Genomic DNA, 235,634 nt, shown 5'->3' with positions numbered 1-235,634 from the left:
AGCTGAGTGTCCCCATTTACATAGGGAAACAGGCAAGCCTGGGACATTCTGCATTGCAGCCCCCTTTACATTACTATCCACCCCAGACATCCCCCAGCCCAGGCTGTGCTCCTCCCAGCTGTAATTCCCTGTGTAGGCTATAAATCCTTTTTCTAAAGAGGGAAAGAGCCCAGTGTGGCAGGGGAGAACATCCATGGTGCCTAAGGACCCCCAGCGTGGAGGACCAAGCCACACCCCTAGGGAAAGGTGCTTCAGCCTACACCTCTTGCCACCACACAGCCCACCAGCAGGGCAGCTGCCACAGGGTGCTGCAGGCACATCAGCGTCCCCATTTCATGGGCAAGAAGGACAAAGCAGAACACAGACATGCGGCTTGCCTGGGGTGCCCAGCAGGCTGCAGCAGGGCAAAGCCTTGCTCTCCTGCGCCCTGTTTTTTGCATCGATGCACTAGGCCCCACTGCTTCTGCACACACACGGTGGCCAAAACACTTCCCTGCTTTTGCAGGAAAACCAGCGCTGCATAGACTGGGACGTGAGGTGCAAAGGAAAGAGGTGGGGGGAAAAACATGAACAAAAAAGTCTTAACTTTTTACATGAAGCACACATTTGCTAAATAGAATCCTAATGGCATTATTGTAGCTAAAAACAGAGACTTGAAAATGCTGTATACATTATTATGCTCATTATCTACCAACTGCAAGAATGCTGTGCTAAAACTAACTCAAAACACCTCAGGTAAGGTAATTGCTACTAATGGATTTGAAGTGTGCAAAATTGAGCGTTATTACACAGACATCGCATTCTCGACTTGGTGAAGCTGTTGGATATTGTAGTTACCAGCTCACTCATCTCTCGATCAGGGAGAGATTTGAGGAAAAGGGCAAGCTCTCTTTCATTCCACATTGGAAGAAAAATTCAACAACATGGTATTACAGCAGCCTGTTTGCACCTCTGTGGCTAAGATGGGGTCAGTGCTTGCTTATAAACCACTGCCTCAGAAAAACACCTATGAAAGTTTGCTGCAGAAGTAAATCTCTCAGGGAAGATCTGAGAGTAAACTTTGCATTTTGTTTATACTTGCAGGCCTGAAGGAAAGAATGGGACAGGAGACTGCAAAATTAGATTTAAATAAGTAGCCATGGGTCCACATGACATATTCTGATGCAAATTGAAGGCTGGATCTTCAAGATACCCAAAGCCACTATAAAGCCCCGCTGTCTAAAAGCATAGTACTATCCTTTTAAACCCCTTCCTATAAGGGGATGTCTTCAGGTCAAGGACTGTGTACCTGAACTTTGCCAAAGCCCAGGTGTGTTTGAAACATTTGATTCAGCTGTTTGTAAATCCCGCAAACAAGTGGTATCCTTGCTTTCAGGGATAGTAGAATTTATTTTTTAAATGAATTACTCTGGATGAAGATCTGAGATTCCAAACACCAATTTAACTCCCAGGATTTTTTCTCTCTTTTGTGAATGTTAAAAATAAACTATACAAAAAGCAAATATTTTTTTTTTTAATCTTTGAGAAGTTAGAATAAGTTTGTTTCTTATTTTAGTTATAACACCAAAGCTATGAATTGGTATTTGGATAATATTATGTAAAGTATTGTCATTTCAGTTAACATGTAGAAAGGGGATGTGGCCACTACCTAATAAATTTCAGTTCTTTCTGATTATCGTGGAGGAAAGAAATTAAAAAGGCCGTGTATGAACGGGATTAAAGCAGTCTCTATCCCACTAAAGAAAGCACAAAGAAATTTGAACTCACAGCTGCAGCTGACAGCAATGGGAGCTGTGCTTTGAACAGATAACAAGCTAAAGTCCTCTGAAAAATCAGAGCATGCATCTCAGATTGGGAACTTAAAATTAGTGAATACTTTTGTACTTAATCTCTTTCTGCCTCAGTTCTTCATCATGAAATGGGGATAATACCACCACCCAATGCCTCACTGCAGTGCAGTGAAAATAAGTTCATTAATGTTTATGAAACATTCAGTTACCATAGCAATGAGTTCTATAGAAAAGCCCATGTGGAAATTAATATTTCTGTCTTCAGAGCAGGGTTTGAATAGAACACATTTAATAAGGCCCAGGGCCACACAATGAGGAGAAAAGAAAACAGTAAATAACTTGCCATTGAAAAATAAAAACAATAATCAAATCAAAATAGCTTGTTAAACAAAATCAATTTTTATAGAAAAATTTCATTTTGGTAAAAGTTATTTGGTAAAAAATCCAACAGTTTTTTTGCTGCTGACTTTCTCTCCTCTAATTTTCCACTTTTCCTAGCATGGGGATGAGGATTTTTTAAGGAGAGTTTGTTATGGAAAAAAAAAAAAAAAAAAAAAGTGACATTTTTAGCTGTGTGCAAAATGCTTTGATTTGCTAATACATTTTCTGACAAAAAGTGTACAACATCCGCTTTGCCAAACTCCAGAGTGTCAAGATTACTGATACATCTGGAAGAGGCACCAAGTGTACGTAGCTCTGTTCCATGTCTGTCGGTAGACAACCACTAAAACCAAATACAGATATTTTAAGGGAATTAATAGCAGGAAGGTACTGAGGGAGGGAAAAGTTTAAGGTATAGATCATGAAAAATCCTTTGGTCCATGCTCTCTGGAAGCAAGAAATACAAGACAGATCCTCGAAATGGACACCACGTGTGTTGTCTTATAACATTTGCTCTTTCAGAATTGATGTTTTGAAAACAGCAAAGTAAGCTTATATGTATATAGAAAGCTGAAATTTTCAAACTGAAAACACCCATTACATAGGAAAAAAAAAAAAAAAAACATAAAAAAATTATTGAAGTGCCAATATATGATTTGGGTGTCTAATTAGAGAGATGGCACTGAACAAATGAAAATATTTTACATATCAAGCAACAAAATAAAACAACGTGATAGACAAATTTAGCAGAGAAAGAAATTGTTTATGGAAATCTTCAAGGTGTTTTCATAAACTACATCTTTAAATCCCAGTGCTTGAACTCCACAGTCAGAAACTGACTGGAAACCTTTTGAAGTCTGGAAAAAAAGAAGCTCCCAAAGATTTCCAGGTCAGGTTACTGAATAGTTCTGACCTGTTCCATCCAGCAGCTCTTCTCATCATACATTCACAAATCAATTTGCAGAGAAGGTGATACGGGGTTCAAATTTTGGACTGTAAAACTTGGTGTTTGGGCTGGGTTGCCTGCTTGCTAGTTGGGGCACCATGGCAGTCAACGTAACTTACCTCTGAAGTTGAGTCATTGACATCTTGGTAACAAGCAAACCACAGGCAAAACCAAATGAGATGTTTTTTAGTCAAAAAATGTGGTCTTTCCTTTAGGAGAGAACTTTTGCCAAAAAGCAAGCAATGAAAAGCAAAATCTGAATTCCTCATCAGAATACACCTACCTTTTGTTGAAAGTCATTCTTCAGGTCTTCCTCCCTCTTTGTTTTAGTCCTTGCTGTCCTACACATTTCCACCACTGAGTATCTTATAGAAAAATAGTGGTAGCATATTTTGTACAAGCTTTATTTTCATTTGGGAACCATACAGCTTTCTGAAGGAAAATATATGTATATATATATATATATTGGTTGGAGAGCTGCCAGGCAGAGAAGGACCTGGGAGTGATGGTGGATAGTCGGCTGAATATGAGCCAGCAGTGTGCTCAGGTGGCCAAGAAGGCCAACGGCATCCTGGCTTGTATCAGAAACAGTGTGACCAGCAGGGCTAGGGAGGTGATCGTCCCCCTGTACTCGGCTCTGGTGAGGCCGCACCTCGAGTACTGTGTTCAGTTTTGGGCCCCTCGCTACAAGAAGGACATGGAGGTGCTTGAGCGGGTGCAGAGAAGGGCGACGAAGCTGGTGAGGGGCCTGGAGAACAAGTCCTACGAGGAGCGGCTGAGGGAGCTGGGCTTGTTCAGCCTGGAGAAGAGGAGGCTCAGGGGCGACCTTATCACTCTCTATAGGTACCTCAAAGGAGGCTGTAGCGAGGTGGGGGTTGGTCTGTTCTCCCACGTGCCTGGTGACAGGACGAGGGGGAATGGGCTAAAGTTGCGCCAGGGGAGTTTTAGGTTAGATGTTAGGAAGAACTTCTTTACTGAAAGGGTTGTGAGGCATTGGAACGGGCTGCCCAGGGAAGTGGTGGAGTCACCATCCCTGGAAGTCTTTAAAAGACGTTTAGACGTAGAGCTTAGGGATATGGTTTAGTGGGGACTGCTAGCGTTAGGTCAGAGGTTGGACTCGATGATCTTGAGGTCTCTTCCAACCTAGAAATTCTGTGATTCTGTGATTCTGTGATTCTATATCAAATTCTGAAATGGTACAGAATGACAGAGCTCAGGTGGGGGAGAAAAAACTGCTGCCTTATATCTATATACATATATATGTGCATATATCTGTATTTCTTGTGTTCATTTATTGAATCAGGACTCCTTACCTGCTTTTTGTTTCTGATGGGTAATATTGTCCTGTCAGTGTAGCAGATATTTGCATAGAATCTCTTTACAGTTTGTATAGAATGTATATACATATAATATATCTCTAGAAATATATTTCTAATGATATACGTCTAAAGTCCTTACAACATGTAGCAGAGGGATGCGTTCACTCCCGTGGAACAGAAACCCCAAGGCATGTGGCCAAAATTGCCATCACCTGGAGGTGATTACCACCACCCCCTTCATTAGCACAGGCTGATTCTCCTAGCCTCTCCTAGCCTCTGCCACACCAGACACAAGCCTCTGTGGAGCTTAGTCTGGGAGCCAGCACCCCAGGCAAAAGATAATGTTTCTAGTTAAGCATGGTGTTAAATGGGCTTGTGCAAGCCACAGCCAAAAATCCTGTTAAAACTAAGACACTAACAGGATTTTAAGAACAATAATTCAAGTAGATCTGCTGAAAGCAGTTCAACTAAACAAAGGTAAAACAGGCATAATCTTTACATTTCAATGCAGAGACTGAAACTAATTGGACTTTGCAGGAAACTCTACCTTCAAGAAAATTATTTCACAGCTTTTTATTACACAGATGTGATTCTCAGACAGGCCTGGTACTGAAAAGGAGTGATGGACAGGTCCTCGATCCAGTGAATACTGGTTTTATTTCAGAATTCCTGTTTTTGCATATGGCACCACAACCTAAGGAAATGGTAGCACTGCTGGTGCTGTGTGCTTGTTGGGATGTGCTGAGAGAGGAAGAGCAGCCGTGCTTTGAGCCTTCAGCATCCCACTGCAGGGAACTACCACAAGGACCAAGCCAGCCCACGGCTATAAACTGACCCCTTTGCAACAGCAAATAGGGCTGGCCTTTTTCACAAACTTCCAGGAAACTTCATCAGGTCCTCAGAAGCTTTTATGTTGTCATTTAAGAAAAGCTCTTCTAAACGAGGGAAGCCTAATTATGAGACCTGCAGTCTGCTACACACAGCTCTTGTACCCAGAAATGATGTGAGGGCCAATTGCCAGGACTGAACATTTAACGCATCAACAGGTGTTACATGTTATGCATCAATGAGGTGTACATCACTGAAACATAAAGACCCAGCAAGCCGGCAGCACAACTATCAACCAGAACAACACAGCCATAAAATCCTAATTAGCCTCATACACTTGTTATGGACATTTTTATTTATTGACATGGTCAAATTAACAGGCAGCAGCATTTTATTTTAATGATAGCCTTGAAATCAGCCCAGGAAGAAAGTTAGCATTAACGTTCAGATCCCGCATGCCATCCACATTTAACCAGATGAACAGATATTTTAAGATAGTTAAATATTGTCACCCTGATGGACTTACCTTCATCTGGTGAGAGAAACCAGGCTCTTAATGGATGCATTTCTTGTTTATCCTCCTCCTGAGCTGTAGAAAAGACCTACCCAGCAGCCAAGGCACAGCAAGCTTCGTAGCTCCCAATGCAGGCAGCCACAGGCCTGATCCCTGCCTGCTGGATGGAGCAAATTCGAGCTAGATGGGAGTGAGAGCATAAGGAATAAAGAGTCTTGATCTGACCACAGCCAACCAGGGAGCTATGTGAAAAGTTGGTGGACAAGTCTGGTTGTCCCCAGATGAATACTGCACTGAGACATACCTCCAAAAAGCAAGGGCTTCGCTGAATGCTAAGCTGTGGCTTTATGACTGATGTCCGTCAGCACAGAGTGGCAGGTCCCCATAAAGCAAGCAAGATGCAATTAGGGCTCAGCACTTCTGGAAATTGAATGGTTTCACGCAGTTCAAATGAACTCAGTACAGGTGCCTTCCCAAACCAGCCTCCCCCTTTCCAACCTTCTGATTTACCCACCTTGTGTAAGAATACACCAGGAACTGCAGAGGAAACCCAAGAAATGATCTGTGTGCAACAGCTGAACCAAGCAAACTGCATGCTTTGCATGAATCCCTGTATTGCACTATGCTTGTTTGCAAATTCTGGTGTATACGAAGGATCAGTGCTTCAGAAAGTACCAACATCCTACACCCAAAAGTAATTTGGGAGTCTAATTTCATAGCCCAAAGTGAGAAAAAGTTTCACACTGCAACTTTATTAAAGGTGATGGCAGCAGGCAGAGAAGGTGCAGGAGAAGGAGCCCTGCTTCTGCTCAGGTGCAAGGGACAGCCGCAGGCTTGGGCTCCAGTGGCTGGCGTGGGACAGGAGCTCCCAGAGGGGCTGCGTTATTGTCCCCACTCCTCACAGACCCAGCCAAGCCAGGGCACATTTTATGGCCTTTCTTCAAGTGATGGCAATATCAGGGGGAGGTCCAAAAATGGGGGGGGAATAATAAAAAAAAAAAAAAAAAAAGAAAGAAAAAAAAGCAGTTTCCAGTATTTGTCATTATTATAGGTTATATATACAGAAAGAAAGTTAATTAAGCTTTAAAAAATCCATCACACATCAATGGCTGCATTTTAATGAATACAAAAAGTTGAGGTGTTTACTGCCAATTAAAGTGGTTTTTAAATAAGCATTAATTAACACAGAAATTCAGAAGAAAGTTATACCTTGTCAAAGAAAGGCCAGAGCAGGCTATGCCCACTTCTGCTCCCATTCATACTCAGATAGTAATTACCACCAACCCTATATTTTCCATAATAATGAGGAGAGGCTGTCATGGCTGTCAAACAAAAACAAAACAAAAAAAAAGTAGCGCTCAAAAATACCCTCAAACTGAAGTAAACTTTTTTTTTTTTTTTTTTTTTTTTTTTTTTTTTTTTTTTTTTTTTTTTTTTGAGACAAAGCTGCAGGAGCTGGCAGCCTGGGCCAGGGCAGCAAGCAGGGCACCCGGCCCACCACCAGAGGAGGTGCCCAAGGCAGAGCCATCGCCTCCTCGGGGGCAGCCTCCACTTCCCAAGCCCAAACCGGAGTTTTGGGCTCCGTCCTGCTGAGAAAAGACCAAAGAAAGGCCAAAGGACAAGAAGTTTCATCCTTGGAGCCTGATGTCACCAAGGAGCTGGTTCTCTGTGCTTTGAGGCCTTCTGAACACTCAGCAGGAGTTGTAGTTCTGCTTCAACTGGTCCCTCAGCAGGAAGCAAGGGAAACAAATTCTCCCATTTTAGTCAAGTAGATATTAAATATTTTAGAAAAACCTTCCCTACCCCAAAGTGCATCTTAGGCACCGGTGCCACGTAAGGTTTTTAAGCTGCTTTACTGAAAATGGTTTCTCTTCTCAGCTCCTCAGCTGTGGCAATGCAAGAGCTTCACTGCCTTTCCAGCTGACAGGAGATACAGGTCCAATTGCCAGCACTGTAATACATTTTTGGACAAATCTGCAGTGTAGTGTTTTTAAAGTTAATTTAAAAAAAAAAAAATAGAAAGATATAGATATGCACAGCTCCTATTCCCTGTGTTCCTCTCCCTTGGCAGGTCGTTCATATGCCCTAACATCATTCAGACGTGTCGCCTTGCTATAAAGTGCATTGCTTGCTTCTATCAGGCAGTATCTGGGTGTCTTTTTCCTATACTATGTCCTCAGGCAGTATCTGCAGTAAAATAAAAGGAGTACATTAAAGCCCGTGGAAGTTTTGTTTAACTTAGCTGTACTGGGCCTTCAGATCTTCCACTAATCTTTCTAACATATCTGATGGGGATAGAGAGGAATATTTTATTGCTAGGAATAGTTGGGCGATTACTTCAGAGAAAGGACGGACGTAACACAAAAGAGTTTCCAAGTACCGACAGGAAGGAGTGTTGCTCATGCTAAATTCCACATTAGGCACTACAATAATAATAAAAAAAACCACCGGCCCTTGTGATGTCTGAACTCCCCGACACTGATGTATGGAGAGGGGAACAGAGGAGGAAAACGACAGACAGAGCAAAGCAAATATGCCGAGATGCTTACGAGCAGAATACAGAAGCCAAGTGCCACAAGTTGACCCTTTGTGTTTGCACTGAAATTTGACCACTCCAGGCAAAATGCCTTTAGTGGTTTTTATACCTGTTTTGATTTTTGTTGGTAATGGATACTTCACACAGCACTGTGACATTTAATGCTGTTTAATCAAGACTTCAGAGGACGAGTTACAAATTTAATTACTAAAAAATCCATTGTTACACATTGTGTTTTCCTTAGGTGTATTTGCTCCAGCCCTGATTAAGGGCCATAACAAATAAGCGTTGTGCAAACAGGCACACAGGAGCAGTACATCTTGCTTCATATGAAAGGGGAAAACGCTCGCTCCCCGGTGACGGTCCCCTGCTGGAGACCCTCGCAGGCCTCCCGGTGAGGAGGGAGTGGTGGTGGGCCTGGTGGCCTCCCCGGGGTGTCCTTGGCATGCAGGTGCTGTGGGGTCTGGTATGTGGCTGTGGTCACCCACTGCTCAGGGCAGATCTGCTGCATGGACTTCCACCACGCAGACACCTGAACACCAGCACTTTGGGATTTCTCATCCCCTGTTTTTCCTCACTGGGAAACAAGATGAGCAAGTGAGAAAGCCGTGGTGGATATAAATTACATACACCTCACTCAGCAAAACACAGCTCTCTGAACACAGAGCAGGCTTCTTTCTCTGCTCCACCAGCCTTGAGGCCTGGTGTCCCTCTCCAGGAGTTACACTTCGTGCTTGGTTGGTATAGGGACCTTTCTTTTTTACATCAGAAGAAGGATTAGCCTAGTCTGCAGCCCAAAGTCCTCTTTAAAAGAACAGCAGTGACACCAGATACATCAGAAACAGCAGGGCAGGAAGGTGGAAACCAGAAGAAACCTGACTTGCTCCCAGGCCCCTTCTGTGCTGCCTCTGCTCTGGAGGAGGGCTCCAGATGCAGCCCCCTGTGTCAGATCTCCGCCGTTACCTTTCTTCAGCACCCCCCACCCTCCCAAAGGGCTAACTTGTCTGTTGGTCCTTGTGGCAGTCATCCACTCAGAGATTGTTTAATTGGCCGAGTTAATTAAGCTATTTTATTAATTGTATGTAAAGATGGGCTGCTACTCCCATTATAAGGATGGAAGATAAAGGAGAGAAGGGAAGTTTCCACCTAAAAAGACCTCTAGCTGAAGGCTGCCTTGTGCCCCAAGCCGAGAGAATTTGTGTTACTTGCAAAGTTTCTCATTATGCTGAGGTGATTTTTAAAAGTATTTCTTATATATCTGGAAATATCTTCATTAGACTTACAAACTTGTGCAGCTCTTGGGCCTCAACATACAAGATATGGGGTTGTGCTAAAAAGAAGGGTACAAGCTTTTAAAACATTTGAATTGAACGAAAGCCACCATTTCTACAGCCAACCATCCTTTTGGAGGCCAGAAGGCAAGTCAGAACCAAATCCCCTTGGAAAAAGAAAACTGAAAAATAACTGAGAGTCATATCAATTATGTTAAAAAAGGCAACATGAAATGAATTACTTAATAAATGAAAAAAAAAAAAATCACACAAGAAGCATACACATAGTGAGAGAGGATGAGGCCATTCGTTTGGAAGTACCACTGAAGCTGTCCAGTCCCCAAAAGCTTCAGATGAGTCTGTCTGTCTGTCCTGGGCAATAGACAAAGCTGGAGCACACTCATAAGGGTACGTATTTATACTATCTGCTGTCCCTGCAGCAGGTACACAGGATTTTTCACAAATGTACACCGCACAAGTCTCTCTCTAAATACTGACTTGACATTTCAGTTTTAAGTTTTTGTCTGACTAAACAACAGGCTCACATTTCAGCGAGGTGTTCTCTTTTGATCAGCCCTCAGCAATGAACCTTTTGATTAAAAAATTATCCACATACCAGAAGCATTTTGAAAGGGCCACAGAGGTACTACAGCATAAAGAGGGTCTGCAGAAAGTCTCCAAAGGCATCTCCATTTCGTTTCCCATTGACACTCCGAAAGGAGCCCTGACTTGCACCACTCTCTCCCTGTTTAAGTGACAGAGGTCACTTCAAAAATTCCAAAACGGAAGAAAATCTTTAATTTTAGGTACTATTTTTCCAGAGATGAGGCCAACAATGTGACAAGGTAGTATGCTGGTATGAAGGCGGATATTATTGTGGAAGGGGAGGGAGGTCAAAAAGCCACATCAAGCTATGGGCAGGAGGCGATCAGTAGCACGGGTTCCACATCCCTGTGCCAGAAAGGCCATCCCAAAACACACAACCTCACGTGCCTCCGCGCACGTGCTGCAGGACGAGGTGTGGGACCACAAAAGGGGCCGTGCCAGCACTGGTGGCCTATCTCCACATTGTAAAACAAGTTCCAGGTCTTTTATTTCAAAAACAATGAATTATTCCTTTTCTAGAGAAAAAGGGAGAAAGGAAGGAAGAAGAGAAGAAGGAAAGAAAAAGAAGGGGAAAGAGAGAAAGAGAAAGGAAGAAAGAGAGAGCAAGACAGCAAGAGAGAGAGAGAGAAGGAAGGAAGGAAGGAAGGAAGGAAGGAAGGAAGGAAGGAAGGAAGGAAGGAAGGAAGGAAGGAAGGAAGGAAGGAAGGAAGGAAGGAAGGAAGGAAGGAAGGAAATATAATATAAGTTATTAATAATATAATATATTATAGATATAAGATATTATAAGATAATATAAGATATTATAAGATATTATAATATAATAAAAGATAGGGTACTGTATTTCTAAGAGGCTCTGAATAAAAAGGGCATCCTGAACATCTCACGTGAAGCAGCTCTGAGATGCGCAGCCTTTGTATGCACCGTATTCTGAAGCAGCAGCTTACTTGTTTGGAAGCCCCAGCCATAACAGCGCACAACTGATTAAACAAGCAGGTTTAACTACCTCGCACTGACGAGGCATTTGTCAACGCAGTCTCGGCATTTACGCCTGTCTGCAGCAAATACTGCATGGTGTCAGGAGCCGAGCAGATGCCTGCCAGAGAAGCCGTTCCCCTCCCGAACACCACAGCACGGGCTCAGCACCACCCTCGGAGGGCTCCGTACGCTGCCTCGCTGCCTCCTCCTTCCCCATCCCTCCAGAGTCCTTCACCAGCAAGTTCTGAATTAAAAAGTGGAAAATGAAGAAAGCGTTTCTGAATCTTTTCTACCCAGCTTCATATTAAAAGAGACCTAACCCTAGGCAAGTCTGTCTAGGTGTGCGAGCCGGAGCTAAAACAAAGTTGGGGAAAAGCAGCTTTGATTCACAGCTCGCAAGCGGCTACCAACGATCCCTTTAATAGAGCTTGCCACATTAATGCAGCCCGAGCCACGTGCGACACCCATTAGGGCTGGGGAGAGATCCCACGCATGTGTTTCAAGGAAGCAGCAGATTCCCCAGTCCCAGAAGCTGTCTTCATCACAAAAGTCTAATATATCAGAAGACAGGGGAAAGCTCGGCTTTTAGAATGCATTTTTTATTATTCAGCCTTCAGTGGAAATGTCACCTTTCTAAAGCAAGCTGTTATCATGCATTTCCCATGCCAAACACATGGCCTCCAAGGAGAGGGTTTTATCTCTACATTTCTAGTGATTTGTATTTCTCTTTCAAGGAGCTCCATGCCTTAAGGCACCCGAAATGCTCTCAGCACAAGGAGGTAAGGTTACACGAGACGCCGCCAAACAGGACAAAAAAAAACAGGGTCGGGAGACGGCGCCGCTTCCGACGGCAGCTGCGGTGCCCGATAATCCCCGTCCCTTCGCGGGTGTCACCCATCTTCCCCGGTGGGACCCATGTGCCCAGAGAAGCAGCACCGTGGCTGGCACGGCACGGCACGGCACGGCACAGCTGCCCCGCGCCTGCCAAGCGGCCAGATGCTGCCACGCGTTGGCATCTGGGGCCTGGAAAAGCAGCCGCCGTCTGCGTTTGGCGGCGGATCCCGACCCCGGTGACTGAAGGAGACAAAAGGAGAAGAGCGGGAGGGGGAGAGGGGGGCCTCTCCTGACAGTCTCGCTGGTGATGATTTAGACAAAAACCTATTGTTTGGGGGCTCACCAAGCCAATACGTTTTGGGGAATGGGGGGTGCAGCAAGCCTGTATGTTCCCAATGCTGTCGGAGCCCAGGGTGCAAGGACAAGGGGTTATGGATGAAAAGAAATAGGGAGGAAACCAGACACCTGCCTTTCTCTGCCCTCAGCTCTCCGGTCACGCCAAGGGGAAGGCGCAGCGCTGCTTGTCACAGGCTTCTCGGCCTCAAGGCATGGGGCAGACGCTGCCCGACCCCACACCTGCAGCACCCCACAGAGCACCCCCATCTCTTACAAGGTGGGCAACCCGTCCAGGCTCCCACCACAACCCAGGGCACCACCGGGTCTGAGGGAGAAGAGCTCCAGAGTTCAGCCTGGTCTGGGGCAGCGGTGAGGTGACCACGTTAACCACACCCTCAGGCCTTCATATAAAGCACTAGTTTATTTCTCTAGCACTGAGCCCAAAATGAGGTGTGCATGTCTGAAGTAGGAAAGCAAATCTGCTCTTTATACCTGTTTTCATGAAATTGGCCTCTCTAATTCAAGGGTAAACTCCTGAGCACCACAAAGTCTCCAAGCCATGTGAAGGGGACTGGGATTTCACACTGTGCAACCCATTACCATGTAGGGCTGATCCCCTCTGGACTTTCCTTGGTGCCACAGACCACCTGTGAGGAGCCAGAGCCACCAAGGCCACACTCATGGAGCTCACCTTTCACTTCACTTGGCTTGCAGGACACCATGGGGAAACAGGGCCTGGGTTTGGAGGACTTCCCTGAGGTCTGGGTTCCCCTCAGGGCTGGGGCTGGAAAGGAGGCAGAGCAGCAGGGAGAGAGGTTTAAAAAAAGTCCAGAGAAAGGATATATGCCTCTTGGCTCGTGGTCCACAACGCTGAAGTAGCTCTTCTCCATGCCTGGTTCGTAAAAGAAGATTATGAGCTGGCAAATGTCAGAGCACAGTGCTCAGGCAGGACCGTGCATGGAGCACCGCCAGCCAGCAGCGAGCCCTAAATCACCGTGCAGCACCATCCCCTCTCATGGAGGTTTCTTCTCTGCTGTCCCACCACCACACCGGGCACCATAAAACTCATCACTCACACGCTGCTGCAGTAAGCAATTTCCTAACCCTTTTACAACCATGGTGCTTTCACACTGTGGGAGCAGTCCTCTCTTTGGTTTCATCGTTACGTGGGGATAACAGCTGCATCTAATAATCCACTTCCAGGTCCTGGCAGTTTGGGATGGCATTTCAGAAGCAGAGGCACAGAAAGGGTGAGAAAACCTGCGGCCAGGGCTGAGGGATGCAACCCAGGACATGGGCTGAGGGGACTGGGCAAATCTAGAAAATACATCAGGGAGAAATGGTTCAGCTGAGGGACGGGAGTGTGAGAAACTGGTAGAATAAGGGGCAGAGGAGTTCAGTGGTGGAGGAGATGCAACTGAGCAGGTGGTAGAAGAAAACCAGGCACAGGAGGAGCTGTTGGCATCGTGGCCACCAGATCCACTCCCCTTTTGTCCAGCCGAACAGCACCTATTTCAGTTCACGGCTCTGTCCTTTATCACCACCCAGCTCCTGTGGTGAGACCATGCTGTGGCAAAACGTCTCCATCTCCCGGGCACAGAACAAGGGTAGCAAGGCTTTGCTGAGGACTGCTGACCCCTGCAACATCTGCTCCTTCCCTAGCTGGCCCATCTTTATCCCTCTCCACCGCTTGCCAGTTGGCTTGTCTACTTTATTGCCCCCAGAAGGACTTTTCCCAGACTTGCCAAACTTAGGATCTTGGCAGCGAAGCATCAAGGCGACCGCCTACAGCCTTCCCAAGAGGATGCTAGTTCCCCGCTGCCCAGCAGTGCGCACATCCCCGGCCCTCCTGCCCATCCTGGTGCCACTGCAGCCCTCCGGAGGCAGCTCTAATCCCTCCTGCTGGGTCCCTGGGCCAAGAAGACGGGGACAGAGCTGCCTTTGGAGGAGAGCTTCTGGTCGGCCAGGAGGCAGCGAGATCCTGTTGAGACAGTGCATTAAGCCATCACCTGCTGCCAGGAGCCTGGAGCATCCCCTCTGCTTAGCCTGGATTAGCTTCCACTCTGCAGTATAGGGGATTTCACTGCATCCACTGCTTCCCCCAAAAAAATTTTGGGGTTCCTTGGGGACACCTCACACTTTGGGTTAGGGATGCCACACGAGATGGATCAGCACCTTTTAGCAAGCCCCATTCCCCCCCAGGAGCTGGCTCTGCTGCCCCTAGCCAAACCTCTCTTCTGCAGCTGGGCCCCACAAGGCCCCTGCGTGTATCTGACAGAAGTTACAGGCCTCAGGGTGTTGGGCCGTGGCTGAGCATAGGCCCAGGAGCAGCTGCATTCAGCCCCCCACAATGAAGCACACGCAGAAAGCACGGACACGAAGAAATCAACAAGTGCACTTTTCCATTTTTATTGCTTAAATCGCTGCCATAAATCTCGCCAGAGAGGAAGTTTCTGTTTCTCTGGCTTCCTACTTGGTGTCCTTGAGAAAACAAATGACAGCGCGCTCAAAAAAAAAAAAAAAAAGAAAGAAAAGCCCACAGAGGTTTACTTCGCACCTCCCCGTGCGTTGTTATGCTGAGCGCTTCGTTTAGAGAAGGCTGACCTCCCCAGCCTTCTTCATCCCAGTGCCCTTCGCCACGGGGACGCACCAATGAGCAGGTTTAGAAATGGAGAGGAGAGCCGAGGAGATGTTCCAGAGCAGGTAACCCTGCCAACTCAGCATCCCGAGGGGTGCGGGGAGTCAGCATGACAATAACTGCTGTCTGAGAGGTGATTTTCGCAGGAGATATAGGAGCTGGGCAACGAGCACGGCAGCTGTGAACACAGCCATTAAAAGCAAACAAAGTTGTGCCCCTTGTATTTCATGAGAGGCAATTCCCTCCTGAGGGTGCCTCACAGCAACTCTGCTCAATACAAATGGGGTCAGAGAAGAGCGGGAGGAGCTCAAAGATTGCTGAAGAAGCTCAAAGGTGGAGAGAAGGTAAAGAGGGTCAGAGAGGCGGTCGTGAACACTCAGAGGATGTCAGAACAGGCCAGAGACTCTTCTCAAAGAAGAGAAGAGAAAAACGAGGGAAGAACAGAGATAAGCAGAGCAGAGAGAGAGATATTTTTTATTTTTTTTTTTAAGAAAATGGGAGCAGAGGAGAAGAGAGAAGAGGTCAAAGAAAAAATGATTGTGGGTGTCAAAGGTCAGTGAAGAGAAGGTCGCACAACACAGGGAAAAAGAGCAGAGAGGAGACGACCAGTGAAGGACAAAGAGGAGAAGAGAAGGTTAGAAGGAAGCAATCCATGAAGACAAAAGAAGAGAAGGTCAGAGAAGAGCCAAGAAAAGCAGAGAAAGTCAAGGAGGGTCAAAGAAGGTCACAACTGGCCAGAGATTGTTGAAGAGCATGGACAAGACCTCAAAATGAAGACAGGAGTGGAGGGGAGAGGAAAAGGTTGAAGAAACGATGGCCATGGGAGGTCAAAGAAGGTCAGTGAATAGGAGGCTGGAGATAGAGAGGACAAGATCAGAAGAAAAAGAAAAAAAAAGTGGTCAGAGAAGGAGAAAGAAGAGAAGGTCAGGAAGCCTTCAGATATTTCTTCTCTGCATTTTAGAGGACAACAAAAACATTAAGAGTGGCTCAACAGCGTGCAATGAACTATCACTTTGAGACATCCCAAGCATGTTACCTGCTTTACCTAAACACTCAGAGGAGATTACGAAAACCTATAATCTTATAGGCTGTGTTTTACATAGACTCGATAACTCCTGTGAACAAAATGGCAGCTTTGTTTTGCTATCAGCCATTAGGTGCCACTGAAGGTGTAATGGACATTGCACTACTCAACGGTCAGCAAAACAGAAAAGTGCACCGCAGGGCTCCATAGGAGGCACCAGAAAGAAGATAATCCAGAATATTTTCCAAGCCAAAAAGCATTGTACAAAGGAAGAATTACAGAGGAAATACAGGAATACGTGTAAATGTCAATGTAACATATCATGCAGGTTAAAGAAGAAAAAAAAAGGATAGAAACAATATTATCTTACGTGCAGTTAACTCCAGACTCTGCTTTCCTTAGCAAATCCCTTTTTGGAAGCAGTGGTAAGGTTATGAAAAAGCAGTGGTATAGCAAAGGTGTATTTATGGCAAGATGTCATGCCAAATGTCCTGTTTCTTCTGATCTCTGTGATCTAAGATTTCCTCTCTACATACTGTTGCACTTGAAAAAGAAATATTTCCATGTCATTAACCAAATCAAAGCAGTTCGAGTCACTGGTTTCTGCTGGTATAGCGTTCTCCTGCTGCTGCTTGTCCTTCTGTCCTAGGTTGTACTGCCTTTACTCGAAACCAACCCGTGGGCTCAACCTGAACAAGAAAACGTTTTGAGGTAACATTAACATTTTATTTTATTTTTACAGTTACCGCCAGGCAAATGCAGTGGGACAGATGAACACAAGCGACAACACCATCAGGTGATGCTAGCAGCGAGAGAGCCCCAGGGATGGAGTCAGGTGGCAGAGGGAAGGGAGGCGTCCCTTGAGCAACGAGCCCTCTCCCGAGTCACAGCCGGGGCAGTGCTGGAAGGAAGCTCTGTATCAGCTTGGTGTCCGCAGTAGAGATTTCCTACCCGCTCGGCGCAGGAAGTTGTTCCTGTGGCTCACCTGAGGGAGTTCCTGTTATGAAGCCAGAGGGTGGTAGGTTGAAACGCAGTTTCTGAGAGTGATGTAATCTTGGACAGCACTCCGTAGGCAGTGATACTAGTGACCTGGTTACAACCTGCAGTGTTGTTACAGCCCCTCTGCTGGCCTGGTGATCACAAGAAAGGGAAGAAACAAAAAGAAAAAAAAAAAAGAGGGGAGTGGAATAATTTTAAAAGGAAAAAAAAAAGTTTCCAGATTTCCTTTGTTTAAGTGAAGCATTTTCCTTTTCCACTTTATTTGAATACACCGACCTGGTGTCTAACAGATGGAGACTGTGCAGATGCACTTTGGGGAGTGCCCATAAAATACACTGCTAAAATACAAATGGAGGAATACCTTTTTTTTTTTTTTTTTTGGAGTTGTAAGTTCAATAATCATTGCTGTCACCTCATTTTCCCAAAGGAGTTTGGCCTTTGTTCTCCGGATAAAGCTGGAAAGAAGAAGTTAGAGAGAGAGTACAAAAAAAAAAAAAAAAAAAAAAAAAAGACAGCAAAGGGAGCATTTAGGAAATTTAGGAAAGAGCAGATTGATAATCCATACAAGCATCACAGTGCACAGCGTTTGTACATCAGGAACCCGCACAAGCGTGGCTGCTTAGCAGCAACAGCAGCGTACAGCAAAATATTCTGCGTGTCTTGTCTTCTTTTCCTGTTCTCCAGACCTTCCTAACAAACAAACAGGTCAGCTCATTGGCTCGCTCCCAAGTCTTACCCACTAGGGTTTGCTAAGAGATGTCACTTAGTCATTTGGCATGAGCAAATCCCAGGCTTCTTCCTGTTCAAGCAGCAGAGTGGGTGAAGGCTCTCTTTGATTTATTAAGACTATTAACAAACAAACAGAAGAGTTCGGAAGCTTCCTCAAGCAGAAGAGCACGAGCAGAAAGGCTTTTTCCTGAAGAAACAGTTAAAAATAGGACACTTAGAGGAAGCGAAGTTCATTAAGTGATGAGTGGTGGCTGCAATGACGAGAGAAGATTTTCTCCTTTTTTAATCCATATATTTATTTAGCATTATGTTTTCTTGCTCCTTATTAGATTGCAAAAGCAGCAGTTATCTGACTGAGGAAAAGATCTCCCTTTCTGTAGTGACTTTAACATGTAGCTCGTCAAACATAACGGAGTCAAGAGTTTTAAACAGACACTGCCAGCCAACAAAGTACAACATTTGACAGGATTATTTGCCTTTTATATGCTCTTCCCACAGTTTGAAGTGATATGCCATTTTCAAGACACATTCCACGGTATTATGCAACAGCTTTCTTAATTTTTAATGGATATATTATTTTTAATGTGTCAAGTTTTGCATAAAGCATTTTAGTATTTTATTCAGCAAATACCATTAATAAATTATCTGTTCCTTCCTCCCCCTGCCCCGCCACAGCTGCACTTAGCATAGCGAAATGGTCTACTGACAGTATAAAAGATATTTTCAACTGGCACACTCTACAGACACTTCCATCAGCAGACAAAGCACCAGGAGGGCATTCCTGTTTCTACTTAGTTGACAAGCTGGCAGTACTAAACATGCTACCCAGCAGTTTCATCACAAATCACCCTTTGGTGAAAAGATTTACACACACGTAGCAGCCAGTTGCCATAAAAATAAGCTAGCACCCTGTACAATCAGTGATTCCTGTTAAAAAGTGTTCGCTTTTGGCATGATTGGTCCGGCATCCTTCAGTCCTCATGTCCAAGTGAGCTGGGACATCCGAAGGAAGCAAGTCAGGGTACTTCTGTGCCAGAGAAGCCTGTCCACTTGACCTGAGTTTGTTCAGAGGGCGCACGCATCTCTCATCTCACCAGGTCTGCCCATTCTATGAGGGCAAAAAATGGATGAGATTTGATGTCTTCAACACCAGCAACGCCAGCACCAAGACGCTCCGCAGGATTAAACTGCAAAAGCTTGATATAAAAAGAAATATATATATATATGTTTCAGTGAGTAAGAACAAAAACAACTGCTTAAAAGTTCCATAAAGGTCTAAGGTAAGGGACATCCTACCGTTTTCCTGCTCTGAGAGTTACTTTTAAGAGTGTGAAGCATACTTGAAATTCCTAAAATCCAGTAAATGGAAGACTCTCCTTTCCTTGAGTCTCAGTGATGCAGTCTTCAGAGACTACTGATCACAGCAGGCAATACCCTGAAGCACTGCACATTGGGACTTCGTTTTAAGCACAACCTCGTTTTTAAAAAGAGAACAGCAGCCAGAGACTACATCTGTAGAGCTCTGGACACTGCATTTGCTTCATGTTAACTTTTGCTCACACCACTGCATTAAGGCTACATCAGGGACATGGGTCTGTAACTTTCCATTTCATAAGTTGTGAGTTGGTCCTAAAATACCAGGATATTACAGCCCGTTCTCTATTTCCTAAAAAAGTTTTTAAAGAGTTCAACAAATGGATTAAAACTGAGAAATCAAAACTCCAGTGGGGAGGAAAAAAAAAAAGTGTAATGGCTTCATGGAAATTTCCTAAGATTCAGCACCTCTCTTGCTTTTTATTTGTACATCACATGCTGAATTCATGTGAAAAGGAAATCACAATATTTACAGCTGTTTAAAGATACCAATCCGTATAAAAGGGAATGCAGAGGTAACACTCCAAAGAGACTAATAAAGACACACAAAAATATTTTGCAGTTTTAGAGAATTGTTTATACTCTATTCAATTACACCCAGTACAAAGGCAGGGTTTCTTTCTTGCTCTTTCTGCAACAGCTAATGGGATAACTTCTCCCAGTTGTCACTTGGAACAATGTGTATTCATATCTCAATGCACTCAACATCTAAGTGAGCCTACATCCATAAACATATGAATTTACACACTCTAAGATAGCTCTGCTATTTGCAATCATAATGCCACATAATAAAGGTAGCTCAGTGGCAGGGAATAGTGCTGCTCTGAGATCTTCCACAAGGCAGCAGAAACAGATGCAGGCAGTGTCCCTCTGCCTTTGCTATAAAAAGCACCAGCAGGGGGAAAGTAAGCACAGACACTTTCTGCGGTCTGTCTTTTCAGGAGAACTTTAATCTTGGAAAGCAGATGCATCACAAACTGCAAGAGATACCTATTTAAAAGTCATACTGCATATTTTCTTGGTAGTAAAGCCTGAATGTGCCTGAAAAAAATAAATAAATCTTGGGTGCAAAATAACATACCAACACAAAAAAAATAACAGCCCTCTCTTTCAGAGGAGTGCCAGAAATACAAAGATCTCTGTTTTCTTAGAAAAATGGCTAAATGAAGGAGGTGTTAACAATGAAGTCACCTGCACTAGAAGCCACAGCAGGAGATGTCTGGCAGTTTTCTGTGTAGCTGAACACTGAACCCAGAGTTATTCTGTGATGCTTTGACCTGTTTACCCTTGGCAGTGGGGGGAAGGAAAGTCGCAATGACAAATTGCTATCCATGCCAAGAGAGCTTTCTTCCTTTTCCTGACAAGGCTTCCTCAACAATGAATGGCAGCTTCCTTGGATAGTCACACAACAAAAATGTGATTTACTGGCTCATAGAGCTGAACCTCCACCTGACAAGTCACCAGCCTGTACTAGAAGGCTTAACTGAACGGGCACTGGGATGACTGTTCTCTGAACACGGCCTTGTAATACATCTGCAAGTGGCAGGGATATTTTTGCCCCTTAGGTTGCAAGTGGCAAAAGAGACCCTCTTTGGCATATTTGGCAATATGTTAGGCCACAGCAAAGAACAATCCTGCAACGGCAGGGAAAAGTGGACTGAATGACTTCATTTGCCTCCCCTTCTACTCTTCTGGACGGGAGGAATTCCCTTCATCAAGCATGGTTTTGCTTTTCCTTATCCATTTAAGTCATGTAGCACCTGTGAGTGAGGGCAACAATTTGCTACCATCTAAAAATATAAATGCAGATTATATAAAAATGGGATTTTTCTGTAGTCACTTCCCTCCCTGCCCTTGCCAGAAACACACAGATGCACGTGAAAGTGCCTTCACTGCATGCCACCTAGTCAAATTGGAGGTCCAATCTTTTGCTTGCTTTTCCATTAATCACTTCACAGTAATGGCACAGAAATCAACCTGTCACTGGGTTTTTTGACTTGCTGCACTTTCAAAACGTCCTTCCTTCGTTTTCTTCAAAAACTACTTTTTCCATTCTGCTCCGTTCAGGCCTATATCTAAGTGATGTCATTGCTGATGTATGCACTAGCCAGATACTCTTCATTCAAAGCTGAACTCCATAGTTCATACATATTACTTATTCTGCTCAAGTGGAGTGAGTCAGATCCAGGCTGCACTTCCACAGTTAGGTCAAAGTAACTAGAAGAAGGAAGACACTGTTCTGAAATTCAAGACCCTGTGCACACAAGTTTATTTTCTCATTACTACCTAACAGTAAACTGAAACTAGCACCTAATAGTTTGAAATTACACAGTAAATCAGTCTGGAAGGTTGTCTATATTTTAAAAAAGTATCCCACTTGGCCTTTTGTCAAACCTTCCAGATATCTTGTTATAAAATAACATACTATTCACATTTGGAAGTACTTTTCTCAACAAACATCATCCAGAAGGTTTCCTGGAGGACAGCAACAGATTTTCAACCACAACAAGGTCAGCATTTCTAATTAGCGTGTTACAGGTTTCATGGTACTTAGAGCTATCTTGCCGAACTGGCTTCAATATTTTTTAGTTTAATTTAGTTCATCACAAATGTTTCCATTAAGTTAGGACAGGATTCCAAAAATGGCCAAGTATCACTGACAGGTGTTTCCAAAGCACTCAGCACTGACCAAACACGTTCTTCAAAGAAATGGCAAAGCACTCTGGTTTTCTACACAGACAGAAGTCAAAGTTTCCAGAAGCAACAAGACAGCGGGACAAAAATCATCAGTGCTGACAAAAGACTCATCCACATTCCTTTCAGCAGCCTTCTGTTCTTACATTTACTTCACCAGAACAGCTCAAGTATGCAAGTATTTGTCCAGATTGCATGCATACCCACTGAAAATGAATTTTCCCCTCAATTACCTGCTGAATCAGTGATCTGGCCTCCTTTGACACATGGTCTGGTATACTCAGAGAAGTGTGAGTGTTAATTCCTGATGGATGGCACTCAACCAGACTCTGGGGGGAAAAAAAAAAGAAAAAAGTCAGATACATTTATTAATTCAGAAAACGTAGCACTGGGTTATCTTCTAGCATACATGCTAATTAACACAAATAGCCAAAAATTCAGTGCTTCCTACTCTGAAGTACTGATTCTGGAAGGAGTGCCTATAGATACTAAGTCGCCCTGGAGACACACTTACAGAACATTTACACCACAGTGTTCTTGCTCCACTGCTCAAGCTTTAAAATTTTTGGGGTTTGGTGAACTTCACTTTTCCTCATGCAGAACTGCATGAGAAGTCAATCACTGGTTTGATTTGGCCAACCTTGGAATACTGAAAATGGCATTCCCAAGGGCTGGTGACATCTTCCAGCTTCCTGCTTTCACACTAGATCATGGTGCATCATCACATCCGCCTGATACCTCATAATGCAAGCACTTCACCAAGAGAGTCTGCTCAAGCTTGAGTTCGTGTGTCACTGTGACACTTGGCTTCTGTACTGTAGCAAAGAATATCCCTGAAACTAAGATGTCTGTTAGGGAAAAAAAAATAATGTTTGGAAGGAATGTTCGAGAATTTTGATTTTACTGTGGTTCAGAGGGCAGCATGGTTTTGGTTATTCTTTACAGCCCTGAGCTTGATACAGCTTTATTAAGTTATTCTGCTGAAGCTTGAGCATGTTTACCACCTCTGGTCCTGTGAAGACCTGGCAGAACTAGGCAACTCAGGTCTGCAAAGCACATTCAGGTTCAACAAGCAAGGAAATCACAACTGGGCACACCACTTTTGAGAAGCTGCTGGTCATCACGTCAGTTTTGTAAAGCAACTTGACCCCAGCCCTACCTTCCCAGTGAGGAGTTCAAAAAGAATGGCACCCAGGCTCCACCAGTCACAGGCTTCTGTCTCTTCTAGGATAGCTCCAACCTCTAAACACGAGACATTTCAATTAATATTAAAAAGGTCAGTTACACCTTCAAAATTAACATATATTTACAAGGTGACTGTTTAATGCTGACAGAACATATACTAAATACCACAGAGCTTTCATTACGCCTGCAATTTAGCTAGCCCTTTAGCCACCTACAGATTGCATTGTTCAAACACAGCAGCACTATACATTTCATGCATAATTTGCTTTTTCCTTGCACACACAGGCATTTGCAAGACTTGTAGGAAATATAGTGAGGATTCTGCTACACTGGACTAAAAGAGGACAGTGACAGATGGCAAAGCAGAACATATTTAGGGAATTTACCCTGGTAAGAAGAGCTGGACGGGCAAGTTTGACCTGAGGCATCCACAAAAGCAGCACAAGAGAGGTTATAATAGCCCACTGCATGCTTTAATTTTGTCTTTGGGGGCAGGATTCATCTCAAGGATAACTAGCACTCTTTGCTGAGATCATCATGGTAGGCTTTTCCCAATAGCCTCCCTTATCTCTTGGGAACTAGATGGAGATGCTAAATCTGCTTCAAGAAGCTTAGTTACAGCTAGCCACTGTGCTGCTCCAGCTCAGCCCAAACTCACCTTAACTACCTAAGCGCAAAAATTTGTTTTCCCCAGCACCCAGACCCAGTGCCACCTTATTGCTGTCCATGCACAAGAGACAGCAGAGAGGTGAGGACTTGTAAAAGCCATTGCCCATCCACATTCGTGTGTTCAGCAGCACGATGCATGCAGCAAACTTGGCCTTCACTGACTCAGGCTTTAAACTACAAAAATTACTGAATACAAACACATTGCACAGTCTGCTCTAAATCAGGCAGAAAAACAGATTGCAATGAAGATGAAGTCTTCATTTTGACTGTCAAAAATGCAGAAGCTGCACTAAAATAGCTTTGGTGGCAAAAGAAACACCAGATTCCCAGCTGAGGACAACAATTAGCATATAGTCACATCGCTGTTGCTGTGAAAAGCATTGTGGCACGTTAGAAAAATCTTGCTCATCATTTTATGGAGCCTAGTGTGCGCATGGCCAAGGAGAAGCAGAGATGAGTCAGACTCCAGTGTCAGGGAGAGGAGCACACCAGCCCCAGACCTCCCCCAGAGAGCACGGGGGCTCGCAGAGGGCTGCCCCCTTGGGGAAGGTGCTCAGCACCTTAAAGGACTGGGCAGAGGTTGCTGTTGCAAGAGCACGGGAGGATGGCTCTGACATTGTTGCTTTAGGTAAAACATTCGTATCACATTCAGTGTGTGTGATATACATTGAAAATTTATTTTTTCTTTTTTTTTTTTATTTCTCTTCAGTTAATGGCATGTGAATGCCCAATCCATCACTGTAAGGGTGCCACACATTAGAATTCATTCCACTCCTTACAGACTACTATTTCTATCAGTATAGAGAAACTTTTACAAAGAGCTAACGGCACCAGCATGAGGAACCATACTGGGATAATTACTTGCATCTTTAAAAAGTTTTAAGATCACAGGGATGTAGATCATCTCAAGGTAACTTGAGACAACTTGTGTAAAAATCAAAATCCATTCTTACGATTTAATTTTGCTTTATTTTAGAAAGAGAGACCTTCTTGATAAATGTCCTCTAAAAAAACCTCAGGCCTTTCCAGATGAAACAGCTGGCAAAAAGTTTCCACAGCATCTCTCAGTAAAACCTATTGAACAGAAATGCCTTTCCAGTCTGACTGCAACACTTAGTGCTAGAAAATCACAGCGATGTACATTCAGACACAGGAAAATACTAATAAAAAAAAATAAAATCTGAAGACAAAAACTTTAGGCATCTTTAGAGGGGAGTTTTCCTTCCTTGGTGCCTTTAATCCTAGACTAAGACTGCTTTCTTCTAAACAAATGAAGGTTTTTATTTTAAATTCAAATCCAGAATTATTCCAGGATAAGGACACTAAAGCCAACAGTTTATTAGGATTGACTACTACAATCTCAATTCCTATACTTTCAGTAACTTCCTCGTAGTCATTTAATAGGGATGGGCTTCTTAAGTAACAGCCCAACACAAAAAAACATCCACAAGAAAGAAATGTCATTCTGATCACAGAAAAAAAATATTACAGAAAATTCATTTCTGATTTTTTGTCTTATTTCCTTTCATGTTGGCAATCACTAGTGCTGATCCAGTTCTTTGAAACATCAAACTTAGGCTGCCTTGAATGACAAACTGTTCGTTACAAGAAGTTGATGTAACCCTACTTCACAGATGAAGAAAACGTACACAGAACAAGAGCCAAGAAACTAGAGTCTGCGTCTCCAAAATCCAAGCTCATATTTTTAACTGTAAGAGAACTTGGAGGATACACCAAGCCAAAACAAACGTCACTGCAGGACTCCTACAAGAAGAGCACTGAACCCTTCCACCACTGTTGTGCATGACCAAAACAACACAGGTGGTATAAAATGAGAAGAGTTGAGCCGTGCAGAGTCCTCTCCATATGGAAAGGTTCTGTCTTGTCTGGGTTCTCGTGCACAGAGCAGAAATTGTCTGATAAGTTGTCTAAACTAACACAGAGGAGAAAATGGAGAATTCAGCTGAGGGGAAGATCTAAACATCCTTTTTTACAAAAACAAAATATAAGCTCCACTTTTCTTCCCATTATCCACTGCCTGCTGTCCTGCTGCTTTCCCTAGGTCCCACAGTTTCTTTACTTTGGGCTAACACTAATGCTTTCCTTAAAACATAAAAATAAAAAAATCCATGTGAATACTACAGATAAACATGTGTTGTTTACATTCCCTTACTTCGAACAGGTCACATTACTTCTGATGCAGCACACCGATCGTAATAAGTTCAGGATATCACATCAATATTACTGCATTTTATCTCGACTACACATCATGGGAAAATTTAGAAACTATAGATTATGAAGTGCTTTCAAGTGATACAGAGTAGCTAGCTAATGTAATATACCACGCAGGGCATATGCTTTTTTTAAAGCTTTAATATTGCCATAAATCTGAACTACAATATCTGCCTTCACTAAGAAAACATTTTCATCTCAATCCATCAGCAAAGTAATTTAGACAATAAATGGTAGCGACCCATAAGCCTAAGTGAATAACATGGGGATATTTGTGCCAGTTCTTTACTTCGTGAACCTTGAAATCAAGGACCTTATCCACGTTTGTACAAACACAAACACGCGCGCACACGTGCATGGTGTTGAGGTTTCCAGGACTGGCAATATAAAATTTGCAGAAAAAAATATTCTTATTTACAAATACATTTAAAAAAAAAAAACTTTTAAGCTGGAGAAAGAAAAAATAGGGTGAAAAAAAATCAGTAGCTCTTCCAACTTTTCTGTGACTTTATTATAAGGAAAAGCTTCTTTCTTTTTCTTTCCTGGTGCATGCCCACACCACAGCTAGCACCAACTGGCGCAAGTGAATCGCAAAACCAAATTCCAGCACAGAAACACTATCAACAGCAGCAGTTGGGGTAACTGAAGGGAAGGGGATGTGTAAAATGCTATCAGATTCAGAGAGAGACAGATGGCACAGGTAAACAGCTTCTCTTCCCAGCACTGTCCTTCTGAGCAGCTGGTCTCAACCGAAAGGCCATTTCTTTATGGTTTCCATACTTATCTCAATATTTGCATTACACACAGCAACACCTTACTTCCTGATACGGGTCTGTAGCTGACAACCTGCTGTATTTTTAAACAGAAGTGCCAGTCCTAAAGAAGAAAAGCAGAACTTCACCTCTTTTGAACACACATCCTTGATGATGTTGTTAATACCAAGACTGATTTACTCATTCCTCCTACAGGACCTTAAGCTGAAATAAACCCTTTCATACTGAAGGGCTTCAAAGGCTTTCACTACCACACCTCAAGCATTTTCTCCCAGGTATGGTTTCTTCCCAGGCTCCTGACGAGCCCATACTAGATAAAATAAAAGAAGCCAGGCTTAAAGCTAGTCAGGTGGATTTGGAAATTCACTGTGCCACTGAGGCCAGGTCACTTGCAAATGATCAGAAAGAAAAAAATCAACCAAACTTTGTAGGATAAATTGTAGCATCCAAAAAATCCCTCTGAATTAGGAAAAACAGCTGAAAGCATTTCACAAGAAAATAGGCTCAGTGTGGAAGTACTGCTTCTGAACACGTGAGAATCGGGGTGGGCTTTGCACTGAGATGGCTTTCCTGGAATTAAGAAAGGAGCACTGGACTCTGAGAGGATTGATAAGAATTTCAAAACCGGAGGCATCCCTCTCCCTCACTCTGCCTTTCTAGCAGAAACAGCACAGCTTCAAGCATCGTCTCTGCACTGATCTGAAAACAAGGACACCCATCTGAACTGCCATCAGGTGTCTGAAACCATTAAGGAGGAAATGGACTTGTCCAACATCCTGAAAGCATCAGACACGTTTTCCCCTTCTGCTGCCATTAAGATAAACAGCATTGCACAAAAAAACATTAGTGTCGCTTCGGAAATTCTATTTACCTTACACTCATTTAATTTTAAAAGCTTACTATTTTATCTTATTTTAATATCTATAAATGTAAAGAAGCATTTGCAGAGAACCAAGTAAAATGAGTCCAAGCTAATTTACTCTATGCAGATTCAGTCAGCCAGGATAGAAGATACAGTCACTACATAATACATCACACAAGCAATCCACTCATAATGCTTTGCCTAAAATGCTTTAGCAATTTATAAAACACAGTATTGAACCAGCTACAGTTAAGTATAAAAAGTTTATCATGGTCTTTAAACAATAAAGTAGTGAGGCAAGTCCAATGAACATCTGCTAAGATCAAATGAAGTATGAAAATAGGAAGTCTCATCTTAAAGGTACTCAATAACATACGAGCTGCTATGTTCCTCTTTGGAAGAAATTTCCTCATGTCACTAACAGAAAAAAAATTAGAGGCAACTACGTTTTTTTTCTTCCTTTTAGCAACGCAAGATGGAATTAAAACTTCCTCTAAAATAATCAGGTGACGATAGAGACAAAGAAACCTTTTACTGCTCTGTTATCAAAAGAAAGCAAACACCATTTAACCCTTCAGCTATCTCTGTTGCTTTTCAAAAGGCATCTTCTATACTATCCACAAGTTTTAGCTGCGTTATTTAAAAAAAAAAAAAAAAAAAAAAGAAAAGGAAAAAGAAAAGAAACCACAAACAGGTGAATTAGTTTCTCGCAGAGTTATTAACTGCCTTTTACACCAGCCAGACTAAATCACCAGATTTTTCTGCAGCTTCACCACACCTCGCTGCTTACTCTAGGTAGAGAGCCTGCAAAAACCACAAGATCAGGTGCTTCGCCTAAAACACACAGCGTACTCGCACCATGCCTGAGTGCCCAGGCACACCACGGTATTTGCAGAAAATACCCGCTGCTCCCTCCAAACCTCTGCTTTTAATTACCTACTCCAGGCTTATGCCATCCTGCTATTTCGGGAGCAGTCAGCTGTTAGTGTTTTCTGCGGGACACTCAGGTGCCTTTGGAGAGCTGTACACCTCCAAACGGTTGTACGGTTGTGACTCCCAGCTTCACAATTATCGCTACTTTTTCTGCAGCTTCAGACCTTTTCTTGTTATTCACACCAGCCGTGTAGTTTCATCTCAATGTTCGGTCCCCTTTCTTATTGCCAGTGCTCTTAAAATCAAGCTAGCCTGTCCTTCTACACTTTTGCCCACTCAAAAGCCCTGTTTCTCCCCTCATTTTTAGGATCGCCCTGAAACATTAATGTCACACAAAAAGCTATATGACGGTCAGAAATAAAACCGAGGAAGTCCAGTCTCACACCATAGCCATGCGACCAACCCACCCCTCGACACCTCTCGGGGTCAATGGCACTTTAATCCGCCACCGTTATTTTGCTTCTTAAACAATCTACTCCAAATTAAATGACTATAATACGGAATAGCAGAATTTAATGAGTGCCTGCAAATTTCTACTGAAACACACCCGCACATAATATGCAGGTTTTCCAGCATCAAATATCTATTTGGTAAACAGAGGCAGACCATTTTTGTCTCGTGCAGAAAATAAAAATTATAGCACACAGGCTAATAATAGCATCCAGCAATTTTTATTTTAATGCCACATGCTTTAGGTTATCAGCTGCACTTCACATCTGTATTTTCAATTGTCTACAAGCAGAAGTTGCATCTTCATTTCGGAGCACGAATATCAGGCTGCAGACTGAAACAATTCAGTTTGTTTGGGGGCAAAATCGTTTACCTAGAAAGCCTTCATTTTAGTTAGGTTTTGCACTGTGTACAATTAGTATCAGGTTAGATAAAACCAAACGAAACATGTATTTATGTGCAGGCTTCTGTGAAGGCTAGTTTATGTCAGTAAAGCTTGATTATAGCACACAGCTTCTGAAAGCATGAGAGTAATGTGATGCATTACTGATGGCCAGTTTCCTACTTCTATTTCCTATGAAGCTAAGCTCACTTTGGCTTCACGATCTCAACAAGCAAGTCTCCAGTTTTTAGTAAATGCAGCGTGGAGAAAACTCACGGTGTGGACAAGAAAGAAAAAAAAAAAAAAAAAAAATGACTCCGACCAGAGCACAGCTCTGAAATCGCATCCTCTGATAACTCCACAGGGGTGCAACAGAACTTATCCCCGGTGCTGGAAAGAGAGCTTAGGGAGTGTAAATAAAGCACCTCATTCACACACTGTATTTACATGTTACGTTAGACCAGCCAGCCACTTCTACGACATCCTGCTTTACAGGTTAGCTTGAAAAAGTACCTAAAAAATTTCTCTTTATGTGTAAATCATCAACTTAAGCTGTTTTAGTGGGAAACAGACCCGACTAGCCAGTGGCTTTAGACAATTTTGTCTTTCTGACAAGTATTAAGCATACTTTGGAGAGGCTTTCTAAAAAAGAAAAAAAGTTACCCATCTTATTTTAAAACCCACACTATCAAGAACGGAAAATAATTGTTACTCTGCTTAAAAGGTAACAACATTTTGCATTTAGGATCACAAAGATGGCAAAACTGATACTTAAATAACAGAAGGCGATCATTTGCATTTCAAAATTCATCTATCTTGCTTTTCCCTCAATTAGACCAAAACATGTTGATTCACAGGTTTGTGTGCGCGTTTGTTTCTTTTTTAAACTTATTTATAGTGCAGAATAATGGCCCCCCTGCTAGGTTGGCATTTGCTCAAGTTTCTGTCCGTGTAAATTGAATCTGTTACTGGAATTTTCCCCCCTTCAGAATACCAAGGCACATTAACCAAGAGATAAAGAGATAGGCTGCTGATACTATCAGCCACCGGGCAGGTGGATAATGTGAGGGATTTTTTTTTTTGTTAGTTTTTTTGTGGGGTTTTTTGGACAAATATGTGATAAGAGTTCTCAGGGGGCACCAAGAGCAAAGGGCTATTTAAACAGAAGTGAATCATTCCCGTCTGATCTGCTAATAACTTTGTATTCAGACATCAGCTGCTTCGCACACTTTAAAACGCCCAGAAAACAAAATTACTACCTAGAAAAGTAAAAACCAAAGAAAGCACAACAAAACACGTGAGCCTCACATTAGTCACCTTAACTGTATTAACGCGGCAGAAAGTCCCAGTGACAAGTGCTTAATTCCTTCTTTAAAAGCAAATAGGTTATTCTTGGCCAACCCCCCCCCCCCCCAGTTCTACTTGAAGTGGTGTTGAGTTTATAGGGGATGATTTATAATCCGCCATTTCCCTGGTGGTTTAGAGAAACAACATTTGACTTATCATAGGTGAACAGCAAAGATTTAGTTTGGCCATTAATCAAAGTATAGCGCGGGCTCTACTTTCAAGCATCTGCAGCTTTGTTGTTCCAGTAGCTGCTTCAGCATCAACTTGTTTTTTTTTTTTAAGTAGAAATACGCGGGAGTAAAAAGACTTAGCCCGCTTTACCAAGATTCAACAGCACTACAACTCGCTACGACTCCGAGCTTGTAAGTACAAGCCTTGTATGCAAATCCTTGCAAATAAACCTCGTCTTCAACTCCAGCCCTTTTGCGAAGCGAGGCAGATCAGAGGCAGCGAGAGCCAGAGCAACATCCATTAATGGTACAATGCCACCTGCCGTCACCGGTGCACAAGTGCAGCTTCTCGCCGAAGATTTATTCCTGCTTTTAATTTACGCCCGATATAAAACGACGATTGCTATTTCAAAGAGAATGAAGTACACTGTCAGCAGGAAACGGCACGCAGCTATATGAACTATCCCGTCCCCCGTCCTTCTGACACTTCTCCATCCGTAATGGTTGGGTTTGTTCTGTTATTTTGTACATTTATTGCATAATCCCTCTTATATGCACGCAGATCAACAACTCTCCGTTTTCCATAGGATAGCAGGAGCTCAGCAAGCCCTCGCTATCCACCACGGAAAGGATCTGATCGCTGCTTCTGTATCAACACCACCTTCCTTTGCTTTAATACAGAGTTACACCACTGGGTATGAAAACCTCAGACAAACTCCTAGGGTCCTGTAAGCAAACCCCAGCACGCAGCTGGACTTCTACCCTCCCGAGTCTAAAGAGCTCCAACATCAACACGTTACTACTCCCAGCCCCTCCAGAAATTAGATTCTGATGTACGAATTGTAGAATTTAGATCCCGTATTTTCCTCCAACCAATAAAGCAACTTAAAATTCAAACACACCCTCAGGCACTTCACCGCTAAGCACACTGTATAACTTGTCATGTAAAAGAGTAACACCTAAAACCTTCCCAATTAAAAAGATAAAATGGTTTCAAGTACATTTTTATATCTTTCACATAACTCTGCAATACAATTTCCTACCTAGTTTAAATTGGATATATCCTGCAATCTATTTAACTTTCACATTCATTCTCTCCTTTTTTTTTTTAACCTATTAAATTTGCTCCTCAAAAACCAGTGCAGAAATTGGATCTCGAGAAAACTTATCACCTGTTCTCAGACTGCCACACCAGACCTAACAGACGGTGCTTTGGCAAAGACATCTTCCCTTTCTTGCATACTTTTAATGGGAGCGTTAAAATAACAAAAACATTGAAAGCGTGTTACACATAAACTTACCACATCCAAAACCTGCTCTGTCCTGAGCTCAGATGAAAGCTCACACCAAGCTAAACACATGCAGACAAAATTTGCCAAGCCAAGTTTCACTGCATCCTCCAGAAGTGAAAAGGAGAGGTCAAGTACCCAGAGGTACGGCAACACAGCCCGCAACACCGGACACACCAGGAGCATTCAAAACAAGAAAAAGACTCACTTTGAGTCACTTCATTTAGTCGCTGTGTTGTGTTATAAAACAGATAAATAAATCCTAAGACCTGATCAAATTTCATGAAGATCACTAGTTCATCTCTACAAAATTGCAGCCTTCAGCAGGAAAAAAGCAAGCTGCAAGAAACATTTCTGATCAATTCTAAAGAGCAACTAAAAAAGAATTAAAAAAAAAAAAACTTGCCAATTTACCTTAGCATCGTGAATCGAAACAACTACCATTTCAAAATGGTTAGCCAGGAAGCTGCTTGAGGAGTGACTATCATGATAAAGAGGAGACAGACACAGGCTCCAGGGACATCGCACACTTCTCAAAGGAAAAAATGACCATCCAAGTAAGGCCTGATTTCCTCTAACGTTGGAGTGTTCCTGAAGAAAGCCCTCCAATGGGATTATTTTTTATTAATACTGATCAAATGTTTTAAGGCAAGACTTTGCAGCAGTAGCAACCCTAAGAAAGCTACTTTGGCCTCAGCTATCCACATTATTTAAGGTACGCACAGTAAACCTTTACACAGAACAAAAATGGCTCCAAAATATATTTTGCATTGCTGAGTTATTGCAAGCACTACTCTCCTATGCAAAAATTATCATGAAATAGCTACACTAAAATCTGAGTACACTCTGAACAAATAATGCTAAGATCAAGAAATACGAAAGGTAAGACTCAGAGCAGTATCAGTTCAGCTGCCTTGCATCTACCTAATATTTGCACTTGCAAATCACCCTGCGGCTCACCAGTTACAGACACACAAAGCAAACTCCAGTTTGGGGTAGGGCAGAGAGGAGAGGGCAACCTAACCAAGAAAAACCCCGATGGTTGCCACACCTGTGCTGTGAGGTGGAATAACGATGGTGCAGAGAACTTTATTCTTGCATATGGGGAGCTCTAAATATTATTTCAACTGCTCCCTAAACACTTAATTACTGCAGGAGTTGGCTGGCTGGGGCTTAGGGGGCAAAAAAAGAAAAAAGCTTCTCTTTGGATCCTCATTAAAACACAGAAAAATTAAGCTTTGACTTTCACAGCTCATTAATGGTGACAGGGTGGGAAAAGGCTGCGCTTCCATCCTTACTGCTGCTCAACTGGGGAGAGCTCTGCACGAGGCTGGGGTAGGGAGGCAGGAAAAAGCCTCCCTCTATCACAACAGAGCACACGTTGGCAACCAGGACACGCTTCTGTTCCACAACCACAAGAAGTGCTGTGAGGCTCAAAAAGCAGGGATTCCCCAGTTTTTCTGTTCTTGAAATAAAGTGGGGTGAGAGTAGAACAAAGGTGCTGGTTTTGCTTTGATAATAAAGCATTTGTTTTCTGTTTCTCTGTAATACCTGCCATTTCCCTTTTAACTTGCACCTGGATAGCAAAGATTTTATTTACTATTAATCTCAAGAGGCTGGAATTCAAATTTTTGTTGAGATCCTGCCACCTGTATTCACAGGCAGCAGTTCCTTACTGTATTTCAGTCGGGGGGAACCAAGTCACAGAATGAACACCTGATGCCCAACTAAGTTCAGAACTTTTGTCTTTTATTGTTGATAACTCTTATCTTCAGCTTTTTTTTTTTTTCAAGCATATTCGCAGACTTTGAGCTTGAGAACTACCTGCATGCCAACTTGCAAAGCCGAACCAGACCGTGCACTCAGCAGAAAGAGTACATTGGCATTTCAAATTTAGAATCAAAAAGACAAACTAAAAATCCGAATAGCCTCCCTGTAGTTATTTCAACTCTAAAAGTAGTTTCTTTAACCCAGCTATGAAACTTTTAAAACACGAAGTTACAAGTAAAATACCCGATTTTTGGCTGTCACAACCATTAGATGACTATAATAGCAGAAAATAAATTGGAAAGAGGAAAAGAGGGAGGTCTCAGTTTCAAGTGCCATCCTCACTATAAAAACCCAAGAGATATTGATTTTATCACCCTCGTGATTGATGAAAGCAGTTCTAAGAAAAGAGCTCTCTAAACTATTTCAAAGCCCTCTGCAGCTCATCAAAAATGTCAGAGGCATCTCTGAGCCTATTAGGGTTGTATATTTCAAACTGCTATGTGTTTTTCTCCCATACCCTTTGCATGAATAAACTTTTGTGTTTTTAAAGTTCATAGTGTCGCCTTTTCGGTCCGCCCTTTTCCATATTTGCTCTTTTCAGTTATCAGGATGTGCTCACACATAACAAACAACAGAAAGAAAACAGAACATTCCTTACATGTGCTTAAACAAGTCATTCGATGCAATTACACTTTACGGAAATGCTCCAACAAACAACAACACAGTTAGCAATAAAGCAGTTACAAACCCTCTTGGCTTTTTAAGACATTCGGTAAAAAGAAAAGAAATTCTAGCAGATATTGCACGATCTTGAGCTCTGTGTTATAGAGGCTCCATGAGAAAACGAAAGCTGCTTATCTACTTTCCAAGTGAAACATTGTAGGTGATTGCTCTAACCTGGGGCACAGTACATTCTCTCTATGGCATCGTTGTCACAGGAATCTTCAACCTCCCTCCACCTGCTAAAATACGTTAGCTGAATGTGTCCTAAAAACAAAACGACAGGAGAAATCAAAACATTTTTCCCTTCCATTTTCTGCAGAAGTGAACTGTAATTACTCCTTTTGTAGCTAAAAACAGTATCATTAAGAATAATGGCATCATTAAGTACTAGAAGCTATTACTGGGGGTGAATTTGCTGCACTGATAATGAAGCTCTAGACAGGAAATGAAGATACTAATTACAAGATAAAACGCCTACTCAGTTAATTGGAAGCAACAGCGAATAAAAAGAAATGCATTTGCAAAAGTTCCTGACCTCTATCATTCAATAAGATGTTGTTTGGGTTCAAATCGCGGCACACAATTCCTTCTCTATGTAAAGCATCAAGGGCTACAACCATTTCAGCTGCCCATCTCTGAATGCAGTCCTCTGGGATGTAAAACCTGGAGGTTATCGCTAATCTTTCGTCGAGGTCCTGAAAAATTTGATGTATTTCCTTCTCCCCTGCTACTGCTATTTTGTCTTCCCCCTTTGGTGCCGTCTTTTCACTTTCAGCTGCTGGTAACAAAGCCAGGTTTGTTTCCTCTTTCCCAAAGTCTTCAGTTTGATCGGAAAACAGCAACACTGCTTCATTTCTTAATGTATCTCCATCCGAGCTAACATCTTGAGCACCTGAGAGCAGGTTGGAAACAAACAAACTTTCTTCTTTGCTTGCCACGTTTAAGGAGCAGGCTGCAGGCCCTTGCAATAGAGCCCCATCTTCTGAACTACCTACCTCTTGGTCAGAAGTACAGAGGGTCCCAAGAGCTCCCTGCGTGACACTGCTTTGTCCATTCACTTCCTCGTGGGAAGGATCACCCAGTTCTGGTGCCACATGACCTTGCTCTTGATCAAACGTTTTGCATTGCTCTGCGGAATTATTTAATTGTAAGACATCGGGCGTTTCTAATAATTTTACTTCCAAGATGTCCATATCGGTTTTTGTAAACTTTGATGGCCTTGACACTGCCACCTCCTCTGTTTCGTCAGACATGCCAGGTAAATTTATTAGAAGATCAGGCCTTCCTTCATCAACACTATTCACATCATCAGAGGCAGCATCCTTAAAGGAGATAACTGGCACAGAGTCGTTTGAACCCCGGCTTATGGTGTCATGAGCTTTCACACCCATTTTGCTCTCCAGGGCATCCAAGCTTCTGTCATGACCTGAAACAGAAAACAACGGCTTCAAAGGTTCTGATTTCAGGTTATACAATTTTTCTCCAAAATCAAGCCCCAGAAGCTCACTAGCGCTATCTTTGCTGTCTATTCTGAAGAGCTCCATGGGACTGTTCTTCGATTTAGTTAGTGAGTCCAATATCCTAGTAGGACTGGCTATTTCTGATTCAGCATCGTCAATGAAAAGCTTCAGCTCCTGAGATGGAATCTGAGAGCTGAAGCTATCACTGCCAACAACAGTGAGTTTCTGCGAGGAGCTTCTCTCTTTGGTATTCAGACCTTCATTCTCCAGTTTAACCACAGGTTCCTCATTTAAAGAGCCAGAATCAATTTTTTCTTGCCCATATTCGTTGCATAACGTTAAATAACTAGTGGTGCACTCTTCTTCTGAGCTGGATGCTGAGTCCATCCACTTGGAACTCTCCTGGCCATCTTCCTGGTTGCTGCTGTCGTCCTGAGAGCTCGGCGTTAGGCTGCTCTTCAGCGGGATCACCTTCAGCATGTGCTCCCCGTAGCTTTCTCTGGAATCAGTGCTGCTACTGATTTCTTTCGGACTAGGCGTTGGCCGCTCCAGGTGAATTTTAGTTGAGCTGCATGTTTGGGGTTCAGGGATTTCAAAGCTCTCTTCAGGGCTTCTGTTTAAGAACTTACTGACATAAGACCACAGTTTTCCTCCTGCAAGGAAAGAGAATGGGGAAATCTCTTAATATCACTCAAAACAGAATCAGTTTCATTATGATACAGGAAAGTACTCACACCGACAGAATATACCACCTCCTTAAACCCATAGAGCAAGTTCAATCTGCTACCTCAGTAGAAAATAATTACAGGGACCACGACTTGCTTTTCAAGCAGATTTGTATTAATACATAAATATTTAAATAGCTCCATCTGAGATTTTTTTTTTTTTTTTTTTTTTTTAAAAAAAAGCTTAATCAACTTCAGTAAAGTCTCATTTCAGAGTCTGTCTCAAGTTGCATGGTGGTGACTACTCTCCATCTGCTGTCTCAAAAGAAAGCAACAACTAGGAAAGATCAAATGGTTTAGTGCCCGTAACCAGCTCTGCCTGTACTGAATCACAGCTCCCAGCTCATAAGCAGCATTAGGGAAGACAGACTAAAAGCTACTGATCAGCAAGGTTGGTAAGGGGAAGAAAATCACCACATATTAGCAGGTTATTTTAAGGATCTGTTTCTCTTTGAAAAGATAAAAAAAAATATATTTGTAAGAAATTATTTTTTAGTTAAATACGGATGATTTTCTCCCTTTTGCTTCAGGCCTCAAGAAAGGTCTTTATGCCTTGCTGCATTACAAAATGATTTATGGATGTTTTAAGTTACATTGGCAATCCAGTTCCTCCATATCAAAAATTCGAAAACAAAGTTACAATTCCAAAAGTAATCACTAAATATTTAAAAATACAGAATAGGACTCTATTTCCAATACCACATATTTTTGAGAAAGATTACAGATGACAATCATATGCTGCACAAAACAAATCAAGAAGTGACTGTATCTCTTGCACGTGCCTAAGAATTTGACTTTAAGAAGCAAGAAAACCACCTTCGGTAACTTAAGGAAAAATGCAAAGTCAAGACATTTTAATTTAAAAGATTGTACAGAAATGCTGGGAAGTACAGCTCAAACAAAACCTTTGTAGAAGAAAAGAATAAGTATCCAGCCCACAGGGCATCTTTTTTTCTTCCTTTTTTTTTTTTTTTTTTTTTTTTAAACTTCTTTGGGTAAAACAGAGTTTTATATTATGTTTTTTTCCAAAATAGAGTCTTTAGTAGTTATTTTTAAGCACTCTCCTTATCAGGCAAAATTCCTTCAAAAAGTACAACAAAAGAAGAAAGTATTTTTCATTGCCTAGAAACAGGTTTTATATATTTCCAGGTATTTCAAAAAATAAGTTATCAAAGGCAGAAAAACCTTGATACTTTAAAAATGAATTTGAATAATACAATGTGGAGTTTTCTTGCTCTCCATCCCCCTGGCTAAGACAGGACTTGTTTTTGAAATGAAAAAAAAATATATATATCTCACTGAAAGTAGGTATATTAAAAATATCAAGAGGGAACTCTAACAGCTTGAGCCCAGTGGTAAAGATGACAGTTTAAGATCTATTGGTTCACCCGCTTTCTGCCTGTGAGCTACAAATGGACCTCGTGGGTCAAGATGACCCTTGCTCCCTTCCAGAGAAGGCAAGGAAGGATGCCAGGAAGAGGAACAGGAACAAACTGAAGCAGTGCTCCCAGAGACTCTGAGTTACTGTTCTTAAATTACTTATATTTTTACCAAACGAGTTTATCCCATAGTCAGCAATTATTTCTCTAAGCTTATGTTTTTACGTGCATCCACACTTTTGCTAAGGAATGGCAGGAAACAAAACACCAAAAAGGAGAAAAAAGAGTAAGCCGCAGAAAACACACATTTTTACATACATGTGAAAGATGTTCTCTTTTCCACACTTCCATCCATCATAAAAGAAGCAACACAACAGTTCGATTTAACCCCAAGATTCTGATGAACTAGTATTTGTATGACAATTAATTTTCTTTAAAATTTCAATTAAATTATTCTGAGAACACAGTGCTTGCAAAATGACTTTGCCCAGTTTATTAATTAGGCAAGGAATCACTCAGGGTCTTTTCACACTAAACAATAAAATCTCATTTGACAACCACCCCCCTGCTGCATTTAATAAGGCACATTACACCTGCTCATCCCACCTGCATTATACTTACTAGTGCAAGCAAATACTAAACATTTCCATCTTCATATAACCAGCATTTATTATCATAGCACCGCTTCACAAATTTCTTCTGAAAACACAAATCTCAGCTTTCAAAGGGCGCTCCCAGAAGATGACCCACGAAGATCCACGTTACATATCTGCAGCATTGTTCAGTGCCTGGCACAACAGCATCTCAACTTCCAAGCATGGCTTTAAATGCTAATACTAGCATGATATTCCTTCCTCAGTAGTAAGGAAATTAATTTTTAATGGAGACCCAATAATCCAGAAAGCTCAATACCTTGTTTCTGTAGTCTACCATCCCATTTTTTTTCTGTGTCACTACTGGATACCAGCTAAGATCCTGCATGTCACATCTGAAGGGCTCTCACCAACCTAAATGTTTCATAACCTTTATTTAAGGTAGGAAGGGTCTGGACTGTCTGACAGCATGAAAAGTGCAAGAATTCTCCCCAGCAAAATTTTGATTTTCACCCGTAGACAGGTCAAGCTGCCCTTGGGACAGCTCTGGTTTTCTGCTTCCTTCACCTGACTTCATGCAAGATTTCATGCAATCTCCTCCAGATCTTGGTCTCTACTCAAAGTCTTAGTGTAGCTTAAGAAAGGAATAGACTCAAGAAGGACTAGGGAAGGAAAGCAGACACATTGAGATCAGTCCTTCAAAACCCTGCAGAAAACTCAATGGAAAAGTCAAGAGGTTCAAACTATGTTTTTAGAAATGTTTGATTTCAAATGCTTTCAGCAAACCTAGAATTTCCACAAGACAAAAAATCTCACTTTATCCCTACAGGATTCAGAAATTCACAACTGTCTACCTGTGAAAACAGAACTGCAACAATGACTCATTTTCCTATTAGTAAGCCTGTTATTATCTTACCTTTTTTAAGAAAGAAGTTGCTCATTAATAGTCACTTGGACTGAGAAATCACAGTGAAAATAACTACTTGCTGCAACTCTAATTTGGAGTTAAATGCAAGTAAATACAAAAAAAAAATTGATTATGTCCAAATATGTTTACACACATATTTCAAGACTGGCCTCCTGGTCAAGTGGAGCTACATAAATAAATGCTATTCAATAATTGTGTTTTATAGTGAAAAACAACAATTTTATTCCTTTTTGAAAATGTCCAATTCAGGGTCAAACAAGAGTGATATTCCTATCTGGGTATATAATTATGCCTTTATGAATGACATACTAATAATCTTTCCCCCTCTCCCCATGTGTTGTGTAAGATCAAGAAAACCCATTAGCAAGCCATGCTAATATAGTATCAGGAATCTATAAAAACTAAAATTACAGAAATCAATCTAAACAAGTAAGCTTCGCTCACTGTCAAATAGTCTAACATACTAAATAACCATAAAAGCTATGATTTTAAGCTAAAGTTTATTAGTATTTAGTACAATTTCAGAAGTACAGTATTAACGTAATTAATTTTAAAAAATTCTTTAACCACAAATTGGCTCTGCAACCAGTCTAGCTTACTCCTTGTGGTTTTATCATCACACACACAAAAAAAGAAAGCAAAAACTCAAAGCTCCACATTCTTTAGTTATTTAACGTAAAATTAAATATTTAGGAGTGCCTTACTTCATTGTATTTTCAATACTCTGGAGGTTATATCTGTCCTTCAAGAGGCAGAATCTAAAATATTACTGTTCCAAAAAGAAAAATCAGGAGGATATTTCAAAAATAAAGTGGTCAAGTGATGAAGCTGGGTAGGAATTTTGTAAGTTTTTTATATATATATATTCTTTCAAACACTTCTACTTTTTTTTTGTTGCTAATAATAGGACTTAGAAGTAGGCACATCAAAGAGAAGATACAGAGACTATACTGCACACATCATAAGGTAAGAGGAAACCTAAGAGATCAGCAAATTCAGTCTCCTAACCATGTTTTTGTTCTAGCTCACATGAAAAATAAAGTCATAACCTGTTGGATTTTTTCCTCACTTACTACTCAGTCACTTACCATTTCAGCTCCACATCCTACAGACTGGCTAAGTGGCCATATTCCAAAACAAATCATTGGCTTTTGCTAGCTTGGCCCATGAGGTTGCTCTGAAGGACTTTTTCCAATTCCTGCACAAGTGGAATGCAGCTAAAAACGTGGTAATCACTGTATTAAGGAAAGCCCAAACTAAGTCAAAGTGAACAACCTGGGCTTCCAAATTGTTGTGATAGGATAAAGAAGGAAAAACAGATTACCGAAAGACATCTGCTTGGATTATTCTCCAAAACCTGGCCAAACTCTTTACATCACTGCATAAAAATTTGTTTATGGCCAGGAGTACCAATCCTAAGTTATGCACTTCATGTGAATCAATATTCCTGCTGGAAAAAGAACAGCCTTATGGTTTTCTTAGAATCACTGTCCTTCTTTTCAATAAAGACAGCTACTGCTAAACTTCATCGTATTAATATACAATGACAACATATAATTATGTCTGCACAGTTTCTAGGCCAAAAGGGAACCAGACATGCAGGAATTATCATGATACAATAATAATATTTCACAGCATCCCAATGGCAGCCACAGCGGGATTGCAGCATATATAGGAACTGGAAGCTCACCTCTACCTAATCTCTAATGTGACAATAGTTACAAACACCAGTTTTATCTAGAGGGCTGCTTCCACTGCTGCTGGTGAGTCTCTGCTATGAAGGTTAATAGTTTAGGCAAAGCTCCCACTTCACAATGTGCTTCAAGCAAAAGCTTTTCTTTCAAAGTAGCCTCCTGAAAAAGCCCCTTGCCAAGGACCAGATCACCTTTCCTACCTTTTCTGATCTCCCCCCCTCTCGTCTTTATAGTGAGTACTGCCTCCTTTCCTAACAACATATCTGCAGCTTTGCAAGCCAGAACACTACCACGTTGTTGTCTTTCAATTCCTGCATGCAGCAAGCCTCTTCAGCGTGAAGTTTCTTGAGTGCTCTCCAGATTGATAGGAACTCCAGCTTATTTATGCTTAAAGAGATTTGACAGCTTCTAACAGCCACTTAAACTTTGATGTCCCATGGAAGCCCCCCAGCCTATTTTTGAAGCATCTGTTTCTAAAATTTCTGGAGTTGTTAGTGCCAAGAAGAAGCGAGGCCTTATTAACATCAGATTGGCTCTCTACCACACTAGAATTTGGCAAGTGCTTTCCAACAAAGCTACAAGATAACTTTATGGACTTTCATGCTTCTAAGACACCCTCGAAGCCTCCAACTGCAGCCAGGAGAGAAGCCTGTTAGAGCACCCAAGACCTCGCTCGCCAATCTGAGCATGTAACTGCAACATGACTTACTGGGGGGGGGGGGGAAAAAAAAAAAAAAAAAGTTTTCATTCTGAGCAGAAGTTTGGGTCAAGCTTTCAGAATTCCATGCAAAACCCAACAGTTTGGGCTGAACTTGATAACACGGTTAAGTTTTGCTGTAAACAGGAAATAGCAGGCTCCTTAGCAAATATGTAATATCTGTAACAAAACGTTAAAAGACCCTCTGAAAACAAGGGGAAATTCTTTGCAGTTTATAACTTAAACCCATAAGCATCCAAGTCAAGCGAATCCATGCATCACGTACCACCAGCAACAGCCCTCACACACATCGAAATCCCTTCTGGTCCCTCCAGCTCCTCCCCACCATCCTCCCAGCAAAGTTCCCTGGTTCTTCCCACATTCCCTACCCTCAGCTCCCGTCAGCAAGTACTCACATCTCATCTGTGCCCCCTCTCCCAGCTCCACCTCAGAATAACCCACCTCCCTCCCACATCTCCTGCTTGCATGCGTTTGTCCCACAGCTGGGAGAAAGGCAACCTGAGCTGTGGTTGTCTCCAAGGATGTGTTTGCTGACTGGCCAGCCAACATGAGAATGCTTCAAGGACACCACCTCTGCTGCTGGCAGATCAAAAAAACGTCATTGGGTTTTGCACAAGGCTCTAAGTTATACGAACCTGATTTACCAGGCACTTGGTAAATCTAAGATCCTTCCCGACAGAATTCAAAACATTTTTTATAGCCAGGGTTGGTAAGAGCAGGAGATTTAAGCCAAGCACTTCTCACTAGATTTGTGACCACGTCAAAGATGATTAGAAGAGAGTCATTCCTTCTCAAAGAGAACACCCCATCCATTCCAAATATTAAGCTGAGGTTTCTGTTCTTAAATGGAAGGGCTCAAAGGGCATCATGCAACCAGTCAAACTAAGCCTTTCTTAAAATTTCTGTTCTCTCCATCTGACCACTACATCACCACATTTTGCTACTTCTGTACCCAGTTTTCCATCTGTCTTGAGAAGGGACATTCTTCTCAAAGAGAAGAGCAAAAAACTCCAGGTCTTCAGACATTGTAGAAATATCAGGACCAATATTTTGTAATTTCTATTGTATCTGGTCTCCAATTCTTTGATCATGTTAGCCTTAAGATCTGTTGGTACCAGACAAGGGGCTGTTTTCTGTTTAACTATTACTTCTCAAAACAAACCATACCAGTTTAAGTGGAGATTACAGTTCAGGTGATAGCTTCTAATTTATTTGCCTGAATTAAACACACCTCAAGAAAAGTAGCGTTGTACAGAGCTGCACTGTAACCCTTCGAGATCACCATCAGACAGCACTGCAATGTGAGGCCTTTCTTCATGCATCACTGCCCATGGCAACACCATGTCACACACAGCAGAAAAAAATCGTGTTGTATAGTTAAAGTTAACTGGCCTCACATGACATAAATTGTTCATGAAAAAGGCAAAATCTAAGTTATTAGGAATAAAAGAAATAATATTCAATGTAATAAAATCATCTTCTCTATCAGTTAGCTTAGTTCCTGCCAATAATCCGTTCCGAGTGAATTATTAACATTTCCTAAAAAGAGAACTATTAGCAAACCCCAAATTTATATTCTGCACTCACTCTAAATAAATATGGGTAATTACATTTGGGGAATATTTAAATCCAGGTGTTAGAGGAAAAAATCAAGACATAATTATTTTTTGCCACCTGTTCCCTGTTTTAACATTTAACAGGAATTTCATAAATAGTTTGAAGGCACAACTCTGTGGTTCTGCTTTGAACTCCTATGTGATGCCACTAGCTATTTTCTTAAAAACCCAGATCAGAATAACTACGTGGTATTAACCAATAGGCAAATGCTCTTTTTTTTTTTTTTTTTTAAAGCAGAGCTATTAAACTCTTGTGGGAATACTTGTCATTTTAACTATAAGATACTAAACGCTTTACTAACCAAAGTTCACAAAAGACTTAGCCAAAGACTTTGTTTCTCAGAGATGACTGTACACACTACAGATATTTATTGCAGTCAAAGCACTCACTCTCCTGTAGAAAATAAACAGTTGGAAGCTTTCATTATCACTACAATTTAAGTAACCCATCAAGATTTGAGGCTATTTGAAACAGGAATCAAATCCACCACAAAATGAGGAGGAAAAGGAGGAGGGAGGGTGCGGGGTGTCTTACATGACATCTCTTAGGCATAGTAAAAATATTTTAATTAGAGATATAAGAGATTAATTTGACACTGAAATGTACCATTGATTAAAAACTTAAACCTTTGACTCTTCAGCAATATACTTAAACAAGAGACAAACCTTCTGCATGCTGTAACACGAGAAAGACAGACTCCTCGGAGATGATGTACTTGTGCAGACACACCATGTTGGGCACACAGCGGGGGATGATGGTCGTTCTGCTCCTGCTGTACTCACTACTTTTCCTTAGACCCTGACAGAGAACAAAAAGGTCAGTTGTACCCTCAGTTGCCTTTGGAGCCTGCTGTGCTCTGTGTTTATCAACCAAACTAATCTATCCGAGTTACTCTGGGCTTCAGAGAAACCACTCATCTGCTGCTCTATGCCCCTCGGTCCCCCGAGGCTGTGCTGATGGCATCTGGCGCATTTCCAGAGAACAGAAGATGGCACAAAGCTGCCATTAAAATCAATTACATGGGTCAATGTTTTTATTAGAATCTCTCTCAAACTAAGTCATCAGGATGACACTCAGTTATTTCCCTGTGACCTTTTTTAAAAAATTTATTTTTGTGTGTGACCAAAAGACACTATTAAAAAATTCAATTCAAGTTCTAAAGACAAAAGAATGCCCTAGACTTACAGGTAATCCTCACATTTCCATTGTACTTTAGTAAAGGCAGCAACAACAACAACCACAACAAAAAGGAAAGGAAGGGATTAGTCTCCTTGAGAGGTAATGATTTCTGGGAGGTAGCACAGAGATGAAGTTGCCAGAAGTGAAAAAATTGATGTGGGAGGGAGAAAGGGAGGCGAGAAAGAAAGGAAAAAAAAATTATGTCAATAGCGTGACCTATTACAATATTGATAAACATAAGCAGTTAAATGGGAAATTCAATGTTACCCTATCTGTCAGCAGATAAAGCGAGGTTCCAAGATACAATATTCACAAATAATCCTTTCTGAGGAATAAACAGGTTTTCTGTACCCTACAGATACTTAAGACAAATCATTTCAGAGGCCAAATGCACAAAGTTAAGGCAGGGTTGTAAGCCAGACCTTAAGCAAAGTTGCAAAATATTAACAAAAAATTATAGCTCCGTGTCTGGGACATCATTTTTTTTTAGCCCTTCCTCCTATCAACAGTCATTCGTTTCAATAGCCCCAATAACAAGACTCAGACTAAACTAATTCTCAGCATCACTGATGCTCCAAGCATGATGGGATCTTGATCTGAGCATTTTCTGAAACAAGAAAGAGTAATGTGAAAAAAAAAAAATTACAAACAATTAACGATTCATTAGGTTAATAGTTTCGTAGCATTACAGTCATTTTTCAGAGCCTATTGATGTAAACCATAGAATAGCAATTTTGGATATTTGGATAAGAACAGTCATCCATCTCATCTGGAATCTCCTTTGGTCAATATCATATTCTTCAACTAAGGGAAGCCCAGGCATGATGAAGATTTGGATGTACTGGGGCTAAGAATTTTTATTTTAACTTCTTTAATCAGCAGCATGTATATGCTCCGAGTTGGCGGGATTTTAGAGATTTTTTAAGGACCACATTGAAACTGTGATTCTTCAAAGCCTGCTGAGGTACCACCTTCAATTACCAGCAGCGACTCAAGTGAGTAAACCAGCACATATGAGCACTAGAGAAGTTACACAAAGAAAAGAATGGAAAGCAACTGGATAATGAGAAAAAGAACTCCAGTGCCCTTAAGAGGGATCTACACATTAACATAGTAATATACCACAGAGATAACTCTGCACATTAGATGCAGTGATCTTTGTGTGGTGGTATAAATTAGGAGGCCAAACTGTTAAGAGAAGTAATAAGACTTTACTCACCTTCAGTATAAAAGTCTGCTGTGTTCTCGTGTCCATTACAAGCAAAACCTAAGGAAAAAGCATTCAGAAAAACATTTAAAATTCATGAGTAAGATAACAATATACATGTATGATTCTTAATGTTGAATAGCCTTGCAAAGGATGTGATGTAAGTTGTGATTTAAAAAATAATAATAATAATTAAAGCCCTGCAGCATACATTTGTTAACAAGTTTTTTTCTTTTAAAGGAAAATAATACGATGGAGGAAATAGAGGATATAGATCTCTATGGAACTACCAGACTGTCACCTGATTCCCAATCAGCTAACTTAAAGAATGAATCCTAAACCAAGAAGAGTACTTCATAACCAGAACCCAAATTACAGAAATACAATGGTAACAGGAAAATAAAGCACAAAGAGTAACCTTCACATAGTATTAAGTTTCCTACGTTACTTCATTTAAATCCCAATTTATTTACCATTTTCCAACTCACTGTACCTACCTTCTGTATTTTCCCCCATTAGGCTTTCTATCCACCTAAGGTTTTCCTTTCTAGCTGGTTACCAAAGGTTTTAGGTTTTCTTTGCCTTTTTCTTTTTTTTTTTTTTTTTTTTTTTTTTTTTTTTTTTTTGAGTGGAGCTACATACCTTCTTTCCAGGAAGCTAATCTAAAAGCTGGCAAGGCACACACCCAAGCCACATGAAAATGTTTTACCAACTATATACAGCCACTGCAGTCTCATTCCCCGACTGCCCTTTGTTTTGCAACATTCAGAAGCCACAACAGAAACAGCTGCAAAGAAGTTCCTTTCTGGTCTGTAAAGCAGTATTAAGGTGACAGCAAAAACAAGGCTTCATTCTGGGAGAAAAGAGTGGACAGGTTCGCTGCAGAAAAGAAAACACCTACAGCTGCAGAGAACATCTCTGCCAGGAGCACATTGCCTCCGCTGAAAGCACTGTAAGCACAGCACAGTGATGACAGGAGCACTAAGCAATGTCTTGCCTCTTAGCAAGCTCTGTTTGTTTATGTGCTGAAAACAAAACAAACAAAAATTATATATGTATATATATTTGGGAAACTACATCTTCAGGGAGCTGGAACTCTCTGCATCTCTGTCTTCAAATCACTGTGCTTAGGATTGTTTGTAAACTCCAAGAACACAGATGTGCTTGAAAAGCACCAGCTGCAAGACAGCCACAAAAACAAGCTCAAGCACAAGACCAATCCTCCTGGAGGAGCAAGAACAAGATCTGCACCCACTGTTTATTTACAACAGACCTCATAAGCTCCGAGTACAAACAGTCAGAGTCAGTTATAACAAAATATTTAGGCTGCAAAATCAAGCACCTGAAGGATTGAAAATGCAGCACTGGGGTTACTACACTGAGCACTGCTCTTTGGGATGGCCACATTCAAAATGCTGTCCTTGCTCTCTCCCCATTGCACTTCTGAGCATCTCAAGCAAAAGGAAGCGAGTCGGAGTTTTTTCTCATCGTTGCTCTTGCCACATTTCACCAAAAGAAATAAGAGCGAGAGCTATTTCTCCATCTCAAAGACTTCCTCTTCAAGTAGGGTTGCACCCAGTATTATAAAAGCCATTCTCTACCTTCTAGTGAACAAATATTACCAGAATCACAGAATCACAGAATTTTCTAGGTTGGAAGAGACCTCAAGGTCATCGAGTCCAACCTCCAACCTAACGCTAACAGCCCTCCACTAAACCATATCCCTAAGCTCTACATCTAAACGTCTTTTGAAGACTTCCAGGGATGGTGACTCCACCACTTCCCTGGGCAGCCTGTTCCAGTGCCTCACAACCCTTTCAGTGAAGAAGTTCTTCCTAACATCTAACCTAAAACTCCCCTGGCTCAACTTAAACCCATTCCCCCTCGTCCTGTCACCAGGCACGTGGGAGAACAGGCCAACCCCCACCTCGCTACAGCCTCCCTTGAGGTACCTAAAAAGAGCGATAAGGTCACCCCTGAGCCTCCTCTTCTCCAGGCTGAACAAGCCCAGCTCCCTCAGCCGCTCCTCGTAGGACTTGTTCTCCAGGCCCCTCACCAGCTTCGTCGCCCTTCTCTGCACCCGCTCAAGCACCTCGATGTCCTTCTTGTAGCGAGGGGCCCAAAACTGAACACAGTACTCGAGGTGCGGCCTCACCAGAGCTGAGTACAGGGGGACGATCACCTCCCTAGCCCTGCTGGTCACGCTGTTCCTAATACAAGCCAGGATGCCGTTGGCCTTCTTGGCCACCTGAGCACACTGCTGGCTCATATTCAGCCGACTATCAACCATCACTCCCAGGTCCTTCTCTGCCTGGCAGCTTTCCAACCATTCCTCTCCCAGCCTGTAGCTCTGCTTGGGGTTATTGCGCCCCAGGTGCAGGACCCGGCACTTGGCCTTGTTAAACTTCATGCAGTTGACCTCAGCCCATCGGTGCAGCCTATCCAGATCCTCCTGCAGAGCTTTCCTACCCTCAAGCAGATCGACACACGCACCTAACTTGGTGTCATCTGCGAACTTACTGAGGGTGCACTCAATGCCCTCGTCCAGATCATTGATGAAGATATTAAAGAGGACTGGCCCCAGCACCGAGCCCTGGGGGACACCACTAGTGACTGGCCTCCAACTGGACTTGGCTCCATTCACCACGACTCTTTGGGCCCGGCTATCCAGCCAGTTTCTAACCCAACGAAGCGTGCGCCAGTCCAAGCCAAGAGCAGCCAGTTTCTTGAGGAGAATGCTGTGGGAAACAGTGTCAAAAGCCTTGCTGAAGTCAAGGTAGACCACATCCACAGCCTTTCCCTCATCCACCCAGCGCGTCACTCTGTCATAGAAGGAGATCAGGTTCGTCAGGCATGACCTGCCTTTCATAAAGCCATGCTGACTGGGCCTGATTGCCTGCTTCCCCTTCAAGTGCTGCATGATGACTCTCAGGAGGATCTGCTCCATGAGCTTTCCTGGCACTGAGGTCAAACTGACAGGCCTGTAGTTTCCCGGGTCTGCCCTCCGGCCCTTCTTGTAGATGGGCGTCACATTTGCTAGCCGCCAGTCGATTGGGACCTCCCCCGATAGCCAGGACTGTTGATAAATGATGGACAGTGGCTTGGCCAGCTCCTCTGCCAGTTCCCTCAGTACCCTTGGGTGGATCCCATCCGGCCCCATCGACTTGTGCACATCTAAGTGCCGTAGCAGGTCACCAACCAGTTCTTCATGGATAATGAGGGCCACATCCTGTTCCCCATCCCCTTCCACCAGCTCAGGGTACTGGGTATCCAGAGAACATCCGGTATTGCCGCTAAAGACTGAGGCAAAGAAGGCATTGAGCACCTCCGCCTTTTCCTCATCTCTTGTAACTAAGTTTCCCCCCGCATCCAGTAAAGGATGGAGATTCTCCTTAGTCCTCCTTTTTGTGTTGATGTATTTATAGAAACATTTTTTGTTATCTTTAACGGCAGTAGCCAGATTGAGCTCCAGATGAGCTTTGGCCTTCCTAATTTTGTCCCTGCACAGCCTCGCTACTTCTTTAAAGTCCTCCTTAGTGGCCTGCCCACTTTTCCAAAGCTTATAAACCCTCTTTTTCCTCCTAAGATCAAGCCACAATTCTCTGTTGAGCCAGGCCGGTCTTCTTCCCCGCCAGCTCGTCTTTGGGCACGTGGGTACAGACCGTTCCTGCGCCATGAACACTTCCCTCTTGAAGAGCGCCCAGCCTTCCTGGACCCCTCTGCCCTTCAGAACCGCCTCCCAAGGGACTCCACCAACCAGTGTCCTGAGCAGTTCAAAGTCAGCCCTCCGAAAGTCCAATACAGCGGTTTTACTGGTCCCCTTCCTGGCCTCGCCAAGAATAGTGAACTCCACCATTGCGTGGTCACTCTGCCCGAGACAGCTCCCGACGATCACATCCTCCACCAGTCCTTCTCTGTTTGTGAAGAGAAGGTCTAGCGGGGCACCTCCCCTGGTAGGCTCACTAACCAGCTGCGTCAGGAAGCTATCTTCCACGCTCTCCAGAAACCTCCTAGACTGCTTTCTCTGGGCTATGTTGTGCTTCCAGGATATGTCAGGGAAGTTGAAGTCCCCCACGAGTACAAGAGCTGATGATTTTGCAACCTCTGTCAGCTGCCTGTAGAATTCCTCATCCGTCTCCTCATCCTGGTTCGGCGGTCTATAGCAGACCCCGACCAGGACACTAGCCTTGTTGTCCCTGCCGATCCTAACCCAAAGGGACTCGACCTTGTCATTCCCAACCTCGAGTTCTACAACCTCGAAAGACTCTCTAATATAGAGAGCCACACCACCACCCCTTCTATGCTGCCTGTCCCTTCTATAGAGCTTATAGCCAGGCATTGCAGCACTCCAGTCATGAGACTGGTCCCACCACGTCTCCGTGATGGCAACCAAGTCGTAGCCTGCCTGCCGCACGATGGCTTCCAGCTCCTCCTGTTTGTTACCCATGCTGCGTGCATTGGTGTAGATGCACTTCAGCTGGGCCATTGCCTTATCCTCCGGCCTTGCCATTGTTCCCCCTGGCACAGCCCCAACAATCCTAGCCTCAGCCCCATCCCCCTTCCTACCTAGTTCAAAGCCCTCTCAATGAGCCCTGCCAGTTCCTGGCCCAGGATCCTTTTTCCCCTAAAAGATAGGGACCCGTCTGCGGCCATCAGGCCAGGTGCTGAGTAAAGTGCCCCATGATCAAAAAACCCAAGATTTCTGCGTTGGCACCAGCCCCGGAGCCACGTGTTTAACAGGTGGGCTTTCCGTGTCCTCTCTGAACCCCTCCCTGCCACCGTAGGGATGGACGAAAACACCACCTGCACTCCCGCTCCATCCACTAACCGACCTATTCCCCTAAAGTCCCTTTTGATAGCCTTGAGGCTTCTCTCTTCGATGTTATCACTGCCCGCCTGGACTATCAAAAGGGGGTAGTAGTCAGAGGGGCGTACCAGGTTAGGAAGCTTCCTGGTTTCCATGCCAATGGCATAAACTGAGTTTCCCAAACAATTCTTCAGATCTCTTACTTGGGTCTTCCAGAAACAGTAGAAACAAGCTGAATAAATGATAACCACGAATTTTCTTTTGTTATCCTTGCTTAACCAAAAAGGCATGTCAATAAAAAAAAATATACAAACAATAAAGAAAACCAAAAGAGGAAAAATAAAAGCCACTTTGCAAGAGGTGCCAAAAGAAGACAGATAAAAATGGTTCAAAACAATTATGTGTTTACAGTCACTTTCTTCTTGTCCCAAGTTTGTTTGTAACTAGACACTGTTCACATTGAGGCAATAAATACAAGAACATATGTGATTTTTTTTTTAAATGTGCCCTTTGACTGTCAATATCTCCCAAACAGGTGTTGGCTAAATGATTATAAATTGGCCTCTGGATACACCTCTTCAACTGAGCCGTACCAGGACTGGCGATAATATAATTAGACCTAAAAACATCAGGCTGGTGAATGCTTTCCATCTGTTTGGCAATAATGTTTAGTTAACAATAGTCTTTAAAAGAAGCACCTTCAACTTCAGTTCTTAAAGTTATTTATAGGGCCATTCTTAACACACCAGCACTCTTGCTAACAAGAGCTTTAGCCACTTGGAAATTATTAGCCATACGGCTCTACAGGAAAAGGAATGACAGCATTTAACATCTGTATCTCTCCAGATTTACAAGCATCAACCTCGTTTAAAGTCATTTCTTAATGAACAGTTCCGTGGTCTGTATTAATATTATAGTTGCATGCACAAAGATCATAAGGAGCCAAACATTTTTTTAATACCAACAGTAGGCCAATCAGTAATGAAGCTGTCAGCATAAAGGACGGAATAATAGCTTCTTTAACCCTCAAACAGGATTTGTTCATTTGTAGAGTAGAAGACACCAATTTAAAAACTGCTCATGGGTTTGCTCACCTTTATAAAGACAAAAATCTAATTTGGTACTAATTTGATACAATTGTCTTTCCACTAAAAGGCTCCTACAGCCATCTTTTATTTCATGATAAAACAACTGCTATAACTAAAACTGTCATGAAATAATTACCTTTGATAGCATACCTTATTGCACAAATACAATTAATGTATTCCTCCCTTTCATTTTTCACACTTGCTTATCAGCACGGTATTAGCATATGGTGTAACAGAGCAGCTTACCGAGCCCAAGCCCTACACGATGACATATAGAACGACTACCACGAACGGGAATAAAGCAGACAATGAGTCCCTTTAGGGCTGCCTTCATCTGTTGTTGTGTTACTGCATCGAAATGAAAGTAGCAGCTACCGTTTTATAACGGCAGTAATAACAAACAATATTTGTGTGCCTTTGAGGTTAACTACCTAGGTGGACTAACCAGCCCTACTAACCAGCTTCCCCGTCGAGCATCGTAACTTTCCCCCAGTGACGAAAAGCCACAGCTCCGGTTCATTCAATGGAAAATTGTTTCTTAGCTGATTCAATACCTACTTTTCCACAAGACTGTTTCCTTCACAGGGGATTTCAAGCAGGCCAGGAAGAACCACAAAAAGCACTTTTCGCTGCTATTTGACCCTGGCAGACTGTGGACTTTGCAAGGGTCCACTAAACCCAAAATCTATTTGTAGGAGAGGCAGCCTGCATGCATATTAAAAAAGGTGGTCTAACGAGACTCACACAAATAATTAAAAGAATCCACAGCTGAACAAATCCCTGATCAGAACATTTCAGGAAGGGGTAAGACCAGGAAAGAAGCTAAGAGGCTGTCACAAATATATTTGCTTGAATTTCTGTCACACGAACAGAGCAAAGGAAGGTGAGCAGCTCTTGGACACGTTACCCAGGTTGTGCAGAAGTGCACAACGGTGACTCTGCTAGTGACCCAAACACCAATTCATTCTCCTCACCTCACACTTTCCAGCCAGGTTCTGGACAGTCAGGCTACCCAAACAAGTCTTTGCTGTCTATACACCTTCACACCTCTCTCTCACTGCAAAAGGGAGCACTTGCAAGTTTTACAATTCTTTTCCTAAAGTTTCCTTTTAAAATGCAAAGTGACAAACCTCTACCAGAGCTACATACCAGGACAAAACAGAACTCCACATAACGTTCCCTGCTGCGTAACTCTATCCCTCCCCAGAGCAAATCAGACAGAGATGCTTGTGTTAGAGCGGGCTGCTCCTGGCTTGCAATAAGCTGATGGAGCCTGTTTTGTTGGTGACGACTACTGTGTAACTTGTAATATTTAATACCTCAAAACAATGAGCTGTCAACTGCAACATTCAGCATCCTCTCTCAGAGGGGAGGTAGAAAAACGCACAGCAGGGCATTCCTGGGCACTGAGCAACTGGGCTGTGACACAAAAGGAGACAAAACAAAATCCTATTTGTCGTACTAATGTACAAACACGGTAACAGTCTACATATCACACTGGCTTCTGCAGCACCACTGTTGCTTATTCATTTTTCCCTATTGTTGTGTGCTGATGACAAGATCAAAGTGGCCAAAAATACTGACAGGCAGTTAAGGCTTGTCACAAATATATAGTGTGAATAAGAGTCTTCACCACTTATCCCTATTTTGTACAAGCAATCAGCTCTCAGGCACAACCTAAAACACAGGTGAACACAACAACGTTGCATGGCAGCATCTCAGTCAACTGGCAGATAGCAATATCCCTCTGAGATGCCAAATGCAATTTTCTACTTGGGGTTTTTTGGTTTTGTTTGCTTGGGTTTTTGTTTGTTTTGTGTTTGTTTTTTTTTTTTTTTTTGGGGGGGGGGTAAGTCAAGGGTTAATTCTGATGCTGACAGCAGCTACTTAAAAAAATTAGCTTCTTAGATTTGATTTACAGTGCATCCAACAGCTTAGTGGAAAATAAATTAAATTCAATTCAATACAGTAGGTACAATTAATTGGAGAAAAATAAAATAAAACCTGCCTGGTAAATAACGACAGACTAGCTTTAAGAAAACAGTTCATTTTAGGATCCTTTAAATGCACAGAAATTAGCAAATGTTTCAGTATGCTAATTTTTTTTAATTAAAAGATATTTCTGCAGTAAAAGCTCTTTCATATGCACTACTGATTCTTCATCAAACGTTAAGTCTCCAACTTAACACCAGTATAGCCGGTGGCAGCCTGAAGGTTTACCATCTGCTGCCACCCAAAGTCACGGTGGCCACCTTCAGAACATATGCATCAAAGCCCTGAGATAAGAGACTGAAGGAATACTGCAGAAGTCAGCATAAGGGGAATCACAAACCCAGAGGCAGGCAACAGGCAAGTCACCAGGAAAAAAGAGCGTGGTGAACCATCAGTCACCCTACCGAGCACCCAACCAAGGTCGCAGGGGACACTACTGCAAGAACTGAGGACGGCTCGAAATGTGCCGCTCTCCTGCAGGTGGCTTTCATATAAATGCAGTGCTCGAACACACTGCAGTCATTTGCTTTCCCAGTCCCCCTTTCTTTTCTGTTTTTTCCCCTTCCACCCCAGCCAGTATCTAACACTGATGTTTTTCCACACTTGCAGGACACGGCACAGAACATGGCTGTGCTGCTCTGTGTACCTGAGCAACAATTAACACTGATCAAAATAAACACCTCAAAACATAATCGCTTACAAAAGTGGGGCTGTAGGTTCACTAATGCAGGTTGAAGAATAGCTTGTGCCTGATGAAATAAAATGGAACTTACTGCAGTAAGTTACTATCCCTTACTACAGTACCAGACACCTTCAGGGTTTTGAAGATATGCCACGGCTGAGAGATGATTTTGAAAGAATAGCTCTGTTTTGTTTTTGAATTGCTGTTCTCCACTGAAGACTCATCGTGTAATGTCAGCGGGTCATTTATTGATTCTGGTCCTTACTTCTTAAACAAATTCAATCTCATCTTAAGGTAGATTCTCTAACAAAAATCCTAAAAACTCAGAGGGATCAGATGACCACCCACCGTATTGTCCTTGCACCAGCTGGAAGGAAAATCCCTATTGCAGGTAGTGATAGACCACCAGGAATGAGACAAGTTGGTGGCCTGATCCTAGAACGAGTACTTGGGACTTCACAAGGGAGGAACTGCCCCCTTAGCTGGGGCAGGCACACAGCTGACTGCCATGCTCAGGGCACACTTGTGGTGATGAGGCAGAAGCAGGCGTGCAATTCCCCCTGCTCTCTTCAGCTGTGCTGGCTGTCAAGGTTACCAGGATTAAAAGATCTACTTAACACAGATTTATTCTTGTCAGTTTTCAGATTACACCACCCGGACTCGAGCTCGTCTCCCTCTGTCGTTATAAAAAGAGATTACATTTGGCTAATATGTATGAAAAATGTGATTATTGCTTATCCTTGTACCTGTGCAATATGAATTATCTTCAGTTTGCAATTATTCCTCCTTTCAAACCATTATGCTAAGGAACTTAGGGTTTGTATATTCTATGACTTGCAATAATAGCGTACTTAAAAGACAAATGGTGCAGCTTTAAATAATGCAAATACTCAGGAAGCAGCATACATTCAAATTCAAGTTTTTAAGTACTTTCAGTTGGTTGTAACAGAAAGGAAAGCTCACTATCTTATGGCAAACTAAAACCTGGTCAAGAAATGACAAATGGTGAAATATTAAGCTAAAGAACATATCTGGCATGTTACAGCAGAGAATACAGTTTACAATATGAAATGCCCCTCAGCATCAGAGTAATGCCTGGCACCTGTTATGAACCAAGCAAACTTGGTAACACTTAGGAAGACAAAGTTTTTTAATTTTAGTTTAGAAGACAAACTTATTTAATTTAGAAGAAAATACCTCTATAAATGATTTGTTTCTGAAAATCAGAAGATACATATAGTTCAGCCTGCATTTATTTGTTCATTCATTCAGCTTTAGAGTTGAGCAAGCCTGTTTACTTGGGGTTTAAAAGCCTTACTGTAGCTTAGGAGTAATCCTCCAGCAATAGGAAAAGGGTGGTGAGAAATCAAGAAATCATTTTTGATGATGATTCTGTAGTTGGTTTGGTTTTGTAGGATTTAGCAATTTACTTAGGAAATTAAAGGGTTAACATAACCTAAAACAAGCCCCTGGAAGTTTCTTTATTTGTATTAATAGTTACTATTACTAGTTTCAAATTTTTAACCATTTTTGCCATTGCTATTTTCCATTATGAGGTGTTTGGATGAAGAAAACTTGCTAGTCAGTTGAATTCATTATAACATTTTTCAGCCAGTTTCTCTTTTTCTAAGCATAATAATGAAAAAAGACTGAATATCTGCACTCGATCATGCTGTTTATTACAGCTCCTTTCCCCCCCACTCCTCTTATGTACACACAGCCTCTCATTCAAATCCCTAAGACGACCTAAAGAAGCTTGGCAACGTGCATGTGAGAGCCAGGTGAGAGAAACCATCTGCTATGGTCAACTCCATTTCACAACTGCACCACTCTTTAAACTCACCTCAAAATAAAATGCTGACCATTTACATTTTTAAACAAACACTAAAAGGACACAGCTACCACAATATAAAATATTCATGCACAGCACCCACTGCCTTAAAAAGAGTCCGTTTCTCCTACTCTCTGATTAAGCTCTATTAAAACTAACCATAAACTGTTTGATTCAACTATGAGTCTTCAGATCATGCATATGAACTCCACAGATTCTTTATAGTTCTGCTTTTTGCATGTTCACTGGTCGAGCAGACAAGCAGTAACCACACTTCCTAAATCATTAATAACACTGATTTGGTTGTTCTGCGTATTTCTAAGGTCAGTTAATCTTAATGTATTAACATTAGTTATGACTCGTCACGATAGCATAATAGCAAAGGAAAAAAAACCTATAGTGAAGACTAACAGAAATGCTTCCAGCTCTTCAGAAGAAAAAAAAAAAGTTATTTACTTATAGAATCCCCCTCAGAAACTCCCAAAATAATGCTAGCGAAGGCCCAATGAGAGTATTTTATTTTTGCCAGGTTTTGGTTGTATAATGGAGCTTAACAAACAGTGTATTGAACAACAAGCTCAAATGTACAGACATCTGTGGAAGACTGATCACAGTCACATCGGTGCCAATACAGACAATGTGGCTTGATGGGGGTCCAGGGGAGGAGACAGAAAAGACATAAAAGACAGTCATTGGTTACAGAGGCATAGTTATTACTTAATGTACTCAGCTTTCAAGATGAATCTTTAAATTGAATGAATCTAAATAACAGAAGGTTCTAAAGAATAAGAAATTGGGCTTGAAACAGCATTGTTAAGGTATCCAGCAGCACCATAACAAAGTAGTTTCTTCGGGGGCCAGTTGTAGCTTCAAAGGAAAGATTTGCCTAGGGCAGAAACTCAGCACAGAATCTGCAACCTGGCTTTTTAATTAGACAAATTTTGAAAGCAAAAATCTTTGGTATTCAAAAAAAAAAAAAAAAAAAAAAAAGGAAGCTTTCTACTTTAAGGCACATGAACTGATAAAATAATTGATCATTCTTGGTTGCTGGTAACGATAGCTAAAATATTTAGATATCAGCCTGTTTTCAGCATGGTACCTCTGCTAATATTAATGACAGCTATGCTTGCCGACCAGCAACAGAGCTTAAAGCCCACAACATCTGCAGGACAAAAGCCACATTCGGAATTAATTAACCCTCTAACTTTAAGAAACCTATCCACAGGTAGACCCTTCCCATAATAAACACACAAAATACCTGCAAACACCATCTATTTAACCGCTGACACCATGAAGTGAGCAAACACAGCAGCATTTAAGGAACCTGGTTTCCTCAAGCGCTGGTGTACAGCCTCTTGGGTCTATTTAAGCAGTTGGATTTGTACCACAGCCTTTGTACAAGAGTAGAAGCAAAGGGTGAGAGGCAAAGCACTGATATGGGAGCTCTGCTATGAATTTTCACAACACTTTTCGGAGTTTAGTAATGCTAAGATCTCTAATTCTCTCAGCTTCAGCAGGAAAAGGGCCAACCCAGGAAAAAAAATATTCAGGTGACAAGGAAGGTGGAAAGGCAGATTGAGAGACCAAGATGGTTCATCAGCAATAAACCAGACTAAAATTAAATGTCTAATAATTTTGCCTAGTCTAAAAGAGTTTGGAAAATCCAACCTTTCAGGTAACAACAAGCATTTTATCTGCGAACAGGAAACCAATTCAAAATACTTCAAGTGGCTTCAAAAGAAGAACGAAGACTGACATTACTCTGAGGCAAGGCACTGAACCTTTCAGCATTTGATGGAGTGAAGGTTAACAGCTGGTTTTCTCAAGTCAGCACTGCCAGAGGCAGACACCAGCCTGGGCCTCAAGTGGCAGTGGAAGAACGACTGCGAACCAGCCACCACCACTTACGGTTCCCTGTGTTTGGGCCAGTCTTGGACAGGACCAGGCAAGACAGCAGTAAAATGGCAGTGGCTCCTTACTATCCACACACTCACGTTCTACTGAAACCAAAGATGCCTCAGGGTTAGGACAGGAGAAGACTATTTCGAGGCCAAACTCTGCGTGATGCTGAGTCAGTTATAGACCTGGGCCCAAAAGCAGAAAGCGCGGCACCTTCAACTCTGGCTCTGAAAATCAGAATCCATTTTCAAGAATAAACACTCCAGGCCACACCCTTGGGCCCAGCATGGATACTGGCATCAGAAACTTACCCACCAGTTTGGATTTCTCCATGACATGAGCTTTACACAGTATATATAAGCAGAGATGGAGGCAAAAAAAGTGACGGTGAAGAAGAAACCGAGATGATGTTTTAAACCAGAGGCAGGGGCATCATCTCTGTCACACGGATATGCGTGTGCACCTGTGCTTCATGTTCACACACAGAACATTTGTACTTACAGCACCTTTTCATTTGCGTCACTACTTGATGAACGCTTAGAAACAAGTAAGATAAAAGACAAGACTAAGTGTGTAATAAGGATAATCTGGAAGCAGGTATGCAGAGCACAAAGACACCTGAGGGAATACTGCTGCTTTTTCCACACAGAAATTACACATTAACTCGGACCCCTATAATACTGTTTACACACAGGCATACCAGCTGTATACACAGCCCTGTTCTCGCACACCACTCCTTGCACACATCTCCAACACGAAGATCTTGTATTTCTGTCAACAACAGAACCCCGGTTCTTCCCAGCACTGCCGCACAGGTCTGAGTACATTCAACTCACACCTGAGACACTTATTAGAACTGTGCTGAGAGGGATGTAGGAGATCTGATAATGCCAGGGAGTCCAAAACCTTGACTCTAATCAAGCATCTTCTCCAGTTGCTGCTCGTTGGATCTATATGAGAATGAAGGTACTGAAAAGGTCTTTCTCAGTTCATTTCCAACACCTTCTGCAGCCTCGCCTTGTCAGACTAATTCACAAAGTTCATGCCTACCATGGCCAATTAGTTGGTGGCCACTAATCAAGCAGATCGGAGTTCTTTTCAAACCAGTCTCTTTGACACATATATAGAGCAAAACAGGCTAAATTCTGTACTCAAAACAGAGGAAAGAAGATACAACGAATATGAAGTCAAGGCTGAGAAATCCTTGTGTGCTACGAAAACAACCCCAATGCCTACTGCATATAGCTCTCTGAAGAGAAGTTATCGACTTATCTACATAATTACAACAAAACAGGCAAAGAGAAACAAAAAACAGTCCCAATAGCTAGGTTCAGTCTAATGAGGAGAAATGCAGACCTTAGGAGATCTAATTTTTCTGATGCAAGTTACAAATGCATAAATGGACCAAGCATCAGTACACCATGCACAAACCAGGGACTACATGAGGAACTATCAAAAGGCACAAGGGAATTGGCAGAGGAAGAAGAAACTGAGCCTTAACAGTCTCCATTAGCTACTGCCACGCTGCTGAATAATGCATCACCTCAGAAGAATTTGGTAAGGTGAGAACTAATCAGCATTATCAAAACAATGCAGCAATTCTTCTGGTCTCTTAATTAGGCTTGCAAAAAAATCTGTATGGTTCTTTACTGTTTACAGAGGGCTAGTACCCTGGGATCTTGGGAGATTATTTGCATGAATCAAAAAGAATCATGGCTTCGTTGCTGAATCTGTGTCTTGGCTAGGGATTTCAATTCCAAATTCTCAGAGAAGGAGAACAAACAGTTGTCATCCTTCCAGCCCCATTTCAAGTGATAGTTCAAAAGTGAGAATTCTTACCTTTCCGTATTTCAAATACCCACCAGTTTATTCAACTGAAAACACATCCACTCATCCTTACCCCAGCATTGTAACCATGACTTCATCCTATCGAATGCCACCAAACATGTACCTTATCCTTTAGCTCAAATATATTTTGCATGACCTTACATGAATTGCTTAGATAAAAGCCTTTTTTCTTCTACTTTTGTTATTTTAAAGTGCAGATGCATTTGAGTCATTTTCCCCTTTTGTTTCATATCCTTAAGATCCACAGCTTCAAAGACAAAATGTCAGCATGCAGTCGATTTATGACTGAACTCTTGAAGAGACACTGAAGAATTACCTTGTCAATCACCCCAAGGACTCTGAAGGCCTTCAGTTCCTCGGCAGGGCTCCTTAGGTTCCAAGAGGGCCTTGAACTTAGTGATCCTGGAGGCTAATGGAAGATATCAAAGATTATACATCAATCAGGGTGGTACTTGAAGGAAGACTGCCTGCTGAAGCAAATGCCAGGCCGAAGGAAACTAAATTTATCATAAATCAGAGAGAGTGAAGATGAAAGGAGAAGTTTTCTGTTTGTCCTTAGTGAGGAAAAAAACAACTTGCAAGTAAATAAAACTGAGATAACATTGAAAACAAAATTTTTAAAAAGAAAAAATAATGAGTTTTTATACTTTCTATGCTTAATGGAACCTAGCAATCGATTGCTGAATTCTTAGCCCATCCCAATAATCAATCAAAGCCTCATAGGTATTCTGGATACAAAATAATTCAGAGATCACTGAAGAGGAGAAAGCAAATTAGAGGCTTTTTAAGTTTGAAGAACATAAAATACAGAATTATAAACAGGATTCTCTTGTTCTCTGGTGAGCTTTATAAAATCCTCTTAATAGCAAGGTGCACAACAAAAATGATTCCTGAAATTGCCTTAGAAAGAGGTAGATAGCTACATACTATTAGTCTAGAAATTAACACGATGGCAAGAGAATTGGCAGGAGCTAACTGTTGAAGTCGTTAATATGCATAAATTTTTGTCCATGCTATGTTTTCTAATTTCTCAGGGCAAACTCAGTTTGCATGTCAGAGGGAACAGTAGTTCAACTGGATATCTTCTGGGACAACGATCAGCTTTCTAAGCATCACATTTACCTCTGGCATGTTAACAAACATTTTCAGAAGTTCCTAGGTGCAAACTGAGAGAATTCATTAGATCCTCCTCCAAAAATTCATCACGCAGCTTCTACCAGAATGACAGACCAGAATCCCTTCCTCACAAATAAGGTAACTTCATTTGCAACGCTGTTGATCACCAAACTCTTTTTAAGCAGAACCTGGCCTCCTCAAGTCCCCTTCTTATGAACAAAGAAGGAAGAAGAGGAAAGTGAAACTATTTTTTTCTTTTCCTAAAAATCAATAGCTGTTTATCTCATTTTCTTTTTTATCTAATTTATCAGCAGCCTGAGACCTCATTAACAAACATATCATAAAGGGAAACTGCTGGTAAGGAACTACATTGTGGATAAAATGCTTAATCGTGGGGGGAAAAGTAAAAAAAAAAATCCTCAAAATGATACGAAACTTGCAGAAAAACTGAAGATTTCCCTCCAATATCTCCACTGCACTATCTTCAGAGTCCAGAGCACTTCCCCAAAGTTCTCCCTAAGCCAGGCCCCTTCAAGTTGTCAGTTGGCCATCTTCTCTCCTTCCAAATTCTTTCCCTAAATCAGCTCTTATTTTAGCACCGCCTGTGAAATTCAATAGAGAGGGTGAAAAACACGTTCAAAAAGTATGGAGCAAAGTGTGCTTTTCTTTTTGTTCACCTGCTGGGCTCTATGTTTAAAAGAGTTTAGTATTAATCTTAATCTATCTGACCAGGTCTTATAAATTTATTTTTATTTTTTGTCACATAGACACTGCTGAATAAGAGTACCGACATCAGTTAAGAGAAAACAGCCCAGTTTCTACAAATCACTAAAGCTTTTAGCATGAAGAGGAAAATAATTCTACATCAAGTGTTTTCTTCAGACTTAATTTAGGTCCCACATACCAGTGAGCTACTAGACAATGGGGTGGGGGGGGTGTCCTTTTGTTGGATTGTATTTTAAGTATGCAATTTTTCTGCATTAGCGAAATATTTGCTTTGAAACAAAGAATTGTGCTAACTCAGAGTTTATTCATGACAAGATTTCAAAAGCATTCTAAGGAACGTGTTTAATGAAAGAGAATATTCTCAAATCCTCTAGACTACTATAAAAGATTTTCCCTTCTATCTGCATGCTCTTACTTTTTTTAGCAGTCCTCAATAATCATGCTTCTAAAGTTTTCTCTTAAGCATAACATTTTAACCATGAATTAAGTTCACACATCTTTACAGAAGTTAATCCTTGTCTAATTATGCTATAGAATCAGACTTCCACACCCATCATGCCTGAAGACCCTGAATTAACACACTACGTATTTTGGGTCTTTGTCTAAAATGTCACCAATGATGGTCAGTAAATAATGCACACAGTGTTTTTCTTCTTGTATGCACTCTAGAGTTCCTTCTCACCTTGAAATAATTAACAATCACGTCCACATCTCCATGGTTCCCAGTAGTTTCTCCATTTCCAACAGTTTGGGGTTAGTTTTTCCTCTTTAGAATATGTTGGTTTTGCTGTTGCAAAGTCTAACAGCTGACCCCAGTGATGGAGAGGCATCACATTGTGTCTTGAAGCAGGCTGGAAGCAAACTCAAAATACCCAATTTGCAGACCTACACTAATTAAGCGTTATATGAATCCGTCTGCCCCTCTGAACAAGTGAAAAACCCAAGCTCAGCATGTAGACAGCGATAAGAAAAATAACTAAAGGACAGCTTGTTTGTCAAAACCAGAGGAATAAGGAAAACATACAGGAAGGAGGCTAAAAAAATGTCAAAGGCTTAATTTGCCTTTAGGAATAAGGCGCTTTTGTTCTAAAGAAAGTGTCAGACTACTTACACCTGCAGAAGGAGAGGAAGCCCACTTTCAGCAACCTGCCCAAGCTCTCAGCATGCTGCTCACGTATTCCAGGATCTTCTCTCCTGCTACAAAGCCCTGTGCGTTTTGAAACTATTTCCAGACTACGCTCTGAGCTGCACAGCAGAAGCCACCTGGAGTTACCTGACTCGGGATCTATGCCACCAATTCCTACAGTCCTTTTCCCAACGCCACCTTTTGGTAAGCCTGCACTAATTTTAAATGGCAAAGGATGATGCTGCTTTTGATGCTGGCCATTGCAAGGACACAGCAATTTGTGGCCATCGCTTGCCTTCAAAAGGCTCTATTTTTGGAAGCTAGACAATGAAGCAAAGCAACAGCTCTTGCCTCAACTTTGGCATCACTGCGGACAGATATAAGAGCAGGGGGAGAGAGGAGTGCACCGCCAGCCAGGCAAACAGGAGGAAGAGCCTCTCACATCAACCTCAGAGAAGGCAAAAGCACTATCCCTAGCCTGGTGCCAGAAACACCATTTGATGGGAAACGATTCTACCACTGATCCCTCCACCTTTGACAGCAGTCAGCACAGAATTTCAGGATAAAAAAAGAGCACTTTCATGAACATCAGTATAAAGCCCAGCTCTGAGCTGCGCATCAAAATGAGATCTCCTCTCACCACGCAGAGGTCAGTGCCTGATGCCTTCAGTAACTATCCCCTGTGGCATGGCTACAGCCTTGACTTCAGCAAGGAGATTCTTTGTTTTGAAGCAGACACTGCTGGCCTGAGGTGCGAGGCTCCATGTGATGAGTGTGTAAGAGCTTCCAGCTCTCCTGGGCTGGCAGAACATCCCAACTCTACCAGGTGAAAAACAAGTTGCATTTCTGCATGCAGCTGAACAGAGACTGGGTTATGGTGTGCTTCAGGAGGTCCCCAGTGACCTCCAGTCTGGGACTGTATCTTCCATGAAGCTGAGACACAGCTGGGGTCACACACATCTGGAATCAGCAGCTGGTAGGAATGCAGCATGATCTGGAAAGCCTCAAGACTGAATTTCCATTTTACGTTAAACTTGCATCTCACAGAACTACAGCAGTGTATCTTCTTTACACTTTATGCAATTTTCATGCACATTTAATGAGACTTTTAGGAAATACAATATCATATGAAAACTCTGAAGGATGAAGACTGCTTTTCCTGTTTAGGCGTCAGGCTTGCATGTTACTCTCTTAACTAAACCGCTTTGAAAAATGAAAACATTTGACACATTAAAAAACAACAACTTTTGTAACAGGGCAAAGAGAGACAATTCCAAATATAAAAAGTTGGGCATAAGTGGAACTAGAAATCATTTCAAAGAGTAGGGAAGATATACCAACAAGGTTGAAACAGACCCATAAGCTATGCACAGGCTCCATGCTGGACCTCGCAGCTGACAGCTACACTAGGCTGAAGCTTTCTGATGGTCAACCCAACGTGACCCAAAGGCTGTTGCAGCAAACTCTCTCTCACTCAGGCTTGGAGGTGGCTCCCCTCAGAGCTGCTAATCATCAGGGAGCAGAGGAGAAAAATACAGCTTGAGAATCTGCAAAATGGCCTGCTGCAGCCATCACGCAACATTCTTGAGTATTTGTCATCAAGAAGGCCCTTGAGGCTGCAGTGCTGTGCCAGAGGAGGAAGAGCCTTCACAGCAGCTTGTTTTTCCATAAGGCCCGCGTGCCTGTTTACAATCTCCAGAAGCTGCCTCCGCATCTCCCACTCCTTCAGGTCACAGCAAGGCTTTTTCTCAATGTTTACAAAACCTCATCAAGTGAGTTCCCAGTTCATGGTCAGACACGGTTGCGTCAGTTTCCTGTACTGCTTCTCAGCCTTAAGAAATCTTCCACCCATCCTTATGCCCTCTGCCCATAACCTTTTATTTAACAGTGCCAAGAGTTCTTCAAACCCGTCCTCTTACGTTTCTCTCTTCACCACTCAGACTTGACAGCAGCAGGGTGGTTGCTAAGGATGCTATCCTTGAGGGCTACACTGTTGGCTTTTTGCTGAGGCAAGAAAAGTAGCAAACTATTATTGTTCTTTGTTTGGTTTCCATGGCATCAAAGTTAATTTTTTCTTTGCAGTTCTGAAATGCTGGGCCTTTGCCTCTAGTGAAATCTCATCTTCAAAGAAGCAAGAGCCTGGTATTTCAGGCCACGGCGGAATACCTTGCTTCCTTCTGCACAAGGCCTGGAGAGAAGCACCTTTTGCTTCACTGCCACTTGGTGTTCAGATGGAAAATAGGTGGCTTGGGGTATGTTCTTCATACATAGTCTTTTGAGATTGCCTCATATGGTAAAGCACATGATCAGTGCACAAAGCTTTTGGGAGTTATGAGAAGCTGAGAGGTGCAAGGCAATAATTAACCTACACTTGCAAGCTTACCTCTTTCCTTGGTGGATGTTTCTCTGGTCTGGTTGATGAGAAAGAAGTCAAACGTCACGTCTAAGAAAGCAAGGTGAGCCTAGGTGATGCCAATCACTGCGATTGTTCCTTGTAAGGGCACAATAGGAAACACAAAGCTTTCCACACCAGCCATGGGTGACAAAGTGGTTCTGCGTTGTAACATCAGGTCACAGAATCACAGAACAGCTTGAGTTGGAAGGGACCTTAAAGATCATCTAGCTCCAAATCATGAATATGAATAGTCATGAATAACAACACTGGCTTAAATGTTTACTCTTGCTTACTAGCCAGACCTCTTCCTCCGAGGTGCAGCCAGTTTCAGCACCCTCACATCCCATGAAGTTACCAGCACTGAACCACGCTTCCGAAAACAAAATCACACTCTGCCCATCATAGCACAGGCACTGCCAGGATACAATTTGTCCATCATCTTCTTACAAACCTCTTCCAGTGGTACAGTTCAAACTGGCCACACTTCTAATAAAGTCTTCGTGTATGTACTAACGCAGTTGTTCTTCTCAAAGACTTCAATATCGCTCCAACAAGGACGAAGTGATGAGAGACCTCTTTTCAGATCCAAGTGGGCAAAGAAGGCTTTGTACATCTGCACAGGTGCCCTGCCCAAGCACCAGCATTTGAACAAGAGGTTGTGCCAGTCAACACGACTTAGAACAGCAGGAGGTGCTACCAGTAACAGACCAGCCTTGCCCTAGCATGACCAAAGGCATGCAAATGGCAGTTAGAAAAACACCAAGCTGGTGTGAAGTTGCAAGAAGCACAAGCACTAATAGTTAACACTATAGACTTATTTTTTTTTTTTTAAGGAGATGTACACCAAATATTTGCTTTTTCTCGTAGTATCTTCCAAGAATCACACTGCCTGTAGATGCAGGTCATATCAGTGCACTTATCACTGCCTGCAAGGGATGAAATAATTCACATTAAAACCAAAACAAACTATCTTGGGGGTTATAAAGGATAAGCAGCAAATAAGGTGCAATAATTCCAGTTTGATCTGTAAACACCTTGCAGAAAGAGTCACATTCCTCACTTTCCTTAAGACACTTTCCTTTCCTGAAAGCCAAAGCATAAAACATGCCAGTTCCTAGTGGCTCCTATCATGACCCTTACAGAAACTTTGGGAGGTAAGTCCTTCTTACAATTAATTTTTAGGTATAAACTCAGAGACAAGCTGTTCTCCACCACCAGAATTCAAGTTTCTGTGTTATGAAGAGCAGCAAATAAATGAAACTAAAATACATCTACAGCCACAGGGAAAACAAAGGCCCCTGACAGAAACATGTTTTTTATTGTAAAAAGGAGAGTAAGACGGTCGTTACATTTTGCATGTGCAAAGTCAGATTTGCCCTAACTTGTCAATTTGAAGTTTCAACATGGAAGAAAGTCTCATCACTTTTTTTTTCTTCTTTTGTCTTATCCCAATTAATTCTGCTTTTCTTTGGATCTGCAAAGAAGGCATTTAGCTTATTCACTACAGCATAAGAAAAGAAGTACCTCTCAAGCCCACATACAGAAATGCAACCTATTTCTTCCTCCTCTCCAACTGCACTTAGTTTTTAAACTTATGAAAAGGTAAAAATAGGTTGTGCTTTGGATTTTTTTTTTTTTTAACTTGTTCTACAGTTTCCAAACATACTGAGGTTTTCATACAGTATAGATTCTTCCCCACTTTCAGGAGTGTTTGACCCAAAGAAAGACTACCTAGTAGGAGTTCATATCAGTCCAAAATACTAAATTGTTCAAAGTACAATTCACAGCAGCAGCAAGACTCCAAATCTCACAAAATATATCTCATTTGGTACATCCTCAAAAAAAAAAATGTCCTTGTGGCCTCTCAACACAGAGAAAGCTACCCTTCAAAATCAGTGATTTTGCTTTTTTAACTTATTTATTAGACAGTCGGATTTTATAAGGCTTCACACTTGAGTAGCTGTGGTCTCCTTAAAGCCTTTTTGGATCTGTGCAGCCTAAGGAGCAATGATTTTCTGGGCCTTTTGTCCCTAATTGATAAAAATGTAGAGAGATGGGAAGTTGGTAACTTTTATATTTACTACAATAAGGCAGTCAACTAACAATGGCACACAGTTTAGCATGACTGCAGTAAAGATCTAAAGTAAGAAAGATAAGTCCTGATGGAACTGGTTGGGGAAGGGCAAAGTAGAAATTTATTGAGGGTGTCTTGAAACAAGCTTTGTTTATCTTTAGTATGAGTACAGATAAGGGTGTTTCTGCTTAAGACGGTAGGAATTACTCCTGAAACTCCACACAAATAAAGAAGCTACTGATCACTGAAGCACAACCAGGAGACATTTGAAGGAATCAGGAAGAACCTTTGCCCAATTAAGTACTTATTTCTAATCCCTGCCCCCACAACCTCCATGAACTTAAACTCAGTTCTGATACACCATTATGTGTCAGGCTAAAGAAACCTACAGCCCTTCTGCTCCCTCCAGGAGTGAGCAATATTACCATGAGAAAGTAAAAATAAACGTTATATTCTAGAAATGGTTTAGAGTTGTTGGGGTTTTTGTTTGTTTTTTTTTTTTAGACCTTTATTTTCTTTAGCGTAAAGTATTCACATCATCAATTATGGACTAGAAGGAAAGAGTGCTAAAAGAAACAGGTCTAGATTAAGTCAAGAACCATAATGCTGTGAAATGAAACCAACAAGAACCAGAAAATAATGGCAACTTAACAGAAGCGTAACATCAAAATACTTCTCAGGCCTCCTGAAACAGAGATATTACAAATAGTTTTTGAACCTCCAGCTTGAATATGCTTTGCTAAAAGACAGAACAATTTAATTATACCAAATTCTGGTTCATAAAACAAGAAATTAAAGCCTACCATAGAAACAGATGTATCTTCAGAGGGTTTATGGTAGAGACTGGAGATTTTTTCAGCACGCATAAGGTATTCTGCTGTCTTCCTTTTCACTGCTTCTCGACGAGTTGGACTTGATTCACCTCAATGGAAAAAAAAAAAAGTTATTTTTTCTACAGAGAGAGGTACTAAGTAATCAAAGCATATGACTGCTTTGATTCTACCTTTTTGATTTACTTCGGGTTATTCATAATCAAAACTACAAATATGCATCTCCCAGAATGCAAGCACTATGATCTCAGAGTTCTACAAAAATAACAATTTAAACCATGTAACAGACTAAGTTAATTTAAAAAAAGAAAAAGAACTCATTTTCATGTGATCTAATAATATGTTCCTAGCGTAACATACGAGTGAACTGAAACAAACCACTGATCTCCACGTTGTACCCTAAAAAAAAAAATCAATTACACAAAACATCATAAGGAATTTACAAAGAAACTTGCTGGGTTGGGGGTTTTTGCCCAATGTATCTAATATGGCATTTAAGTATAAAGGGAAGACAAATGCTATAATAGCAAGAAGGCAACACGAGACATGAAGAACTCTTGCTCACAACTTTCTGATGCTAGCTGCTCCTTTGCTGTTGGCTTGGGGTGGCACAGGCGCAAAGGAAGAACCACTTACCCCAACTACTTCACTTCCCAGATAGCTGAGCATCCATTGGGTTGTTTAAACTACTCAAACTTTTGCACGAGGGAAAAATCCCATGGTACTGCACAAAACTTACGTTCACTCTAAATCTTACAGTTTATGTTCAGGCATTCTCATCAAGAGCAGGATACTGCTATAAGAGACAATTTTTAATGGGAAAAAAAAGTCAATTGCCAAGAAAAATGGAAATAACTGAGGCTGTCCAAAACCTACAAAAACACGGCCTTGGTTCTAACAGGCTCCTGAACCCCAAGGTGCAAATCAGCACCTTTCACCAACTGACCCTCAAACAGAGTAAGGAACCGCAAGGATATCTGACTAACAGCTACTCAACATAAAAGACAAGGCAAGAAACAGGAGAGGTAATAAATGAAACATGCAAACACACAAACCCTAACAAACAGCAGATAACAGAGACCGTAACAAAGACCAGAACTCACAAGACACCGATCAATGGGCCATTGCAGAACCACCGAGCGTAACCTTGAAGAAGTTCAACCACAAACTTGGTGACTGATAAGAAAGGAACTGGATTATTGTGGGCTATTAAGAACTAGCCTTATAAAAGAGTGAACTTATTATGGGATGTCTGAGAGGGACTGAAGACGAACTTACTGTGTAAAGGCTTGTACACAGAACTTAACGTGGAATGTTTTATGGGGGGGGATTTTGGGAATGTGTAAGACTCATTGTGAGATGTTACGGGTCAGGACTAAAGGTGAGGGACAAGGTAGGTGTGGAGGGGACAAGCATGACAAAGCGGAGATAGGAATTACATTGGCTGCCTGTGTAAGCAGGCTGCTGGTTAGCAAGCTCATCTGGCTGAGGCCATCACTGTCTGCCCTGCCTTCTAACTAAACTCTATTCCTCCCCTTTTTCTACATATGTGTGTTTGGTTGTACAATGGAGGTGCAGAGAGTAACAATCTTCAGACAAGACTAGCAGGCAAGCTGGAAAAAATGCCTGAGAGAAGGACCATGGGCCTGGGACCAGCTAGCAGTGAGACCTGCCCAGTGGGTCTTCTCCTGAACAGCAGTAGCTGAAAAGAAAGCCGTCTGGTCACATCATCTGTGGTTATGCAGGTGTCTGCAATGGCAACGTCCTCTGCCTGTGCCCATCTGTCTGTGGTCAGCCACATCCTTACAGAGGATGCATGCGTGAGCCTCAGAAAGTGGCATGCAGCCTCGCTGCAGGTAGGACCCAAATAAGAGGTGAGCTGCTGCCACTGATCTCCGGCAGGCCATGGCAGGAGGAAATCTCTCTGATCCTTCATAATACAGAACTTCTTCCAAACATCTAATCTAAACCTACCTTATTTTTTAGTTTAAAACCATTACACCCTGTCCTATCACTCCACTCCCTGCTGAAGTCCCTCCCCAGCTTTCCCGTAGGCCTCATTTAGGTACTGGAAGGCCACTACAAGTTCTCCCTTAAGCCTGCTCTTCTCTAGGCTAAATAATCCCAACTCCCTCAGCCTGCCTTCATAGGAGAGGAGCTCTAGCTCCCTGATCATCTTCATGGCCCTCCTCTGGACAAGGTCAATCTCCTTCTTACACTAGAGGCCACAAAGATGAACGCTGTACTCCAAGTGGAATCATTGCTCTTGCTTTAAACAATCCTTAGAGCAAGGCAAAGGCTCTTTTCCACATTGCTCTTGCTTTGTCAGTCATTTTGACCCTGTTAAAATAAAGACTCCCCCTCATTTTCATGCCATGATCACCGACTACCACAGAACTGCCACACGGATTATCAATAGCAGAGTAGAAGGGACTTCTGATCTACTCCAAGTTCTGCTGAAAGCGATCTTATTAAAAGTAAATCTTATTATCCATCTCCCAGCAGGACAGAAAAGGGATTGTTACCTCCTTAGACAGAGATACAGAGCCTTTCTCCATAAATACTTCAGACTACACTTGGTTTGGGAGGAAGCTGGACAGTCACAAATTCAGTGCACTTTCAGCTTATGCACCAATTTCTGAGACATTCCTCTCACCTTAAAGAGAGAGCAGACTTTTTAATTTTTTTTAATTGGGTCCAGCACCTCTTACATCAGCCTCCACAATTGCTGGACACATCTAGTGAAATTCCCCTAGATCAGACTACCAGTATTACTACTATTGAGGAAAAAAAAAAAAATTAATTGTTAGAACTTGGGTTTGGCTTTAGCAAGAGGGAAATAGATGCACAGGGCTTTGTTTGTTTTCTAAATAACTCGTGTTGCAGTTTCTTGAAAGATGACTAACACTCTTGCTTTCATCTTTACATTTAATCTTATGGCACCATAAAGCTTTCTTGCAATCACTGGTAATCGCCCACATTCTCTAAGACACACAAAGTGGTTGTTGCTCAGGGAAAAATCATCTGCACAGCAACATTAAACTCTTCAGCCAGCATTTTCTTCAAGCAAACTGGTAGAAAACTGCTAGGCTAATGTCTAAGGCTATCATAAAAGTCAGGCTTACTGCTTAATTGTTAGTTATGTGTATTTAGTTTGGATGTTTATTGCCTTTTTTCAATGCTTCAGTAATTTTACAGTAATTAACGCAAACAAGATAGGATGTCCCCTTAGAGCTGTCTTTGTTCTCCCTACTTTCACAAGACATTAATTTCAGTTTTCCTTCTAGTTTTCCTTCCTGAATAATTTGTTAAAAAATTTACAAACTGTTCGGTCATTAAAATCTTCAGCCATAAAAGAGGGTGCGGATTCACAACACAACAATCACTCAAGTTCTTGTACCTCGGTCAGGAGTAAGATCATTATCAGTTCCACCTCTGCATACTGCAACAAGGTGGATGTTTCAGTGAGAGTAGGTGAACTGGATTTACAGAATTCAGATTTTTTGTTTTAATATTAGTTTAACCAATAAATGTTAAGAAAATAAAAAGTTAGATTCCAGTACAGGTCCCCATTTAAACAGCTAATACCTCACAAAAAAAGTGTAAAGAAATACAGAATATAAATCTAAAATATATATAATGAATGTTACTTTAGAAGTCTTAAACACCAGGTGATTAACAATAATAAAAATCTCGTTAAATTAAAAATAATCTTCAGCATGTATGCCAAATTTCAAGTCAAAGAACTCTTCGTTTAAAATTAAATCATTGCTAGAACAAATCCTTATACTTGATGTTACACCTGATGCAGACTATGCTTATTTTTTTCATAAATGCAATATTGTATTTTATTGTGAGATGCAATTTTTAAAGTTACACAGAATGTGTATTCTTAAAAGGACGAGTAAATGTATTTCAAGGGAAGACCTTTTGATTTCAACATTGCGTGAGCAGACTGAGCTCCTATTTTCATTCTGCGGTTATCCCACAATAACCTAAAGAGGTATCTCTCTTTAATTACAATTTATAACTTGAAAGGCATTTTTCTTTAAATGGCAGCAAACAGGAAATGTTTAAACTGTGTCAAAGCCTTTGATGAATCTTTACAACTGCTCATAAAAGATCATCCTGCTTAAAATAATATTGATTTTTCATTTATTTTCCTAGATACTAGAAGATTTATGTTTCATCTGATCAGGATCAAAGCTTTTACCCCCTCCTGATCACTGGGATTAAATCAGCAATGTCATTTTACATGTTTAAAAACTACGCTGCTAAAGCACGATATGAAAGTGCAGCAACGCTGATCATAGAGACCTTAGAATAAAAACCCCTCAAGATTCCTCATCGCTCCCCCTCTCTCTCCCTCTGCATTTGCTACGGAGCAGCTGTGCCTCACACAGATTCACATGAATGAAAATATTAAGGCGAGAAACCACCCACTTAGTTTATTTTCCATATGACTTTCCTGTAATTATTTTGTAAACTGTTCACACAACAATATATAAAAACATCTGCAAAAACAGGTAATTAATGTGTCAAGCCAAACTAATGCATTTTTTATGGTGTCCATGCTTCGTCAACTGTAATTATAACTCTTTTTAAGCAAATGATGATGTGTTTGTTGCAATGTGCAAGTGGTTATTTTAGATGCTCTGTTTACTATTACTGCAAACAGAATATAAAAACTCTACAGCTACTTTGTCGCACATATAAGCCTTCATCTACACAAGCACAAGCAGCCTGCTCCCTCATTTTCCAAAGGCTTTGCCTATTTCAAAGAAATAAAAATATCTTAAAATGAAAATTGGCTTTGGAAAGGCTGACCAGGCCACCCGCTGACCAAACTAACAGTAGCCAGGACATTAGGACAGCAGCCAATGATTTAAAATTTGTTCTTTAATTTTTATTTCTAAGGACAGCTCAGCTACAATATATTTACAAAAACAGACGCTCCTAACAACATTCAAATGATCCTGAGGGTTTGATAGAGGAAAACCACAGATATCAGAATAATTGTGCCACTGAGTTCAGCTGCGACTTGCAGGCTTATTTTCCCCGTAGCCCGTTGATTTGAATGCAAAATACAGAGAAGCACCATTTCCACAGAATATGGACAGAGCAGCAGCAGCTGGGAAACCAGCAACGTTGCAGACGGTGTTCTTGCCCATACCTCATGGCTCCTCAGAAGAATATATACCTTTGAAAGACTGGTTAATGTTGAAGTGTTGGTTAAGCGTTCAGCTGAGCTCACTGTTTACTTGGGTATCAGATCTTCTGTGATTCTGGCATAAAGGTAAGTGACTTATGTTTAGGTGTTAATAGCAAAAAGCTGTGGAAATGGGGTTATAACCCATAAACTCAACGTTTAAGAAAAAAAAATCTGGGAGATAAGGACCACAGAGAAACCCGTCCTTTTCTCCCAAATAATCTCAGGTACTTCTATTGCAAGTGGATAGAAGTGCTCTCAAGCTTGTTCTGGTCATTAGCTAGTCTTCTCCGCAGATCCAGGATGGAATTAAGTCCTGGGGAAGATGCTTATCTTACCGGATGGTAAGAAACAAAAACAGCACTACACATCATTTGCCATTAACGTATACAATGTCACACATTCAGTAAGTCACGGTATATAATACCCACCCAGGAGTTCTAGATATTCCTGCCTTCGTGTCTGACCTCCTCCATATCATCCCCCACCAAGCATTACAGATTTTCTCAGAAAGAGCTGATCCAGCAGGAAAACCCCAGCGCATTCCCAATCTAACTAGCTGCTAGACCAGGAGCTGCCCATTTCCACAGAAGAGGTAGGACTAAAAAGTTCGCATTACCTGTCCCAATCTTCTGTTACCTCCATATTCCAAATCTTGCTGCTTTTTTCTCAGACTTACTAAAAATATACGCGGGCTGCCTTTGTTTAAGAAGGTATCAGAAGCGATTTGCTCCAGGAAGGAATGTCCTCTTGCAGAACAGGCTACAAGGAACTTGTGGGAGACTGCCTGTTGTGCTAACCCCAAACTCCACGTACTTAACAATTTAAACAGTAAAACTTTCTCTAAATAGTGAAATCTTCAATGAAACATTTATAATTGCCAAATCTAATAGCTATAATACCATTTTTTATTTTTAAAAGTTTCTTTATCTTCTTCACAGTCTTCCTGCACATATCACCCAGCTGGATCGCTGGATTTTTCAAAGAATTGCTCTCTATAAAAATGCAAGGGAGTAAGCCTTAAAAGATTTATTTCTTCTCACAATGAAAAGAGGTTTAGCAGCACCTTCCTTATTAGTGGGTAGCCCAGCTGTTATTTTTGCCTAATTGGTTCAAGAGGACCTCTGTTCTTCTTAGGGCAAACACTTCTTACATCATGTGAAGCAGACTCCTTTGTCCATATTAGCCAAACAAAAGCTCAGGCACACTGTAAGTGACAATGCGACTCATAATCCAGCACAGATTTGTGACCACTTTGGACACAGTTTAAAACCCCGAAATTTATTTCGGGAACAGGAAGAGCTGCTGACTTGGGAACAAGTCTCCAAACTTTCAGAGGAGACAAGGTAACCTTTAATTTTCAAGCAATTACTTAAGAGAAACGTGGCCGGTGCTGGGGTTAGAGGGACACTTCAGCATCAAAAAAAGATGCTCTAGATTTTAGCTGCAGGTGGCAATTTGGAATGATGAAATAAGCCCACTGGCTCATAATTTCTAATATGCTATATATGATGTTCATGGTGAGTTACTTTGGGGTGGTGGCCAAATTCTGCTGCTGAAAAAAAAAAAGACTGTAAAAATTAAAAATAATAATAAGACCAAGACTAAACCCATTGTGGTAAAATAGACTGAAGCGATTTTATCTTCATTTTCCCAAACATTTTGATAGAGATGGTTAGGATGCATCTTATTTATCAGAGCTATTCTTTCTTGCTTTCTGAAAATTCAGGACAGTACTGTACGCTGGCAATCAAGAAGAAAAGCAACTTGAAAATAAAACCTCACAATGCTAAAGCACATCTGCTTGACAATGTATGAACACCAAGAATCTTTCTTCCAATTTTCTGGCATGCTCATAACTATTACGTCTGTATTTTGTATGACTCCTTTAATGCACATTGCTCAAGACACAGAGATCTTCACTCCCCGTGAAGTTACCATTTCCGTTCCCTGTAGCAAACCTAAGGTTACAGACCAGTGATGGAAACGTCTAGGTAAATACACTTCTGGAAAGAAAATGTTGGCATATGTGCAAACATTAAGATTACATAGAATAATGGTGCAGATGAAATCTGCTTGAGTGACCAGTAACCAAGAGTCGGTAACGCTCATCATAAAAGAGTAACTTTGCAGAAATGCTAATCAACAAACATCTGTTTATCCAGAAAATCTCCCATTAAACACACAAGATTGTAGCTTTTCACATGCACGTGTGACTAACTGGAAAAAAATAAAATGCATTCCCCATCCACCTGCTAAAACTTTCAGACTTCAAATGTAACGCATTTCACCAAAGTAAGACTTCACAATGCGAGGAATACCCTTCAAGACTTTTCTGTAAAAGTGCATGAGAATAAGGAAAAAAAAAAAAAAACACAAAACTGTGACTGGTGCAAGACAGAAGGGCAAGGAACGGCATCCTAGCACGGAGGGGGAAACAAAATGGTGACAGCAGCAGCCGGTCCTCCCACACAAGGAGCACCGAAATAGGAGAGCACTCTGACGGTCAGAGCAGCGAAAGGAAGCACACAGGCCAGCACCGCAGAGGAGAGGAAAAGATTTTCAAACTTCTCTATGCTCTTCCTTCCTAAATAAAAGACCTGGCCCAACTTTGCATTAGCAATCACAAACACTCCCTGCCTCTGAGCAGAGGAAGCCTGGGCATGCAGACACCTACCCCTTCAAGTCAGAGTTACCATAGTTTGAGGAATAAAGTATTGCAGAAAGAAGGGGAAGAAGCCAGGTGAAAGCACAACTATAAGATTCATCAATCCTGGCAGTCTAATAGTACTCATATATATGGATTAAAAGTAATTCGTGTGTGCTTTTATGAAGTACTATGGGAAATAGTACCTATCCTTGAGAGATCACTGACAGCCTGAATCTCTAAAACATAAGAGCCAGCAGCGAGCCCTGTAGAGATCAAACTTATACCAGTCCTTCTGCACAGCTCTGAAGCTAGACGGGCTATTTTAAGATACTGGAAGGGAAAAGAGGACAGGAGGAAAAGAAGATATGAAGAAACAGAAGCTGAATATACAAGAACTCTTTGGGAAAAAAAAAATAGAGCCTGATTGTCATACAGCATCGTGCCCTCAAATGTACCTAACTGATTATTCAATTCCAGTTAGTAAATTGCCTTAATTCACCTCCATGGCCAGAGACTTTTAATTCTGCAGTCAGAGACTTCAGCTTTCCCACCTGGACAGAAGCAGTACTGTAACCTAGATCAGTCTGTTTTGTCTACACTGTGTGCTGGAGGAAGCGTGGCAACCCTACCAGGTCTTCTGATGGGAGGTAAAAAACCCCACACAGCATGAGTCAAAAAAAAGATTAATGCACATAGCTGCAGCTAAGTGCTGGCTAACAACAGCCGAGATAAAAGGCTGTGTGGGCAGGAAGAGATGTCTGTCAAAGAGGCTGGGCACAAGCAGCAACCTGGCAAGGAGCTGCTATGAGGACAGACTCAGAAATCTTGGAAAGGTCAGCTCAGCATCAAGCCAACGCTGCTAGCTGTCCCCCCAAAAGAGGGAAGAACGAACAGATTTTTACATTCCACCTTTTCACGGATTTATTCGCTCTTTAACAATGCAATGCTAAGCAATTGCATTTGAGGTCATCTCTTTATTATGTCCTACACATTGGCTTACAGTTCGTGCCATGATTCCCCCGCACACATCCTGTAAGGCTCTGAGGCCTGCGGAAGTCACTAAACCCCAGACCTTTTTCAGCTTTTTGTGCTGAGAAGTCCTGCAGTTTGAATGGACCTTTGCCTCGAGCATTCCTTTACACAGCTGAACCTGGCTGTAATAGTACATTACTGAACTTCACCATACTTTACCAGCAGATGCCATATTTTACTGCTTAGCCGCGATGAGGTGTCTAACCCCGGTATTTCTGCATGTGGAATGACTTCACTCAGGATGATTCACCCAAGGTCTACTCTACAGTTACAGATCCTATAGCACTGATCTGCTCTGAAGCTCTGTATGGTCTGCAACAGGCTTGGAAGCCAGCACGTGGCAGTTGTGAACACCTCATGGCCCATATTTGCAAGGATTTCAGCATCACTGGAAGCACAGTGTTATTAGATTTTTTTTTATTTTTTTTTTTTAAGCAAACCACAATATTTTCAATATTCCTTCTTAATCTAGCTGCTTGTCAGGTGACACGTCCTACTACAAACAACTGACCTTCCAAAACAGAAGCTGGGATGTCAAGCACACACATCACGGGTATGAATCCAAATGGTCCTGTAGCACCCTCACAGCCCAATAGCAGGAAACAGAGATGGTTTCCAGCTCCTCTGGAAGGAACTGCAGGGGGAAGTCTTTGTCTTGACTGGTTCAACGAAAGTGTGAAGTTACAACAAGGAATAAGGTGACAGTGATGATAGACCATACGAGCACAGAGGTCTATGATCAGCTGGGGGAGAATTCCAGTTGTGTAATGCTGACACGAACCCAAGGTGCAGGGCCCGGCACAACTCTAAGCATTTCCCTGAAGACTTCAGCTCACACCCCAATTTATCCTGATGTGTCATTACCTCCAGGCATCTTTGTCTCGTAGAAACAGACTGTTCTTGATCTCTCCAACAGGGTCTTGAACCCTCAAGCACCAAGATCCTGATTTTAATTTGCCTGATGCCCAACTAACACACCCTGATGCCTCTTAGAAAACAGGTCTATTGTTTCCCCAGAGACACTGCTCGGACCTGGCACAGCCACCACATAGCTCAAAAACTGCATGGAGATCGTTACTCTCAAAGGCCTTGACAGGGGAAAGGAATATCACACAGCGACGGTGTTCTCACAGAATTTGGCTCCCCAAGTACCATTCAACAAACGAGCAGAGGTGCTTGCAGCCTGGAAGCCAGAAGCACGCTCGTGGAGCAGCCATGGCTCTTCTTCCCCTTTTCATAAAGCAGCGTCTCTTTGGCATTCTCTCAAGCATGCTCCTGTTTGCATCCCTGGCTCCATCACAGGCTCAAATGATAGCCCATCATAATCCCAGTAATTAGACACAAGTTGGTTTGTTTTCAGTATATCCAGAAATATCATCTAGTTGTCCAAAGTATTCCCAGTATTTCATTGTATATGTATTTCTGGGTTAAAAGTCAAAGTCATTGTATCAAGGTTTCAGTAATTTGTGTAATTTTTGTTTCAGCTCTGTTTACTGGATAAACATTAAAACAGCACAGAGCAGTGTGAAATGAACATCCACAGTCTGCTTTCAAAGACACCACCAGCTTATCTAGAAGCTAGAGACACCCAACACAAAACACACTCGTGGCTGCAAAGCTGATTTTAGGCACCACATACGTCGTGCAACAAGGTCCACATTGCCTACCTGAACCAGCCCCTAAAATAAATAATTATACACTGTGCCCAGCCACAACTGCTACACATGTGAATACAAACACCCCAAATCTATGGGAGTAAAGGGATCATCTGCCTTCAGGTGTTACTACCTAACACAGAGCCTTGCATGTAACAGACTGGGAATTAACATTCCTTTTCTGATCCACACGGAACAGATTCTGTACTTTTCTATACAAATGGGACAGACCACATTGTCAGAGTGCTCCTGCGCACAGTCTGAAGTGTTCGTGCTTCATCATGAGCTTGAAGTGGCTGAAATGAAGCAGCAACATGCAGTAGCATTAAATATGTTTTTATCACATGGCTCAGACTGCCAAGTTCCTTAATGGATACAACTTGAGAGTGGTTGGAGAAAGAAGAGCAGTTTACACAAGCAGGAGTCCCTCCTTTACTACAAAAAACCCTTTCCATAATTTCAGCCTCCTAATCAATTTTTTCTTAACATAAACTGTTCTACATTAAAGTCAGAGAAAGCACTAACTTTGCATAAAACACAGCTGACTTCCAGCCTAGAAGGAGGTGGCTTGCTATCGATTAGTGCAGTTTTTCCATCACCAGGCCCGGAGCAATGCATTGACCTCAAAGTGCTCTGGCATGCTAACCAAACAAAGGAACAGCTAGAGTTGTGAACTAAAGTTTCTACCAATTACTATATTTATCTTCTAGGACAGTTAAAAAGAATGAAGAATCTTTTTAGAATGAAAGAGTTCCTGAAGGTTTCAGCTTCTGGAGAATCGCTTAATCAACTTACACAGCCTTCACAGACCTGCTTTTCAAAAGCACCAAAATCCTGCACACTGTGACAGCCAGAAAACACAGAAGGGGCATCGGAACTTACAGGAAAAAGGAAACGATGGCAGCCATTCCCCCTCACTGGACATGAGGGAGCTGTGGCAGAAATGAAACGGGCAGGTACAAGAGGCACAGGTAGTTCTGTGGCAGGCTGAGGGCTCTGCTGCCATTCCAAGAACTTGCTTTCCTTCTTTAAACACGATTAGCATTGAATGCATATACAGAGTACAACCAGGCCCAAGGCATTTGTAGAGCAGATGTCCAGAGTCCAAGTCACACAGCAGACTCTCAGAGCACATTCCCCAAGTGACGTGCATCCAGCCTCTTGGCAGGACTGTAAACAGGACATTAAAAGGTTTAGTACTAAACCTCCACAAGAGACTAGCAGAAGACAATATAAACGCTACTTGCACAGCATAACAGCATCGTACTGCTGTGAGTACACATGCACAGCTGCAAACAAAGTCAAGATGAACATTTCTTTGGTGTAAGCCTGGGCAACACCTTGCCTCGTCCAGCATTTAGCGCGCCAACTCAGAGCTGAAGTCGTCAGGTTCGTACCACTCAGGTGTGCCCCAGCTTCCCTTATGGAAGCCAGCTACTCCAAACTAAACAACACGAGTCTATGAACTTGCAGCAATAAATTACTCATACATGGTTTTGATAAGGCAGCCTTTAAGAAGTAAGTAGGTCTTCTTGTACCAAGCCCAAAGGAGCGGCTGGCAACAGAGAGATCTTTATCTTTCAGATATGCCTGGCCAGCCTATGGAGGCATTACACTTCCAAGGTAATTCTCAGAGAAGTTTCAGACAGAGGATGGACAAAGTGTTGTTTTATTCCTCCCTGGTACATCAGTTACATTTCCAAGTTCTGATTTTTTACGTGTCAATTTCTATTTTCTTGGTGCCACCACGTGGCAAAAATATGTATTGCCATTTTACATGCAAAAGCCACTTTCAGCCCATTCTAAAGAATGGCTACTCTGGCAATGGCTCTACCATGAAAGGTAAAGAGCGGTGTCTAAGCATATATGAATGTTGTGTTTCACTTTCAGGAGTCACAAAGGCTAATTTATTTAAAGAAGGCTGAAAATATTCAATGGCAGAAAACCATTGGCATTTGGAAACAACTGCACCATCCTTATCTTTGAAACAAGCATGTTATGTTATTATTCGTGTGAAATACGTAACCAGAAGTGTTTAAGTAGCTGAAATGACAAGGGTATGGTGCTTTTTTATTGCAACATCCAGTGAACATATTAATGTTAAACATACCACCCTCAAATTAAGAAGTGTGATACAGATAAATACTCCTGGGGTTTTTGGCTGGTTGGTTTTTGTTGTGTTTGTTTTTTAAACTGTCTTCCTATGTGCTTAGAAGGCACGTGCTTTTAGGAACACCGTTTGAATCAGTCCTGTCATTATAAAGACATGAGGGTTTCCCTGTCAGTTTGCAGGAGCTCCAAAGAGAACAGCACACGGGATGAGCTGGATCTACTCAAACCTGGGGTGAGCACTCAGCAGAGGATGACCACTCGTTTCCTTTCCACTTGAACAGCCATGCAGGGTAACACAGAGAAAGGAGAAAGATGAGAATACCACTAGGAACCAGCCTGGGCACATTTCTGTTCCCAAGGGATAAGATGCACGCTGAAATGCAATTCACTCCCGTTACTCTCTCCCCTGTGCTGTACTGATGCAATGCTGTATTTTAACGAGTTACTACACTCAGCTGAGCAAGTTACCTACAATGGATGCAAGTATAGACTTTTACAACTTAAATGTCAACATTGCTGTAAGGATTATCATGGATTCAAAGCCAACGCATCTAACCACTGCCACAACTCAAGTGCGTGGGCACAGTTACTACAGCCCAGCCTACGTGCAATAGCCTGACTCGTACTTGCGCCCTAACAGTTTGCAACAGTTTAATGAAGCCTTCTGAAGCTGCAGCTCAAACCAAGGGTTTGAAACTGCATCGTGGCAGCCGTGCACAGCTGGACGACAGAAGTGGTGATGACAAAACAGAATATTCTTCAGAAGACCATAACTGAATGGCACACGGGTCTGTAGAAAAAGGGCGTTAGTAACGAAAGAGTAGCTAAGGCTCTCCAGTGAAGGACTGCTGGCACATTCAACATCAAAAATGGAAAACATTTTGATAACACAGACAAGGCAAAATAGGATGCTATTGAAAAGCCACAACAAGCAGAAAGCAGCAGCCCGACTGACATCACTGGGACATAAGACAGAGGCGGATTTACTTTTGCCAAAAAGGAAAAAGACACTTTAAGCAAAGGCTATGCACAAATCCTGGCCCACACCTCTAGCCTTTATCAGTAACCTATCGAGTATTTTTCATTAAAGCAGCTCAGTAGGTAATTTCCATTCCTAGAACCGTTCACAGGATCTGGACCACTGCTGTGCATCATACTGAGATGCAGCAAAGGCTTCTACTTGCATGTGTTTTGGTACATTAGCATCTAAGTTCAGCTCTGAAGCAGCAGAATGTTTATGTGCTGTATGCTGTTAAACAAAGCCACCATTCTAATCTCACTCATTTCATCTGGGTGGGACAGAAGCACAATACACAGACCCTGAATTCACTCCAGGAAAGAACAATTCTTCTCCTGTGCTTAATAGTTTTAAGCTGTTGATGGACAAAATGCAAATATATGAGGTTATCACTCTAGATTCTCAAAAACTATAGATGGGAAGGGAAAAAAAATGTTTTCTGACTGACAAGGTACAAGAAGTAGCCATAGAAATCTACTAGGTGTTGCAATTGGTCAGTTAACAACAGGTTTTGCAGTCATATTGACACACCAGAGTGTCTTGAAAAAACTCCTGCTCTCCTCCAGCAGGGTAGGCATGCAAGTTTTTATGCATCTTTTACCTAGAAAAAGGAGAACAGTTAAGTGGAAGAAGCAGGAGACTGTAAGCCAAGAATAGTTCTAATCCTGTTGTGATTGGAAAGTTAACCTGAGTCAGCCTCTCCCCATGCGTAAAATGGGGATAATTAATCCTCACTTAACCATGTAAATTAAATAATGTTTCAACAGTGCTGCAAGTGCCACGTATTAATTAATGCCTAGGTAATAAAAAGGAAAGAGGCAAAAGTGGAGCACTTTGTTACTTACCTGCAAGTCGGAGGTTGTGCTGTAATTTTAGAAGAGGAGATATGTGGCACATGGAAGATGAGACCCTAAATTAGCATCTAGTCTTAAAGAGAAAGACTTCTCTCTTGGATGCACAGCAGCATGAAAGCCACGCGCACACGGGTCTGCATTTCGTATCACCTCTTTGCAACACAGTAAGCAGATGTCACCAAGGAAATTCCATAATCAAATGCCCCTAACCAAAAGTAAGGCAACTTAATGGGAAGATCCATACCTTGTACACCTTCCAGAAGCAGATCAACACCCTTCCTATAAAAGCTGAAGGCAGATTCATAATCTTCCTCCTCCTCTTTCTTCAAGGCCAGCTTTATCAACTCGCCTGCTTTCTCCAAGTAATCTTGTTTGCCAGACTTGGGTTTTAAGCTTCCAGGAAACAGACTATGGCTTTCCTTCTCTCCTTCGGGTTTGGTCCACTCCTGCTCAGATGCCACCGTGCTTTGTACTGGGGGCTCAGAAGTAAGGCAAGAGCCAACAGCTCTACTGGGAGAACTTTGGTTGGATGCCATTCCATCATCTAACTCAGCAAGAGAGTCTACATCAACTGTCAGAGAGATCAGGTCACTGTCACTGGAGAAGCCTGAAAGCATGGTCAGAAAGACATTCATTACTTTGCATTTCTTATATGACACAGGAACCTCCAAAATTCTTTATCTCATCCAAAGATATTAGCTGTCTTTTCACTTAGCCAGATTTCTAAGACTTTGAGCACAGAAATTCTCCATATGTACAGCTGTGTTAAAAATGGTTTTTAAATACCCAAAGAAGCATGTTTTTTTAAAGTTATCCACAAACTCTGCAGAGCAACTCTTCTTCATTTTAATACTGGGAATGAAGAGACAAACATCTAACACCCAACTTAAACCTTCAAAGCCTGCTCACTGCTGGGCTCCAGGAAATTACAAAACTAAACCTCCCTGTGTGAGTGCTATTAGAAAAGTCAATCAGCGGGAGCCAGATTACTGCTGCAAGATATCCCAACATACTCTTTTAAATCAGTAAGATGAAGCATCCCAAAATTATTCAATTAGGAGCTTGAATTCACACAGAGTTACTCACAGTTTATGCATCATGCAGCACTCAAATTCATGGATACCACGTATACTATTTTTTCATTGCTAATGTGGTAAAACAAATTGGTTTACACCTCTTTCATTGAAATGTAAGCTAGCAGATTTTATTTTACATTTGCCATAAGCTAAGAGCAAATATACTGAAGGTCAGCTTGCAGGAAGTAATTTCAACCTACAGAAACTTAGCAGGGATATTTGCGAATAAATTGCATGTATATTTTACATGTACATCATCTCTCTGTATGAATCATCATCCACAGAGCGTTCATTCATAAATAACCACGACTTTTTAATAATTTAAATTCCACAAATGTAATGGAAACAACTTCCAGATCTCACCTCCACATTCCGATTGGCTTGTAAGCGTCACATCATCGAGCCCACTTAAATCCTTCCGAACTGAAAAGGACAAGAACGACAAAAATGTTTGATATCCTTTTGCTCAAGGGATTAGATGTCCACTTGCCATCAAAATGAAAGGATATGACCCTACTACAGGTAAAAGTACATAATGTAAAACCGCTCTTGGACTGGCTATCAGGGATATCTATTTGGTAACACTATTGAAACTGACAGCAGTATTAGACTTGCCATTCCTGGTTGCCTCTGAGGTTAAAAACAGAACACAGGTGTTTGCTTAGGATGGCTAATTCAAACCTCAGCACTCCAACTCACCTAATTTCAACAGCAGTAGCACTTTAATCCCTACCTCTCGCTGTTATGATGATTTACAGCTAACAAGACATAACAGAAGAGCCTTCAAAGCTGGGACCTACACCTACTCACCAAGACAAAAAAAAAAAAGCCAGGTTTCAGTCTCAAAAAATGTCATTTCAGAATAGTACTCTGCATGAGACATATGGAGTGAGCCATGAATTTGGCAGTGCCACCTGGATATCAAGTAGCAGTTTGTTTTATCACCTTGGCACATGTACACACTGAAGCAATAAAACAGGCAACAAGGTCAAGGCATTTAGCTGTTTGTACACACAGTGAAAGTAAATTCTGAACTAAAACCTGGTGTCTTGTTTTCTTCTCTATTATCAATAGAGTCAGAAGTTTAAGCACATAGTGAGGTAAAGTATTCTGGCATCTTCAAGAAGAATGCGTAGCAGCAAGGCGCTGACTCAAAGGCAAATAGCTCAAACTTTTATTTTAATTTTGCAACTCTAGAGTTAGAGGAAGGAGTTACAATTTATAGAAGAGTACAATAACAGCACACATTTTGTCAAGCACTGTAGAAACCTTGTTTTTCTAAAGCTAAGCATTCCTTTAGCTTGAGTGAGAGGAAAAAGGGCAGGAAGAAGAACATGTTACCAGTCACTCACTTTGTCTGAAGATCAAGGCACAATGACACTCAGAGACTCAGTGAAGTCTCAAGACTACTTGAGAGTAGGGGAGAAAGTACACAGAAAATAATGTTCCTGATCTTTTCAGGGGAGGAACATAAAGCAAAGTGTCCATGTAGAGAAAACTGCCTATGTAGTCCCAGGAGTTGTAATAAAGAAGGCAACCTCACAACAGAATGGTCAGAGGAAGACAAGATTAATTCAAGTATGAATAACTAGGTGTTCACCTGCCCAATTTATGGAGAGCAATATCAAATTTGGATGCTGAGGACTCTGAATTTATGAAATAACATTTAGAGGATTTGAATGTTTTTCTCCAGTGAAGACAAATCACCAGCTAGGGAATACAGAGGTGCAAGCAGAGCTGCCTGATGGACAAAGGCTGCAGATGGAGCGAATGAACATGAAAGCTGGGCATTTGTGGGGAGGCTGTGCTGGCCACCCGGGCTATATGAATCAGAACACATCTACACAGCAGATTTCAGGCAGACCCAAGTTCCCCTCCCTACAGCCCAAACAAAATCACATTTGTTCTGCTCCTACAGCCAACTTGACCAGAAGCTGTATGAACACAGTGAGCATGGCACAGAGCCTGAGCTAATAAACTTTGCTTAGGGGCAGGGTTTAAAGCCCAGGTCTGGCACCACACAAGGCACAGTCACAGGGCTTCCAATCAGCCTGAGGAGTAGGGAAAGTCTGAACCGTATCTGCTCATTTCTGAAAAGAAAACATGGTAAAACAAAAGGAAAAGAAAAAAAGAAAACGAAGAGCTTCCCAGGGAATTTCTCTAAAGAACGTGGTAACTGGTACAGAAAAATTTTGGAGAAGAAGTTGACGTATGAACATTATCCTAAGTATACAGAAAGGAAGACAACTGTTTGTCAGGAAGATTAGATGAGTATCATGATGCTAAAATTCAGCATAAACTCCTGTACTTGTCTCTGCCTCATGCAATTTTGCAGGTATATTGGGAGTAAATGCAGTTTCCCAAAACTGGTGGAAAGCCTGGGTGATCTGGCCTCTTGAGGAGCACACATTCCTGTAAAAGCAGTAACTACAAAACTGCTTTAGAACCAAGATATTTATTGCTTATTTTGGTACAAAAATATTTCCTCTACCATCAATTTGCTGCTTCTACCATTAACATGCATGCCTTCTGCAGAGTGAACTTTGCCTGGAAAGAACAGGTAAAAGTGAGAAAACACAACAGACCCTTGTGAGCAAACACCAGCCTCTGCTAAGCAAACACCTGCCCCTCCTCAGTACAACAGCCTGGAGGAACAGTGCCCACATGGACGCCCTCATAGGCCCACAAAAACTAACAGAACTAGTCACAGTTAATGATAATCAGACTTGGAAAAATTAGATGCAGGCAGGATGCTTTGAGGAGGGCAGAGGACTCAGAGACGAGTATTGCCACTGCCATCTAGAGGCCTTAATGACAGCTGTTACTTTCTCTCTATCTCCCCTTGCCAAAAATTAGTTTAGAAAACAAGGAAATATGGATTGCAAGGCATACGGGTTTTTAGAAAACTCCACAAAGTCACATTCTGCACCTGGAAACCCTGCACTCATAGCTGTTGTGAGTACCCCCTAAAGCACTCCAGCCAATTCAGAGGATGTCTGTCAGAGTATTTTTCTACTTTATAAAAATATTGAAAAGAAGAAAAAGTGTTCCCATTTAAAGGAAGTGTTTTTCTCCTGCTACAAATGAGGCTCTTCTGAATAAAGAATAGAAACATTCACATTAAACATTTTCAGAGCAGTTTTTCTTTTATAAGACAGAAGGTAAAATGGGTGCATTGTCAAAAATGGACTGATGTTTCACAGGAATAGTGTCCTTTTAAAACTAGTTACCTGTACATATGATAACAACCTCCTGTAATTAAACAGCTCTATACTTTTCCCTCACAGAACGAAGTATTGCAGGTGCATTAGTTCATTAACTAAGAGAATATGCTACAAAACAGAAGGCAAAACTCCCTGCACACATAGAATATCACATAACTAAGTGCATAATTATTGGCATTGAGAGATTCCAGTGGCAAGTCACACAGCCTGGAGTCTTCTGGCAATAAAAAACCAAACCACTACTAGGAAAAGCAAGCAGCTCTTGTTACTCAAGCAGAATTTTACCAAAGCAAGCTCTATGCCAGAAAGAAGATTGAACTGTAGTACTTAAGTCAGAAAACCCTCTCAAATAATCTTCAGAAGTGTTTGTATAATATTGCATATTTATACTTCAGTGTAAAACAGTTCCAAAGAAAAATCCATTAGGCTGCAAAAGAACTTCTTAGAATTCATAAGGACCCCAAAGATAATTCAGGCATACAGAAACATCTAAAAGTTTGCATGGTTCTTGCAGTTGATTATATGCAGAGACACTCAGGCTAGCTCAGACTCCAGAGGCAGGCAAGAAGCCCTAACATGCTGTTTATTTGGGCTGACTGACCCTACCTTATGGCTACACTTTTTTTTAGCAAGAGTGAAGTTCCACTAAAATTACACCTGGCATCCAAGCCAGCATGTGTATCTCTATGATGTGCTAAGTAAATGCAATCTCAGAAAAAGAGACAAATGAAATTGGCTTATTAACACAGCCAGAAAACATTACCAAACTAAAGGAAGGATTTTCAGTTTTCAAATGAACATAGCCCACACTGGTTCTAATACACAATGTCTCAGACTTTCAAGAACAGGGAGTTCTTTACAGCAAAAGAAAAAAAAATGCTGGCAGCTTTTATAAGAGACTTAAACAACTTGCTTACCACCCCAAGCCCTACAGTAGGTTTTAGCATTCTCCATTAACATATGTCAATCCAGAAGATATACTTAATTTTTTAAAATACAGTACTACATCTCTTCTGGATTCTTATAAGCAGTGAAAGCCTAGCAACATCCAGAGCATGAATGGCTGAACGAGAACCCTCTCTAACGAATGCAGTAGTTAGCAAATCTTAGACCCAATTTTCATGTTCTGGGCAAATTCAAACTGTCATCTTTGCACTTATTGATCAATTTCATAATGACTTTAAAATTCCCTGCAAACTTTTACAGCCAGAGACTTGAGGCATGATCAGTCATGAACGCTACCAGACTGTTTATTCAACCTTTTGGAAGCAGGCAGGCGCACACACATTTAATCAAAAGGATTCCTAGAATCACAGAAAGGCTTGGGTTGGAAGGGACCTTAAAGATCACCTAGTTCCAAACTCCTGCCATGCGCAGGGATGCCTCCTACTAGATCAAGTTGCCTAAAGCCCCATCCAACCTGGCCTTGAACCCTTCCAGGGATGGGACATCCACAGCTTCTCTGGGCAACCAGTGCCAATGCCTCACCACCCTCTAAGTGAAGAATTTCTTCCAAATATCTAACCTAAATCTCCCAACTTTTAGTTTAAAACAATTACTCCTTGTCCTATCACTCCACTCCATGACCAAGAGTCCCTCCCCAGCTTTCCTGCAGACCCCCTTCAGGTCCTAGACAGCCACTGTAAGGTGTCCCCAGAACCCTCTTTTCTCCAGGCTGAACAACCCCAATTCCCTCAGACTGTCCTCATAGGAGAGGTGCTCCAGCTCCCTGATCAGCCTCATGGCCCTCCTCTGGACTCATTCAGTTCCCACTAGCACCAAAAAGTAGTTCTTTTTGAGCAACAGAGCACTAGAACTTCCAAAATGGACTAGACAGAAATGTTCCTGTTAGAAGCGAACTTCTAGCAGGGCAGACAGAGCTCTGCTGAGCTCAGCTTCTTTTTTTTTTTTTTAATCCCAGTTCTGGCATTTGTGTCATAACAGGCAAACAAATTAGATGTCAGTGCTCCTACAGAAATGCATTTGTCATTTATGCGCTGCTTTAAAACAGATCATGGTGTAAGGCTACATGACAGAAGAAAGCAAACCTTCAGAGCTGCAGTCAGACAGGTTGTCAGTCAGAGAGTCGGACGCAGGCTCAACAGGACCAATCAGTTCAGACCCATCATGAACCTCTCCCCCCTGAAAAGAAAGAAGGAAAGGAATTATTGAGCTACTCTGCTCTATGGAACGTCTCATTATATGGCGGCGATACTCAAAATTAACTTCCCTAATCGGTAAATGCATTAACTATAAAGTAATGGAGCATTTAATTAAACCATACATACTTGCACAATTAGCCTGGGGTTTAATCCCAGTGCTACTCTACCCAATTTGACAACTACACAAAGAGCTGGTATAACTTCTCACAGATTTCAAGGGGTGAAACTAAGCCTGACCAAATCCTCCCAGCCAAACCCTGTACATTTTAAGCCATAAAATTCACAATGCACTCCCTGTAAAGAACCAAAGCAAAACAAGAGCTCTTGTTCAGGCCATGTTTGCTTGCCACTGACTATTTAGATATCAAAACAGTCAGCCTACTGCAGCTTCTGTGGCGAGTAACAAGAGTCCTGAACCACACAGGCTGCAGCATGTCTGCCTGCAAAGCCCAGAGCTTTCATGGAGTGAGCAGTGATGCTCCTGCCCTCTTGTGACTCAGTCTGTGCCCTTCCATGGTGTTCCCCAAGTCAACAGGTCCTTCATGCAGGACCGTTGGTGGATTAGATCAATGGCCCACCCAGCATGGTGAGTTCAGTTATTGTCCAGAGAGGACAAACAAGGACAATAAGACCAGAGCTAGCATACAAGAGTGGCATTAGCCTAAAAGACTTTAGAGGTAAATAGAGTAAGAACAATTAATTTCAGAAAAAAACACCTGAATATTTGTTGTTGTTGTCATTGCTCTTTTAGTTTCTGCTTCACTTCTCAGTAACATAACTTCCATGCAATTTCATTAGGAACTGCACCATTTCCAAGGCAGAGTTACAAGCAGGCATTTCTAATCAGTCTTGAACTAGCCCAGCACATTCTCATGTTAGCTAGCCCATAGATGCAGACAGCATCCCCTTCAGCTGTCTCTAAGACTTCATTGTCCAACTCCACCTCTCCATGGCTACTCACACAGAAATCTGAAATGGAACAAAACCACTCCTCAGCAGAGCTGAAGGACCCTGGCTGGGCTGGTAACTGATCAAAACCTAAGGCATTCTTACAGGAAAATAACACAACATCAACTAGCACATGAGCTTAAGTTATTACACTTGCATAATTCCCCTTGTAGATTTTCTCCTGTAACAATGAATGCCTTTCTAGGTTTGTTTATTGCCTTACAAAGCCAGAAAAGGTCCAGTGGAAGGCTAAAACTAATACTTTTGTTAAGCAAAGGATGGCAACCTCTGAACAAAGTGCCCAAAAAGCGCAAAACAGAAATATTTCCCAAGAACCAAAAAAGCACACATGCAAACAAACTGAAGAGTAAAATATTCTACTTCAGTCTCCTATTCATTGTTGCTGCCAAAGCTTAATGAAAGTTATCTTAAGCATTTTAAAGGGTTCTGCTATAACTGTATCATGAAAATAAGTGAGAATTTGTATGCATTTCTGTAATTTTGATTTCACATTTACCATTTAAATACACTAAACACATCAATACACTCACATCCCAGTCTCAAACAGATGAGCACTTCCTTAATTTCAGGGAGTTATTATGGTGCTTACAAGTAAATTTATGCTTATGTGCTTGCAGGATGTCAGAGCACGCTGAAAATAGAGAGGTCTGAAGGAACTATTGAAAACAAACTCCTTCAGATGTAATGGAAAGGAAGTCAATCAACTTATTGCTCCAAACCATATTCTGGCGAATGGTTCTCACATCTCTGTATCAGCAGCATGTTTGACAAGCCATATACCAAATTTGTTGTCATGGACCTCAGTCCCTAACAGGCCAAGAGTCTACTCAGTCTTCCTTTCTTTAGTTTGAAACTATTAACAACTGCATAAAATACAGAAATAGCAACAATATTTTTATTACTTCCCCAGACCATCTGTATTTAACATCACTGGTTTTGCTCGTCATTCAATAAGCAAAAATTCCAAATCCCTTCACCCAGAGTTCCTGCAAAACTTCCCAACTCATAGGTGTGATATGCCTCTTTTTTTAACTTAAAAGCTAGATTTCTAGAGTGAATGGAAAACTCCCAGTCACTTCACAAAGCGCATCAGATCAGCTTGTTGTCACTCTGTAGCTTACAAAGTAAAGCAGAATCAGCACTCTACTTTATTCACATCAATAAGAAGCAAATACTCCTACAAATACTAACAAACCTTAAAAAACTCTTCAAGCTGTTTGCTATTATAGAGAGCAGGGATATTAGCAGAAAACTGCAGCAGATCTTCAGCACATTGCCTTCTTTCTTCAATCACAGTTTCATCAAATCGCCCTGAAACAGACACATGGATTGACAGCTTTAGAAATAACTAGCAATAATCACCACCAACAACGAATAAATAAATTAAAGAGACAAAAGCAACCTTCTGGAGACAATTCCCTGAGTCTATGAAAGTCATTCCAACGCTTCAGGAGAACATAGCAAATCTTCAAACTTCCTATTCTCAATTGTCCCTAGAGTACCATCTTCTGCAATCCGCTCAGATGATGAAAGCTGGCAGCTACGACAAGAATCTTTCACCCTCTCATCGTAAGAATATGTGAGGCAACACTCTTGATTAGCCAAGAGACACTAACGGATGTCCAGTGTTATCTAACAAGCAATGATACGTGCACAATTTGACAATACGCCAGTCAGTGTCAGCCTTGATTACGGCCCAAATCCTGTCAGGCGCTGAGCATTCTTCACGGATTCTCAAGAACAATGCACGACGTGAACAGAAAGTAGAAGTGTTGCTAAGAGCCCCCAAAGAGATGATCAATCCCAAGGCCCCATTTACGGAGACAAGTCGCAGGGGAGATGCTGAAGCCACCAGGCACTGAAACTTCCCTCTGAAGTAGCTCCACGCAGACAGGGTCTCATCTCCCCCTGGATTCGGGAGGTAATCAGGGCTGGGAGGCTGCACTCACTGCAATGTATGGTCCTTTCCTTTTCCTTACCCAGCACCCAAGACATGCCAATTAGAAAATATATGTGTATTTAAAAAACAATCCCACAGCTCACCTCAGAGAATTGCTTCTCAGGAGAAAGAACCCTTGCATTGCTACCTTAAAACCACATTCTTCACAATTGCACACAACTTCTTTTAGCTTTTCATATCAACATCACTTTGTTGTTGAAACAGTTACAAGTTTACAAAAGGAAAAGGACAGAGGTTAACCGTAATAATTGGAGGAGAATAGAACAGATAGTTGAAACAGCTATAAAGAGGGGAAAAAAAGGACTGGGAAGACAAGTTTAAGAAAATGCATTGCTGTAACAGCATGACCAGAAAAATAAGAACCACCTGTAACAGCACCATGGCATTCACCTTTGAAGAGGACAAAAAGGTACAATGAATACAGAAGCAAAAAAGTCATTTATACTCAGAGCAAGCAAAAAAAATTGTCCCAGAAGAAAATATCAAAGCAGAAAATCTTCAAGTAAATAGCTCCTGCCCATGTGGTAACAGAAAAAAATAAAATAAAACTAGAAAGACACATACATACTCAGAAGATCACAAACAAAGCTTTTTAGGGTTATTTTTCCATGAAAGGAAAGGAAAGACATTGCTGGGCTAATTTTCAGCTGGATCAGCTCCGTGGTTTGCTCACCCTGGCCATTCAGCTGTACAAACCTTAGCAGACATACAAAAGAGTGGGCAACAAGCAAGCAGAAAGGAGGCAGAGGCAATGCTACCACACTCAGTGGCAATACCGAAATCTGGCTGTATTAAACTGCTCATTTTGCTTCACGTATCTTCACAGCAACACTGCAGGCGCTTTTTGGCCTTCACTTCATTGCAGGCAGAACAAGACAGCATGAAGAAACAACTTTCCTCAATAAAGCACAACACAGAGCAGTTAAATTCATCTACAAAATAACACCAGCACTGATGTAAGGCAACAGAAAATCTATTACAAAGAAACAAGCAGCTAACAAGGTCAGAAACTTACAGAATGAATGCCTTGCACAGGTTGTATACAAGATATTGTTCCTGGCTTCCCAGGGATCTCTCCTCTCTCTCTTCTACTCCTTCATTGAAACCAATAACAAATTTTTCTTCTTCCTCATCTTCTGTTTCACATATTTTGCAGAAATATGTTTGCAGCCACCTTCCCTCCCAAATGGAGCAGATGCTAGCCACATGAGCAAGACATTTGACTTTCTGACAGTAAACTGAGCTTACACAAATAAGAAAAAAATTAATGTTTGGACAGAGCTATTGAAATATTATTCACTGTCACATTTTCCAGCTCATCAGCATCATGATCCACTAAGAGGACCACCAGTTACAGAACTACAGGAAGGGACAGTGCTACTCAGCACTGGTTTGTTCACGGATTGTAATCTGTGGCAGTTTTATTCCCAGCCACCCCTGCCTAACTCCTTCCCCTCCCCTTTCTCCTACCCCCAAGCAATCTTCTGTTGCTCAACATTTGGATTAATCTCCCCCTTCTTGTCCAGATTTTCAAAGGTACTTAGAAACCCATCTGACTTGATGAGCATTTCAACCATGAAGTCCTCCTACATCTAAATCAACATTACTTCCACTATTCACATCTCTCAGACAAATGAAGACTTAATTAGAGGGATCACGTCCTCACAGAGTGTTAGGAAATCTCAGCACAGCCTCAGCACACCACAAACACTAAGCACAATTAGGCTACAGCTCCAGCAACGATCCATCCAGAATTTCTTCCACACACAGAAAACAAATGCAAATTCCTGGAAAGAGAATCCACCATTGTTTCTGGAGCAGATTTGAAACACAAAACACCTAGCACAGCTTGTGTTCACGTTTCAGTTTCTCACAAGACTTCCAACTGCACACCACACCTCATTCTTAAATACCCTCCTCCTTCATTTGGTATTTTCAAGCCCAAAAGGTCATTACTTGAGTTTACTATAACCTAAATGATCTTTCTGGCTCACTGCTAACAAACATTACCAGCTTTTGTGTTTTTTTCACTTCTTTTTGTCAAATAAATTCAGAAAGGAGAGGAGTAATTTATTTATTTTAATATTCAAGCACATCTGTGCAGTTGTTATACAAGAAACACTAAGTACAGACTTACCAGTATTTTGGTAAAATGCCACGTACAGCCAACATATGGACATACTTAAAGTTGCCAACAAAAAAAGTAGTTTGAAAATACTGAAGAAATTCTTATGATGCGCATTGGGGAATGAGAGTAATCCCTCCTCACAAATATGTATCATAATAGCATAACAATTAGAAGTTTCAGCAGCCAGATCTGTTTGAGATTCCCATGCTCAAGGTCATTATGTCTCCTCCATAAGATGGGTAGAAAAGGTTCAAGAGAAGCGCAGAAAAAGTAGATCTATTTGGTTTTCCCCACTCGTAACAAGCTTCCTGCTTTGATGTAAGCAGCTCTATTATAACAGCACAAGAATACGTGCATTTGCACACTATAATCTTCAAAAACTGTGGTGTAAAACATGCAAGACAACTCAGTTCTGCAGATGTGGCACATCCTTGCTTGTACCAAATAGAGCAGCACAACATATTTGTTTTCAAAATATTTCTCGGTTCTCCACGCCATCTCCTGAAACTCTGAATGCTGCAACTTCTGATTCTGCTCAGGTTTCACACTTTTAGTACAAATTCAGCTGTCAGAACTAATAGTGCTCGCTTGTATACTGTCCACAAAATGATATTTATACATAATTTAAAGCACATACACTTAAAAAAATAGAATTATGTTGACAGCAACTACTTGTAATGCTAATAAGTAACTTGTTTAAAAGCAGGAACAAATTTAACATCACCACAGGGAAGAAACACTGCAGAAATGTTTCATTAAAGCACCTTGAAAAAGCAAGATCCTAACAGAGGTAGACCTTGCAGCCCACCATTAACTGAACAAAACTAAAAACAAGTTTGTCAAAAAATCAGAATCTAAGTTTCCATTTTTCCTCTAGCACAAGAAGTATTAGGACTGAAGATAAACGCTTTAGATGGAAATAAGACAGCACCTGTTATGTGTAGAAGTGAGATGTAAGAATCAACAAGAACATTTTATTCTTTAAATAAAGATGATTTAAATAATCTACTCAAATTAAATTTAAAATAACTCTTCTTAAATTGAAGAGTCAGACATTTGTTCCTTTCCACTACGTATAAACCTTTTTTTTTTTTTTTTTTTTAAAAAACATTACTTTCTTTTTCTGGTATTCTTCATTCAGATGTAGTAAGATGTTTAGTATGTTATTTAACTTCAAAGAACTTTTCGTCAGTAACTACATTGAACTTTTCTGTAGATTTCCTTCTCTTACAATATACATTGCAGTCACTTTTGTTCGTCCCATCCAAAAGAACATCTTTTAAAGGGGATTTCACTCAATTTTTCCCTGACTTACAGAGGTAATACACTAACAGTGTACAAGTTTGCATTTCTGACAATTTAAAATTAAGACGTTAGAAGTATGTACTCTCTTGAACCCCAATTTTCTTATTTTTGTCCCCCTTTCTTTCTCCCCCATATGACCAGCTACCATATCTTCTACCTGAAAATAAGTTACACTTTGCAAATAAATATTGGCTTGTAAATAACTTGTCCAATGAGCACTCTAGTTTGTACATCAGACTTAAAATCAGCTTAAGATGAAATAATACGGTCTCTATTTAACCATTAGTGTGCAAGTTCTGACATAGCACTTCTAACTGAATAAATGAGCAAAAGCAGAACTTCATAATAGCTGGTTACAACATAAGTGACATGGAAGGCAATTTAATTTAAGAATTTTACACAGCTCTGCACAGAGAACCATGAAGTCTACACCAGAGTTCAGCATCCTTACGTTTCACTCAGCCATTTCAAACAACAGGTTGAGTCCAAGGACCCCCCAAAGCTGTTAGAGCAGCTTGGACCTGGGTTATAAGCTACATTCATGACTATGTCAGTATATTCTTTAAAAGATCTCAATGCCATGCCCACATGCAGCAGTCATCAAAAACACAGTACCACTACATAGCAAAAACTAGAAGTCTGTCAGAATTTGAAATCCTGAAACTAAGGGAAATAGTGTGCTTTCCAGGCTGAGGTTTTGCTTCAAGGGGATTTTCACACTGCTTCTCTAGCACTTGAGGCAAAGGAGGGCTGCCAGGAAACACCACTACAGTGCCATAACGAGGGCAGTACCACAGTGCTGTCACACAAAATGGTGGGACAAAACAACCTCAGTTTGGGAGCTTTGCAAACTGACAGGCCTGACTATCTCAAAGTAACAGAGGCTTGTGGGGTATTTTTGTTTGTTTGACATTTACTGAAAAAGCATAAAAAAGCACACAATACAAGAAGAACTAACAATTAAGAAAAAATGCAAAAAAGCATGTGTTAAATGCATGCAAAAAATACTACATATCTAAAAAAAAAACACACAGAAAACACACTAGATGCACATCAAAACATGCTACATCTGGAAGACTGGAAAAAAACATGGACTATATTCATGCCAAAAATGCCAAATGCATGCTGGATGCTGAAACACAATAACTCATGACATGGAAAAAGCATGCAAAAGCATGTGCTAGATGCACGCCTAAAAACACTGCCCTTGGAAAACGTGGAAACATGCCACACTTGCATGCTGGCTGCTTAAAAAGCTGTTAAAGTGCCAAGAAACACACATCAGAAAAGAAAAAAAAAAAAGAGCGCACCCAACTGAGAAATGCTATACAAGCAAAAATACACAGAAAGACATGCTAGACAGATGCCAAAAATGTTAAATTGTACACAGGAAGAAAGCAGTACACTAGGTGCATACAAAAAAACTTGAAAAACAAACACTCAACACACACACACATTAAATGCTGGGGGGGGGAACATGAAAAACACCAAGAAAAGTGCAAAATGCACACTGGATGAATAAAAAGAATGTTAAACACACAACTCATAACACACACACACACAAAAAAGGCATAAAAATCAATGAAAGGCACATGCTTAAAACAAAAAAATGACCTAAGGAAGGACACTGAAAACAAACAAACAAAAACACACACTGACTTTTTGAGAAGATGTCAATTTCACATTTGTAGGGACTGTTCTCAATGTACTTCAGAGCTCTGCATAGCTCAAGATATTACTTACCTAGTAATACTAACATAAGGTCCAAAACGCAAACAATGTTATGTAAGTGATATTAAATTTTAATTTTCTTTTATGCTTTATGAATATTCAGGAGGTGTTTTTTATATAATCATACCACTTTGCTGAAAATCCACCCGCATCTATTCACGACAACATATTTCAGGATAAAATAAGAGGATTTTTTGGCTAATTATTTTTTGCCATATACTTCTCACGTAGAGTCACAAGCATCTTACATGCTGCTTTTTGTGAAACAACTAATGGCTGTAAGTAAAACTGATCCCAAAAGCGTAGCTAGATACAATTGATAATTATAATCAAATTCCTAAAATAAAAAATTTTCTTTAACAACTACTTGGCACTTTACTATAACTCATTGATAAGTAGACAGCTTATATATGAAAATCTTTGTTCATTGTTCAAGCGTTGTTCACAAAGCTAATACAGACAATATGTTCCTGAAAACAGGGAATGTATGTTTTACAGATACCGAACATATACATCAATAAATGTTTGAGCTTACATTTCTAACCTGGAAGCAGCAAGAACATCCTGATAAACAATTAATAAAAACATCAAGCTGTGACACCAGCATACCTACTGGTAAGACATTCACAACAAGGCAAAAAGTTGAGCACTAAAAAGCACATCGAAAATATTTCTCCATGCAGCCTCAGAACAGGATGTACTTATGGATATTGAGTTGTCAACGAATTTCAGCAATTCAGGAGGAAACCATGCTTACCAAATACTATGGCTTTGGCAAAAGGTGGAAAGAGTTCTGTGTGTCTGAATAGGTTTTTATGAATTTGCCAGAGATCTTTGTGCAGTTTCTTAAAGTCACTGTATCTCTTCCAAACGACTATCTGAAGCAGAGAGAGAGGGGGGAGTATTAGTGAGGGTCATGACAAATATGCTCACATATGTTCATTGTTCACATCACAAATATGTTTTTAAGCAAATCAGACTGCTACCTTCATAGTTTATACGTTCAACAAAAATATGCGATCTGAACTGCCAAGTGTAATAACCATAAAAAAAATTTACATTGGTTCATTATCCATCCCCAACCCTCCTTTGGACTAACAAGACTACAGTGTACAGACAAAATATCAAGTAAAAGCTGAATGAAGGAATTTCAGAGGGCAAAAGCAGCATTGTTTCAGCCACAATGCAATCCAGAGCTACACAGGGAACCAGTAAGAGAGGGGGAAAAGAGCCGAATAGGAGCATTTCACTATCCAGCACTCAACAGCATGCTGTGCCTGGCGCAGCTGCAGGTACGGGGGAGAGACACAACAGCAGAAGAGAAAAAGAGGAAAGGGAAATCAGTACAGGTAAAGGATTTGCATGGAGCCTCAGAGGAATTCTCACAGGCAGAGCACGAAGCACCTAGAACTGAAAAATAGCTCGTAATTATGTGCCTATGTAAACTGCCGATCATGTGCAAATGCAAGCCCCCGTGTAAAATTGTTTATTAATAATAATTCTCATCAAAAATTGAATGCGTTCCCTTTCGTAATCTAGACAAAATCTCTGACTTCAGAACCGCAAGGAGAGCATTCATTACACCAGATTTTCCTGATTTATCCTTTTCAGAAAGAAGTAGTTATCTCCCAGGCAGGTTCCTCCCAGTTAGGTATCTACCTTATCCTTCTTCCATCCCTTTCTTTGTATCCTTCCATTTGAGAAAGAAGAAACCGGCAAGAAAATCAGGCCAGGAAAAGAACTGAGCAACAAAATCTACACTTGACTGCTAACAGGTTTGCTATCAGGATTAAAAAAAAAAAAAAAAAAAAAAAAAAAAAAAAAAGAAAAAGAAAATACAAAGGCATTTTATATCTTGGTTTCATTGTTGATTAGACCCACTAAGCCATCATAACAACATTCAACACTAATGTACACTGATTAGTGTAGAAATGGGAAAAAAAGAAAGGATTGTAACAAATTCAAAAGTTGATTTCATCAGTCAAATGTCTCAACTACATTAATACAACCAAATACCATACAAAATATTTCAAATGCTTCACTGAATGATTTAACCAGTTGCATTCTCATGAGCGATCATAATTGTAGAACTACTTTTTTAATCAGACTTAGAGATAAGCAAAAGATTTCATTTTAATTTTTTTTTTGGTTGGTTGGTTTTGTTAGCACTTTGCTCAGAGGCCTTCCAATTGTCAATGGATGCAAGCCCTATCTACAGAGGGTTGCAGATATAAGGTAACAGGACTGTCAGAGAGGATATTGAGAGCTTTAATATGGCAACACCCCATCCAACATACCAACTCAGCTATGCAGACAGTAGCAGCCCTGACTCAGCCCCACCTACCACGCACACACACCTAGGACTAGTTACAACTAGTATGGAGTTTGATGGAGTTCCACAGGCAAGGTAAGAAAGACCAAAATCTCCCAAAAAGGCCAACCAGTGATTTTGATTTCAGAAACAATAATTTTCTAATACTGTACTTCCATCTATGCCAATATCCAGAAAGTAGATGATTAGTACTTCTTAAACAGTGTGCGTATAGAATATAAAATTGGTTTAAACAGCAAAGTCACGAAACATCAAGTTACTGTACTGTCAGTACCTGGAGACAATGTGAAAAGCTGCCAAAAACTAAGCGCGTGAGATTCTGTTCCACTAGAAAGTATTATTTGTCTGCTGCTGCAAGCGATCTCCCAGTAGCCAAGAGGAGAAAACATACCCAGAAGCAGCTTACAAAGCAAAGGAGTGAAGGTCATCCTGAAACCTTTCACAAGCTCACGGAGATCATGCCTTTGCATGCATGCAGCTGAGCAAAGATAGCAAAGCTCCCGCTCTAACATACTCATCAGAAGTCAGATTTGGAGGAAGGACACATTATACTTCCAGGCCCAACAAAGCACAGCAAGTATATCATAAAACATATGCTAGAATTGCAGCGCAGTGAGGTGCTTGTCATAGCTAGAGCCAGTAGATCTCTCTTAACTCATCCAATTCCTGTGTTCCACAATGAACAACCTTTCTCCTCTGTGAATGAGTATAGGGGAGGGGGAAAAAAAATACGATTGCCCTAGCTACAATTGCCTCGCATGCCATGTTGCCACCATCAACGCCCAGAAGCAAGGAAATTGAAATGAAGGCCACTAGCCTTTTGGTATCTATTAACTCCTCCACACACAACTTCATGTTAACTTCGTCCTTTTGAGAAGAAAGCCCTTACAAGGTTATCTTCCTTCCTGTCCCAGCAAGAACAGTTGGGGGTATCTTGAATTGTAATTCACTGTAGCGGGAGAGATCGTGTATTAAAGGACTGTCTTCTGAAGTGCAGTTAACAGACGTGACAGAAAACTGGTGAGTAGAACTGAGGTTAGAGTACACAGCCTTACGGACAGCTGCACATCCGCAACGCGTGTAGTAGCATCGCAGCAGTGCCATGAAATTGGCTTCTGCACGAGCGGGCAGGCACAGCCACGTGGGTCTGTACGGCTAGGGGAAGGGCTTGCACGAGACAGGTCGTAAAGCAAGAGGGTTGGTGCGCGTACAGAAGTTTGTCTGTTGAATTTCTCATTGAGCAGTTTTGGAAAACTGAGGTCAATTTATTTTCTGGGGAGCAGATTAGGAGCATTCTCTTTTTCTCTCAGAGACTGCCCACAATTCTTCTGCTGTCATAGGAAGCAAGCGTAGCAGAAAAGCTCCCAATGTATGTTGTTTTCTTATTATAATTCATCCTTACAGAAACTACTGCCTAGGGTATTGCTGTTCAGAAGGGTATTGCTGTTCAGTTGTTTGCTTATAACAGGATCACACCATAGCTACCACGCTATCACATGCAAAATAATTAATTTGAATGCAGTAAGTGTGGAAAAAGGACATTCATCAACAAGTTCATGGCACATTTACGTTTCCTTGCTGACTAGAGTATGTGGAATCCTGCAAGGCTAACCTACATCTACAAGCTAAAGCAAGGACTAAAGGATACTGGTCTGCTATTTTTTCAGAACTGTTTAACATATATTCATGCAATACACTAGCTGAAAGACACTTACAATATATTTTTTCTGAGGAACGGCTCATCAACAGCTGCTATAAAGTGCTTTTCCCACAAATGAAGATTAAGGTAATGGCAGAGTGTGTTCATGGGTGGGCTCAATTCAGGAGTCTCCCTGGAAAAGGTGAACATCAAGCTACAAGCTACAATAATGCAGGTCTAAAACTAGGTCCATGATTATGTCTGATTCGGATAAACTACTTTAATCTTCTACAGATTAAAAAAATAGTGGCAAAAGCATGAACATTCATGCTTGTCTGATCCTCAGGATTTCAAAGAAGGATGCAACAAAGGGGGTATTAGGTGTAGTAGGCAATTCTCACCTCTGCCAAGCCACTAATCAGTAACTCATGTTTGACCATACAGAGATGCACTGAATTCACTTATGGGCTCTTCTTTCATCAACTATCCAGGTTCTCCTCAACTGTGGTATGAGACTGCACCAGAAATTCAACATATGCATATGTTACTTAATGTCTGAAAAGCCAAAAGGTTGCGCTTTTGAGGGAAGATATCACATGTACATAGTATAATATAGTATGAACAATGTCAAGTCATTAGTCCAGAAGAAATCAAGCCAGAAAAAAAAAAAAAAAAAAAAAAAAAAAAAAAGATTTTTAATCTGAAAATAACCAAGAAAGAAAAGCATGATGCATTTTTTTGTCTCAAAAAAATGGCTCCTAGCAGTCTTTTGAGGCTTTAAAGAGGCACGAGAATACAGCAGACCCTTATTCAGAGCCTTCTTGGAAGAGGCAAAGAGCAAGCAATTCTAAAGTTTTATCAAAGTACATCATGGGAAAATACTTAAGGAGCCTCAAAGAGGCAGGACTAATACATGATTTACAGTCTGACCTCTCTCAACTGCTCCTATGCTCCTCCAATTTCCCTGTTCACTAATAGACAGTAATGATGTAGGCTTTTCCATAAAATATTGGTTAAAGAGAGGAATAATACCTACAGCTGAGACCTAAGACTTGGATTGCAGACTGATCTCTAATTGTATGGGTAGGAGTTAAATAGCCATCAATTTGTCAATTCCAGCCCCGAGAAACGAGCTTGCAAAGTTATCAAAGCCAGTTTGTCATCAAAAGACACTTTACTCCCTAAGACTTTGTTTCAAGTCCGGATTCATCACCAAGGGCAGAATTGCAACATGTTACACTCACTACTGTTTGCAACTATGAAAGCAAAAGACAGATGGAAACATACAAAAAAAAAGTATGCTCAATTAGGATGACAAAATACATGGAAATTGCTAAATTGTATCAAAGACACTTCAAAAGGCATAACGCAATACACAAACAGACATTTGCACAAGTTTAAACTGTTACCTCCTGGACATCCTCTGGATTTTTTCTTGAAACAATCTGAAAGGCAAAACAAAACCCGTTAAGTGCTTGGATTTACTATCCCAAACTGAATCGTGCAATGATTTGCTGCTGAGGAGAAAAAATCTGGCAAGAAGGCAAACAGTTGCATATTCCTCCTTGCACTCAGAAGCGTTTTCGTTTAGTTTCAGGGAAGTTTGATACCCAAATACAGCAGGGTAAGGAGCTCCAGCAGCAGAGACAGTTGCTGTTACCAGAAATACAGATGCACGTGCTAAGCAAAATGGCAGAGAAGGCATCCCACAGAACAAAGCCACACACCCCCGGCACCTCTCCAGCCTTTCCCTGTTAATTCACATTAGGGTCACATTACTCCCAATAAGCAGAGTTAATCAAGGCTATTCCTGGCTTAATACACGTTATGCACAGCCTCGTTGTGAGGTGTAAGGCTTTGAATTTATTAAGACAGGATTTTCACTTTACTTACTGCCATCAACGTGCGCACGAGACGGCCTCTGTCCTTGTGTGTTTGTTTCTACTTAAACACTCTTTGCCTAATTAATTATAAATGACTTTGTCTGGAGGGAAATTGCAGCAAAAACAAGGCTTAGCTACGTACAATAAAAAAAAAATTAAAAGAAGTATATTGTTGAGATATTTTTTTTCTTTAAATAAATATCGATCACAAAAGCCTTTGTAATCCAAGTTCTGTATTGGGTTTATAAGCAGCAGTAAGAGCATATCCACACAATCAATCACAACCAGACATCTTTAATTCATAACTGCAATTACCTTGGGTAAGTCAGTGCATCCTTCACTATAATTCTACCGAAGCTGTTTAACAAAATAATTAGCCTACTGTTGGCTAAATAGGGCACTCTCGATCCAAACTAAGACTATCCACACACTCGCACCCCCCAAAATGAGTAGGATGGTGAATGGGTGACACAAATAAGCAAGTGCAAGGAGTTTGCATGACTCGCACCCCACAGGCTAAAATCCCACCCCACTGGACCTCAAGCATCACTCAGCTCCTGGTCCCAGATGGTCAGTGAAGCTTCACCTACTCCTTGCTAAGCAACAACAACGCCCTGCTCACTCCCCCCCTTCCATTTTTCAAGAATCCTTGCTGAAGCCTCCCAGATTGCATAAAACCAACTTGGTACACAGACCACTGTAAGCTTCCACACATTTCAGAGGAGCCAAGATGGAAAAGAGAAGGTCCCAAAAGACCTAAGGCTTTTTCCTTCACGCTTTTAATTTTTTTTCTCCCCCCCCACTGCACAGTAAGTCCTCTTCTTCTAACACAGCCTACAATGTCAAAACCTCCCTCAACTTTTCCTCACCCTGAGGAAATCTGTGAGTAACCTCACATTTGGCAACTTTACCGAACGTTAACCTTGGGGCTGTTGCTCCCTCCCTCCCTACCAGCCAGTTCACGTGTACAGTTTGTGAAATACTTCGACCCTTCTTTTCCAGGGGCTGCTGCATCCGATGTAGCAGACCTGTAGAGCAGGAGAAAGAAGACAGCACAGGCAAGGCTACACCTCACAAAAGAAAACCAAAGGGCACACACCAACTGTTCTGCTTTGCAGTTCACCTTTAGTTAAAGCCTTACAACAGCTTTGGCAGCTAGGTAAGTTACCAGATGGGCAGAAGGAGACCCAGAGAGATGAGTAATTACCCAGCCAGTTAGTAAGAATCTGGAATAAAACCCAGAGGCCCTGTTTCACACTTGTTCTAATGTTACATTGCCTTCTATACCTACCAGCCATGCCAACTTTAAGTCAGTATGTAATAATTTATGTGTTGTCCTACTTTGTTCTTCATATCCTTTCCTGAAGGTCAACCCCAAAAGAGGTCTTCCCCTCCAATCCAGCCTACACCCAACCTACAGGTTTGGCAAACATCTCACTATCCCCCAGGTTTTCAGTGCACTTTTTCAGTCCTCCCAAAAGGATCAATGCGATCAGCTCCTGCAAATCTCTACTGCAAGCAACTTTCATCTATTTAAAAAATGTCATTAGGATACCTACCAATGAACAAAACTACTGCATTATGATGTAGGATCTCTGTTTTCACAAGGATGGATCTCATACCCCACCACCAAGCAGAGTATTTCAGGTTATCCTACTCCTGCAGACAGCCAAATGTAACTCATTACAATTTTAATTATCATTAATAATTGTAATCCTCCAAATTATCTGAACTTCTATTAGTAGTCTACATTTTCAGGTATCATTCAAACAATACTCTTGGTGCCAGGACTTGCTGACTTCTCTTTTTGCTCTTTAGCCTTTGGGAATGGATATAAAAAGGCTGATTTTCATTTAATCTTGTCTGCATTCAATTATTTCACTGCTTACAAGTAAATAAAATACATATTCTCTGGAAATACTCCTGCACATGCAGTTTCTACAGAATACATGCCTTGCAAAAACTACAGAACTGATTGATTTTTTATTATTTTTTTTTTAATTAGTCTCCTAAACAGAAAGCTTTTAGGAAAATCTGCAGTAAGGGTAGACCTTAGCACTCAGAAGGGACTGCACAGGTAGCCGTGACCAGTATCCCGTGCTCCTAACACCTGGTAACATGGTTAGCATAACCAGTGCCATTTTGTAAAGTAAATGGCCATCATCTGTAGGCAAGCTGGTCATGTATCAGCCCCTCTTTTCTGCTCCTCACCACCCTTGAAGGTCCCGGGTGATGAGAACAAACACCAAGGAACCTTAAGCTACGCTGGTCATAAAACCCTGTGAAATAATGAAGCTCACAATTAGAACCACAACTTAGTAGCATCCTCCTCCTGCCCAGGATCCCTGAGGAACCTCTCTGTCCCCGTAGCACTGGTGACTGTGCCCATCACTTAGGATACACTAAACAAGTAGTTTTCTTTTTCATAATTAACCCATTGGAACAGAAAGCTCCTACATCTTACTGCAGTTTCACAAAGGCTTCAACTGCATGCCACCAAAAGGAACCAGAAATCTCCACCAGCACATGCCGAGTACCCTAGGTCTCCGTCCGAAGGGTATTCAGTGCAAGGGGAAGATCCACCTCACTTTTTTCCTGGCGATCCCCCCAAAGTCACTGCGCATCCATTGAGCCAATGCAGCTGTAGTGCTGTGCTACCGACCGTGCAGCCAGATCGCAGCAGGAACAGGAGGGAGGACCAGGAGGGGCGGAAAGGGGAGGGCAGCAGGTATGTTCATTGAATTGTTTGTGAATCTTTCTGTTTGGTTTCTAACACTCTGAATCCTCACGTTGCATGCCACAACTTGCTCCTGAACAGCTCCACAGGTACCAAAATATCACAGAACATCTTAACTATCTTCAGCCAACAAGAGCAAAGTCATTAGAGTAAAATAAGCAGGAGTCTCGGCTCATTCCTATTACTCCCTGTTGCACTAAGAGAAACCAACATTAAAAAGAAACAAAACCCACATGCAGCCCATCGCGACCTGCTGCAGAAACACCCGAAGGCACTGTTTCTCTCGTCTTTACCTCAGGAAAATTTTTTCAATATTGGAATTGGAGCCGCTCAGTTGGAAGGGTCCTTCAAGGACATCAAGTCCAAGTGCCCAGCCACCTCAAGGCTGCCCACAAGTTGAAGCATGTTACTGAGAGCGCTGTCCCACTGCCTCTTAAACAATGACAGGCGTGGGGCATCAACCACCTCTCTAGGAAGCCTGTCCCAGTGTCTGACCACCCTGAGGATGAAGAAATGTTTCCTCATGCCCAGTCTGACCCGCCCCAGCCCAGCTCCGTGCCGTTCCCGTGGATCCTGCCATCATTTCCCAGGAGCAGCGCCCAGCACCTCCCTGCCAGATGCAGCCCCAGTCACTACAACCTTCAGAGCTCCACCGTCGAGCCAGTTCATCGCCCAGCCAAGTCTGAACACGTTTCTCTCTCGGTCGGTTGGACTGGCAGCTCTGTGGCTTCCTGGGTCTTCTCTCATGCCCAGTTTGCAGACGGGTGTAGCGCTGGCAGCTGCTGCTAGTCAGCCTAGGAGGGCACCCCTCCTAGTTAGCTTGCTCAGTACCTGGGACAGGACACTGCTGGCAACATGCCCTAGGAATTCCCCAGATTTAGGTGTCACAGCAGCACGATATTCCCAATTTGTGTCTGGGAAGTTGAAGTCTCCTGTAAGGACAGGGTAACTGACCCTGAGATTTCCCCTAATTGCCCAGGGAACAGCTCATCCATGCTATCATCCTGAGTGGGCAGCCGACAGCAGACACCCACAACATCTGCTTTGCTATCCATCCCCATAATCCTCATCCAGAGGCTCCCCACTGCATCATCGCTAACTGCAAGGGCTGAACAGTCTAATCTCTCCCTTTTAGATTAAAATCTCACAGGGAAAAAAAACAACCCTTTTTCGGCTCTTCACACAAACTACAGTTCATTTGACTAAAAAGAATGTTTGCAATGTGTGCCATGTTTGTGTTTGGTGGGCTTGTAAATGTTCGGGAAAAAAAAAGGGTAAAAACAAATTGATTTTTAATTTCACAAAGTGAAAAACTGAGTTGAGGGAAGGGATACACATGAATACACTGATCTTGCAGGCAGAACGCCTGCGGCTGCAGTAACTACAGGATCTCAGGTCATTTAAGTGAAGCCTTTCTGATGCTCTCAGCATATCCCACCAAGCCTGTGACCTGAACTCCCACTTCTTCTGCCGCTATCTCTGCATATCCACTACCATCCCCTCCCTTTTTGGCTGAAGTAGGGAAATGGAGGAGAAAACCAGGCAAGAAGCTTCCCCAAAGGCACAGAAGGCGCCTTTGGCAGAAGGAGCACCCCGCCAGCTCTCCCAACACCCCACTATTCGCTTCAGCTTTCCTCCTCCTCCCACCAGGCCTCTCCCATTCCCCCAGACCCTCTTCCACCCAAATTGGGCTGAAGAGCAGAGATCAGGCACCCGCAGGACGGGGCTGTCCCGATGTCCCTGTGCCCAGCGTGGGTGCGCTGGGTGCATGTTGGCTGCTCGCTGATTTCTCCTCAGGAGCTGACAGCAAGGCAGAGCCATTCGGCTGCCACCTCTCCGAGGAGATCTTGGGGAGAAAAATAAAATAAAATAAAAGGAAAGAAGGAAAGAGTCGCTTCTTTTTAAGCAATGAACGGGAAAGGGAATTGACTCCAAGGCGTGTCTGGGGGCACCACGAGCCATGTGGGGCTGCTGAAGCCCCCCTGCTGCCTCCCCCCACACCTCGCCCAGCCCGCAGCCCTGCCAAGCGCTGCAACCCTCACGCAAACGCAGATTGAATAATTAAAAATTAAAAAAAAAAAAAAAAAAAAAAAAAAAAGAAGGAACGGCCAAGGCAGAGGCAGCACGGGAAGGAGGGAAGCAGGACCCGGAGGAGGAGGAGGAGGAGGAGGACGACGAGGGGAAGGGTGGCGGTGGTGGCGGCCGGGGCTGACTCACCCGCGCCGTGACCTTGTAGACGGTGTGGCCGCGGGGGTGCCGCCGCGGCTCGGTCACGGTGTAGAAGCGGGCCAGGTCCCCGCCGCGCTGCCGGGGGCTCAGCATGCTGCCCGCAGGGCCGGGCCGGGCCGGGCCGGGCTCAGCCGGGCCCCGACAAGGACGGAAGCGGCGGCCGGGAACGCCCCGACACGCCCCGGCCCGGCCGGGCCCGCCCCGCCGCGGGGAGCTCCGCCCGGCACCGGCACCGCCATGGGGGGGACGGGGGCTGCGTGCCAGAAGCTCTTTTCTCCTCAGAAAGAGCGGGCAGGCACTGGGATGGGCTGCCCAGGGAGTGGTGGGGGCACCGTCCCTGGGGGTGTGCAAGGAAAGGCTGGGCGTGGTGCCTGGGGACGTGGGTTAGTGGGGGGTGGTGGTGGTAGGGGATGGTTGGAGCAGGTAACTTGGAGGGCTTTGCCAACCCTAATGGTTCCGTGATTCTGAATCACATTGCTGGATGTTTCCTGTATTCTCCAGATTTCCCAAGCAGGACTTGGACTTTGGGCTCTTGTGCACGTATAGGTTTCCCATATAACTCTTCAGGGAGGGAGGCATCTTGCCGCAGTCCAAAGGAGCAGCTCGTGCTGCGAGACGTTCTCCTTCCACAGGCTGAACCTTCAGTTACTCGGCTGCTGTGGCGTCTGTACCAACGCAGATCTATACAAATATAGATCGCAATTCAGATAATTTGAACTGCTAAGATTATTTTTTATCACAGTATTTTAATATATTTAATAGTCTGCTATTAAAAACTCAGCTACTCATTAACAGGTTATTACTATCTCTGCAGGCCTATGCAGGCCTTTGACATAAAGAGAAGTATTTAATTGCATTTCTTTGTGAAATAGAAATGATAGCTGCTTACGAATAGTAAGCAGGTGTTTCCTTTGAGGATGACTGAGCTCCATTATGAACCTTTACAATATTCCCAATTATTGCTATGTAAATGAAAGTTCTTCCTCAATAATCATAATAATCCTCAGTTCCAGATCAGATTAACTGCTACAGATCTGGAAGTGCCATTCTGGAAGCTCACCTTTGAGTGAGCAGTTTCAGCATTTCACTGTTTGAAAAAAAACCAGCTCATTTGACAGTGGTTTCCCATGTGAAACCCTGAAAAGCCTAGCAAATTCGGGTCAGTCTCCAAATAGCAGTGTTCTAGTATCCACATACAGCTTCATCTTTGAAAAGCGCAACCCCAGAGGAAGGTCATTTTTCTGTGGGAGAATACAATGACTCTTCCGAACAACTCATAGGGCAGAAACAATACAAATGTGAGTTTTACAACATCCTGTCTCTTGTTTTTCTTTGGATTACTTTGGCATTCCCAGCTATCAAGTTACCTGAAAGATTCTTTATTGTTTTTATCTCTGAGAATTGCTTGGTTTTCATCTCTGAGAATTGCTTTGCACAGGGAACATTTTCTTAAGGAATGGGGAAGAGAGGAAACATTAATTCTTACAGTGACACATAATCCTTTCAGTGAAATTGAAGTTTCATTGAAAGAGACATTCGAAAAAAAAAAAATCCTCTGTTTGGAGCAATTTTAATGTATAAGTGATAGAAACACTGAGTTTTCTTTAAATCTGAAATGAAGGGGTTAGAATGATGTCAGAGGACATTTTATTACTCTCATCTTCTCTAATTTTAGCTGTAGGAAACTTGTGGCTTCTCAGATCACTTTTGTGGTGGCACCACATCCAAAAACCAAAAAGCTGGTTGAAAATAGGAAAGGGAACGTGGAAACAATTTCCAACATGAGATACTATGCATGTATTTGGTACAAGCAGTTCATACAACCTTCCAGTGCAATACTTAATAGTACATGATTAGACAACCAATTCCAGTATAAACTTGCTTATGAAGCAGCACTTGCTTATAATACCTCATAAGATGTGGTAGCTTTGAAGTTTTAATTCTACAAGCAGAAATCAGTGGAATCGAAGTCATTGATTAATCCCTAAGGAACGATATAATAGATCTCATTTAAATTGTAATAGCTAACTCAAAATTCAAAAGTTAGCAGTTTGATGGGAGGAGAAATGGAAACGAACCAGTAGAAGCTGAGGTGACAGGTGTGTATGTTGCAGCTGTTTAACTCCATGTCTGAAACAAGCTTTATGTATTTTGTACAGTTTCCATCTCCTTTATTTACCAGAGAATACACATATATTAGAACTGGAAAACCTCAGAAGGACAGTAAATATGATCAGATCTATGGAATAGCCTCTTCGTTTGGAACAGTGCAGAAGTTACTGGCACAGAAGAAGAAATAACATGATGGGATATGGTAGTGGTCCATGAAATCATGTTTGGCTTGGAGAAGATGGATGGGAATGGACTGATCAGTGTCTCTTTAAAGACAAGAGTCATAGGTGAGTGAAGTTGGTAGGAATGAGGTTAAAAAATAATAATTTAAAAAATAATTTGTCACATAATGAGCATTAGAATTGCAGGACTTGTCAAAGGGTGTTGTCGATGCAAAAAGTTCCCAAGTTCGAGTACTTTGGGGAGAGAGTCACTGAGAGTTACATAAATGACAAACACATCAGTCTTAGGAAATCTACAAAGCTCAAAACAACTAGATGCAGGAGTATTCAGCTGAAATTTGCCCAGTCCCTGCACATCTTCAGGCATCTGCTGCTATCCACCTTTAGAAAGCAGGAAACTGAGCTCTGTGGAGCACTGAGCTGAACCACCAAGGCTGTTCTCATGTTCAGCATAATCAATCAAAACATCCCTCGGTGAGTCAGTAGCCTCCATTCACTAGGGCGTTTCAGAAGCTCAAATGACTCATGAAAAACTTGGCTTCTAATTACAAATCAGAGAACTTGGAGATACCTATTTTGAAGAATAACTTTTAACATTGGATGGCTGACCTAGATATACAAAATAATTAGAGAAGAATACACAATCTGTAATTAAGCATTACTGGCTTATTAAGGCTTAACCTAGGGCAAAGCAAAAAATACCTTCAAAATTCAGAAAAGAAACAATTTGTATCATATGAATAGGTTAATCTTTTAGTTATCTTCTATTTTGTGTTTTCACAATTAATTTTATGCTTAACAACATATCTTTATCTTTTTCAAGTCTCGTCTTAGAAAAAAAATAAAATAAAATAAAGTTTCACCCATTCCCCTTTTCTAGCCTCACTACTGAGATTATTATTATTATGCAAAAGCTTTCAAAGCAACAGAGTAACCTGGGTGCCTTATACAGCATTGGGTGTCAAAATAGAGAAAATAACTACATTCTACAGGAAGATTCCCACTGCTCCTAAAAATAAGAGCAGCTTTTGCTGCTGAATCTATGGGTTTCTGTCTTCTGTTTTATAAATACACCCAAGAAGTAAGAATACTTCAAAAATATGGAAAAGAATAAATGAAAGAAATAATGTATGGATGGAAAATAACAGTTGAGAGTTCTTTACTGCTGACAAATTACAGAACCAGTAGCTTCACTCCCTTACTACCTTGTGACGAAACTAACAGAAAATCTTTACCTTTTGCCATTAAGTAAGCTGTGTTCAAGAATGAAAACCCAAAGTGAATTGGACACATCGCCTAACGTAACACTCTTAACATAATCACATTATTCCAGTTTAAGTGTTCCCTACCAGTCCTGGGAAAATCTTAAAGTGATTGCTTGCTTAAAGTCACTTGTATGAAAAAAATAAATAAAGGAATGCAGAGAAACACTATTTTGCTGAATTATACAGTTCCTGCACAGCATCTGCCTTATGCAGCGCTATCATATTTCATATGATTTGTGCTGTATTTTCTTGCAGTAAGCAGAGCCAGCATGTGCTTTGTCCTCAGAAGACCTCCAGGATGCATTTAACTCTGTGCAAGGCTGGCAGAAGCAGACCTGGTGGTTTCTGCGGCTGGTAGCTGCGTGTGCATCTGCAGAGCTGCCAGGGCAGGCAGGCTTCTGCTTCTTTCACCAGACTGGGACTCCCTACCAGCACAGAGCTTATGTGTGGAGCATTTTAACCCAGGAATGCTAAAATACAGTCTTGGGTGAGTGGCTTTTATTTTTCTGCAAACAGCAAGTGGCAGCTTGGAACAACCGGCAGCTCTGCCTCAAGATGCTTCAGGCCCTAGGGAATACATGGTAAAGACAGCATCCCACAGAGAAGACAGCGTATGGAAAATGCAGCATAAAGTCAGCGTTACATCTGCTTTCAATAATAATAATAATAAAAGGCCGAAAGTGAGAAGCGAGGCAGCCTACGACCCATCCCTCGGGGCACAACATGGCGCCCTCCCCCCCCCAGCCCGGGCCCAAGATGGCGGCCTGGCTTCATCGCCCCGGAGCCAAGATGGCCGCCGTCTGACTACAAGTCCCAGGGGCGAGCGGGCTGTGGGGCGCGGCCTGGCCGCCGCCCGCCGTGCTGTGCCGGGTAAGGGCAGGCAGGGAGCACGGCGGCGCCGGGCGGAGCTGGCGCCGTCCTGGGCTGACCCCTTCGGGGGGCACCGGGGCTGCGCGGAGCCGCCAGCGGGGCCCCGGCCCGCTGGGAGGTAAAAGGGCGGCGGGCGGGGGTCGCGGGATCGCGGGGCGCTGAGGGGCTTCGCCGGGCCCGGGAGCCGCCTGGGCGCTGTGGTGCGCGGGGAGCCGGCCTCGCTCCTTCCCTCCCGGGAGCCGCTCTGGGGCTGGCGGTGAAGCTGCCCGATGGTGGGCAGCCCTAAATAAAGCCTGGCAGGTGGCGGCCCTTTGCTGTTAGCAGCCGGCGGCATGCAGGGCAGCGGCCGGAGGGAGGAAGCGGAGGCGTCCCTGCTGGTCGCTACGAAAGCCTTCGTCTGGGGCTGTGCTTTGACAAAGCCTGCTGGTGGATTAAGTCTTTTTGGAATCCTTCTCTGTGAAGCGAGAGTTCCAGGAGTTCTCCTCACAGGAGAGGCAGCGCTTGCTTTGGGACCGCATCGTAATGCTGCGGTGCGTTGGGGCGGTATTGCACTTGTGCGACAAAGGAGCTGCTTCTAGTACATCGCAGTAAAAACTACTATTTCAGAACAAGCTGGTTTTGCCGAGTTGTATTTAAGTTTATTTGCTGGGCTGAATGACAGATAAGTTTTGACTTTACTTAAGGCATGTCAAACTCTGATGTCTTCTGCTCATAACCTCAAAATACGTCTTGTTGCTCAAACAATGAGGAAGCTGGGACAGTCTGATGGCACTTGGCTTCCTACGGTTTTGTTGAGACTGAGACTTTTCTTCCGGAGTGGGTGGGATTTCTATCTTTGTAGCATTAATCATTAAGCTGCAACTTTCTCACCTTCAAAGCAAACATTAATAATTCACATAGTAAAAACTTCTGTCTAAGCTGGTGCCTGAAAGGGGGAGAGCATCAGTACCCTCTGTTTCCCGGTCTTGTTGGCTTTGTGGCTGGAGCCAAGTTTGTGATTCTTTCTTTCAGGAAGTCAGAAACTTGCTTGAAGCGGTTTTCTGCTTCTTTTCAGATAACTTAATAATACAACACGCGGAAATGAGCTTTTGTAAAGATCATTCAGCTGAGCACTTGAAAGATGTGATGTTGAATTCAACAAGGCAGGGAACAAATTGTGGATAGCTATTAAGATGGGGAGTTTGAAAATTTTAAATGACATTTTTTATGCTGAAGGGAGGAAAGGAGACAAGATCAGTTCGTAAACTTCCCCTTCAGAAATTTCAACTTTTACCTGAACGATTTGCACGTGTACCAATTACATGTGTAATGCTAAATAAAAGGTTGTAACGTATAATTGGTATCTAAAAAAAAGGTTCTTATCCCATGGAGGTGAGTTAGAACTCAAAGGAAAATGAGTTAACTTGTAGGAAAAGATTACCTTTCATATGTCATGATTGTATCTACAGTCCTCTACATGCAGATCTAGTTGCATTTAGGTAATAAATCTTATGCTCTCTTTGATAGACACTCCATGCTGCCCCGTCACATGCAGAGGCTGGGCAGAGACTGGATTGCCCACTTGAACAGTTCTCAGGTATTCACTTCGAACGGCCCAGTTTCCACCTGCATGAGATGGGCTGGACATTATCCTCGGGCCTCGTTTCCTCTTCCTGTTCCAGTTGACTTCTCAGCAAACTGGAGGTTCCCTCCGTTTTTTGGACCTTGGAGGCAATTTCAGAACTTCAATTGGCAACTTGATAACTTTGCACAAAGTTCTTGTTTCCATCTACCGAACCCCAGTATGAAATCTGAGGGAGAAGAGCCACTGACAAAGAAGAGAAGACTTAGTGGTCAGCATGATACTCCAGCTCCTGAGGAAGAAACAAACTTCGCTAATCAGAAGGAAGCATCGTGTCTTTCTGTAGCACAGAACAAAAAAAGTGATAGCAGCAAGAAAGGTAAAAAAAAAAAAAAAAAAAAAAAAAAAAAAAAAAGCTCTTTGCTTGTTTTGTTTGTTTATTTATAACAAACTTGTTAGAAGCAATGTTTCCTGCAACTTGTGAGTTACTATTTTTCTTGGCACCTCTCCCAAGAAAACATCTGTCTTAATGTTACAGTTCTGTAATGCTGTCAGTAAATTGCTTTATTCTGTGATGTCAAACAGCCTGTCAGAAAGAAAGGTGTGCTGTACTTGGTGGCAGAGCAAATGCAACACACAAATACACCTACTCAACTCAGTAATCTACTTTCATGGAACTTGGAAGTGTCTGTGTTAACTTACTACACGTGACACCAAACGTTTCACTGAGTGTTTAGGGTATTAACAGTTCTGTCAACTATGAAACAGAGGGGCACAGTCAAGATTGTAAATTAAATAAATTACTTCTATAGCAAAGTAAAAGTTGTATTGTGCCTGAAAAGGACAACAGATGCCATCAGGATCCCAAAGGGCTTTTTGGACACAAATATCCACAAACATGAAGAATTCCTTCCTGAAGAATTAGAAAAGTCATCCATTATCAGGAGCTGAAGGAAGGGAGGCTGCTCCATGTCATTACTGCTGAGTTCTGCCTTAATCCCCTCCTTAGCAAGCATGGACTTTTTATCTGAGAGAGTGGTGGGCATTGTGGCCCATCCTAGTTATCTTTCATTCACACATTGTAAGGTGACAGTAATTAAAGGCACTCACTGAGGAGCAATGTGGCTTCTCTCCCACTATAAAAACAGTATTTAAAGCCTTGGTGTACTTTGCAAATAGTGGATAAAGTCCTGAATAATGTAAGCACGGGGCTGAAGTTTGCTACCCAAGTAGGGCAGATACTAACAGCTCTTGCTGTTTGTTGATAACACAGGTAACTGGGTCTTGGCACACTCTTGGATGAGCTGGAACATAGCTGAAAGGCATCTTTGATTGCAGTCTTCTTAAGTGGAGAAATACATAGCTGAAAAACAATTAGACACTTAATGGCGGACAGATATTCTTCTAAACTTTTGTGTACAAATAATAAATACTAAACTAGGTATGGCAGAAAGGCGAAGTAAGCCTTTTCAGAAGTTTTTGGTAATTCTGAGGCTTATAATTTCTTTAACCTCGCTGAGGAAAATCAACTTTGGTACCTGTTTTGGTACAAGATAGCTCAAGAGGCGTGTATGCTGTGCTAAGGGTGTGCCCCGGGCTGCCATACCCCATGGCCACTGGGGAGGCAATAGCATAAGCCTGCATCAGAGACTGGCTTTGGCTTACTGGTTTGACAGCCTCCAACAAGCAAGATGGTGTGGCAGGACAGCAGTGATCTCCTTGGAACGTGCCAGTTCCCTTATTTCACAGTCATTTGAAATTGAGAGCCTGTAATAGCTTTCTGGTGTGTTTCTTACTGATGCTTATATAAAGTTTATCTTAAATGGAGGGCCTGAATCAGTGCTAATCAAAAGAGCTTTGAGAATTGCTTAAGCAATTTCACAAATAGTTGTCAGTAGAATGATTTCCAATAGAAGTAAGTCATATGGTGTTATTACATAACTTGTTTTCTGCTGCGTGTGTTCTTAACAGGAACCATCAAAAGGCACTGGGAATATTTCTGTCAGCACAGTAAAACAATGAAGATCTTTGAAAATAAAGAAATTGACCAAAGCAATAGAGAAAGTGAAGCAAAATTTGATTTTACAGTCATGTCCTACAACATCCTCTCACAGAATTTGTTAGAAGATAACTCCCACCTGTACAAACACTGCAGGCAACGCTTGTTAATCTGGACATACAGATTTCCCAACATTCTGCAAGAAATCAAACAGCTGGATGCGGATGTGAGTACAAAATGAGCGTGTGAATGTTAGTATGAACTGATGAAATGGGGCAGCAAATGTCTGCTGTATTTTCTTTTAGTAAGTGGGCTGTCTAGTGAATCTTACTGAGCTTTTAGTTATCTCATGCTTAACAGCAGTTCTGCTTTATGCTTACACAATCAGTGTATTCTGTGTGATCCAAACTTGCAGCAAAGGCGAACTCTACAGTATGAATTACTCAGAGTTGCTTTTATTTTTTTAGAGCCATTTGTTAGACCAGGTAATAGAGAACTTGCTGTTGGGTGGGAATCCTTGGTTTGGCAGGCAGGCAGCCTCAAATGTTGTATTGACTTTTCTGATTGCATGAGGTCCTGAGTGACAAAACTGCTGTTTTCTTGAGATTAACATTCAAGGTTGTGAGAAAGGTGCAGCTGGTAGTAGTACCTATTTCCAATGAGACTCTGATCCAGAAGTATTCTTTCTGGCTGGTATTCTGCACCATTTGACTTGTGATCACGCTTACTGCTCTTTGCTACTGAGCCATACCTTTGAACACCTGCTTACAGCAGGGCTTGAAAAAATACCTCATCTTGTAGGGCTTTACATGTCCTTGGTTGGTTGGCTGTAGGTGTTTTTGTTTGTTTTAAGGACATTCAGTGCTTACTGTTAGTCAGGAAGTCAAGTCAAACTTTGCTTCAGTCATTGTTAAGGCCAGTGAAAGTTTGGTGATAGAGTTCAACCTGTTCACATCAGAAAACAGTGCTGAACAAATCCAAGTAAAGGCGTTAGAGCAGCCACCGAAAAGCTGCTTTGTTGTGCCACTTGGAAAATGCAGTCCTGTGAGTGTGTAGGCAGGAAGCTGAAGATGAAAGTCCTCTTCAGGAGGGGCTCTGGTGGGCATCTGCCTGGTGCTAGCAGCGGTGACAGATGTCTCCAGGAGGAAGGCTTGGAGCAAAAGCCAGCCCCTCTGGCAAAGAGTGGAGTGCTAAAGCCTGTGGAGCCACGCAACGCAAGACTGGGATGGAGTTGATGCCTTGTATTGCCTGCAGAGAAGATGGAGATGCCCTCTGTGCAGAGTAAATCCTTGCCAGAAGACATCAACTTGTAACTGAGTCATTGTTTTGAACTGTAACCAAGAGGGCTTCTTGTTAAAGCTGGGTAGAAACATCAGACTGATGCTTCAGGTTGTGCTCTTGTCTTTGAGACCTTGAATGAGTTGATGTCAGCTGGATAAGCAGTCTTGCTGATGCTCAGTAAGCACTGCTAACTCATTGCCCTTCAGGAGCTCAGTCCTTTGTCAGAGTCCCAAGGTGGCTGTAAATCTGTGTGTAACTGCAGTGTGTGGGGAGAAGGCTCCAGATGCTCAGAACTTTCTTAATGGACTATTTTGGGGCTGATCTTCAGTTCAGATTGTCATAAAAAGGAAAATTCTCATCCACTTTGTAGTTAAAGGAAAGTGTGTCCCTGGCTTCTTTATTCCATTGCTGTTATTTAGCTTTATTCAGTTTATGTCTAAACTGCTGAGAATGTATTAACAGGTCGCTGCTTTGATTAAATTGAATTTTACATCTGAAAATGTGTCTGAGAAAGGCGGGGAGGAATTGGAGTCCTTTTCACAATTTTAAGGAGGTTTTTCTATAGGAGAGTGAATCCTTTTGTAGGATTATAGAGGCAAAAATCTGAAATACTTTTTGTGTTGTTTAAGCCTGTAAAGACTGCCAACAGAGAGATCAATTAATATCTTGACCAACATCTTTTAACTGTAAACTTTTGCCTTAGGTACTTTGTTTACAAGAAGTCCAAGAAGACCACTACAGAAAAGAGATCAAGTCAAGTTTGGAATCCCTGGGTATGATGAAATTCTTATTACTTTTTTTTATGACCACTTTTTCTTTTTTCCTTCTGATACTGCCCTTGTCACTCTGTCATATAAATCGGTGGCAAGGGACAAGCTGACAGGGATGTCATTCTATGGTGGTTTAAACTCACTGAAATCTTATTTGCACCCAGTCCCAGGGCCCCGCTCCCTTCCCGGCGCTGGTACTTGTTTGATGCCATGAGGAGCCTGCACTGATTTATTTTTTCTTTATTTCTTAGTAGTCTAGCTCCCAGAACCAAGTGCAGGTAAAGAAGGCAGCATAATGGCAGCACTGACCTAAATCAGCTTGGAATGTGGAATAGCAGTGCAAGGCCAGGCTCCTGTGGGCAAGGGAGCTTTTGGTCAACTCTGCTTTATGGGGCTGTACTTCATGAATTTATGTGGCACGGGCTGGGCAGAGAAGTGTTTTAAAAAAAAAAAAAAAAAGTATTGTGGCAAGATATTTAGTTCTTTCTTACACAGATAAGGGGTCATTAAAATCTGAGTTTCAGCTCTGCATAGAATAAATAACTTGGTAAATTACTATTTTCAGGTGGACTTACATGAACTCCAGTTCTGTCATTTGATAGGTGTCTCAGTTTTCCTGTTGCAAGCTTGCCTCTTGCTGCTAACTGGATAATTGCATAATTGTGTAAATATGTTGAAGCATTTGATAGTCTATGAATCATTTTAGACAGTGATTTATGACTTACGGTGATTATTGCTTTTGATTGGAAGACTTCACTGCTAGTGTTTTTAAACCATTATTGTAACATTCAGAAAAAAAACTTCAGTACGCAAATCCACTTTTATGGGACTTGGGGTTTAGATTTTGTTTCAGTGTTTTTGTTTGTTTCTTGTTTTGTTTTTCTACATGAGGAGAGAACGTGCTTCGTATTTTTGAACTATTTCGATGCTTATACATTACAGTAAATTTGGTCTAATGCCTTTTGCAGGTTGTTGTTTTTTTTTTTAATTGAAGTTAGGACAAAGTCTTGTGTACACTTTCCTTCCTGAATCATATTTTGAAGCCTGAATCATATTTTTAAACTTTTGAAGAAAAGTTTAGATCTTTCTTAAGAAGTTGATTCTTGGCATACAGAGAAGGAATAAAATGAATGCTAAGGATACCTCTTCATATATGAATTGTTAATGACATTAAATAATTTCTCATTTAAAGAATATGAGATAAATACCTTTATATAAACTTGTTTACATTTTTAGCTGAACTTTACTTTGGGCAGTTAATGTTGAACTGTTTTCCCATCTTAGGGAAACCACTTCCCTTGGTAAAGCAACTTTCTTCTGAAAACAAGAAACAATGGGGATGGTCCCTATCAATTTAAAGTATAAATGGGAACTAGGTTTTATGTACTTTGTTTTTATCATGACCCAGATTTCTTGGTATTCCTTTCCTGTCAAAAGCCATTAAAGCTGGAGTTTCTATAGGGAAATTGTGATGAATATTGTTTATGAACTCTGTTCCCAGCTTTGTATTTAGTGATGCCAAATAATTCCCATTAAAATCAGCTTTCCTCCAAGGCAATGTCTGAGACTTTTACCTCATAAGTCCATGATGGATATTGAAGAAACACAGTGGACATCCCTTATCTTTGGTAGAAATAGACTGGATCTACACTGCTGTGGGAGAAAAGTAGCATGAAGTCTTTCTAATTTTTATATATATTTTTTTTTATCTGTACTTTTTTAACTTATCTGTACTTACACAATGGCATTTTATGTTTTTAATTGAAAAATTTCTTGCAGGGTATCACTGTGAGTATAAAATGAGGACTGGGAGAAAGCCTGATGGCTGTGCTATTTGCTTCAAAACTTCCAAATTTAGCCTGATCTCGTCAAACCCCGTGGAATTTTTTCGCCGTGATATTCCACTCTTGGACAGGGACAATGTGGGACTGGTGTTGCTTTTGCAGCCTAAATTTCAGTGTAAAACTAATGCTGCCATCTGTATAGCCAACACACATCTGTTGTATAACCCACGGAGAGGGGACATCAAGCTGACCCAGCTTGCAATGCTCCTGGCAGAGATTGCTAGCGTGGCCCCTCAGAAGGACGGTACCTTCTGTCCGATTATCATCTGCGGTGACTTCAATTCTGTTCCTGGTTCCCCACTGTACAGGTTTATAAAGGAAGGAAAGTTAAATTATGAAGGACTTGCTATCGGGAAGGTAAGCTGTGCTTTTTGTTTCTCATTTAAAAAAAATAAAAAGGTTAATGCTGATTAAAAAGAAATTTGTAAGTGACATTAGAATATGATAGATGGATTTGTGATTGATACTGCAGTGTTAGTAATCTTGGTTTCCCTTGCAAAGGCTGTAAAGCAAAAGTTACTGTGAAGTTAAGCCTGGGTCTGTTAGCTGTGCCTTACAGAATACTGTCTGTTTCATTTCAGCATGCTGGAAGAATTTGCCAAGCAAATTAATTGTTCTCAAAAGGCAGTTAGCCACAAGATGATGGTATCGCTGTTTCTAAGTGTCCTGGTCTTTAAATAGGATAAAATAAGTACTTAATCAAATATGTACCGTGTTCTCTCTGGAAAGATGACTTCTGTTTTAGATGAAGTGTGAATTAAAGTGGTTAGAATAACTATAAAACTCAAACTATGATTAGATGCTGAACATAAACTGTGTGAGGTTATATGGTTTTCTTTTTAAATTCTTGTACGTAGCTGTTGGATATGCCAAAAGCTATTTAATAGAAAGCAACTTGAGTACATACAATGAGAAAACAGGAAAACAGGAGCTTTTGTTTGTTGCTAGTGGGCTGTTGTTTCTAGCCCCTCTTTGACTTTACTTGCTCTGAGAAGAATAAGCATCATGAAGATGAAGTGTCTGCTAGGGAGATGTTTATTCTCGGTCCTGTTATGTTGCTAGAAGCGCTCTTGGTAGTTTCTCAGCTTTGTGTCACGAGAACTGTCTTGGAAATCTAGGTATCTGCAAAAAGTTTGGTAAGAGTTAACAAAAGAAGTGTACATAAGGAGAGTTTAGTGTTTTTATAGAGACTTGACAAACCATTACAGAAGATTTATTCTAAAGAGCTGAATTTCGTGTAAAAATTTAAAGTTTACAGAATTTTTCCATGTTTTTTTTTTAATCAGATTTCTGTATGAAAAAAAGCTTGTTGTCTTTCTTAGGTTTCTGGACAAGAACAGTTTCCAAGGGGACAAAGAATCTTATCTATTCCAATTTGGCCAAAAAAATTAGGTATTTCACAGAGCTGTGTATATGAGATAAAACAGCAACAAAAAGAAGAAAATGCAGGTCAGTTTGGGGGTTGATGAATTTTGTGGTCCTTTGAAAATATCCTGCAGGCAGCACTGAAAAACAGAAGGTCTTTTCTAGTAGAGGGGAAAAATGAGCCTTGAGCTTGCAAAAAAAAAAATCATCGGTGAGCTTGTTAGAGGGTAAAGTTATTTGTTCATGTCAGTATTTGCAGGTTTGAATCTTTTAGAAGACACAAATACTATTAAGGAGCTGATCCATCATAATTAAACAAATGGGAAAAGCAAGTGGTTCCTGAGTGTTAGCACATCTCTCATCCACCTTTTTTTTTTTTCTGTGACAAACAAAATAATTTGAAATGAACTCTTTGAAGGGAATTATAATAATGGAACAGAATAATTTAATCCAGATCTGTGAATTTTATCTTGCTTGCTGCAAGAAATAAATGTACTTAGAGATATAACAGGTGGCTCTTCTTATTCTGTAGCTTTTCAATACAGGTCTCACCTATATCCTATTTTTTAAATGTAAATTGAATGTATTTTTGTTTTGCAGGAGAAAAAATGGAAGAAGCAAAGTTGAACGATACTAAGGAGATTGTAAGAACATCTGAAAAGTATGTTTTTGTGGGGAGGAAGAAATTGAAACCATGGACTGGTTCTTAGTTTTTGGGGTGGGGGATATTGTTTGGGTTTTGGTTTGAGGCCAAACTTGCATCTGATTCCAGACATGGATACAAGATGCTCACCCAACTCAGTCTGCCCGTCTGGCAAAATAATCACTGTGTGTCCTGACAGGAACTTGCAAGAATTATTTCAGAATGCAGAGAAGAGGTATCAGTGCTGGTTAAGAGGGTATTTTCTATCTCTTTCTTAAAAGAATGCATCTCGTATTTTTGTCACTTCTTGGCATAAGCAGGACATCTCAGCTTGCTCTGTAATCACATCGTAGAAAACCAGTAAACGGCAGTCCGGTTGCAGAAATCATGTAGTCGTGGATGGTTTTGTTTGTTTGTTTTTAGAGGAGTGTTGTCTTGCTGCTTGTGTTGGTACATTTCTCTCTCTACTGTTCTTGAGATGCTGGTTTACAGGTGCTAGTTAAATCCTGTAATACAGTGTCACATTTTAATAAAACAGGGAACTGGAAAGGTCAGAAGTTCTTCCTGTGGGAGAACTGAAGTTTTTGGAGTCCCCAAAACTTGTAGTGTGTCTTTTTTTGTTTGTTTTTGGGGAGAGGGTATGGAAGAGGGATCTTTAATGTAATTATTGATTTGGTAGTATGATTCCTATTCAGATAAAATAATTGCCAGTAAAACTGAAGGAAGAAGCCATCACTAGACTGTTTTGAAGAAATATATGGCTGCTATTTGAAAAGAGGAATATATTTACATTTACCGAACTGGTGGAAGTATTTAAAATAAGGCACAGAAGGAGGAAGCTACCATAACTGTGTATGTGTGATATCAGGCTCCAAGTTAGGCATTTCTTCTAATCAGAAATGAGATCTTGGTATCACACATGGCTGGTAGCCACCTTAAAACCCCTGGTAATAGAAAAGGTAAGTAATGGCATTTCTGAGAAAAGTAGAAGGTAATCTGGGAAACCCTCTGCTACAGTGTAAATCCCTAGCATGCCACGTGTTGAAGACTGACTGCAGGTTTTTTGCTTCATCTTAAAACGAACATGAAATAACAAGGCTGATCAAAGTTATTCCCTAGCTTTGATCTGAAGAGTGATTAAATGGACTTGGGTCGTCTTGGCTTAGAAAAAAAGACAGCTGGGAAGGGATAAACAGGAAAACCCTTAATAGCTAGCAGAACATGAATAAAAATGGAAGGGGTAAGTAGGAAGTATACCAATCATGACAAATTTCCAGGCAGTAGCCATAAAACCGGTAAAGGTTCTTTGTCTCCCTGCACAGATAAAATTACCTGCTAAGCGTTGTAGAAGTTTCTAAGAAATAGTAAGGAAAGCTCACAGAAGAAAAGTCTGTTGTATGTGGTTTGCCTAGAGTGGATGCAACACTGTTGGCCAGGTTGTGAGCTGCAGGATTGTTGATAATTTGGATGTTCTCCAGTGACCTGTGTTCCTGTAGGCATCACAGTTGTTACTCCCAGCCTGTGTTTGCTGCTGGCTGGTTCAAGCAGTTAGGGCAGGCTGCGATGACTCCGTAAAGCTGTGCTTCTGCTGACTGTGGATGAAAAAGTTCATCAAAATGCAGGAAGCAGAAACGCATGGAAGCTGCAATGGATAACCTGTAGTAGCAGAATCAATGGAAAAGAGGAGCTTATTCCCCAGCAATTTCCAGAGCAGAAATTACTACCCCTCTGTATTGTACTCACTGTCACCCAGGCAGGTGATATGCTGATTTTATTTTTTTTAAAAAAAGCTTGGTTTTAACCAGAATGTATTGCAGATCAGGTTTAAAATGCAGCCCATGCAGGGCAAGGCAGGTACAGCTGAGGGAAGGGTGATTTGCTAGAAGATGCAGTTGTGTCTTTTTTCAGGATTGAAAAACCAGGTGAGATGAGGTGGGATGAGCTGGAGTAGTGTGATAGGTGATGGGAAGACACAAAATAAGAGCCTAAGTAGAAGAAAAATCAGGCATAGCCTAATGTAAAAATACCTGATAGCTTTGTTTAGAAAAAAAAAAATAAATCTTTATTTCTCTGTATGCCCAGTTAGATGAGTTCAGTTAGTCCCTTTTCATATAAGCTATTCTCATAGACACTTCTACTCATGTTTCAGGGAGATATAGCACAATGAGGGCATATGAGATCTTAAAGTGTGGATGGAGTTGATCCAGTTTTGATAGGCTTTTAGGGTATCTGCCATTTACTTGAAAAAGCTGTTTTCATTTTACCTTCAGAGGTTTGGGTCCCTAAAGCAGAAGGTGGTGGGATTGATTGCTTAAGAGAAGCACAAAGGCTGTATAACCTACATATCCTGAAGATGATTTTGTTTGAACTAGAAACTTTTTGGTGTTTCTTCATTGCTTGTTCTTTCTAGGAAATGCAGGAAAATTAAATGTTTTTCTTTGACTCTGTTTAGGTTGTCTTCAAAATTGCGGCACCATTTTAAGTTGTCTTCAGTGTATTCTCACTACTTCCCTGAAACTGGGATGCCAGAAGTAACAACCTGTCACTCCCGAAGTGCAGTCACAGTGGATTATATCTTCTATTCTGCAGCAAATGATGATGATGCTACCCAGCCAGGTAAAGAAATCAGCTTTTAATTACTTTTTTAGAAATGCTAAAAGGGAACTTCCAGATCCTGTTGTAAGGGAAACACAGTGACAATTTGATCTGTATCAAACATCTCAGGGGTTTGTGGTGTTGTTTTGAAGCAAAAAACTTCTACCTTTTACAAATTACCTGAGAAATGTGTCTGGCCTTGTAAACTTACCACAGCTGGATGTAGAGTCCCACACAGGGCAAACTCTTTCAACTTGCTAAACATTCCTGTAGTTGCTATCTCAGCCTGGAGACCACGAGCAGAGGAAACAGAAAAGCAGCAACGTAAGTAGCACCTAGGAAATACTGGTGTCAGTAACACATGCAGGATCTCAGTGGCAAAATAGCAATTTATGATGTACATTAAAGTTTATTAATGAACGATTTCTTAGAAAATTACTTTTAAGGTAGGTTTGATGTAATGTCTGTCAAGCAAATGACCTCATGTGCCTTTCCTCTGAGAGCAGACACTGGCACATGCCCAGCTGTCCCTCTCCCGTTGCAGTTGCAGCTAAAACTCACCAGATGGTGCAAGAAAGACACGGTGCCTCTGCGGGTGTATTTCTTCATGGGTAGTAGCAGTATCATCCTTAATTGCTTTTGTGTTCTTACCATGGATATTCCTGAGCAGATTTTCCATGTGAGGCTTTCCATGCTATAAAAAAGAAAAGACTTTCCATGTTACAGTTAGCTGTGTGTTTTATGTCATTGTCAAAGAACCTTGCACAGTGCAGCACTATCAGATAAATTAATGGCTTTGCAGAACTCAGAGCAAAGAAAGCCGGGTTCTGCTCCTGCTCCCAGTGTAGGTTGCAACTGATGTTTATAAACTAACATTCATTTCAGCATTGGAAATGAAAATGCCACCTTCATCTCTCACACCCTGAGTCTAGGCTGTTAAAATTCACTGAGTCAATACACAACAGTCTCATTTGTCTTGACATGCACAGCAAATACTGTGTTATTGTAAAGTAACAAACACAAAAGCTTTAAAACGCAGAAATAAAAGTTCTGAAAAGCTGGATGACAAATGTCTAAGCTCAGTCTGGATTGTGTGACATGAGTGCTGTGTGGTTTCAGTTGGTTTCAGTGCAGCACCTTGCAAAACGGAATCCTAATTCACATGCCCATGCATTTTGTTGCAGCACCAGTGCCCCAGCAGAACTGTAGCACTTCTTTCTTCCTGCATGGCTTTTCAAATAGATCTTTCACCCCATGTCAGAGCATAGAATATGAGTAAACTTGAGTTCTCAGAGTAATGTAAACTAGTGTAGTTCTCATTCATTAGTTTTCAGTTCGGATTTTTCAGTTTTCTGATTCCTGTCATTGGATGTCCGTTGTGGAAAGTTGTCCAAAGTCAGAAGTGACTTAGATGTGGTCCGAGGCTGGCTGATCACTTTTTTTCCCCCCATTAAAGGTGTTGGGGGTTTTTCGGCAGAGTTCTGATGCTGTGGTTTGTGTTATGCTTAGCTAAGGATTTTGGACTTGCTGTGAAAGCAGGGTTCAGCACCTACCTGGCTCCTTCGGGATTCGATTTTGCTGGTTGCAGAGTGCCCTGAGCCAAAATTAATTGCTGCACGTGGACCAAGCTGTCTGTAGTAACAAACTGCTGCTTTATGGACATTCGGGTGCTGTGCCAAATGATAAACTTGGCTCGAGAGCTGGGAAGACGTGCTCTGGAGCTGCTGAGGCATCTTTGCAGTGAAAAGGCTTTTCTTCAAAGCAGTGGTAAACAGCTGCTGGGCTGTTAAAGGCCTGGAAAGCTGGCAGTTGGCTAAGGAGTGAGGATGTTGAACTATCTGAGGAGTTCAACAGTTGCTGGATAATCCTTTAAATACCCCTGCTGCTAAGACAGTACCTAAAAAGGTTCAGTCAGGAGGATCTAAATTTGCTGTTCATTTTCACACCGACTTTTTTTTTTTGTCAAAGTTGGAGCTGCTGTTTGTGCTGTACCTGAAAAGCACTTAACCCTTCAGTATTTATTATCTCTGCGCTCTGAAAGCAGTAGCTAGGGCTGCTGAATAGTCCTTTTCCTCAAAGAGACAGCTTAAGAAGCTTGAGTTTGTTGACGCATCACTGCAGGATCTTATTCTGAATGGAATTCCTTTACTTGACTCAAAAGCTTATTAATTCTTGCTGCTGATAGCTTTCAGTTTCTTTGATAACAGATTTTAAGCATATTGTAATAGTAATGTGTAATAATGACAAGGCTGTCAGTCATCTTCCCCTCTTCCATGAACAATGTGGTGCTTTTGGTATCTGGAGGGTGTTTCGGTTTGTTGTTTTTTTTGCCATTATAGAAAGTAGCAGGAAACACCAGAGAAAGATCCATTTCTTATGAAGAGCAGTTAGGAAGGGAGATACCAGAAGGCTTTTTTCCTCAGTAATGAAACCATCTGCTGCCTGCTGGAGAATTGTATGCTTGCGGATACAGAAATAAAATGTTAATGTGAAACGGTAACTCTCAAAAGATCCTTCATTTTGCAAATGTCAGCACTGTTTAACCATGCTGTTAGGCTGGAGTTTAAGACTGGATTGTATGAGGCTTTTTCAGGGAAATTCCAATGGACAAATCAATCCCTTTCCCTGTCTACCTCCAGTTATCCTTCTGAAAAATGGAGGGGCAGTATCTTTCGGAGTACTTTAGCTCTACTGGTCATAAGTCCTATTGTGAGGGTACAGTAACAAACTGAGAGAATTTCCAAAACACCTTACTGGTGATTTTGCATGGAACAGTAATCACTTTCAATTATTTTTTGTTGTGTTTTCTTCTTTCTGAATATGTATGAATGTGATTTTTAATAGTTAGTCCACACTGATGAATGTTTCTATTTTATTTTTTTTTAATATTAGGAGCAGTGGATTCTTTTCGTGGAGGTCTGAAGCTTCTTGGTAGGCTGGCACTTCTAACAGAGAAAGATCTCTGGACTGTTAACGGTCTGCCCAATGAAAATAACTCTTCTGACCACCTGCCATTGCTAGCAGAGTTTAGGCTTATTGAGCGGTAATAACCAAAGGAACTTTTGTGTAGCTAAAGTCAGCTTCACCTTCTCTCTTCATGTGAGTTTTATTTTTAAGGGTTAATTCAAGCACTGCTGGTCCGGTTTAAACAGGTTTGCATGCGTGCTGATTTGTTAGTGTTGTGTAAAGTAGACTTTTTAGAGACTTTTTTTAAACGTTTAAATGACTTCATGAAGTCTTTGAGGCAAAAAAAAAAAAGTTTACATTAGCTTCCTTTGATAATGGAAAACATCTGTGCCAGTCTTAAAATGGCATTATTTTTCACATAGTGTAAATGGTTTTTATTGTAAATATGAGTAAAATTGATTATTCTCTGACAACTGTGTCATTCTTTGAGCAAAGGGAAGTGAGTTTGTGTGCATGCCCCATTTTGCAGTAAGTTAAAAGTAATGCTTTATTACAGAGTTGCTCTGCAGATGCTTTCATCTGAATAATTCTGCAAAGGAATTTCCTTTGTTACTTGTAGCCAGGGCAGAGGCTGCAGGGTTGGACCTGGATAGTTTTGCCAAAGGCAAATACTTACACTCTTAAAATTACTTCTTAAACTTCTAAAAAGTCACTGTGACACTTTAAATGGCCAAATTCAAGGCAGTAAACATGACAGCCTTCTGAAAACATACCCCTCTCCCTGGCAACCCATTCAGGAAGTAAGATTTTTTTCTATTTCATTAGGGTATGTTGTTAGGGAAACGGACAAGGCAGTACTGAAAGAATACACAGCAAGGGAGTTTCAGGGTTTAGAGACTTGTTCTAGTCTGTCAGTGTAACCCAGTGAATGGTTAGGGGAGGTTTAAGGGTTTAATGCATAAACTTCTTTGTAGAACAGTAAATAATGGATGTAGGTGTTTAGCATACAAAAAGCTGCTTTGGTTCCTTCTTTTTTGCCACATTGATTCTAGACTATAACCTAATAAAATATTTTCCTGGAATATCACAACCTGGACACTTACCTGTAATAGCCAGTGTTAGACAAGACAAAAAATAACCCTACATCATTAAAAAGACTACCGTGATATTTTTATTGAAGTCTTATACTGTGCCTAAGCATACAAGTAATGAAAAAGAGAGCAGCATGCATGTTTTCTACAGTATTTGATGATGTTGCAGGGAATTAAAGTCACTAGAACCACAAGTAAGACAAATGCCATCATAAGCAAGTTCCAAGAGAATATTTCAACTGAACTTCAAAGCAAGACCCACCCCCAAAAGCAATTTGTCACACAGCTCTATAGCATAAAAGAGTTTCAGTATAAGTTAGAGGTTAAGAGAAAATAACTCAAATTGCTCTGGACACTGGCAAAAGCTATATACCAACCACTGTCACTCAAGCTGAAGTAAACAATGGTTTTATAGAAAAACTTGCAAGATACTAGGTAACCTCATGCTATAGAATACAGCTGATCACCATGTAAGTCTTTCCACAGTGTTTTACCCATGAAAAATCTAAGGGACACAAGAAAAAAAATTGTCACAAGACACTGAGCAGCACAAAGTGTAAAACAAACTCTGCAGCTGATGTCAGATCACACAAGAATTTCTACCAAAAGAATAATCTCCCTCTCTTCAACTTTATACTCCCGACCCAAAAAAAATCCTGTTGTGAACACAGGAGCAAAAAAGGCTGGGGTGAGAGGGATGAGAAAGGCCTCCCTGTAATCGATAAAGTCATCTTGTATAAAGAAGTATAATACATTTGAAAAGCCTTTCTAGGCCTTGTGAAGCCTGACTATTGAAAAGCCTTTTCCTGGTTGCAGAAGGTTGCTGGGTCTCGGTGTTGTCTTCCTGCCCTGGGTAGATGAGGTTCACTAACTTCTCTGAGCAATAAGGTTTGTGTATGTGCACTCATCTCCTTCTGTACCCATTCCATTTTTGGCTGAGACAAGAAGGGTTCTGGGAGCTTAAATCCTTCAATTTGATTAAGCATTGTTGTTGTTGTGTTGCTGCCCTGTCTGCTCTGCCATTCCAACGAAAGCAAGCACCCAGGAGAGGCAGTACACAAGTCCCACGGCAGTATCATCTGGGAGCACAGCACAACGGGTAGGAGCTGGACTTTTGGAAGCGTCCAGTTTCTGTTTAGGCACCTAATGAAATATTTTCAGGAACGCAGCCCTCAAATGCTTCCAGAGAACTTCACTAACGCGAAAGGCAGACTCCAAGGAAAGCCTTACCCCTCCGCTTGAGAATGCTGCCATCCATCACAGGTCCTTGGCCCAATCTTCGCATGGAAGGACAGAGGAGGGAGGAAGCAGGTGAGCTCGATTCTCGGTTATTTCAGACATACAGTTGATTTTATTGCTGAATTTGTTCCAACACAAGCTTCTTTATTCAGCTCTGACTAAGCATCTGTTACGACAGTGCATATACAAAAAAACTCCCTACAGCAGCACGGTGGAAGCTTCACTTCAGCCTGTGATGTCTGATCTTAATATAAGATGTCAAGGCATCACTGTCTGAGCCTGCTCAGCCTTTCAAAGACAAGGTTCAAAGTTGCATACAAGTGTTGAAAGGAAAGCAGAAAGACTCGGGTTAGCAATTCTGACAGTTCTCCCATTATTCCAAGAACATACACAAGAAACAAACTAGTACACGAACACTTGTCTCTCCAAAACAGCAATCTCCAGGTTTTGTGCTTCAGCAGTGTAGTCTGGAAAGACTAAAAGCTTGTGACAAAGTATAAAAAATTATTAAAGTTTAGAAATTCATTATTCAATTACTGTCGTTTTAAAAAAACACTCATTTTTTTCTGAAGATGTCAGTGTTTCAGAACACACTTGCATATTACTGTTACCTAACATCCTTCAGCAACATGCACAAAACAATAATACAGGTGGCAGAGCACATCCAGTGCTGTTCCAATACTACCAGAAATGCTGGGAAACGGTACAAATTCGTTACAAAACAGTAATACTGACAGTTTTGCATATCTATTAAGTTTAGTGAGGTAATGTTGACAATTTAAAAACTCATGCCACTTCTGCACTGCATGTTTTTATTGCTGAATTAAATATTAATACTGCGAATTTTTTTAAACACTGCACCCCAGCACACCTTAAGACCGTGTTTGATTTTGTAGTCGTCCCAAAGCTACTGCCCAGCACAATGTCCAAACTCAATTAACACTTGTACAGCAAAACTCTACTTGTAGAAACTCGCATACCCCTGGAATTACCTCCCACAAGACAGTGAAAAGAACCTCGCATCCCGGCCAACAACTTGAGGTTCTCCTCACTGGTGCCTTTTCCATGAGTCAAACGAAAATAAATACTGCCACCAAAATAAAAATAAAAATCCCCCCCCCCCGTTCTATTTCCTAGGTAACACTTTTATTTTCAACGTCCACGAGTTAATAAATAGTCCCATTCCTTTTTCCTTCCACTGGAGTGCAGGTAAAGTGCAGCGGGAAGCACCAAGGAAGCCCTCTCTCTGTCCAGCCTATGGCTTTGTTAGATGCGGAGCTGGTAGCCCACCTCGTTGAGCGTGGCCAGGTCTCCCTTCTTGTCCACCACCGCGGGCCTGCGGGCAAAGGAGGGAAGAGGGCGCTGCTCAACAACGGGCTGAACGCTGCCACGCAGGAGCTGAGAGCACGTGCAGAACCAGGGACAATTTACTGCAAAAATTTCCCAATTTTTACAAAATTACAAAGTCCTTTGTAATATTTTTTTTTAAATTACAAAGTCCTCACAGAAATCACAGCTAAAGCCTGAGCAGTAAAATAGCAAGTTGGTCATCCAGTGTTTTCCTCCAGCTCCTCAGACAGCTGGTTTCCAGCCCTTAACACTTCCTCTTCCCCTCCCACACCTCTCTCCCTCTTTCCCTCCCTTTAATTGAAGCGAGCCTGGATGGTTCTGCCTCCTTTGGTTATCCCAAAGCTGGGCAGTGTCACGCCAACACCCAGAGCACAACCGTGTTAAAACCTCAGTATCAGATGAAAAGGAAACAGATCTGACTAACACTTTCAGGGGCAGAGACTGCTGCAGGCCGCCATGTGACACTATTTCCCAACCCCGCCACCTCCAAACACCTTACTGAGGATGAAATGGAGCCGTGCCTGCTCCAGCAGGGGCTTTTTGCATGCTTTTCACTGGGCGATTTTTCCCAGCAGGCCCATCCCATTTCATTGTCGACAAGAAGCAGGCTGTAATAACAGCTTGCCATCAGCAGGTGAAGCCTCTCAAACGAACGCGTTATTCAGCCCCTGCCAGCTCGTGCTAGAGCAAAAAAACCACTTCTCCCCTCCCCTCCCCTGCATGCTCTAAAAAGCTGTAATTACAGCATGCAAATAAGAGATTCATATAGAAACCAAACGCAGCATCAATGAGCGTGGCTAATGTTCAGCTCAGAGTCAGCCTCAAGCTCATCAGCCTTACCCAGAGTCCTTCCCTCTGTGCGTGACACAAAGGCCTCTCGCTGCAGCTAGGTTCTCAAGGATGCATCGATACACAGCAGCATACACCCAGTTTCCCCTCTCGTCTTTCCCCTCAGCTGAGATTTATCACTGTGCACCCATTTTTTTGCAGAGGCAGATTTGCAGAGGCAGGACTAGTGTGGAAATATGACTGGGTATTATTTTATTACTTATAAAATAGCATTTTGGTGCTAATTGCATATAAGCTACTGCAAATTTTAAATTTTAATTGGGTGGCTCCTTTCCTCATTTCCCTAATGGAAGGGGGGGAGGTGTCTCATGACCATGCCCAAACTTCAGCAAAACTCCATAAATCTGCCTTTGGGTCCTGTTTCCCCCTCGAGACACGGGGCATTCCACAGCAGCCCTCTGAGAACCCCAGAGGTGATCCCATCCCTCCAAAAGCAGCAAGGAGGTGAAGGAGGAGCAGGGCCTGCCACGACTATAATTATCCAGGTGCTATACAAGGAGGTCGGGTTGTGCTGATGACGTCCAAAGCCCAGCATCGTGGACCCAGTATGAATTCAGGAGTAAAAATAAAAGGCTGCTGCTAAAGTATCTCCAAGTTATCTTTAGCAAGCTAGCCTAACGTCTTTGTTAGCCACTTGAAAATAAATAAATAAGTGCTGAGGCAGGAGCCTGCGAGCCTATTTAAAAAGCAATGATGGCAAATATGTGCCTGATCTGGGTTACGTGTGGGCTTTCACAGCTGTCAGCCTCCTGGCACGACGCAGCACAGCTCAAACCCGACTTCCCAATGTAAGGTATGGGCGGCAGGCTGTATCGCTGGCGGCCGTACAAGGCCCGTGGCCTGGAGGCTCACTTTTCTCCATGTAGAGGCATTGCGTGAGCCTAGCCCATCCTTCAGCACCCAGCGAAAAGCTGAAGCTGAGACGCACGAAGGAAGTGGTCTGGTTTTTCAACTGATGATAAGCGAAGGAATACAACGGGAGCAGTATTTCTGCTTCGGCAAGAAAAGGCTCGCTTGTTCCAGTCCCTGTCTGTCGGTCCTCAGTGACAACCCCTCTGTCAGCAGCACAGCCCGGTAACAACGCTCATCTCGGGGAATCCAGCTTGGCAGAGGGACGCTGACAGCAGGGCGCCCACCACCACCAGGAGATGTTCTCCTAGAGGTATTCTCCTCTTTCTAATGCCTACATCTGAACGCCCTTAAACAGGATCAAACTACGTGCCTCTCTGTAAGGCTCTCCTGCACCCCAAACTAGGTTCATTTCTCCCAAGAGTGCACTAAGAGCTAGAAAAAAGAAGGTGAAAGCCCCACTTGTACTGTCACAGCCCTCCAACACCCTGCAGAGCTGAACCAGAGGTCAGCAGGGCCTCCGAGGAGGCACTGCACAGAGGGGCTGTCACAGAAACACCAGGACACCAGCACTCCTGGCTTCTGGAGACTCTCAGGCAACCAAGATGCCTGGTACAGCTTTCCTATGTGTGTCAGTGAGCGTGCCTCGAGCTCTGTACTGTACAATAACACATCGTTGCCTTCAGCCTGTGCCCCACGAGTGGTGGCAGCAGCATTGGTGCAGCAATACTCACGATTTGTCCCTCCGGCACGCTCGTCTCTGCGGGCTGGTGGCTTGCCTGCGGCGAGGGGACAACGACTTCCCCCGGGACCGCTCTTTCGCTGGAGAATGGGCACTTGAGGGTTTCAGAATCTGCGGGAGATGGGGGAGGGAAGGAAGATGCGCTCAATGAAGGCAATGATTCACTAAAGAAAAAAAATGAAAAATCAAAGGGCCTCAGACAGTAGGGTGGATGGCACACAAAGAGCCCTCAGTCCCCTGGGGTTTATGCAAACCCTGCCCCAGGTTAAGAGGAGCTCAATGCAGTTATCACGTGGTAGCTGTGCCAGGGCCCCTTGCAAGAATTGGTTGGTGTCAGCAACTCAGTCCCCACTTAAATGTTAAAAAATTAAAAAAAAAAAAAAAAAAGACATCACAGCTGGGCCCTCTACCAGAAGCACTAAAATCAGCCTGTGACAGCCACCTCCAGGAGCTCTTGGGGTCAGACATGTACAAGAGGTGGAGGCTGGGGGTCACCACACGCCTCTCACCCTGCTGAGCTACTCGGCGGGGCAGGAGAGGTGGCAGCGGGACACAGGGGCTGCTGCCAAACGGGCAGAGGGCTGCCAGCCACGAGCCAGCAGGGCAGGGGCCAGGAACCCAGAATAACTCGGAGGCCGTGCCGCATACCTCTCGGCGAGAGCCAGCCCCATTCTTAGCAGCACACCTGCTCAGCTCCCGCTGCCAGCAGAAGGCTGGAAAGGCACCAAATCCCCGCTCGCCGTGGCTGCGGCCAGCTCCTGCCCCGCGCCAGAGGCACGCTCAGGGACACCCCTCATCCCAAAGGGCAGCCAAACCCCACAGCACCATCTCCCCGCCTTTCTCCAGGCTCTTCAGTCCAACCAGCTGGTGGGGAAGCTCCATCCTGCCAGGGGTTTGCTCCCCTCCTGCCTTTTGAGCCCCCCGGGGAGCACGACCGACCTTGTGGGACTGCACAGCCACCTCCGGGACACGGCAGCCCGGAGACGAGGACCTACCTTCATTCTCATATCCCTGGCAAACTTCTCCAGCTCCTTCCTGACTTCTGTGCGCATCATTTTGGAGACGTTAAGGACCAGCTGCTTCCACTCGATGGGCTGAAAGCTGTGCGGCTCGTGCGGGACGTACAGTCCGATCTTCACCTTTTTGACCGAATGCAAGTACTTTTTATAGGAGTCTTCGAATTCAAAGATGAGGTCGCTCAGAGTTCGGTACGTCAGAGGTTTGTCCATCAGATCGGAACGTCTGCTCATGCCCAGCGAGCCGTACCGGCCATTGCAGTAAATCCCAAGCACCACGTGATGAAAATAGTTCCCTGAGAAGTGGGTTTTAAAGCTGATGGGGAATCGCTCCACGGAGGGCTGCCCGTTCGTCAGGTATCTGGCGTGCGCCGAGTCAAGGCACCAACGGGGTTGAGAAGCGAGCACACAGAGTTACAGCTGGGAGAGACCCAGTAGCGGTAACCACAGGGCCCCCCGCCTGCTGATAAGCACAAATTTACACTCACTGTGCCCCAGAAATAATTGATGCTGCCCAAAGCCCCTTTCAGCACTCGGAGAATAGGATGCAACTGTTCAGGCCGGAAAGGGCCTGACTCAGCCATGCTTGGGGGGAAGAGAAAACAAAACAACAACAGTACCAGCATTCATTTCAGCGTGCTGGATCAGAGACCATCCTCCCAGATCCTTGGGAACTCCTTTATGTGACACCAATACCAAACTCCTCTGTTCCCCAAAGGGAACATCCCTCCCTTTTATGTCGGAGCTCGGTATGACTCAGGCTGTTTACTTATCCTCATTTTCACACATCCCTGCAGCACAAAGAGCTTAGAATCCTTTCTGGGGTTGCATTTCTGGCTTGGAGTCTACAGGCTGGCCTTCAGTCTGGCAATTCCGTGTACAAGACCGGCTTTTGCACTCGTGACATATTGCTGAAATGATGGAGAGGAAAGCTCCCAGCTTGATAATTATTTTCTCCAAATAAGCACAGATAAACGGCCAGGAGCAAACATTTCTGAAAAGCAAGATTTGTCCCTGGATTGCTGGCTGGCCATTTCACAGGCACCACGTGAAGTGGCCAGGGGCCAAGCCCTGTAACAGCGATGTGTGATCTCAGGCGGGAGCTACGCGCCGGTCCAGGTGGTTTCCTCGGGATGCTGGCGAGGGGAAGAGGAGCGAGATTCCCTCAGGCACGTGGGCGTGCGTCAGCGCCTACGCTGCGTGTGGCTCCCTGCTGCTAATCCCGGACAGCTGACGCTCACCCCAAGGCCTCCCAGTCCCCAGGGACAGCAGGTGCCTTTCCCTCCCTCAGCGGAGACCCCACCAACCCACGCTGGGTCTGACGATGAAATACAGCCGCAGGGTAATTCGGCAGCGCCACTGAGATGCCATCGGGACAGCCTGAAGGATGGAGGACTAGTGTCGGTCCCCGCTGGAGCTGCCTGATATGGAGATCTCCAGCACACCCCCCCCCCCCGCCTTGTGCCCCAAAAGCTCTTTAACAGGAGTGAAACAAGAGCCACTGAATGAGCTCCACTGAATCTGAAGTCAAACGCAAGGAGATCACCTCTGTCCAAGGCCAAAAAAAAAAGAATAACTTAACTGCACCAACAGGGAACAAAACCTCCCTTGTGTCTTCGGCGGTCTTGCTGGATCTTTGCAGGACTACCTTCACCAAACAAAGCAAATTTTAAGTACACCACAAGGTCAGGATCAGGCCCAACACTACCCTAACAGCCGCAAAACTCATCCCAGTCACCTCGCCTGAAGGGTCACCTCGCCCCAGGCCTTCCAAGGAGCATCCTGCGTGCATCAAAGCCACGTTAGAGTAATTTTTGTCCTACAGACAGATTCCTACGGAAGCCCATTGTATTTATCAATCCGTGTGACTGAAAAAGCAGTATCTTTTATTAACACCTATGAAGCTTTCAAACATCGCCACTATTTTTCCCCTTCATTATGAAAGGGTTTTTTTCTCTCTGCTCCCCGAGCGCCTTTCTATTAAGCCCACACAAAGCTTTCGTGGCCACCTGCCACACATACACACTTCCGCCACGAGGTCTTGGAGGAGTTGCAATTTAATCTCATTAAATACTAGGTAGGAGTAAAAGACTCTTTTGAGGCTGGAAATTACCCACCATCAAACAACCCAGCAACAACTGCTGTGGAAATTAACCTTTAGGTACAGGTTGCTTCTGCCGAGCGACTACTTAATGAGAGTCCCCACCCGAGATGAAATACACAGCACACGGGCTGGAAAGGCACGTCAGATCTTCCCCTCCATCCGTCTATCATTGTTATTTCTTTCCCTTTCTGCTCTGCCCGAGTAGAGCTGTATTGTGGCAAACAAAAGGCAAGGACACGCCGATGCCACAGCCGTCATCGCATTTCTGAGCCGGGACTGCAACTGTGGGACTGAGTCGGGGAGTAAATTATGTGCCACAGAGCTGACACCAAGCACAGGGGGAGAGGGCAGCGAAAACCTCGGTGCCCTCCAGATCCCAGGCCCTGCTGTGAATCCCAGGGCTCAGCCCGCTAGGCCACACAGCCCAAAAGTGGTACTGAGGGACACTGATCCCCTCGGAGATGACCAGGAGGGACCTTCACAGAGGAATGAGCTCTGCTCACACACCCCCAGAGGCTGGCTGGGTGTTTGGCTCCAAGCAGCGAGGGCAGAGCTTGGCCTGAAGCACACAGCGTGCTCGGGGGCGAGGCCGCTGGCGTTACCCAGCCCGGCTCTGGTAACACGCAGGATCTTTCCTCATGCCGGCTTGGGGCTTTGAACGTGGACATTTCTGGAGACAGGCCCCAGCAGCTGACAGGGCTGACATGCTGGCAGCTGCCTTCTGTGGGAGCTGGGCTCGGGCTGCTCGCTGCCAGCGGCCTCCCACAGCCATGAGGAAACGCAGCCAGCACAGCAGGGGGACACGGGGCAAGGGCGCCAGCCCTTCAAGAGGAGCAAGTGTCACAGCACCACGAGACACCAACGTCAGAGGTGCTCAGGCCCCAAAAGCAGGCCAGGGGAGCCGGGCCGCTGACTGGACATGGTGCTCCATGGCACTTGGACACAGACTGGCGGAGAAACCCAGGGGACACAGGCATGGGGAGCAGCCCTGAGAGCTTGTCCTTCGAGCTCTGAACAAGGGGAAAAAAGTCAGTAAGTCAGTGCAAAGTGGTGTTGCAGAGCCCCCAGCATCTCAAAACAAATTGGTATATTTAATTCCTTTTTCAGAAAGAAGGGCCAACATGGATGGGTCAATCAGACCTGCCAGCCAGCGCCGATGCCCTAAGGGGTGTAAGCGCCCAGCTCTCCCAGTAGCCAGGCTCACAAGTGCTGCAGGAACACCCAGCATCACTCCTGACGCTCACTGGGGATGCAGGTAGCTGTCCCCACTACAATTTCCACTCTGCATCGCAAACCAGAGGTGAAAACAGACCTTCTGATTAATCTGGTATTGACCAGATGAATCCGCATTGTGCCGCTAATCAGTGCTTGAAATCCTCCCTATTTAACTTGGACAAGATGATGTTGTAGTGCTGCGTGTCTTACAGAGCCCACCCAGTAGGACCTTTTCACTCAACTTAGGTTAAAATGAGCACAGAAAACCTCAGGGTTTCTGGTCCCCACCTCTCGTGGTGCTCCCTGAACTAGGGAAGGGTGAGAGGACCCCAGGCCCTTGCAGGCCGCCCCGTAAGGCGCTCCACACACCCTTTAGAGGACAAGAGGTGAAAGGAGGCAGCTGTATTTAGGCTTGCAACACCAAAGCTGCTAGCTTAGGGTGAGGAGGTTGAACAGGAAGAAAGCAAACATCACACTTCACACATCAGATATGGCTTCAGCAAGCAGAGAGGAGCTGTTTCTGAGAACAGCTAAGCAACTGCTAGCAACGTCAGAGGGCATCCAACCGCCAGAGGCAAGCACCCAGGGAAGCTTCACACCACATCCTGGAGCCAGACAGCATTTTTCACAAGCTCCAGCAGCGCTGAGATCCCAGGTTTGGGACTGCTGATGGCAAGGCAGGGCGCTACACCAAGCCCACATCTGGATGGGATGAGCTACCAGAGGGACAGCAGCTACTCAGCAGGACTCTCCTGGTCCATATTTCAGTTCGTGAGCAGGTCGAGCTATAGATAAGCTGGCAGGAAGCAAAGAGAGGACATCAATATTCCAGCCATCCTGCAGCGACCGCAGAAAAACTCTGCCCCTTCCCGAAGGGGCTCACGCCTAGCCCAGGAATTTGCCTGCTGGGCAGGAAGAACAGGATGGGCCCAGGACTCCAGCAGCAATAAACATCACCCACTGATTAAATGTGCAGAAGGCCTAGTGCAGAAGCTATTAAATTATCTCTCCTCCTGAGACACTTCTGCTCTCCCCTTCCTCCTTTAATGATGTTACTGGGCAGGGGGAGGTCTAATAAATACACTTTACGGGTCTGTTACCTCGCATGAACCAGGACAGGTGCACAGCAGTCAATGGGAGCGAGTTATATTCATCTGTCACAGACAGCACTGCAAGATCCCCTGAGGAGCCGTGCTTCCCTCTTACCCCCTGATATTTTGTTCTCTGCGTTTTAATAAAGAATACGGCATGGATAAAATTCCCCTGGCACCTTTCGGTTTACTACTCCCTTTCTTGAGCACAAGTAGTTTCGATCGGCGCTCGTAATGGATGCGGCGAACGCATCATTACCCGGCTGATTTACAGCCCAACCGAGAAAATACCCTGGGGATGGCAGCAGGAGGAATGCCTCTGGTTAGGCGCTGATGAGCAGGCCACGGAAGCAGCAGGATATGGAGCCAGTTCAGCCACGCAGAGCAGAGCAGGAGATCCGTGCAGAGGGCTGCAATCAATGTCACACCGTACGATCTGTGTGAGGTTTTGGTAACCTCACAGCAGCTGCTCCCTCGGTGCATGCAGGCAGGGTTGCCTGGTATTTAACTCACTGCCAGATAAAAACGCTTCAAGATCCAGCGCGAAGGCAATTATGCAAAACTTAATTCTGTAGCAAGAGGGATTACCCAAGTGTTTTATAAGAAGTCAGGCTGCAGAGGCCAATTGCAGGAGCCAGCAAGCTGCTCAATTAAAGTGACATCTTGCTAAGCTGCTCTGTACGAGGTGGCCTTTGAATGAAGGCTCACGCCGAGGGCCCACCCAACCCGGCTTTGCTCTTCCCAGTATCCAAGCAACACAGCAAAGCCTGCCAGCACACAAATTGCAAGCGGAACCTTATTTCTGGGGACAGAGAAGGGAGCCAGAGGTTACCACACACGCACAGGGATGCTCAGCTCAGGCACATGCAATGGCCTTGGCTGCCCAACCTCAGAAAGCAAGTCACAGCTGCTGGCCTCACCGTGTCCACATCTGGAGGCTGATGCTGAAGATCAAAATCTAATGGCTAAGAAAGGAAAAAAAAAAAAAAAAAAATCAACCAGCTGAACATCATGCTGTTACAAAGATAACCACCCCAGCAGGTGGCCCCTGTTCCTACACAGCAGGCTTCCAAGACAGCAAAGTAGTCACGGGAAAAGACAAGCCTGTCCCATTCTCTCCCCTTCCTAAGGCTTCTCAGGAGGTAATCTCAATTAAAAGTTCTCCATAAACATTTTTGAAAGTACTGTGCAGAAAAAAAAAATATTCATCCAAAGCTTAAAAAAAAAAAAAATCAAAAGAAATTTCAGACACCACTAAATAGTATAATCCAGAACCTTCAACTATTTTGCCCCCCAAAAAATCCTGAAGTCAGGCTTGAGACAGGCAGAAGAAAACCTTTCCTGAGAAAGCTTTTTTTTTTTCCCAAATAAAAATAAAATGGTCAAAACTTATTAAACCAACCAGAGTACTCTTAGGTTAAAGGTCATCTGTAGGCAGCAAATTTCAGGGGGAAGCTCTCAGAAAGCTCCTCACAAGCCCCAGCAGCTGCCCCCTCACATCAGCCAACACAGGGCACTACGCACAGGCTCTGCTGGTTTCTGCTGCCACGAGAGGGGGCAGCAGCAGCAAGCAAAACACAGCAGAGACGTTCGAGGAGCTGTTCTGCTTTTGAGTTTATTTTGGGTTGGGTTTTCTTTGTCTTAAATCAAACTTGATCAGCTGCTGTGAGGCATATCCAGTAGAAAACTATTCCTGTCGTCCTGCCTCGTCCTTCTCTGGTGTTTTGGGATGATGCAAGTTAGTTTATTTACCAGTAAGAGCACAAAAGGATTAAGAAGCAAGCCCGTCTCTAAATAGAAAGCGTTCTTTTCTGGATTTGAGTATGAAATAAGCATTTAAGCTTTACCTTAATGCAATGGTTAATTATACTATGCACTTTCCTGCACTAAGTACAACTGCAGAGAAAAAAATCACAACACGACTTTGCTATGTAAACATTAGACAAATGTAGCGCAGAACCTACAATTTGTCAGGTGTTAACAAGCTCCAACAATAGCTGGCAAAAAAAAAATAAAAGACCAAAGAAGAAAGCAAGGATTGCACAGACAGCTGCTTATCTGGGCGCTTTGGGTCAGCTCCTGACATTATGCAGATTACCCGGGCAGAAGGCAAAGTGGGGATAACGCCAGCTGACCCTTCTGAACCGTGCACGCAGCCTCTGAGCTCCTCCCGACACACCTAGGCACCTCAGCAACGTGTTGGTCAATCCCATGGAAAGTCTCTGAGCTGCTTGCACTCACCTGTGGCTGTGAGCATCTCAAACATCATCCAGGGAGGGCAATACGTTCAACAGTGCTGCAGGGGAAAAAGCCACAGACACACAAAAGGATACATCCCCAGGATAACCGCTTCAAGGCATTTGATAGGTAGGGACTCCCTGGTCATTTCTCTTGCTGTCTCCATTAACCTGGTACAGAAACAAGAGGGTTTTAGTCTTTTCAGTTGGAACAAAGGATCCTCTTGTACTCTGAGAGCTAGACATCTCCATTTTTCATCTCAGCAAGTGCTGGTGAACTTGATTCTCCTCTTCAGCGATTGCCAGAGCCCTCTTAATTTCTGCAGGATGACTGAAAAAATAAACGGGTGTTTGGTATCCCAGCGCCTTCCATGCATCTGCAGATGGGTTGGAGAAATGCAGCTCTCGCTGCCTCTCCCAGCAAGGCCCTGAGCATCGCTCTGGACTGCGACACAAAGCCCTGCTGAGCTGCAAGATGGCAATCATGTAAGCTCCCACAGCATGACCAAATTTAGCTGAGTTCTCAAAATATGCAGCTCTCTTCTGTTAAAAAAAAAAAAAAAAAAAAAAGAGGATATAGGAATTTTGTGATATCCCTTGAAAGCTACAAATGCCCATTTGAGCTAATGCCTATAGGTGCAGGCAGGAATTTAATGTATTTTTATCCAAGCCTGCTGTGCAGAAAGCTCTGTCAGCACAGGCATTTCAAGCTGAGTTACCATCTTGCCGCTCCTCTCTATCTCTTGTGGACTGTACAAAACGCAGGATTTCCTACAGGAATGCAGCAAACTATGCATCCCCAAGATCTTGGCAAGTCCACAGATTTTAGTGGAACCTGGACTCTGTCTCTGGAGCAGCCTCATCTGACGGGGACAGCACTGTGACGAGAAGCAAGCGATCTGATCTCAGCTGAGGTCAGAGCGATACTGCACCATCAACAACAAGGTACCCTACCCTATTCTGCCAGCAGATCCCCAAATCCTGCAGAGTTTTTAAAAAATTGTAGGAAGGAGACAAAGAGAGGTAAAATATTCAGCAAAAAAAAGCCCAAACAAAGGACGACTTCTATTTTGAAGCCTCCTCTAACCATATCCTTTCCCTGAGGAGAGCTTTTCGTAGAGATCCCGGCTCTCGAGGAAACACGACATTAAAAGATAGAAATATTTGTACTAGAGAAGATGACTAATGGCTCAAGATGCATATTTTCATCTGTTTTCCCCCTTCCCAACGCACACATCCCATGCATTTCAAACCCCGCACGCAGCGCGAGCGGCGGCGCAGCCCCCAGTGTTATTACTGCCTGTCACAGTGATTCCGCACCCAATTCATCCGAGCTGGAAATTATCTCTTCATTTGTAAACAGCTGCTCTTTACACTCTGCCTGCCACACAGAAGACGAATTAGAGCCAGCCTGCCTCCTACATGCCCACCATCAGTGAGAAAAGCCCCGCCACTAGAGCAAGCAGCAGCAGCCCCGGTGAGGGCACACCAAGGGGCTCCTCAGAGCTGGCCGGGCAGAAGCTGCTGCAGAGCCTCCTCCCCGCCAGCACCAGAAGTGTGTGCAGCACAGGATGCATCCACAAACAAGGCGATCCACTCAATTTCCAAACCTCTTTCCCTGCTCACACTGGGCTTGGAGTAACCGCGGCATCACAGCAAGCAGCATCAGGTCTCCCAGCGCCCGCCTGCACGAGCTCGCTGCTGCCATGAAGCCAAGGTGCTGTCAGCGTGGATAAAACAGCAGCGACTTCACAGCCAGGGAGGGAGTCTTCAAAGTAATCGGCCTAAGCGAGCAGCCAAATTAGTACCAACTCATCTGTCGCAGCGACACTCCCGGTATTTAAATACTCAGTTGTATTTAACATGGGCTCTGTCTGCGCTGGGTTTTGAAGTACAGCTTTGTGAGATGCTCCGTGGTTATTAAGGCAGATTTAAATTGAACACGAGAGGCATTTTGCTTGCTTAGAAGTCCTACTGATGTACAGCAGCCGCTCCCTCTGAGGCCAGCAGCAGCTCTCCTTTACTTTACATCGCATCACAGGGTAATAGAGCTTGGAAGGGACCGCAGGAGGCCCTCCTGTCCAGCATCCAAGCATAAGGAAGCAGGAATCACAGCCGTCCCTGGAAGGAGGGACTGGAAGGGAAGGCCAGGGCCCAGGGGCCACCCTCCTCAGCCCCCTGCAGCTGCCCAGATCTGGCCACGGCACCCCGCAGCTCTCCTAACTCAGGGGCTCAACCAGCCTCGCTCCGGGGACCATGCCATGGAGCAAGAGGTGCTCAGTGCTGATGGAGCACAGAAACAGAGCTGGCTGGGGGCTAAGCCGAGCCCTGAGGACTTGTGCATCCAGCCACCCCACCCTTGCACGTACTCCGGAGTCCCGGGGAACACCCAGCAAACACTTTTTTCCTTCGCGTTTCCAACACAGGCCACGGAGGTTATCTGCATGACCCAGTTCAATAACCACCAAGAGCCTTCCTGCTGCTCCTAACAAGCTCGAGTCGAACCACAGCCTCAGAAACTGCATTTGCATTGGGACCAGGGCCTTCAGAGCATCCCTAAGCCACCGAGGTAGCATAAGCCAAATCTAAATCACTCCTCGCCGATAATTTTCCAGCCTACTTTTAACTGGCTTCTCAAAGGCTTGCAAAGCTCCCACTAGATCTATCCTATACTTAACCTCACATCTAAGAAGGTCCCCTCGTGTTCAAACTAAATCTTTATTTTCGCAATTTAAATCAGAAGCTATTTCTGCTATCCACAGCGGGCAGGAGACCATTTATTATCTCTCCTCTTGCAACACACATTTGTGTATGCAGAAGGCTGTAATCTGCCCTCTCTGCAAACATAGGAAAAAACAGGGTTTGGTTTTGTTTTAAATAAACCCCTCTCCCCCTCAAGCTTTCCCACAGGTCACGTTTTCTAGGCCTGGGGCAACGTTTGTTGCTTTTTTTCCCTTTTAGACTCTCTTCAACTGACTCGCACACGACCCTTCACCTGAGCTCACCACACCAGTGCAAACACTGTCTACCTTCTGAATCCAGCTTTGCGTGTATTTTTGCAACCAAACCAGCATGCTGTTAACTCCCAGTCCACCTCTCTTGCTCTCCAAAGCCTAATTCCACCTTGCAAAGCCTCGTCCAGCTTGGGCCACAAAGCACAGGAGTAAACAGCCATATCTGTGCCATTAATGAAAGAAAAACATTGAACTGGGATAGATACTGCAAACCTCAACTGCTCTGCTAGACCAGGAACGAGATGTTGGTTAGTAACACTTTCCAGGCCCAGCTTTGCACCAGGCTGAGTCCTTATGTCCCAAGAGTTTCATTTAGACTGGATGTCTCGGCCTTATCTGGAGGCTGCCAAAGGCCAGACTGAAGCGAAGAGTTATCCCTTCCACACAACAGCTCCGATGCTCTCACAGAGGGGAACTATCAGAAACAAACCACGTCAGATTAAATTCACGTTGCTTGTTACTTACCACCTTGTTACGTTCCAGACACTTGATTATTTGCTTGAGCATTTCTCCCAAAATTGCAGATAAATTGGAAGTCCCTAGACCTCCTTCCCACCCACACCCCTTTTCTTTCCCCTCCTCCAAGGAGGCTGCTACCTTTGCCGTCCTGCTTCCAATGTAACCATCCATCCTGCCCACATTCTCCACCTGAAGCAGAAATGGTTTGGAGGCTGCTTGTCAGCTAAGTCACCTGGAACTAACTCCATTGCACCCGGCTCACTTCAACAATGACTCATTACAAGTGCTCTCTGCCTTGGCTTCACCTGATTTCACTCCTGAATTGTTACCACACTCGGGTATCAATTGTGACCAGAAAGGCTACATAAACGTGTTAATGAAGGAAGGGGAAAAAAAATAAAAGGAAACAGCATCAGGCTCTTCGATTGCCTTTCTGAGCAGGGTTTGTTTGTGGGATTTGTATTTGAGTCCTTCCAGTCATCTGAACAGGTTCCACATTACTGCTCCATCTCACCTGATGGGTAGCTGGGAACTAACGCAATGATGTTCCATGAGGCCCATGAAAGCTCCCTCTCCTTAATTTTTCAGAAGCTCCTGGCAGCTTTATTCTTCCCAAACAAAGCAAAAAGAGATGTGAAACCTCCAGGTTCCAGGCTGCAATTCCTCAAATTCCTTCTCCACACGCTGTCCTTTGCCTGCCCCATAGGAAAGCACACATCACAAAGCCTCTGCCAAGGACAGTGTCATGGGTCAGGAGACCTGCGTGCTCTCCTAGCAAAGCACTCCTGCACCTGCAAACCTTTTGTGCAGGTACAGCAAACCCAGGCAAGCCAAGATGCTAGCCTAGATGCCAGCTGATAGCTAACCAACTTTTTCCCAGGAGATTTTTAATACTGAGTTATGTCAAGCTCGTGTCACCTAATGCTGCGAGTTCCTTAATGCTCTGAGTTCCTGTAAGCAGTTTATGCTCTCCTTCCTAAGCCCAGCCACGCATCTTTATTTGCATGCACGATGCCAATGCTGACAGTAAATCTCCATAATATCTAGCCCGCCCTCCATAACAGAAATTCTCATTAATATGCTTCAGGAAACTTTCGCATGAATTCATAAATATTAATCGTTTCCACCTAGTGTTCAACTTCTTTGTGTCCAGCTTTCGGGAAGACAGGCTGCCAAAGGCCTTGTAACACTGTCACTAGCCTGAGCCTTCATAACATGAAACAAACATGCTTCGCACCCATAAATCACGGCTCTGGGAACAGCCTCAACTTCTAGGAGTCGGTGGGAGCCAACAGCACGCAGCACCTTGCCAGATCAACTTGCAAACACAAGCTTTGCTTTGCTAGCAGGCTCCTGCATTAGCTCACCAACAAGCAGGGGATCCTGCACGCCAGGGGCGATGCACAGCAAGAGGGGAGCTTGGCACCGGGCTTGGAGGGACACCAGCAATCCCAGTGTGGCTCTCCCCAAATCTGAGGCGAGAAACAGCGCTCCTGCCTCCTGCCCCACACATCTCCTGCCCCTCAGCAGCGAGCAAGGCCACTCACACCACAGCAGCCTCCTCAAAGCACCGCTTGTTGCCTCAGCACAAGGGGCCCGTTGTTACCGCGCTGGAAGTCACGAAGCATCTTCCAGACGAGCTCCTCCAGCGTACGGCATGCCCACCAGGCGCCAGCTGAGGACAAAGGAAGCAGCCCAGGGACACAGCTCAGGGCTCCTGTGAAACAGAACAAGCCTCCCAGGAGGAAAAAAAATAAAAATCTTGTAGGTATGGGTGATTGTTGAACTCTGATGAAAACTGGCCTGGCAGCAGGTGAACCAATTGCCTAGGACAACTGCAGGAGGAAATACCTGCAGCTGGAGCAAACCAACACAGGGTTAGGACCTAATGCTGTGCGAGTCCAACATACATCAAATAGGGGCGAATGTGGGCAGCAAACGGCCAGCAGCCAGCCCTAGGAGGCTGGCCATTTCCAGTGATGCTAGCTGTAGCTCTCCAGAAGCCCCATCACCACTAACTAGGTTGCTCAGAAGCAAGACAACAAGGAGAGAAGCCAAATACAAAGTGCCCAAGCCACAAACAATACAGGCAGGTAAGCAGAGGAAATGAAACCACTTAGAAGGGGATCCAAAGCCATGATTACATCCCCAGCTGGGAGCACCACTGGTTCACTTTCAGCAAAAAGCACTGTCCTCATAAACCAGACTTTCATCAAGCCCAACACAGAAAACATGGGCCTTTCAAGCAGTGAGCTCACTCTCATCCTCCACTTCCTTGTGAAAAAGTAATGAGACAAATTTAAACATGAATGACCAACCTGAAAATTGGTTTAAGCTTGTATAAAGCCCTCAATTTATTCAAAGCACAGGGTTTCCTCTAAACTAGTTCCACCAGTACAGTAAAATTGCATAGAGAAAGGAAGTGGTAAAAATTGCTGTCAGCAAGATGAAAACCTCAAGTCTAGAGCTATGATGGGAACTGGAATTTATAGCAAGGGACCATTAAATTAGTGACAGACAGCTCGGGAGAGCTAGACGGGCCAGCCCACAGAAGTCAATACATTCTGCTTATCTAAATTTTGCCCTAACTAAAAGCACAATGTTGTCAATATCACTTCCCACCCTAATCTGCCAACTTACTGAGTCTTCTTAAAGAGCTGTCATAATTACAGTTCTTACATGTAAGGGATCCCAACTCCCTGTCGTCACGCTCCCTGTGCACATGTTCACATTCGTATTGCACAATTCCGTGTCACCCAGAGCAGGAGTCAGCCAGATGGAAGGAATGGCACGAGGAGCAGCAAGACCACGACTTGAACTATTCCTTGTGATCCTCCAGGGGAAGCGACTGAGCCCAAGACAATGCCAAGATTTCTGCAGTATTTTGCACAGTTGATCTCTTCTTACCATCAGTAAAGGGCATTGTAGTGCAATCAGAACATCAGGACTTGCACTTTTCCCATAAAAACAGTACAGTACCCCCAAAACAACACCGACAAGCAAGAATTGAGTTTTTCGAACTCTGTACACTCAAGCTTTGCAGCTCCCACATCGCTGCTGAGTGACGTGCAAAGCCTGGGCTGCGCCAGGCAGCCTGCCACAACACCACAATGCCAGCCGACTGCCCTCTGTGCTTATGGGGAGTAGGACAGTAGGCCACTTCCAGAGACACTTACCCACTTAGAGGTCTGCTTTTCCTAATCTCGAAGAACTGAGTTCCTGTGTGATTGTATCTGTGTTTTGTCTGTTAAAGGAAAGCAACTTGAACAGCCAAAAAAATAAAGTGACACATCTGATATGACACATCTGGCATCGGTGTGTTATGACTTCTCTTTTCCTCCAGCTCCCACTCACGACTGGGTTACATCAGAGCTTGACAAAATTCCCCCCTTCAGGGGAGAGAAGGCATTTGTAGTCTACTCGAACCAATCAACACCACTCACTGTTTCAAAGAGCTGGCTTCCTTCCTAAGTTTTTAACTCACTCAGCCGCGCAGCTCACGCGGGACCTGCAAACAAGCAGCACGGCAGATACAGCCATTTACATCTGGAAATATAAAGCATTCCCTAAAACATACAGGGTACTTAAAATGGAAATGTCCAGCTAAATGCAAACCAGGAACATAAGTTACTGCTACGAGCACGTAAGTTCATCATAAAGGATGCCAGAAAACAGCCACCCGCCAGCTAAAGCTCAGCACCGCTCGGCTAGAAATGCAAGCTGATGTGCAGCAGCACCAAGAGCAGCCTCTCCTCTGCTCTTCGAGCAGAGCTGTTCAAGCAGCACTGCAATAAATCAGAAACCGGTCTGTCCAACACAAACAACACCCCCTTAAAAAAAAATAAAATAAAACCCAAATCGCACCAGCCACTTGTTTTCGCTAGGCTGTTTTCCCAGCTGAATCAGATCCCCAGCACGGCCACAAGAACACTCACACCAGCAAAATCGCAGTGCTGATACCAGGGCAGAAAGGGGCGACTCCATGCAGACAAAGGGTGCCTGGCAAGGGGCGAGTAGCACAGCTGCTGGCTGTGTGACCATGGTCTAAATAAAGCTCCAGCTTGCATCAGGATGTTCAGAACTGGCCCCGGTTGGAGCTCGGCGCTCCCCAGAAATAAGGCTTTCCTTCCCTCCTGCCTTCAAAGCCCCATTCGGGAGGCCCTTCCCCAGAGCGCTCCGAACAAAGCACACAGCCTCTTTTAGCCACAAAGGAAGCCAAGACCCCGTTCCCCAGCACCCTTTGAAGCTCTTTTGAACACAGACCCAAACCCAACGCCTAAGGCTCGTCTCTGCTCCACAGCAGAGCACAGGATTTCAAAACCGCTGGAAAACAACAATGATTTGTTGGGCTCCGCATGACACGGCCTCCCCTCTGGCACAGCCCTGCTCCTCCCCGCCACAAACACACCCCAAATCCCTCACCCTGCAACACTGCAGGGCTGCAGAGCAGAGCCTGGCCCTACAGCAGCCGCTCCCCACAGCGCAGCTGGCCCCAGCCTCCTCCCGGCTGCGGCTCCAGCCCCTGACGGGGCTTTGATCCCCGCTGCTGCCTGCCCCGCTATTTTCGGATGCTCTTCCAGCTGCCACCCATATCCTTTCCTAATCTTTACCAGGACCTCACATTCGTTCCTCAACTCCGCCGCTTCCCCCACACGCACATCGCCACAGCCACGCACTGCTTCAGGGCCTCCCTCCCGCTGCCCCTGCCTTCCTGTGGCTCAGGACCACATCAGAAAGGGACCGAAAGCAGGGCCTGTGGGGAGGATTCCTTCATTAGTGCCCTGAGTGACAGGCAAGGCTGCCCACCCCCGGGCTCCAGAGAGCAGACGGTCCTGAGCAAGCAGGCAGGCCTCAGGGAGCCCTTCGGGGCCGTCAGGGCTGAGGGAGAAAGGGTTTGCCACAACCCTGCCCCCCCATCATCCCTTTATGGAGAGATGCCATACTATTTCTCCAGGCATCATGATCTGATCATAACATCCTCATACACCAACTGCAAAACGAGCATTTCTGTTCTCACCAGTGTCACTACAGCAAAATTCTTCAGTATCATTTAAAGTTAATTACGCAGCCCACAGGATTGCTGTGACAAGCTCCGGGCTGCAGGTACCACCAGAAATCTTCAGCTGTGCCGAGATAAGTCCTTTTACCCCAAATGATCCCAAGCCCGAGTGCTTCAGTAAACCCCGTTAATTCACGAGGCCCAAGCCAGCCTTCTCCCCAGAGGCCACGTGCTCAAGAAGGATACTGCAGCATCTTCATGTAGGTCTGTATTGCCTGGAGCCATTCCGGGATCGACATGGAGAGCTTGTAGTTTGGCACCGGCGGCACCGAGGGCTGGACAAACGAAAAAATAAAATAAATAGAAATAAAGAGGTTAGACAGCCACCGCTCCCCGTGGAGAGGATGAGCGATTTGCTCTGACAGAGGCAGGCGCTTCACGCGATACCACGCGGCGGCACAGATGGCTCCAGCCCAAAGTGAACTCAGGCGTCGGGCAAAACCATCCCACTTGTGACAGCAAATGCCTGTGCACCGGGGCGAGCCTCGTCCCTGCTGCAGCAAGGGGACCCCATCACAGCTGCCAGCGATGTCCCTCCAACACCTCCCTAGAGGGACAGGCAGATTAGGGCAGGAGGCAAATGGTTTACATTTTTCCTCCCCCCTCTCTAGCTTAGGGCGCTTCAGAGGAGCAGAGTCCCAGGGCTGCCTTTGTCATCATCCCTCACCCGAGGATTCATTTCAAGCCTAATCTTTGTTTTCCTCTAGCAGGAGATAAAGATAAGAGGAGACAAGGATCCCGGGCTGTGTAACTTTCCATCTGCTGCTTATCGACAGCCCGCTTGCTGGGCAGGGGTCGCGGGGTACCTTGGAGACCACCTGGGACCCAGATATTTAATGATATTACGACACTTAAAGATATAAACTGGCACCATAATGGGATTTTTCAAAAATCCCCTAAGACATCTGCTTGTGCCTAAGCACCATAAGAAGCCTGGCACTCAATCCATATTTAATCCCCATAGCTACGTGGCTCCTCAGCCTGCAACCACGCAAGAAAGGGACAGCTCTTTGTCATAATCCCCCTTATTTTAAGGGGGTGCCTGCAAAAAAAAGGGGTCAGCACGTGCCAAAACAGGCAGTGGTGCATGAGGGGGAAAGCCCTGCTAAAAGTTAACACAATTCTTACAAACGCAATCAAGGGAACGGTTTGCTTAAATATTAATGCCAACCCAAACTGAGAAAGCAGTGCCCATGGCAGGCACGATACAACACACGGAGGGGAGCACACAACCCACGTGGGGCCACGACACCACCACAGCCACAGCTCAGCCCCACGCTGCTCCAGGAACAGGGCAGATCAGCCCTAAGGGTTATAAAGCAAAAAATCACAGCTCTAAAGGCACTCCAAGCCAACGATTACAGACAAAAAAAGCGAGGCTGAACAGTCTGGAGCTGTCTCTGTTACACACTTTCCCATCCAGGCTCCCACCTCCACTACGAGCAAGGGATTTTGTGCGTTTGTTGTTTTGGGGGAGCGAGCATCCGTCCCCCCAAGGAGATCACAAGCCAGCATTCAGCTAGTTACTCCAGTCAAATTGTAAACAGGCCTCAGTAAGGGAAGAAAATAGAGATTCTTACACTGCTGGCATACAGAAACATATTTTAAATGGAAGGCAGACAGATGGCCAGGTCTGCAGTGTGCTGTTATCACCCTCAGCACCATGAGAGAGACACGGCAGCGCGCGCAGACGGGCCTGCAGTCACTCCAAGCGTAAGTTACGGGTAAGGCTCATTAACGTCCCTTAATCCCAATTTCCACACATAAGCTCTTCATTAGAGGCAATTTCTCAGTTTCACAAGCTCCTTCCAGCCCCAATGTCTTTGCTTTGGGTGAATTATTCGCCCGTCACTCTTGGCACTAAGGCAGAGCTGTACTACACACACCAGGCACAGCCCAAGTTTCAGGAGTGCAAGTAGTTAAATAAAGTGAATTAAAGCTTCCAGATGTAGCAACTCCTGGGCTTTTTCCCCATCCTATAGCCATGGAGAGCCCCAGGCCAGGCAAAACCCTGCTGGGGTTGTCACACTGCAGGAGGCTTTGTTGCCTTGCATTGCCCAGCAAGTCCTCAGGAGCCCCAAGGTGCTGCACCGAGAGCAACTCCCTGCTGCACACTGACAGCACCGGGCTGGTGGCACGCTGCCTGCTGCTCAGCACCTCCTAACACACAGGTATTTGGGGTGCAGCCTCAGCACAGACCCCAGGCACCCAAAAACCAGCACAGTGAAGCTATGCACGAGAGATGCAGGGCGATGCTGGCACAGCTCGGACACGAGGGGGTACACATCCCAGCACACAGCAGGACGACCGAAATGCCAGCACAGCACTGCAGGGCGTGCATCAACCCAGCAAGGGAAATTCAGAGACTGATGGAAGACCCTGACCCTGTGATTTCTAAGCCGTGATGCCTCCGGAGACAGCAGAGCTACAGCAGAGCGTGAGGCTGATGTAAACATCACAGCGGGGCTGGAGAGCATCCCGTGGATGGGAACACTCTTGTATGGGCAGTGAAACTGCTCCAACCCCTCCGTGCCTCGCTAGCGAGCAGGACGGCATCTGCCAGCCCTGCTCCAGGTCCTGCACTACCTGGCAGCGTGAAGCCGGCGGAGCAGAGCCCCCAGAGGCTCAACTCACCGCAATTAACCCCCAGGGTAATTAAGGCTGGAGCAGCACCGCAGCCACGGAGCGAGCAGATTCCCGCAGCCACCACTCGCCCCGCTCCCAGCCAGACCCCCCCCTTCTCCTCCACCGCCCCGAGGCCGGCTAATGAGCGCTAATTAACCCCGGGGACGGCTTGGGGGGGGGTGCCCTTACCCGGGCCAGCCTGGCGGCGCTGCGGATGGCCGCGGCCACGGCGCTGCCGTCGGGGTGCACCCGCTCCACGTGGCCCCACATGCGCTCCCACGTCTGCCCGTCCAGCGGGAAGCCGCTGCGGTTGACGAGGAACAGCACGCCGCCCTCCCGCGACGCCTCCTCCTCCTCCGAGCCGCCGCTGCCGCTGCCACCACCACCGCCACCGCCGCCCTCCGCCCGCGGCTGTGCGCTCCGGGAACGGCCCCCGCCCGCCGCCGCCGCTGCAGCCGGGGCCGCCCGGCGTCGCCCTCCTCCTCCTCCTCCTCCTCCGCCCGCCGTGCCCGTCATGGAGCCGCGGCCATGCCCCGCAGCGGCCCCACCGGCCGCCGCCCCCCCGCCCGCTGCTGCTGCCGCGGCCGCCCCATGCCGCCGCCGCCGCCGCCGCCGGTCCCGCGCTGGCCGCCACCGCCCCCGGGCCGCCGCCATTGGTGGCCGCAACAAAGAGGGGCGGGGCCGGCCGGCGGCGCGCCCGCCGATTGGCCAAGGCGCGGCACCGCGGCCGCCGCGGAGATGGCGCCCCCTGGTGGGGAGGGAGGAAAAAGGGGGTGTGGGGGGCGCGCCCGAGCCCCCTGGTCGCCCCCCGGCAGCTGGGTCGTGAAATGGCGGCCGGGTTGCGCGGGCACCGCGGGGTACCCAGTGGTCCTCGCTGCGCCAGGGGTGGGCTGAGGATGAGGCTGCGGTGCCCTCGTGGGCTTCGTGGAGGCACCCAGGAGCCCCACTGGGGGGCTCAGCCTCACAGAATCACAGAATCATAAAGGTTGAAAAAGCCCTCCAAGTTACTTGCTCCAACCATCCCCTACCACCACCATCACCCACTGAACCATGTCCCCAAGCACCACGTCCAACCTTTCCTTGAACACCCCCAGGGACGTTGACCCCACCACCTCCCTGGGCAACCCCTTCCAATGCCTGCCTGCTCTTTCTGAGGAGAAATGTCTCCTCATTGCCAGCCTGAACCTCCCCTGGTGCAACTTGAGGCCATTCCCTCTAGTCCTATCACTGATTATCTCTAGTCCTATCTCCGGTTATCTCTAGTCCTATTGCTGGTTAGGGCAGCAAGGGCAGGCCGCAGCAAACTTGCCCACTGGGGCAGAGCCAGGGAGAGCTTGACAATCTCTCAGGATGGGTGCTCAAATAACAGGGCGGGCACCCCACGCATGCTGGACCCAGAAGCACAGGCAGCACCACGTTGTACCCAGAGGTGCCAATGCAAGAGATGGCAGCCACAGGCATCCCAGAACCCTGATCGCTGCCAGCACAGGCAGCCGTAGCCTCGCTCAGCACTGCTCCACTTCCTGCTGCAGCCAGAGGACTTGGGCAGCTATTTCCTATACCCACCCACCTTCTAATTGCCCCAAAAGCATGAAGACCAGAGGGACTTCATGTGCTTTGCATCCTGAGGCCTTGTGCATCCACTGCAGCAGGGCACACCAGAGGGCAGGACTCTCCCTGGTTGGACGCAGCAGGGTTGGGATGCCCACAGCCCTGTCGCTTGCTGGCACAGCCGGGGCAGACAGCCATAGCAGCCGTAGCAGCGTCTGCACAGCCAGGCTCATTCTGGGGGGAAAACCACGGCGTGCCTCGCTGCGGTACCCTGGAGCGGAGCAGCCTTTTGGTTCTGAAGTGCTGACTCTTTGGATGGAGGTACCTTTGTAAGGCCGGCGCTGAGTAGCACAGAGTTAACCTGTGGTCTTGTTCCTAATGCAGAGCGTGTTGCTACCGCAGCTGTTTTCTGGGCCAAAGGAACTAATTTGATCATAAAGTCATGCAAGAGGGTTTTAACCTTCATTAGTTCCAATTGCGGACTCATTTACACGCAGTATTCAGAAGGCCCTGCAGCGCAATTACACAACTGACTGAGGGAAAATTAATGCCTCTTAATTGCACCGCGGCAGCAAGGTGATATTAGCACTGACGCTGCTTCCAGGAAGCCTTCTCCTACACAAGCATCCCCTCAGCACCGCCGCAAGGAACCGCACCCGTGCACGGGAGCAAACCCAGCAAACCTGCCCATGCAGCGACGGCCTGAAAAGGGAAATAAAACTTGTTAGTTTGGGCTTTCTTTTCCTAAACTGGAAGTAAGGCCAGCATTGGATTTGGTTAGTAATGAAATGCGAGGTTAAATGGTGATAAGGCTGTAACCATGGCAATATGATAATGGCTGTCGAAGCAAGTTTGCACAAGTGGTTTGCGTAACCGCTAAGAACGATAACTTTATGTATAAATCAATGTGACCATAAAAGCTGGGAAAATAAACATGTAAAGTGGACTTTTAAAAGACTTTAAAAAGAAAATAGAAAGCTATGAAAGGAAGGCTTGAGGGTGTGCTGCTTTGGAGCTTTCCCCAAGGTAACCCTTTCTGAAAACTTTACATGCTGTTCTTCAAACACTGGTTTTAGCAAGGAAGAACATCAGAGGTGCCTTTTGATTTCCTGGGCAAATCCAGGACCTCCTGTGCTAATTCTACCATGACAAAACATTACAGTGTTTATTTTAGGTGGGTTTGTTTGAGCTCCGCTTGATCTCAGTCTAATCCAACAGGCAAGATTTCCAGCATAAGAAGCCAAAAGTGGCAGAAAAAGCCTATAAATCAGACCTAGCATGCTGTCCACCCCAAATTTCTCCTTCTATCCCTTGCAGGTCTCCTTCTATCCCCTGCTGCGTGTGCTGCTTGGCTTGAGCCCCGGCCAGCAGCGAAGCAGGGGCCTGTCCCTTCCCGGCCTGTCCCTGTCACAGGCACCTCGCTCTGATTTACAGCTGGTAGCACCTGATACAGCTGAGATCCCTGATCCTGAGTGGTACAACACCAGCATCCCTGCCGGCCTTGGTCCTTCAGTCTTGTTCCAAGGCTTCAGCCCCAAATACTGCTGTAGGGTGGGGAAATGTTTGCATTAGCACAGCTTGCTGTGAAGGTCTTACTTGCCAGCACATTGCATATCTCCACAGCAAGATCTGCTTGTAAAAAACAAGGAAATGTTAATGTAACCTTCCATCAATCTACGCAAGCCAACTTTTTTGGACTGCTTACTTCCTCCATAACCTTCAGCCAGAGGGTGAACCACCCAGCACCATCACTCTGCTCGGGGGAACTGCATAATAGAAGTACAGCTAGCAACTGCTAAAAAATAAAAAATAAAAAGGATCTGCTACTCCGAAACAAGATCTCTCTTCAGTTACTGGCAGCACCCCAGCCCTTGTCACAAGGGAGCTGTGGGTGGGTGAACAGAGGTGAGTCAGGACTGACCTCTACTGCCAGGTGAGCTGCCTGCACACAGAGAGGAGCAGGCTGCCCTGCAAACATCATTTGCTTGAGATCAGAAGCACAAAACCGAATTGTTGTTGCTGCTTAAAAATCAATTAAACAATGTAGCTCTGTTACAGGGCACCCTTTGCCCTCTAGGAACTGCATGATGCTGCTTAGGAAACACTCTGAGCAAATGTTGTCCTTACAGATTGTCCTCCAATGCGCTGTCTTTTGAGGCAGTATTTGAAAGTGGGCTGGAAAAGCGATCAGGTTTGGCAATAAAATGTACCAAGCACAATTTTATTTGGCAATAAAATGTACCTTGGATTTAGGTGCCTTGTGAAACCTGCAAAGAGAGAAATGTGTGACTCATCATTCCCATTCCAAGGTACAAAAAAGTAACACTTCAATACTGATGTATTTTTTCAAACAGCTTTTGACCTGGAGTGTTACTTCAAGCATCACTGGAAGCCAGTGCTCCACAGATTAAAATTCTTCCTTTCTAGAAATCAATGACTGAACAGTAGCCAAAACACTGCAGAAACACCTGCAGATTAGAGAAAAGTTCAAATACTGCGGTCCATTAGAAAACTTAAAGTTGTCTGATGAAACATAATCATCTGGAGCAATATGATTTATTTATTTTTTTCTGTGATCCACATTATTTGCCATCAAGTGAATCACATTCATTTTCAGAGGTAACTAGGAAACTCAAGAAGCCTGCAGAGCCATTTCTGCCTTTGGGATCATAAATAGGAGCGTCACGAGTGTGATCACGCAAGCTGTGGACATCAAGGAGGTTTCATAACGCTCTATGTTCTCTTCATGCACACAGACATCGCAGGCCTAGCGAGCTGCCCACAGCTTGTGGCTGAGCAGATGAAGCGGGTCAGAGGAAAATCACCCCCAGCACAGCTCTTTGTTCCCCAAAAGCTGAAGGACTTCCTTGTCTCCCCTGATGGCTGCCTGGTTTGGGAGGCTTTGTCAAGCTCCGAGCCTCTGAGAGCTCCTCCACCCTTTTGAAGCTTGTGACGAGATGAGAAATTACAGGGTTTGGGGGCTTTAAGCATTGACCTCCAAGGGAATGTCAGGCTTTTAGCAATAGGCCACTGAGTGAATTTCAGATACGCAAATTCAAGTCCCACAGAGCTGGTCATTCTCCCCCCAGTAGGATGAAGTTTGTTCCTTCAGGACAGGATGCAGCTTTCCTCCAGTGCCTGGAGGGTTTGTTCAGAATTAGCTGATGAATTATTCTGAGGAAATGAAGTTACATTCCAAGGAATTAATGGAGAACACCAGCATGTACAGGCACACAAAGGGCACTTATATATGTATATATATATATTATTTTTTTTCCCTTGGCACCCGCTAGACAATTTAGTTTGTAAAAGAGTAAGGAGCTTCGCACTCATCCTCAATCCCCTTGCTACCTTATCCAAACTAATGATCAGCACATCAGCAACTTCAGGATTTCCCTCTTCCAATAAAATAAAATAAAATAAAATAAGACTGGAAAGTTTCTGGTTCAGCCTAGTGCAGAACTTCTGAAGCCTTGAATCTGTGGGATTTTTCCCAGCAACTTCCACAGGGCTCTGAGAACCAGGGTTAGCTCCTGATGTCCCTAAGACACGCTGCTCTCCAAGAATCAGGGTTTAGTAGCTCCCTGCATAACCTTTGAAAGCAGAGTAGATGCAAGAAATCAGCATCATAGAATATTGACAATACCTGATACTCCACAGGCAGCCTCACAAATCAGTAGCTATGTCTGAACGTTGCCAGTATTTTACCTTTTTTTTTTTTTTTTTTTAAGTGAGATATAACTGCTGAAGGACTTTATACAAAGGCCGGGATGTTATTGTTTTGACTTCTGAAAGATGTTGTTTAAGCAAAGATGTGAATATTGATTCAGAAGAAGGTCAGATGAGGTTAGCTCATTGTCAAAGGCAGCAGGGAGGAAATCCAACAAGCTTCTAAGAAACCTTTTCAGCATAGGAAATGGAGCATTCAGCACCTGCGCATTTTTGTCTGTGCACAAATTGCATCACTTTCTGGAAGGGATAACACTTGTTAGTTTGGGATACATAGGGCCTCCCCCCAACTATAGAAATAATTAAAAAAAAAAAAAAAAAAAAAGATTTTCCCTCAAGAATGGGTTTGTTTCATCGTCAGGATGACTTCACATCTCCCTGTTACCTGATGACCTTCCTGGTGTTTTATCCCAAGACTGAGTGTCTGCCCAACAACAACCTTTCAGGCAATGATAATTTGCTCTGATTGTTCCTCTCCAGCTGGGGAAATGTTTAAAATGCAGCGCTAAATGGGGATATAGCCTACAGCTTTCACAGAGATACTGCAAGAGCAGCGTGACCTTATAGTCCTAACCAAATGTGACTGGATGCTAGCATTGCTTTGCCACAAAAGGCTGGTGCATCCCGTGCTCTGCACCACCCGCAGCCTCCTCTAGGAAGAGGCTCTTATATAACAACCACTCAGAGCTTTGCCGAGAAGAGAGGTAAAAGAATATAAAAGAAAATATAATTATTGTCTTACAGTGACTCTACTTTCTTTGAAGCTGGTTCCTCAAACTTGCTTGGCTCACAGATCATGTCCTGGGAATTGATACTAAACACCTGAGGATAAAATATACTGACAAATGTTCTCTGTAAGCCAGAAGCCATGTTTAGGATATTTATATACCCTAAATGCATGCAGTCTGCATAAGTATGCATGCATGTTTATTAATGGCACGCAATATAATTCACATGTAAAGTTTCCTAAATTAAATGACAGCTTTTGCAAGGAAAACGATCAGTTTTAGACCATCAGGTGCGTCAGTAGCTGTCAAAAATGGTAATTCTGGCTCCAACAGAGTTGCATGCTACACACTTCATTAGTAACATATAATGGTTATATGCTGAATGATTCCACCCATGTAAACACATATGTACAATATTGCATTCAGAGAATATTCATAGGTATTATTTATTATCTTTTGAAACACAGAATGGGACAGTAACAACAACAGAAAAAAAAATACAGCAAAAATCTTTGCTATCTTCATGAGGAGAACAAAGACACGAGCAGTGAATAACATGGGTCTTACAAAGAAATGCATCTCTCTTAGGCATATTTTTGCTTACTTCATTCCATTTCACGCATTAACTTCATCTCCCTCCCTTCACAGACTTCAGGCTGCATGGTGGTGGGGGAAATCACCTGGGACACAACAGCTTAGCTTGTGGTCTATGAATCATTGGCAGTCTTTGACAATTCAGAAGGTGGCACATAAACGTACAGCAAGACAGCAACCAAAAAGGTCACATGTTCCCATTCACACAGCAAAAGTCATGAGTTCAGGGAATAGAAAATGAGAGCAGTAAATACTCACAGCTTAACCCAATTCCACTTGGTCATAGATGCACAAGATAGCCCAAAGATCTTTCAAGAAGCATTTTTCATTGGGGAACATAGGCTGGTAGCTGTAACTACGCTCTTCAGTGATGCTAACCCGAAATGATTTGCATGTATTCTTCCCACCTCCCTCATTCTTCCTTCTTAAACACGGGCATTTTGCAACAGGAAGAGATGTCATTAAGGACCAGCATTCACAAAATAAAATACTCGTGCACCTGTAACCCAGCTCAGACGATAACCATCAGTGGTGACCGTGATGAACTGTGACGGTGACAAACCAGGCCCAAGGTGGATTCAGAGGAGACAGACCCAAGGACTAACAGGCATGCACCAACCGAACCTGGCTGGCATGCAAATAGGACTAGTAGTCATCACCTCACCCCAATAACACGGGGACAGCCCAGAGCCCATGGAGCCCACCTGTGTGCCAGGAGCTTCCCTTGGAGCAGGGATACCTCTCCAGGTCACTGCTCCAGGTCAAGAGATTCCTTGCCTGTGAGTGATACTCAGAAAGTGACTAATAGCTAGCTTGGTGAAACTTTGCAAGTAACTTGCTAAGCAGGCTGAAATTTCGTAATCTTAGCTAGGTGACAAAGAACTGATTGTGCACATCATCCTTTAGGCATAAACTCTTGAATCTAGAATCAGGACAGGAGCCAGACGCATGTAGACTCCTTGGAGTTCGGATGGCAGCACAGACTCCGCTCTGACCCTCACCGTGAGGCTCTCCCTGATGCTTTTAGTCTGACCTTGTCCTTGGTGCAATAAAAATCATCACGACCTTGCCACCGCAAATCCTGTTAACGTCATGTTTCACCATGTGGGCTTTGTCAAATCCTTGTCTCATTCACAGCTCAGCCCTGCCAAAGCGCTGCTTTCATCAGTAAATGCATTGCCGCTTGTCTCTTACGAGCGAAGTGCAGAATTCCTCCTGCAGCGATTCCGACGGCTGATCTCTGCATCTTGTAGCTGGAGGTACGCACACTGGTGGGCCTCTGGTGATTCAGGAGCGGAGCTCTTGTTTCTGCTCAAAATTACATGGAGTCTCTTATATCCTCCGGGGTTCCCCTGAAGCACCCACAAGACAAGAATACTTAAAAGCAAAAGTTAATGCGTGGGAATGGGAGGTCTCTCCTCGCTTGGTTTCCAGTTCCATCCTCTTGACACACAGAACTCCATTCATTAACTGATTACTTCTTTAATCTTTCACTTCAGCTAGGGCAGGGTTGAGCCAGAATCCCAAGGCTCATAGAGTCAGAAACCCTATTTACTGTCCGACATCAGATTTAACGGATATTATTTAAAAACAAAAATTAAAAGCACAGAAAATAAAGCCCCGACAACCACAAACCTGCTTCTGCCATGAGGTAGAGCCTCAGTTTCTTGATAAACAGATGACAAGATTATTGCATAAAATATTGGTTTATTTGTTCTTCACTTTACTACTGAGCCTTTTATTTACATACTTAATTCTTGCCCAGAAATAACTTTCAGATAAATACACGCTCACAAGTTTCCAACTTTCAAGTTCCTTTTGAGGAGTATTAAATCCAGGATGTAATTAAGCCTTCATTATTAGAAATATTTTATTTTCAGGGACCCAGCAGGCTTTCCAGCATGCCATAAAGCTTGTTTGGACATTTTCAGGGGGTAGCCAAGTAATTTGGCAGAAGATAAAAAACACAAGGAGGCAGTGGGGCTGGAATATTTTTCAATAATCAACTAAACAGAACCAAAGAAACTGGAAGCTCCTGGAAACTAGTGAGGAAAGGAATTTTAAAAATAAATTAAAAAAAAAAATAAGAGCTCAATCCTGGAATTTGAACAGTGTGTACCAGACACAGAAAGCATTCTGCAGACTGCTAAAGACTTTCTGCTGGGCAGTTGAAAGCACTTCCCCAAACCTGCAGAGAGAAGGTCTTGCTAAAGTTTTGCAACAGCAGAAGTACATAGAAACCACAGGCGACAAACACAGGCCATAGTTACTGAGTCTGTATCTTGTGGAATAGTTTTATATATATCATAGTATAATCACTTCTCCAAAGGCAAAAGCCACCCCCGGATATCAAAAGGCAGAAACTTTCTCTTTGCTCTCTCAGAGTGAAAGTGCATATTGCCCTGTCTGGGCCAGCTTGTATCAGAGCAAGTCATTTAACGTAAAGAACTGACATAAAGAAAATATCTCTGCCTCCCCTACTATGATTTCACCTGCCATTTGAATATCTACTTTTCCTCTATTCAGCTCCCTCACCAGAGGACTCTTCTCGCCTGCCCAGAAGCAGCAAGGCGTGCCAATTTTCTCTCTAGCACTGGACCCCACGAAGAGGCACAGACCCTTTTTCGAAAGACAGGTGTTCCAAACATACCTGTCTTTTTCTGGTGCATACACTGCCATTCAGTCTTCTCCTGTCTGAAGCGTTTATCATACAAAATGCCAAATTAAGCACAAAGTTTAGAGGCCAAGCTTAGAAAGATGCATTTAGAGGTTCCTTTTAATATAAAGATTCTCTACATCTATAATGGGGGGGAAAAAAAGCATTTAATTATACTCATCTCATTGAAAGTCTGTCTTGGGAGTTAAACAGTTCCCCATACCTCACTGTGTTAATCCATGGGAAACTTCAAGCAGGATTCCACCTTCTGGATCACACTACATCTGTGGGAACTCAGCGGCTGCATCACTGGTGGTGCCAAAACTGCAGCCTCAACTTAAAGGCTGCCAAAGCCTAAATGCTGCTAGCTCTGGTTTGACTTTTCAGTAACAGCAGAGCCTTGGCATTACAGTACTGCCAGCAATTCCGTAGTTGGGTTTACAGAGCACAGGGGAAAGGGCAATATTTTCAGAAGCAGTGCAGTGAAATCCACTTCCCAAATTCAGGTAAGTGTAATAACACAAAGTGAACGGCAAAGAAGTGTGTTCCATCTAAGATGCATGACTTAAACAGCAAATTTCTCAGACAGAGAAAAACATTATTTTCCTTTCAGTCATCCTTACAGCTTTTAACCGTAAGTCATGTCTCATTTCATATGAGCACAAAGTTATACAATAAGCATAAAAAATTCACATGAGATAAATGATACGATTCATAACACAGAGAAATAAATGGGAAAAAAAGACAGAACACATTTTCTGATACTCCACACATATTCCGGAAGTTTAACATGCAAAATGGAATTTCTTTAGCAGCACTAGTTCAACTCAAAAGGAGGCAGGTATCTTCTTTACAAAGTAAAGGCACCATCACTTTGTAAACACATGTTCCTCTCACTTTAACTGAGAAAGCACTCAAAATATTCAGGAAGAAACCTGTGCAGTAGCATTCCGTTGCCTATAAATACTTCACAGTAGAGATATCCATGGTCTTTCTCCTTTTTACTGTATTAAATAAGAAACATGTTGTGGGTTTGTTTGTTTTTCCCTCACCTGCCTTCTGGTATCCATCAAGAACTTTCCAGGCAAAAGAAACTCAAAACTCACATTTGCAGTCATCTCCTGTTTTCAGTCTTGTGCTATAGACAGTTTCCCAGAAGGGACTATTGGCTTACTTCCGAGACATTTAAAAAACATAAAAATTAAAAAAATAAAAAAGAATATGAGTACACTCAGTCATGCAGCTATACGTACTCTGACTTTCCAAATGCACTAGAAAGGACTGAAGAAGAAATCATCTTTTCTCCCTCTCCCCCTTGAAATCAAAAATACTTCTGATCATGAGCATACTTTAGGATTCCAGATCTTTTCAGTGTGCATCATGGATGTACGTTTCTTCCTAGGGTGGAGAGCATTCAGACAGTTCTTCACCGGTGAAACTGCGTAACTTGAAAGCCGTTGAAATAAATATTCCATACAAAGTTGGGTTGTTTGCATCTTGGTTGAAATGAACTGACCACTTTCAGTTTCCACTACACAATCATCAATGAATTCATCACCTAATACATTTTACTATTCATATAAGTTCATATATGTGATTACACGATTTAATATTGTTTGGTCTTCAACCAAACTTTTGTGTTTCTAAGTCATCTTTCAGATTTATAAATCTGATTGGATTTTTAAAGCAGTACAATTTTCATGTTCTACAGGACTGTCAACTGGTACCTGGGAGAAGAAAAAATAAAATCAGGAATTAAGCTGTTATCCAGCAGAAACTATTTTCAATCTCAGTACTCTTGGGTAATTATTAGGTTAACCAACAGTAGTGTATGTAGTTAATTAGCTGAATCACACATTTGTAGAAATCCATATTTTCCCTTCTCTTTACAATTTTTAAAAGAAGCAAACAAAAAAATAAAATTGAATTTTAAAATAACTAAAATATATGCTTATTGCCTATAGATATTTATCACATGGAGATTAACTTTCTTTGTTTTTTGTTTTTTGTTTTTTTTCCATTACACTTAAATACAAGAGAATCTTCATGACTACTGTTTGGAAGAAGTGTATTATTTTACTTTTATTTACACAGGCAGACATTGTACCTTTATTAACACAGGCAACTCTCAACTGTTTACGATAATACTGGGGTGAGGTCTCCATGCTTTTGTTTTATCGTGGGTAGTATTAATGAAGTTGTGTGACGCTCTAGTTGATTAACAAGGTAATAAGGGAAAACAGAACAGCCACGGACCACTGCCTACAGTAAACATGAACTGACCCAAGCCTGCTGCAAAACTAGACTCAAGAAATAAAATCAAAGGATGAATACTAGCTACTCAAAATTCAGGGAAGTCTGAGAGCAGAAAGTTTCTTAGATTGTTCACGCAAGCTATGAGAGGAACATGTCTGAGAGCAGGATCCCACGTGGCTCTGTCACTGCAGAATAGCATGGGAACAGTCACACGGTAAGTTTTTGTCAATTACTCTTTTGATGTTAATATTATTATGCCAATAGAAGTCATCATGCAAATACAGTAATATAATCAAGGTAAAAGAGTCACCACTTACAGGTTTAGCGTCCATATTCATAATCCCTGAATTCACATTGTGTCTTCGCAAATCTGATTTTATTAAGGCTGGGGTCAGGGGGAAGCGAGAGAAGACAGAAAGTTAATTTCCAGCTTTGTAATGACAAGCACTTCAAGAGAAGGGTTTGTACAGTGCACGCACACAGCAGCTGCTTTCAGCGCATACTCAAAGTATCTGAATTCACTCTTGCAGTTTGAACTCGGTGACAATCTGAACTTGCTCCTCACAAATCACATGCAGAAAATGACAATAAAAGCTTTTAAATCACGAGTACTTTTAAAACAAAGGCTGATGTTTTTTTGCTCTTCCAGCATACTTCTAGACACTGGCATGTATAAATCACTGCTACAATTTAGTAATAAATCAGCAATTTCTTATATTTGAAAAACGGCAAACTGTCTCCATTTCTGCATTTATTTATGTTCGCTATCCTACTCAGAAGACAGACATCTGCCTCAAATTCAGGACATGACTCAAGAAACGGGTGGTGGATTGTTCTAGTTATTAGCAACATCATCCTTAAAAGGTGTGTACAGAGCAAGTATTTAAAAACAAAACAGAAAACCTTGTGCTTATTAGTAACATTTGTCCTCCATCCAGACACGAAGTCAAATATTTAAATCCTAGGTGTCTGAGATCTCAAAAAAAAAAAAAAAAAAAAAACCACACATTTTTCCATTAAAGATAAATCATCACTTACGTTTCTGATTAATTACCTGTTAAGATAATGCCCACGAACAGCCAAGCACAAAGAAAGAGGTTTCCCGCACGAGGACTGTAGTCTGTTGTAAGCTTCCCTTGAACAAGTGTAAAGACAATTCCAAATATCTACAAAGAAAAAGTCTCTTCATCAGCACCACGTAGAAAAGAGCCATCAGTTTACCTTGCAAAGCTTCAGACACCTTACAAAAACAAGTGAGACAACTACAGCAACATAATTGCTGCCAAATTTAAGAAAGACTTATTAAATTATAGCAGAGCAGCTTTCCTGAACATTACTTCACTTGAAGAAATAGTGATATAACCTGTGCTGAAGCATTAAGTAGACCTGACGAAGTGCCTTCAGACTCTGGGTACGTAATTTCCACCGCAAATTCAAAGCCAAGTGGGAGATAGCCAGTCATGAAGAACCTGTTGAAGAAAACAAGAGGGTGATGGGTTTGGCTTTCATCTATGACTATGGCTATGAAAATTAGACAAACCACTGGTACTCTGAATTAGTTGGTACTCTGAACTGTCTGCTTTCAAGGCCTAATATGACCTTGCTTTGCCTGTCTCATCCAACAATTTTAACCATATACCCCTCTTTCCAGGACAAAAAAACGTTTATAAATGTTTAAAAAGATGTTTATATTTGTGCCGTTCCCCATAACAACCGTTATTCCGCTCCACATACACAAAACAACCTTCTCTGACCAGTTCACAATCAACTCAATAACTGAAATCAATTTCACATGAAAGGCATACATGAATATCAGAGCTTGATTAGCCTTAACATCCATACTAGATGATAAAAAAGACCATCAACAGAGTATGGCCAGACACTGGAACGGATGTTAGAAGCTGCTGTGGAAATACTGGTTCTGAACAGAACTGCAGTAAGTCTTCTAGACCCCTTTAATTACTCACCCAAGTACTCCTCCAGTCACAAACACTACTATGAGATGTCCAAGGTCCAGGGTGAATGTGAATACCACCAACCCAATGAAAGAGAGAATGTAAACGATCAGAGTGGTTTGCCTGCAACCCAACAACAACAATGAAATTACACTGTTAACATAAGGTCATTTGGCACATTGCCGAAGTGCAGAAAAGTAATATAACAATTTCTTACTCTTGCTAACAACTGACATTCTACAGTAATTAAATTTGCTTCATGTGATTCTGCCTCAAACACATCATGCATTTCAGTGAGAATATAACCCTTCCCCAACTGCTTATTGCCTTAGTTATATGGCTGCTTCGCTCAAGGCTTAGAGAATTACTCACTCTTAAAGAATGAACAATCACACCAGAAACCATTACCTCAAGACCATTTTAGTTCTCCACTATGCTGTACCTCTTGGCCATTCTGCAGCACGGTCCATTATAAAAAGATCAAAACAGCAGCAGCCAAATCGAACACTATTAGCGATAAAAATCAGTCTAAGAGGCAAGCCAAACAGATCTCATTAAAATGTTTTATTTAGTTTAAATCTGGTATAAGGGACGTCATCCAAAATATTAAAGCACCTATTTCTTATTTATAAGCCAGAAGACATGCAGAAACAAAGCCAACCTACAGCAGTAACATCCATTAGGTTTCTAGAGCTCTTGCACGTAATGTACTGAGTCACCAAGGGACAACTTCTTCATTGCAAGCAGTGCTCCAGGGCCCTGCCCGCTCCTGGGGGGCATGTCACACCGTGGGTGATGGACCCTGGAGCTCTTACCCCAGAACAGAGTTCTGCTGCATGGTCACCCCCTGAATTAAAGCAAATGTTGTGCTTCTTAACAGGTCCAGGTGTAGTACAAGAACTGAGAATCCATCAACTATCAATTTTATAAAATAAGGCAGGGTAAGCCTTTGTGCTTTTCCTGGAGAAGGAGCCTCCTGGGCCACCTGACCACTGTATATACCTGTAGGACATACAACGATTTCCTTGCCAGCATTACAGTCCTTGCAGAGACAGGAGTAGATTGGAACCCCTTTCATGTCTTTGCATTATCCAGAGCACACCCTATCTCGTTTCTTTTGGCCAAGAACCAGCAGAAGAGTCTCAAGCTTTTGCTGTAGCCTTAGAAACTTGTCGCTATCAAGGCTGCTGTAAGATCAGGGATGTGCTGCATTTTGTCATCAGTTTACCTCCACCCTTGCAGTATTTTTCTAATGCCATTGCACCGTCTCCTACCCCTAGCCCCATAGATGCCTACCCACACTTACTTGTATGTTTTAGTGTAATCCAGCCACAAACCACAAATAATCGAACCCACCATTCCTGCCACCACCAGTGTCAAGCCAATTCTCCCAGCGTTCACTTCTTCTCCCTTTCAACAGATATTTATATGGTGCTCATTAATAACTTGCTTCCACTCAGAGTCAAGTTCAGACCTCTTGGCGGTCATAAGTGCAAACAAACATTCCTACGACTCCCATAGCTGTATGATGCAAGAAACCGTACGGGGGGGATAAAGGAAACCAAATGTCTGAGCGCACATAGCACCTAAATAATAAAAAACATCACCTCTGCAAATGTAAACTTTAAAAAACAAAACAAAACAAAAAAACTTACCTCATAATAAGTTACTATCATCTGGTTTAATAACGTGGAGACGGAGTAAAATGCTCCAGTCATAATGCCTGCAATAGCAAAAGAAGAGCGTCAGCCATTCCAGGTCTAGTCGTGCAGATCTGCTACCACCAAGAGTTAATCTTCTGATATTCAAGACTGAAGTGCGAGGAAAAAACACCATTTATCTACTAGGTGAGATCTCTCCTCCAGATCTATAACTGCTGTTTTAAATACTGCTGGCCTTTCCAGCGCAGGCTGCTGAATAGGTGAACATTTGACACGCACACACACGAAACAAGTCAATTAAAACTCAGTGTGCTTTCGGCACATATCAGAACTGCTCTGCCAGACAACAGCCAGACATCACCACTTACCGTAGCTGATCAGCAGGAGTACAAATGGAATATTTTTGACTAAGTTAATAATCGACTGCTTGTAGGAATAATCCTCAGGAGGCAGAGCTTGCAGAAGTGCTTGAGAGTGACTAGGAGGATATTTAGGTTTTTCTTCAAACACTGGGGAAAAATAAAAAGATTTTGATCTGTCCTTACCACAGTAATTCTTTTTTTTTTTTTCTTTTTAAGTGTGAACTGTTCCTATATCAATGAATTTCACAAGATAGATTTGTTTTCTTTATCACTCCCATAAAACATTATGTATATGTATTTTTTTTTAGATTTTTCTCATGCAAGAAACAAGTCACAGCCACAATAGATGCCCCAATTATTTGTTCACATGCAATTGCTACCAATGTGTGGTCAGAGATAGACTGCATCTGCAACGTGTCTAGACCTTTGTATCTGAATTGTCAGAATAACAAAAAGAATTTGCGCTATATCACAATGTCCTCGTGGCAGGTAGCTACAAAAAAACAACCTGCATATCCTTAGAGAGGTTGCTCCACGTGAAGTTATGACACAGCAAAAAATTCATCTGCTGTGACCAGGGTTAAGAGACAAGTGAGCACAAGTAAACCTGAGAAAACCTCAGCTACCCTGAGAGAAGTTAGATACTTGAAGTATGATGGTGTAAACACTCCCTACGGCCACAGCACTTAAACTGTAAGGAAAGAACACTCACCCACTCCTGTTAAGAAGAACAGAAGTGTGGATACTATCGCTGTTCCATAGAACATGATGCTTATATTATGTGCCATTAGATCAATATCATTCGGTGTGTTTGGAACCAAAACAGGTGGCACCAAAAAGCCAATCGCAGTGCCAAGCTGTAAAGCAAGAAAAGAAAGGCAACAATAAATTTCCTGCAAGCATAAAAATTAACAGAAGCAAAATCCTTACCAGGTAAAATTCAGAATTTGTATCATCATAAGCATTAATAAAATCTACAAAAGAAAAGCGCTCCTTTAGTATAATACTTCCATATTTACTATTAATGATATTTCACAGACAATTTTTCTGATAACTCAGGATTTTTTTTTTACCTTTTCATTTCTAAATTAAGATACAATGCTACACTTAGAATATAGCCCACTTAACAAATAAGCATTAAGAAAGGTTTTTCTGTTTGTTTGTTTGTTTTCCTTCCAGGAGAACATTTTACAAGGAAATGGCATGCATGCACATAAATTTGTGTCGGTCGTCCTGTAACTGAAGGAGTAGGGATGAGATAGAAGATTCCAGCTGCTTCTTTGGAAATGCTTTTCTCTTTTTCTTGATCAATATTCTGCATTTGATGTCACAGTCCTGCCACTACAGAAATAAAGACCAACATGAAAGACTTACTGGAGAACTGATAGAGAAGAACAAGGGAAATGGTGTAACCTTATTAATAAATATAAAAAGAGATCTAAATCTGCAGTTATTGCTAGGGAAAGAAAGAAGAATTACAAAACAAAGTAGCACTGAGTTTGCATTTGGAGTCCATTGCAATGTAGCAACGATTTTATATTAAAGAAAGACAGAAAACAAGGACTTACATTTTGGGCACATGTATAAAGCATTTGAAAACATCAAGAAACAACAGCCTGAAATCACTCTCCAATTTGTCTCTGCTACTCCTCCAAAACTAAGTTGCATTTTTAAGTGCTGGAACAATTTTTTTAGACTAAAAAACCTGCATCCATTTGTGTGCCAGTAAGCGCACAAAGCAGCCTTTGTGCATGCACCCTGCAAGACTTTTCTCGCTTTTTTTAACTGACCATCAGATTTAACCAGTATCCATCGCTCATCTGAAGAATTCGTTTCTTGTTATGATCATCACCCTTTAGTACACGAAACTAGCAAGTAGAAAGTGAGTAAGCTATTACACTTTTTGCTAAGGTATATGGGTGCCCCCAGCCTCTGTGTCACCCAGTATAGCACCCACAATGTTCCAATAGTGACACCATTTTCCACCTTTTACATATAGAAAACTGCAGTACAGAGATTACAGCCAGAAGGATCAAGAATCATAGAGATCAGGAATCATTCAGGTTCAAAGAGAACTCTAAGATCATGTAGTCCAGCCTTTAGGGGCCCAGCCTTTTAAAGTGGCAACGAGTCTGGTGTGTACAAACTGAGAAGCTGAATACTTTTCGAAAACCTGATGCTGGTAACAACCCTTGACAAGTAAACAGCTGCATTCCCAGTGATTTGTTTTGGCTGCAAACAATCAGCACCTGAAGAGATAACGGGTGTGATTTGGGACAACCCCTGTGCTCCTTCCTGCTCCCTTCCTTTGCCACTTCAAGCCCCACATCTCAGCATCAGAGGAAAGCACCGGTTTCAGACCTCACTGTTACCTGGGGGAGCCTCAGCTAACTTGCAGCTGTTACGAAGAGTGGAGATGGAGCTGCCAACAAAACCTTTACCCTGATTCCAGTAAGGAAGATTTTACCTGGACTGCTAAAACAATTTTACAAGTCTTCAGTCCGAAATGGACAGTTGACCTGTCGACTGGAAGGCTTCGGCACAAAATTAATTGTTTTGGAAAAGCATTAGGAAAAAGTATAAACAGGTACGTGATAACAAGCAATCCTAACTGCAGGCATTACCACTAATATTACCACCATAATAATCCAAAGTGCACAAACATAAACCACTGGACTCAGGAGGTGGAAAACATGACCTCTGGTACCTGAACAAAACCTTCCCCGAGACCTCAGCCCGCACCGGTGACCTTGGTGGGGATTCCCCCATCCCGTGACCACAGGCCAGGATGGCCAGAGGACGAGGCTAGGGGAGGAGGACCTGCACCTCAGCTCCACGTGTGCCTGGTCCAGGGCTGTCAAGCCAGCAGGACCAGGGCATGCGAGGAAGACTGGCTTGGTTGTAACACCACAACCACAACCACCTTGATCCACCTGAGCATGGGCTGCAAGCCGTCACCCCTCACCTGGTTGCCCAGCACGGCCACGGCGCATGCGGTGGAGACCTCAGAGGGACCGAACCAGACGGAGGCCACGCGTGAGGGCAGCCCAAGGATGAAGACCTGGGCGACGGCACAGACGGCCTGGGCCGCCATGGTGACGGCGTAGCGGTCGGGCGCCAGGCTGGCACACTTGAGCCAGGCGCCCAGCCCGTTGAGCCCCGCGCCCAGCAGCGCCGTGAGGCGCAGCCCGCGGGCGTCCAGCAGCCACGTGGCGGGCAGGATGAGGGGCACGTAAGCCACCATGTAGACCATGGAGAGCCAGTCTATCTGCGTGAAGGACACGCCGTAGAAGTGGGCGAAGACGTTGCTGAGGATGCTGTACTGGATCCACTGGAAGGCGTTCACCAGCGAGTAGCAGCTGAAGACGCCCAGCACCGCCAGCCGCCGCCGCGACAGCCGCGTCTCCACCCGGCCGCCCGGCGCCGTGCATCCCCCGGGGCCGCCGTTCTCCCCCTCCTTGCCGGGGAGGAAGCCGTTGTGCTGCTGCGGGGCGCCCAGCATCTCCCCCTTCTCCCCCGCCGCCGCCTCCTCTTCCTCCTCTTCCTCCTCTTCCTCCTCGTCCTCGCCGCCCTCCGCCATCTCCGCCCGCTCCCCGCTCAGCTTGCCCGGCCCGGCCCGGCCCGCTCCGCTCCCGCAGCCCCGCAAGGTCACCGGGCTCAGCCGGCCGGGGAAGCCGCCCGGGAGACAGAGGAAGCGATGAGGAAGGGAAATAACGCCGTGTGAGGATCAGGAGGCGGTGCCATGCGAGCTGCCACCGGGCTGCACAGCCGCGGCCCCGCCTGAAATGCTCTTCCCCCGCCCCGCTGAGGGCCGCAGCGCCACCAGCCCCGGGAAGGTGCCTGAGGAGCACGGGGAGGCAGAAAGTGGTGTGAATAATCCCCGCTGAGCGAGCAGCGGCGTGAAATCATTCCTGTAAGCGCCTTCTGGGTTTGTGCATCCCACGCAGAGGTGTGTAAGCCCGCGCCTGGCAACCTCCGCTCTTGCTCTTGGGTACCCTCCGGCTCCAAATCCCACAGATTGCACAGAAATTGCACCCTGCCTGTGCCACAGGCACCCACGCCACACCACTGCCAGGAAAAATAGCTAGTGTGCCCCTCAGGTAGCACATTTATCTCCTTGCAGTTGCAGCGCAAAAGAACATTCCGATGGGTCAAGGTGCGGATGGTGAAGGTGGAGGCCCAGCATGGAGTGCCCAGGACTGGTGCATTGCTCGGAAACACACATCCACCCCAGTCCTACATCGCCTCAAGAGCCCCAGGCAAAAACTTTCCTCGTTTCCACCCAACCGCTGCAATTTGTTTTGACACGCACCCGGAAAGCTGATTCACGCATGGAGCGTGTTCAGGCAGTCAGTGCTTACCTCAGGAGCCATCTGCCCTTAAGCCCTGCCTGGCGTGTAGGAGCGGTGTCTGGCAGCCCCCTCAAGATTTATAATTCTGCTGCCGTAGGCAGTGTACCACAATAAAAAATGGATTGTTCTCCAAAGGGCGTTATGAAAATATAGAAATGTTTAAGTTTGCTAACAACATTAGAAGTATTTTACTGGCTTACGTGGGAAATCATTCGGCATGTGCTCAGCAAATAACATGCTGCAGATTGTTCATGGATATGTTACAGCCTAAGCAGATTTGTGTGTGAGTGGTAGATGCGCTTAGCCACCAATCTTAAGTTTCCTCACTAATTATGAATTGGTATTTCAGTTAACATCAGGTGATCTACCTAAGCCACAGTTCTTGATCTTATTTATAGCATGAATAGTGCTAGGAGCCCATGCTTCAAAATGTTAAGTTGGCTATGGTTGCTTTCCCTGAGCACTTAACTGAGCAACAGTAGTGATGACAACAGGCACTGTGAGTTTTTAGAGACTACTCGAGGTGAATATTTATTTATTTATTTTCGCAACACAGTTAACTGTATCAGATTCAGGTTCTCTGTGTCTCTTTCATTCACTCCAAGGAAAAGCCTGATCTGTTTGTACTTTTCTGGTATCAGATCAGGTGCTGGGTACATTTTTCTTAACTCTTCTGCCCAACTTCAGAATTTAAGTGCTACTTGCTGTACAAACATAGCCTTGTTGAAAACTTGAGGACTTTGAGAGGAAGAAGTGTAGTGGGAACTGAAACAGACGTTACCAAAGTACCAGAATAGCCTGCTTTCACTTTAGTTTGTCAGTGTTACATAGTGGTAGAAATAATCTGAAAACTTGCTTGAGACCACATCTCTTAAAGTACTTCCAACAGCACCTGTTCATGATCACTTTTTTTTTTTTCCATTAAATTTGGATAACCTCACATCCATCCAAAGATAAAATTTATTCCCCAAAGACACAGGAAAATAGGCTTTGTTCTTCTCTTATTCTTTCTTTTCCTACTGTTACACCATTGACTCTATGCAACAGGCAGAGTTACGGCCAGGTGATATTCTCAGAGCAAGGTTCAACGTCAGCCTGTTCTACAGTTACAGACGTGTCTGAGGTTTCACTTCCACAGCAATCAGACAGCATCATCTTTGCATGACAGTCCAACACACAAGGCTTCGTTTGCTTTCTATACAGGAATCCTGCACAGAAGAAATAACTAGACACCTTTCTTAAAATGATGTCTGAAGCCATGAAAAAAGCACTGAACATGAGGAAGCAGTGCAAACGGTTGGTATAAGCCAAGAAGCAGGGCCAAGGATGTTGTTGCACAAGAGAGAAAGTTATCCTGTGAGAAATAGCCCTTGCAGGAGTTTGCTTAAAATGTGCATCCTTGGATCTCTACATTTCATGGACAGTTGATTAAGCTAAAAACAGAAAACTGATGTCAAGGTTTACAAGACAGTTTCAGCTTAGAACTGCTGCTATCCTTTTTCAGTCTAGCCTCTAACCCCAAATATGTTACTGTTCCCTCTGTAACGTATGTTCCTTTGAAAGGATGATTGATTTTCATAACTATTTCCAAGCTTCATCTTGCAGATAATGCCATCGTTGGATGAAACATCACTCAGAAGGTGCCATTTTGTTTCGGATCAGGACATTTCACAAAACAAAGGGAACCCAGCTATAGTGTGCTGATTTCAATGTGTAAGTAGCTTCCCAGCACTCCTAGCTAGATTATTGCAGTGATATCAATTCCTAGTTAAGTTCTTCTTCCAACCCTCAAAACAGTATCTAAGATCTGCCCCTAAAAATCCAAGTCAAACCATCTTTGTAAAACTTGACATGAAGGATAGGAACTTGAAACGAACAAAGGAGCTGGTTCTCTAGGACTGTGATTGTATAGTGGTGCCAAAATACCAACACTTCTTATAAAATAAAATTAGAATTTTTGTGTACGTGAAGCACCCAGTTAAGATTCCAGGATTTTCATTTCTTTTCTTTTTTTTTTTTTTTGTTAATATTTCAAACCGTGTACTTCAGTCTTTACAGTCAAAAATGTAAATGTTATTTTATAAAGCACTTAACTCCCTGTTACAGTTTTCAATGCAAACGTTGATCTCAGTGCAGAGAAAAAATCCATGAAAGAAATACACCTGCTACTTCTTTTTTGGATGAGCCCTTTAAACAACAACAACAACAACAAAAACTGAACAAAATAAAACAAAACAAAACTACAGCAGCTTAAGAAATTGATTCCAGAACAAAAGATCTGAGGTTCCAACTGAGCTAGATAATTAATAGCTATTAGAGAATACATGGAAGATGTAAACATCCTCTTCCCCCTGTGCAGTCCTCATTCCAGCAACATTTGCCCACTCTCCCCGTGAGCTAAACCATAATGTCTCCCAGTGAATGCTCATCTGCAATACAAAGCACTTAACTGAAGTTTGTCCATAACTCCAGGTGTTTGTCTCTCTTTTGGAACATGACTGCCCATAGTAGGGATGCTTATCAATGACCTTTATTCATATTTTTTTTATGTACCAACAAGTGTATAAAGTATGCTTTTACTCAAGGATCAAAGAGTAGTTCTAAATAACAGTTTAAAACATGGGTAATGCTAAGTGAGCAGGCTACTCTTCTGTAAATAATAGAAATTAGCACTTCTGGATGTCCCAATCCATATAAAAGATGCAGAAATGTACATCTGGCACTTCTGTCATGCTGCCATCTGGTTTTCCTTTTGTAGACAGCTGTCAATTTGATATACATAATGGAATCTTACTCCTGATTTTCCTAGCAAAGCAAGTGGAAAAAAAAAAAAAAAAAAGTTACGTACACAAAATAACTTTTGTGTCCAAAAAAAAAAGCATGTGAACAAACAGAGTAGGTAAAATTTATTGGAATTTTATTCACTGAGATTAATAGCATCTTCATATATTACAAAAAGTGTAACCTCCATCTGTATCCTTTATACACAGAGGAACAAACAAACAAAAAACCCTGCACATGTCCACATAAAAAATAATAAAATTCATGAAATGCAGAAGGGTTGTCTTTAATGAACGTTCTGATTTTTGACAAAGATTCATTCCTTTGAACACTGGTAAACTTTTGGGAAAAGCTTCAAGGTATTCTTTGTTGTTACTTCACAGACTCTTCCCACTGATAGCCCATTCTCTGCAGCAGTGTACTGGCAGACAATCCTGATCCTCTCTGGTTCATTTCTTCCTATTTTGATTTTGATCAACAGAGCTCTTCTGTGAGAGAGATCAAGTGGCATCCACATGTCTTATCAAAGGACTGTGGGACAGCAGTGATTAGAAAAGCCATGGTAACATTTGTTACGAAAAAAAATACCAAGTGTCAGACCACTTGGATGGGATGTTGAATCAACTGGCTGGTGAAACCACCACATAAAGCAATAAGGACAAAATGTTGTCTTCCCTTCTAGGATAACAGGACCTAAATTTTCCTTTCACCAGCTTCTTCATTGCAACTTACCTGCCTGGCCCATGTGCACACATCCTTCATATACTGGATGGAACGGACATGTGGGTTTGGATCTAGTAAGAGCCTAGTACAGAAATGTGCTTGCATTTTAAAGACAGGTTGCCCACCCAAGCTTGAGAAACATTGCTACTTTTACCGTTGAGGAAACCCAAACGTTTAGTAACAGCTGGAAGTTCCCAATTTCTCTCTGAAAAAGTTATCAGCAGGAAGAAAGGTCCAAACCTATTTGATAGGGAAGACGCTGGCTGGCCTCCACTTAACTAAAGATCAGCGGGAATATTTTTTTGTTTAGACTCAATAACAATAAAAGGTGCCTGCCCAAGCCCCTGGCTGTGATAACACATTATGGAAAAATATATTAACATTCCAGCAGGGTTAATCACTTCAACAGGAACTCGGCCAGACAGACACCAAAAGGGGCTTTTTTCTGCTCCTTTGTTAGGAAAGCACTGCAAACATGCTCCAAAGACCCCTCCAGGCAGTTCTCTTTTGCAGCACACCTAGCACGGTTTAAACTATTCCAGATTAGCTGCAAACCCAGCACCTCTCCGAGAGAATTCCCTCCCTTTTGGTGTTGGGGGAGATAAATCTAGTGCCCCTATCAGCCATGCCAGCACTGCCACCACCACCGGTCAGCGGGCAGCTCCTCCAGCAGGACCATTCCAGAGCATCTAGCGCGTTTTGTGAGTTACAGCAGCCACTTCAGCCAGCTGCGATCCCCTCCACACGGTACCAGGAGGATGCTCAGCACCTCCAGCAGTCACTGAGCACACAGCAGTGTTCCCCGGGGTGTCGATGAATGCATTCATCGCTGTGTTTTAGTGGAGCAGCTGTCATATATGTACAATAGCAGCAGCCCAAGAGCTAACATGTTGACTTACATATTACTTCTTCATATTTGCAACTCCTCATGGCTCTTCTTTTATTAAATAATAAGACCAGGCCAGTAAGAAAAAAGAAAATACGTAAATGTTGCATGGCACTAAGGCTCTTAAAGTACATAAACTTTAGAACTTAGGAAAATCATTTCAAAGGGGCATTAATGTAGGGATTAATCTACATGGTTTTGACTACACTTCTTTGTTTGGACCAAGGCAAGGGGAATCAGTCTCCAAGCAAATGTTCTCCAGTGGAATCTGTTTAATTAACTTCTCCCTCTGGTGCAGCCAGGATAATAAAACAAGGCAGAATAGCATGTGACAGGGTCGCTCTGACCACAGCAATCAATACAGCGACATGCAAAATAAGAACCAGCTTTGCTAGAATGGCATTCAGACTGTTTAAGCCTCTGGAGATAATCCTATATTTCTGATGAACTGCAAATACAGGCTGAACGGAGTATTTATGTCCCTTAAGACCTCATACAGTACAAATGGCTTTTATAAACCCTAGGAGGAGAATGAAGAGGAAGTAACTTAGGCCCCGAGAATAGCTGTTTTGGTTGCCTATTTCTCTCCACAGGCTGTACAACAAACTTGGGCTCTCATGTTAGCTTGGTTCTTCCCAAGATAAACATCTGGGTGCTGCAAGCAGCGATGTTTTGGTGGGTGAAGCAGCCAAGGTGAAGCTCCCACTGCTCCCTGACAAGGGCTTGGGCTGGGAGAGGCTGCATTTTTGAGGCAACACAGTTATTTACATGTTTGGGAAAATTTCTTTCATTTATAAATACCGAACCATTTCACCGTGAATTTGGTACTGATCTTCCACCAGTAAAGAAGTGTTGAACTGTTTGTTTCTGCCTGGGAAGGTTTTGAAAACATTTGGCCTCTTATTTCAAAACATTTAAAAACAGCTTGTGGGAGGCTCAGCTTCACGCTGCTACACGAGGTGTCTGTCACACGTTTGTTCCACCAACCACAAACATCCCAGCGTCTCATTTTCACTCTAAAGGAAAACAAGTTTGCGGGAGCACTGTTTTCCACAACATGGAAGTCACCCTTGGTCACCACAGCCAGTCCCCTCCCCACCAGCACTGCTTTTCCTTCTGCATTGGTTCAGATAGCTGGAAGAGAAGGTGAAAGGCCAAGCCTCATGCAATCCAATTATAGCTAAAACGGCTTCCAGGAACTCTGCAAGGACTAACCTGATCGTGCCTTGTAATGGCCGGAGGAAAAGAAAGATATCAGCCAGCTGGTACCTGTTGCAGGGTGACAGACACCCTCCCGGCACGGCTATGGAGCGGTACGTACTGAACACCCGCGGCACACGTGGGTCGAGCAACCCAAACACTGCCTATCAGGTTTCCTCGTAGCAGGACAAGATGCCAAGATCCCAGTCAGTAGTGCAACCGTCAAAAAATGCAAAACCTGAATTTGTTAACCCTGTCCTCCCTATGGCAAAACAGCTGCCAAGTCTGCCAAAAGCACTCCAGGGACTGCCTCCGTCCGCTGCTGCACCGAGTACCACGGAATTAACCTCTCCTCAGTCACCAGGGGACTGGGGATGGACACGTTTTTCAATTAGCACCTGCCTGGCCCATGCTGGGACTCGCAAATACAGGAAAAATCTTTGCTGTAATTGTTCAGCTTTCTCTCTTCCAGGTCCACAGCCCCCTTCTTCTGTCCTGCTGTCTTCTGCAGTGCTGATGTTATACAATATGCATAAATCTAATTGTTTTTAAATGAGTGGAAAGGATGTATACTTTTTTCCCCATTAGGTAAGTCAAATTTGGAATATACAGATCTGCTTAAAGTAGTCCACAAGGAGTTTAAAATATATATATATCATGAAATCAAGCTTTCTAACCCAATTCAAAAGAAAACATAGCGGATAATGCTGAGGCAGTAGCTATTTTGCTTCACTAGCTCCTGCCATTCCCCCAACAGTGACAGTGCTTTCCCTGGTCTCTGTTTCTCTAAGGTCTCCCTTTCTACAGACCCAAATCCCCATTTTTAATGCTGTCAGCAGCATAAGACACGTCAGAGGTAAGCTACCTTTACCTTACACGTGTAAAGGTAGTTTCAAGTCCCTGTTTACATCAGCTCACTCCTGGTGCTGTTCTGATTAGGCAGTTACAGCTGGATCACTTTTTTTTTTTTTTTTTTTTCCAGTCTCACCTTTGTATCTGTTATGCCAGGTACAAAGGGTATATATGTAATTGCTGGCAGTCAGCTATCTGAGGACAACTGTGCCCTGAAGCACCCTCTCCCAATCACTCAGGCTGGCTTTATGGCCAGATTACATGGCCAGCACACAGTGAAGCAACAGTGCTCCAGAAAATCTCATCTCTGATTTCCTCCAAATATTTGTTTTCTACCGATCACTGCTAGCCACATTATTTCCTTCTTGCTCCTTTTTGCATCCATCTGAAGTTTAAGAGAATCTTTTGCAAGTGTTGGACTAGATTTGATTTGTTTTTTTTCTGTCAGTGCCCTGGGTACCTACATACGTACAGCTGTGACCCTTCCCATGTGTATAGACTGCACACATGCTTATTTAAAGAAATACAGTTTGTGTATAAAAAAAGGGGAAGTTTGGTGCTCCTGAGGTCCATATTTATGTCATGAAACTAAAATTAATTTTTTGTTAACAATGTTTTTCTAAATACTGGGCAGAGAGGAAATGATATCTATAATGGAACAAGGGCTTTAAAACAGGCTCAGATCTTTCTTACAGCAGTCTGACTCTGGTGGATTCTCAGGTCTACAGAAAAAGAAGGTAGCTAAGCTGTGGATGTTAATGCACCAAGAGGTCTGCATAAAAAGAAGATCAGTTCCTTTCTCGCATCATCTCTCCTCCATTGTAAGTCATGTCTATATCAAGGACTAAAACCTAAACTTGAGACAAGATGTTTTTTTTAAGAATAACTAGATGGGAGGCACATGTCTGTGGTGAACAGGCAAATCACTAACAAAGTTCTCTGGGGTGAAAGCAGCCCTCTATCTTTTCTCTCCCCTTGTTTCAATGGGAACCTTCTGATGTGCCATGTAGTTTAGGATAAAAAATGAAGCTTTACGACTATTACATGTCTAAATCCCGAGCAGTCCTATCAGGGAAGCATAGCCCAGTTATCACTGAAAGGACTAGCAGAAAAAGGTGAAGAAGAACTGTAAAATGAAGTCTCCTTGGGGGAAAAGGCTGGGAATTGACCCATACTCTCAGCACCACACAGCTGGAGAGGAATACTTTTCAAGCTCTCATCTGGCGAAAACACCACCCCCCCAGATGTAAGAGCTCACAAGTATTGTTTTCCGATCTCAAGCCATTGAACATTTGGATAAACTCAAACTTCAGAACAATCCCTGGAGTTCCTTAAGGGGCGCCTGTGGAGCTGTGGTGGAAGGAAACAGGTGGCCAGCTGAGTTAAAGCCTGGTGGATGAAGGAGACGTGGGTGAGAGGCTTTTGACTGATGCAGGCAAGCCCGCTTGTTCTGCTGCAGCCAGTTGCAGGACGAGGGCTCTGCCACTCCTTGCATTGTGGAGGTGTCTACATGAGGCACGGAGTGAAGTCCAGCCCAACCCACACACGGAACCGGTTAAGACTCTGCAAAATGTGATGACTTGCAAACTTTGCGGATTTAATGTCTACGTTAGCTTAATTTTTCCTAAGAGAGCAGCAGAAGCTTTTAGCAATGGAGAAACGGAGAAGAAAACAGCACCCTCCAAAAGGCAACTTGCCTGGAAACACAGCAACATACGAATAATAAAAGCAAAGAAAATATGGTGTCAGATATGAAAACTCTCCCAGTAAGGTTCTGAAGCATCTTCTCTAGCTTCCCTACAGAGGTTTCATTGCTGAAAGCCAGCATTTCAGACATCTCCTATCAGCAGTCCCTCCCCCTGCCTTGCATGATTGTGCAGTTTTCATTTTACTCTTGCACAGATTTTAGCTAGGAAAATAAAGTTTTGGAATTTAAGTCCAACTCATTTCACGTCTATCAGATGAATGTACTTAGGAATGTCAGCAGCCAGAGGTTACAATGAGTTCCACGCACTTTAACACAGTTTGCATGCAGTCAGATCAAACTCTGATTACACGGAAATCAAAGCACGTTTTCTCTCCAGTAGCCACCAGCTTATCTCTGTGTTTCTGGGAGAGCGGGAGGACAGATTCCACATCCTGCAATAAACCAGCCACAGCTCTCATGCTTTGTAAAGACAAAGAGGGCAAGATGGGTTACGGCAAACAAAACCACACACATCCGTGTTGTTGTGCACCTTGAAATGCTAGTCATGAAAAGAGTCCAGGGCAGGGGGGGATTGGTCTACTGCGTTCCTAGCAGTTTCTGAATGATCTAATCACTCATCACTCAGAAGAAAATGAAAAAAATAGATTCGAGTAGTGTTGGAGGGATGTTAACCCAGGTAACTCTGTTAATGAGCAGAGGAAGTCAGACCCCATTCTTCTACATGTCCCACTAATTTGGCTGAGCTGGGCCTCACCTTCCAAGAGGGCATCCTCAGGACTCTGAGAGGAAGTTCCGAGTGTCCTGGTACCTCAACAGCCTCCAAGTGTGGCTCAAGAAACAACCTTCAGCTTAGCTAACAAGGTGTTGGTGGTGACAGGGGTTGTTGTATATCCAGGTTTCCCAAGACAAATCCTCTTTTCCCACCCCAAAATTCTGTTCTTGAAAAAAAAAAAAAAAAAAGAGAGAGAGAGAGAGATCTGTCATTTTTTTTCTGTGAATTCCTGGTATTTAGAAGCTTCTTTGGATTGTCAGTGCACATGCTGCACTCTCTGGGAGTGCAGAGGGGATGATTTTGGGGGTGCTGACATCTGCACGTGTCCATTAGATGATGCTAGCCCACTGCACGTGCACTCGCCATGGCCTCAACTCAGCACCGAGCTCCCGTGTGGTGCAGAGCTGAGCTCCCACCCTGTTTCCCAGGCAGTGATAATGACCCCAAAATAGAAGGGAAGTCACCCAGTGATGCTTTGATTGGAGCTCCCCACATGGTGCTCCATTTAACTTCTTCCCACAGCGCTCCATTTGTTCGCTTCCTCCCCCTTTGTTGTGCGGCCAGAAATGCTCAAAATGCACAAAAGTGCTCGCTCCATGTATTTATAGCAACAAGCCAGCGGCGGTCAGGACTTCAAAGCTGCCCTCTCCAGGCAGTGCACTTCACAAGGACAGACCTTCCTGCGAGATAATCCTGGGCCTTTCCATTTCATGGGGACGCTGGCGGCCATGTGCTGAGCAGACCAAGGAGGCCACAGCCAGCAGGCCCAGTCCCACCCAAGAAACACAACATCTGCCACACACACACACAATTCCCGTGGAAATCGGTCGGCATCATCCTGCTCTCTCCTGGTCCACATCCACAACTCACCAGTTTTGTCAACGCTCAACAAAATTTGGCAGATGGGCAGAGCTCTTGGAGAGAAAACTCCTTACAAGGTCTGTGAGAGCTGGTGGCCACCCAGATGGCACAGACCCTCTCCTCTCCAACTAGCACGGGGAGGTGACATGGAAGAGAGCTGGGGAAAGACAGGGACGCCGCAGGAACATGGACCCCAGGGCTGAGATGGAAGCACCACAGGACATGCACTGGAGGCTGGGGTTGCTATGGGGAGGAGGCCCCAAATCCCTCAGAAAAATAAATAAATAAATAAATAAAGTCTTTATTGGTTGTGTTGCTTGCAAGGAATCTTCTGTTAACCCAGGGACAGCACTTGTCTGTGCTGAGGCTGGGCGTTGACAAGGAGCCAAGCATCTGCTTTCACTGCAGTGACAGAGCACACAGCCCTGACACAGCCAAAATAGTGGACCCAAGATCTGAACGTTCCTATTAAAGGAGTTGAAACTGGCCTCCATAGCCTGTAACAGAAATGCAGAATACACATGGGAAGGAGCTAGGTGCCTCACCTGAACGGCAGTGCTGTGCTGTCCATTTACTCTGCTCTGAACTGGATGACGCCCCAAACTCCCCATGGCAGACTTGGGATGCCTTTGTGAGGCAGGAGGAGGCAGGGACATGCCAGCAGCCATTCCCTGGCAGCAGATATGACCCAGACACTCAAGTGCCAGCAGCTGGGGGGACCACACAGCAGGGAGACGACACCCATCATGGTGCCATGAGCTGCAGCTCTGTGAGAGACAGGGCTGCATGTCCCAGGGCCTCTTTGCTCTCTTTCAGGTGAGCTGAATCACCGTTTCCATCAAGCCTGGCCACCACTCTCCTGCGTTTTCAGGAAGCACCCATCTGGCAGCATCTCATGCACGCCATGGGTACAGGGAGAGCGGGCAGGCACTGGAGCACAGCACCAAGCATCAGGGGAGATGGGTGTTGATTCCTGCCCCAGCCACAGATTCATCAGGGCCATGAGCCCCATGATTCACGGCATCTCAAGGGCAGCACAAAGGATGGCCAGACCCTGACAGGAGTACTTTGTGCCCAATACACAAAGCCAAGCACCCAGGGCAGGGAGGGAGATTATCCCCATGCCCAAGCTCATTCACACTGGAAATCAAACTGGCCCCAGCGCAGGACATGAAGGGATGGATAACCACCTGCTGGAGAGGAAAATGCTGAGACAACTAGGTGCTACGGCAGTTTGTATCCTTTCTTTGATCTCGGTTGTATCTTTGTACTCCATATAGAAAGCAAAGAGAAGAACAACAAACCTTCCTGCTAAGCCAATAACTTTCCCAATTCGTTTTCCTGCTCTGTAACGGAAACAAAGGGTCGAACCCCAGCCTGCATTAATGAAAAAACAAACAAAAGCAGAGGCCCATTAGTGATGAAAGTTGCATTTCCAGCCCATTATTTATTTGTTTCTGCTTCTAAAGAGCCTATCTATGCATTGCATAGGAGCCAGCTGGAAGTACCTCCAGCAAAAGCCTTTGGTCAATTTGTTTAAACTCTTTTCACAATAAGCAGCAGGATTAAACAGCGTGTCACCCACTTGGCCTCACCACCATCCCCTCACTTGTTCCCATGTTGAAATCTTGAAAAATTATTGATCTTGACATATTGCCCCAGCATTTGGCAGATGCAGACCCTGTTAGTCCATGACAAAAAGCAAGTTTCAGAAGGGCCCTGTGGGAATGCTGCCCCTGCAGCCCTCCAAAAATGATCTGAGTAATGACAGAGAGCCCTTATACAGAGCCTCAGCTGTGGTCCCTGAACTCAGAGCAGACTTCCAGGATCTCAGGATTTCAAGCGACTGATGCTGAACCTTTAGCTCTGTCCACTGGGGCTCTAACCTACCCCATCTTCACAAGTCACTTAGATCTCAAGCAGAACAACTTCAGTCTTGTTCCACATGAGTCCTACAAAGAGCTTGGCATGGGTGGTGAAAGCACAGTGACACCAGACAGCCAAAGAGTTGCAATTCCGACATCCTCCCAGCCTCTGCTGCTGACCCAAGGTGCTCGTTGAACAAGGAGAAGGTGCAGACTACCTCTGAGTGGTCTTGTAGCAATTGGCAGCACATGCTGATCCCTTGATTTGTCTCTCTGGACAAGACAAAGCCATCTGAAGGGTGTCTAGATCAGCAAGCTCAGCCTGTGGAAAGTACCTTCTCATTAGCACTGCCCTGCGCATGCCCCCATTAAGTGTTGAGCCATGCGTTCACTTCAAGGCTTTGTGCATGTGGGAGTCCCTCCCTCATGCTCGCAGCACATCTGTGTGCTGTATTTTAAGCCTGGAAAGCACCTAGTGACGTGTGGGACTTTTCTTCTGGCAGCTGTACCCACCAGAGCTGCATCAATAACTGGGCATTGAGTAGCAAGTTAGGCACCCTGAAGGCACTAATTTTGTCAAAGAAATCACAAACTTTTATTATATCACATACAAACTGCAAGACAAACAGACCCTGACAGTCATGCAATCAGACCTGCTGCTGGGAGCATCCAAGAGGACGGTGAAATCTAGAGGTAGAACTCAGGCCTGGCCACTTTCGCTGTGGGCCTTCTGTGTCACTGGACAACTTATTTAACGTTTCTGTGCCCTATTTTTCCCAGAGACAAAACTGTGTACACCTAGACACCACCTTGCTCCTGGGGTGCTGCAAGACAGAAATCACAGGGGCTGTTACTAGCCCTGGAAGCTGATGGCATGACTGAGAATGAAAGCCCTAGCTTCACTACCTCTATGTTTTCCCCCTCATTTCCCCTCAGGTTTCCTGAAAGCTGAACTTGGCATCCAGCTGAACTTGAACTGGTTCTGTCCACCAGTCCATCCCTTGCCACTCCAGTGCCCCATGCTACAAGTAGGGGACACGGCTCATCCAGACAGTGCTGGTGGCTGCAGCGGGGTTCAAAATACATGTGCACATCAGGGCTACCACATGTCCGAAGAGGGAGTTCAACTCTTTAAATGTGTTCACTTGGGAGCATAATAATTCCCTTTTTTCTTCACTGAGCTTTAAACCCTCCCCTCTTTCCTAACTCCATACATAGAGATAAAGCCTCCACTTCTCTGTCTGACTCTCAGAACAATTGTCATTTGTAACTCTGTCGGATGCAGGACCCTCCGATTTACGGCACAGGGAAGCAAGTGATCAACTCAATATAAGTGGTAATACAAGCTTCAGCTTTATTGCGCAGATATCCGTATATTTATACACACAGCTATAATTATGCCTACTGGTCACTATCCTATTGGCTAAGCCTAAAAGCGTTGCAAAAAACACTGTTTCTCCTACTTGCGGTTACAGCGCATAAGCTACTCCCTTATCTTCCCAGGCCTCAGATCCACCTGTTTATCTCTCTCTCAACGACAGACTGCTCCTTGCATATTTTCACAAGAATGCTTCTCATCCGGCCTACTCCATGGCTATAAACTCCGCATTTTCTTTGCCTTGCTTGTACAATTCCTCTAGGGACCCGTGCCCTTGCTCTTTGAGCCATTCTCCAACATAACTCCCCTACTTCATCGCTGTTATATAGTCAACAAAATTTTGCTCAGTATTTCAGCAAGCCCACATCTACATGGGTGCTGTGAGGCAGCACAATATTCAGTTTTTAGGAAAAAAAAGCAGTGTGGCAGAATCCACAGTAGACAAGTCCCTCCAAGAAAATGAGACAAATTTGGAGAATTTAGAGAATACGGAGAACAGGTTTGTCTCCCTTTCACTCCTTCATCTCCTGACTCTGAGCAGAAAGAAGTCCCTGTAATAAGTCCAAACCCAGCACGATTCAAGTAAATACATAAATAAACAAAAGCAAACCCTTCTCAAAATATCTGAGATCTGAGCAGCTGTTAAGTTACTGCATGCAAGTGAAAAGGAGGGAGTAGAAAGGCAGTAATTCTTTTTTCAACTTTATTTAGAAGGCAAGTGGAGCTGCTGTTTCTGCTTCACTCAGAGCCTGGTCCACATGACACACACAGAACATCCATCCAGCTGGAGCTTTCTCACAGCTCAGACTGGGATGTGCAGTCTGCGGGCCATAGCAGAGCTTATATCACATGTGTGGGCCCACAGCCAAGTCACTTCCAGCCATTGGAATTAAGAAATGAGAGGGACATTAAGCACGTTAGCCATCTCCTAGGCTAGGATCAAGGACTCAGAAATTAAACCCATAAATTCTGTGGTGCTTTTCCTAACAAAGCATTCACTCTGAAACATGAAAGATCCAAGATACTTTTATCTCAATTTAAGAGGTAACAAAGGTGTGTACAAAATAAGGTCTTTCAGAAACTTGAGTTTGTTATAACTTGTATCTGTGTAACACTGTGCTCACTCCTTGAGCTTTCCAACAAACTCCATTAAGGATAAGATGTATGTCAGTTTTATTTATCATGCCATAACTAAGAGCTGCTGCAACATTATTTATTTCAGTTTCTAAGTTTATACACGAACAAAGTTCTGCAGTTTGGGGAATACTTTCAGTGCATTTTGTGTTGTCACTTCTATAACTTCTTCAACTGGAATTCCTTTAATTTTGGCAATGTATTCTGCAGCAATGTAAATGTTTTTTGGTTCATTTCTCACCTGAAAAACAGAAAGACAAAAAAAAAAAAATCAAATTATAGATCTCTCCAGGTGACAAGTGCTTCAGGCTCAATACTTCCTGACACCTTTAGTCCCACTTCAGTTCTGCATACATCTACCCTTGCATTATTTTCTCCTTTGACCGTTCCTGTAATTTCTTTTCCTTTCCCAGCCTTGGGAACACTACCTCTCTAGCTAATTCTCTGATTTCCATCCCTTGCCCACGTCTACTCTACTTACTAGCACAGGAGAATGAAGTAATCTCCATAAGGCATGGTTGTGGACATGCAAACGCAGAAGTCCACCCATCATTTACCTGTTTTTCAGGCCCCAGAGCTGGAGAGTCAGTTTCCAAGCATATACTTTCCAGAGGTAACAGTTTCACAAGTTTCTGCTTCTTGAAGAAAATAAAGACAGCTATTAAATGCTTTATGAACTTAGACCTGTGGAAAAAATGTAAGATGGAAGGATAGGCTTGGCATTTAAAAGATCCGTATGCTATCAACAATTTTAGAATGGCAGCAAGAATACCAGGAGCTGCTCAAGAAGTCCCCTCAAAACAGGATTATCCTATTTTCTGCGACTCTAAATACCTGAAGCACTATTATTATCTTAACACTGAATCCATTGTTATTTTATTACATTATTATATTGCACATTATTGAATGCCCTACAATTAGACTTGCCAATGCATTTTTAATTTGCCAATTTTCTGTATATATATTTGTATATCCTTTTTCTCACCTCTTTCACCCCGCAGCCCCAGTTTCCTTTCCTTTCTGCAGATTCCTACCCTCATCCCCATCTATATCCATCCCTCACACCCCCTCCACTCGAATCATGCCTCTTCCTTTCTTACATTTCTAGATCGTATCACAGAACTTGATGATGGGTGGAAAGAGATGGCTACCCGAGAAGTTAACAAAGTTTGCAGCAGTCCAGAGGAAAAACTGAATGAGCAGTTTCACTAAGTCCAGGGCTGAAACTGGCCAACACTGTCTTTAAGCAATTTTTCTAATGCTTTGCAAGGCATGCCATTGACTAATAACTATTTCTCAAAGGCCTGTAACTTAGTCAATTTCAAGTAGATTTCCTTTTGAACAAAAGCCTCATAGCACCAAGATAGAATCTATTTTTTTTCCACATCATGTCCCTACTCTAAAACACTAGTGTCAGAAGTTTCCAAAGAAAAGTTAATCAGAACACATTAAAATGAGGGAAAACATCTATTTTCTTAACCTCTGTTTCTGAGGAATAGCTCAACTGTTTCAGCCAAAATTTCCCCAAAAACTAAGGCAAAAGGCCCAAAGAGAAATTTAGCCCAAGTAAAAAAGCCATTTTATAAGTAACCGAAAGCAGGAATTTCTATCAAGGAAAAAGTGACTGTAATCATAAATGAGTACTGCTAGTCCCACTTCAAACTGTACAGACTTAAAAAGAAAAAAAAAAACAAACCCAAGCATCCTTTAGAGCTGCATGGTAAAAATGCAGGCATGCTTACCACCATGGAAAGCTACCAGTAATAAACTGCAATCCCCAACCGCTGAGAAGGTGCAATCCCCTTAAAATGTTACCTGTTCACTCCTTATAATGGAAGGAGGAATGGAGAAGTAGTATCCGGCTTTCACCCCTTCCATTGCTACAGATGGCTTCCCATCAAATGCATGAAGCAACACCTTCGAAGCACCTCAGAGAAAAGAAACAAACCAACTCATTAGTAGTGTTTGCAGTAGGTCCATGATATCACCTTCCAACTAGACCTCAGGCCCACCAAGAATGACTACAGAGTCTCTGCACTAGTCCTCCCAAGTTTCTTGTACACAAACTGGTAATGAAGGCAGAACAAGACAGAAGAAATCCTGTTTAAAAAAAAAAAATAAAAAGCCATGAAGGAAAAAAAAAAAAAAAGAAGCATTAGAAGCATACCTTGTTCCTTTAAGAGATTAATGGTTGGCCTTCCAGCTGAGCGGGAGTGAACATTTCTGCACACCAAGGAGAGGCCTGGCATTAGGAAATTCAGCAAAACACATGTATATATCTATGTAGTTTTTTTCAACAAACATGATCCAACAGCAGGTTGGGAAGAAAGTAATCTGTATTACACATTTAATCTGGAAAGAAAAATCTAGAGATATACATATAAATAATTTTAGCTATAGTGAAGATACATCAACAACATAGTAAGGAAAAGATACAGTATTCAAGGGCAAACATAGGGAAAATTCTATAACTACAACTTCAGCTGGAGACTGACAAGACACTAGTAACAGCTTAAGCCATGCGAGTTCTATAGGTTCTTAGTAATGATAAATCCTGGGAAATATTTCCATAGATTACTGAGATACAGCAAGTTCTTCTACTAGTATAAACAACACTTACAAAGGCAAATCCAGTCTTCTTGCTAACTCAACCTGCTTAATCAAAACCTGTCTCTGTTCTTCCTTCTGTTCATCTGTGCTGGCAAATCTGGGAGTGAAATCTAGTCCTACCTGTGGTACAAGAAGAGAAGTGACAAAGTTCAACTTTTTTTTTTTTTTTTTTTAAATGCTGAATCCAGAGATACTTAAATTACAGAATTCTGCTTACTTCTCCAATTGCCACCAGTTTATCTTTGTAGAGTTCTATAAGTGGCAATGCAGCCTCCAGATCCTGCAGGAACAAATTAAAGAAGCGATCCTTATTGCCCTTATGAGATGGAAGCAGTATGAATTCAGTCATGTGATTAAAATGGATTTCCCTTTATTGCTTTTAAATTCTGTTTCCAGAACTTGCTATTACTAGGAGCTGAGTAGTTTTAGGGCCCTGAAGGATTTTTCTGCTTTACTCAATGAGCCCTCACTTCATGTTGCTCTTTCCACAGGAGCAGAAGAGGTAAAAAAAAACAAGGCCCATAAAAAGTCTGGTAGTATTATATGGCTGCAGACAGCTCTCCAAGTTTTTCACGTTAAAATTTTTCAGGCACAAATTGGTATCCTCCCGCTCCCCATGACAACAAAGGGCCATCTGCAAACATGCACACATTCTGTTCCTATAAACAAACCACCCATTTGGGACTTCTTTGAACTGTTTCACCGTGGCATCTGTAACACTGCCAGAAGACTTCAGCGAACACGCCTGCTGTACACCTCACACGGACAAATGGCAGTGTTGAGAGACCTGGGATTCGGTCTACTGCATCTTCCGTGTTACAGAAAAATAAAAATCACTGAGCAGATCTAATGTTAAATTAGGCAAGCTGGAACACTATGCCGCATTGTCAGGGCAGCCCTAGTGTCACCATAACTGGGCTGACCCAACCCACAGTGTTTTACCTGCAGAGTCACGCTGCGCTGCTCTTCTGGAGAAACTTCTTGGACGGGGTGAACCCCTAGGCACGGCACCACAAATCCTGGGAACCTGGGCACAGAACAGCGTGAAGGAGCACAGGGAGACAAGCCAGAGAGCGCGGGGTGGAAGGCAAGTTATGTGGGGACGGTGAGTAAGTTACACAGAGATGTAAGGCCAGTCTGACCAAGGCAGAGGGCAAGTTGTCTTCACCAGCTGTCAAAGCAGCCCCTCACGACGACTCGGGGCCACGCGTGGGGGCTGTCGCTGGGGCGGCAGTGCCAGCCTGTGGAAAATAAGATGGGGGGGGCGGAGGGGAGACGGGACACCCCCAAACCCCGCACCTCTCGGACAGCTCCATCACTCTGCAGAACTCCGCCGCCTGCTCCGCCACCACCACCAGCGCTGCCACGGCCGCCTGCCACAGCCGGGAAAAAGGTGCTGAAGAGAGGGGAGGGCGATGGAGGGGACGGGGCTCGGGGTTTGGGGGTGCTGCCTCCCATCCCATCCCATCGCCTCACCTCCTCTGCTGCCCGCACCACAGCCGCCACATCCTGCGGGAGAGAGGCAGCGCCTCAGCACCAATCCCAGCACCCATCCATCCCTCCCTGCACCCGTGCATCCATCCCTCTCCCTCCCCTCACCGGCTGGAAGCAGGGCGCGGCGAGGTGGCAGTGGCAATCCACCGGCCGCCCCGCCGCCATCTCTGCCCGCCGCGTTCCGCTTCCGGGCCGGCATTTTGGGGCTGGGCGGAGGCGGGAAATGGCGGCCGGGGCGGCCGCCGGCCGAGACCCGAGGGTTCGCTGCTGCTCGCGGCGGGGCCTGGAGCGGCTGCTGGGGCTCTGCGCGCCCTTCCTGCGGGCGCTGGCGGCCGGGCAGCCGGGAGGCCCCGCTGAGGACGATGTGCTGTGGGTGAGGCGGCCGGGACGGGGCTGGGGAGCCGGGGAGGGAGGCAGGGAAGGGCCCGCGGGGGGGGCGTCCCCACCCCGGGGGTGCTTCAGGGACGGGGTGCTGAGGGACGGGGACTCGATCCCTGAGGCGATCCCTGGGCAGTGGGTCAGGAAAGCGTCTTAACCTGCTGCTGGTGTCGCCCAGGAGTTTTGCAGCCCTTGAATCTCTTGCAGAACTTCGAGGCGGCGGTGCGGGAGAACGTCACCATTAACGGGCAGCCCTGGGGGGACGCCTCGGCCAGCTCCGAGCCCTGCGGTACGTGGGGCTGCTCGTTCATTTATCATGGGTTTCATTATCTGTTTGTTTGTGCTGAGTGCCTCTTGGTTGTCTGTTCGTGGTGTGGATGAGGCGGAGCTCAGGCTTGGCTTTGTATGAGGAGCCGCTGGCCACGCTGCTTTTTGTGCAGTCTGGGGTACAGCTGGCTTCGTGGGGTGCTCCCGTTGAGATTGTTACCCACCAGGGCTCAGCTCCCAGTCCATCCTCTGCCCAGCCTGTGTTTGTGCTTGGGATCGCCCCAGCGCAGGTGCAGGACCTTAAACTTGTCCTTGTTGAGCTTCATGAGATTTGCGTGGGTGCATCTCTCAAGCCTGTCCAGGTCCCTCTGGATGGCATCCCTTCTGCCCAGAGTGTCAGCCGAACCACACAGCTTGGTGTTGTTGGCAAACTTGCAGATGGTACACTCGATCCCACTCTCCTTGTTGCCAGCAAAGCTGTTAAATAGCACTGGTCCCTGTACAGACCCCTGAGGAACGCCGCTCGTCACTGGTCTCCACCTGGACATCAGGCCAGCTCCTTGAGTGCGACCATCTGGCCAACTCCTTATCTACCAAGCGGTCCATCTGTCAAATCCACATCTCTGCAGCTTAGAGACATGGGGCAGTTATGCACGACAGTGTCAAATGCTTTGCACAAGTCCAGGTGGATGATGTCAGTTGCTCTTCCCATATCAGTGCTGTAACCCCACCATAGAAGGACAACAGATCTGTCAGGCATGATTTGCCTCATTTTAGTAAAGGGTGAAGAACTGGAGTGAGTTCATCAGAGGCTGCCCAGATGGCATGGGGACTGGATACATCAGAGTGAAATGTTTATCCATTATTTTCAGTGGGTGCATTTATAAAATAATCCTAAATGCAGGTTTCACGAGATACCAAGACCAGGTTTGACTTGGTTGTCAAGGCTGCATGCACTGGTCTCATAATGCAAAATGCTAAACTGATTCAGGCTCACTCAGCTAATTCAGATTTACTTAACAATTCTTTACAGGGTTTTCTTAACAGGAAATCTTTGGATGGTTACGTTTTAATGTAGGTTATCCTCTGCATAAATCCAACCTCATGCTAGCTGAGGTACTGTTTACCTTCCTGCAGTTGGCATAAAGCAGGTGTAAGGACTGCGTTGTGCATTTTAATTTGACGTAAATATATGCATGTGCTCATCCCTGAGCCAGTTTGAACCACCAACTGATCTGGCATTTTGTGCCTTCAGGTATTCCTGTTGACCAGTGGCTCAAAAAAACTCACAAACTCTCAAACTTATTTTTTGCCTTTCTGAGTTTTACAACCACCTGATTCTGCACAGATTGACCAAGAGAGGGTGCTCAAAATCCATTTGTTACCAGTAGACTGAAAACATTGTGTGGCTTGCAAGCTATGCTCAACGTTTTAGTGATAACTGTGAATTTAAGTCCTAAGGAGTTTGCAAAATTAAATTTAAAAATTATACAGCAAGGCTACTGTCAAGGTTTTGAATCTCCACTGGTGGAGAATTATAAGTGTGCAAATGGAAGAATATAGAAATATGCATTACCTTTCAGTTAAAACAACAGAATTAACTTCGTCTGTGTTTTTTTTTTTCCATAACTCTTGTGATTTTTTTGGGGTTTGTAATGATGACGTGTGACATCAAGCCAGTACAGGCATTTACTTGTCTAAATCTTGAAACCAGTTTTAAAACAGTGTCTTAAGCTTTAAAAAATTCTAAACAAATTACCTGAAGAGATCCTTGTCAGACTTTTGTCAGATTCAGAGCACACAGAGAAATGTGGTTTGGATTTTTTCCCCAGATTGTTTCCTGCCTCCCCTGTCCCATCCTCACCCCAGCTCTCTTACTTCAAAAGTAACTAGTCAGCAGGAAGTTGTGCTCTGATTTCTGTACTGCTTTACACTGGGATCCAAAACAGACATTCATCTTGTTTGATACTCACATTTCATTTCTTATTTCAATTCTAAAGATGTCTTTGTCCTTACAATTTTGTCTCAAAGGAAAGAAACATTGTGGGTAGGAGCATTGTTACAATAACTTTGTGTGCTTGGCATTTTTAGGTTCCTACATCAAAATTCTTGAAGACCAGTTTGATGAACTTATAGTAGAGACATCAACAAAGCGTAAGCAGTGGCCTAAGAAGATACTGGTACATGTTATCCAAAGCATGAAAGCAGAGCAAGAAATGTTGGTGAGTAACCTCAGATTTTTCAGAAGCCCTTTGCTTACAGTAGCTGCTGTATGTAACTTGAAATAAATCATGGAATCCCAGACTGGTTTGGGTTGGAAGGAACCTTACAGATCATCTAATTCCACCTCCCCTGCCATGGGCTGGGACACCTCCCACGAGACCAGGTTGTTCAAACATTGAGCTTTGTTTCTTTGCATTAATTAGCAGTAATTTATCTTCCATAAGGTAAGGATTACTACAGACTGCTGTGACTATGAGGGAAGTGGGCCTGTGGCACATTTCAGCAAGTTACTTAGGCAGATTGCTTCAACGTGGTGAGTTACAGCTTACAAGCCATTATATGTCTATGAATCTTGTCAAAGCTGGGTTTCTGAAATTCTTGTCTGAAGGTCGTTTAACGTATTAAATTTATGATACGTGCGGATAGATATTATCACACACGGTATTTGACTTTCAAAAAGAAGTCTGTTTTCCCTGAGCACTTCTGTTGAGCTGGTAACTACATTGAGCAATTCCAGTTAAGAAGGAAAAGAAGTAATGTGGATAATTAATGGGTTCAGCAATTTCTGTTTTTTGACACTGAGTGTAAAGTAATTACAGGTATTAAACGACCCATTCCTGTTCTTGGTTAAGTTTCTTTTCTGTAATTACATTAGACCTGCCTCCTGCTTACTTGCTGGTTAATTAGGAGTCAATTTTCTTTCCATCCTTCACTTTGATATCCTAAAGAGCTGTGACATTCCCATCTCTTGAAGTACATTTTTAGTGTCTAACTCTAGGATAAGGTCTTAAACCATGTTGTTTTTGTGGCAGGTTAGTGGCTTTATGATATGTGGTTTTGGAGGAAAAAAAAGTAATTTGAATCTAGGAGCAAAACAGAGGGACATCTGGACTGTGGCACACTGAGCCATTTCTGTGTGTGCATGTGTTTGTAAACAAATGAGATGATTTACTGCCTTCTGTTCAGAAACTTTAAGCAGGATAGAAGGTTAAAGTATTTGCTACAGAAATCCAGAAATATTTTCCTTCCCTCTTCCTAATTATGTGCGTGCTGTAATACGAACTTCCCGTGGCTGAAGTGTTACTGCTTTTCCATAGGATTTCTGACTCGGTAAAGACTTGAGAATTGCGTTCTTCACGCTGGAAGCACAGGAAAGCACGTAAATGAACTGCTGCCTTGCAGTTCAGCGAGTTAAACAGTTAGCAAGGAAAGCCTTGACATTTAGCAAGCTGTATTTTACAGGGGTTCTGTAGCACGTAGGGATAGGGAAAGCCAAAGGCCACCTGGAGATGAATTTAGCCATGGCAGCAAGGGCTTCTGCAGGTGTATCAAGAGGAGGACCAGGGGCTGCTTCTGACTGAGGCTGATGACAAAGGACATGGAAACGGATGAGAAACTTAATCCCTTCTTCGCCTTGGTCCTTCCTGGTAAGATTTGCCTTCAGGAACCACAGGCCCCTGGGAGCTGTGGGAGGCAGTGAAGCAAGGAGAACTTCAGGGGAAGGGCAGAGGAGCGTCAGGCTGGGAACATTTACATCACCAGGGCACGCACCGTGGGTCTTCAGGCAGTGACTCAGGACCGGCTCATGCACTCGGTCCCGTTCTCCGTGTCCTGCTGGGATGTGTCCACAATGAGGCTGTTAAAAGGGGACTTTTGGTTATCTCTGCAATACCATGGCAAATGGGGGAGGTCCCTGAGTGCTGGAAGAAAGGAAACGTCAGCCCTGTCACCAGGAAGGGGAAAAAAGGAGGATCCAGGGAACTGCAGACCTGCGAGCCAGGAGCTGCCCATCCCTGGGAAGGTGATGGACGGGTGGAAGTGGCCCGCGTGGACTTACAGAGGGAGCCATCCCCGACCAACCCAAGGGACACGTACATGGAGCTGGTGGATGTGGGGGCGCCCGGCTGGAAAGCAGCTCTGCGGGACGGACCTGGCTGCTGAGCTGACCGTGGGCCAGAAGCGCGCCCTTGTGGCAGAGGAGGCCCCCAGCTGAAGAGCTGCCGGCAGGCTGAGGCCAGCTGGTCTTCTTCCTGCCCTCTGCTCAGCCCTGGTGACACAGGCCGGGAGCATCGGGTCCTGCTGGGCTCCTCGGTCCGAGGAAGGCGTGGGGAAACTGCATCAGGTCCAGCAAGGAGTCGCTGGCGTGGTGCAGTCCTGAGCAACCTGCTCGAGTTAGCCCTGCTTTCAGCACGGGCTTGAACTGAACCGCCTCTAGAGAGCCTTCCCAGCCCCAACCGCTCTGTGATTCTCTGCTAAAGAAGAAAGGGATTATTATCATCATTTTAAAGTCTTTTAAGAGCCTGCGTTGCATTTCAGAGGACTAAAATTTACAAAGGTAAATAACTCTCCAGGTTAGCCAGGCGTAGAGGATTGGCAGTAAATAGAAGTGCATGCATATGTATTTGTCTTCAATCTGAAATATTTTCTAACACATCATGCCTTTGTGATCTCTGTTGTTAATAAGTCAAGTATATCAAACCCAAAAAATTAACTAAAATAAAGTGTGCTATTGTGTGGCACCAAGATTTTAATGAGACCTTTTGATCCTTTTGGAAGGAACTATGTTCTACCCGAGTCCTAAAGTAGAAGGGTTACTTAGGATGCCTCTCAGACTACATTTCTTCTGCTGGTGATCATTTCAGATTTTACTACAGCACAACCAGATGATTATTTTCATTGTGTCTGCAAAACACAGAAAGTTTCTAGCGTGTCTCTGCAAATGAAGCGTTTTTTTCCTCCCAGCTATTTCTGCAAAGGTACTCGTGTTTTCTCTGCTTTAGTTGGTGGACTTTTCCTGTTCCTTTTTAAGCATGGTATCTCTCCTGATGCATGTTTTCTGGGGTATAAAAAACAGCTATGAAGAAGCCGTACTTAACTAAAGTTCACGTGGAGGGAACCACTCGTTTAGTGTGGCAATCTCCCTGTAACTGCCAAAGCAGGAGATGATCTCACACGTTTTCATTCAGTATATTCCCTTTTGTTTGAGGATAGCTGCAAGCAGTGTTCTTCTGTTTGGGGCTGATGCTGTGGGCTTGCTAGTAACGTGTGATTCTGAAAGTGTTACTCTGATAACACTGCAGAGAGGAATAAGTAACTTTCCTCCTGCTGCTTTTTTTGGTTGGAGAAGGATGAGGGACAGCTCTTCAAGTAGAGAAAACAACTTGCAGATGATTTAAAAACCTTGCGTTCCTATGTCTCTGCTTTGTTCCCTTCTTCCCAAGTAAGTTCTTACTTCTAATTCTGCCCTCAGCATAATTAAATATCAAATATATTAATTGGTAGTAGGGAACTTCATGTCACAGTTCCCTGGTGTTAAATGAGAGAGCCTGGTTTGTGCAGACGACTGTACCTGTTCTTGCATAAGTAACTCCAGGGATATGATATAGTCATTTAAATGGTTTTCTTTTTCTTAGCTTTTTGTCTTCATGGACCCGTTGTTGAGGTTTGCTCCTCTGTGACAGCATCCTGCTTTTGTGAATGGTTCCCTAGAAGTCAGAGCTGTTCATTTTCCTCAGCACGCAGCGGATGGCAGTACTTCTTCCAAAACATCTGGGTTTTAGTTTAGAAATTCTCGTGCTTTAAGAATTGGAATTCCACAAACCAAAGCAGATTTCGGAGCCATGTTCACAGTGAATTTAACTGTGTTAGCTATTCTCCATTGTTCGAATTGCAGCGTATACATTAGTATCTATTAAAGTGAGAGATTATTTCAGACTTTTTCTCTTTTGATTTTGCAGAAGCTCTACCAGCCTGTGGTAACTCCTGAAGAGATCAGGTCACAGCCTTCTCAAGGTAATGATTTCTCAGGGGAGGGCAACTGTACTGAGGGAACAGTGCCTACCTTACTGGCCTGCAGCAAATGTTTCACAAGTTTCCCTTCTGTAAATTTATTTAAATATATTGGCTTGTTTAATTTATTAACCAAAGCACCTAGAAGTTTGTCATAACTGAATGTATTGCTGCATCAGTTTATTCTGAATGCTGTCTGCTGTTACACAGTGTGCTTGAAGGCAAAAGCTGGTCTCTGGGGGGGGCATTGGGTAGGAACTGTCAAATACTCGCCCTCAGGAGGTTTTCTTACCTCTTTCCTCCTCCAGTGGCGGAGGCAAGATGCAGAACTAGGTGGACCGCTGACATTATGCTTTGACCGTCCTTGTGTTGCCTTTATATAAATACTAGAAATGCTCCACTCTCTCTTCCTAATCGGTCAGTTTCTTCAGGGAATTGAAAGCAGTTGTGTAGTACTCACTGATGAAGCATGGATTGAATTTTACCCTGCTTGTGTAAAACTGTAAACATCATAAGTTTGCTCCATGGTTTTGCAAGGTTATTCCTTGTTCCAGGGAGTTGGAATACGGCGGTGTGTTTTGCAATAGAAGAGTGGGATGTGCTTTGTTTGAGGCTGGCCTTTGGAGATGGAAAGTTTTGTCTTGCCTGTTACGAAGCACTAAAAAATGACACAATTTGCCAGTGCTGTTTGAAGTGGGCACGGTGACAGAACCCTCACTGTGGATTACTGCAGCTGCTGCAAAGCTGGCCTAACAAGCAGAGGTGATAACTGGAGTTCAAGAAGCAAACCTGAAGCTTCCAGTTCTCACCCTGCTGATCTGGCTTCACTCAAGGCATCGTTTCCTCTTTGTAAACAGGAGACATTGCTCCCAGAAATGCCAGGCTGTGCAGCAAAGCAGCTAACAGGAGCAGTAAAGAGCGTCACTTCACGTCTGCGTTCCTTTTGGTTTCTAGCGTCCAGGTCTATGCTTCTCTGTTAGGAATTAACTGCTTCTATAAGCTAGTAATACCTTGCACCATGGCTTTCCTTTTTAGGTTAGGTAACAGCAAAGTCCTAGCCAAGACAGCAGAGAGTTTGTGCTGAATTTTAGTATTATGTAGTCTTTGGGAAGTTTATGTATCCCAGTTTAGCAAGTACAGCGGCCAGAAACCAAAAATGTTTAGATTACTCAATACCTTTCATTTCCTTTTTTCATTTCCCTATGTTTTGGAAAGCCTTGAACACTGAGGAATATAGTGCTGTCCATGTAAAGCTGAACTCCTGCAGGCAAACTTCATCTGCGTGTCAATCTTCTTGTGTAACTGAAATAACCCTAGTAATTATTTTTTTTTCACTTTTACTTAACTCCTTCCTTACAACTTCATAGAGTCTTCTAATGCCAATGTTCTACTTCAAGGATGCTTCATTATGGACATGCCTTTCTTTTAGAGAATGTCCTATGTTGTAATTAAAGAGGCTGCTCTTTGACTCTTTTTCCTTCCAAATTCTGAATGATAGTGCATTTTAGCATCCGTGTCTGTGCAAGGATTGTTTCCTAAGCCCTGTGAGGTTAGCACAGCAGGCACGTGGAAAAGGCAGCCTAACAAAACAGCCAGCTGCTGCTTCCTACGTGTCAGCAGGAGGTCACTATCACTGCGCCAGAATTCAGTAGTTGACTTAAATTATCCTCAGTAGTACTGACTAGTTTGAAGTCAAAGCACGGTGATGTGTTTTGCTCTGAAATGGTTTAGGAGCATGTGCACAATCTAACAGGGTATTTACTGCAGGCGCTGGCGAAACCCTACAGGAAAATAATACTAGTGGGAGGTGAGACTACTTAGTTCCCAGAAGCACGCTTACTTATCTGTTTTTGTTGATGGCATAGTGCCACAGATGGAATAACGGCAGAGGACATGCAAAACTCTTTTATAGTAACTTTAAGAGTTTAACTCTTGAGTAGAAGAATTATTATTGTCTGTAAAACAACCAGCAAAAATGTATAATGTGTTGATGATCTTAGCATATTGCTACAGCAATCAAATACATACCATTTTCCCCACTATTCTGCACCTGCTGTCTGCCTCAGTACTCCTGAAAGCTTCTCTTTCTTTCTTTTCTTGTTAACCCAGCAGAATTAGTGCTGTTCACGTTGTTTACACTCTTTTTTTTTTTTTTTTTTTTTCATAGAATCACAGAATGGTTTGGGCTGGAAGGAACCTTAAAGGCTGTCCAGTTCCTACCCCCTGCCATGGGCAGGGACACCTCCCACTAAGCTGGGTTGTCCAAAGCCGCATCCAGCCTGGCCGTATTCCTGTTGTTAACGCCCGGTAAATTAAGCCAGGATGAAAAAGTAGCCTTTTTTGTAAAAGCTCCTTCTTTTGTGCATTTTTTCCAAATGTAGTGTGAACATTGTAATTACATAATGTAATTTGAACCTGCTTTGGCAGGGGGGCTGGACCCGATGATCTCTTGAGAACCCTTCCAACCCCTACAATTCTGTGATTCTGTGAACTTGAAAGGTTTAAGAACAGATAAATATATATACTGTAACCTCTTCCTTTAACTCAAATACTGCCTCTGTGGCTCATGTTTTGTATAAGCTGTAGGATTTCTGGTGAAGAACTGTGTGGCTTGCAAGGGGTGAGACTTCTAAGCACTACTGTATTTTCTGTGATTAAGAGTAATAACGCTATGATAAAGCCCTTCAGCTGTCATCCCCGGCACTCTGACAAAGGGGATGCGTTGTAGGTTTAAGTTTTACACAAGGACTCTGCTGCTTTTCTGTCTGATTCTAAAAAGCCAATAGCAAGTTTTGGGGGAGGAAAGGGGAGTTATGTTTCAGAAGTGTATTTGAGCTTTATGTTTTTCTGCAGATGCTTACATCACAGATCTGAAGCAGGTGACAGAAACGGTGTCTGAACAGATTGGTGAGGCAATGAAGGTGAGATCTGTGTGCTCCAAGGGGATATTTGTTTCTTTTCTTGTTCTGATAATGTTATCAAACAGGAGTTCCAGCTCTTGTTGGTTATAGCTTTGTACAAAAGAGCCTGCTTGTATACTTTTGAAGCAAGCACATCTTTAGGTTTGGATTCCTGATGTTATAGCTGTACAGAACTCACCCTCAGCTGGGAGTAAGGAAGAATAACCTGTGGCGATAGGAGGCATTTTTTCTTTAATGGAGATTTTAGGACCTGCAACATCTGAAAAATACCTCCTGAAGAGGTATGCACATGACATTTATTACATTAGCACCAGCTCAGACACGAACTGTGTTCCTGTGATACTGATTCAGCTCAGAGCTGGAATTAGGCAGCCCCGAAACTTGGCATCCTGTTGGTACGAGCTGTGAGTGCAGCCCCTTGTGCTGTTAGGCTGGTAGCGCTGGGTTCCCAGCCTTCACCTGGACCATCCCTGCAGACACTGCATCTTTTGTGCCTGTCAGAATCTAATTAACATCTCGCTCATTGTAGCCGTTACTTTTCCCATGTAACTCGAGATGCTCAATTTGTTCTTGCAGTCTCTCCCCGCGCTAATAGAAAGAGCAGAAGGTTTTTCCCAAGCGCTAACTTGGCAACCAACCCTGGAACTCTGCAAGCTGCGGCAAGAAGTTCTTGCTGGTTGTCATGCAAAGGAGGAAGATAACGCCCAAAGCTTCGTATCACCGGGAGAGGTCACGCCAACAGACACTGGCACCAGTAAAAATCCCTACACTTTGTTCAAGAGGAAAAGAGCTGCAGATTCACCACAGAGAAGATACTACCCGCTTCGACGGAGGAAGATCACCCTCAGCGCCTGAATTCCTCATTTTGTATTTTCAGATTGGATACTCGGTTGCACTCTGGCTTGATGTATTCAGTCTTTTATTTTTAAACCCTATTCTACCCTTTACTTCAGTGCTATACGTGGGAGCTTCCTTAATTATTTAGCTTTTGATCCATATACATATTTTTCTTCTTACTGTTACAATGGTGGTATATGACAACCTATGCATGCCAGTAACATCTGGTATCCTACAAATGTATTTACTGATTAACTCTGATTTTTTTACCCTTTTTTTACAGAAGTTTGCTTGAAGTCCTTGTTCTTTTCAGAGCTCTGCAAATGCTTTGTGTCTGTGAGCAGTCTTTTTGTAAACCACTAAGTGCTTATACACAGCAGGCACATCTCTGAAGAGGCTGGAGAATGTCTGGTTCTCCTAATGAACCTTCATTTATACTGTGTTTGGTGGCTAATAAATAAATTAAGAAGAGTTTCAAACTGGAACATACGAAACCCACCAATTTTGGTATGATGCTTTAGTTATCTGAAAATCCACAGCAAACCTAAAATCAGTCCCCCCTATTTCACCTTTCCTGAATTTAGGTCAGCAAGGCTTATGTATCATCGCATTGGTTTAAATGTGGGACTTCAATAATTGTATGTATTTGCTTGCCGTGTGATCTTCAGAGCAAGGATTTGACCATCTGCATCTTTCCCTCTGATATTTCAGTTCATGCAATCCATATAAGCAGTCTGGGGGTTTCCTTGACAATACTTCTACACATTACAGGATCTTGACTTGGGTCACATATGCAATTGTGGCATTTGACTAAACTTTACAAATCAGTATAGGCTAACAGTAAATGGTATTAGGTTGAGCTAGCTTACTTTTTTTAAACACATTAGTACCTAGGTAGTATTAAATTGAGCATTATGCCTTAACCATCGATAACTTTTTCTGGCTTATGAGTGCATGTGCTTACAGTAAATACGTGTGTCTAGCATGTAATGTATTTCCTCTCACGGTAAATAGAGGGTTTTTAAGAAGGTTTATTAGTGTAGTGTAGTGGGAAGACAGATCCATCTTGATGTCTAAGAGACTGAAAATTTTCAAGAAAACGTGTAACAGATTTTAGTACCGTTCATTTTGTAAAGGTGAGCCTCTGTGCTAAAACTTTGTATATTTAATCACATGTAAATATATTTCCCATGGCTTTTGTATATACAAACTTGTTTTTATATGAAGTAAAAGAAATCAATTAAGAAAGATCAAAGTTTTGGCTAATGTTGTTCTAATCCTGGAATACATGGTGACTGAACAGTTAGTGTATTAGTACTTCAGAAGACATCTGTGTTAAATTTTGGCTCGAGTAACTGAAGTAGCTCCATTTACTGCCTTTGAACTTGCAACTGCTATTAATCTCGGGGCTACAAAGCTTCTAATATAAGAGAGGACAGGATGTGAGAGGACTGGAACTGCAAAGCTGCAGAACGTGTGACCGGGACGGGTTTTCACACAGTGAATTGTAGCTTCTTCGGGTATGTGTGCTCTGGCCTGGGCTGAAAATCCCCACGTTGCACAAATGCATACATCTTCGCTGAGCTCCACAGGTGCTCTTGAATCTGAGTGTTCCTATACAAAGCTAAGCACCACAAGAATTTGCAAGTCTCTAATTATAGTATTTTATTTTTTTTTAATAGAAAGATTCCCTGCTATCCTCCCTTGAGTAATGTTAGGCAATTAAAACAAAAGAAAATAAAAGCTAGGATTAGGCACCTCTCTGAAGACATCCCATCTAAAATGACCAGTGTAAGACAAATGCCTTAAGAAACAAGGAAGGACAGCACTGCGGATTAAGACCTAGGAAGTGAATGAAAGAAGTTGTCCTACAGCACGTGGCAGCATAAAGAGATGGCAGGACAGTCGGTCTGCACGGGGTTTGAACAAAGTGGGAAGGGATGCCTGGTACCCTGAGCCAGGGTAATTGGGCCTGGTTCCGTGGCCCTTGTAACCACGAGTGTGTGTAAAAAAAAACAAAAAACAAAAAAGCATCTGGAATTGCTGCCCAAATAAATGGTGTAAAGAAGGATAAAGAAAGTAAGTAAAGATTCCCAGTGCAGCATCTCAGCTGTGAATTTACAAATCTGGTGGCTGCTTTTGGCCAAGCGGCAGCAGAAGGTGCTGGAGGACGTCTCTTGAAATGAAAGTCCTGTGATGAGCTAAACTCGACACTTGAGTGCTCAGCTCTTTCCCTAATTATTAAAAATTTCTGCAGCAAGGGATGTTTGCAGCTATCAGTGTCTGGGATCTATTTTCCACTGGCAGAAAGACGTATATATATTTTTTTTTCCCATTCCCGTAGCCTTTCGTCCTTCAGTTAACTTTTCATAGAAATCAGCAGTGTTGTGCAAGACAAGTGCTTAATCAGGTTTTCAGTGAAATGTCACAACATCCAAACTTATTTTTAACTTGGGCTGAATTGGTATTGCATCAAGAAATGTCTGGTAGGTTTTCTTTATATAGCCCTTGAATCCTGTAAGGCGGCTCAACAGTGAGGGATGCTCGGGAATATCTGCAGGCTGGATTTCGTGGCTTTTTTGGGTGAGCTGGACCATCTTGCTGCTCGGTGGCGTGTGCTGCCAGCGGTGTGTTCATCACCGGTGAGGGCGAGCCATTTCTACCCCGTGAAACCTGAGGGGCTGGAGGAGCATCCCTGCCCTGTGCATGTTGTTTTCTAACCCAGGTGACGGCAAACACCACAGGGAGAGCCTCCCCTTCTAGAAATCTCAGCGCAGACACCACGGCGTGTCTGCAAGCCAGGGCACTCGGTGCCCTGACACCCGGCTGCGCTCTGTGCCGTGCCTTGGAAGCGCCACGCTGTGTTCAACCACGGCTCCAGCCCGCGCGTGTGTGTAGGCTGCTTCGACGCAGACAGAAGTCGCTGATAAGCTGCGAGGGTAAAACGTAAACTCAGCCGCCTGGGCTGCTTTCTGCGCTTGTTTTCCCTCCTGCATTGAAATGTTCTGCCCTTGCTGCTGTGTTACCTGGAATTACTGTGTAGGCATTTCTGCAGATGTACCAGAGATAGAGCTTTAATACTAAGCAGAAACTTGTTCCCACGAGCAAATTTTGACTTTTCATTTCCTATGCCACTTTGAGCCCCAGCAGACCATGCTCAGGCCCAAGGGAACCTTCCTGTGACTTGTCCCCTGCTTGTGGGGTCCTGGAAACCTCCTCAGGCTGCAGCTGCCAGGAGTTACCCAGCACCCAGCCGCTGGGTGCGGGTGTGATGGAGGAAGGGAGAAGCCAGGCAGGGAGAAACCAGGGGGCCGGGAACATCCTGCAGGGCGCTCACAGCCCCAGCACAGCCTGAGGGTGCCCCTGGTTGAGGCATTTTGGCGAGGGAGATGAAGGGCCCGTCAGGGATGTGGGTCCCAGGGGACACTGGAGTAAGGAAGGCTCGCTGCTGCTTGGTCCTCCAAAAGCACCAGGTGGAGGTGGCCCAGAGGGCAGAGACAAAAAGTGCTCAGAGGTGGTGCAGCTGGGCTGGGGAGAAGCCCTTGGCCAGGTTTTTCAGCAGCACTGCCTTCAGGCCAGCTCCTGGCCTCCAGCTGCGTGCTTCTCTCACCTCCAGCACGAACTCTTGGCCGGATCTTCCCAAAACGTCGGGCTTTATTTACTCCATTTGCGGCCTCCGCAACCTCAGCTTCATCTAAGTTGCGTGACTCAAACTTCTGGGGAAACCAGGAGAATGGGGAAGTGCCCCTTTCATTGAGATACCTGGGGCTTCGTGCGTGGCGCCGCGGGACACCTTCCCTCGTGGGGACGCGTGTGCCCCGTGCGCTGGCACACGGGGTGCTGTGCACACACCTACAGCAGAGCGAGGGCGTTGGCAAGCGTCTGCCAGGGCAAAAAGGAATCCTTCTGAGCAGAGGGAGAAGCAGAGGCTCGGTCAGGAGCCGCGCTGCTCGCTGTGGCACAAGGCAGGGAGCCGCGTCCCGGAGAGCCGCGCTGTCCCCAGGCGCTGCCTTGCTTCGCCTTTACCAGAAGCGCGCGGCATTTCCTTATTATTTAAAGGAACAGGGCGAGGAGCGAAAGCGAAAATCGCTGTATTCCAGCCCCGATGCCTCGTCCTCACTCCGATGAGCCTCGCTCCCTTCTCTGAAGCCCACGGCGCTCGGAGGAGCCGATGGCGCACAAGTGCTGCGGGCAGGAGTGCGCAGGGGTGAGGCTGCGCGGCTGCTGCGCGGCTTTTGCGCGGCTTTGGGGGGGGGGGGGGGCAATTTTTTTGGAGGGAGGGAGGGAGGGAGGGGGGTTCTCCGGGGGAATTTCGGGCAGCTCCGTGCCCTGGGACCGGGAACTGGGGGGGTTCCCCCGGCGGTGGGGCGCAGCCCCCGGGCCCTCCACGTGTGCTCCATGCGGGCGGCGGCTCCGCCCCGGGGCCCGCAGGTGCCGGTGCCGGTGCCGGGCCGGGGCGGGCCGGGGGGGGGCCGTGCCTGCAGCCCTCCCTGCCTCCTTCCAGCCCTCCCCGGGGCCGGGGCCGGGGCTGCCCAGCGGCGCCCCGGGGCGGGCGGCAGCCGGCGGCATGTCGGGCGGCGTCCCGGCGGCGGGCAGCGCGCTGCCGCGGAGCTCCGAGGGTGGCCAGCAGGTAGGGGTAGGGGCAGGGGTCCGGGGGGGGGGGGTCCGGGGATGCGGTGGGTGCCTGCCGGGGACCCCTGGGTGCCTGCCGGGACGCTGGTGGGTGCCTGCCGGAGCTCGTCGCGCCCGCCCGCGGGAGCCCCCCCGCCGGTTCCCGGACTTGTTTCGAGGCGCTGCTGGCTCGGTGTCTTTCCAGAGTCACGAAGAAGACGACAGGAAGGTGAGGAGGAGAGAAAAGAACCGGGTGGCGGCGCAGAGAAGCCGGAAGAAGCAGACGCAGAAGGCAGACAAGCTGCACGAGGTGCCCGGGGGGCTCGGGGTGCCCGCGGGGCTGGGGATGCACGGAGCTCGCTCCCGGCTCTGCCCGGTGGGGATGGGGGGGACACGGCCGTGCCCGCACCTGGTGGCCCCTGGCCGCCTGCGAGCAGCTCCCCGGGGCTCCTGGTGTCCCTCGGCAAAGCTGCTCGCTTCTGGAGCCGGGGTAAGGCCAGCAGGAGCGCTGCGATGGAGCAGGGATGCCCCGGGGAGGAGGTGGTGGAGGAGGGGACCGCTGCGGGGTGGCAGCGCTGGCTTCACTCAACTTAAAACTGTGGTGTGGGGCAGAAATACCCGCTCGAAAAGGCTTCTTAGGAACTCCAAAACTGGCGCGGGAGCTCGGTTCAGTTAGCTGCTATGCATGTGTGCTCTGATAAATAGCAGTGGGTGTTTCCAAAAAGCATGAAAGTGGCTCATTCTTCCAGAAACTCTCAGCACTTCTCGATATCACACGTGCGGTTCCAGTCCCCAGCACAAACGCTGGAGGAGAGGAGTTGCTGCTCTCCGGGTCGGGATGTTGCCTGACACAGCAGTGCTTTTGTTGTAGCGGGGCTCCCGGTACCCCGGGAGCTGGTCCTGCTGCTGGTGGCTGTGCTGGTCATGTAGGGTGGAAGGAGCTGCATATGGGAGGCACAGGGTGGGGAGTTTGGGGTTTGGTTTTTCCCAGATCTCCTCAGTCAGTGCCTGACACTGCCAGGTGCTGGGTGCTTCTGGACAGGGCAAGCCCTGGCTTTTCTGGAGTCACTGCACCGTCCCACAGCCGCTCTGGTGTTCCTGCTGGGCTCGGGGCTCTCCCTCACGCTGGGAATCTTCATTCCCAGTTTTTTCCAGGCAGATCTGGCTGAAGAGGCATTCCTTCTTAGCAGGAGCAATTTGGTGTTCTCTGCCCTGCAAAAGGGATGGAGCGACTGGAGGGTAACGCTTGCTCCGTGGGGCTTGGGGCACAAGAGGAGAGCAGAGCCAGGGATGCTGGCCTCTGCTACAGGGATGTGTCAGGAGGATCCTGCCTGTTGTACCCTGTGTGAGTGGGTGCTGGAAAGGTGCCAGGGAGGGCGGGGGGGGTCCAAGCTGCAGCAAAGAAGAGAAGCAGAGGCAGCCTCTGGCTGCCCAGAGGAGCACTGTGCAGGGCTCTCCCCTCTGCCTGGTAAGCAGCCCCTTGAAGGCACGTGTGGGCTTTGAAGCCTGCTCTGAAGCTTTCCCAGGGAGGTGAGATTGAGTGGGCGAGTGTTGAGCCCCAGGCCAGCAGCGAGGTGCAGACACCTGCAGGTTTTCCGTGGGCTGGCTCTGAACCTTGGGCTCTCTTCTTTTTGGGATGTGAAGTCTTGGCAGCAGGGACACTTGAGACCTGCAGCTAGCAAAAAAAAAAAAAAGAAAAAGTGACACGCGAGTCTCACATCCGTCACAGGTGCGTGCTGCAGAGCATCTCAAAACTCCCCTGCAGTTAACAGCAGCGTATTCATTGCCAGAGGAGCCTTGGCTCAAAGTCAGCCTGCTCAGGGACAAGCAAGGCAGTGGCCAGGAGTGCTGCTGACCAATTGGGGGCTCGGGACTTTCATTTTCATAGCTCTGATGGTGTGGAGCTGGCAGGCACAGCCTGGGGCTGGGAGGGGCACCACAGGGGCACCACCACCTGCCTCTGTAGCCCTGGGCTGCTGGGGAGCCCCCCGTCCAGGGGCACCTCCTGCAAAAGGAGTCGCATCGTGCTCAGGACGCAGGTCGTGAAGTACCTGCCCTGTTTAAGCACCCAGGTTTGCTCGAGGCTGTGCATGTCCTTCCTTAGCGTTTTGCACATTATAATAAGAAACCACGCTTCTTGCCTACAGTTACTTGAATATACTCAAGGTGGGAGCACTGAAAAGAGCGTTTTGACTATGAGTAGGCTTTTTTTTTTCCTCCTTCCAGGAATATGAGTCCCTTGAGCAAGAAAATACCTCCCTGAAGAGAGAAATCGGAAAGCTAACAGATGAAATGAAACACTTGAGTGAAGTGTTGAAGGATCACGAGAAGATCTGTCCACTATTGCACTGCACCATGAACTTTGTGACCGTACCAAGGCCCGATGCACTCAGCAGCTGCCTGCCCAGATGAGACGTTGCCTCCACCACCTCTAGACGCGATGTGTGAAAGTGCCAGTACGAGGGGAGATTTGAAGAACTGCATACTTAGGGCACAGGCCTTCCCTTGAAGGGGGCTGGACTTGACCACACAGCTCTTCTCCGTGTTGAAGTGTTTTAGTCTCCTGAATCTCAGGAAAACATCAATATGGAAAAAATGACAACTCGAACCACGACTTTTTATATTTTTGTAGAATCTCCGAGCCATGGTTTTGCATTCAGAAATGTCACAGTGCGATGCAGCCCACCATCGTGCAATGGAATGTAGACAGGGAAAAGTACCGGCCTTGGGCTGAGATGCCTTTCTCCCACGCATCCACTGCTAGCAACCCTTTGTCAGTTGTCATCCTTGTATATCAGATTCTGGCTGCTGGTTTGTGGTTTTGTTTCTTTTTTTCTCTAAACAGGTTTGGTTAATAAAAGCAATGTCCTATCTTTATGGTTTTCTCCACCTTCTTCGATATCCAATGTCCTTAAAACATCTCTCCTCTTTGTTTGCTGGTCAAATCCAAAGTCTAATGGTAATCTTCCTGTCAGTTGCTTTATTATTTTCTTATCGCCATTTCATTAGTCCCTCTTTTGAAATGCGTGTAAACCAGTGAGTTTTCCCAGTCTTTATTTCTTTACTATCCCCAATCATCAGCCTCTGCCAGCATTAATTCTCATAATGTTTTATATCCTAAAATACAGCTCAGCCAGTATCTAATAATGATAGTCTGCTCTGTGTGAAGGAAAAGCAAAGCAGTCTGCTGGTCTTACACATTTTTTTTAAAGAGCAGATCTTACATTTTACTCCTTTAGTGTGCACACTGAAAATTAACTAGGGGATTATTTGGGGTTAGGGGAATTGTTTGGATTATTTTTTTTTTGGTAGTGCATTATCTTTATTCTTCATCTCGCATGTTGCTTCTGATAAGTGATGCCCATGGATAAAATGAGTTAGTTTGGCTAGGCATTTAATTCCATGTCCACATGGGATAACTGCATGCAATATGTCTTATTACTACTTTAACTATTTTTTCCCTTTCTTACCAAAAAGGAAGAATTATGACCATGTTTATGAGAAACAAACAGAAAAATGTTCTCCCCTTCTCTGAAGCTTCTTAGTTGTGTCAAGCCCTAGAAATGTGAATGCCCTAGACTGGGATCCAACAAAGAGTTGCTCACAGTGTTTACCAGTCAAAGAGCATCTCTGGATAATAAAAAGCTCTATCCCTTTGCAAGCTCTCCCACTTCAGCATTTGGTGATTTTTTTTTTTTTTTAATTTTTTTTTTCAGCTCAACTAATGAGATTAATTTCTCCCCTCAGCTGGATTTATGTATTTATCAGCAGGATGTGATCTGAAAAGTGTAAAAGATTTTATATATTTAGTTTCACTAGTTTAATTATGAATTACAGTTTAATTATGAAGACAGTTGACTGCACAGTTTCACTAATTCTATCTGCCTTCTAAAGGGCCTCCTCATGCCACTGTCTTAGGCTAGAAACTCAAGGTCAACAGGAGGAGGGAGTTTTTGGTTTCTTGAGAAGTTTGCACTAGGTTGTCCCCAAGAGAATTTTTAGCACTTGCAGAAGCGATCCACAGCCCAAACGTGTTGTTCAAAGTTTCTTATGGTCCTGTAAAAATTGATTCATCATACAAAGAAAAGCAGGTGCAGTCCCTGCCAAGGAAAATGAAAACTTCAGGACACGTTGCAGTATGCTTTTTGGGTAATGTCCTTGACAGGATTCTTCGTGTCACCCTTAATAAAGGAAGCTATCTTGAGTATCTTCACCCACCCACCTACATCCCTTCCCCTCTGGATGCCACAGTGTAATTTGGGCTGAGTAGAGGTGTAATGGAGAAGGTGGAGCATAGTGGAAATGAACAACGTTTGCTCCAGTAAAGTTCATTATAGCTTAGGATGGTCAGAGTGCGAGAGGGTATCTTCTGTCTCTTAGATGTGTATGTGTGGCTGAGCTGAGGCTGGGGATGAAAAGGAGCTAGCTGAGGTCAGAGTAGATGCAAAAGCGTGGTATCTCCTATGAAGCCCTGCAGACCCTCAAAAATGGGAGGAAAGATCAACTACCTTGTCTAAGACAGTCCATCCCAGCAGAATCCTCCTAAGGATTTTGTCCAACAGGTGCTTTCCTCTAGAAGGGGAAGAGTAGTCACCTGTGTGAAATCATCATCCTTACACATGTATTCTTATAAATATCTGCCTAGAAACTGGCTGCATGTTATTATGTAGTAGCCCAAGTCCTTTTGTATGTTCCTCACCAGTAAGCAACGATCTTGTTTTGCTCTGCAAACTTCAGTCCGCTGTTTCTGCATTTAAGTTTATCGGCTCATTAACTGCACAATGTCTGTGCAGAATGTAAAGGGGAAAACAGCTGAACTCACAACAATGTCGTGTGCTTGCAACAGCAGCCTAAGTCCAAGGCTGTGCTGCTGTTCCTTGGAAGAGCTGGGAGCCCCACAGGGGCCCTCACGACCACAAGTTCCTTCCCACAGCCACAGGGTGTAGCTCCAGCCTGTGCCTTGGGTCCCTTACTAACAGTGTGCTTTGAACCCTTGGGGCAGGGACTGCTTCTTCCTCCTGCATCTATTGCATCACTTTTTTTTTTTTTTTTTTTTTTTTTTTTTTTTTTCCCAGCACTGTTACCAAAGGGCCTTATGCATCATTCTTCTGTTTAATAGTTCAGCGAAGGCATCTATCACAAACTGTGCTTTGTATGAAAGAAGTTCAAAGGCAGTTGAGAACCCTAAGCAAAAGAAGTGAGCAAAATGAGTGTCCCAAACTAGATAAACCCAACATACTGATACATTTGTAGAATTATTGTCATAGCTGAATCATGTTGTGAATGACACAGTGACCTGTTAAAGCACTGGCTTATGTATCACTAATACAATAATATGTACTTGGGCTGATGACCCTGTTTGCGGGAGCTCTTCAAAAGGATTTATTGATTTACAGAGAGTTTCAAAACTGAAAGTATGTTCTGGAGCCTGGGATAATTGTAACATGAATAGGGAAGCAGAAAGGAGAACAGAAAGGAAAAGGCCCGTTTGTTAAGGAAGCAACAGAAAGTTCTTTTTCAGATTCAGACCTCTCCTTTTGCAGCAGGGTATTACACCATCACAAAAAATGTTTCATACCTATATATGGCTAAAAAACTGCTTGACTTATTCTAGCTTTAGAAAGCTTCCAGATAGTTTGACTTGATCCTTACAAATGTGGTTTGCATTATACTTGCATAATTTTCTGATGCGTCTACCTAGGGAAGATCTTTTCTATGTTCAGGTGCTGGTTCACGTGAGAAATACTATGAATTGCAATCCTGTTTGTGGTCATGTAATGTGGATGAGGGTTGCCAAGAAAACTGGATTTTCCCTCTTATATTCTCAATGAAGATTACAGTTAGTCTAGATTTGCTTAGTGTGCATTTCCTTTTTGTATTTTCTTTGAGTCTAATGAAAAATCAAAATGCTCAGTTCAAACTTACCCAAAGATAAAAATATTAATTCTGGTAAGCAGACTGGGTCCAATTCAGCTGTTGTCTATTCATTTCTTTGAGTTGATGGTGGGTCAGATTTAAATTCATCTTATTTTTAAAAGATAATTCTGGCCTCCAAAGAGAGACAGAAAGACAAAGTCAAGCTTCCCAAAACTGTTAGAATATAACAGAGATCAATTATTATACCTCAAGAGAGTTGATTAGAAAGTCCCGCTCCTGCCCACTGATGTTTTATATTTATGCATGTGAATATTTATGTGTCTTCATGTAGTCATCCAGTCCTGCTAAAAGCACACCTTAAAAAAAATAAAATTCAAAAAGCCTACAGACTTTGTGTCTTTCTGTTCTTTACCTGGTACCTTTTTTACTGTCATCTGCTGATCCTCCTGTACTACTCTGCTGCTGGTCTCACCTGCACTTGTTGCTATTTCCCTTGTATTCTCCTGCTGTTCTATTTCAGATGCTACATATTCCCCCCCATTCTTCCTTTGTTTTACAACTGTTCCTGTGTGGCTAGGTGACACCACTGCTTAATGTTATCAGTGATATAGGAACAAGTTTAATTTGTAGGAGAATATAGAAATTCAACTTTGCTGATACACCCTGTACATGATTAAAGCATATTCTGTGTGTCTAGCTTTGTCAGTTGAATACTAAGGAAGGTGTCTGAGCAGTCTTTTAAAGCGTACTTAGAAGTGACATAACCTTTACTCTAGCCTATAAAGCCCATACTGTTTCCTGTCCATAGATGAATGCTTTGCTGCATGGCTTTTGGGGTTTCCGTCCGTGAATCAGTCTTGAATTTCTGCCTCAGTGAAAGTGATAGATAAAACAACCATTAAAAAAAAAAATCCCTTTTCTCTTCTTCCCATCAGTGTGGTGATATAATTCCTGTCACAGGAAGGAAGCACGTATGATAAGCAGGAGAAGCAGTGGGTTTATTTACTGTTAGAGACTAACGTTATTCTCTTGACAGGAGGGTAGGAGTTTTCTTTTTGTAAGCCCTGGTTTGCTCTCAAATGGTCACTGGAGAAACATTTCACACCTACGCACAGAATGTAGTGTGGGCACCTATCTACAAGGGAGTGAAAGAATTTGTATTAATTCTTTGCAGAAACGCGCGTTCTACACTGGTTTCACTGGAAGCAGGAACAGTCCTACAGCTGTCTCAGAGGACATGTGGCACTATGCTTACTAACCTGGGTAATATTTAACTTGGAGTGGTTACAGACTAACTTGAAGTGGGTAATTCTTAATAAGGAAACTATAGTAACAATCATCCCTGAGACTGCATGCTGCTTTTCTGGTACTCATTCAACTGTTTTTTTGTTTTTTGTTTTTTGTTTTCCTAGATAGTTCCTATGGAAAAAATCTGTAAGAATTGAGTAGGATTTTTTTCACCCACTGTAGAATTTTAAACCATGACATCAAAAGGGCTTGCCTAGTCTGGAAATAGCTGGCATAACTTTTGTAAATACTCTTGTTCTCTACTAGTTATGTATTTTGTCTGCTCTAAGGGAATCATTATAGTTCTCTTTAGAAGTGGATAAAGCTAAACCACAAAGGGCTCTGTTGGTATAGAATGAAAACGTTCATTTGGGGAGTTAGTACAGAATGACTACTGTGCTTCAGTTTCAAAGCTTTTCTTATCCTGAATCAGCTTCTCCATGTAGCCATATAGAAAATGATACTCCTAATAGGTGTTTTTGTTTCAAATCTGCATTAGAAGATTTTTTTTTTTAATGGTATATGTTCAGTAAGTTCTACAGCCTGCCAGTATAGCTTTTTGCACTCATCCAGGCACCATCCAATGAAGTCTATCACAGTCCGTTCCCCCCCAAAACTCAGTTCTGGCTAGACATCTCCAGTTCTTTGTCCTCTGGAAGAACTTTCTCCTTCAAGTGTCTCATTGTGGACATACTGTCACGTTTTCATCACTCTGAATTAATAAAACGTTTAATTTCTTGAGATTCTTATAAGGAAACTGTCTTGGCATAAGAAAACTACTACTGTTTGTCTTCCATTGTAAATAGTAAGAAAACTAATTCTGTCTTAGGTAAAACAATTGAGAATAAGGAATAAACAGTAAGACTGCTTAAACACTTGATGCAACGCAAGGTGCAATTACTCCAGCTGGAGATGATGTGAATTAGTACAAGAACTGAAAAATAACCAGAGGATGAGCTGAAGGAAGATTTGAAAAGGCTCCCTTTTTAGAAAAGGGACCTATCCAGCTAACAAATGATTATAAGGGGAGATTCTCAAGGACTGAACTCAGACCACTTGTTTAGAATCTTCTGTACAGAGCTTGGATATGGAGGAGCCATTAGTACAGAGGAAAATGGAAATACCATGCAAGAGGAACAGTGTGACCTTGGAGATGAGAATAGAAATACAATTATCATTAATGATGCAAAGTTTACAGTCACAAACTTGAGCTAATAACAAGAATTTTTGTCACAAGGTGGAGACTGATTGAAAATGACGATGAAATGAAAAAGCACAGGCATATTAGTCAGTCACTGACGCTTGGGCACCAACACACTGAGGCAAAAAGGAAGTTAAATTGGAACTTAGATGTGTAGTAATGGGATTATTTCTTTATGTGCATTTTTGTGTTCTTTAAGAGAGAAATGTCCATATAATCGTGCAAGAGCCTGATGAAACAAAATTCCTCATCTGGAATTCTGCATACATTTCTGCTCACCCATGATAAAGAAAGGTGAACCAAAGCTAACGTATGTTCATAGAAGGGCTGCTATGAAGAATAATGGAATGAGAAAAAAAAATTTGAGATCTTGTTTTATGTCGTTAGGCAAATAGTCTGAGAAGCATTAGGAACACAGTCTATGTAGTTACAGTGGAGTAAGGATCATGGCGGGGAAGTATTTTAGAAAAGAAAGAGTGTTGGTAGAAGAATAAACAGGAGTAATTTGTATGTCTTTTTGAGCTGTATATGTGAAGAAAGAGGTTCAGGAATAACCTTCCAACAGAAATGGTGTGTATGAGCAGTTTTGTGGATAGGTGTGTATACAGACAACCCGTTATTTTTTAGGCTGAAGTTTTTTTATTTGATGTGAGACCAATTGAGCATACTGGTGATCTGAAATATTTCCTCCTGTCCCATCTGCTTTAGAAAAGGTCTGCAAATGTTCTTAAAAAGCAAGAGGATCTTAAATAAAATAAAATAAAATAAAATAAAATAAAATAAAATAAAATAAAATAAAATAAAATAAAATAAAATAAATAAAATAAAATAAAATAAAATAAAATAAAATAAAATAAAATAAAATAAAATAAAATAAAATAATAATCCCCGAGATCCCTGCATCTGACATCTTTACCTAGCAGCTCATTTTGACAGGAGAACTAATTCATGTGTAAGATTTTGTAAAACAAGTGTCTCTTGTCAAATTAAAGTATTGATTAAAGTAGGAAAAGAGCAGAAAAGAGAGGGAATTTTCTTCTTCTTGATGCCTACCATTGAACCATGTCACCTTCCCAGAAAAAAAAAAAAAAAAAAAAAAAGCCGTTCACAGAGAAACAGAAACAAAATATAACTGGAATTTTGGTAAATTTCCCAAACTGTTTAGTTGTTTATTTTAAAAGCTGAGTTATTCCAGCTTTGGGAATATGCATTTGACAGAGGAATGCAGGCAATTTTTGTTTCTCTTACATCCAGTTCATTCATTAAATATATAAACAGGATGTCTTTAAGATCAGAAAGTTTTAAAACAGGATTTGATACTAAGCAAGAAAGCTGCTAGTTCCCTTTTAGCTCTTTGAGTTTCATCTTTGCTTATCAGAGCTGTTTTAGGGTACAGTAATTTCCAAGTGCACTATTGGGTTGCGAGGTAAATAATCTCTAGAGATGAATATTTTTGCTTTCTTTTTTACTGTAAATGACAATAGTACACAGGGCTAGAAATTTCCCTTGTAAATTCTGGTCATCCCATTTGTTTGCTAAGTTCCAGTATGGACTCGGGACCTATTCTGTCAGAGCACTGAGATGTTACGCATCCTTGCTCATGCCTTTCTAGGGGGAGGTGATCCATCAGCTGTGCTTAAGGGTTTGACTTATGGCCCAGGGCCATGGAATTTGAAAGAGCCTTTTTGTTCATACAGGTGAGGTGACGAAATTAACGACAGCTACTTAAGTATTGTTTCTATAAGAACAGAAGTCCATCTTTCCAGGTCAATAAAATGCTGAGAGAGCTTGCCTTGGTATGAGCCTTGCCGTGCTGGTAGTTCCACACTTCTCCAGTCTGGAGTTTCAGATAACTCAGGGAGTCTCAAAGAGTCAGTGAGGTCAGCCCACACAGAGCAGCTTGCAGCAGGAACAGGATCTAATTGCGGATACAATTCAAGCAGAAGAGTATAAACAAGGATATGGGTGGCTGAGAGTTGTAACGTGAGGTTGAATGATAACTCAGGCCTTTTATTGGCTGTTCTATATGACACTCACATTATAAGCACATCTGTATTTTTACCAGCCTGCTAAGAAACTGTGATCAAAACATTTTCCTCATGAGTTATTAGATTAACAAGTGTTATATCAGTCTCATATTTTGTAATATTCTACTTAATTCATATGAAAACCAATTTCTGCAGTTTTCACTAATTGGTTTTGCATCACTACTTCTTTCCATATAGTTTCTTTACATTTCCACCTAGAGAGGGTCACTATTTTTAAAATTCAGGAAACAATACATGGCTGTAGATAATTGTTTTTCTTTCAAGTTTTAACTTTTATAATGATTGAGAAAAATGAAATTATTTTACTTTTAAACTATCAGTTATATACATTCAAAGGAAAGTAGGTATGATGAATTTACAATTTCACTTTTATCACAATATTTGACATCAGATGCATATGGAGAGACTTAGCTGTCTTACTTTCTTGGCTTGCTCTCACAAACTGGAAGAATATATTTTATAAATGATACCACAAGGATACTAAAAACTTGCATGATTTCTTGATAAAAATCCCATTGCACATTATTATCTGCATACTTGTTCTATACCTGAACAGCAGCGTTTCAAGAACTGAAATTAAATTCAGTAGCATTTAATATGCTACTGAATGCATATTAAAAATAAGAGTGAGAAAGCAGTAATCTATCCCGAGTCATTATGCAGAATCTCTACTTCTGTGCTTCATAGAACCATAGAATCACAGAATCACAGAATGGTTTGGGTTGGAAGGGACCTTAAAGCCCATCCGGTTCCAACCCCTTGCCATGGGCAGGGACACCTCCCAACACACCAGGCTGCCCAAAGCCCCATCCAGCCTGGCCTTGAGCACCTCCAGGGATGGGGCATCCGCAGCTTCTCTGGGCAGCCTGTGCCAGTGCCTCACCACCCTCTGAGTGAAGAATTTCATCCTAATATCTAATCTAAATCTACCTTCTTGTAGTTTAAAGCTATTACCTCTTGTCTTATCACTGTCAAAGATTCCCTCCCCATCTTTCCTTTAGGTACTGAAAAGCCACTACAAGGTCTTCCTGGAGCCTTCTTGTCTCTAGGCTGAACAACCGCAACTCCAACCCCAATTAGCATTTCAATTGCCCTAATAAAAATATTAATAACATCTTCCGCATTACTTCTTACATTTAAAAAATGCTTTTTAATGAACAAATGCCCTTCATGCAGGTCTCCCATGCTTTGCGAGCTACATTGCTGCTGGTAAGGGGGTGTCGAGAGGCAGGAGACCTTTTCTCCATTAACACTAGTGACAGGACCCGCGGGAACGGGGTTAAGCTGAGGCAGGGGAAATTTAGGCTTGACATCATCAAGAACCTTGAGGGGGTTCTTCACAGAGAGGGTGGTTGCACACTGGAACAGGCTCCCCAGGGAAGTGGTCACTGCACCGAGCCTGTCTGAATTTAAGAAGAGATTGGACTGTGCACTTAGTCACATGGTCTGAACTTTTGGGTAGACCTGTGTGGTGTCAAGAGTTGGACTTGATGATCCTTAAGGGTCCCTTCCAACTCAGGATATTCTATGATTCTATGATTCTATGGTCATTCAATTATCATGTAACATATCTGTAACACATCTCTTTCCAGCACCATCTGCCCATTTTATCTACTAACAATTTAAGTCCTTCAGGGCAGAGGCATTTGTTGCAATGAGCTGCTAATTCAGGGAAATGTTCCAGTACTTTCCTGGTCTTTCCATGCACTGATACACTTGAAAACTTCTGTACTATTACTCATGCTTTGTCATGCAATATGATGGCTGTGGGAACATCAGCCTGTATCATGTGGCCTGAAATGGTTGGTTCTGTGTTTCATGGATTGAGGCTTCCTAGTAAATCAGTGATGCTTTTCAGAGCTATTTATCTTCTTATCAGCCATATGCCCTACCCTCCGACAGCTAATCTCCTGCACAATGCTTTTAGTTTTTGTTACCGTCCCTTCCCCATTCATAGCATCTGCTCATGCCTGGCTCAGGTTGGGATATTTGAATTGCAGTAATTTGCTGTGATTTTCTTTTCTCTTTACTAACATTTTCTTAACTGTAACAGAATCATGTCAGCGTCATGCACATGTAAAGTGTGTATTTCCTCACTTTAGCTCCGTTCTTGCTTGGAGCCCATTCAGCACTGAGTTCAGCAAGAGGGTCATCAGCCACACAGCACCCGAAGGACAGACCATGGTCGATGGCATCTTATGCACAGCGATTACTACATGTTTTAAAAATGTGTCCAGTCCCGCAGCACATTCAAGAAACTTGGCACATTCACATGGTGCTCTCTATAACCAGAATCTACTGCACTGTTAAAGGAACATAGCCTGAAAGGTTATGCCTTAATGTAAGAAATGAAAAATATAATTTTCTGCTTCAGGGTTCATTTTTTGTTGTAAAGCAGCTAGATTCCTGCATTATATCTGTTCTCTCTAAAATGTTTTTATAGCACGTCATGTTTGCCAGCACAATATTAAATGGTCCCCAGACACTGTTTTAGCTCACTTGTCATGTTTTCTCCACCATACCTCACTTTGTAATTACTGCCTCCCATTGCCAATAATTCATGCCCTCCAGAAGGCCCTGTTTAAGAGTGAGTAATAAAATACTGAGAGATTAATATTAGGTTGATGACAGATCATTTAATGCAACTCTTACCAAAACTCTCCAGTGTCTAGGAAATCAGCAGAACACCATTGATGGCTTCTTTCTGATGTCATTCAATTAGCAACCAAGTGTTAGGCCTCAGGTTATTCTCCTGAGTTTAATGGAACATATTTCTTTTTAAACTTCAGTCCTCTTGGGGAACTGTATGAGGTGAGTTTAATTCATGTATATTTGGCATGGAAGTGGATCTTCCTAGATTACAAACCAAGATTTGCAATAGTGTCTCAGCACTGTATTTAGAAAATTCAAATATTTTCATTTAATTGTGTGCTGATGCTCCCAGTGAGAGCGTAAGAGCTTTGTGCACATGGATCCATATTCAGGTTCTGAAATTGCATGGTATAGACTAGATTTTCTAAAAGTATTATGGGAAATTGTAAACAGTTGTGTATGTTGCCAAGCACTTGGATAAACTGCCTTACTGATTTCAAAACTGTAGTCCCAACAACTCAACTAAAACAATAAAATATCACACCCATTTTTTCCTATATACCAAGCCCCTTTATGCCATCCTGACAATACAAAGGGGTTTTAAAATAGGTATGGATGATGCTTATCTAATTTACAAGCTGATTTTAGCAGGGATGTTCATGTGGGTACATTCCAGCTGAGTAAGAGCATTGATTAATTGGCTGTGGTAAATTCATCAGCCACAGTTTAAGACGTTACTGCACAGATGTCACTCTGCTCCCCTGCCACTGATTGCTAGAAGTGACAGAAGGGGACACATACCCCAGCTCAACCTACTTCAGTTTTCACGCAAATGCCTTGGTTCCTCTGAAATGGTTTAAGGTAAGACATTGAATGATGTTTACTTGTTTTATTGCTAATGGAGTAAAAGAGTAAGAAGTTTTGGTTTTAAACTCAGGAGAAATGTTGGTGTGAAACCTGCTCCCTTCCCTCTAAGTCAGTGGGATTTGCCACCACTGACTGCCTTTCTGCCAGGATTTCAACCCAGGTGTTCAGCTCCTACTACTCAGTGTAGGGAAGGGGAAGAGAAATGGCAGAGAATACAGCCATACAGAGGAAAAAATGAACTTTGGTTGTCCCTGAAATCAGATTATGCTAGAAATTTCATGCCATATTAGCATTGTGTATTTTCATGATGTGTGGATGTAACACGTAAAAGCACTAATAGCAAATGTGCTTGTGAGAGTAGGTGTACATACAGTTTTCTGTGTGGCAGAACCAACCAAAGCGAGCATCACCTGCCCAGCAGCTCCTTCTCCCTAATTGCTGTCCTCCAAATCATGCCAGCATGATGTTTCTGGGCTGTAAAATAAGCCCGTTCAATAAAACTGGTTGAAAAGTAATCTTGAATGAAGAAAAAGCCTTTCTTGAGTACCAGTTGACTGATACTGCTCACAGAATGGCTTGGCGAACAGTGGGAAAGGCACGACTGATGAGGGGGAGCTTGCCTAGACAGAGAGACAGGAATGAGTGGCTGGTGGCAAGGGAATGCATTGAATCATTGTGCTTGCCACTGAACACTTTGTGTCATGAACCCCCTTCAGCCTCATTTGGTGTCCAACATTTGTATACATGAACAGGACAGATAACATGTCACTTGATACCTGCCCACATACCTCAGCTGGCTTGTTAACATGCTTTAGTAATAGCTGAACTCGGACATTAATATGTAGTTGCGATGCTACCCCTTGCTTCCTGGATTGACCAGTTTCATGTAGATGAAGAAGACAAGCCAGTTACTCAGAACTACGCTCTTAATGGTCATCAATTCTCTGGAACTTTGTTGAATCAGATGTAGTAATCTGAGAAGATTCCTCTCTTTTCTCCACTTTCCTTTGGAATAAACAAAATAGAGAGAATGTCGGAAGAATTTGTGACTGATATTGAAGTTTATTTGTAATTATTATGATGAATTTTTTATCTTTTTATATGGAAATATTCTTTTTGGCAGTATCTTAGGGATTTTGTGAACTGTTGGGGTGACACACCTGCCTATTTTTTAAATAAATTCATGCCTTCAAGGGAAGGCATTATGTAAACAATAAATCATTTTCACCTCTATCTTGATACTTGCTGAAGCAGTATCAATTTATACCCAGTGAGAGATTGCTCTTTGCAATTGCTGTTTTTAGCTTTTAATAACCCTAGACTAGCTTTTGCAGTAGTGTGAACATGGTACTGCCCAGTGCTTTTGAATCCCATGAATCATGTAGGATTGGCAGTCCACCTGTGCATCAATTCAGTCTGAAGTAAGGCTTGCCATCACCAGTGAAATGGAATAAAGTCCTTTTGAACTGACTGCTTCTTGTAGCTTCCTCATATTGTTTTTAATTACAGAAGGAGTTGAATGACGTATAGTAGTGTGAAAATAATGTCTTACATGGCATCTGATGTGCAGAACAGTGTTTTCCAACCAATGAAGCAGGACTCACAGGTGAGGCGTGAGTCTGTGACATTCAGAAATACACTCCACAGGACTCCTCTGAGAGCTGGAAAGGATTAATAATTTTCTCAGGTGAGGTTCAGCTCCCCAGAAAGTACAATACTAAAACCATTAAGATAAAGATGTTTAAAAGAGAAATTGCACTTGATATAAAATGTGTTCTGCTTCCAGTTGAGAAAGAATGAATTGGGGTAACATTTTTTGCAGGAGTGCTTACCAATGGTGTTAACGAGTTTATGTCCATGCTTTTAAAAATATTTTACACATTCCTTTGCTCAGAATTGCAAAGATAATGTGGCTTAAGCCATGGGAGCCATTACTGTCAAAGCAACTTTGGAGATGTTTGTTACCACTTTCTTGCCAGAGGTTATCAGTTTACAGCAGAATCAGCAGAGCATATTATTCAAGCTTACAATCAATGATCAAACTATTCCTTAAGCTGCCTCCCAGTCTTTCTGCTGAACTGGCTGTAGACTGCTTATGTGATTTGTTATACATACTCTCTCCTGCATTGCTTACTTTTTAAATTACGTTAACTGTTTGCTGTGTGATTGCACATATAAACCTGAGAGCACAGATGCGTGGCACAACGCAGTGCACAATAAATGCAGCCACGTGGTATTGGAAGCAAGGCAGATGAACTGGCAGGCCACGGGATAGCCATCCCTTCTGAGAAGCAGAGCTGATTGTTTTCCAGGACCATCCATCAGAAACCATGGTGATACGGAAGCCACATGATGGTGCAGCATTTTCTCCCTTACAGGCTTAGGCAAAGCTACTGTGCTGCAATCCTCTTGTGCCACACAAGTCAGCACTTTCTAGAACAGCCATCCCATGAAGGGGATTTGACTCAGTGCTTCTGCCCAGGCTCTGTGGACGTGCATTAAAGGTGTTGGCTCAGGGTTCTCCGATAGCTGTCTGCAACTCAGTGGTCCCATTCCTTTCAGTCAGTATTCATGTATGCCAGCAGATGCCTGGCTATGATTTGAAATGCTTGGTGTCACACAAATAGCCACAGTATCTTCCTGTGCAGCAGCAGATCTTCAATGCACATACAAATAATTTTCTTTTTCTTTTTCTGCCTGTAGCTGCTGTCATCTGTCCATCCTGCTCTCATGCAGGCAGTTTGCTGGGCTATACCTGTCAGCCATCTGAAAATCCCAGTGACCGTATTTTGTTAGTCATGAAATACTGTCTATAAATTGCCTTCAGGGACTCTCCATCCAGACAACCAACGGTTCAGAATTTTCATTTACAGGATCTCAGCTCACTGAAATAAGGGGAAGTCCCTGCCGTGTACCATAGCACTGCATGAGCCCGGAGTGCCTGGAAGTTACACGGCAAGCCACGCTGAGTCGCATGTACGCGCTCTGCGTCCGCGCCACAACCGGTCAAGTCACACCAGCTCTGCCCAGCCCCGGGGAAAGCCTCACACGCCTCAATGGCGCCACAATGGCCGCTTCCAACTGCCAACGGTCATTTCCAACGGCCAACAGCCACTTCCAACGGCCAACGGCCACTTCCAATGGCCAATGGTCACTTCCAGTGGCCACTTCCAATGGTCAACGGCCACTTCCAACGGGCAATGCCCACTTCCAACGGCCAACGGCCGCTTCCAACGGCCACTTCCAACGGCCAAGTGCCTCCCGCACCCCCGGGCAGGCGGTGAGGGCTGTCGCGGCGGCAGTGGCCGTGTGGCTTTGTCGCTCGTGTGTCGCCGCGTCGTGTCGCTTGCCGCGGCCCCGGGGCCCGGAGCCACAGCGTCCCCTGGCGGGCAGCCGCTGGCTCTGTCCCGGCGGCCGCCAGAAAGTGAAAGGCTTTCAATGAAAGCCGGCAGTTTCGGGACCGGGGTGAAGAAGCCGCCGCCGAGACCGGCGCCTTTCTTTGGCCGGAGGCCTCAGCAGGGGGCTGCAAGTTTCTTTGGGCCAAATAAAGCGATATTTGTTTATTTATTCATGTATTGGGAGATAAAAATTGAAAATGTGTAAACCTCTTTCCAGTCTACTTCAATGCGGTTGATGACTATTGGGAATGTGCTGAGCTTTAATGATCTGAGCCTGACAGCGCTGTCCCGCCTGTGAAAGGCAGCCAAACCCGCCACTGCCATTACAAGAGAAAAAATCTTAATTCCGGTAAAAATTCCTGCAGCCTTGGTGTGACTAGGCTGGGTGTCTGTTTTGATGCTGGCTTATCATTAAAGAGCCAAGCTCGATGCAGTTTGCTTACATGCGGTCCTGTTTCGAATTAACTAAAGAGCAAGAATCACATCAAGATGAAGTAAGAAAGATTCATTCTTAGCTTAATGCAATAAATATGTAAAGATCTTGCACAAGCCGTGCATAATAATTGAATCTTTTTGGAACCAGTAACACTGCTTGTCATGTGTTGACACAGTACTGAGTTAACGTAAGAAGCAAAGTATGCAACACTTCAAAGAATTGTCCTTGCTGTTGGATGGCAGAGGAAACAGAAAGGCTAGCTGCGCCTGGACATCGGGTTTTAATGCATGGTCTTATCGCTAGTCCATGGGGGAGAAGGAATGAAGCTGCCATGAGTAAAGTGCATCAGAAAGCTTGTTTCACTTCTGCTTGGTATTGCCACTATCCAGCCAGCAAATATCTGCTTACCAGCTTCGAGCTGCTCACAAGAGCTGGTCTGGGGACAGTTTGACTGAGAAACACGTACTGGAAATACCACATTTCATCGAAGGAGGTGGTGAATAGAAACCCTGCATTTAGGCTCTTATTTCTTACTGTCTGTACTAGAAGAAGTGAAATACCCCACAACTTTACATGATTCAGTGTTGTGCTACTCGCAGCAGGCTCACAGTTCATGTTGAAGCACTGGAAGTGCTATGCACATATGTGACTTAAGAGGTCTCAGTATGAGCTGGACATTTCTACTTTTGAGCAATCAAATTACATATAAGAACCAAACCACTCATTAGAGGAGTAGTAAAAGACTAGATTGCATGAATCAAATTTTGCCTTTTATTGTACCTGGTGGAATCAGCCTTAGGTTTCATTCATGCTGAAGTCTCTGTTATTAGGGGCAGGAAACTTCATTGTTCTTGTTGCCTATAAAAAGAACTGATTCCAGATTATGCACTTCCCCTCTAATTGTCCAAGATCCTAATATTTCCTTTCATTATCTTCATCCACATAGATGGTGACTATTTTGTTCAGAGAAGTCAAGAGAAATGCAAGAAACCATCTTCTACCACAGTCTGAACATGCTGATCTGTGACTTATCAGAAGTGAGAGTAATTCAGGGAAATGCTCTCTCTGAATCATCTGCTGGGAATGTTAATTTCTGTGGGGTCCCCAGAATTATTATTCTCACTTTTTTCTTTCTGTTTTTCTATTATATTTTGTCTGCAGACAATGTTGCTGTTTATCTCTGTTCCTACTTAAGAATCAGAAGAATATGTTTTCTTCTGCCTTAAATAGTCATATAGCTTTTTGGCACAATTTCCCATCTTCACCAACTCAGGACTGTAGGACATAAATCCCAGAGCCAAACTACAATTTCTTGTACCATTCCATCCAATAAGTATTGCTGGCATGTCCCTGTGATGCATGTTTACAATCATTTGTTTTATTTTTACTTTAGTAAAATAGTATTCTATATTGTGGATTTTTTTTCTCCATTAAATAAATGCAGACTTTTGACAGTGCAGCCAAGAAGAATTCTCTTACCTCTTTATGAATGAATGTCTACCTCTGAGCTTTCTATACAAGATTAATTCAGATTTCCTGAGCTGATTGTTCACTTTCAATCTATAATTTTGGCTTGCTAGATGTCTGTGTAACCATCTAAAACCTTGAATGCAGAAGAAAGTTGCTTATATATTTTATTAAGAAAATTACACTCACCTGTGGGAGATGAACTAAAATGCTGACTATCCAGATTAAAGTCTGGATTCGTCCAAATCTGACCGAAGGGCTGAATGGCATAATTTTGCCTTGCTTTATTTCTTAGCAAAGTGATGAAAGATGAGGTAATAGGAAGTGTTCTGTTTGTCCCAAAGCTCAGGAAAATGACCTCAAGCTCAGACTGCTGCTTGCTCATCACGAAGCCTTACGTTATGAGAACTTTTTTGCCTGTGTGTTGCCAAAGATAAGTCCACTCTGGAGCAAAGTACATCTCAAAGCATCCGTGGCCATGGAGAAGTCTGTGCTGCAGCAGGTACACCTTGCAGTGTCCATGTCCATAGATAAGGCCATGCCAGAATACCTTGAAGCAGCTGTGGCTGTGTGTAAGTAACTCTATGCAACACACCACCTTTCCTGTCCTGAGTGACCACCAAAGCAGACAGAAGCTTAGTCACAGAGTAAAAGAGCTCACTGAACATTATATTAACATTTTATGGACTTTTTGTAGGGGTGGCCCTTAGACTAAGGGAATGATATCTATTAATTGAAGGGTGATGATTAATGAGGGACCTGAGCATGACATGAATGGTATGGAAGAAGGTATGGATATTGTCATGGTTTGGGCTGGGACAGAGTTAATTTTCTTTATAGAGGCTCACACAATGCTGCAGTTTGGAATTTTGATGAAAATAGAGGTGACAACACACCAATGTTTTTAGTTGTTGCACAGCAGCTCTCACACAGAGCCAAGGACCTTTCTGGCCTGGAGGTGCACCAGGAACTGCAAAGGCACACAGCCAGGACAGCTGGCTCAGAGTGACCAAAGGGATGTCCTGTACCACAAGGTTTCATGACGAGCAACAACAGCTAGGGTGAAGAAGGAAGAGGGGGTGGACGTTTGGCATGATGGCATTTGTCTTCCCAAGAAACCATTACATGTGCTGCTGGGCCCTGCTTTCCTGGAAGTGGGTAAACATCTGCCTGCTAATGAGAAGTAGTGAATGAATTCCTTGTTCTGCTTTGCTTGTGCACGCAGCTTTTGTTTTACATAGTCAACTGTCTTTGTCTCAACCCATGAGTTCTCACACTTTTACCTTTCTGGTTCTTTCCCCATCACACCTGGGGAGAATGAGCGAGCAGCTGCGCTGCCTGCCAGGGCTAAACTTCAACACAAGTGGAAGCACAGTTAGTTACTCAGTGGTCAGAGTTTACAGAACATTAAAAGTGAAATTGAAAAAAAAATAGCAACTTATGTAGTGCAAAGAGTTTAAAACAGACTCATGTTTTTTTATTATTTAATTTTTTTATTTTATTAAGAGATTTTATGTTTTCTATTTCAAAGCAAAAGAGTTTTCACTCTTAGTGATGAAATGGTCCATGTAATGAGAGCTCATGGAATACAGTAGATCTTCCAGTAAGCATCATGTGTTGGATTTGCCATCCATTTACAGCGTGATCAACCCCCAAAAAGCAGTACAAAAACCTCCCTTGTCCCTACTTAAATTGGGAAGTAATTCACATCCTGCTTGGTTTTTCAATATGGAATTCTAGCACTTCAAAGAACTGTCCATTATTTTGTATTTGTATGATGGTTGGTGGCACAAGAAAGCCACAAATTCATTTGCAGTTTCTAAGCACTCTTTATTACAATGCATAATAGACAAGTTTAACACATATTTAAATTATGGTGTAAGCTTCTCACTGTATGTAAATTACTCCTAAAAGAGGAGTATGTGATAAAATGCAATAACTTGAGCTAATTCAGCACTCAGAAAGCATACAACACAAGTGTAATGGAGATGCCTAAGAGGAAGAAGTGTGGGAAGATAACCTGTATATTTAGGGAGAACTGTTAATCTTAAACTCTCCTGTTAGTTATTCATGTCATCGCAGGCTGGGCATTAGGCGCTGTTGGAGCGATTGCCGTTAATGATGAAACTCAGCCTCTCTGCAGGAGCCATGGAGCGCACACAGGTGCAGCAGCAAGCGCAGTTGCGTTTGAAGGACCTGGTGATGTGCTGGGTTGAGCAGGGAGACTTGGGAGCTACAGGAAAGGGAATCTGTGGAGATCTGTGCTGGTAGCTTCTGCTTTGAGCAGGGAGGTGGCAGGGGAAGGACCCAGAGTGGGGGGGGGGGGGAGGCTAGGATGAGGCTAGAACTGAAAAAAGTCACAGAGGTGAAACTGTAATTTTCTAACTTCTCTTATCCTTTACTGTAATACTTCTGAGCTCTGTTTACGCAGAAAGACAGGATGAAAGGGAAATGCTTTCTTTCTCTCTTGGCCTTCATCTTTTTCTGTCAGAAAAGTTTCTGTGACACCCTTGGCATGGGAGAATACATATTTTTTCAGATTAAAACTGTTTTTTTTACCTGCTGAGGTGGGTAGATGCATAGAATTGAGAGGTCAGAGGGAAAACTTATAACCCTACTGTCACAATGCTTATAACTGCTAATGCCTTCTGTGTCATTGCCTTCTGCCATGAGGCAGATAACGCTATATTCATTTTACAAGCCAGCACGTATTAAAATTGTGCAGGTCACTTTGCCCAGCACCCATCAGTGAACAGTTTATATTACTTGTAAATTGATTCTCATTCTACACATCTTGAAGAATAACTGCTGAAGTCAATGATTCTCTTGGACACCGGGATTATAGCTTGTGCCACTATATAGTTGCTGTTAAATTTGACCCATAGTGTTTTTGGAGATGGATATGACTACTCTGCTTCTGAATTTAGCTTGCTGTTCCCTTACTAAATAAAAGTCCTGAAGGGACAAAAAGAGATCTCCTTCTGAAATTTAATCCAGATCACATGCATGGTATGGCACAGAACAAGAACCACAGAGTCCTCTGCCAGACCTAGATCTTATAAAATCTAAACATACCAATAATCACAGAGGTTATTTTTAAATGTTTACCATGACTCTCAAAGGCACATACACATTTAACATCTGTATCTTTTTAAAGCGTTATTTATTCTAATATATCACATCTCTGGCAGTAATTTTGTGCTAATTGCTCAGAACATGCTGTCCCTTGGGGGATTATAAACTTAAGTATGACATTTACTGTGTTTTTTTTCAAATTTACACATACTGAATACTCAACTAACCTGACATCATTGGAAGCTCAAGATGGTTGGTGACTGTCCTTTTCAATCCACAGGCATGGATTTATTACCATGAGTCAGAGAAGTAGAATTACCTTTTCATGAGGTTGGAGTGATCTGTCTTTCCATATAAGATGCTACTATGGTAATGTTGGTCGAGTTACTAGGGTGACCTAAAAACATTAACAGAGTGTTTTACACTGAATTCATTTTTAAGGAAACTGGGCATTACCTTCTGTTCCCTTACTAATGCATATACTTACCCATATTTAGAAATACCCTTTAGTTCTTTTAATTTTAAATTTTAGTTACTTGAAATTAGACCCCCAAAAGGATTTAAGCGCCATTAAAGTCACTATAATTCCAGCTCTGTTCTGCCTAACCCTACATTTCTGTTCAGCTGGGCATGCACAAACATCAGGATTCATCGTCTGTGGCTCTGCAGACCCATAGCTCCAGCAATATGCTCTGAGAGGGACTTCGCCAGCCTGCCCGACTGTCAGGACCTGATGTGGTATTCATTCTGAGAGCACACTCGCTGGGAGCTGTGTGTGTGTGTTTAGGCAGATCACTTAAGGAATTCACTCTCAAAGATTTCTTCCATGATCACCATGCAGATTGCATAGGGCAGAGGCTGGGCTGAAGACACTGAGAATTCTCTTTAAAATCACAGGGTTCTTTATCAGTGCTAGCAGGGCTTTTTTTTTTTTTTTTTTTTTTTTTTTAAGGATTCATAACCATCTTTCATTCACACACACGGGAGTAGTATACTAATGCTTTCCTACTTAAGGAGCGGTCTGAAATGCCAGACATAACTGGATATCCTCTCTGCAGCCAGGACACTGATTATAGATATGTCTGTGAACGGCAGAACTCGAGGCTTGGCAAGGAGAATAGGGTCCTATAGCGTGTTCAGTGTCTGCGAAAATGCAGAATAAAGGGGTCAGCTATGAAGGAATCTAATTTTTTCTATCTTTGCTCATGACAAGTCAGATTTTAGAGGGAATCCTGTCTCCAGTATATCATACATTACTGTTTCTGAACTAGCAGCATTTTTTCTGTACTTTAGAAAAATATATTTAAACAGCTGTTCCAATAATCATGAATGCTGATAAGGCACTGTCCAAGCAATTTGGATTGCAAGGCAATTAAAAGCATCTTGAAGTACCTGAGGATAAAAAATAAAAAATAATAATAATAAAAAGAAGAAAAAGAAATGCACCAAATGTCTTTAAATGATGGCATTGTATCTTTGGGAAGAGACAGAAAATGGCCCTCTGATGGGTTCCATGTCCTCCTTCTCTGGTACATGTATTGCCATGCAAGTATCTTTACTCTGAAATTTAAATATGTCTCATATGTGCCATAGTCATTCAGTTGGAGTTTCTAGTTTCTTGTTTCAAGGGGAGAGAAAGATGAGAAACCAAAGAAGGGGTTGAAGCAAATCTCTCCCCCTGCCTTGCCCCTTATCTTTTCTTTTACAGTCACTCAAATCTTATATACAATTTTTTTCACTGCACAGGTCCTTATGCTACTCAAAGACAGCCGAGGTGTACTGGTGACTTAGTCAAATGTGGGATTGTACCTGCTATCTCCTGGGTCCCTTTGTCTCAGAAAACACTTGTCTCTTGAGCCAGTTCTTCTCCAAGAGGACTTTCTGAGGCCTGATGCCCACCTTTGGTTCCCGGGCACCTTGGGAATGGTGCCTGAGCTCTGAGTGCTCAGGATTCAGTGACACAGGAGAAAGATACACTGTTTGTACCTCAGGATGGGAGGGTGATGGGCTGCACATGAAGGGCTCCTACACAAAGGTGCCTGAGATTAAGAGCCAACACCACTTAGTAGTATTATTTCTCTTTTTACAGATGCTGCTAATAGTCCTCTTCTTAACTTCTGCTAAGATTGCTTTTGCTGCTGTGGTCACAGGGTCCAGGAAGACCTCAGGAGCTAGAAATGTTTGTTCAGAAAGAAGATATAGTCCTTCGTATAGTTTGTTATTACCTTTTGCTTTATTCTCATCCATGGCTTCTGCCACAGTGACCTATTCTGGCCTAAGCAAGTTTATTTTATCTCCTTTCGAATGTTTTTACAGAACTTTTGTCTGTGGTAAAGAGGATTCAAACATGTATTGCAAAAAAAGACTTCAGCTCTCACATTGACTAAAAACATTACCAAAGCACTCACTTTCCCAAATGCATCTGTAACAATTTATTTATTTATTTAGTGTTATTTATTTATTTATTTATTTACAGTGTAGTTACAAATTACATGATACCTTTGTGCTGCACAGAATTTCAGATTCGGTGTAGTTCTTTGCAAACCTTTTGGAACACTAAATGTGTGAACACCTGTTCAGTTGGGTTTGTACCTGCAGTTTTCTTCTACAAATAGTTCCTGGGTGAGATTATCTGTGAACCTATGTACTTGGCAGTAGGAATCTTACGTCTATTTGGTGAGCATTTTTTTGTGAACACTTCCTTGAAAGCTTCTGTTCTTGTTTCATACAGAACTGTGCAAACTATCACACACACGGAGAAGAAAAAATGTGATAGGTTATCTTATTTGGAAATACTTGGTCACACAATTAGAAGATATTTCATCATTCATGTGTAAGATAGCAGAGTTGAACTTCTGCTTGCACTCTCAACAATGGCATTTCCTGCTTTTGAATACGTATTTGTGCAACTTAATATTTGCTTTAGCTTCCTGCAGGATAGTTTCTCTTCTCTTTAAGGAAACTATTGAGTTGTTGCTATAAACCAGCTTTGGAACATTCTGTACATTTGAGTAACAACTTCTAGAAAGATGGGAGGGGGAGGGTAAGTGCACAGAGGGGCAGGAGAGTCTAAAATGTTTCGAAGAAATTCATATAAAAGTAACAGGAGATAAATGTAAAACACTTTTTTGCTGTTTTTACCTTGATGCAGAGGGACATGGTATTATTTGAAAGACAAGTAGTTCTTAAAATTAATCTCTCCTTTCTCTTGCTATTAATTCTAAGGATTTTTTTCTTTGAACTTAGTATTGGTAACCCTTCAGAATTAGCACTCATTAATGGTTTCTCTAGTCACCCTTTCCTTGGTTCAAGGATGGTTCTGCTGTCAGCAAAGGAATGTGGTATGACCAAATCCAGACATTCAAAAACCCTGTTTAAAAGAGTCCCCCCTTCACCAGCAAACAAACAAGCCCCAAATTCCCAGAATATTTGTTCCTAAACACGAAATGCTAACAATCTAATGCACTGAATACAATTTATTTTCTCTTGGTTTCTGAACAACTTAGTATATACAAGCAATATTTCTAAGGCTTTTCCTAAAGTCATGAGGAATGAGGTTCTCATCCAATAAAATGCTTCCCAGATCTGGGGCTTCAAGAATGCATGATAAAACCACAGGAATCTGCTACAAATGTGGGAGTTATGAGCCCTTTGTGATTCAGTGTTGACGGCTGTAGTAGATTAAAACAAGTGAAGAAGTTCTCACCATGCTGGCTTCAGAGAGTGATGCTTACCCAAGCCAGGGGAGAAAGGATCCCTATTTCAGCCAGCAAAAGTTAGCTGCACTCCATTCAGCAGGGGGACTATTGCATACTCAGTTTTTCCCCAATTATTTTCTCTTACTCTAATCTCAACTCTTAACCAAGCAATTGTCAATGGATTGAGAATTTTGACTGCGATATGTGTTTGGATAAAATCACTGAGTGAATTGCACACGTGCTATTCTTTTCTGAGGTATCTTTGCCTTAGTTGGCCAGGATGGATGTCGTAAAGTCATAGAATCACAGAATGGTTTGAGTTGGAAGGGACCTTAAAGCCCATCCAGTTCCAACCCCTTGCCATGGGCACCTCCCACCAGACCAGGTTGCCCAAAGTCCTACCCAGCCTGGCCTTGAGCACCTCCAGGGATGGGGCATCCACAGCTGCTCTGGGCAACCTGTGCCAGTGCCTCACCACCCTTTGAGTGAAGTATTTCTTCCTAATATCTAATCTAAACCTACCCTCTTTTAGTTTAAAGCCATTTCCCCTTGTCCTATCACTGCACTCCCTGACAAAGAGTCCCTCCCCATCTTTCCTTTAGGCCCCTTCAGGTACTGGAAGGCTGCTATAAGGTCTCCTGGAACTGCCTTTCTCCAGGCCCAACAACCCCAACTCCCTCAGCCTGTCTTCACAGGAGAGGAGCTCCAACCCTCTGATCATCTTTGTGGCCCTCCTCAGGACTCATTCTAATACTTTCATGTCTTTATTGTGCTGGGGGCCCCAGAGCTGAACAGAGTGCTTCAGGTGACATCTCATGACAGCAGAGCAGGGAGGCAGAATCACCTTCCTCGCTCTGCTGGCCACATTGCTTTTGATGTAGCCCAGAATACAGTTGGCTTTCTGGGCTGCAAGCACACATTGCTGGCTCACGTCAAGCTTCTCATCAACAACCCACCCCCCCAGGTCATTCTCCTCAGAGCTGCTCTCAATCCATTCTCTGCCCAGCCTGTATTTGTGCTTGGGATTGCCCCAGCCCGTATGCAGGACCTTGAACTTGGCCTTGTTGAGCTTCATGAGATTTGCATGGGTGCATCTCTCAAGTCTGTCCAGGTCCCTCTGGATGGCATCCCTTCTTCTGTCACAAAACAAACAAACAAACAAACAAACAAACAAAAAAGTGTGTATTTTGGGTATCCAGGAAAAACAACTGATCTATTCTAGTTCCGTATGTAGGTAATTCACGAGTTAACACCTATAGGGAAAATTGATCCTGGCATCATTTATAAAATGTTGGGCTTGAGTTTATCCTTATTACTCAGGAGGGAGATTTTGTGAGTTATGATAGATCATTCCATTGCTCAAGCCTCAATGCCTGGCAGTCATCAAAAAAGCAAATCAAATTTCTGGAATTATTAGGAAAGGAACAGTGAACATCAAGATCCCACTGTATTAACACATGACATGACTACAGCTTGAATACTGTGTGTAGTTATGGTCTCCTTATCTTAAACCCTTGGAAAAGACACAGGCCTTTCCTAGAAAAAAAAAAAAAAAGAAAAAAGGAAAAAAAAAAGAAAGGTAATAGGAAGGACCAAGGGAATGAAATAGCTACTAAAAGAAAAGGTGACTAAATAGGCTGGAATTCTTCATTCTGAAAGAGAAATGATCACAAATCACATGGAGAACATGGGTAAGCATTGACCCTTCCAGTTCAAGGATGAGCAGCTGTCAGGTGGAGCTGCAAGGAGTCGGGTCAAAACAAACAAAAAGAATAGTTTTCTCATCAGTGGTGACATCCCTATGGAACTTGCCATCAAACGTACTGCAGATGTTGGTGTTGTAGATGAGAAACTGGGCAAATACTTGAGAGAAAGACCTGACAAGGGTTACTATCTGAAGGAATCATGTCAAGCTTGTGTGACTGCTAAGCTGAAAACAGACTGTGTGAAAGCACCCAGGGGAAGTATACTTGCCCTGTTCTTGTTCTTCCCTGTTCTTGGTCACTGCTGTAGAAATAAAATGGGTCAGGAAGGACCTTTGGGCTGAACCTGTGGCGCTGCTTGTAGAGAAGCCAGGCAGCTACCCAGCAGGCAGTTCCGGGACATATGCTGACCTGAGGAGCTGAAGGATACCCGAGCTGGTGTAAATGAGCTACCTCAGATGCCAGGAGCAGCCGGTCCTCTGGCTGCATGGAGGGCTCATCCTCCCGGTGCCATCAATTAGCCTGTGCTGAGTTTCTTGCTGTCATCGCTGGGCTGTGCCCAGTACTAAGCCAGCTTGTATAGAAGTCTTGCTATACCACACTATTTGCTGTGCAGACATACCCACAATCTAAGTGGATACAGTGGTGCACCAATTATTTTGGTGTGGTCTGCAAATATAAAGCTGCTAAATTCTCAAAAGTGGGGAAAAGGATTCCAGCTTCAACTCTCACTTTATTTCCATTTCCTATTTACTCATTTCACAGGTTTAATAATTTTTCTGTGTGTCAGCTCTAGTATGCTTAGCTTGGAATCTGAAAATCATTAGCTTTTTTTTTTTTGGTTCACGCATCATTGTCAGCACTACTAAAGCCATGCAGCCTGAAATGATGCTGTATCAATAATAGAATCTGGCCTATTCTTTTTACACTGTGATGGCTCTGAAGATCTAATAGAAGTGAAAATTAGTAAATAACTATTTTTATCACTAAAGTCAGCAGTTGTGACTCACAGTGTCCACTAGGGAAATGAACTTTGAGCAATAAGATTTTTTTTAAATATTGTCACTCTTCATCTTAACTACACTTTAAAAAGGAATGATGTCTGATTCATAAAAAAAGTCTGATATTGATGCCTTTATGAGCCAGTGAAGAATGTTACTAAGTATTTCTATGTAAATTAATATTCTTGAACATTTTCATCGTGTGATTCTCAGGGTCTCCAGCTGGGGGCACTGGGCAAACATAGAAACATGGCAATGGCAAGACTGAATGAGACTAATACCTAGTCCTATGTACTGCTCACCAGTTGAAGAAAAAAAAATGGATGAGATACAATTGCCATTCTGGATTTGGAGATGTATATATATATATATATATATATATATATATAAGATGACGTAGATTTAGTGTTTAAAACTCTTTTCTAACAACTGTACAGTTTTATGTTCATTACCCATACATCATCCAGTTTCTTTGGCAAAACTAATAACAGCTGTGACTTTAATGCCACCCCTTTAAGCAATAACTTCAGATTCTTGATGGGACCAGGCAGAAAAGTTATTTTACATTTGAATTTGTTACCATTCCATTTCATTAAATGAATGTCTAGAGTGAGTACCTGGTTTTGCCTACCTCCAATGTTACACTCATTTACATCAAGCGAAGAGAGAGGAAAAAGTATATGTACCTTATTAGTGCACAGAGTAAAACTAAGCATGCTTTAAGGTTTGCATGGGCCTGTACACACACAGATTTAGTGCCTAAAACAAGACCTAAGAAGAAGATACAAATTATTATTTAGTTCACGGAATATTAATTATTCTATTAGCAATATGTCATAGAGACCAGTCGCTTGTGTAACTGGATGATTTCAAATGATATCATCTAAGGAAAATATTGTAAAATACCAGTTCACGAATTCATTACCCTAATTTTGTTGATAAGATTTTCTAAAACAAGACAGGCACATGATCTACAAATTTGCAAAATTGGAAGTGAATAAAGTATTCAAAACTAAAATTTGATAACAAGTATAGGAGAATGCATGAAATGGGGAATAAACATGTTGGCACTGCAGGTCTGTAAATGGATATACCGATAAGTATTCAACATTGCCAGG

General features: G+C 43.3%; 7 protein-coding genes across 22 annotated transcripts; 3 read left to right on the top strand and 4 right to left on the bottom strand.

Moving 5' to 3' along the window:
* Nucleotides 1-17,996: 17,996 nt before the first annotated feature.
* RPS6KC1 (ribosomal protein S6 kinase C1) lies at nt 17,997-108,529 on the bottom strand. 4 transcript variants are annotated; one of them, XM_084512545.1, is made up of 17 exons: nt 108,387-108,473; nt 102,959-102,994; nt 101,951-102,064; nt 98,336-98,456; nt 91,650-91,765; nt 89,372-89,465; nt 84,463-84,522; nt 83,268-83,630; nt 68,467-68,585; nt 60,543-60,635; nt 46,092-46,139; nt 44,359-44,491; nt 35,115-36,692; nt 34,754-34,843; nt 22,954-23,036; nt 22,028-22,123; nt 17,997-18,922 (listed from the first exon to the last, which is right to left on the bottom strand). In XM_084512545.1, exons 3-17 carry the CDS (start codon nt 101,987-101,989, stop codon nt 18,812-18,814), a joined length of 3,144 nt encoding a protein of 1,047 aa, XP_084368671.1. In that variant the 5' UTR covers nt 101,990-102,064; nt 102,959-102,994; nt 108,387-108,473; the 3' UTR covers nt 17,997-18,811. The 4 variants fall into 4 exon arrangements, with proteins under 4 accessions (XP_084368671.1, XP_084368668.1, XP_084368669.1 ...); XM_084512542.1 differs by lacking the exon at nt 101,951-102,064 and having other exon boundaries at nt 108,387-108,529; XM_084512543.1 differs by lacking the exons at nt 34,754-34,843; nt 101,951-102,064 and having other exon boundaries at nt 108,387-108,529.
* A 4,182-nt stretch (nt 108,530-112,711) lies between these two features.
* ANGEL2 (angel homolog 2) lies at nt 112,712-128,262 on the top strand. 3 transcript variants are annotated; one of them, XM_084513818.1, is made up of 9 exons: nt 112,712-112,827; nt 114,334-114,767; nt 116,360-116,613; nt 118,372-118,441; nt 120,218-120,639; nt 121,605-121,731; nt 122,248-122,308; nt 124,743-124,906; nt 127,778-128,262. In XM_084513818.1, exons 2-9 carry the CDS (start codon nt 114,341-114,343, stop codon nt 127,930-127,932), a joined length of 1,680 nt encoding a protein of 559 aa, XP_084369944.1. In that variant the 5' UTR covers nt 112,712-112,827; nt 114,334-114,340; the 3' UTR covers nt 127,933-128,262. The 3 variants fall into 3 exon arrangements, with proteins under 3 accessions (XP_084369944.1, XP_084369943.1, XP_084369942.1); XM_084513817.1 differs by lacking the exon at nt 112,712-112,827 and adding an exon at nt 112,839-112,945; XM_084513816.1 differs by lacking the exon at nt 112,712-112,827 and adding an exon at nt 113,021-113,357.
* A 1,938-nt stretch (nt 128,263-130,200) lies between these two features.
* On the bottom strand, nt 130,201-153,248 carry VASH2 (vasohibin 2; the record flags this gene model as incomplete). Its single annotated transcript, XM_084513819.1, has 7 exons — nt 130,201-131,458; nt 133,905-134,023; nt 134,908-135,289; nt 141,672-141,746; nt 148,225-148,281; nt 150,294-150,382; nt 152,922-153,248. The coding sequence occupies 7 exons, from the start codon at nt 153,246-153,248 to the stop codon at nt 131,389-131,391; spliced, it is 1,119 nt and encodes a 372-aa protein (XP_084369945.1). The 3' UTR covers nt 130,201-131,388.
* Nucleotides 153,249-159,161: 5,913 nt separating this feature from the next.
* On the bottom strand, nt 159,162-171,944 carry FLVCR1 (FLVCR choline and heme transporter 1). The gene is made up of 10 exons (XM_084512541.1): nt 171,190-171,944; nt 168,937-169,081; nt 168,231-168,371; nt 167,857-167,924; nt 167,508-167,611; nt 166,214-166,324; nt 165,610-165,715; nt 165,301-165,412; nt 164,564-164,631; nt 159,162-163,717 (listed from the first exon to the last, which is right to left on the bottom strand). The coding sequence occupies exons 1-10, from the start codon at nt 171,802-171,804 to the stop codon at nt 163,652-163,654; spliced, it is 1,536 nt and encodes a 511-aa protein (XP_084368667.1). The 5' UTR covers nt 171,805-171,944; the 3' UTR covers nt 159,162-163,651.
* Nucleotides 171,945-186,257: 14,313 nt separating this feature from the next.
* TATDN3 (TatD DNase domain containing 3) lies at nt 186,258-191,489 on the bottom strand (the record flags this gene model as incomplete). 10 transcript variants are annotated; one of them, XM_084513751.1, is made up of 10 exons in its annotated part: nt 186,258-186,977; nt 187,294-187,374; nt 188,552-188,664; nt 188,904-188,959; nt 189,357-189,466; nt 189,564-189,626; nt 190,289-190,373; nt 190,646-190,719; nt 190,823-190,855; nt 191,377-191,489. In XM_084513751.1, 10 exons carry the CDS (start codon nt 191,458-191,460, stop codon nt 186,834-186,836), a joined length of 843 nt encoding a protein of 280 aa, XP_084369877.1. In that variant the 3' UTR covers nt 186,258-186,833. The 10 variants fall into 10 exon arrangements, with proteins under 10 accessions (XP_084369877.1, XP_084369880.1, XP_084369882.1 ...); XM_084513754.1 differs by having other exon boundaries at nt 187,294-187,371; XM_084513756.1 differs by lacking the exon at nt 191,377-191,489 and adding an exon at nt 190,946-191,056.
* NSL1 (NSL1 component of MIS12 kinetochore complex) lies at nt 191,016-202,510 on the top strand. The gene is made up of 6 exons (XM_084513761.1): nt 191,016-191,213; nt 191,426-191,507; nt 193,577-193,707; nt 197,446-197,500; nt 200,351-200,418; nt 200,995-202,510. Exons 1-6 carry the CDS (start codon nt 191,064-191,066, stop codon nt 201,271-201,273), a joined length of 765 nt encoding a protein of 254 aa, XP_084369887.1. The 5' UTR covers nt 191,016-191,063; the 3' UTR covers nt 201,274-202,510.
* Nucleotides 202,511-204,860: 2,350 nt separating this feature from the next.
* BATF3 (basic leucine zipper ATF-like transcription factor 3) lies at nt 204,861-208,743 on the top strand. 2 transcript variants are annotated; one of them, XM_084513750.1, is made up of 3 exons: nt 204,861-205,462; nt 206,072-206,176; nt 208,093-208,743. In XM_084513750.1, exons 1-3 carry the CDS (start codon nt 205,427-205,429, stop codon nt 208,276-208,278), a joined length of 327 nt encoding a protein of 108 aa, XP_084369876.1. In that variant the 5' UTR covers nt 204,861-205,426; the 3' UTR covers nt 208,279-208,743. The 2 variants fall into 2 exon arrangements, with proteins under 2 accessions (XP_084369876.1, XP_084369875.1); XM_084513749.1 differs by lacking the exon at nt 204,861-205,462 and adding an exon at nt 205,752-205,885.
* The last annotated feature ends 26,891 nt before the right edge of the window (nt 208,744-235,634 follow it).

The sequence above is a fragment of the Aythya ferina genome (genome assembly GCF_964211825.1).
Source record: "Aythya ferina genome assembly, chromosome: 3".
In the NCBI taxonomy this organism is placed as follows: Eukaryota; Metazoa; Chordata; class Aves; order Anseriformes; family Anatidae; genus Aythya; species Aythya ferina.
The sequence above is the reverse complement of the archived record's forward strand: the minus strand, read 5'-3'. Positions and strand labels throughout refer to the sequence as shown.

What these genes read in the sequence shown, in the direction of transcription:
- RPS6KC1 (XM_084512542.1), bottom strand. Translation starts at nt 108,491, where the DNA reads ATGCTGAGCCCCCGGCAGCGCGGCGGGGACCTGGCCCGCTTCTACACC. An exon ending in AAGCCAATCGGAATGTGGAG is followed by an intron (nt 83,631 to 84,462) that starts GTGAGATCTGGA and finishes CCATGCTTTCAG; the next exon opens with GCTTCTCCAGTGACAGTGAC. An exon ending in CGTGTTACAGCATGCAGAAG is followed by an intron (nt 36,693 to 44,358) that starts GTTTGTCTCTTG and finishes CTTTCCTTGCAG; the next exon opens with GAGGAAAACTGTGGTCTTAT.
- ANGEL2 (XM_084513816.1), top strand. An exon ending in ATTGTAAGAACATCTGAAAA is followed by an intron (nt 122,309 to 124,742) that starts GTATGTTTTTGT and finishes GACTCTGTTTAG; the next exon opens with GTTGTCTTCAAAATTGCGGC. An exon ending in TGATGATGCTACCCAGCCAG is followed by an intron (nt 124,907 to 127,777) that starts GTAAAGAAATCA and finishes TTTTAATATTAG; the next exon opens with GAGCAGTGGATTCTTTTCGT.
- FLVCR1 (XM_084512541.1), bottom strand. Translation starts at nt 171,804, where the DNA reads ATGGCGGAGGGCGGCGAGGACGAGGAGGAAGAGGAGGAAGAGGAGGAA. An exon ending in ACTCCTGCTGATCAGCTACG is followed by an intron (nt 167,925 to 168,230) that starts GTAAGTGGTGAT and finishes TTGCTATTGCAG; the next exon opens with GCATTATGACTGGAGCATTT. An exon ending in TACTTAATGCTTCAGCACAG is followed by an intron (nt 165,413 to 165,609) that starts GTTATATCACTA and finishes TTTTCTTTGTAG; the next exon opens with ATATTTGGAATTGTCTTTAC.
- NSL1 (XM_084513761.1), top strand. Translation starts at nt 191,064, where the DNA reads ATGGCGGCCGGGGCGGCCGCCGGCCGAGACCCGAGGGTTCGCTGCTGC. An exon ending in CTGAGGACGATGTGCTGTGG is followed by an intron (nt 191,214 to 191,425) that starts GTGAGGCGGCCG and finishes AATCTCTTGCAG; the next exon opens with AACTTCGAGGCGGCGGTGCG. An exon ending in CAGGTCACAGCCTTCTCAAG is followed by an intron (nt 197,501 to 200,350) that starts GTAATGATTTCT and finishes GTTTTTCTGCAG; the next exon opens with ATGCTTACATCACAGATCTG.
- BATF3 (XM_084513749.1), top strand. Translation starts at nt 205,823, where the DNA reads ATGTCGGGCGGCGTCCCGGCGGCGGGCAGCGCGCTGCCGCGGAGCTCC. An exon ending in GCTCCGAGGGTGGCCAGCAG is followed by an intron (nt 205,886 to 206,071) that starts GTAGGGGTAGGG and finishes GTGTCTTTCCAG; the next exon opens with AGTCACGAAGAAGACGACAG. An exon ending in AGGCAGACAAGCTGCACGAG is followed by an intron (nt 206,177 to 208,092) that starts GTGCCCGGGGGG and finishes TCCTCCTTCCAG; the next exon opens with GAATATGAGTCCCTTGAGCA.